We start from the raw sequence: 288,358 nt of genomic DNA on the forward strand, positions 1-288,358 counted from the left end.
ATACTTTAAACATTTATTTTATTGAGGGAAAATCTTCATCCACCAATCAACTCATTTATTCCAAACCAAATGTCTCATGCTATCTATCCACTTTAAAATCTACAGCTAAAAAAAAAAAAAAAAAAAAAAGAGGAATAACGGAATCTATAAGGAAACGGAGACAACAGCAAATGAACCCACCGACAGCATTCAAGTGCTGTTTAATCTTCAGGCTGACATATTCAGATTGAATTTCCTTGCACATAATCTCACAACGTGTGGGCTCACATCAGTGAAACGGAGCTGATTTGAGGCAGAGGAAACCTTTAGTGTCTGAAAATCAAGTTTTGGCCAAAATAATAATAATAATAATAATAATAATAATAATAATAATAATAATAATAAAAATTTCTCTGACACCACTCTAATTTGACTTGTGGTCTGTCCCAGTTTGAACCAGCTATTAGAAACTGTCTCAAAGGCATAAATAAAATAAGAAAACGTAATTGCTTTTTAGCTACTAGGAGGTCAGTCAGGTGAACAATCTTTGCCGATCAGCAAACGGCATCATTACACAGAAAAATATTATTAAAACCAAAGAACTAGGGGTCCTTTCACCTGACATACCTTTATAGAATTTTAAAGTAATATATTACAGACATCTGTCACTTTATATATCTTCAAGACATTTATTTTTCTGTTTTTGTTATTGAACCAAACTCCATTCAAAAAGTAGATGTTTTAGAGTAGAGTCACTTTTTTACAGTAAAAACTTAATTCCCACCATCATTATCACTCTTATCTGATTCACTTTTATCTACAGACAAAATCGGCACACATCTCATTCACTCAGCGATATAATTCAATAACCTATGATGAACAACACCCCGCACACACACATACACACACACACGCCCACAGGCTGGGTGATCCACAGTGCTTCTTTATATGGGGCGTGGGAAGGACGTGGGATGTTTCCACGGTTAGAAAGAGTATTGTATCAACTGAACAGCTGCTTTTCTACATGAGTTCTCTGCCTGTGCGCTCCCGGTTTGTTTCCACACGTTTAAGGAGATATTTAAAGCATTTCCACGAGAACAACATCATGAAATTTAAAGATTCAACATGTTGCTGCCATTACTATTAATTGAATGATACATGTCATGGGGGTTTCCTCCTGAAAGTTATTGTAAACAAACATTGTGATTGATTTTATGGCTTCAGATAATGGAAATTATTTCACTTTATCCTCCATTGATTAACTTCATATCTTGAGTATGTTTTTGAATTAAGTTGTAATGCATTTCTCTGCCTTATATACAGTATTTTGAAAAGCCTCTGTCTTGCCTGCAGCCAAAAAAAAAAAAAAAATAAAAAATCTTTCCTGCACTGTTTACATGATGTTACTACCTTTTTAAATCGATCTCATCTTTAGATTTTTCAGAATTTCAATTGTTCAAGCATAATAAACTGTCAAATCAATATTTTTGCCTGCAACTCTTCATATGCATTTCACAAAGACTTCAATGCTTTAATGTTTTTAAGAGTAACTGAATTTCATACAATGTTTATGTTGTGATGGGCTCAGGAAAAGTCAGGGTTGGACCCAATCGCAGACAACGCAGAGGAGAGCAGTTCAAAGAGGATATTTAATAAACAAAAGACCAAACAAAAGCTTACATGAACGACGAGGGTGAATCCAAAAAACATGCAGGGAGAAGAAATCCAACAACACGGGGACAAGACGAGAGAGTGAGAATGAACCAACAAAGGGCAGAGGACAAGACACAGGATAACATACACTAGGAAGGGTGTGGCATCTTTGAAATAAAGCCAAGGTCCACACACATGTAGTGGGTGACTCCGGTCTTTACTGAACACAGCATGTACCTTTTACATTGCACTCTGCTTCTGCGCCGTCTCCGTCGGCTCTTCTTCTACATGCTTTACATTGAACGTATAACTCTGACAACTGCAATTCGCCCTCTACTGGACTCTAAGGTACTGCACATAAAAACGGCAGGACTAATAACTCTTGGCAGATAATGCAATCCACAACTTCTATAATGAAAATATGTAAATAACTGTAAATATATGATTAACACAAATTATGATCCACTATACCACAAAGGGTAAGGAAAACAAGACACAGGTGAGGGCAGTCAGACAGGTGAAAATCATTAGTGATTCCAAAGGGCGGGAAAACAAAGAAAAAGACAGGAAGTAATAACAGAACACACGAGGGAGAACCAAGACTACAAAATAAAACAGGAAGTGTCCAAAATCCCAAACCATGACAGTTTATTAATGTCATGGATTTTGTTTTTAATTCAATGCCACTTTAAACGGATACTTCACTACAATACTTAGGTAAATATTGTAGTTTTTACTCCACTACATTTATCTGAATACTACACATGCTAATTATTTTTCATATTAATATTTTACATTCAAAATATAGTAATGAAACACGTTGTTTAAAATTAATGTTGTAGTTGATTTCAATTACAGAACTGTTTTAGGGCCCGAAATTCTAAATTTTTCACAATGTTAGAAAAAAGTCTGAAAACGAGACACAGTTGTGCAGCAGAATAATTCTCCTTCTTTCTTCTGACCACTTTAATCATCTAAGATTTATCATCCATAAAAATAAGTACTTTTACTTTTAATACTTTAAATAGGCCTACATTTAGCTGATAATACTCATACTTTGTTGTTATAAATACAAATCTTTTTATTTGAAATGGGTTTCTACATGTTTGTATTTTGCAGGACTGTTCTGGGAAACATAAAATTCAACAAAGAATTAAAACTAACACCAGTGTGCAGTTACTCATTTAAAATACAATATACTGTGCCAATCATCCTTTGAGAGTTACAGTTGAATTTACTTGAAAGTTCATATTCTCATGATTAGACTTAATTCTAATGGAGTGTGGTTGTAGTTACTCCATGTGACCATCAGAGGGCAGAAAACCTGCATCACTGCACCATAATTCATATTCACATCCCAAATCACAGCAGGCATTCTTCTGTGGTGGTCTCTTCATGCAGTATTTTAAATTTTATTAGGTTTTATCAGTGATATTCACAACAGAAACAGGGAAAGTAAAACAAAACAAAAATAAATTAAAATAACAAATAAATAAATATACAAAACAGGCAGGTAACCAAACAGTTGGTGAGTAAAGTTCAAGTATATTTCACAAATATACTTTATGCAGTAAGTATTCTAATACCAGTATAGTAATAGTATACTTGTTGGTGTTCTACTTTAATACTTCTTGTGACTAAATTGGTCCAGTTTTTATTTCGTACTGCAACTATACTACAAGTGAACTTATAGGTATGCTGTTAGCTTCACATATACTCTCAATACAATACTTCAGTTTTTCAGATGGTTGTAGGAAACTGAGATGCAAAGTAGGTCAGCATCTGCTTTAAAACAAAAGCTCACCAACCAGCTACAGCGTTGAAGTCTTCCTGATGAAGGAAATAGAAAATAATGCAATGGAAGGAACTCTGCTCTATGAGGATGCCATCCCAGGTGCAACGGTGTGGAACAGCTGATCTATATACAGTGGGTTTTCCCCTCAATTATTCATTCATCTCAGGTGGAAGAAGGAACCAAAGCAACCATCCTCAAAATTATTGAGGTGTGTGTGTGTGTGTGTGTGTGTGTGTGTGTGTGTGTGTGTGTGTGTGTGTGTGTGTGTGTGTATGTGTGTGGGTGGGTGGGTGTGTGTGTGTGGGGGAACTCATTAAGCTTCGTGGTTTATCATTGAAACACACAGATCACATGTCTGTATTATGAGCTCATCTCCAAATGTCTGAACCATTTCTGGCAATAAGAGATGAAAAAAAAGATCCTGTAAGTCATTATGACGACAAACTTTGTCAAAATGTCTTAGAATCTCAAAATAATGATTGATAAAGTGCAAACTTGCACATCACTGACTATGAGAAGTTTCTGTGGGTGTGAATTCACCGTGGGAAAATGAAGGCGGACATTAACGAATTGCAGTGATTCAAAGAGGCTGTTTTAGTAAACCTTTAATCACAGCTGAGTGTGTGTGTTTTCCAGTGAGTTACAGCTGCTGGGAAAGAGAACTTCCTGTTTATCATTTCTGATCAGGATGTCCAAGTCAAACTTTGTTTTTTGTTTTTTTGTTTTTTTTTGTTTTTTTTAAATGGAAGAGGTGAGGTGAACCAACGGCTGAAACTAAAACTCGGCGCTGAATAATTTTCACCAGCGTTAGGTTGTGGAAAAAAAAAAAACAAGTCTTACAAAAGCTGTGATCCACTGTGTTTTCTACCTTTTAGTACATAAAAGTTCTTTCATAGTAGATGAAAATTGATTGAACTGAACTGAATAAATTTATCTGATCAATCAAAATCAAATTCAATTATTTTTTGTTACTTCCAGCCTTGACAACACTCTTTTTTAAATAATAAATGTCAATTCTGTGTTGTAAATAACGAAGAATAGACCTGTTTTCTTCTCATTATAACTGTTTTAATCAAATCAGGTTTCAATTAATCAAATCACTGGATAATTATCACTTCATTTTTCATTTCACATAATTTTTTACCCCTCTGTTTTTCAATTTACATTCATTTTTATCACCGCCATTTTTTAAAAATGTATTTATTTAATTTTTTTTGTTGTTTGTTTTCAAAATTCCACTCCTCATGGAATGTTGGCCAAAAAAAATCTGAAAAAAAAAGAACACTAGATTTTGAAAGGTTTCGATATTTGGTTTTACATTAAACTACTACAAGTTTTCATATAAAACAAAATGCAAATTGCAGATATGTGCTGCAAATAAAAATGTCTTTTATCTTCATGATCCAGTATTGAAAAATTATCTTAGTTTATCTCATTGTGTCACTCCACATATTCCAAAACAATGTTATTTAATGAGCAATTATTAGTTTTCACTTTTTTAACACCATGGTGTCAAATATGTTGTTTACTGAAGCATTTACGATGACTAATCACAGTAATCACGTGAGCGCTGACTCAGCATCACATTGTAGTAGAATAATTATGCTGGATTTTGTTTTTTGTTCCTCATAATTGTTTCTCATGTTCTGTCAGGCGCTAACTGGTTATTCATCCTTGAACACGCAGCTGTTCTCCCTTCTGATAACACGAGCACATCTGGACCCTCCTGATAAGCACTTCAGGTCCATTCTGCTCTCACAATCAGTTGGATTTACAGGGTATGTACAGGGTTAATACCGGGAATTTCCACATTACTGCATATGTCAATAGTGAAGTTCAGTCAGATCAGTGTTATGAATTTAAGGTGATTACAGGCCTGTGTTTTACAGAAATTACCTGGAGATAAAAAGGGCTTACCAGAATGCCTGGGCTTGATGGTGCTTTCCATTTCCATTTCCATTCAGCAGATACTAAAGTAAATATACATTTTTGTGTTTGGGAAATAATTTGTCTCTGAATAAATACTTATTAAGTTGTTTGTGATTTTAGCAACCTGCTGAATCACAAGACAGTCATCACCCAAAACCTCAATAACATTTTGAGACATCATGACCTCAGTCATCTGTTATAATAACCTCATGATGACATCCTGTGACAATCATTATGTGGAGAGACATGTGAGGAAACAGGAAAATGAATTAATGCACAGCCTAATTTGATTAAAAATAATGGAGATTTGACTTTAACATTTAGAAAACAAATAAAAAGAAAAAAGTCATGGTTAGTCTTTTTTAGCTCAAAGACAACAAACAAACAAACAAACAAACAAACATTGATGCACGTGGAGAGCGAAGGCTGACCCGTGTGGTCCGATCCAACAGATGAGCTTCTGTTGCTCAGATTCCTGAAGAAGTTCATGCTGGTTCTGATAGAAAGGTGTCAGAAAACACAGTGCAGTGCAGTTTGTTGTGTATGTGACTGCATGGCTGCAGAACAGTCAGGGTGTCCATGCTGACCATGCCAAATAAAAGTTAAATACAGAAATCTTTAGACAAATAATAATAATGATCTCTAACTCACAGCTGGGACGCTGTTCATTTTAACTTAAAAAAAACTACAAATGAAAGGGGAGGATCAAATGATCTATTTAAATATTTACAATATCAACTAATACATTTTTTAAAATTATTTAAAATATTTATTTTTTCATGTGGCACTCCTGTGACTCCATACATCAGGATCTCATGATCATGGACTAAATAAACTTCGCTACTATTTGCAAAGTCCCTGCTTAACTATAATAATAATAATTTCTTTTTTTACAGCTCTGTGGTGTAGAGGAAAGATTACCGATCTTAATTAAGATTCTTACAGACTACAATGTGGGTTTCCCCTCTAGTTTCTGCCTTCACGATTAGGTATCTGGACATGTCAAAGAAAATCCCCCAGATAATTTGGTCATGCAGTCATTCTTCTTAATAACCTTGGGAATAATTTAAGACACCACAGAAACTACGCAAGCATGAAGCATGACGGAGAACATGACCATGACCACTTTCAAATTTACTCTTTAATTTAAATCAACAAATATGAAAATCAAATAGTAAAATCACGGCCAAAACACACAGCCTTGCATTCAAGTTTATCCTTAACCCCAAAACATACATTAGCCTGTCTCAAAAGAGGTTTTAGGACTAAATGTCTTTGTCTGTCTGTCCTTTGTTTCTATATCTTTATCTGTGGAGGCCAAGAGTGGGACGCATGAGGCTCGCAAGAGGACATCAAAGGCTTTAAGTGTTTGAAAATCACATATTGACAAATAAGAATCATGACAAAGTAATACAATTAACTCAGAGACGTTGTACATTTAGAGACAAGGCACTTTTATTGAAGGTGGACATCTGTCATGAGACATTAAAAGGTTTCAGGGACATCAGAAAATCCTGCTAAGGGCCCCTCCAAACTGGCCACACAGTCACACCTGACATCCCAGTGCTCCCACTACAATCCTCCCTTCTTTACACCAGTTTGCTCCACCTGTTGGTCAAAGAATAAGTCTTTATAGAACAGAATGAGGTACCAAAAAAACAACATTTAATAAACAGAATACTTCTACTACTACTACTAGTGAATATTGACATTAATTCATTTCCGTCTTGCATTAGATCAGAGCTGTAATCAGTGGTGGACAGTAACTAAATACATTTACATCAAGTACTGTACTTATTTTGTACTTCTGTTTTATCCAACTTTATGCTTCTTCTCTACATCCCAGAGGTAATATCTGTACTTTATAATCCACAAAGCTGAAAAAAAAAGTTGTTTTCTTACTTTTTAGAGATGCATGGTTCTCACAGGACAGTGATGCTACAGACATTAGATGGTGACCAACCCCTGGTCCTCGGGGACCCCCTGCCTTGCATGTTTTAGGTGTTTCCCTGCTCAGACACACCTGAATCAAATGCTCAGCTTGACATCAAGCCTCTGCAGAAGCCTGACAACAACCTGATCATTTAAATCAATTGTGTTGGAGCAGGGAAACATCTAAAACATTGCAGGGCTGGGAAACACTGTTATAGACCATGATTCATTGCTGTAGTTTGATCTAGTTATATTAAACTGAAACTGAACCTGAAACATCTGCAGCAGTAAACATTAATTAAGTCACATTAATGCAATAATATTCATCCAGAAACATCAGACATAATAACACTGACATTAATATTTTACTGTAACATTAATACTTTTACTTTAAGTACATTTATCTGACAGACGGACAGACGTTACCGAGAATGAATGAGATCAAACTTGTAGAAGGAGGAAACACCTGATACCTGTTGACCCTGTTCACTGTCAGGATGTTGTTTTCTCTTCAGTTTTGTTTCATCCTCTCATTAGAGACATTCAGAACAGACATCGACAGACGCGCTGACCTGAGGGGGAGACGGACTTTACGTCCCTTGTGGGGTCCTACGCAAACTTGCGTAATGTGCGTCCAGGACAGAAAGGCTACAGAAAGAGAAAGAATAAAGACAATGAAGTGAGATCATCATATTTTTGTGTTGAAGGTACATTCCACGTTGGGCGGAGACAGAGGCGTGGTTTAGTTGAGATTAAGCAGCTGTTCATCAGTTTCCCGTCTGTCTTTGTCTCTCGGTTTGAAGAGATAAAATGGATTTTGAGGACCTCAGCGGTGTTTCTGTCCCACCTATAACTTTACATTTGACCCTCGTCGTTTTGATGATGCTTCTCGCCAACACGTCTGCTGAAGGTAAACTCTGTTACTTTATTTATTGTTACTACTACTCGTTTTTTACCAGTTAAATTTAAATTGTTACCCGACAGTGACACTGTAAAATATTCTTCTCAGACGTTAAAAACAGTTAATAGTCAAAATGTCACTAGTCATCCTCATAGACTCAAACTTGGTGCGTTCAGGGTTCAATGTTTTCTTTATTTCCTCGGGTAATTTCATCAGAAATCTACTTGCTCAAACTATTTTTTTTTTTCGCCCTCCACAAAATGTTTCATTTGTTTTCTTTTCATGAATATTTAAAATTTAATGCCCTCAGTGGTGAGTCATATCCAGAAGAGTATTGAATGAACTTTATGACTCATAGCTTCCCTCTTGGACAGCTCTTCCATGATTTCTAATTTTACAAACACAATTCTAAACTAAATAGCTGTAAAAACATGGCACAAAGATCATGTTATTGTGGCAACTGATGATTATTTTCTTTATCAATTTATCTGACAGTTAATTATTTTCTTGATCAGTCATTTAATTGTTCAGTATGTAAAATGTCCAAAAATGTATGTCTTTAATTTGCCTTTATTGTTCATCCAACAATGTAAACCCAAAGATTTTAAATTTACAGTGAAAACACACAGCCACAAATATTCATGAGGAGGCTTGAATGCAGGTTTAGCATCTTGGCTTCATAAATAACTAAATGAACCCATTGTTCAAACAGTTTCAGGTGCATTTTCAAACAAATAATCCAGCTGCTACACAGTTGTTTCAACTTCCTCCAGTTTTAAGCCCCACATCCCGTCAGCAACACAACATCTTTGACTATTTGACTTTCAAAGTACAAAAAATACATTTACATACACAGTAAGTTCAGATCTCCCTGTAACCCAAAAGGCAAACACCATTTCAGAAAAAGGAAAACTAAACAACACAGACTTCTCTTAAAGTTACAATGATAAACTACAAAAAGTGCAGATCCAAGTCAAGTTATATTTGTGCAGGGGACTGCTCTCCTTTAAAACACACACTATGCCTTTAGTGTTTGACTCTGAGATGAACAAACCAGCAATCATCAAGTCTTTGTCATAGAGGTTTAAATGGAACAAAAGGCCTTTTCATAGTCAGTCAACAGTGATTCTGTTCATTTAGGCCAAAGAGCACGACTGTGTGGGAGTTCATTACACTTCTCTGTGGAGCAGTAAGTTGATGACATGAAATATAATGTTGCTGCTGAGCCATGTCGAGCGATAAGTCATGTTTTGTGTGGTGGTGACATCCTGCCCTGCTTTCTTCACAGCCATTCCCAGATTTTAGAAAAACGTCCGTCCTGCCGTGGTTTGACTTTTGAAAACTGGAGCAAATAATCAAAATGTGGGGCGTGGTCTCAATGTGTGACCTGGACCGCAGACGCTGGTGTGGCACGTTTGTCATCTGAAACCAGACAAACCAACCACAGGATTTGATGATGGGCGCACTGTGATTTCACCATGACTTCAAAAGCTAAATCTGCTGATCATGAAATCTGTTCAGTAAACAACATTATAACTGATCTGTATAAGCCGAGGTTATCAAAAGTATCTACTAGTGCTGAATCTATCCAAAAGGGAAACTTAGTGCTTGTTCAAGATCTCAGTTCACTTGATTCTTTATTTTCCAGCCTGAAATTTGGTTTGCATCGTTACAAAAACCAGACACATGCAGTTAAAAAGTCCAAATGCTGTCATACTCTTTAATCTGCGCTCATGGAGTCTCTCATCCAATCAAACTACTTGGTTGGAAATAACTGTTGGGAACCAGACAGTAGAAACCAGACAGCGACTCTGAGCCAGATTACCAAAGCAGTCTGGAATTCTGTAAGGCAACTTTATCTCCAGACAGCCACAATCAGTGTGTGAATTTCATCATCAGGAGTTTCAACAGTGCAACAAAAATAGCTCAGAGGTGAAATGATTAAGCAACTGACAAAATTATAAGGCAACTAACTGTGAAAACTCCATGCACCCATCCTCTCATTGCAGTTTCTCTGTCCCTATTTCCTCACAGGCCCACAAATCTCTTGTATATCTCCTGACTTATGACACTTTCCACACCTTTTTTCCCTCTTTTCATTATCAGAACCTGTTTCTGACTTGCACTGTACAGCGAGAATAAGCCCTACGACTCTAACAAGTCAGACAACAATCCGCCCACACCAAACCAGGCTACCTGGAAAGAAGGGTTCCCGTTTCTCAAGAAAAGTTCTAAAGGAAAATTTAGTCAAATTTGCAGCAGTTATCCAAAATAAATGCATGAAAGAAAACTGATGAATATTAGTTTCTGCAAGAGATTCACAGCAGCGGGGCAAGTTGTTCTGTATTCTTTCCTGAGAATCAAAGTACTTTTTATTTTGTTATTTTGTTAACTATTCATCAGTTAATTGTGAAAATGATGGGAAGATTAATAGATAATGAGAAGAACCATTGGTTGCAGCTCTAAATTGGTCAAAAGTGGTTCCAAATAAAACTTGTGCATTTGTTAAGATTTTAAGAGTGTGTAAGATTTTACAGGGAGGTTACAGGGCAGAAATGAAATATTATATCCTTAGGTATGTTTTCGTTTGTGTATAATCACCTGAAAATAAGATTTTTTTGTGTGTTTGATACCTTAAAATGACCTGTTTATATCCTGTAGAGTTTGGCACAAGCTTGTCGGCCACTGTGGGTTCTCCCACACTCTTGCAACGGCAGAGTGAGGCTTGCAGTCTGCAGACTGGTCCTTCAAGCACCGCTGCTGAAAAGTTATCAGTGCTGAAAATACAACATGCAGCGAAGCAGATTTTAGATTTGACTCGCTTTTTTCAGCAGGTTTTAAATTTCTCTCTCATTTCTCAGGTCAGCTTCGGGTGATTGGTTCGCTTCAGCCAATCGTGGCTGCTCCGGGTGATGACGTCATACTGCCGTGTCACGTGGAGCCTCAGTCCAGCGTGGTGGGATTGACGGTGGAGTGGTCCATGCCCGATCTCAAGCCCGACCCCAACGATCGGCTGAGCCGGGTCGACTATGTTTATCTGTACCGGGACACTCAAGAGGTGACGGACATGCAGATCCCATCATACACCGGGAGGACGACGCTGTTCAGAGACAGCCTGACACAAGGAAACATATCACTCAAGATCACCAACGTGACGCTCGCAGACGGAGGACGATACAAATGTTTCATTCCAAAGTTAAAGAGTCGATCCAATTATTCAATTGTTCTTCTTGTTGTGGGTGAGTTTATCTGATAAAACACTGCTCATAGTCCAGATTAAAGTTGAAACAAAAGATTAATTTCATTATTTGACCTAAAATTAGTGTATTTTATCAACATTTTGTCCTCTCTATACCTTACCAAACAATATATACATGCAAGATCAGTGCCTCAAATAACGTTAAAGGAACATTTCACCCCAGAATCAAAAATAGATAGTTTTGGGGTAAGTTCTGGACTTTATTTCTGCAGGATAATCTGCAAGAAACTGCTCACAACAAGGTCTGCAGATTATCATAAGTAATTCAATTCTTTATCGAGCACTGCAGGAACTTATGTTACCCTGTAATAGTCTTCTTTGATATTGTATTTATCAGCCATTGCATCATATCGTCTGTCCAGAGCCAAACTCAACTAAAACCTTGACAACGGAGGCACCGCTGCAACCCAGACATCAACCGACTCCTGATCCCAAGGAGGCGGATGTGACAGGTGAGGAAATTATTAAGTTTTTTTTATGTTTATTAGTTTTATCTCACTGATAGCAGCTTCACTTTTTACCCTTTAGTCTGCCGTACAAATCCAACACAAGGTGGCTTTTATTGTGAAGCAGTCACAGGAAAAAATAATGTTTACAACTTTAGTGTCAGTGCTCCAGAATTTGTCCAAGGTTGAGTCACATTCACGCCGTGTGTTTGGTGTATCCCAGGAGGTTTCATCGTCTCTGTTTGATTGTTTCTATCAGATGGTGTGTCCGTTCGGAGCAGGGTGATCCCAGCTGTGGTCTCGCTGGTGATCTTGGGTGTTCTTGGAGTCACAATGTATTTGATATACAAGCATAAAAAAAAAAGTATGTCAGTGGCTTTATTTTTCAAATCATCTGTTTTCTCTGATTGATCAGCTAGTTCGTTTGTGTTATTGTGTGACTTTGGTGCTTCTAAAGGCAAAGTTTGGATTCGCCAAAGTTTGTCCAAACTGAGCTGCCATCTACTGAATGTAATACACCAACAATGGTACCAAAGTACCTCACACAACCCCACTTCAGAAAATCCAAACTATCTCTTTATGTGCTTGAAAATAATGGGAACATTTAATTTGATTTTTAGGAGTCAGATGACTAATTAATCATTTTCTATTCTTTTAATTGTCCTTCCAGTTCCTGAAGGTACCTACAGCCTAAGGCGCCTTGCTTAAGGGCACACCGATGTAAGCTGTTATTAGAGGAGAGAGCACTGCACAACCTGGTCAAGGATTCAGACCAGCAGCCCGTCCAGCTTCAGGTGGCCACTGGATCTGCAGAGGGAGGATTTTATGTGTGGAATAAAACTGACTCCCACCAGGAAATTCTGTAAGTTTTTACTGATTTGAACAGGAAGTTACTGTACCAGTGAGCAGCGCAGTGAAGTGTTTTTAAGGCTGCAACTAATGATTGTTTTCAACATTGATAAATGATTTTCTCAATTAATCGATCATTTGTCCATGAACTATCAGAAAATTGTGAAAAATGTTGATTAAAGTCCAAGACGACGTCCTCAAATATCTCGTTTTGTCCACAGCTGAAAACTATTTAGTTTACTGTTACTGTTACTGTTTAGACTCAAAACAAATAACTATTAATCAAAATAGATGCAGATTGATTTGGATTTTTTAGTTTGACCAGCTGTTCCTTCCTCTGCCGTGTGTAATTGATTGATTGATTGATTGATTGATTGATTGATTGATTGATTTAAAAACAAATAAAGTTGAAATTTCCACCTGGTGAAACATTTTTTTCACCAGAGCTGTGTGCTCTGTGCATGGAAGTATATTGGTCTTCATTTTAAAATACTAATCCTGCTAATAATCCCCGTTTTTATTAAATGTATCTGTAATCTGATTACTTCTTTTTTATGTGTAACTGTAATGGAATACAGTTAACAGCAACTTAAAATGTTAAATAATGTTGAGTTTTGGCTTCACACGGGACCCGAACCCCGATACGTCCACCTCCGACCCTCCACTTCATACTCCGTCACCTGACCCAGTGTGAAGTCGTGCTATTTGTGCACAGACTGAAGAGAAATGGCTGCATGAAAGTGAACAACAAAAATTCCTTCAGATGCATCTGAATTCTCTATTTAAACAGGTTTATTGGCACGGAGCTCTTCGTTTGTCAGAGTCCACGCTGACCTAGTTGGAAATTTATCTCCAAGTCGCTTTGCATGTGTCCCTTAGTTGACCATAGACACAAGGAAGCATATCAGCCCTATTTGCATTGTATTTGAATGTGGACGTTTTGGCATTTGCAACCTATAAAGACAGACCTAGTTAGTGCAGTTTGAACAGCAGATATAGGTCAGAGTATGAAGCAGAAATAAAAAAAAGTGCAACTGGTTATTTTAAGAGGTTGAGGTTCTTGTGGGGCAGCAGAATCTAATGTCATGTGGTGTTTTTTTCTTATGTTCAGCTTACCTGCAGCTCGTGGATGTAACAACATCAACTGCTGCAGAGAAACCGTCCTTTTCCTGTTTCCTGTTTCCATGTTTGCTTTGGATGGCAAAAAGATCATCCTGGTTACAACTTTTCTCATGGAAAACATCACAGTTGTGTTAACATCAGTGTGATTTAGAGAAGGATGGAAAAAAAAATAGAACTTAGTGTCACATTTTGCAGGTTATTTTTGTTTGTAGGGTTACTGAGATCTACATGTAGGTTATTATTAGCTCTTTAAAATAACCAAACAACTGCATACAGTGACATGTGACAACTAAAACCACGTCACCAGCTGTGGTACTGTTTTTCAGTTTTGAGACCACATTTGGAACGTGCACCTGCGGTTTTCTTGCAAATTTTTGTGCCACAGCTGAATTTACTTTTAGGTAAATAAACTGAACATCAGGTGAAGTTGAAGTGTTCACTCACAGCTACTGTCAATGTGCCTTTGAGCAGGGCACCTATCTGTTTCTAAAAGAGCAGCTCTAATATTGTAATATTTTTTTAATTTATTTGAAGCGTTTTGCGGTGTTTTTTGTGCTGACGTGTGTGCAGAAATAATCATGTTGCATAAATTTGATTATTCAAATGTTTAAAGCTTCCTGTCACGGTACGCTGCTCACGCTGTAGATGTGTTCGTGGTGTTTGTTCATCTTGTAAGTCATTTTCAGATGCATGGGTTTTATTTTAAAATGTTTCTTTATGTTGTGTCCCTTGTTTGCCTGTTTATTAATTTATTTGTCCATAAAACCTGTACATAAAATGAGACAGATTTTGCACTTTATTTAAGTTTCTGTTTAATGAGAGTTGACAGTTGCAGAGGTCAACTTGGTGACACACAGCTCCCACTGCTATCAGCTGCATTAAATGACCTCTGACAGCGGTTGGCAAAGTTTACCTGATATTCCCTTTTAAAATCCTCACATTTGTTTTTAATCTACCTCATATTCTGATCTTGTACAGTTTAATAAAACAAGAAGAAATTAAATATCATTGGTATGTCTTGTTTTTTGTGTTGCTGGTGAGAACGTGTTTCAGATTAAAAGCACTGAACTCTTTGGAAAGTTATATAACAAAGTTTTTCCCCTCTGGTTGTTTTTGTTAATCTGTGCTAAAAATATTCTTGGGGATGCACCCTAAAGGCATCATAAGAACAGGTAGGTGTGAGTAAATGAGAGGTGTCTGGATAACTTCCTGTAGACTTGCAGATTCTTGATGGAAACTTTTCCTCCCACAAACCCAAACAATGAGACTCTACATACAGAAACCCAGAGACTCTGATGTCTCAGTTTCCTCTACAGTTTCCATGACGAGTTTGAGGATGTGAGCAGGTTGTTTGTTTTATATTCTTTTAATGATCCAGCCAAAGTTCAGTTAAATCTGTATATTGATTTGTGGAGCTTTAAGAGGGAGATTAAAACCTGTGTATTATCGTTCCCAGAGGGATTTATCTGTTCTAACGTTACTGTTCTGATCTGAAGATTTATGCGGATTTTGTTTTCAGATTTGAATTCTACTACTACTGTGTTTATGATTGACTCTTTTCTTTGATTGTTTTCTGTCTTTAAAATAAGGGTTCCTGGAGGGCTGAGGTTCTACCCAGAACTATTTGTTTCTGATGAACCCTTTTTTTGGAGTAATGGTTCATCAGGGGTTCTTTGTGAGACTAAGGGTTCCATTAAGAATGCTTTCTCAAAGAAAAAGTTCTTCAAAGATTGTTGTACTCTTTGACAATCTATCTTCTTTTTAGAACCGCCTGGGTGGGGGTTTATAGATAAAACCCTTGAAATATAAAAGGTTTCTTGTTAGAATCCCTTTGGTGGGTTCCAGAATAAAACCTTTGGAATATAACGGGGTTCTTTAGGGTTGTTTAAATTAATTTATTAAAATATTTCTTATGTTCTGTTTTATATTTTGTAATTTTTCATATTTTAGTCTTTATATTTTATATCTTATCTTAAAGGAGAAAAGGCTGTAAAAAAGCCTGTACTTCTTTTAAAAAATAAATTATACTTCAAAACATAAATAGCATTTCTTGACAATAATTCGCCAATGCTCACTGAACAGTTTTACATAAATATAGTTTTGTTAAAACCAACACACATTAGACTACATTTCTAAAATAGCTGTCTCTTTATTAAGATTTATTGAAATTTGACTAAATCCAGGAAAGACCAGTTTCTATATGGATATTTGTCAGTTCATTCAGTTGGACCGCAGACAGAATATGAAATCTATTTTAAATTTAATTAAATTTAATTAAATTAAATTAAATTAAATTTAATTTTTTTTTTTTTTTTTTTTTTTTTTTTTTTTTTTTTTTTTTATTTTAGAGTTTTCTTACTCTTTATAATTTTTGTACCTGTCAATTTTCATTTTAATTGTATATGTCTTAAACTGTACTTTTGTTTAAAGTTACTACGCGTACTATTCCGGAATTGTTCGGCCCTCTTGGGCCCTCTTCGCCAGTCACGTGATTTCCGAGAGCAAAACAAAACACGGGCTAGCAAAGAGCTGTAATGAAACTGAACCAAAAAGCTCAACTCCCACCGAAATTAACATGTGTAGCACACAGGTTATGCGGTGAATTAGCTAACGACACGGGAAACTAATGTTGGTTAGCTAACCAGCCCCTCTTTACACCATGAATTTAAGAGGACTCTTTCAGGACTTCAATCCCAGGTAACGTTAACTACATGCTAACACTTCGGCTAACTCTGCAGCTAGTTAACATTGCTTGATTGGGCAGGGTTTAGTGTCTCGCTGTACGAAAATAGGCAGAAAATATGTATCTATACGTGTTGAATTGCTTAGAGGTATTTCTAGTAGCTGAACAGATACAATAAGTTATAAAGTAGTTAACTGTGAGTACAGCAGTTACAGCGAAAAGAAGCTATCCGACTAAACAAGGCCTGGCTAACGTGCTAGCTAAGATAACGTTGGGGATTGCTAGTAAAAGCCATCTGTACGTAGCTAAACAGAAATAACATGCAGCTGTTTAGTTAATTCCTCATTTTTGTTTTCAGTAATAACACTTGTTATAATATCTTCAGTTGAAGTATATCAAAAACCTTTACAGGCCACAAACAGAAACCGTTCCAGACTAACAGCTCAGTAAATCTAATTAACACAGATGAAATGAAGTAAGAAGGAAAAAAACAAGACACGTCCTTGGGTAGCTGTAGTGTAATGGGAACTGTAATGACATCTAAAAAATCAGCCTAAACTTGCAACCATACACAGTATAATGTACACACATTGTGGGGTATAATCATAATGGACACAAATGAAGTACAGCCCATCAATATATGATAAAACACTAGGTCCAGTTCTTCACATCATAAGGGGGCAGGTAGGAGTTAGAAGGTTAAAAGAAATGATAACGGTCATTTGACTGGCTAGCTTGGTGGGTGTGTGGTGTGGAGGATGATGTCAGGGTGAAAAACACAGGTCTTTGTAAATCTAATGTCTGTCATGGTTTCAGTGCAGGCCAGGAATATAAGCCCTTTTGACACTCACATTACCGGCCTAGTTCTCGCAGGTGTACAAGTTATTTTATTTATTAGTAGTTATAAATTATAACAAAGACTAAACTAAAGTTGTGCCTTTAAAATACGCCCACACTTTATCCATCTTGCTGTCAATATATGCTGAAATATAGCCAAATATACACACCCTATCGTTATATTTGCAATAGTGACTGATATTAGCAGTCTTCTGTGGCCATCGTCCTAACTTTCATATCTTACTTTTTCTAAAATTGGGACTCTGGTTGCAGGAAGCCCACGCTCTGTGTCATTTATGTTTTTATGGGTCTCTTTCTTTAGGAATTGACATTTTACTTACAAACATTTGGCATACATTTAATCTTCTTTACACTCATTTTTAAGTAAACTCTATATTGATTTGATGCCTTGTAATGCCTCTTAATTGTCAAAACTCCAAATAGCAAGGCACTTACATTCTTATAAACATTTTTTACATTGGTGTCAACTGTCAGACATTTTTCACTCTTTGTCCCATGTTGCAGTAAATTCCTGATCTACTCCTGTCTGCTGCTGTTCTCCGTGCTGCTTTCTTTGAGGCTGGATGGAGTCATCCAGTGGAGCTACTGGGCTGTGTTCACCCCAATATGGCTGTGGAAGCTGTTGGTCATCATTGGGGCCTCTGTGGGCACTGGAGTCTGGGCGCACAACCCCCAGTACAGGTAGACTCTCACACACACATGGATATTTGTGGCCCAATTTAATCTTCTCAATCATGCGAGTGTCCACCATGAAATTTAACTTTCTGATGTTTTGATTTTTGTGTATCCTCTGTCAGGGCTGAGGGGGAGACGTGTGTGGAGTTCAAAGCCATGCTGATCGCTGTGGGGCTCCACGTTCTGTTGCTGATGTTCGAGGTGTTAGTGTGCGATCGCGTGGCGAGAGGAAACTACTTCTGGCTTCTCGTCTTTATGCCTCTCTTCTTCGTGTCGCCTGTCTCTGTAGCAGCATGCGTCTGGGGGTTCAGACACGACCGTTCCCTCGAGGTAAGGAATCTGACATTTATGAGGATACGCTGACACTCAGGAAATCAGTGTGTTTGGAGAGAGTTCAGGGAGATTAATTTGCAAAAACTCTCATTTGACATGTCAATGTATAAATGCTTTCCCCAGTGATGGGGAACCTGTAGAGGAACTCGTTGTGTTTACACCACAAGGAGCAGGGTTCCAGGGACAATAATTTAGACAGAACTTGCATACCAAACTTTTCCCTTCAACATCACAGAAGCCAAAATGTTTCCATACGCTAGCTGTTGAGCCAAGAGGTGCCGGTCGGATGGTATTGATGCAGCTGCTCACACTCAGCCATCCTCACCAAAACTCAAGAGGCAGCCAAGTTCAGAATGTGAAAACGATGCACATGTTTATGTCCGTTACATTTCAACATCAAATTGGTTCAGCTGTAAGGAGCGTACAGCCCAGTCTTAGAGTCACAGTGCATCTAAGAACGCACAAATACAAACATTCGAAGTTAAATATGTTTATTATTTTATTTGGTTTGGAATTGACATGTCAAGTACGCATGAGAGAAACTGTTATTATTGTTAAACACGAGTGCAGTGCTGAAATTTTGTCCCAATCGTCTCTTCCTTCCACTCCTCAGCTGGAGGTGTTGTGTTCAGTTAACATCCTTCAGTTCATCTTCATCGCTCTGAGGCTGGACAAGATCATCACCTGGCCTTGGCTGGTGAGATACAAAAACGCAAAATGGATCCAAATCCATATTTAATTTAAATCCACTGTTGGTGGTAATAATTGTCCTAATGATATGTGTGTGTGTGTGTGTGTGTGCGTGCGTGGGGTGCAGGTGGTGTGCGTCCCACTGTGGATCCTGATGTCCTTCCTGTGCCTTGTTGTCCTCTACTACATCATCTGGTCCGTCCTCTTCCTTCGCTCCATTGACATCATCGCAGAGCAACGGCGAACTCACATCACCATGGCGATCAGCTGGATGACCATAGTTGTGCCCCTCCTCACCTTTGAGGTGAGTTTCAGCTATTAAAGGGATAGTTCCTGAAGTTAGTGTATTCAGTACAGTCGACACCTCAAGTTTGTAGAAGCAGCAGGAGCACCAGCATAGGAAGCTAAGAAGAGAAGACAGGCTAGTTAGTGTATTTACAGCTATATTTTAGACATATATTCCCAAGCCTAAATTACATCTTTCTTTAATATCAATTAAATTCACACATGCCAATTCTCTCAACAAATTAAACAGGAAAGTTGGATCTAAAGCGAATTGTTAATAGTAGTAATAGTAATAATAAAATTAGCCTGCACTGCCCTTAAAACTTATTGTCAGAAGAGTTTTAAATTATTTGTATATATGGTTCTTTTTAAATTGTAAAGCTTAATTTTTTGCATCATCAAAATCATTATAATCTTCACTTTTTGACCAAACACTTCAAAGTGAATCAAAGCAGTGTGGATAGAAGTTTAAGTGAGCATGATGCACATTCGCCTCCTTTGAACTTATAAATGAGAAATGTGTCTCTTCAGATCCTTCTGGTGCACAAGCTGGACGGCCACAACAGTCTGAGCTACGTGTGTGTGTTCGTCCCTCTCTGGCTCTCGCTGCTCACACTCATGGCCACCACGTTTGGTCAGAAGGGAGGGAACCACTGTGAGTATTTAAAGCCAGTAATGTGCTGCTGCCGGCTGATGAATGTTTTCCACAGGGGGTGTTACTGCTATTCTTTGCCATTAAACACTACAGTGCTTCTGCTTACAGTAGTAGATATTATATATTAATAGCTTTCCAATAATACATCTGTTTGTAAAACTTTACCATGGACAGTGTTTGTTAGCTCATTTGTATCTTTATCTGTATGTTCGTTCTTGCTCACAGAGCCAAAGCTGCTGATGTGGAACAACTCTTTAGCTGAAGAATAGGGAAGGAGCTATTTTCATTATTGATTCACCTATATCAATTAATAGGAGATTTTTTTTATAAAGGTATAAATAACCCAGCACCTAAGAATAGACTCTGTTAATGGCAGAAGTTGTTTCCTAGAATGGACTGAAGTGTGAGGAGAAGGCAACATTATAATATTGTCTGGACCCGTGTGGGTTTGTAACTATTAAACTGCTAGTGAAGTAGTTATGAGCAAGATCTCATTTAAAAATGGGGAAGTTGTTTCCAAGTTAGGCCTAATTTTGACTTATTGGGGCCCTACTAACACCTGTATTTGTTTGTTACAGAAGAATATTTATTAACTGTTACTAAGGGAGAATGCACTGTTAAGTTCCTTTTCTGGTCTGATCTTCCTTAGGGTGGTTTGGCATCCGTAAGGACTTCTGCCACTTCCTGTTGGAGCTCCTCCCCTTCCTGCGGGAATACGGCAACGTGTCCTACGACCTCCAACGCAGCGAGGACCCCGAGGCGGCCGAGGATCTGCCCGTCCCCGAGCCGCCGCCAAAGATCGCCCCCATGTTCCACAAGAAGACAGGCGTGGTGATCACACAGAGCCCTGGGAAATACTTTGTCCCGCCACCTAAACTCTGCATCGACATGCCGGACTAAATGTGTCTGAGAGCTGAAGTGGCTGGGACTTCTGTACTGATGTGTTCCAATCAAGAAGCCAAAACAGCAGAGGGCACTGTGTTTGGTTTTTATCTGCTGTTCTGAAGGATTTGGTCCCCTCACCTAAAACTCTGCATCAGTGTGACTGGCTGGGGTGACACTTGGATAATCAGTGGATCCAGAATCCTCACGTTGGTTTCACCGGCTGTCTTCTAACTGTCGAGGATTGAAATCATGGAACCAAAAAGAAAGGAAGGGACTGCTTTTGTTTTTCACCTCTAGGTGAAGTTTCACTGTGTTACACACTCCTAATTTTATCCATTCTGAAGATGGACGTTTTTTTGGGGGGGAAACTGACCACGGAAGCGTCTCAGATGAGACGAAACAGAACTGAGCTTGATCTGCATGGACATGAATATTTGACTCTGACCCAGTCGTAGATCTTTGCTTTAGGTTTGAAGCGTGTCTGAATCAAAGATGGCGCTTGCTTTGTGATGGGGACCATTGGAGAGATTCTCTAGCTTGAATTTGGGATCAGTGTACCCATAATGCTCCTGTTCTCACTTTTGACAATGCAGGTGGAGAAAACAAGGGGAGGTGGAGTTAAAGGAAGGGTTCATATTTTTTCCAGTCTGTCTTAACATTATATAATACTCACATGAGTATGAAAGAGTTGTTGTTCTCTGTAATCACTCTGAACTTGATTCCAATTTAAGAGATGAGAGTCCACAGTTCTTGTTATGCTTTTGACATGTTGGCCAAAGCTAACATGTGGACATTGTCTAAATTAATTTCAGCAGACATTATAAGCTACAAAGAACATAGTGGTGCAGCTGTGAAGCAAGATATGGAAACGAAAAAAGGCAGATCTTTCAAGATGATGATAATGATCATCATCTTCACTTTGCATCAATTATATTCGATCATTAATCATTAAATTAATACACTCCATACCTAGTGGAAGATAGTAACACAAACTTGATTTATCTTTCTGAAGCCTCTTGTTAGCTTTAGCTAAATGTTCAGAGGCGTTAGTGCACAGAACAAGAACTGTAGATTTTATCGCTCACCTCTGACATTGGAGTCAAGCCAGGAATGGATCGCTCTCTGATTACAGCGACTCTTTCAGTATACATCATGCCGGTATTCTTCATTTTAAAACAGACCTGGAAAAAATCAGAGCCTTTCCTTTGAAAAGAGAATAATGGAAACGGCACTTTGTTGACTTGTCAGTTTTTGTATTCCTTTTATTTTTGTAAATAAGAGAAGTTGTCAAGTTAGGGACCAGAGTGGAGATGGCAGGGTTGAAGGTTAGAGGCAGACCTGGAAAAAAAACAAAAAAAAAACAAGAGCATTTGTAATCACCAACTTCTGTTTTTATTCAACTTGAAGAACCATCTGTGCAAGAGTCACCATGTTAAATCAAGACTGTGTTAAAAAAGTTGATAACCACTGAATAAGATTCTCAGTTGACTTTTTGGTTTGTCTTGTCGTTCATATTCTCACAGTACACAGTAAATACAGTATCTCATATGGGACTCACAACGCACAAAATTACGGAAATACATTTTTGGGTGTAAAAAAAATACAGTAATGTATTTGGAGGCCATCAGCTATGATGTGTGTTCAAAAGAATTCCTACACATATTAGCTGTAACAGATCAAAACAGTGAAACATACTTTTCTGACCCTCTCTAATTGAGTTGACAGTTTAACTCCCGAGGTTCCTGTTTTGTCTGCGCACATTGCCAGATTTTCTAATTTTTACCAAGTTACCCATCTCTTCTTTTATTTTGTTGGACAACCTGATTGCTGGAGTGTGTAAATTTTTTCTACATGGTGTCTTTTTTTTCCCATTAAATTGGTCTGATTTACTCATAACTCTCCCTTAATTCTGCAAGTAGAGCAACCTGAGTTTTGTTTTGTTTTTTATTCTGATGATTGCTGGTGGATTCCCAATAATCATCAGACAATGTCACTGTTTTGTCCATATATTTATTTTAGAATTAAACTCAGATATAAATCCACCCTAAAACTGCATGATGTCATTATGTCACATCAGATAAACAGTTTTTAACTTTACTTTTTTGCGTCAAATAATGGCATTTACTTTATTTTCCCATTTCACCTGCAGTAGCGCTTACAAAGCAAGGGTTCCTGCATGGCATTGTGGTCTATTGAGGCTACAGTCAACATCTCTGCCTCTTCTATAATTAATTGGTATTTCCCTGCATGTTATTTGCAAGTGATTTAGGAGAACTTGCTGCATTCACCAATTTTCTCTCCATCTTCTCTATCAAGTATTTTTCTGAATTTGGGCTGCAAATAATTAATCTGTTGATTATTTTCTCAATCGATTAGTTGTGTGTGTATTTGTGTGTCAGAACTCATCAGAAAAAGTCGATTCTTTCCTTTACATCCCTCCTGTCTTTACTCTCACAATGTCACTTTCAAATACATTTCAACATGTCAACATGGACAGACAGACTAATTATCTGACTGTAAACAGCGGCCCCTCCGTGGCTGCTGCTGCACACAGGTTTACAAGCAAATGTGAAGATAAATCTGCTTTTAATCCCAAAAGTTGAAAAAATGATTTCCTCATGGATCGCTGCTGCCAAGCTTGAGGTGCAGGAGTGAAAATAAATCCTCTTTTTAATCCCAAAAGTTTGGAACGCCCTCTGAGCTCTCCCCCTGCCAATAAAGGAGACGACATCAGAGCAACTGTGGTATTTCATCCTCCAGAAGCTTCAGTCTGCTACCAACCCTCTGATCCAGAGCTCCCCACCTCTTTCTTTTTCTGTCATCAAACATAATAATAACGATGAACTTAATTAACACTCTGAACAGTTACAAACTGATATACTTGTGTCAAAAAATCATATAAAGAATAAAGAGGCAAAATAATGTTCTGATGAAAGTGGAAACAGCAAAGTATTTTTTTTTTATCACAAATTGATGCATTTAAAAATTAATTTATTTCCTTTTTAAACTTCAAGAAATACAACTTAAGTGCACAAAATGAAATAAATAAGAGGATCAATTAAACCTGTCAAATCCTTCACTAAAATTCATCTAATCAAAGTTGCACAACTTTTTGGGACTCTTAACTTATGGAAAACAAACCCACTTTTCTTTATTTCTTGTCTCCATCTAGTGGTGAATAGAAAAACTGCAGCTTCATTCATTCAGTGACCTAATGTCTTCAGGAACGGCCGTGCTTTTACTCTGAAAGCTGAACACGAGAACCGGAAGTCTTTACGCTTCTGTTTACTTCCAGTCCGAAGATGAGTTTGAGCTTTAGGTGTTGGGACCACATGAGGACTGCAAGATACACCTAAATAACTTAAGGTATGCAACTATAACGCTGTTATAACAACACGACGATGAGCATTAAGTGGTTAAAGTCGCTGCTCTTGTGTTTGCGGGAAACGACCGTTGCTGTTAGCGGTTGCTAGCAGGAGCTCGTTACTTTAGCTCTAAGTTAGTTTAGTTCTGTCTTCATGTCTCCTCGGCCCTCAGACATCCCTTGTTAAACCTCACAAACTTATCACAGACTTTTGACAACTTTCCAGGTTGTCCGCTGGTGTTTTACTGTAAAACTTTGAGTTAGGAAGTGAAGGTTTGGCTCAGGGGCCCGTGGTTCATATTAAATAATCAACCACGACCTCTTCAAACCTGACAGCTCAGCGAGTCATGAGCATGCAAAGTGTGTGTGAACAAAACGTCTCCATTGTTGCTGGTTAACTGTGTGGATGTGACGCAGTAAAATCAGAGCACATCAGAGATTTTCTTTTCAGTCAAATTCAGAGGTGGTAAGTGACATTAAGTGGTATATACTGCTTTAGGGCTGGGTGATATGAACAAAATAAAATATCACGATATTTTTTTACTGAATATTTAGCAATCTTGTGACAGCTGCCCTCACAAAATATTTACAGAATGAGATTTTTGATAAGTAATCATTAGTAATGATTTAGTAGGTAAAGTTAAATAATAGAACAGCTTGAGTAGTATAGAATAATAGAATATAATAATATTAATACCAGTCAACACAAGTGTTAATAATCTAAAACAATATCTAGTTTTAAATCGCAATATTGCTGTGTGTGTGTGTGTGTGTGTGTGTGTATGAATACACTTAAACAACAATTTAATTTTATATGCATATATTACTGGTATTAAAAAGTTTGGTACAGTTATGTCTAAAAACTTTCTCCACCTCTTTACACGTGTATTTGAGTGTAAATCATTTGCCAGAAAATACACAAAATGCACAATAAACAAAGTTAAGGATTAATTTGACTGATAGAATTTTTGTTTTTCAGATTTTCTATAGATACTGTGATACTCTCGATCATCGTGAATTGTGTCGGCCGCGATAATCATATACCGAGATCTGATACCATGACAACCCTGATTCATTCATATGTATGTACATATACAGTGTTTCCCCAAGGTTGAAGGCTTTGGTCTGGCGGCTGTCACTGCCAGTCGCGACAGTGACACATCATAGATTGACGCTGTGTTTCATCAGCCGTTCAACACAGCCTGGTTCACTTCCAGCAATCGTTGTAAATTCTGCTCCATTTGTCTGTGTCTGTGTCAGTGTTTCCCAACCCTGGTCCTCAAGTACCCCTGCCCTGCAGGTTTTAGGTGTTTCCCTGCTCCAACACACTTGATTCAAATGAACAGCTCATCATCGAGCCTCTGCAGACGCCTCACAACAACTTGATCATTTGAATCAGGTGTGTTGGAGCAGGGAAACATCTAAAACATGCAGGGCGGGGGGGGTCCCTGAGGACCAGGGTTGGGAAACACTGGTCTAAAACACTTTAGACAAAATTAAGCTAATATTAAAGGAAAATTGATACACAAGCAAAAGACACTAAAACATAGTAAAAATAAGACAACAGTAAAAGAGATAAGAATGCGAAAACAAGAAAAACATGACAATAATAAATGACTCATTGAACTGAGTCTGCAGGTATTTCTGATGTTTTGTAAGCATCATCAGATTTATAGGCGGGAACTCAAAAGCGCGGCATCAGTGCACAAACTGTGGCTCCAAATGACGTCACCAGCGCAAGATGGCAGCACGCGTATGCAAGATATTTTGGTTTCAGTTTTGTACAGTGGGAGCGTTGCCTATCTTTTATTTATGTCAGTGGGACATGCAGCTGCAGCTGTGGTGTCTCACATGGTTTTTGCGGTCCTCAGCAAAAGTATGACCTCATATCAGCATCAACATCACACCAGCAACATAACACCTTTCACTGCAGTTTCAGTTTGAGAAAAAAAAAAAAAGTAAAATGTTTATTCTGATTTTCTGACCTTTGTAGGACTTCTGTTGTTCCCATTTAATGAATATCATGGAAAAAAAAGAAATCAAAATTGCTGTTGGATCATTTTAAGGTCATCACATTGTAAGTCATTACAATATACTGGATGTTCTTATTGACTGTCACTGTAATTGACAGCACCTGAAACTTAAGACATTTCCTGTATTTTTTGTTTATTTTTGTGACTACACTATCCTGTCAATTGGTTTTGTTTTTTTCTTCCTGAAGTTTTTATGTTTCATTTCAGTTAACTAAAAATCTTCACCCCTGGTCTTAGTTTTTAGCAGGGCTGCCCCCTAATAGTTGACTAAACCATGAGTTGCTGCCAACCGCTGACCACATTTCCATTTATGCATTTGTCAAAGTAAAAAAAAAAACCCCACAAAACAACAGCATGGTCCTTTTTGTCCAGCACACTGCTGCTAACAGTCCCGATGGCAATAATGCTCTGCCCAGTAGCAAGCTGCCATTCAAAGAAGAAGAACTGTGCCTGCTAACTGCATTTAGCAAGCTAGCTCAGTTAGCTCTTGTGGGATCAATGTAGGCTGTTTGACAGGGAATAATACAGCGCCTGAGGTGATTTAATGTTACAGCATCTCCGACTGGACTCAGACAGGGACTGGAGGCATGAAGTGGTCGAGGAACGAGTTTGGAACTTAGCGACTACACAGCATCCATAGTGTTGACAGGTCTGTCAGTATTTGTTTTGGTTAAGTCAGAAGTTATTTATTCCTGTGTTTTCTGTGTGTTGACGTAAATGACCAAAATGTTCAGGTTTTTTTGCTGGTTGAACTGATGACTACCGATCAACAAGAAAAATCTTTAGTTAGGGGCAGCCCTTGTTTTTAGTTTAGTTTTAATTAACTGTAATAACCTTGTCTTCCATTATGATGTGCAATGACAATCTGAAATTGAAATTGTAGGTGTCTGATGTTGCATTTTGCAATGTGCTTTGTCTGCTGTTGCCTAACCTCAACTGTTTACACCAGAGATGAGCATAGAAAGGAAATAAATGAGTTTGTGTCTGGATGTCTCCTGCTTTCAGCAAAGACTTTGTTGTCTGTCTTTATCTGTGCTTTGCTGCTTTTGTCTCATCTGTTTTTTCTTACGAGTGAAGACCAGAAAGTGAAATACACAGAGTCGGACCAGAGTAGATTATTCAAGACAAGACCTTCCAGATGATGGATTTTATCCATCCGATAAGATGAAATTTGGTCTTATTCAATAACACCTTCCTTTGTTTTTTAAATTTTCAGCTTTGCATTGCTATCAGAGCGTTGTGCTGCTTCTGTGCTGCAGGGGCCCCTAATGAGCCCTCTACTTTGAGGGCTCCCAGCTTTCCTGATCGGCCAGCAGGATGTCTCCATGCGGCTGGCTCAGCTGAAAGATCAGTTAACACTCACACAGATAAACAACACTCTGGCTGATCTTAACTAAGAGTTAACCTTGACAGCCAACACACCTGCTCACTACAACAACCCCCTCCCCAACTACTGATGCTATAAATCTCCTAACATTCTGAACATCACACACACCATGTCCCATCACCTGTATAACCCCTATGCCTCTGGGAACCAAAGTACCAGCCAGGGGCAGCATGGACTTCCCAATATTCAGGCAGAGAAGGACCCTCAGTGGACATCTGGAGTTGGACCTGCATCCAGCTTCAGTTCTTCAGGAGCTTCCTCTGCAATTCCTAGCAGCTCTGGGGGAATGCTCCCATCGCTGATGTCTCAGTCGATGAGCTACAGGCCTGAACAGAGCAGGGCCATAATGGATGAAGACATAAGGAGGTCTGTTGACATGCATATTTCCAGAGCCAGAGAGGAGGTGAGGGCTCTCAACCAACAGATGCATCTGCCCATTGACCAGGACAGTCGCTTTACCAGCTCTCAAAGGGATGAGTTTCGCTCTACAGGTGCAGGGATGGCCTCATACCCAGTGCCCTCAACTTCTGCCTCTCTAGGACATAGACCCTTGGATGTTGAAAGTGGTGGTAGCTCCTTGGACTGGTTTTCAAACTACAAAAGGCCCACTGCTGATGACTCTAAATTTTATTCATCATCAGTTTCTTTTAACTATGCAAGTGGTGGTGATGGCATGTTTAATTCCCCCAGTGGAAGAGACCATGATATGCAGTCCATTCCAGGGTTAGATGATTATGAAAATCCAATGCAAGACAAACCTGCTGCTCCCACGGAGTCCAGTCAACCCAAGTACACCTCTGAATCAGCTGCTAACATCCTTCAGCAGTTTGGACTTGAAAAAGAGGACTTGGACTATCTCATCTCTTTCCCTGAAGACCAGATCACTCCTGATAACCTGCCATTCATCTTGCGCCAAATCCGAATTCACAAGGCCAAGAGTTCTACAACAGCAGTTCAGTCAAAACCCTACCCTGAACCCCAACCCACCAGAAGCAGGAGCGGAATTCACAGTCACAGTTGGAGTAGTTCTGGAGGGGGAGGGATGCACCGGGAAGGAATGTCATCGGCTGTTCTCCAGCCAAGTAAAATGATTGACTATGGACATACTGGCAAATACACTGAAGGGGTTGGGGAGGATATTGGAAGCACCAGTGGCAGTAGAGCTAGAAGTGGTGGGAGTGGAAGTATGTTGGTGACGGACAGTTGCGATAATAGACACAGTCAAGAACCACTGCAGAAAAATACAACAGAGATGAAATGCAGTGCCTTGGGTTCTAGGTCTCTTACCAGTCCCAGCACTTCGTACAGTTCAGCACAGAAATCTGTGGCTCATCCAAGACATGATCAGACCAAACGAATGAAGACCCAACCAAACCAGACATCCCAAACAATCCCCAGCTCATTTTTTGTGCCAAAGAAAGACTCAGACATCAGAGTTTTGAAGTCTGAAGCCTCTAGGCCTGTTCCTTCGAAAGAACCAGAGGCTGATCGCCGGTCAATTTTGAAAACCCAACCAACCGCCTCTGTGTTACGTGGTGTGTGTCCCAGCCAACCTGGCGTTGTGCTCCTTGGTAGTGATGTCAACAGTAGCGCTAAGGATCAGAGCAAAACTCGAGGTCGAGGCTCAACAGTTGCTGAGTGGGTGAAAAAGCCGCAGACCCAGAAGCAGATGCAGAAGCAGCCATTATCACATACAGAGCAAGCGATGTGGCCTCAGGTTTCTTCTGGTGCGAAGTCATTTCCTGCTGCTGCTTTCAACCCCGGCATGACTGATGCCTCATGGGCCCTGCAGCATTCAGCGTTTATTCCTGGTGATCCTGCCCCCATCGTTCTTCCTCCAGCTCTGTCTCAACCAGCCCCAGCCCCAATGAGCTTCAGTCGCATGACAAAGGTGACAGCTTCCAAGGATCTGCCAACGCTGGCCATGATGCATGACTATGCAGCGGCTCCTCCAAGATCCTTTCCACATACCTGTTCTCTGTGTCACAAAGAATGCACTCATATGAAGGTGAGTGGAAGATAACTCTGTTCTCTCTGCCTTTAAAAAATGTGTGTCGTTTATTTTAATACCTAAAATTAAAATACCTAAACTTGTTTTTTCGATTGTATCATTTTTTTTTATTTTGTGTGGAATTACTGAAAGATTTCAATTGTTGAAAAAGTCCAAGAAGAAGAAGCCATACTTTATTGATGCCTCCAGGGGAAATTCGACTTTTTAACTCGATGTAATAATGTGTGGAGAGATGTAAGAGTGAGGGGGCTGCCACAGAATCAGGCGCCTCGAGCACTTCGGGGTTCACTGCCTTGCACCGGCACCTCTCCAGATACCAGTCCGCACTTTTACTGGTACTGACTGGTCTGTGCTGGACTTGAACTAACCACCGTCTGCTTCCCAAGCAGACTGAGCACCACAGAGACTGACCCTCAGAGTGGATACTTTCAAGCCTATCCACAAGAATTTATGTAAAATGTTCTTTGAATTTTCATAGATCAGTAATGACTATGAATTAATCCAGGTTTAATATATACGTATATTTTGCTTGATTTTTTTCTGTTTATAGTTTTTTATAATTATGAAAATTATCTGTGAATGTTCCCATACTGTTTATGTTCCCTGATATTTTGCATACTAATGTTTATTGTTAAACTGTAAAATGTCCTGCCTCCAGTACATTTTTGTGTTAAAGTACTAACCGCTTTTGAGGAATCATTGCAAAAACTGTGTGTTTATGTACAGTATATGTTCTATAGTCTGTTAATTATATTGTATAAAGAATATTGACTGGTATATCATTAACTGAATTTGTTTGAGTCCATGATATCCAGTATTGGTTGAGCCCTATGAAGTGCTAGTAAGATGCCTGTTACCACATATGAGCTGTGTACCATGATGCAAAAACAAGCTTGGATGACAAACATTGCACACATTCTGATAGAAACACCCTGTTTACACCAGGTATTAAATTGGGATCCGTATCCAGACACCTTATCCTGATCATTGTTTGCGTTCACACCCACCTGAGATCAGAACGGACTGACTTCAGATATGTTCAGGCAGACCTGATCACATCCTGATCACGAAGCATTAACACCTCACATTAACATGAATTTCTCCTCAGGATAACTTGCCTGGATACAGATGGCATTTTAATACCAGGTGTAAATGGGATGTAAACGTTTCAGTCACAGCTGTTTATGTTCATCTGTAATTCAAGGTCACAATGTCTGATTTTCACGTTGATTGATTGACTTGAAATTTGCTCAGAACATCCTTGTCTCTGTAAAAAGATGAATTTATGTGTGTTTAACTGCCATTATTAGAGTTATTTGAGAGTTATCTGGACCAAAGACTGTTAAATAATTTTATATAAAATCATGAAATGTGGCCAGCTGAGACAGTTGTAGAAACTGGAACCAAAGGCTTAGAGGTTGTGTCGAATCTGCAACAAGCATCTGCAAATCTGAAGAACTAATGCATCAGAGGATGATGGACGATGTGTGCTGCCCTTTTGTCTGTTTTTTGGCTTTTGTTCAACAGTTTCAGTATGGCCCAATTTTTTTAACCAATTTTAGTGAATGTATAACATTTTTTCCCTGCTATTGGAGCTGTCATATCCTGTCAAGTCCTGATCAAGATGACCGCACACTCATAAAAGACAATTTCAGGGGTTATAAAACATGCAGTGTATCAAAAAACATCCAGGTCATACCAGCTATACCATATCACATCTCGTTTCAAGTCAAGGATTATGTACAGCAGCTACATCTTTTTTTTCAGGACAGTTTGTAAAAAATCTTGTGTGTTATTATGTAGCCAAAGTCCCATTCTTTTATTTTTCACAGCTACAGATATGATGAACTTGAACCCCCAAGAACCACAGCATCAGCAGAGATTTGTTGTTTTATTTTTTTGGACTATCTGTGTTTGATTATTTTCCTGCTTTTTGAACACTGGATTTAACATTTTGGCCAATTAAAAAAACTCAAAAAAAGTTTGACATTTTAAAAGACTGAAGAACCAAACATCACACCGTCAAGAATCTGAGAACTTTTTTTTATTTTGGTTGATTGTTACTGGAACTCCTGTGTTTGTTGTATTTTCAGGAAAAATACTTAAATTAACCAAAGTTGACTGTTAATTCAACTGTAATTCTTGGGGAATTCCAGCAGCTTGTCCTTAAAAATTTAGCCAGTATGATATTTGTTGGCACATTAAGGCCATGATTAAAATATAACTATTTGTTTATTGTTCGCTGAGGTCTCAGCTCCTCACTTGGGTTAAAGGTTGTTCCTGTTTCTTGGATGACTCCTGTTGACTCAACATTTAAAGAAAACAGATAAATATGCTTTGCTTTTGTAGACATATATTAAATATCTGTGTTGTCAGTCAATAATGGCACTTCTGATATTGAAGCTGATATCAGTTTTGATGATAATGAGGCTTGTCTAAATGCTGTGTTTGTTGTTCTGACTACTAGGATTGGATCTTCCACCAGAACACCAGCCTACACATTGAGAGCTGCAGACGGCTACAAAAACAGTCAGTCTTTCTTCTTAGAACTTTTTTTTAATTGGTGTTTTTTAAAATACTTATTGCCTTTTTTGTAAATAATTCACCTAAGTACAAACACTTTATGACCACCTACCTCAATGCAGAAACCTTTGGCTTTTATTGTCACAATGTGGCCTCTTTTGCTCTTTTAATAGGTGTGTTTTATTTGTTTTTTTTCCACAGATACCCACAGTGGGATGGTGGGATAGCAGTTGGACCCAGGTAAGTATCTTAAGGTGCGCAGCAGACACTGTGCAGTTTAATTTATCTTGCATGGGTGTTTTCAAGTCAATTCAAGGCAAATTTCATATTTTAAGTCACAAATCACAATTTGCCTCGGGGAGCTTTACAATCTGTACAGTGCGCAACACCTCCTGTCCTGTAAATCTTCAAAAGAGTGAGGAAAATTGGGAAATTGTGTATGGGCTTCCCAAACTGCAAGACGGTCGACAAAAATTCTGGTATACCAGATATACACTCCTCAGTGCTGAGGCCCCAAAACTACCAGTCCACAAACACGGCCCAATTGTAATTGTTTGGGGGCAGCAAATTTGGAGTTGCAATCTGTCCAACTCTGCTCAGTGTCTGTCTAGCTTTGGTTTTCAGACACATAATAGCCATCACCAGTTTTGAACCAGTACCCTGCTGGTTTTTACTATTTTCCCTTTCCTGTCATTCACCTCTGCTTTTCTTGTCCATTGACCTCTTCAGGGCTGCAGGTAAAGACGCCAAGCCCTCGCCCTCGCCCTCAACCTCTGCGCAGACTTCTCAGCATCGTCACCAGAAAACGAGTTCTGGAAGTCGCTCCCGTTCCTGCTCATCCAGCCCCCATCGCTACCATGTCTCCGAGCGTAGAAGAGAGAAACGCAGTAGCCGATCACGATCGCCGCACAGTTCTGGATACACTCGCAGGTCTGACACTCATAGATTCTGATATGAACAAGGGTGAACAGAGGGGATATTTCTCACCACCAGATTGTGAAATTACCAAACCTGCTCCTGCAGAAAATCCACATCAACATCAACTTTCATTTTGGACTCTTTTAGATTTGTTAGTCGAACTCAACTTGGTGTGAATTGATTGATTGTCATTATTTAAATGATTACTTGATTAATTGAGTCATAACATGATTTCATCTGGACTTTCATCAGGTCCAGTTCTCGTTCTTGCTCGCCATGGTATGATCGCCCGACCTCCTCCCACTATCGCTCATGTTCAGGGAGCTCTGAGAGACTGTCGTCGCCGAGGAAGAATGACAAGAGACGATCGTCTCCGAGGAAAAGCCCAGCCAGATGGTCGCCGCCACGAAGGAGTGACAAGAGACTTTCCTCTCCAAGGAGGAGCTGTGAGACAAGATCACCACAATGGATGAGTGATGAGAGACTATCATCTCCAAGAAGGAGCCATGAGAGACAATCGCCACCGTGGAGGAGCCGTGAGAAGCTGTCATCCACAGAGGGGTCATCCTCTCAGCAAAGGAAGCCAAGCAATGCAGAGAGACTGGCTAAGAAACGACTGGACACATCAGGTTTGAGACCTCTGAGAATAAAGACCGTGTTTAGACACTTTTTACTGAACATACCTGCACCTATTATAGAGTTTTAAATAAGTGCATGCCTTAAATACACTTATTTTTCATACTTTGTATGTAGTATTTACCTTGTCAAGGTTTAAAGTCCATAGCTGCAACTAAAGCTTATTTTTATTATTGATTTAATATTAAATCACTTTGCAAAACACAAACATTCAGTTTAGAAGAGAAAGGAAACCGGCAAATATTCACATTTGGGACATCGACATTTGCCTAAAGTGTCAAAATCTTAAAATATTACACAGTTTAATACGTTACACAGTTTGCATAGAATAATAAAAAGTGACAGTGCTTCTTATGTGTACAGATGTGTATTGTGTGTATTTTTCAGTGGTTCACATGCAGATTTTAAGCCAAGCTGAAAACAGAGAAATGACGTTAACAGCTTATGAGACTCTGTATGAGGCTTCGCAACCACCAAAACTGCTTTTGTGTGACACTTTTTTCATCTTCGTCCCTCTAGCTGTCCAGTCTCTGTCAAGACAGTCAGACCTGGAGGCCGTGGTTAAAACTCTGGCTCCTGCCTTACTGGCCGAGCTAATGAAGATGAAGTCCTCCTCCTCATCCTCCTCCTCTTCTACAGCAAAGAAGGCGAGTTCCTCCACAAAGACCAAGGTTGGTGTGTGTGTGTGTGTGTGTGTGTGTGTGTGTGTGTGTGTGTGTTTGTGTATTAGGGAAATTTAACATGCCTTAAAAGACAGATGATATTAGAGGTTGGATGAACATTTTAAACACAGATGCATTTTTCTCTTTTGTCCGTTTGTGATAACCAGCACGATCTTTGGTCTAAGTTTATATTATTTTCCTCTCTTTCTCTCTCTCTCTTTGTTCAGTCTGGCAAATCTTCACATTCAGCCTTGGTGAGACTTCAAGGAACTGATAAATCTCTCTTTCACAAGGATGTTGCCGCTGCTGGAAAGCAATTTGGAAACATCAAGCCTCTTATGCTGGTTCCATTCAGAGAAGAGGTACAGTATAAAGTGACAGTGACATTTGCTAATGCTTTGCCTCTTCATAATATGGAAAATATAGGACTTTTAGCCAAGTTCTCCCTTGATCATCTGTTGCTTATATTTTGTTATTTAGTATGACGACTTTATCCAAAGTATTTCTGTAAGAAAGTTAGTTCAACATCATAACTTGATTCCATGCATCCATCCATCCCTTTTCTTCTGCTTATCGGGGGTTGCGGTAGCAGCTGGTTAATCAGCATCAATGCTACAAACAGGTTTTGGAGCAACAAATGCTGCCGTCCAGACGTCTTTCTTAGAGATGTCCCTGCTTATTTCAACAAGACGATGCCAAGAAAAAAAAAGTTGAAAAAAAGTTTGTGTTCGGTTTGAACATTAAATATTTTGGCCTCACAGTGGTTGTAGTAATGTAAAGATGTGTGTGCTCGTATGTTAACTTGTACACATATAGGCAGTCGTGTGTGTCGAAAAAGAGAAAGCCGCTGAAAAACTTAAGAGTCTGAAGAGCTTCTTTCTTTCTTTTTTTTTTTTTTTACAGCAGGCTGGGACAAGAAACAGGGTGCAACAGAGGCCTCTTAAAAAGTAAGGTGTTTCACACAAACAGTTTGTGTCCAGAGTGAAAAAGATATTTTTCAACTTTGTTTTCACGTTTAATTCTTTCCAACATGCAGTTCATTTATTTAGACTTTACCGTACTTGCTGTATTCACTTTGTGGGAATTTACCTTATGTAAAAAATCAGCACACTTGTACATGAGTAATAATAAAACACACAAAGGGGAGTTTTATTTCTGCTCAGCTATTATGCACATGATGTTTTGTCCATCCCTTGCATGTTTAATATCATTCATCTTGTTCATTCAAAAACAATCAATCGCTCACACATGGAATAAAATTCAACCTTTAGACAGTTAGAATGACCGTGACTTTCCAATTTTCCATTTTGTCTTTGGTTCACAGAAAACCCGCCACATCCAGTTTCTTCACACCTCAAGCCGGTACTTTCACAGCCACCACTTTGCCCAGAAAGGTTCTTCTCCCCACACCAAACAGACCACCGCTTAATGTGCCCTCACTGCTCTCTGGAGCCAGAAAAGCTACGACAGGCAAACGTACCAATCCGATGGTTGCAGCCAAAGATTCACTTAAAGGCCTAAGAGCTGTCACCAAGGCAAAAGTCTTGGTTTCTAAAGCGAAAAACGTCACAAGCAAGCAGATAACTAGAGCTGCAAAGAAACGGGCGAGGGTTTCACAAATGCAGCCTGCAGGAAGCTCAGCTGGAGCCGCCGTGGATGCAAAGCTGCCAGCTGGAGGGTTGAAGAGAAGAGGTAAATTTGATACCTTTTCAATGGATTGATGGATTCAATGGATTGTTACTAAACACAAATATTTGCATAGAATAACATTGAATATGTCTTTGCTAGTGGTGTCACGATTCTCCAAATCCACAGTGCAATTTGACTTTAAATTTTCAGGTCACGATTCGAGTTTTTGATTCAAACATTTTTTTTATTTTATTATATTTATGTTATTTTATTTTAGCACGGAGGACTGCATCATTGTTAGAGTACTGAGACTTAATTCGTAAAGTAAAATAAACGCAGATCATTGGTTTTTTGCCCTGACAACTGATAATCGATAAGCTACGCTGTGTTGTTTTTGAAGTGTTTTATTTTTTGCTTCATACGCCAGACACCAGAAGTACGCACAGGTGGAGGGAAAAGATAAATAACTGCAGATTCTACCCTTGGTTTTGATAATGGAAATCAAAAACTCACTTTGATCGATTTTTCATTTTAATTTTGACATTTTTAAGTCACCCAGCTAACATGCAGACTTTGACTCGCATTAATCCCAGACTTTACTTGCAATTGATTTAGTTAAGAAGATCCTTAAGGAGACATTCATCGCAATTAATACTTAAATTTGTTCTTTTTAAGATCCTGTGACTGCAGTGAAGACACAAACAAACACAGCATCAGCCAAGGTTGCATCTGTCTCATCTGAGCAAACAGCTGCAGCAGTGAGCAAACAGCAACAGACAGTTAACACTCTGTTTGCAGGGGATATGGTGGCAATGCATCTGCATCCTAATAGAATAGGTAAGAAATCCAAAAGTGTGTCTGACACAAAAATGCCTGTGTGTGGTCATGATTTCACTGTCTTTTTTTTTGTCTCCTGTTCACAGCGTGCCACGATCCAGAGGCCTGCCTCACCCCAAAAGTAGGTCCAGTCATTTTTATGAAGGATGTGGTGGCACAAAAATGCAGATAAATACGGCCTTATCTTTTAGTGACCCAATGTTCTAGCATGTCACCACAGTGTATTTATTAATGAGGTATGCAAGGCTGTCTTGAAGGACATCGGAACCGACAGTACTCTGTGGGAGGACTATGAGCACAGCTGTAGACGGTCTGATAAGAGATGATGAATTACAGACGTTCACATCACAGCGGCTGCACTACATCTCCTACAAATAATTGCCTGTCTGATACTCTTTTGAAGGCTGTAACTGCCCACTTGCAAGTGTGATATAGAAGATGTGGACATGTTTTGTGAGCTTTCTATCCATCTAGCTGTCCAGCTAAATTTCTACCCCAAGTATTCCAGCATGACAATAGTTTTCTTAAAGATATAAAGAGGTAGGAGGTTGTTTTCTAACAAAGGTGATGCACAAATAAACACTGAAATGTGCTACAGTGTCCTTAATAAATGCTTATGGAAAATAATATTGTACAAATTGCTCAGACTTCACGATATTTTTATTTTGCCTGCCATCGGCAGTAATTTTAGATCTAAAATGTTTTTGTATTTTTGGTTGAGTTTCAGTCAGCGTCATCAGACCTGCAGCCAGAAACCTCGTCATTTCAAAATGAGCACATTTTTATTTTAGCATAAACTTAAATTAATTAATTTAGAATCAATCAATCCCTGCTGGTTTTCCTTCATTCTTTCATATTTACTTTTTAAATTTTAGTTTAATTGAATTTCATTCTGTGTGGTATTAAAAAAGTCTTAAATTTACCTTGAAACCCAGGCGCTGCTAATATGCCACCTTGCCTTAATTTTAAATGTCACTAACCTCATTGTTATCCCTCGTTCACTTTCTTTCCTTCACTTCTCCAGTTTTTGGAATTTGGTTCGAAGCAGTTGCTCATAACCGGACTGCCAAAGTTTTCTGATCACTGCTACACGGAGGAGGACGTCGCCAAACTGCTGATGCCGTTTGGTTTTCAGTACAGAGATGACACCATCTACGTTATCCCTCAGACGCGCATGGTAAGCACCAGGTTATAAATCTGCATTGGTTTAGTTCATTTGTGAAATTTATCACTAGACTTTTGCACACTTATTTTTTTCACAGCTGTATTGAATTGTCTGTTCTGGTTGGTGAATTATGGCGTTCTACGGTCTGTTATTTCTGAATAGGAAGCTGCTGCTATGGAGAACAAACTGTTACTGTGGATGCAGTTCTGATCATAGACTGTGATGGACTGAGCAAAAGCAATGACATCTTTTTAAAATCAATATTTGATGTCAAATTATTGTTTTTGTTCAGTAAGTCGCTGTGTAATAAGCGTGATCGTGTAAAGTGCTCTGCTTTATCCCTCACATAAAGCTTACATGAGACTGATTTTTAACTACGCTGAAAGATCGAAAATATCATTGAAAAAGTACTTGGATATAAATTTTGGATGAAAAAAAGGTAAAACATCTTTATGTGAGTAAGATGAAAGTTTGTGTTTTCAAAAACACAAATTTTGTCTAAAGCGCCAAAATCTGGCTGTTGTGCTTTTGGGAAGCACATGCACGTCATTTCCAGTCGTCATGTTTCATGTACTAACACACGTTTGTTTTTGTTTTTTCTCTCAGGCCTTTGCCGTGATGCCGTCATCGAAGACTGCGCAAAACGTAATCAAAGTCTCCACAGACAACGGCATTTTTTTCAAAGGTTCCAGACTTTGTCTCCGTGTAATAACCAGAGACATTGCAGAGACACAGGTAAGCACGAACATTACACTGTTTTTATTGATGGATTTTCATAATGTTTGAGATATTGAAGAAAAAGGAACAAAACTGATGTTCAGCTGGATAGTTTTTGTGCTGCAGGACACTGATCTCTATAGTTTAAAGTAATCAGTTGCTCTATAAGATGTGTTGTTGTTACCTGATTCTGACTTGACTCTATAATCAGATTTTCACCAGATGTATAATGTTTAAAATATATAAGAAGTAAAGAAAAAGAAAGTAGCCCAGACACACACCATGATATGGTGATGCAGAGACACACCGAGTGTGGAGTTTAATGACATTAGTTGAGTTTGATGCATCGTTTGAATTTTAACACTTCCCACTCTGATGTTTCTGTTGTAGTTTAACTTTTATGCAGCACTGATGGAGCTGATGAACTCAGTAAGTAATACTCTCACACTCGTCATCATTTGTAAACTGCCTTAAAGTTTGTTGGTAAATGTCAGCCAGATGAAGAGAACTATAAAATATAACTTTGTGCGTTGAGATAGACTGTGAGGTGAAAACGCCGTCTCTTATATCAGATTATATTTGAGGGGAAATCTTAATTCCTGCATTTGTCACACCAAAATATGAAATGAAGAATCTTGAGTTGAGCAGGTCTGAGGAAGTGGAAATCAGTGAATGAATGAGAGTGAATCCACGCCCGAACCAAGTGCAGCGGTTCACAATGTGTTTTTATAATCGATGACGTTAATTATGCTGACTGGTTGTCCCAGCCCCAGCATAAAGAAACAGTCAGTCAGTCCTTCAGTCTTTTAATATGAAAAAAACTTTTCTACTGTTCACTGAATGCAACTGTGCATTGTGGTCGTGTCTTCTTGTTAACTTTTGATGCAGCCTGTGAAAGACAGTGGACTGAAAACTGTCTTCATCAAGAACATTTCACCGAGCGAAGTCAGAGACCTCCGAGAAGTTTTGAAAAGAATCGGTTCTGTCAGGGACTACCTGCCTCTCCTCAACAAGGTACGAACACAAACACAAGTACGTGTGTTGAAGTGATTTTGGAAAGACTTCCTGTGAGTCTTACCTGTCATCTGTGTGTGTGTGTGTGTGTGTGTGTGTGTGTGTGTGTGTGTGTGTTCCAGGTATTTATAGAATTTGAGTCCATTCATGATGCTGATCGGCTCGGAGTTTGGTACAGTCTCCTGAAACAACCCCCTGGATACGAAATCCACAGGCTCAGAATACCGTGCAGCTGTTACATAAAATGTAAGATCTAAAATGTTTTGTTTATCAGTTTGGAAAAATATTAACAAATTTTATATATTTTATAGTTTTATACAAGTGGCTTTATACACAGGAGGTATTTTTACAGTGCAGTTATGGTACAGGTTTAAGTTATGATATGTGTAAAGCCCCTTTTACACTAATAGCTGCTAACATCTTCCTTTTATCTCCAGTGGGAAAAATATATTTATTTCATAAATATATGAAATATAATCAAACATGACACTTTTTTGTTTGTGCAGCACCGCAGCTTCCTGAGAAAGCTCTCCCAGACAGCAAGGATGCTGTTGCCGGGGCAACTGTCCTGCCGCTAAAACAGTCCGTTCCATGGGGCAGCAGGGGACCGCATTGGATCATCATGAGAACCAGCCCCTTCCTGTTCCCCGTCCTGTCCCAGTGGATCACCCACCCGGGTGAGAGAGTCAGTTTTTCTTACATTGTCATTGTGACGAGTCCGATCCTGCCGTGTTCAAGACGTTTAACAGACTTGTGTTTATCTGTGTTCCTTTTCAACTCCCTGACAGTGTCGGTGAAGATGGACATTGAGGTAAGAACTACACTGTTTACTTGCTTTTCTGTTTTTAACTTTGACCAGCAGCTCATTAGCTGTTCACAGCTCACGTGATTTCTGCTTGTATAAATATACACACTCTACACTTTGAGCTCAGTGATTGCTCGTCTCACAGTCTACCAGACTCCTGCTCAGTTTAACTGTTGTAAACATCGACGCCTTCTACGATTTCTTGAACTCATTCAGAAAACATTCACCATTAATTTGAACTCTAATTATCGTGAAACGGGCAAACAAAAACGGGCAAACAGCCTGCACTGAGCTGATAAAAAGGGTCAAACGATGAAGCTATGAAGCCACAGCTGCTCTAAAATCACCCCAAAATCACAGTGCCTGCATGAACAGAGAGCTGACGTCACTAGCTAGAGCTGAGAAAACCTGCCTTTCAGTCCGGTGACCAGGAAGCTTAAAAATCACTGCCAGAGTAAGACTGGAAACTGCTTTACTAAGCGACAGCCTGCTCACCCTGCTGCCATCTGGAAACATAGAAGTATTGGTCATAGAAGGATGTATTTACTGTACCATCAGACAACAACACAGAAATATTAATCTTTGAATATTTTCTAGGAGGCCAGAGTTCATGGTTCCAGGTTTACCACTGTCATGGTGATGGGTTTGCCAGGGGAAAACTACAGGCATGATGACGTGGCAAAGCTGGTCTGGGATTACGTCCCTAAACAGAACCTTCACTCCCTGTACTACAACGTGATGGTCTTACCGCTGCAGAGGAGGGTAACCAGTACAAACTGAAGACTGTTACAGTCACAAACATCATTGTAATTGCAATTGTATTTGTTAAATGGAGCCGCGTTGTTTAAGTTTAATTATTTCTCCTTTCCCATTTCCTCTCTTCACCTACAGGCCTTTGTGCATTTTGCCGATTGGACGACGTGCTTCGATTTTGTCCGAGATAAAATCGCAGATGAAGTTTGGATGAACGGCAGCAGGCTCCGTTTCCACTTCGTCTTGGATCACATGAAGCTTTTATCCAGCGAGGTATGGACACAGGAAAAATAGCAAAGGGTGCACTTTGGACTGTGACACTGTCAGATTCAGGATGGGATAGAAGAATCAACTTTTCAGAACTTTCAGAGAAGAACTTCTGTCTATTATGTTATAATCAGTTTAAACTGCAAATAATCCTTTTTTTCTGTAGAAAATTCAGAATGAAATAACAGATAAACTGATTTTGTTAGACATCTCCATAGACAAGCACAGAAAGACAGAATGTATGGACGCAAAAAATGTTGGCATGAAACAAAATGTTTAAAAAAAAATGCCGATATCATTTAAAATTTGTTTAGACCGCATCTTTTACAAACCATGGCTTATTTTTATTTTTTTTTTTTGCAGGAGATGATGTTCAAAACTCTGATGAAGTTGAGCAATGTTGTAAGTCATCAATCATTTATATATTGTTTACTTGTTTGTTTATTTATACATAGAAATATATAAAACATAGAATTTCTAATAATTGTGATATAAATAGTATATGTTGAATGTCATTATAATGTGGAGAAGAATCTCCTCAAATTTGGCACAGATGCTTATTGGATTTGTCCGTCACTGTGACCTCTTCACATTTGGCACATGAACAGATGAACTGATAAGATTTTGAGGGTCACTGTGATCTCTGTTTTTGGCCAGAACTCGAGAATTCTTGCGCTAATTTTATATGCATAAAACACAGATTATAAACCTGGGAGATATATTCTGAAAACACAGTAAAAGGCTTATGTGGCTCTACAGACTGATGCATGTCTGTCCCTGGATGCTCGCTGACTACCGACCTGAACTTGACTATATGTAAAATGTTGGCATATCTCTGTGTGCATTGTGGCAATAAATAATTTTATATTAAATTATTGAACTTACAGTTTACAATTTCGATACTGAAATGACCAATTATATGACTTTTTTTCCTCTGTACATCTTTTGTCAGTTGAAATCAGCGATCTTTGGGTCTCTGGGCCTCAGCACCAACTATTTCTTACTCTTCAGGTAGTTCAAGAACCAGAGTCTCTGGAGGAGCGTTTGCTGTGTGTCCAGATTTCTGAGGTGTCTCTGGACGTCATCAGGACCGTTATGGAAGCGGTGTCGTCCATCGCGCCCTTTGTCAACGTCCTGCCGCTCGCCAACAGGGTACGAGAACACAAACACCTGCGCTGCACTTTCTTTCTTTACTTCTTTAGACAGCAACATAAGTCATAGCTGTTAATTATATGTGCTTGTGGTTTATTGCAATGTTTTTCTAGTCATTTATCAATTTTCTGCTGCTTATAGAAACCCTGGTCATGGAAATTGATTCATGATATTTCTATGAATTATTGTCATGTACAGCAGGTGTGTACTGACAACAGTGTGATATAAATGTAAATAAATGCATCTTCTTAATTAATAATTGTAAATATTATTGCCTTTGCTGTTTTCTGTTATTCTTTGATCAGTGTAACGATGAAAAATGTATTAATTTTAATTCTATTTGGTATAAAAGTTCTGTAAGTCTTGATTCTGAGTTTGGTTTGCAAGTCCTGGTTGACGTTGCAGGGAAACACTTCTATCTGTTCTTGTTAAAGATGTTACACAGGTATCAGTATCAGAAACATAAATTGTCCTGCAACTAATTGATCGAATGAATGAATCATTTTGTCTATAAAATATATAAAAAAAAAAGCACATTATTGTAAATTCCTGCTGATTAAATGTCCCACAGACTGAAGATGTTCTGGTAAACAGCAGCCGTTCAGAAGCCAAAATCAGGATTTAATTTGATTGACTTAATTAATCAGTCATCTAAATTGTTGCTTATTGATTTTCACACAAATCAACCGACACGATCGCATCCTGCAGATTTAATTGACTTGTCAAAAATTTTATGTTTTTTTTAAACCCCAAGAAATCCAGCTGTGTTTTGATTTTCTCTGTCATATATAAGAAAACTGGTTCCACATACAGTGCAACCATTTTTCTTGGGTAAACTGTAACTTAACATAAAATGGATTGTAATGTTGTTGCTGTTCTCTGTATTTGTTGCTTTCCTCTCGTCTCTTCCTTCTTCTCTTCTCTGTCTTCTCGCTCTCTTTGTCCCCGACCGTCGCTCCCCCTCAGATCTGCTTTGAGATGGCCGACTCCAGCAGCGTGACGCAGGTGCTGGAGAAACACAAAGCTTTCTCACCGGACTCTCCCGGGAAGCTTCTAGCTTGGTATGTGTGTGTCTTTCGAACAGACGGGGATATGAAATGGGGATAAAGTAGTTTCATTATTATTCACATCCATCCCATCCTCACACCAAAACTGTCTTTTTCTCTCTCCAGGAGTAAAGTTGGACATTTTGAAACGTGAGTATATCACTTCAGCTTTAAGATGAGTTTTCACCTGTGAACTCCAAACAGTGTCCTGAGAATTAGGTCGGGATTTTGCCAGAATTTGACGTATGCTCACATGTTGGAAATGCTTCAACTCTCTGTATGGTTTATCAAGGTGTGATACCTTAATTTCTTTGCCTTTGTGAAAAACACGAGCTTAACTGGTAAAATATATTCATGTAGGCTCAAACAGGAATGAAGTATGACACACTGCATGGAAAAAAATGTGAGAAAGGGGCTTCTGTAATGAAAGGCAGAGGCGAAACATGTTTTATTGTAGCTGCCAAATCAAGGCAAAGTGCAATTTTCTACAATAACCAGGATTAGGGTGCGACCCTCGGTCATATTTTATTGGATATAATTTTGTCCTTGTGCAATGAGTCAATTAGTCATTTAAACAAATATTCAAGCACAAACTCAAAAACTTTCTCTGGTTGCAGCTTCTCCAATGTGAGGATTTTCTCATGTTTTGTCTTTAAATCATTAAGTGAGTTTGGTTTCTGTTCATTTTATGATGCCAACAATGCGTTTTTCACTATTTTATAAACCCCAAAAAATTCTTGATTTATGGAGGAAATGGTCTCCAGATTAATTTATCATGAAAGTCAGTTAGTTGCAGTCCTAAAGGCTTTACAGGAAGAGAAAAAGAGAGGGAATCTGATCCAGAAACACTGAACTCACAGACAGATGCTGTATGTTGTGAGAAACCAGGAGATAACTGAACAGTTAACTCGGGGATGAGAACTTAGAAATCTGTCAGCATTCTTTAACAACGTGCTGCATGCAGTCTGCCTGCCTTCACCTGCATCTGACGGTCCTTTCCTCCTTTTAATTTTAGCCCGAAGAGCCTAAAACAGCGTCTGCAAGATGCTGGTGAGAACGTTGAACTGGACAACGTTTGGGTCAAACCCCCAGCTGGGAATGCAGCAGGACAAAGTGCTTCCTTCACAAGCAACATAGCAATGGAGGACGGTAAGAAACCAGGAAGTGAGATCTCTGTGGACTCCAGTTCCTGTTTGTCTGAAGGCAGATGAAGATGTAGAGAAGGTAGAGGTAAAGGGGGTAGAGCGGTCACTAACATAAATATAAAACTCTAGATGCAACATTAGGTCATACCTTCATCTTAGCTGGGTTTTGTTTACAGTCAGCCGTGGTTGTTTGCACTGCAGCGCCGTCTTTACTTACACTTACACTTTATTGTTGATTTGGATCCAGCTGCTGTCTGTAAATGAGGATGGAAAGATGAAGATCTTTCAAAATAATGATATTAATCATAAACTAATTTGATATTTTGAAGATCCGGTGAAGACGCAGAGGGATGCGGCATCAGCCACGGATGCATCCGACGCATCTCAACCTACGGCCACAGGAGCGAGCGAGCAGCTACCAGCAGCGCCCACGCCGTCTTCAACCGCACGTCCGACTACCGAGGAAATGATAGAAAAACACCTGAATCTAATGAAAATCGGTAATAAATACAAGAGAGGGAATTGAGTTTATCTGTCACAAAGTCTGTATGTGATGGTAATTCTGCCAGCGGTTCTCTTCTTTTTCTTTTTTCATTTTCTTTTTCTGTCTTTCACAGCGGACTGCAAGTTGACAAAATGCTCTCCAAAAAGCGTAAGTCAAATTAACTTGTATGAAGTTTTTAGTAGTATTTACAAATGTAGTTTTCTTAAAATTAGAAACTAGGAGGTTTGTCTTTAACATGAGAATGAAACCTACCTCCACTTTGCCCTCAAGTGATACACAAACAGGCATTAAAACATCCTTAATAAATGGTTTTGGAACATTATATTGTACAAAAGCCTTTAAATAACCCAGACATGCTAACGTTGGCAGCTTGTGTTAAACGGTTACACCTCTAGTTACATTTGCTAAGCTATGATTGGACAATGAGGCTTAATGAAGCATCAGTTATGCTGATAATAAAACAAAGAGTTTATAAGATTTATAAATGCTTCTCTTAATGATAATTAAATATTCTGTCTGAAACCATTGCTGCTCCTTATTATTGTTATCCCCTGTTCTCTCTGTCCTTCCATTATCTTCAGTATAATAACAGCCAGTTGATCATAATCAGACTGCCGCCATTTCGCGATGGCAGCTACACAGAGGAGGAGGTCGCCAAACTGCTCATGCCATTTGGGTTTCAATATGACGATGACAGCATATATATTGTCCCGCAGAAATGTATGGTAGGCGCTGTGTTGTGATTTATTGATCCTGTGTGTCTGATGCCGCATTTTGTCTCTGATCAGAGGGACTGATTGTTGGTTTAGTGTTTTTTTTTTGTGTTGCAGAATAAATGAATTTGTAAAATCATTCCTGAACATCCTTTGGATCAGTTAAATGAGATTTGGGTTGTATACACTATTGCTGCCTATATGACACTAATTCTAACCACATTGAGAGGTATAAAATGCTATTGTAAAAATACGTGAAACAAGTAAATAGAAGTACTAATACATTTTTGTTTCTGGTTTTTCTCTCAGGCCTTCATCCGGATGCCAACGTCAGACTCTCTTTGCAAACTTTTACGTGTTCGGAAGCATTTTTTTTTGAAGGGGACTAGAGTTCGGCTACATCCATCAACCTGCTGCTTTGGAAAAACACCGGTAAGCACCTACAGTAAACTGTGTGATTCTGCCATATTGTTCAGTTGTTACTGTTGTTTCTTTGGCAGTGTACGTTCACAAATTAAGGGCCAGAGCTTCTGAAGGAGCACTGAAGTTTGTTTGGTTGTTGTGTTGAAATGTCAGCTGTCTTTCTCCAGAATGTCTCAAACTGCCTTCAGTCATAATCCCGAGGGAGGAGAGAAAGGCAGCAGACAGAGGGAATGTGTGAAGCGTTAGTGTGATACAAAAACTTCTTTTAATCGTGAATCTTGATGTTACTGCACAACTCTACAACTCTCTCTGCAGAGTAAAGTCTCTGTCTCCGTGAATTTTTTGTCACTGCACTGCATTATTGTTCGTCGTGATGAACTGAACTGTCCAGATGCAAGTTTGCTTCTTGCTGCAGTGTAAAATATTCTCATTGATCTAAATTGTCAGAGTAAAACTGATGTAAAATGTCCAGGTTGTCTTAATACAAAAACATGAATATCTGAGACCATTTAGTCGTTTTATAGACTGACCTGACACACTCCAATAATAGCAATATATAAAAGAAATACAAAGTTTGGAGCGTATTGACGTTAGGTGAGTCTGGGGACTTGTGGAAAAGTTTCTTTGTATTTTAACGCCACATTTTCTGATGTGTCTGTTTTAGATCGGGTTTTACAAGTCACTGATGAATCTGCTGAAGTCTGTAAGTAATACACACACACCCACATTTAATTCTTCATTTGCAAGTTGCTTTTAATTTTTTCTGCTAAAGTAATCCACTCCTCATTTTCCACATTATACTACGACTTTAAAATAAGTTGTAAACGCCACTTTGCGCAACAGATACACTGTAAAGTGAAAACGCCCAACCTTCCCCCCTTGTCTCAGTTCAGATTTGAGAAGACATTTTAATTCCTGGGTTTGTCTCGACAAAATATATTTAACGTGATTAAAGCTGGAAACTATCAACAATGAAATGAAACAGTAAAGGAAGACAGGAAACTCCAATTAAGATACTGAGCCTCACGCAAGAATATTTTTGTGTTCTTATCTTAAATTTTTCCTACTTCATCTGTACCAACATGTCAGATAACCGTGCAAATGATCCACCTGTGCGTATCTGAGTGTCCTCTTGTTAACCTTTTGGTGTTTTGTGATGCAGCCTGTGGAAGATAATGAACCAAGAATAGTCTTCATCACTAACATTTCACCAAGCGAGACCAGAGACCTCAGAGAAGCTTTGAAAAAAGTCTGCTCCGTCAGGCACTTCCTCCCTCTCGTCAACAAGGTATAAACACACAAATGGCTTCAATAAAGACTTCCTGTTAGTCCTCTGTGTCATGTTTGATCGTTGGCGTCCTCGTGTGTTTCAGGTGTTCTTAGAATTCGAGTCTGTTCACGATGCTGATCAGTTTGGAGTTTGGTACGGTCGCCTGGAACGAGCCCCTGGATGCGAAGTCTACAGGCTGAGGGGACGTGGACGCAAGCGGCTGTCGACAGCGTCCACGCCACCTTTGACTGCAGTCACCCCGGAGCTGGAGGAGACGCACCTGGATCAAGACAGAATAGGTAAAAATCCAAGAACGAGACCGAGCTCATCTGTCACAAAGGTCTGTAAAGTGTTTCTCTATCTCTCTTCAGAAAAACAAACAGAACATTTTCTTTGTGTCTCTTTCACAGTGGGCGCCATGTGCTTCTCATCAAAGGGGAACAAAAAAGTAGGTTTCATCAAATTACTTGTGTGAAGGAACATCAAAAAAGTTGTGAGAGGGGCATCAAAAGACTGAAAGTTGTTAAATGCTCAAAAAAATACTGTGTGCAAATAGTCCAAAGATGTAAATTTAAAATTTTAAAACCCAAGCTAACCCAAACTCACACTGCAGGAACCTTGTTTTAACCAATTCCAGATTAACAGTTGCAGCTAATATTGTGTTGAAGATAACGTACAACGAACAAAGAGTTGACACAAAGGTGTAAATGCTGTTAATGCGTGCACTTGTCTTGCCGTCTTTAATGACCAACTTAAACCACTGCTGCCCCTGATTATTATCCCTCCCGTCCTTTTTTTCCCCCATATTGTTTTTTCAGCTGTTGACACTTGGCAAGAAGCAGCTGCTCATAACTGGACTGCCGAGTTTCTACGATGGCTGCTACACAGAGGAAGACATCGCCAAACTGCTCATGCCATTTGGGTTTCAGTATCAAAATGATACCATCTATGTTGCTCCTCAGGCAGGCATGGTAGGCACCAGCTCATAAATCATCAGTTTGGTTTATTGATCCTTTGTTTCTGCTGTTGCTTTTTATTTTTTAATGAGAGGGACTGATTCTGACACTGGTGTTTGTAGTTGTTTTCATGTTGTGTCATTGTGATGCCTTGTTTCTTTTTCTAAATTCAAGATGAGCTATGCAACAAAATGAGGTGCAAGCCTCCGTGTGTTTTGGGAGAAGTAGCCAAAGGCTGGATGAGGCATCTCAAGAGCATTGATTTAGCTGCACATCATGACCACACGGCTTTCGTCCACTTGTTTCAACATCATCTACATTTAATTTTCAGAGGACAAAAAACACAAATGGGATCATATTTATGTTTTTCCCTCTGATGTCGTCGAGTTTCCTGATTGACAGATAGCTCTAGCTGTTACTAGTTGTTGTTGCTCGTACGGTTAGCTGTGCAGCTAATGTTACCTGGTACCCATTCTTGTGCTGCTCCCTGCCCCGCTCATAAATGCCTCTGCCTCCCGGTGCGCTCGCAACACTGCAAGCCTCCAGTATCAGCCGAGTCCACCAGTGCCATTAGCTAATAGGACTGCCAGTGTTAGCTGTACGGCTAACTTCTTTTAACAACAAATAATATTACAGCTGCATCAATAACAGAAGAAGTAATAACAGATTTTCATAGTTAAATCACAGAGCAGCCGGAAGTCATCAAAGGGAAAACCAGAAAATATTTTCTCCATAAAATATGATCCAGATTTCCTCGTCGTCTTTTGAGTGTTGTGGTGCTCAGCATCTGAAAAACATCTAAATTCTGTATCAGATTTCCAGTCACCTGTAGATATAAATATTAAATTTCCCAATCTTTTTTTTTTTTTTTTAATAAATTGATTATATAATTAATTTTAGATTATTTGTTGATTTTTAACCCCACTGAAAGATGTAAAGTGCTGTTGAAAAAGTACCTCGAACAAGTCAATAAAAGTAGTCATACACTTTTTGTTTCTGGTTTTCTTCTCAGGCCTTCATCAAGATGCCCACACAGGAGAACGTACAGAACATAATACACATCTCCACAACAAGCGGCATTTATTTCCAAGGGTCGAGACTTTGTTTCCACAAAGTAATCCAAGGCATTACAATGCGGCCGGTAAGCACGCAAATCATACTGCTTTTACTAACGGGTTTTTATAAATTCAGTTCAGTATATTCAAGACTTCAGAAAATAGAAAACCTGATTATTTTTTTTTTCAGAGAAAATCATGCATATTTATCAAAAGGAGCAGATTAGTTAAAACTGATATTCAACCAGACTGTATGTCCTCAAGGTCCTTGTTGATGATCAGATAAAGAAAAGAGAAAACAGCGAGGAAATTCTGAGTTTTTAGAACAATAAACCCTTAAAATACAGAATGTTTGTTTGAGGTGTATTTTTGTAATCTGATTCAGATTCACACAAGATTTTAATATTTAAGTCTACAGTGTACTGACATTAGCCGAGTCTGGTATTTTAACTTTCTGCTCTAATGTTTCTGTTTTAGTTTTGGTTTTTAAAATCACTGAAGAGCCTGATGAACTCTGTAAGTACACACACACACACACGCGCACACACACACACACACACACACACACACACACACACACACACACACACACACACACACACGCACACACACACGCACACACTCACACACACACACACGCACACACACTCACTCTCTCTCTCTCTTTTGTAAACTGCTTTACATTTTGTCGGTAAAACTAATCCATCTCCATTTTCCAAGTTATGCTTTGAGTTTTAAGTTGTTAACATAATTTGTGTGTTTGCCTAATAATATCACCGCCTCTCATCTGGGATCATATTTGAGGGAACATCTTAACTCCTGCGTTTTTCTCACCAAAATCTAGATTTAATGTGATTTAACTGCAAAGTCCTTTTATTGCAACAGTGCAGCGTGGTTGTGTCCCTCTGTCCTCTTGTTAATGCTGTGGTTTTCACGTTCGCTTCTTGATGCAGTCTGTGGAAAAGGACGGATGGAAAACGGTCTTCATCACAAACATTTCGCCGAGCGAAGTCAGAGACCTCAGAGAAGCTTTGAAAAAAATCGGTTCAGTAAGGGACTACCTGCCTCTCCTCAACAAGGTATAAACACACACCTGCAAGCATGTGAGTTTAAGTGATTTTAAAAAAGAAGTTAGTCTCACCTGTCACGTGTGTGTGCGCTTGTGTGTTCCAGGTATTGATAGAATTTGAAACTGTTTCTGACGCCGATCGGATCGGAGTTTGGTTCAGTCTCCTGAAAAAGGCCCCTGGATACGAAGTCCACAGGCGACTGTACGGCCTCTGTGACTCGATCCGTAAGTTTGTTTTAGAAAATGTAAAGAATATTCACATTAGAAGGGTTTAATTTATTGTATATATCGGCCAATAATATATTTCCTGCTTCACCAATTTACTGCCTTTATCCATTTCATGTCATCTTGTGTTCAATCGTCTGGGGTTTTTGGACTGTTGGTTTGAACAAAACAAGTAATTTGAAGACGTCTGTGGAGCTCGGAAACTGACATAATGTAATAAAATGTTATTAGACAAGTCAAAAATAACACTAAATGATGGTCGTTTACAGGAACGATCAGTTTTTTTCATTCCTAAGACAAATTTGAACTTGAAATTGAACAATATTTTAACTATTAATGATATAAAGTATTGTTAAATATATACAAGTCCTAAACACATAACAAATTTAGAAAACAGATTTACATAAATAAAACCAACCCAAACCCAACCCTAACTGTTGAATAAAAGTGTAAAAAGAAATATAAAAATGTTCCCTTAAGCTCCAATCAGTTGGTAAAAAATAGTGAAAATCTTTCAAACAACATTTTGATGCTGTCACGTTAACTTTTATTTCACTAAATTTCAACACTAATCCCTTTATATCAGTTGCTTCCCCTGTCATTATTAATCATTGATTAAAAAATGTGGGATTGAGGAAGGGAGGCCTGCCAGAAAAACGGTAACCACCGCTGTATGGACAACTAGAGGGAGATTTAGGGGGAGAACTTCGAGTTCTCTTTACTAAATCTGTGTCACTGAAAAAAAAACTCCAAAGTTGCTCTTCAACTTGTTTAATGTTGTCTTCTCGCCGAACAACCTTCATCCACAGACTCTTGTTGGAGAAACACACTGGACAGCCAGTTTTTGGATCTGGTAACATTTGACACTTTGCTTTTTTTAATTTGTTTGTGCAGCACCAAGACTTCCAGAGAACGTTCTGCCAGACAGCGACGACGCTGTCGCCGGTGCAACTGTCCCAAAAAACATGAGCATTCCACAGGGCAGCGTTGGACCATTTTGGGTCACAATGAGAACAAGTCCCTTTCTTTTCCCAACCATGTCTCCTTGGTTCATCATACCGAGTAAGAGAAGTTTTCTTTCATTATTATTATGAGTTTGATACAGCCAAAATTACAATATTTACCTGTGTTCATTTTTAACTCCAAGATTACCTGACAGTGAGAGAAGTGGACGACATCGAGGTAAGCTAATGTCCTCTCTTTTTTTTGCACTAAATGCTGTTAATCTAAAAACAATTCGATTTCAATTCAGCCTCAGTGCACTTTTCATATAGAGCTGGTCTAGACATGGCTGTAAGCACAGGTGGGTCTTCCTCTGAGGCATTTCTGCATGACGCACCTCCAGCTGTGCTGTTGTTCCAGCTGCAGGGTCGTTAGCCAGCAGCCATCCTTCACTTATGTTTCGCTCCTTTAATGCCGGAACATCTTGAGGTGGTTTCTGTTTTCGGTGCCAGACCCGGGGCCAGAAGCTCCCTGGTTCTGACTACTCTGCCAGGTCTTTTACATCCTTCCTTAGCTTGGAACCTGTGATCCCAGGGGACGTTATGAACCACTGGGCGGACGTTCCAGTGTCGCCTCTGCAGCTGGTTTGCAGGGTGTCATCAGCTGTTTTATCTGCAATTTTCTTACCTTATATCTTTGTAAAATGTAAAGATGAAACATGAAATTGAACCAACACATTAATGAAAATCTGGGCTTTGACTGTTGTGTTTTCTAGAAGGCCAGATGTAATTTTTGCAGATCCCCCACAATCATGTTGACCGGTTTGCCAGACGGACACTACAAGCACGAGGACGTGGCCAAGCTGGTCTTCTGGTCTTTCCCCAGAGAGAACCTTCGCTCCCTGACGGTCTTACCGCTGCAGAAGAGGGTAAGGAGTAGAAGAATCACATTGTTGAAATTACAACTTTATCAATTAAATTGAGCTCTTTGTTTTGAATTTAATACTTTTTCCTTTCCTATTTTCTCTCCTCGACTTCAGGCCTTCGTGCATTTTGACGATTGGAATAAGTGCAGTGAATTTGTCCGAGAGCACATCCGAAAGCCGGTTTCTCTCAACCGCTTCAAGCTCAGTGTCCACTTCGTGCAGCACATGAAGTTTGCAGTCACTGAGGTATGGACACTATAGGGCGCATTGTGGTCTGTGACACTGTCAGGACTGTCAGTGACCAATAATAACCGCTAATGATGGTTAATGACTGTCGATGATGTTAATAACTGTTAATAATTGGAAATAACTCAGTGGATCAGATAATTTGGACTTTTTTATTTTAAAAAATCACTCAAAATGATTAATCAATTATCAAACTTAAATAATCAATTAACTGATTAGTTGTTGCAGCTCAACTGTGAAATTTCAACAGTCTGTAATCTTTTTGCAGGAGACGATGTACAAAAACCTGATGGAGTTGAGCAACGCTGTAAGTCATCAATCACTTACATAAATCTTCCGTCAAGTGAAAGAAGCTGTCTTTGGATTTCCGGGCCTTAACGCAAATTATTTCTTGCTCTTCAGGGAAGTCCAGAGTCAGAGTCTCTGGAGGAGCGGTTGCTGTGCGTTGAGATAGATGAGGCGTCTGCGGTCATCATCAGGATGGTCATGGAAGTGGTGGCGTCCATCGCACCCTTTGTCAGCTTTCTGCCGCTTGCCAACAGGGTACCAAAAAAACAAAAACTTCACATACAATGAATTCTCATAGCCCGTCGCTGTTCTCTCTGTTTGTTGCGTTTGTCGTCACTTTCTTTGTCTCTTCTTTCTTTTCGCTCTTTGTCCACGACTGTCGTTCTCCCACAGATCTGCGTAGAGATGAGAGACTCCTGCGGTGCAACACAGGTGTTGGAGAAATATAAAACTTTCTCTCCGGACTCCCCTAAACAGCAGAAAACTTGGTATGCAACAGTTATGGGTATAAATTATGTGTTTCTGCACATGTACACTTTTTTTGTGAAAGTAAATTGCCCTGGTATGTGTTAATATATTTTTTATTTTTTTAATCTCCCATTCTCACACCTAAACTGACCGATTCCTTTTCTCTCTCTCCAGGAGTAAAGTTCTACGTTTTGAGAAGTGAGTATATCACTTTCTAATTGATTCTTGGTCAGGTTGGGAAAGAGACATGACATGTTTTAGTTGCCAAAGCCTGACAGTGATCATTGTCATACGATGGTTGTGGTTAGCTGGTAACCCCAGGTCACATTAGATAGATTTATGTGCACATGCACAAGTTCCAGAGGAGTCAACAAAAATATCCTAATATTAGAGCTACAATGACGTTCTTTAGCATAAAAATAAAATTGAGAGCCATGTTTTAAAGACCCCCTCCAGTGAAAATCATGTTTTCAACCTTGTTAATATTTGGTCCATTTGGTGTTTTTCATGTGTTCCAAGACATATCAGGAGCAAAATAAGTAGCATGTCTGAGCATTTCTTGGTTTGAAACTGCAGAGAGCAAAAAAACAAATTCAGTCAGGCTGGACCAATTTATTGATAATAAAGATCATTTTTAGTCGCAGCCCTAAAGGTTTTTAAGGAAGAGAAAAGAGAATGAAACACTCACTGATACATATTGGTCATAAACCCAGAGATAATTGAACAATTAACTGAGAGGCGATAAATAAGAATTTGTCATTTGCACCTTTGTCATTTGACAATTCTTCTCTGTTTTTAATTTTAGCTTGAAGAGCCTAAAACAGCGTCTGGATGATTCTAATGAGAGGTCAGTAAACTTTGGACCAGACAGCATCGATGTCGGAGCCAGACCTGAACTTTCAGATCAGGGGTCAAACTCTGCTCTGCAAACCGGTGGCCCTGGTGGGTCCACAATGTCTGAGCCTGTCAAAGAAGGACCAAGCGCTCCCGCCGCAAGCGATGTAGCAATGACGGAGGACGGTGAAAAACCAGGAACTGAGATCGCCATGGACTCAACTGTTGGTCCTGATGAAGTTATAGAGAAAATAAAGAGGGAAGAGGAGTCAGTAACAACTTCAGTCTCCGCTGCTGATGTGACCTCTGCCTCTGCAGTCGACAGTGGAAACACAGTCCCTGCTGCCTCCAGCCCCACCCCCTCTGCCACAGTGTCTGAAGAAAACATGTCAGAACCTCCTCAGATTAATACAGACATGTCCAACGTCCTCACAGCAGCAGCTCACCAGCGCAGACTCACCCGAGGGAGCAGCTCCCAAAGTGAGAAGAAGGAGGTGAGGCCTGGTTTTACGTCTCACTCAACATTTACAAACTGTTTTCTGTCAGTGGCTTAATGTGCGAGATAATTAAAATGGATATGTTCTCACCTTGTCTTGAACGATTGATTCATGACTCGCACATCACTAATCAATTTTTTCTTTGTTCTCCATCGAGGGGCAGGATGTTTTTTTCGAGGACATCGTTTCGTCAGACAGCAGTCATGATTTTTATTTCAACATGGATGACTTTGTAACTGTGGATGAAGTTGGTGATGATGCGGAAGACACAAGACCTCATAGCAGGTCCCAGAGCGATACCGCAACACCAGAGGAGGAAAGGGAACAAACATCAGTAAAGAAAAACAGCACAACGGACAACATGAGCGACGAGGAGGATTACACTGACAACACAACCAAGGAGGAAAAACTGACAAAAGAGAAGACGTTTACCAAAGAACAGGAAGCGAAGATGACCAGGGAGAAGTCCTCGAGATCTGCTCAACACAAACGTGATGATGGCACAGGTATGTGTTACTCTGTCAGTACATAGTCAGGGCGTCCCAATTCTCCAAACCCAGGTTGAAATTCAGTTTGACTCTTGATTACAGGGTCACGATTCCATTTTCGATTTAAACTTTCCTTTTTTTCTGCAGCACTGACAGTTGCTGTTGTTTGAATAGAGCAGGGGTCTGCAATCCTTACGATGAAAAGAAAAGAAAAATCTTTCTGGAGCTGCAGCTATTAAAATCTCTCTTTTCCTTGAGGAGCTTTCTGTTTTGTTTTTTTTTTTTTTTTTTGATCTGGCATCCATAGCTGATGGAGACTTGGCTGGCTGTCAGAAGTATATTTTGCCTTTGCAAGGATATTCATTGTAAAAAAAAAAAAAAAAAAAAAGTCTTGGTAGATGTTTGTCTGAAACTGTATTTTTGGATTTATTTGTTCTTTTTCAGAGGAAAGTGTGAACTTTGTAACCGTAGACGAGGTGGAAGAGCCGGAGGTCCAGAAGACAGAGGTGGAAGCAGCGAGGCGAGCCGACGTCGATGCTGCCTCTGCTGGACTGCAGCCGGAGAACCCTGAGAACCCTGAGAACCAGACACTGGAGGGATGTGTGGAGGGAGGAGAGGAGGAGAAGGAAGGACGAAGCAGGACGGACATTAAAGGTACAGACAGAAAGAAAGATGGACTGAGGGGTGTATGGAGAGGACGGGGACTGTTATTAATGCAAGGTATAGAGTCATGTTTAAGCCCTTTTAACAAGGTATTAGAACATGTTTTCAAAAACAAATCAGACACAATTTATTACTTCCTGTAGTGCGTTTCATATTTCTTAGAACATGATTGGTGGTGGTCTTCAAACGAGATTCATCAAGAACAGATGTGGCTGCAGGCACGTTTCATGAGTCCCTTTAGGATTTTTGTATTTTTTGTATTACACTGTGGGGAGAAAAGAAGAAAAAGTGTCTGTCAGGACTAAAATGATTCATGGATTGTTGTTTCCTTCTCTTCTTCAGCTGTGAGTAAATTGAGGAGAGAGCCTGCCGGACCCGAAGCAAAGAGATCTCGTTCTCAGTCTCCTCGTGCCGCTGCCTCAACCTTCAAACTGCCGCCATTCAAACCCAACAACCCCCTCGGTGAGACTCAGACACACATACACACCACACAACATGATCCCATTTTATTTGAAAACGACATGAGATACAAATGTTTAGTCACACTTTTCCCTCCCGCTTCATTTTCACCATCTCCCTCTTCAGGTCTGGAGTTCGTGGTTCCTAAATCAGGGTATTTCTGTAACCTCTGCTCTGTTTTCTACCTGAACGAGAGCACCGCCAAGGACGTCCACTGCAGCAGCCAGAGACACCATGACAACCTGCAGGTACACACAAACACATACACAAAATTTAAACACACAAAAAACACACTTGGCCTGACATCATTTGTGTTTCTTCCACTTCTTTTTTCCAGAAACATTATCAGAAGCTTAAACAGAAACCATCAAGAAGTTCAACTCAGAGTTCTCAAGGCTCCGTTTCTGATTGATCCCGACTTCATCTACGGATTTTTTTTTTGTTAAAATGATGAAACTCTGCAACTTTAAAAACTCGATTGGGAATCAGACTTCCTCCAACTATGCAGTTTTGGTGCCTTGATCTGCCGACACTTGAATGTAACCCTGCACTTGTGTTTCCTGTTTGTAGACAAACAGAATTGCCAAATTTCCAGCAAGTTTTCTACATATTTTTACATAATTTCCTTCCTCTGCTGTGATTTAATGGCACGACACTGGAGTTGTTTATCTTGATGCATTTATTTGCCTTTTTGTGTGCAGTGTTCTGGAAACTGGCGTGAACTTGTCACTAAATTTGAATGAAACTTAGCTTCTGATCTACAGCTCAGATCTGGAAAGAAATTTGCTCGATTGCTTTATGGCACAAACCAAGAAGAGGAAACTGTTGGTAGAAGGAGTGAAAAGAAATATCGCTTTGAACAGTGATGCAACATGTCACACCTTTGACTCAGGGCGCTTATTACTTTGTTAAAATTGTATAAAGGAACCGTAGAATTTAATCTGACACTAAAAAGTTCAGGTGAGTGTAAACAACCACTTCAGCGTACATACGTTTGTCACAGGATGACAATATTAATCTTTTTGTTTATAGTTTTGGAGAGTAAACACTATTGTAAACTATAATTCAGCAAAAATACATCTAAAAATGACACCTGCTTTAAGTTTCAGTACAAGCAGGTACATTTTTTACTGTGTAATTAAAATGTATATGTCTAGTAAATCATAGCGAATCTGTTTTTATGTAAAATAAGTCTGTGATTTTGATTTAAGACAGGTATTAGTATTATTAGTAGTTCGGACAGTTTCCTGCACTGAACTCAACAAATTCTGTAAATTTAAGTGTTTCTATATTTTCATTTAACCCAAGGGTCCAGTATGTTGACTGACTTCTCATTCATTGTTCATTAACAGAGGGATGAATAAAGTTGAGTTATTTTTAAAATTGTCCTCATGTGGTGCTGCTTTATTTTTGTGTGAAAGGTGGATGAATAAATGAATGGCTGGTCATCTGAGGCCAGTAAATTTTTTAATCTGGATCAGAACTATCCAGATTTTGTAGTGCATTTTTTTTCCTTTGCTATCTGAGATAAAACTGATCTTGTTGGATTTGTCCTATTCTTTCAAAGAATTGAGAATCCAGACACCACAAGATCATTCACAACATTATTCTCATTATTATTATTATTATTATTATTATTATTATTATTATTATTATGCAGGTGAAAGTTATGTTGCACATTTGCACTTTTTACACAACAACAGCTTGGAGGATTTTTGTGTTATAATTGAAAATGACATTTATTTGTTAATTGTTAAATTTAGAATGGATATTCTTTTTTTTTCCAGATAACTGTGACCTAGATTTAAAGATTTGAAAAACTGGCCCCTGGCGTCTCTTCTTCCTCTTCAATCGCCATAAATTCAGCTATTCTCTTATGCTTGATAAATTATTTCACTCTTAAGAGACAGTTATGGGTCCCTTAAAATTTTGAAAATGAACAAAACTTGAGGAAAATCTAGGATAACACAAAAAGGGGATTACAAAATCTGTATAATTCTATTCTAGACTAAATTTTTTTAAATACTGGCCACAGGCTGTAATCCTGATCTCAGATTGTCCTCAAACGACCGTGCTTTTACTCTGAAGGCACCAAAACCGGAAATCGGAGCCTTTCTTCCTGCTGGAATATCGAAACGAAAATGGGCTTGAGCAGCACAGCAAATCATGGAAATACACACGAATAACAGAAGGTATGTAACAAAAACGGTGTTACAAAAACACGAAAGCAAACACCACGTCCTTACAGGCGCTGAACGAAGTGTTTGTTGTTTTTGTTCATAACCGGGACCTCCGAGGACGACCGTCGCCGTTAGCACTTGCTAGCAGACCAGTTGAGCAACGTTAGCTCTCCTCAGCTACCGAAGAGTTCGAGCTTAACGGTAGAAACACACGTTAAACCCAGACTTTTGGCGGTTTGTCGCTTGTGTTTTATCGTAAAACTTGGATCTAGTCAGGCTTAACGTCAGTGACAGTTGGGCTCAGGCCTGTGTCTCGGTCCAAACAGCTAGCTAACACCACCGGTTAGACCTTCAGCGCTGCTAAATATTGAACTCTCCGGTCAGTCATACATTAACGGTCAGAATATCAGAACAAATGTCCGCGGTGTTATTGCTGATTGCTGTGTTGATGTAACGCAGCTGGAAAAACATAAACTTGACACCCCAAAGAAGGAGATTTCTCTTCTTGCTGGTAAGTGACTTCAGTGCTGTGGTGCGTTTATGTTACTTGATTATTAACATTAGCAGGGTGCATATGACTGTAAATGTTGCCATGCGGGGGGAGGACACATAACTTATAAAGAAAATATTAATGAACTCATTATTTGAAAGTATGCCAGCAATAGCACCAGGGTTCCCAGGTCTGTGTAACAAAATCAGCCAAAAACCATTCTATTATTATAATAATTATAATATCTACAAAATCACAACATACATATTACTTGATGTTACCCAGTCAGAATCTCAACAAAAGACACTGGCAGATTGGAAAATGGTGAAATCAAGTGGGGCAGGGCGTGTCATTTTTTGAAGGTGCATAAGGCCAGAGTGCTGCTGCTTACTCTACTTAGCTCGCATGCTGCACACACGTTACACACTGCCCTATTCCTTAAAGGAGCTAGGCTACTCTTATGACAGTAGCCTTTAATGAAGTCTAATAAAACATAATCATTTGGGCAGTCGCAGAAAACTGCCATCCTGCAGGAATATGTTGCTTTTTGAACAATCAGAAAAGATCCTAGCTAAATGGAATTGAGCCTGTGCTTTTCCTACCCTGACATGTCAAAATTTCTGATGTGTAATGAGACTTTGTAATGTTTTCCATCATTTTCAACACACACTGCATTGAGTGCTACTCATAATACCTTGCGTCTCAAGAAAGATGACAAGCCATTGGTAGAAATTGGCAACATTAAACTGCATTCAGTCTCCCATTAACACAAGAAGAATGGAGGTTGCCCTCCACAATCTTGACCCTGTCTTTATACATCTTTGCTTTTTCCATTCTACCATAGGTTTCTGATCATGTGCACAAGTTATGACTGGTAAACTAAAATTGTTTAACAGCTAACACATTAGCTGTCTGCTGCAAACTACTATCCTGAAATTGGGGGAAGTGCAGAGGGGAAAATTTGAAAAAAAGCCTTAGTGGGCATTAAACCCTGCAAGGTGTTGCCTCTGTGGGGGCATATTGTTTCAGGTACTGGTGCAGCTTTAAATGCCACCCAGGAAGGCTTGTCAGACAACAAAACATTACATAGTGATTTATAAAACTCTGAGACAGGATTTTACTTTCGACTCTTCGGTCACTCCAACCAAAATTGACACGAAATTAAAGTTCCTTGTAGTTGCTCTAAATTCTGCATTGTGCTTTGTCTGTCTACTGGTGCCACTACTCAGCTGTTTCCACCAGAGATGAGCATGGAAGGAAACTAATGACCTTGTGTCTGTTCTGGATGATTTCTGCTAACAGCAGTGACCTTGTTTTCTCTCTTTTTCTGTGCTTTGTTGCTTTTGCCTCCTTTGTTCTTTCTTGTTAGTGAAGACCAGACGTCGAGACCAGACCTTCCAGATGATGAGTTATTACCAGAAGTCCCAGACGCTGCAGTCCAGTCCCTTTCAATAACCCTTCCTTTGTTTTTCGACTTTTCAGCTTTGCATTGCTATCAGTGTTGTGCCCCTTCTCCTGTTCCATGGCCCCTAACAAGTTCCTGATTTGCTCCTGATTGGCCAGCAAGCTGCCTCCTTGCGACTGAGTCACCGGAGACCCCAGCAAGCAGTGATGCAGATAAACAACACTCGCGCCACTGGCAGCTGAAGTGCAGCCTGTACAGCAAACTCCAACACACCCGCTTCCTGCATATCTACAACTCTCCTCCCAGTCTGATACAGACAGTCTCCTGAACCTTTTGAAGATCAAAACACCATGTCCCATCCCCTGTATAACCCCTATACCTCCGGGAACCAAAATTCTGCGAAAGGGCAGTATGGACTCCCTAGTATGCAGGCAGAGAGGGACGGTCGAAGGGCATCTTCTCGTCTTGGACCTGGGTCCAGCTTCAGTTCCTCTGGAGTTTCCTCAACGAATCGTGACAGTTCTGGTGGAATGCCTCCATCGCTCATGTCTCAGTCAATGAACTACAGGCCTGAACAGAGCAGGGCCATAATGGATGCAGACATAGAGAGGTCTATAGACATGCATATTAGCAGAGCCAGAGAGGAGGTGAGGGTTCTCGGCAAGCCAATGCACCAGCCCATAGACCAGGACACTCGCTTTACCAGCAGGGATGAGTTCCACTCCACAGGCGCAGGGATGGCCTCCAACCCAATGTCCTCAACCTCTGTCACTCTTCGACATAGACCCTCGGACGTTGAAAGTGGTAGCAGGTCCTTGGACTGGTTGTCCAACTACAAAAGGCCCACTGCTGATGACTCTAAATTTTATTCATCATCTGTTTCATCTGACTATGCAAGTGGTGCTGACGGTAGGTTTAATGGCCCCAGTGGCAAAGATCGTGATATGCGGTCCATTCCAGGGTTAGGTAATTATGACTATCCAGTGCCAGACAAACCCTCTGCTTCTCCAAAACCCAGTCGACCGAAGTACACCTCTGAATCAGCTTCTAACATCCTTTTGCAGTTTGGACTTGAAAAAGAGGACTTGGAACATCTTGCCTCTTTTCCCGAAGACCAGATCACTCCTGATAACCTGCCATTCATCTTGCGCCAAATCTGCATTCAGAAGGGCAAGAGGGCTACTGCAGCAGAACAGTCAAAACCCTACTCTGAACCCCAACCCACCAGAAGCATGAGTGGAATGGACAGTCACAGTTCGAGCAGTTCTGGTGTGACAGGAATGCACCGGGAAAAAATGTCATCTGCTGTTCTCCAGCCAAGTAAAGTGATTGACTATGGACATACTGGCAAATACACTGGAGGGGTTGGGGAGGATATTGTCAGGACCAGTGGCAGTAGAGGCAGTACAACAGAGGTGAAAAGCAGTGCCTTGAGTTCTTCACATGAGCAGACGAATTCTTTTACAAGTCTCAACTCTTCTTACAGTTCAATACTGAAATCTGTTGCTCCCCCAAGCCACGATCACACCAAACAATTGCCGACCCAACCAAACCAGACGTCCCAAACAATCCTTGGCTCCTTTTCTCTGCCAAAGAAAGACACAGACATCAGAGTTTTCAAGTCTGAAGCCTCCAGGCCTGTTCCTTTGAAAGAACCAGGGGCAGATCGCCAGTCAATGTTGAAAACCCAGCCACCGGGCTCTATGTTATGTGGTGTGCATCCCAGCCAACCTGTGAAATCAGTTCCTCCTGCTGCACTCAACCCCAGCCTCACCGATGCCTCACGCGCCATGCAGCATCCGGTGTTTATCCCTGGTGATCTTAACCCCACCATTATACCTCCAGTTCTGCCTCAGCCAATCCCGAGCCTGATGAGCATCAGTCCCCTGACCCTGCCGATTTCCAACAGGCAGCTTCCAGCAAAGATAGGGATCTCCAAGGGTGTGCCATTGCCAGCCATGATGCAAGACTATGCAGCAGCTTCACCAAGAGTCTTTCCACATACCTGTTCTCTGTGTAACAAAGAATGTTCTAATATGAAGGTGAGTGGAAGATTGCACTCTGCTGTCTCTCCCTTTAAAAAATAATTTCAATATCTAAAGTTGTTGTTTTTCTTATTTTAAAATACCAATTTAGATTATTTAATCTTTTATTTGTGTGGAATTACTTAAGTGTTTTTAACTGTCAAAAAAGTCTATGAAGAAGAAAGCATACTTTATTAATCCGTTTAAGGGGAAATTCAGTTTTTTAACTCTGTTATTAAGCGCACACTGGTCTGAAAAACATATACACAAATAGGTCCTAAATACATAAATGAATGGAGAGATGTCAGAGCAAGAGGGCTGCCACAAAGGCAGGCATCCTGAGCAGGTGGGGGTCCCGTGCCTTGAGATTGCACCTCTCCAGCCACCAGTCCACACTCTGCATTGACTGAGCCGTACTGGACTTGAAATGGAATTTAGGTAAAATATTTTTTGAGTTTTAATGGATTTCTAATGAGTATGAAGTGGTAGTAAGAAGGTTGTCACCACATATAAGCTGTGTGCAATTTTTTGAAAACCAACTTGGATGGCAAACTTTGGAGAGATTCTAAACATTTTCTTCACAAACTAAATTTTATTTTTACCCAAATACTTCAAAGATCCCTGTCACAGCATTGTAATAATAATTTATTTTTAATCTGTTATTCAAGCTTGCGACATAGAATTTTAATTGACTGACTTCAAACTTTCTTAGAACATTATTGTGTAGTTTAAATAGATCATCAGTGTGTGAGCGGCCTGGTGCTTCTGAGACAGTTGTTGAAAATGGAACTGAGAGCTTAATTGACATGAGGAGGAAGAATCTGCAAATCTAAAGACCTAGGACATCAGAGGGTGATGGAAGATGGATGTCTCCCTTTGTCTCCATTTTTGGCTTTTGTCCTACAGTGTATATTCAGCTAGAATTGTCAGTGCATGTGTAATTTCTGTATTTTCCCCAGATAATGGAGCTGTCAGTGATCCATTTTGTCCTTAATTTCATATCTAATAGAAGGTATGACTTTACTGTTATGGACTCAAGGTCCCCCAAAAAGGAGTTCCAATCACTACCACAAATACTCTGAACCCAAACCCACCAGCAGCAGCCATTCTTCATGAGCCAGACAGTGAGAAGAATTTTTGTTCTTTGACATACAGTCCTCCGCCTCCCAGTTTCCACATCTTCTTGCCTCTACTCCAGAAGTTCCAGATTGGGTGCTTTGGTCCTGATCCATACCTGACGGTGACCTATGCTGAGATGACCCTCACCAAACCTCCGGGAACTTGATACTGGCTGACTGAAGAACCAGACATCACACAATAAAGAAGCTGAACTGTTTTTTTTTCCCCTTGCTTGTTGCTGGCACTCCTGTATTTGTTATATTTCATGATAAAGGCCTGTTGCCCTTTAGTTGACTATGATTTCTGCTCCCCACTTGTGCTTAAGTTTGTTCCTATTTTTGGATGACTGCTCCAGACTAAAGATTTAAAGAAACCAGACAAACATATTTTACTTTGGTTGGTGCAAACTTTGAATACTTACTACTTTTTAAGGTTGCTTTAATGTTGAATGACAAACATGAATTGTCTGTCAATCATAAAAGTGAGAATTGGGTTATTAAAGCTGATAACAGGGTCAATACAAATGAGACCTATCTAAATACTTTGTGTCTGTTTGTTCTGACCGCTAGGATTGGATCTCCCACCAGAACACCAGCCTTCACCTTGAGAACTGCAAATTCCTGAGAACACGGTCAGCCCTGCCTTTTCTTTTCCCTATGAAAAGCTTGTTAATTTGAGTTATTTTTTGATAATCATTGCCTTTTTTGATTTATTTGAGGGAATGCCTGCCAGGAATATGCCAAAATACTGTAGAAGAAATGCTAGACAGAGGAGAGGTTGTAGGCAAATACTACTGCGTCCTTCTCAGGATTGTATCTGTACTTTTGGTGTCACCTCTGCAGCATGGTGACCCAACTAGCACATCTCATTGGTAAAGGCCCTGAAAGCACCTTAGTGTTCTGCAGTATTAAAATGTGTGTCTCGGTTGGTCTTTCTTGAACACCCCTTTGTTGGGAGGCTAGTTGAATCTTGAATTCTGAAAATATACTCTTCAAGATACCTCCTGTAGTTGTTTTATAGTTCTAGTCTCCAGGACCCATACAATCCCTCAACATACATTGACTTTTTGTTGTCAAAATGAGGCCTCTTTGCTCATATAATAGGTGTGTTTGATTTGTTTTTCTCCACAGATACCCGGAGTGGGATGGTGAGATAATACTCGGGACCAGGTAAATTTAAACAAATGGCTGGTTGGATGTAAAATATTAATGCAATAATATTAAAACAAACTCACTGCAGTTGATAACAGATCTTTTGAGAGCAGCTATGAGGGAAATCCAACCACACGCCTTGGCAGAAATTCGTCCAGATTCTAAAATTGGCGGTGGTGACATATTTAGGGCTAAAATCTGTACAGTGTCTGGATTTATATTAGATACCTAACAACCACATGAGTTGCCTGAGAAAAAAAATCAATAGTAACCTTTTTTTTTTTTTTTTTATCACATGATCTTCTCATCCATCGCTTTCCTCAGGGCTGCCGATAAAGACGTGAAGCCCTTGCCCCCAACATCGGCACAGACTTTCCAGCATCATGGTCAGAAAACAAGTCATGGAGGCCGCTCCCGTTCCCACTCATCTAGCCCCCATCGGCGCCATGGCTCGGAGGGTAGAAAGGAGAAACGCAGTAGCCGATCACGATCGCCACACAGTTCCAGATACACTCACAGGTTTGGTACATGTCAATTCTAATATGAGCACAAATGTGAGCTAACAGAAGAGATGCTTCTTATCAACAGATTGTGACCCAAATATGATTGTGTCAAACATCAACATTGATTTTGACCTCTTTGGATTTGTCAGTCACGCCTTGAGAAATCTAGACTTGTGAATTATTTGATTGCCATTCTTTAAATTGTCACTGAGATTAATTGAGTTATGAAATGACTGAATGACTTTCATTAGGTCCAGGTCTCATTCTCGCTCTCCACGTCGTGACCATTCAAACTCCTCAAACTGGTCACGGTCGAGGAGTCCTGAGAGACGGTCGTCGCCAAGGAGGAGAGATGAGAAACGGTCCTCACCAAGGAGGAATGACGAGAGACGAACTCCTCCGAAAAGGAGTGACGAAAAACGATCTTCACCAAGGAAGAGCCATGAGAGACGGTCGCCGCCAAAGAAAAGCGATGACAGGTCAGGGAGGAGTGAGGAGAGAAGATCACCACCAAGGAGGAGCCACGAGAGGCGATCGTCCACAGAAAGGTCATCCCCTCAACAAAAGAGGTCGAGCAGTGCAGAGAGACTGGCTAAGATACTGCTGGAAACATCAGGTTAGAGAAATGGCAAATGTTTTAAGACCCTGACATAAGTAAAGTTTTAAGACTTATTCTTGTTCACTGATTATATCTGTGCCTATTATGGAGCATTATACACAAGAATGCAACAAATGCAAAATATTTTTCTTTAGTTTTATACTGTATATATTTATTTTCAAGTTATTAAGTTTAGAGCTGCAACTAAAGATAATTTTCACTGTTGATTTCATCTTTCAGTTCCCAGGAAAAAGCAGTGTTTAATTTTATTGCGCTTTCTGGTGGTTTAGATGCAATTTATTACTTATAGGCCATAGAAAGTGGCAAGAAAACTAAAATTGCTTGATTCTGTTTAAGACCTAACAACCAACAAAATGCTGCAGTGTTGTCTGACACTCTTTTCATCTTCGTCCCTCTAGCTGTCCAGTCTCGGTCAAAACAGTCAGGCCTGGAGGCCGTGGTTAAAACTCTGGCTCCAGCCTTACTGGCCGAGCTAGCGAAGATGAGGTCGTCCTCTTCATCATCATCAAAACCCTCCTCATCTCCTCCCTCTGTCGGAGTAAAGAGATCGTCTTCTACTGCCTCTTCCTCATCCTCTGCCACAAAGAAGAAGGAGTCGGCAACAAAGCCCTCCAAAGCAAAGCCCGACCAGGAAAAGAGCGAGGCAGGGTCTTCATCAAAGACTAAGGTTAGAAAGCGTGTCTGTGTTGATGTACCAAGTAAATTTGGTAACAGTCTCTTTCTCCTCCTTTTCTTGTTTCTATCTCAGAGTTTTCATTTACACTCTATCCAGATAACATTTTCATCAGGAACTAAACTGAAAATCATGTTTATTTTCTATGTACAAAGCAGAAAATCAAGACCATTAAAGTCTAATCGGATGTTTTAACTACAGATGCAGTTGTCTCTCTCTAACCATACTTAAAAGACAACCAGTTTCGGTTGTTAGATTTGGTCTAAAGTTTGTGTTTGTTCTCCCTCTCTTTGTTCAGTCTGATGAATCTTCACCTCTGACCACAGTGAAACTACACGGGATTTATAGTTATCACTCTCACAGTGATGTGGTTGCTGCTGTGGAGCAATTCGGAAAAACCAAGTCAGTTGTCCTGTTTCGTTCCAGACTGGAGGTACGAATAGAGACAGTGAAGACTGTAATGTGTTTTTTTTTTCTACCAAGATCTATATTTGCTAACGCTTTGCCTTTCATAATGTGAAAGTACTGTATAGTCTGTTAGACTGGTTTTACCTTGTTGCTTTTTTTCCTTTTTGATGCTAAACCATTAAGTTAGTATCCAGGCCTTGAGACGTGTGTCTGTGTTGACTGAGAGGATGGTGCACTGGTATTACTGTGCTTTTGTATGTTTATGTGTGCACATGTAGGCACTGGTGCGTTTCGAGAAAGAGGAAGATGCAAAGAAACTGACGAGTGCAAAGAGTGTCACTGTGAAAGGAATGACAGTGACTGTTGTCAGAGAAAAGGTACTATGCTTTCTGTCTCTCTTTCTCCATCCTCTGCAAGTACACCAACCCCATTTCTAAAACATTTGCTGCGCTGTGTAAAACAAATAAAAACAGAATTCTGAATCTGAAAACAGCTGTCTTTGTTTACAGGAGACTGTTTCTAAGGAGCAAAAGAAGCCTTCTCAGAAGTAAGATGTGTTTCACACATAAATCTTATTACCAACAAAGGATGGTAGAAGGGTTATTTTGTTTTTGTTTTTTTTCCCAAATATATTCACACAAATGTATTACTATAAATATTCAGTTGCTGTTTAATGTCCTCAGTAGAAAGGTTTCAACATACAATTCATATTTTCATAGTTTACTGTACTTGCCGTTGTCACTTTTGGGAATTTACCTCATGACAGAAATCTGTGTGTGTGTGTGTGTGTGTGTGTGTGTGTGTGTGTGTGTGCACACAGGATGGACACGATTTGAAACACCTGTGCAATTTATTGTAGTCTGAAAATACTCAGACAAAGGGAGATTTTATGTCCGTAAACTGTACAGGTCTTCTGCACATGATATCGTGTCCATCCCCCGTGTGAAAAACTTCATTTATTGTATCCATTTAAAAACAAACAATTGCTCACACACTGAATAAATTCATCCCAGGAATTCAACCTTTGAAGGATGGTACTATCTGGCCTTGACTTTCCATTTGTACGTATTCTCCTGCTCGACTCATGTAAATCTCTTTTGTTCACAGAAAACCTGCCACATCCAGTGTCTCCACACCTCAAACCACTAAATCCTCATCCACCTCCACCACTGAAAAAGTTCCTCCTTCTACAGCTAACGAGTCCTCTGGAGACAAAAAGGCTGCAACAGGCAAACTTACCAATCAGAAAGTTGCAGCTAAAGGCTCAGTTAAAGATGTGACGACTGTATCTAAAGCAAAAGTGTTGGTTTCTAAAGCGAAAAACATCTCAACCAAGCAGATAGCTAAAACGTTGAAAAAAGGAAATTCGCCTGTGAAGGGAGCTGTGAAAAAGGCAGCGGTAAAACCAAACAGTTCAAAGTCTTCAGGATCCAAGTCCACTGGACAAGCACCGGAGAACAAGACAGAGGCTTCACAAATGCAACAGCAGGCTGCAGGAACTGAAGCTGCTGTGGAGGCAAAGCAGCCAAGTGGAAAAACTGTGCAAAAAGGTATGTTGGAGACCTTTTTAATGCATGCATTCAATGTGGTGTTGGCAGGAAATGTTCGAAGGATAAGGCTGACAATATTCTATATTTTTGTTAACTAGGGCTCCATAATTAATCAAAATTTTATTGAAATCGCAGTATGGCTTTCTGCAATTTTTAAATTGCAGGAGATGCAACATTTGTTGAAGTCAAAATGCGTGTCAAAAAAATGTTTAGTTGATTGAATGTCATGAGGCATCACATCAGATTCTATAGAGTTAAAAAATCATTTGATCCAGATTCCTGCAAAAAACTATCACAGCGTAGTTATTTTAACATGTGTTCCAGTCAGAATAAGACTAAAGATGTAAACATTATTACTTCTAATATTGCAAATCATATTGCAATTGCAATATCAGTCAAAATAATTGCATTTATTTCATATTTTAAATTTCTGTTTTGTTCAAAATAATTCAGCCATATTGTCAGTTAGGGTTGGGTACCTTTCATATTTGAAACAGTAACCGTACCAGTGTCCAAACAGTACATGTTTTCAGTATGTTACTCTCTCTGTACTAACAAAAATGTTATTTCAGGTTAGATGTGTTGCCCCGCCCAGCAGGAAGTGTTATAAAGTGCAAGGCATTAATTTTTTTTCTTTTGAAGTTCCAGTGACTGCAGCGTCAGCCAAGGATTCCACCAAAGCTGCCAGCAAAGTCTCCGCTGACTCAACTGAGTTAGTCTCATCCGTCACACAGGCAGCGTCGACGTCAGCTTCGACTGAAGGTACCTCTGCAACTACTGGGTAGAAAAAGCACCTGAATACAGATTTATAAAAAAAAAGAAATCCATTTGTTTTCTGTAACAAATGTGATCAGAATTTCAACATCTTTCTCTTGTTTTACATTTTCTATTGTTTCTTTCACAGCGTCCCTCAATAGGAAAAACAAGACTTCAGCAAAAGTAAGTTTCCTCAAATCATTTATATGAAGTACTGAAGGCACTGGTAGTGAAATTGTATTTCTTGATCGAATGAAGCCGTGGTGGATTGCAGTAGTTCAGCTCTTCCAAAATTACTTATAAAACATAATGTAGAAGTTAAGGAACTTGAAGCAACTTAGATTTCTTTTTGTAAAAATAGAGTAAACAGAATTGTAAAAATGTGCTCAAAATGTCAGCTAATTCTTCTGGCATTTTGAAAGGTTGATATGCATACAGTACAGTCAGTACAGTCAGAAATTTCTGTGAAATTGTGAAAAGAGGACGATGGTACTTGTTTGTGTCCAAGTTACTCCTCAGCCAGATCTAAAAATGTCTTCATGTGTCACTAATCCAGAAGAACTGACTTTTTCAAATGTGCATTTTCTTCAGAGCCCCAGGAAAAGCAACACAAGCTCTGAGACTGCAGCAGCTAAAGATACACCAAAAAGAAAGGTAAACAGCTGTGTGTTTTGTTCCTTTTTTGTCTTAAACCTTTCATCAAGACAAGTAATGAGACTTTAAACCCTAATTCTACCCTAAAGCTAACGATTTTCTTCAAATTTGCCTATGACAATTCTCCCAAGTTAATTTAACAATTGTATGTAATACATGAACTGGTCAGTCATTTCTCTTATTGCCGTTTTATGTCTGTTTTACTGTTTTATTGTTTTAGTGATTAATTCTTACTTTGTTGTCAATCCAGGGTCAGGATGATGTTACAAATGACACGGTTTCTTCAGACACCTCCCATTTCGATGAGCAAATTTTCAACTTGGATGACTTTGTCACTGTTGATGAAATTGGTGATGATGTGGAAGACACAAAACCTGAGCCTGACAGCTCCTCGTCATCCTCCTCCAGAACCAAAAGAGAGAGCAAAAGCTCAGGTGTGTCGTCGGATGGAAAACAGACCTCAACAAAGTCTTCGAAAGATTCTAAGAGCTCAGCCTCTTCCTCATCCTCCTCAACCAAGTCAACTAAAGGCTCAAGCTCTGTGTCAACAAAAAAGTCGAAGGACTCACCGGAACCCACCAAATCTCTGACTAAACCTTCATCCTCTACTAGTGTCAGTAAGGGCTCTCAGGCCCAGAGTCTAGAAGGTGATTTTAATATCAAAGGCCAGAAGAACAACGAAGAGGAAGGGAAACAAGATGATGTTGACAGGCAGTCAAAAAAGAATGGCACCACTAGCACAGCATCTAAAAGTAAAGAGAAGGAGAAATCACCAAAGAAACAGGACAGGACACAAACGAAGACGGGCACCACTTCAGGAGTCTCTGAAAAAGACAAAGAGATCAAAGAAGCCACGGACAAGACAGTGTGTGACACAGTAGATTCTGCTGAAGACCAAACAGTTCAAGTTGCAGCCACAACAGAAAGGTCTAGTAGAAGAAAGAGTGCAAGAGGAAAGAAAGAGGATACACTGAATGCCACGGAAGCAACTGAAAAGCCTGAGGAGGCTACATATGAGATTTTAGACTCTGTGGAGGACAAGACGGCTGACGATGGACCAGCAATCACAAGTTCTACCAGAGGAAAAAGCGAAAGAACAAGTAAGAAAGATACTTCAAATGAGAAAAGAAACAAAGAGGACACTCCAACAAGAAGTAGACAAACTCCTGCCAAAGAGTCAGAAGAACAAAACAGGGAAAAAACAAATAAAGCCCCTCAAAAAGAGAGCACACCAACAAAGAAGAGTGACAGTAAAAGAAAAGATGAAGCTCTTAAAAAAGAAGAGGCATCAGCTGAAAAAGAAGATACACCGACATGTGGTGCCACAGCTGCTGAAGTGTCTTCAATCAGGAATAAGGAGAGAACGTCCGAAACAGACGTTAAGAAAGAGAACAAACCTACAGCTGAGTCCCAGAGTGATCCTGCAACACTGGAAGAGGAAGAGAAACAAAAATCACCCAAGAAAAATGACACAACGAGCACTCTGAACCTGGACGAAGTGAGTGAAGAGGAGGAGGATTACCCCGACGACACGGCTGAGGAGGAAGGACTGAGGAATAAACAGGCTGCCACAAAGGAGAAGCAGTTTGCCAAGAAGCGAAGGAGACGGAGCAGCAGCAGCAGAGAAGGAGGTGACAGGGAAGGGACGAAGAAGTCGAACGAGACACCAGACACCAAGGAGCTGCTGACTCTGGATGAGGTGGGAGGGGAAAGCACGCTGGAGACCCGCCCACTTCTCCAGGAGGACGAACCAGCGAACTCCTTAAACCCAGAGGTAAAGACTCAGATTTAACAACCTGCAAGTTTTAATTATTTCCATAGAAAAGTTATGTTGAAGTGCTGTTAAACACATTCAATGAATGAAAAACTGATGTTTAAGATTTCTTCTGTCTGTTTTTAGACTTTGTTGATTTTAGATGAAGCTGGTAATGATGAGGAAGAGAAGCCAGATGAAGAGCAAACTGAGAAAACATCACAACCTGCAAAACCCAAACACAATGATGACACAGGTGTGTGTTATTCTGTCAGTATATAATACTGTATACTTGCACAGGTACAATTCCATTATACCCACAAGAATCGAGTTTCATGAAATGAATGTGCACCTGAGCTAAATGCTGATGGAAATACACAAACACACACAAAAAAGAGGTCGCTTGGTCATACTATTAATTTTTCAAGGTGGAATGTAACTTTCTTGATTTATGTGTTCTGTTTTAGAGGAAAGTATAAACCTTGTGACGGTAGACGAGGTAGGAGAGGTGGAAGAGGAGGAGGAAAAGGAAGCAGTAACAACCAGATCTAGCGGTCGAGCCAAGAAGAGAGCCAGACAGACCCCTGGTAACGCGCGCGCACACACACACACACACACACACACACACACACACACACACACACACACACACACACACACACACACACACACACACACACCTGTATCTTTTCTACAATCAGGTCAGATTTAATCTGTAGATTCTGAAAAACTTCTCACTCCTGTCCAATGACGGAGCTCTAAAACCTGAAACGTAATGAATTAAAAGTATAATAATACTAGTAATAATATAAACTTTATAAAGCACTTTCATTAACAATGTTATAAAAGAAAATAAAACCAGACAAGACAGATAAAATGAAAAAATGGCCAAGAAACATGAGTACAAAAAACAATAAAACAAGTAAGATCAAATAAATAAAAATGAGCTGTATAAATAGACGTATATCACATATTTACAAAAGCTTTCACAAAGAATTTGTAATATTCCTTTGATTTTTTTCACTCAACTAATTCATTGTCTGTTAACACAGTGAAAAAATCTAGCAGAGGGAAAAAAATGAGCACAAAAGACGAGAGAGAAGAAGAAGAAAAGGAACCAGCTGATGTACTGCCTCCCTCCTCACTCGATGCCTCTTCATCATTGGACAAAGATCCGTCTACGTTGTCAAGTGACGTCCAGCCGGAGGTCCAGAAGACAGAGGTGGAAGCAGCGAGCCGAGCCGACGTCGATGCTGCCTCTGCTGGACAGGAGCTGCAGCCGGAGAACCCTGAGAACCCTGAGAACCAGACACTGGAGGGATGTGTGGAGGGAGGAGAGGAGGAGAAGGAAGGACGGAGCAGGACGGACATTAAAGGTACAGAGAGCTGAAAGAAGGACAGACTGAGGACATTTCCACACTAACAGAGACATTTTATTCTTCAGTTTTAGCGTCTCATCCACTCTGAGCTGCTGTTCTGAATCAGTGAAAGTGAATCTTTCTGAACATTTTCTCCAAAGTGGATTAAAATCAGTTACGGATTATTTCCACTGTTGATAAATTGTTTAGTCAGTGTTAAAAAATAATCTAAGTTGATGTCTTCTAATTGCTTTTTTTGTCAGATACATGTACCTAAATCTCTCAAAATGTAGTGTCTTACCACAGAAAATGAGACTTCAATCAGCGACTAATTGTTTGTTGAACTTGCATGGCAGTGTTGACTGTTTATGGATTATTGTTTCCTTCTCTTCTTCAGCTGTGAGTAAACTGAGGACGGAGCCCGTCGGACCCGAAGCAAAGAGATCTCGTTCTCAGTCTCCTTGTGTCCCTGCTGACTTCAGACTGCCGCCATTCAAACCCAACAACCCCCTCGGTGAGAAACACACACTAACGCATTCCTGTTATGTTTTAAAATTTGCTTCAGCCGGCCAGGTTTTGGAGTAGAGAGGAAGAGGCAGCTCTTCATGTGCCAGGAAGCACCATTAATAACACTCATACAAAGCACTCAATACAGAGCGAGTCTAAAAAAGAACAGGACTTCCACAGATAAAAAGAGCAGGTTAATTATGTTCTCTATGATTATGTTCTCTTTCAAATCAAATATCCTCTTTGACTCAAACATAGTTTACACACATCATGTGACCAGCTACTACAGAAAATTGCAGATGAGCATTTAATGTCTAGAATTAACATTTTGGTCACCACCACACACCACCCCTGTGACATTTTCACATATTGACGACACACTGTCCAGCCATAAAAAGGTTTTGACCTCATCTTGTTTATCCTGTTTCATTTTCACTGTCTGCCTCTTCAGGTCGGGACTTTGTGGTTCCAGGGTATTTCTGTAACCTCTGCTCTGTTTTCTATCGGAACGAGAGCACCGCCATGGACGTCCACTGCAGCAGCCAGAGACACTATGACAACCTGCAGGTAACCACAAACACATACACAAAATTTAAACGCAAAAACACACCCTCTGCCTCACATTGTTTGTGTTTTTCCCAATTGTTCTTTTTCCAGAAACATTATCAGAAGCTTGAACAGAAACCATCGATAAGTTCAACACAAAGTTCTGATTGATCCCGACATCATCTACTGATACTACATCTCTTCTCTGGGAAAACAGGAAACAACTCTTGTAACGAACTCGGTCACGGTTACATGCTAGAGTTTAGAACTTGCTACATGAACTCTTTTACTCATCAATAAATATTTACATCAATATTTTTGAGAAACAAGGATGGAAGAAAGACTTTGTGTGCAGAACAGGAAACAACAGGGCTGATGGAAATCGCTTCAAAAATAGTTCTTATTTTCTGTTGTGCGCACTAGGTAACCTCCTAAAGGATGAACTTTTACTCTGAGAGCTAAAATTATATAAACGAATTCTAGAATTTAATTTTGCACATAACGTTGGTGTTTTCTTCACTGCTTGATGCGCGCTAGCAAACATTTTGTAACTCGACGTTTTCTTCTTCTAGTTTTGAAGATGTAAACAATAATTCACTGATCTGTCAAAGAAGTCGGGGGGGGGGGGGGCTGTATCTGAACATCTGCCACCTGCTCCCAGTTTCTGCACACGCAGGTGTAAAATGTCATTTTTACTCTAATTTAACTGTAGATCTCTTGTAAGTCATGACAAATGTATGTTTTTATGTAGAAATATGTGTGTTGATAAGAGGTAATCATAATTTTAACTTAATAACACATTTACATATACAGTTTAGTTGGTATCTTAACAGTTTCCTGTTCTGAACTCACCAAATGCTGTGAAGTGAAACATCACAAGGTGCCGTTTCTTTAAACAAGAGTCCAAAATGTAATATAATTTCTGTTGTACAGTTTTCTTTATTCTGATTATAAAACAGATAACAATTTGAGTGTCTGATGTGATTTCTGATCATTGTTCATAAACGGTGAGATGAATAAATTTTAATTATTTTAAAATTTGTTCTTGTGTTGCACATCTTTTTTTGCATTGAAGATCGATAGATAAATGAATAGCTGCTGATCAGGAACCTGATAAATTCCTATCAAGTAATGAAAGATAGAATTCAGGAAGTGGTGGAAGTAACTAATTATAAATACTGAAATCACTGTAATTAAGAAGTTTTGGGGGGCACTTGCACTTTTTGGAGTAGATTTTCAAGTCTTTACTTTTACTCATACAAGTATCATTGCGTCACATAATCTATTTAGTTACTTTTAAAATCATAATTAAGTACTAAGTACAATTTGAATTAATATCCAAACCACTAAACTCATCACAAATGGACCAATAAAGACCAGGACAGCACAGGAGTTAGGAGTAGGAATATTAATCACTAATCGATTAATCACCTTTAAGAACTGAACCGATTTAAAATGTAATAATTGCTAATTAATAGATAGTCTATAAATAGCAGTAATAGCACCTCATATGACATATGTGTGGTGGAAATGCACAAGTTGAAATTAATTCTGACTGAAGATCTGATTGAGTGCTGCTATTGATAATGAATTAAACAAACGGTTAAAAAGTAACTAATACTCTTCAGTTTTTATATATATATATAGAGGAATACTTTGCACTTATTTTTCTAACACCAGTACTTTTACTTGTAATTGAGTAAGAATTTAGTAATGTAACAGCACCTGTACTGAGTACAGATGTTCAGTACTCTTTCCTCCGCTGGTTCCAGGTTGGATTTTCTTCAAACAGCCGTGCTTTTACTCTGAAGGCTGGACACCGAAACCGGAAGTCCACATCTGTGTGCAGTCCGAGTTTACCTTCCTGCTAACAGCCTGAAGACGAGCACTACAAAACACCGAGATATGCGCAAATAACGGCAGGTATGCACCTCAAACGGCGTTATAAGAACACGGAGCGAAACACGGTGTTTAACGATTAGAAACCGTGTAAACGTTTGTTTAACCGGGTTCCTCCTGAAGACGACCGTTACAGGTAGGTTAAACGTTTGCTAGCAGAAGCACGCGAGCTCAGTTTAGCCAGTTTTCTTAGCTCTGTTCGGCTCGTGTTAAACGTTACAAACAAACGTTAAACACGGAGTTTTGACAACATTTTGGAGATTTTGCGCTGGTCTTGTAAAACTTGGATGCAGCCAATTTTAACGTCCGTGACAGTTTGACTCGGGCCTGTGGGTCGTATCAAACTACAAGCAGAAACCTCCATTTAGACCTTCATACCTGTTAAATATTGAATTAACTCTACGGTCAGTCAGTTATTAAAGTGTCTGGATTGTTAGAGCAAGTTAATTCATGTTTTGACGTGACGCAGCTGAAAAAAAGTTGCATTTGCTGATGGATTATTGCACACTTTGTTTCCCATTTTTTTTGACAATTGTGCTTATTGTAGTCCAACAAGCATCCCGGTGCAACATGGGCACTTTTCTCCCAAAATACTAAACATTACTACCTTCTAACTGACACTGATGTTAAAACAACATTTAACGTTTTCCTGCACACATATTTAGTCCTGTGTGAATTTAGAAGTAAATGTTCAATGGTTTCCATCAGTTCCATGGTGCTGGTACCCTGAAACAGCAGCAGCTAAATGGAACTGAGCCTATTGTGACATGTCAAAATGTCTGATGCGAAAAGTCATACAATCTTCGCATCAAGTTCAAAGTCACGATTACACCTAGAAACTAATTTTTCTGAAAACTATGCTTCAAACTATTTTATATGGTTTGTCTAAAGGTGTGAAGAATACCTGGTAACTCTAAAAGGATTATGATTGTTTGACAAGCACTTCAGTTGTGGCATACAGAGGCTTACGGTTTCATTTTATTTTATTTTTCGCATTTGTGTCCACCCATGGTATTTTAATTGTTTTGTTGTTGTTGTTGTTGTTGTTGTTTTGGTATGTCTTAGCATTGCAGTTGGCATTTAGGGCTGCTCATAACACTTTGCAAATATTTTAGGAAAGACGATGAGCAATATTAAACTGCATTTAATCTCCTGCTTACACAAGATGGAAAAAGATTGCCTTTCACAGTCTTGATGCTGATTGGATTACTGCACTGTCTGCGCAGATTGGCTATTTTGTGCCAGTTGCGCCAGACTCTGACCTTGGATTTGTCACCTGAAAAACATTATTCTTTGTGTTTGCCGTTCTGAATAAAAAGCTTTGCAAGAAATGGGTTTCTCTGTTCGATTGAATATAAATAGAATGGATAGGGTAGAAGTTTTGTAATAGCTAGTTAGGAATGGATAACAATGCATTTGAAACACGTAAGGCTCTTTTCATCATTTTTGGATCTTTTAGGTTTGTGGAGTTCTGGACTTTGCTCTGCTATTTCAGTTAAATGATCTCGCAAAACATAGATTTTTAAAAATTGATCATACATAGGCTATTCAATCTATACTAGAAGTTCAATCTTATTAAGACATTCACTACCAGTATTCATCACCGAGTCTTCAGGATTGCCTGAATCTTCCAGTGTGCTCTGTTATGATTTTCTGAAATGGAAATTGCACTTGTGATAAGTTAAATTTTGCATCGTGCTTTGTCTGTCTGCTGGTACAAAACTACAGTGGTTTCTTCCAGAGATGGTCGTGTAAAAAAAAATAAATGAGTTTGTGTCTGTTCTGGATGTTTCCCTGTGGACAGCAGTGACCTTGTTTTCTCTCTTTACCTGTGCTTTGTTGTTTTTGCTTCCTTTGTTTTTTTTTTCTTACCAGTGAAGACCAGGAAGAGAAATAGACGGAATGAATGTGTATTCAACAGGAAGCACCGGAGCAGACAACTCAAGACAAGAATTTCTTGATGATGGATTCATTTCCAAGAAGATGAAGTCCGGTCTCACTCAATAACCCCTTCCTTTGCTTTTTTTTTTTTTTTTTTTTTTTTTAACTTTTCTGCATTGTATTGCTATCAGAGTGTACTGCCCCTTCGTCTGCTCCAGGGAACCTAAAAAGGCCTCTATTTGGGGGCTTACAGGGAACTCGCTTCAGATAGCTTTGTTCTTGCATTTGGCTCATCTGAAGAACCAGGTAGAACTGACACAGATGAACAACGCTCTGACTGTTGGCGGACAAGGTTCAACCTTTACATCCAACTCCAACACACCGCTTCCTTCACGCCTACAGCACCTCTCTACCTGACTGCTGCGGTCATCAGTCCCTTGAACATTCTGAAGTTTGCAAACATGTCGCATCACCTGTATAACCCCTATGCCACTGGGAACCAAAGTTCCACCCAAGGGCAGTATGGACTCCCCAGTATTCAGGCAGAGAGGGACCCTCAGAGGACATCTGGTGTTGGACCTGCATCCAGCTTCAGTTCTTCAGGAGCTTCCTCTGCGATTCCTGGCAGCTCTGGGGGAATGCTTCCATCACTGATGTCTCAGTCGATGAGCTACAGGCCTGAACAGAGCAGGGCCATAATGGATGAAGACCTAAAGAGGTCTATAGACATGCATATTTCCAGAGCCAGAGAGGAGGTGAGGGTTCTCGGCAAACCAATGCATCAGCCTGTGGACCAGGACAGTCGCTTTACCAGCTCTCAAAGGGATGAGTTTCGCTCCACAGGCGCAGGGATGGCCTCTTACCAAATGTCATCAACCTCTGCCTCTCTAGGACATAGACCCTTGGATGTTGAAAGTGGTGGCAGCTCCTTGGACCGCTCATCGAACTACAAAAGACCCACTGCTGATGACTCTAAATTTTATTCACCACCCACTTTGTTTAACTATACAAGCAGTGGTGACAGTAGGTTTAATGCCCCTAGCAGAGGAGACCATAATATGCAATCCATTCCAGGGTTAGGTAATTATGACTATCCAGTGCAAGACAAACCGGCTCCTCCTACAGAGTCCAGTCGACCCAAGTATACATCTGAATCAGCTGCTGATATCCTCCAGCGCTTTGGACTTGAAAAAGAGGACTTGGAACATCTTGCCTCTTTTCCTGAGGACCAGATCACTCCTGGTACTCTGCCGTTCATCTTGCGTCAAATCCGCCTTCAGAAGGCCAAGAGGGCTACAACAGCAGAACAGCCAAAACCCTACTCTGAACCCCAACCTACCAGAAGCATGAGTGGAATGGACAGTCACAGTTTGAGTAGTGCTGGAGGGGGAGGGAAGCGCCAGGAAGAAATGTCATCTGCTGTTCTCCAGCCAAGTAAAGTGATTGACTATGGACATACTGGCAAGTACACTGGAGCAGTTGAAGATTATATTGGAAGGACCAGTGGCAGTAGAGCTAGCAGTGGTGGGAGTGGAAGTATGTTGGTGATGGACAGTAGCAGGTGCAGTGGAGAACCACTGCCAAAAAATACAACAGAGGTGAAAATCAGTGCCTTGAATTCCACACATGAACAGACAAGGTCTGTTACCAGTCCCACTTTTTCATATGCTCCAATACTAAAATCTGTGGCTCTGCCAAGCCGTGATCAGGCCAAACAGTTGCAGACCCAACCAAACCAGACATCTCAAACAATCCCCAGTTCTTTCTCTCTGCCAAAGAAAGACACAGACATCAGAGTTTTCAATGCTGCAGCCTCTAGACCTGTTCCTTCGAAAGAACCGGAGGCAGATCGCCAGTCAGCATCAAAAACCCAACCACCTTGCACTATGGTCCGTGGCGTGCATCCCAGCCGACCTGGCCTTGTGGTCGTGGGCAGTACTGACAACAGGGGCACTAAGGATGAGAGCAAAACTCAAGTTCAAGGTACAATTGTCACAGAACAGTTGAAGAAGCAGCAGACCCAGCAGCAGATGCAGAAGCAGCCAATGCAGCAACAATTGAAGCAGCAGAAACAGCAGGTGCAGAAGCAGAATATATCAGTATCGCACACAGGTCAAGCAGCGTGGCCTTCAGTTCTTTCTGCTGCCAAGTCAACTCCCCCTGTCATCCCCAGCATCACTGACAGACAGACAGCATTAATCACTGGTGACCGGCGCCCCATTGTTACTCCTCCAGCTCAGCCTCAGCCAATTCCGGTCCTGATGAGCTTCAAGCCTATGATGCTGCCGACTTCTACCAAACAACCTCCAGCAAAGCCAGGAGTCTCCAAGGGTCTGCCGCCGCCAGCTATGATGAAAGATTATGCAGCGATGCCGCCAAGAATCTTTCCACATACCTGTTCTCTGTGTAACAAAGAATGTACTATGGAGGTGAGTGGAAGATTGCACTCTGTTCTCTCTCCCTTTTGGAATTGTTTTTATTGCAATATCTTAATTGTTCCTCTTTTGATTGTAAAAGAGAAATTTAAATTGTTTGAATTTTTTAGATATTGTGCAGAAGTACTAAAGTCTTGTTTTAAAATTCCAAGAAGGAGGTATACTAACCTCTATTGGTGAAATTACTTTTTTTTTTTTTACCTTTACTGTTATTTTAGACACACAAGCCCAAAAAACACACATTCACATATTCACATGTATTAACGTTTGGAGAGATGTCAGAGCGAGGGGGTCGCACCCTGAGCAGTCCTTCCAAGTCTGTTTGAAAGGATGTATGTAAAATATTCTTCAACTTTTAATGGATCAGTAATTACTCTGAAGCGCTACTGGTAGTAAGAAGCTTGTCACAACATATAAGCTGTGTGTAATTTTGCAAAAAAAAAACAAGCTTGGATGGCAAACTTTGGGTGAGATTGCAAACATTTTGGTTCAGACAAAATGTAATTCAAATTTAAAAATGTCTTTGATTTGAACTGACTGACTTAAAACTGTTGTGAGAACACCATTGTTTAGTTTAAACAGGTGACGTCATTGATGTGTAATAGCTGTTGCCAGATTGACACTTACTGACTGTTGCATAATTTGATATAAAATGAAGAGATGCGGCCAACTTCTGAGAAGATGTGATGAGGAAGAATCTGCAGATCTGAAGATCTAGAGCCTCAGATGGTGGAAGAAGGGTGTTTCCATTTGTCTATTTTTTGACATTTGTCCCACAGTGTCTATCCAATTTGAATTTTTTAAAACAGTTGTTAGTGAATATATATTTTGTGTCTTTCCCCCCACTATCAGTAATGCTTTGTTTCCTCAATTAATTTAGGGCTAATATCTAACAGATTGTATCACTTCAAAGTAATATTATTATGGAGCCTTTATTTTGTGTATTTGTATTCCAGTCACGTTAAATACTGTGAACCTGAAGCCACCAGCAACTGTCATTTTTCATTAACCAGTGAATCAGCAAAGCTTATTTTGTTTTCTTTTTTGTGACCTGATCGCCTGTGGCTCATGTGTATTTGATTATTTCCTCGTTTTGGGACATCAAATTTCAGATTTTGGCTAATTTTTTAAAAAAAAGTCCTCCTGCTCCTCCTGCTTCCTCATCGTGCCTTCTGCTGAGATGACCTTCACCAAACCTCAGGAAACTTTATGGTGCTACAACACTGAAGAACCCGCACATCGTTCTCTCAAGAATTTGAGAAGGAGTTTTTGCTTTGATTGTTTTTGACTGGCACTTCTGTATTTTCTTTTTATTTCACGACTTTCAACTTGAATTGCCCTTGAACTGAAGTTGACTATAAGGTCAGCTGTAAGTCTAGAAGTAAGAGTTGGCAAAGTTCTGAAAAAAAAAAATCCTTAATTTTGTCAATATAAAATATGTTTTTGCAGTTAGATTTAAATTCAATAATTTACTAATGGCTAATCACCTCGTCACATGGGCTCAGTGTTATTCCTGTTTTTTTGGATGACTGAAATATTTAAAGAAACTGGAGAAATATGTTTTGCTTCTGTAGATTTAAGCAACTTTTGCATCTGTAATGTTGAATAAAATAAACAGCATCCATGTTGTCAGACATTCACAAAAATGATGGTTAAGATAATAAAAGTGAAACTAGTTTTGATGATATTATTTAAATGCTAATTGATATTATTATGATATTTATTTAAATGCTGTGTGTTTGTGGTTCTGACTACTAGGAATGGATCGCCCACCAGAACACCAGCCTTCACCTTGAGAACTGCACACAACTGCGAAAACAGTCAGTCTTTCTTCTAATTTTACCCTAAAGAGATATTTGAGTTATTCTTTAATAATGATTGGCCTGTCAGAGATGTGTCAGAATACTGTTGTGGAAACACTAGGCAGAGAAAAGTTGTAATTAGTGAAGGAATGTTTAAAAATTTCACATTTGAATTATAATGACCAGAGGTTATCAGTATTTTGGCGGCATTGTTAAAATAAAACAAAAATCAAACCATGATATTTCCAGGCTTTTGTTGTCACAGTATGACCTCTTTGCTCTTTTAATTGTTTTATTCCACAGATACCCAGAGTGGGATGGTGCACTTGGGCCAAGGTAAGTTTATTCAGCCGGACAGGCACTGTGTGATGTTATCAAACTTGCATGTTATGTTAATTCAGACTAGACGCTTTAGTCTTCCTTTGTGCGCGACCAGAATCTCCTACTTTTATTCTCCAGTATTCAAATAAGATGGCAGGTCCTCAGTGTTGACTAAATGAGGCAGTGAAGACAGCAATACTTTGCCAAATTATATTCTGAACAAAAGGTGAGAAAGAAGCATATTAATGGGGCTTGAGACGATTGGAAGGTGCAGACAATAAAGTCTTTTTGATGTGCAGTTGAGCTCAGTTTTATTTCATAGCAGTCAAAAGATAATGGATCTGTTGACAGCAGCCAGGGAGGAAATTAGGGGGCGCAACTGCTCAAACTGCAAGGCGGCTGACCAACTATCTCGCTCTCAGACAATTGGGTCTGCATGGCTTTAGTTTCAGACAGTCAGTTTTGAACCGGCAGCTTGCTGATTTAAAAAAAAAAAAAATCCTTTCCTATGATTCATTTCTGCTTTCCTCATCCATTGCTCTGTTCAGGGCTGCAGGTAAAGATGCCAAGACCTCATCCTCAACCTCTGCACAGACTTTCCAGCATCGCAACCAGAAAACGAGGCATGGAAGTCACTCCCGCTCTCGCTCCCACTCTCGTTCCCGTTCCCGCTCGCTCAGTCCCCGTCGACACCGTGGCTCAGAGGGTAGAAGAGAGAAACGCAGTAGCAGATCACGATCACCACATAGTTCCAGATACACTCGCAGGTCGGTCCCACAAAAATTCTGATATGACCAAGAACGTGAGTTAACAGAAGTGATACTTCTTTAGATCTGTCACTCACCCCTTGAGAAAGTTACATCTGTTGTGAAATGTTTGAATGCCATTATTGAAATTATTAAAGTATTTGAGTTGTAAAAGAATTTTTATATGGACTTTCATCAGGTCTCGATCTCGCTCCCCACGGTATGACCGCCCAGTCTCCTCCCATAATCGGTCACGTTCAAGGAGTCCTGAGAGACGATCGTCGCCAAGGAGGAGAGATGAGAAACGCTCCTCGCCAAGGAAGAATGACAATAGGCGATCGTCTCCAAGGAGGAGCCCTGCCAGACGATTGCCACCAAGGAGGAGTGATGAGAGACGGTCGCCGCCGAGGAGGAGTGACGAGAGACGATCGCTGCCAAGGAGAATCGACGAGAGACGATCGCCACCGAGGAGGAGTGACGAGAGACGCTCGTCGCCCAGGAGGAGTGATGAGAGGCGATTGCCGCCCAGGAGGAGTGATGACAGACGATCGCCACCCAGGAGGAGTCGTGAGAGTCGATCATCCGCAGAGGGGTCATCCCCTCAACGAAAGAAGTCAAGCAGTGCTGAGAGACTTTTGGTTAAGAAACTACTGGAAACACCAGGTTTGAGAATTTTCAGATATATAAAGACGATTCTTTTCTTCATCTTAAAATAGAGACACTGTATGAGACTATCTAACACTGTAATTTTATCGCTCTTTTCATTGTTGTCCCTCTAGCTGTCCAGTTGCTGTCAGAACAGTCAGACTTGGAGGCTGTGGTTAAAACTCTCACACCTGCCTTAGTGGCTGAGCTAGTGAAGATGGAGGCCTCCTCTTCCTCCTCTACAGCAAAGAAGAAAAAGTTGACCACAAAGGCCTCTAAAGCAAAGCCCAACATGCAGAAGAGCCAGACAATTAGTCCCACAAAGACTAAGGTTGGTTTGGTTTGTCATCCTTTCCTTCCTGTTGCTCTACCTCATTCTTTTTGTTTAAATCTTATCCACATGACACTTTGATCAAGGACTAAACTAAAAAATCATCCTTTATTGCTACATACAACCTGCCCGAAAAGACAGTCATTGCATTCTGTTTTTATTTACAAAGATACGTGCTTTCATATGTTTGTATGTGCACATGTAGGTAGTCAGGTGTTCTGAGGGGGAAGATGCTAATAAAATGAAGAGTGTTGTCAACGTCATAAGAAAAAAGGTATTGCACTTTCTGTCTTTCTTTGTCTGTCCCTGGTAAATATGAACATTTGTTCTGCTGTGCGGTCACACTGCTGATTAGCCGATGAATCTGAAAATATGAATTTTTTTTTTTTTTTTTTTACAGGGGACTGTGCCTGTGGAACAAATGAAGCCTTCCCAGAAGTAAGATATTTATACTGTTAATGTGAAATCAAAAACTTGCTCACTCATGGAATTAAAATTAATTGTGAAGGACAGTACTATTTTATAATGAAGACCATATAAAAACATTCAAACCATGCCACTGTCTTTTAATCTCCTATTTTCTCCTTTTTGACCCAGTATTTGTCTTTTGTTCCTAGAAAACCTGCCACATCCAGTGACTCCACACCTCAGAGCACTAAGTCCACCACCAGTAAAGGTGTTCTCCCTACTCCTAAAATGCCTCCACTTAAAGGGCCCTTACCCTCTGAAGCTACAACAGGCAAACTTACCAATCAGGAGAATCAAGCTAAAGGCTTAATTAAAGGTCTAAAGACTGTCACTAAAGCAAAAGTCTTGGTTTCCAAAGCGAAAAAAGCCACAACCAAGCCGATAGCTAAAACTGTAAAAACAAGAAAGTTGCCTGCAAAGGGCGCCGTGAAAAAGGTTGCGGCAGAGAAAAAAACATCCTCAGGATCCAAGTCTGTGGCTCCTGAAAATCAGCCTGATGCTGGTAACTCCAAACAAAAACCTATACCTGAAAAATGTGAAAGCAGTGTAAAAGAATCGGTGGTGCTGAAAGGAACAATCAAGGTTGATAAATCAGCAGACAGGACTGTTACTGAACCAACAAAAGGCAAAGAGATCCTCACTGAACCAAAGGTTTTGGCTTCCAAAGCAGCAACGGCCTCAAATACACAGAAGCCTGAAACTCCCGCAGACAAGTCAGCTGCAGTAGGAACCGTGGCTGAAGAAAAGGTTGGAGAAACAACTGCAAATGCTGTGAGTGTGCCTTCAAAATCTACTGCATCAGAAAATCAGCCCGGTGTAGAAACTTACAAGCCTAAAGAATCTGAAGCAAAGGTTCAAGAAGCTGTGTTGGTGCCAAAAGACACAGCTGAGGTTGTTGAAACAGCAAATGTGAAAGTTTTTGAACCTAAGCAGGAAGACAAGGCCAATGATGCTGAACCAATGGAGGTTGGGAAGACAGGAGATGAAGTGGCAGAGCCCATGGAAACTGAAAGTTGTGCTGAAGGCACAGTGAAAAAAACAACAGAAGAGGCTGGACCAGAAAAATCAGCAGACAAACCCAGTGACAGACAATCACCAACCATCTCAGTTGAGACTCAACCATCAGAAACTTCTGTGGAAGCTTTAACAGACGTCCAGCAGAGCACCTCGTCAGAACCAGAGTCCACTGCACAAGGACCGGAGACCAAGACTGAGGCTTCACAAACACAACCGCAGACTGCAGGAAGCTCAGCTGAAGCTGCTGTTGAAGATCCTGTGAAGACACAAACCAATACAGAACCAGCAAAGGATGCATCTGTCACAACTGAGGCAACAGCTGCAGCAGCGGGCGAGCAGCTGCAGGCAGCGTCCACGTCCTCTCCAGCTGCAGTTACCCATCTGACTTTTGGGGAGAAGATAGAAATGCACCTTCAAGAGCAAATCACTAAGAAATGTAAGAAAGAGGCTGAGTTTATCTGCCACAAGCATGTCAACATGTCATTATAATTTTACCATCTCTCTCTTTTTCTCGTTATCATTATGTTCTCATTATCTCTTCCACAGACTGCCTCAGTTTGAAAGCCTGCTCATCACCTAAAGTAGGTCAAATCACTTCTATGAAGTCCTACAGAATCTGCATGTTACATTACCACACTAAAGATATAGATTAAACTAGGAGATGGTCACAAAATTTTTTAACTTTAACTTGAAAGCCAACCCAAACCCACACTGCAGAAAGCCTGTTGTAACCAATATTTTCATGATTAACAATTTTACATGTGTTAATGATAATATATAATCAACAGAGAGTTTACAAGGGGTGTAAACGCTGTTGATAATTGCACTTATCATTTATCATTAACTAACTTAACCCATTATTATCGCGCTCTCTCTTTGTTCCCTTAATTTTTCCAGATTTTAATGCAAGGTAGGAAGGTGTTGCTCATAACCGGACTGCCCAAGTTTTCCGATCACTGCTACACAGAGGAAGACTTTGCCAAACTGCTCATGCTGTTTGGGTTTCAACAAGCAGATGACACCCTCCATGTCGTTCCTCAGGCGTGCATGGTAGGCACCAGGTTATAACTCTCCACTGTTCTGGTTCATTAATTTTATTATTAACGAGAGGCGTTGATTCTGAGACAAATGGTTTATTTTTTTTCTGTCTCTGTTTCTCATTTTCTTCTCAGGCATTCGTCCTGATGCCAACAGCATCTGATATGCACGACATAATGCGAGTCTCTTTCAGGAGTGGCATTTTTTTCAAAGGATCTAAACTCACTGTCCGTGTAGTAAACGGGTGCATTTCAATGTCACCGGTAAGCATATACTTACACTGTTGTTACTGAAGGATTTTTATAGGTGGTCAGTATATTCATGACCACAGAAAATATAAAACTTTATTCTTTCATAGATTGTTTTTGAAACAAGACTAAACATTGCAGATGCAAGGTGTAATCTTTGCGAGGTTTATTTTTGCAATCCGATCTTGACTTGACCCTTTTAAAATCAGATTTTCACCAGATTTTAATAATTCACAGAAAAAAACAAAGCAGTAGCAGTAGTGACTCTGGAGTGTGTGGACATTAGTTGAGTGTGGTGTATTGTGTAAAGGTATCTTTGTATTACTCTGTTTCAGCTTTTCTTTTATAAATCACTGATGAGGATGATGAAATATGTAAGTAACACACACACACACACACTTCCTTCTCATTCCTAAACTACTTTGTATTTTGTTGGTGAAAGTGTGCAGTCGACCAAGTCTGTAAAAGAGGTTGTAAATATAACCTTGTGTGTTGTCATTATTTGTGTAGTAAAAGTGAAAAAGAGTTTTGTATCACTGAAATATATTTAACCTGATAAAAGCTGGACACGATCATTAATGATGTAAAACAGTGAAGGCGAACACGAAACCAAAGTGTTCAAAATTAATTTATTGCAGTGCAGTTGTGGATGTCTCCTTGGTTCATAACTCTCTTGTTAACTTTTTGGTTTGGATGTTTACTTTGTGTTCTTGTTGCAGCCTGTAGAAGATCAAGAAGAGAAAATAATCCTCATCAAGAACATTTCACCAAGTGAGGCCAGGGAGCTCAGAGAGGCTTTGAAAACAATCAGTCCTGTCAAGAACTACTTTCCTCTACTCAACAAGGTATAAACACACACAAGGCTCCACTGTGGGCCCCGTCCTCTTTTCATTGTATATGCTGCTCCACTTTCAAGACACATAATATTCAATTTCGTTGTTTTACTGATGACTTGCAAATCTATCTGCCTTTAAAAACCTAAAGTAATGATTCAGTGCAGCCTGCACAACAGATATCAAAACTTGGATGGATTTAAACTTTCTCAGTTTATTTTTGGCTGACTCAGATGGTACCCATTTATCTTCTCACAATCAATCTTTATCTTTGATAAACAGATCAGTTCATTTGTCTTTTGTCTTACCTGTAGTGCTATTTATCCTTGTTGATTGTGTTGGTGTGACTCGCATAATTTGGAGATATTAGCCATAGACATTTCTGTTCTCCCTTCAGTATAATGGAACCAGATGGCACTTGGGTTGTGGTGCTCAAAGCACAAAAAAAATACATTTGAAAAATTCAACATCAGTGTCTCTTTCCAGAAAGGAGACTGAGCTTTTACCCATCACATCTGTGTGTGTATGTGCTTGTGTGTTCCAGGTATTTATAGAATTTTCATCAGTTTGTGATGCTGATCGGTTCGGAGTTTGGTACAGTCTCTCGAAAAAATCCCCTGGATATGAAGTCCACAGGCCGGTACCACCATCCAACACCGGTACGTCAATATGCAAGTCTCTGTTTTAGGAAATAAAAAAGACTTTACTGTTTAATTTTATTCATGTTTTACACAGTGCCTCAACTATTTTGGAATTGGGGTTGTGTATTCAAAACGACACTTTTTTTTGTGCAGCACCAAAACCTCCTGAGAAAGCTCACAGCAGATATTGTGTTACTTGGGAAGCTGTCCCGGCAGTAAAATCTGGCGTTCCATGGGGCAGCGTTTCACCGTTTTGGGTCACAATGAGAACAAGTCCCTTCTTGTTCCCGACCGAATCTCCGTGGTTCATCATTCCAGGTAAGAGAGACAGTTTGTCTGACATAGTGACACGTATGATACTGACAAATTGGCCGTGTAAACTTACTCAGTAAAGTGACTGTGTTTCTTTTTAACTTAAAGATTACCTGACAGTCAGAGGAGAGGACGACATTGAGGTAATCCCATTTTCCTGTATAACACTAAGATTAGCACTACCTGTCATAAGTTTTAATACCTAAGTCTTCCAGTCTATAAAGAATGCCATGACTGTCTTTGGTGTTATATCTGCAAATTTGGATGTAACTGTTGAAAACAGGGGTGTGAACTTTTGACCAGTTGTATACATCTTTCTGAAAATGTCCCACTTCTACTTCACAGTGTATTCTGATGTATGATCTTTTGTGTCTAATGAACCGTAAAGCTGAATCAACACATAAATTAAATTTTGGGCTTTGACTGATGTGTTTTCTAGAAGGCCAGTGGTCATTGTTCCAGGTTCCCCACAGTCATGTTGACTGGCTTCACAAAGCCATGCTACAAACACGAGGACGTGGCCAAGCTCGTCTGGAGGTATTTCCCCAAACAGAACCTTCACTCCCTGTACTACAACGTGACGGTCTTAACCCTGCAGAAGAGGGTAAGGAAACTGACACACGTATTGTAATTATTTTGTTTGTTATATGGAACTGTTAGAATTTAGTTATTTTTCCTTTCCTGTTTCCTCACTTCACCTTCAGGCCTTTGTGCATTTCGACGATTGGACTACGTGCTGCAGATTTGTCCGGGATCACCTCAAAAATCCGGTTAATGTCGGAGAGTGTAAGCTCGGTGTCCACTTCGTCTTTCAGCACGTGAATCCTGAATCCAGTGAGGTATGGACTGTGTGTCAACCTTCAGAAGTAGATGAATTTGTCTTATATTTAATCATTCAACGGTTTTTACTGCAGATAATTCCTGTCTTCTGTAGAAATTCCAGAAGGAAATAATCATAGAGGTACTGATGTTATTGTAGAGCACAGAAATACGAACATGTATGCACACAATTTTGATGTGAAATACAAAATATACGAATGTGTTTTGGCCGACTTCTATGACAGTCCGTGTAATCTTTTGTAATCTTTCTGCAGGAGATGATGTACAGAACTCTGATGAAGTGGAGCAACGCTGTAAGTCATGAATCACTTATATAAATCTTCTGTCAAGTAAAAGCAGCTACCTTTGGATTTCTTGTTCTTAATGCCAGTTATTTCTTTCTCTTCAGGGAGTTCCAGAGCCAAACTCTCTGGAGGAGCGGTTGCTGTGTGTGGAGACTTCTGAGACGTCCGTGGACATAATCAGGATGGTCATTGAAGTGGTGGCATCCATCGCACCCTTTATTAGCTTCCTGCCACTTGCCAACAGGGTACGAAAAACCAAACACCCGCACTGTTTACATCGAAGTGTTGAGAGAACCGCCATGTCAGTGTGTCTGCAACATCTTCAGAAGTCTTCTGAATTGACTGTAGTTTCTTTTAGAGCTGCACCTGATGGAAGCTCCTCTGTCTTTTCACTCTCTTTGTCCATGACTTTCATTCAACCACAGATCTGCATTGAGATGGCCGACTCCAGCGGTGTAGCGCAGGCAGTGGAGAAATACAAAACTTCATCACAGGAGTGTTTTAAACAGCACGCAGCTTGGTATGCATGTGTCCTTAAGTTTTGGAAATGAAATGGGTTTAAATTAGCTTGATAATTATTTACATCTGTGATTCCTCACATCTCAACTGACCACCTGCTTCTTTTTTTCTCTCTCCAGGGGTGTAGTGAAGCGTTTTGAGACGTAAGTATATCACTTTGTATTTGATTGTTGTCCGGTCAAGAGAGAGGCAAAACATGTTGTAGTTGTGACAGAGTGACACTAGTCTTTGTGATGATTCAACCTCTATTTAATCTGAAGGAAGCTTTGAGGGAGTGCCTTCATTTACAGTGATGTCAAGAGCACAATTTGAACAGGAAAAACAACAACAAAACAAATATATATATATATATATATATATATATATATATATATATATATATATATATAGTGAACAGTTGACGCAATTGACAAACACTCAACTCACTGACATATTTGTCATAAATCAAGAGATGACTGAACACTTAACACCAGATGATTTCTGTAACAAGTGATGCATTCAACCATCTTGTGAGCCTGTTGTCAATCTCTCTCTGTTTTTAGCGTGAAAAGCCTAAAACAGCGACTACATGACTCAAGTGAGGTCACAATAAACTTTGGACCAGAGACCGTCGAAGTAGAATCCCAGCCTCCAGCTGCGAAATGTCAGACCCGGACTCCTCCTCCTGAAGCTTCGGATATCGCCTCACAACCAGCTCTGCATGCCAGTGGGTCCACCACAGCAGTACCAAGTGTTACCACCACAAGTGATGTAGCAATGACGGAGGAGGATGAGAAACCAGGAACTGAGATCGCTGTGGACTCCACTGGTGGCGAAGCAAATGAAGATGCACAGAAAGTAAAGAGGGAAGCGGAGTCAGTAACAACTTCAGTCTCTATTCCTGATGTGACCTCTACCTCTGTAGTCGGCAGTGGAAACACAGTCCCTGCTGCGTCCAGCCCCACCCCCTCAGACACAGTCCTGAGGCCTGAACAAAACTTTACAGAGCTTCTGAAGATTAACCCAGACATGTTCAAGGCCCTGAAGGCAGCAGTTCTCCAGCGAAGACTCGCCCGAGAGAGCGGCTCCCAGAGCAAGGAGAAAGAGGTGAGGCCTGGCTTCAGATGTTACTCAGCATTTACATTAAGCAATAAAACAGTCTTAATAACATAAAATTAAAAAAATGAAACATCCCAGAGTTAACCAGTAATTTAATATAAATAACTGAATAAACAAAATAAAAAATCTTTTTGCAGTGAACCTATACAAAATGCTCTTGAAGAGCGCACTAATAAATTCCAAAATTCCAAATGGCATTTGAAAAGAGGGTAGTTTTGTTGTTCACGTCCATGCCTAATAAATGTCTTGCCATTTATTTTACGTCACTAATCCAGAAAAAGTGACTGTTTTGTTTTTAAATGTGTTTTCTTTAGGACTCGACAGCTGTAACAGCTGAAGACACACCTCAAAACAAGGTAAATTATTGTGTTTTTTATTCTCAATAACATTCAGCTATACAGGGAATGAGACCCCCAATCCTGATAAGTTCCTCTCACATTTCTCCCTAGTCCTTTTCACCAGTTCTTGTTAATTAAACAAGTTTGTACAATGAATGAATGGGTCAACAATAACTGTTTTTCCTATTTTATCATGATTAATAAGCTAACTGACTCATTGTTTCAGTCACTGATTCCGTCTTTGTTCTCCATCCAGGGTCAGGATGATGTTACAGATGACATTGTCTCTTCAGACTCCTCCCATTTTGATGAGCCAAAGTTCAACATGGATGACTTTGTTACTGTTGATGAAATTGGTGATGATGTGGAAGACACAAAACCTGAGCCTAATAGCTCCTCCTCATCCTCTAGAGGGAGAAGAGAGAGCAAAACCTTAGGTGTGTCATCTGGTGGCAAACAGACCTCAACAAGGTCCTCAAAAGATTCTAAGAGCTCAGTCTCTTCCTCATCCTCTTCATCCAAGTCGACTAAAGGCTCAAGCTCATCTAACTCGAGCTCTGCGTCACCAAGAAAATCCACAGACTCATCTCAGCCTGCCAAATCCCCTACCAAACCTTCGTCCTCTGCCAGTGTCAGTAAGCCCCCCTCCTCTTCTTCTCTGCTGTCTTGTGAAACCCCTTCCTCTCCTGGTCAGAAATCACTACAGAACAAGACAAAATCTCAGTCCAAAGCATCAAATATCGAATCCTCAGGTCGTAGTACTTGCTCGTCCTCTGCGGTCCGTGAAAAGGAAAAGACAACACCAGCAGCAACTGTTGAGGCATCAATAGAGCACCTCAGAGAAGAAGGGAAAACCAGAGAGGGTGCAGTGGCAAAGTCTGACCACAAAGTGTCAGCAGAGGGCATTGCTGCAAAAACTTCTGAGTCTGAGAAAAAAATAAAAACCTCATCAGTGATGCATCCTCCTTCACAGGGACATGGGGTAGAGTCGAGCCGAGGCCAGAGTCAGGAGAGTGATTTTAATGACAGGAAGTTGCTAGAAGTCCAGAAGAAAAGCAAAGAGCAAGGGAAAGAAGGTGATGCTGACAAACACGCAGAGCAGGAGGACGTCAGTGGGGAAAACTACCAAATTCTTGATGAAACAGATGAACAGATGGATGTTGAGGACCAAGACGGCAGCCCTGAAACCCAGCAAACAAGACCCGAGGAAGGCCAGACTTTGAATGAGGAAAGTTATCAGGTTTTGGACAGTGTTGACAATGAAGGCAAAACATGCCCAGAGGAGGACAGTGAAATGGATGGTTCTTTTCGAGTGCTAGACAGTGTCACCGAACACCAAGCAGCTACAAGTCAAGAGGACGGTCACCTGGTCCAAAATGACAGTTCCACAGCAAGGGAGCTATCAGAGGAACATGCAATTCCAAAAGCAGACAAATTTGATGAGACGTTTTCAGTTAAAGATACAGTAGGTAGAGATCAAGAAATTGATAATGTCAAAGTGTTAGATCCCGGCAGAAAACAAGCTCTGAGGGGCAAGAGAGATGGAAAGGAGAAAACACAAAAAGAAGAAGAGGTCAGAGGGAAAATCCTTTCAGTAGAATCCTGCAAAGCTTCCAAAGATATGGAAAATTCTGATGGCCAGATCCCAAAAGACGACCAGCCTCTTCAAGACTGTGACAACAAAGTCACTTTAAAAGACCCCGACAGTGATGTTACTGAGCAAGAAACCTTTGAAATATTGGATTCAATTGATGATGACACTGCAGCAGAGGAGGACAGCAAAAAACTTGACACTCCCAGTGACCAGATATCTAAAGAACATGGGCCCATGGAGGACGAGGAAGATGTATATCAAGTAATTGATTCTTTGGAAGAAGAGCCAACAACTACAGAGACTGAGCTGAAGAGTGACAAAAAGGGAAAAAGGACCAAGAAAGGGGAGGGGACTGCCAGAAAAGATGATGTACCACCAAAGAGGAGTGGCCCAACAACAGCAGCATCCAAAAGTAAAGAGGAGAAATCAACAAAGAAACAGGATGGGATGGTTAAAAAATATGAGACACGGACGAAGATGGACACCACTGCAGGAGTCTATGAAAAAGAGAAAGAAATCAAAGAGACCGCTGAGGAGACGGTGTATGAGATAGTAGATTCTGTTGAAGATGAACCAGTTAATGATGCTGCCACCACAGAAAGGTCTGGCAGAAGAAGGAGCGCAAGAGGAAAGAAAGAAGAGGCATCTCAAAAACCTGTCAGGGACGAGGAGGCTACATACAAGATTTTAGACTCTGTGGAGGACAAAGCAGACGATGAACAGTCCGTCACAACAAGATCTACCAGAGGAAAAAGGGACAGAACAAGTAAGAAAACTGCCTCTTCATCCAAATCGACTGAAGGATCGAGCTCTTCTAACTCAAGCTGTGTGTCACCAAGAAAGTCTACAGATTCATTTGAGCCCACTAAATCCCCAACCAAACCTTTGTCCTCTGCCAGTGTCAGTAAGCCCTCTTCTTCTCCACTGTCTACTGAAACGCCTTCCTGCCCTGGTCAGAAAACACGACAGAGCAGAACAAAATCTCAAGCCAGAGCATCACATACTATATCCTCTGGTCGTAGCACCCGCTCGTCCTCTGCTGCCTCTGAAAGGGAAAAGATAGTATTGGCAGCAAATGTGGAGGCATCGATGCAGAACCATCCAGAACCACTTATAGAAGAAGCAAAAAACATTGAGAGGGCAGTGGCAAAGTCTGACCACAAAGTGTCAGTGGAGGGCATCACTTCAAAAACAGTTGAGTCAGAGACAAAAATAAAAACCTCATCAGAGATGCATCCATCTCAACAGGGACATGGGGTAGAGTCGAGCCAAGCCCCGAGTCAGATGATTGATTTTAATATGAAAGCACTCAAAGACCAGAAGAAAAGCCAAGAGGAAGGGAAGAATGATGATGATGACAAAAATACAGAGCAGGAGGAGGATGTTGAGAACTACCAAATCCTTGATTCACTTGATGATCAAACAGATGAACAGATGGAAGACAGGGACCAGGATGACAGTTCTGAAACCCAGCAAACTGGACCTGAGGAAGGCCATCAGGTCTTGGACAGTGTCAACAATGATGGCAAAGCCCACCCAGAGGAGTGCAGTGAAATGGAAATGGACAATTCTTTCCAAGTGGTAGACAGTGTTACTGAGGACCAAGCAGCTACTAGTCAAGAGGACAGTCACCCAGTCCAAGATGACCGTTCCACAGTTAAACAACAGTCTGAGGAAGATGTTATTCCAGTTGTTGACAAATCTGATGATGCAGTTAAAGATGCAGTAAGTAAAGAGGAAGAGGCAAATAACAAAGATAATCTCCGAGTGTTAGATGACAGCAGCAAACAAGCTTCAAGGTCCACAGGTGATGGCAAGGAAAAACAAAAAGAAGATGTCAAGGTGAAAATCCTGTCAGTAGAATCCTGTAAATCCTCCAAAGATTTGGAAAATAGGCAAACCACAAAAGAAGACCAGCGTCTTCAAGAACGTCACAACAAAGACACTTTAAAAGACCCTGAGAGTGATGTTACTGAACATGAAACCTTTGAGATTTTGGATTCAATTGATGATCCAACAGAAGATGACAACCAAGAACTTGACACACCCAGTGACCACATATCTAAAGAACATATTCGGCCCATAGAGGAAAAGGAAGACAGCTATCAGGTAATTGATTCTTTGGAAGATCAGTCAACGGCTACAGAAACAAAATCAGACAAAATGGAAAAAAGGACCAAGAAAGAAGAGACAACTGCAAGAAAAGATGATGGACCATCAAAGAGGAGTGGCCCCTCTACCAAAAATGAAGAGGAGAAATCGCCAAAGAAACAGGACAGGACGGTTAAAAAATACGAGAAACGTACCAAGACAGACACCACTGCCGGCGTCTCTGAAAGAGACAAACAGAACAAAGAAGAAATGGTGTATAAGATAGTAGATTCTGTCGAAGATGAACCAGTTCTAGATGCCGCCACCACAGAAAGGTCTGGTAGAAGAAGGAGCGCAAGGGGAAAGAAAGAGGATAAAATGACATCAAATCTCACAGAAGCTTCTCAAAAACATGTCGGGGATGAGGAGGCCACATACGAGATTTTAGACTCTGTGGAGGACGAGACTGTGGACGATGAACCGACCGTCACGACAAGATCAACTAGAGGAAAAAGGGAAAGAACAAGCAAGAAAGATACTTCAATAGACAAGGGGAAAAAAGAGGACACTCCAACAAGGAGGAGGCACGGTCATCCCAGAGAGTCACAGGAACGACACAGGGAAAAAACAAATAAAGAGGAGAAAGCCCCTCCAAAAGAGAGCACACCAACGAAGAAGAGTGACGTTGTAAGAGAGGTAAGTGAGGACAGTCCTACCACTAAAAAATTTGACCCTGTGGAGCACATGATTCTTGAGGATGATCGGCCCGCTACAGAACAGAAAGGAAAAATGGTTAGACCAAAGAAGGAGGTTAAAACAATTAAAGAAGACGGTGTAACATTAAAGAAGGGTGACAAAGAAGCAGCTGATGAAGAAGAGGCGACATATCAAATTCTTGATTCTGTGGAGGATGAGACGGTTGAAGATCAGCCCTCTACAGGACAGTCTGAGAGTTCGATGAAAGACGTTTCTAAAAGCAATGACAATCAAATACAGAGCAGCACATCTCTGACAGGAGCCAAATATGAGGAGGAGGAGGAGGAGGAGATGTATGAGATTGTAGACTCTCTGGAAGACGATCAAGAAGAGCTAACGGCCACAGAGGTGTCTGATAGAGGGGGTAAGGAAAAATGTCCTGAAACTCCTCTCAAAGAGGAGACATCAGCTGAAAGAGGAGACACACCAAGATTTGGCAACACAGCTGTGGAAAAAGTTTTTGTCAATGAGGAGAATCTGTATGAGGTAGTTGATGATTTAGAGGTAAATGATGATCCATCAGCTGCACAGTCTGGTACAGGGAGTAGGGAGAGCACAGCCAAAACAGATGATAAGAAACAGGACAAATCAAAAATTAAGTCCCAAAGTGATACTGTGACATCGAAAAAGGAAGGGAAACAAACATCATCTGAGCAAAGCAGCACAACAAACACTTTGAACTTGGATGAAGTGAGCGAGGAAGAGGAGAATTACCCCGACGACACAGCTGCAGAGGAAGAACTGAGGAGAAGGCAAGCAGCCGCCAAAGAGAAACAGTTAACCAAGGAGCGGGAATCGAGAAGGACCAGGGAGAGGGAGGAAAGGAGGACCACCACAGAGAGAGAAGAGAGGGAGAGGGAGCGGAGGAGCTGGAGTGGCAGCAGCAGGGGAGGGACGAGGAGGGCGAAGGAGAAGGGGAGAGGAAATGAGGAGAAGGTGGAGGTAGACACCAAGGAGATGGTGACTCTGGATGAGGTGGGAGCGGATGAGGCCGGAGAGGAGAGAGCACCAGAGAGTCAAGAGTGGGATGGCGAGATCACTGAAGGAGAGCTGCAGACACTCGTCACTCTGGATGAGTTTGTAGAAGAGGAGGAGGACGGCAAGGCCGAGCAAAGCTCGCAGGAGACCCGCCCACTCCAGCAGGAGGACGAATCAGTGGACTCCTTAAACCCAGAGGTAAAGATTAAGATTTTAAAACATGCAAGTTTTATTTTCTTCCATGGGGAAATTACAGAGAAGCACTGTACAACACAAACAGAAACACTGATGCTAATGATGTCTTGTGTCTGTTTTTAGACTTTGGTGACTTTAGATGAAGCTGGCGATGATGAGGAAGAGAAGCCGGATGAAGAACAAGCTGAGAAAACCTCAAGATCTGCGAAACGCAAACACGATGATGACACAGGTGTGCATTATTCTGTCAATACATAGTACAGTATACGTTAATATACCCAGTGATGTTGATAAGTTTTCAGTGTAGTAAGTCCTCAGGTCCTACAGATATTGCAGGAACAAGTGAAAATTGCAAAAAAAAAAAAAAAAAAAAAAGTGAGGGGGACTGCTGTGATTGCTGGAACTTGCAAGAAACTACAATGATTGGTCAATTTTGTGGAAAAGTTGTGGTGATTGGACAAAATTGCAAGGTCCCACAGAGTCCAAGGTGATTGGCTGAATTTGCATTAATTGTTGCGATCGCAACATCACAGCTTCCTGGACGGACTGCTGCATGGTTATAATTACAGTTGTACAGTTTCTGCATTAATGTTTGTCTAAAACTTTCTTTTTTGATTTATTTGTCCTGTTTTAGAGGAAAGTATGAACTTTGTGACAGTAGACGAGGTGGGAGAGGTGGAAGAGGAGGAGGAGGAGGCGACGGTAACAACCAGGACAAGCGGCCGAGCCAACAAGAGACACAGACAGACACCTGGTAACATCCACACATCTATATGTTTTATACAATCCTGACTCAACGATTTGAAAATCCTTCTTGATCTATATTCCATTGAATACAGTAGAGGTAAATATTTAATGTTCAAACTGATGGCATCATGGGTAAATTATACATCAAAGGCACCATTAGATACATGTTTTGGAGCAACATATTCTGCCATCCAGACATCTTTTTTATAGATGTCCCTGCTTATTTGGGCTGGATTAAGCTTAGACACATTGTGGACGTGTTCCAACAGCGTGTTGCTCTACTCATCTTAATTAAAAGTCTTAATTTGAAGTTTCAACTCAACCAGTTCATTGTGTTTTACTGCAGTGAGAAAATCTACCAGAGGGAAAAAAGTGAGCTCAAAAGACGAGAGAGAAGAAGAAGAAGAAGAAAAAGAACCAGCTGATGTACTGCCTCCCTCCTCACTCGATGCCTCCTCCTCATTGGACAAAGATCCGTCTCCGTTGTCAAGTGACGTCCAGCCGGAGGTCCAGAAGACAGAGGTGGAAGCAGCGAGCCGAGCCGACGTCGATGCTGCCTCTGCTGGACAGGAGCTGCAGCCGGAGAACCCTGAGAACCCTGAGAACCAGACACTGGAGGGATGTGTGGAGGGAGGAGAGGAGGAGAAGGAAGGACGGAGCAGGACGGACATTAAAGGTACAGAGAGCTGAAAGAAGGACGGACTGAGGACATTTCCACACTAACAGAGACATTTTATTCTTCAGTTTTAGTGTCTCATCCACTCTGAATCTTCATGTGTGATTGTCAGGACTCAAATGATTCATATTGTTCTCTTCTTCAGCTGTGAGTAAATTGAGGACGGAGTCTGTCGGACCCGAAGCAAAGAGATCTCGTTCTCAGTCTCCTTGTGTCCCTGCTGACTTCAAACTGCCGCCATTCAAACCCAACAACCCTCTCGGTGAGAAACACACACTAACACACTCTGGATTTATTTGAAAACACGAGATACAGATGTTTTTTCACACTTTTCCCTCCTTTTTCATTTTCACCGTCTCCCTTTCCAGGTCAGGAGTTCGTGGTTCCTAAATCAGGGTATTTCTGTGACCTCTGCTCTGTTTTCTATCTGAACGAGAGCACCGCCAAGGACGTCCACTGCAGCAGCCAGAGACACTACAACAACCTGCAGGTAACCACAAACACATACGCACAATTTAAACACAAAAACACACACTTTGCCTCATATTGTTTGTTTCTCTTTTTTTTCCAGAAACATTATCAGAAACTTAAACAGAAATCATCAGGAAGTTCAACTCAGAGTTCTCAAGGCTCCGTTTCTGATTGATTCGACTTCATCCACTGATTTGTTTCTTGTTTTTTATTTTTATTTTTTTAGCTTTTCTTGAAAATATGGAAAAAGTTATAGCTGGACAAGTGCAGCTTCACAAACTGTACAGGGATTTAAACTCCCCACAGACAGTTTGTTACGGAGGTTGCACAGTTACTTATCAGTTCAGAACTTTAGAAGGTGTTTCATGACCTCTTTCACACGCTGATCAAACAAAGATTGTCATCCCGCATCATGTTTTAAACCCAGGCAGTCAAAGAGAGCCAACACGTTGAATTGGGCAAAGCATCTCGCCGACACAGGCGCCGACCTGTTCGAGGAATTTCAAAGAGCGACAGGTTGGTTAGTGAAAATGACAGATAACATAATTACACGCCTCCAAATAAAAGTCAAATGAGTGATTTATTTGGTTGCAAACAAACCTTTTCACCATCAGAGTTTGACGGGGCAGTTAAAAGTTTGCTAACTACGTGGCAAACATCTCTAATGTTAATGCAACGTTCGCACTCGTAATGTTAACTTTAACAGCAAGCTGCTAAAATCAGACAACCATGCAGATCGACACCAGTAAATGATCATGGCCCATAGTCTTCATGTTTGTACGTACAGAGTGGAGACCTCTGTAGATAAGGAGGGGTATTTTGTGATTTGTGTTGTGCTCTGCTGTAGTGTGCAGGCTAATAATCCTGGATTGAGCTGTTATCATCATGACTACCAGTTGTTTCACTTTCACTCTGCTCTAATTTTAGTCACATATGATGTTATTAATATTTGGACATTTCTGATGCAACATGCAGCTGTTTTTTCTGGAAGCGTTTTGTTGAAATTGTGTAAATGAAGCCTAGAATTTAAGCTTGCACATGTAAAATGGTCAGGTGAGTGTTCAGGTGCGTTAATCCATGCAGGTGCAAATTCTGACGTCACTGTCAGGTCAGACGTCTCAGATGTTTTTCTGAACTGTTACACTATCAGACATTTTATCTCTCGATGATAATGTGAAGACTTGTGAAGTTTAGGATTTCTTGTTTTGGAGAGAAGAGATTTTGTTATGGGATGTTTTTTGTTTTTCTTTCCTTTTGAAAATGTATCTGAAATGCTATTTACTCCTCAGAACTGTTCATCTCTAGTAAATGTATGTTTTTATGTAATTTTTTTTTTTCCACATTAGGTCAAGTTTTATTTAAACATTTCATTTAGCGGTACAATAATTAAAGGTAGGTGACAGTTTCCTGTACTGAACTCAACAAATCCTGTGAGGTTAAAGTTTTTAAAATTTCAAGGGTCCAGTGTGTTGAGTGAGTTCTGTTTCACAGTTTGTTCTGTTTCACTACCAGCAGTATAAATAAATTTTAATTATTTTTAAATGTGTAATTCTTACATTCACCTCAATGTGTAATACTGTAAAATGTGTACAGTGTTGCTGATTTTAGACAAAACGGCCTGTCACTCGCAGAAATCTCCCTGCGCTTTTGTTTTGACAGTCAAACTTAAAAGAAAATCTATAAAACGTTTTTCTATTGTTTAAATAATTATGTGATGTACTTTATTTGATAATTAATTGATGGAAATTTTTAAAATGTAAATGTCGCCTTGAAGTCTCGAAGTAGCACCGTGACATTTTTTTGTATTGTGTACTTTGGTCTGGGTGAATTCTCTTTTCTGATTGGCCGGCGGGTGTCCGCTATAGCCGTTTGACGCACACGTAGTTCGGCTCAAGTTTGACCACCATTCGAAATTCATCCGCGACCCACCTCGTAACCATAGCAACGTTAAAGCGCACAGCTGTCAAAGTTTACTCGTAATCAACTGCGGCAAGCTAACGCTAGCTGAGTGAGCAGCTTGATAAACTAACAACCGGGAAGAAAAACACACTAAAGGCTTGTTTTTATTGTTTGTTAATCGATTTCCAAGGAAGGGATGAAACGGAGAAGAAAAGCGAGAGGAAAAACAACTACGGCACCCGAAGACAGAGGAGGAGAAGGATGAAATAAACACCAGAAAGCCAACTAACTAAATGGAGAATGAATCTACTGAAAGACTTTTTAAACCAAAAACAAAAGAACACGGATGTGGAAACTGACTACGGTTATTCGCTGTCATGACAACGGTAAGTACCTGCGTCCTAACTTTATATTTTGAGTTCCCAACTTTCACCAAAAAATCTGCGAATGTTTTTATTTCATGTTGTTGTGAAATGACCGTGATATTAGCGGGGTAATTAACTTGTAGATGTGCGTTAAACGGTCTGACGTTACTTCTTCTTGGTTTTTCGCCTCCACGTGCTTCCTTCAAACCATTTAACGCACAGCTGCACCTTGATTACTCATCTACTGCACAGCTAGTTTAAGACGGGAGGTAAAATGCATTGATAATTATTTTATTTAAACTTATAAAACAGTGAGCAACACAACAACATACTGTTTGTCAGGAAAGACTCTCCCAAGTACCTGGCTGCGGGTCAACCTCCACGGGTGACAGGAAACACGTGACCTCCGCAGCGAAAGATGGTTATTTTTGTTTTTTCCCGTATGAAGGCCGCATTCTGCATGATCGCTATTTCTTATGAGTTTCGCGGTTTGGTTCTTAAAATTTGCAATTTGCACATGAATAAAAACGCGTATATCCACATAAATTCTCCATTATCTATTTTAAAAGGCTAAATATGCTTCACACAGTATTTTAAATTGCATCTCCGCCCATCATTAAGACACTTTACTACAATTCACTGTTATTTTTATTCATGAATGGAAATGAAACGAGACAAACAGAGAAGGGAGAAACTGATGATCGAGTCTTAAAGGTAACCCCAGATCCGTGAACGATCTCGCGAGTCCGTTAATAACTTCTGTGTTCAATAACAGTCCATTAAAAACAGTCAACGCAACGCATGGCGACCTTCAGACTGCGCTATGAGATTTATGAATCACAGTTTGTGAGCTAAAATAAATCCAGTGCTAACGTTAGTTTAGCTGTTTGTGGAACAGGCAGACAGGTACTGAGCACTCACCTGTCTATGATCGACCTCACAGTGACCCGTTAACTGAGGAGGTGCGTCATGTTGTCTATTTTTTTTATTTATTTTTTTACTTTCATCGGTGTATTCTTCATCTTTAACAAATACAGTTTATGCAAACATTACAGCATTTTAAAGAATAGGTGACATTTTAAAGACTTATTATTAACTTCATATCCTTAATGTAAATTATTGTATGGAGCCTTTAGAGTCAATAGACTTTTAAAATATTTCATGAATAAAATTTGTCGATTTGTTTTTAATCCATGTGCTTATTTTTTTAATGTGCCAGTTTTAAGAATGAAATAGTGATTATGCAGAATGCGGCCTTCACACGGGAAAAAAACAAAAATAAACATCTTTCGCTGTGGAGGTCACGTGTTTCCTGTCACCCGTGGAGGTTTGAGGTCACAAACAAACATTTAAAATATTTACTCTCTTTAACGCATTTAATGGTACAATGAAGGTCACATCCAGACAAACTTTTTTTTTAAAGAAAAGATTAAATTTGTAATCTTTTTTCAGTTGTAAATGGTGTAATAGAGGGTTAAGAACAGATTTTAGATGATTACTTTGAGGTGAATGAAGCAAAAAGAGACGTGACCTCTAATAGACAGTAAAAGAAAAAACATCCCCGTGGAAAGTCATAATTATAACGTAAAATCGAAACTATGGGATTAAAAAAGTCGAAACAATTAAGTAGTCGAAATTTTGAGACAAAAAGGACAAAAGTGTGAGATAAAAAAATAAATCATAATTCAGATAAAGTTAAAATTGATACAAAAAGTCGAAATTATTCAATAAAAAGTCAAAATTATGATTAAAAAGTCAGTTGTCAAAGTCAGGTATGAGATAAAAATCGAAATTATGAGATAGTTCTTAGGTCGTTGTAAATACGTGATTAAAAGTTTAAATTATGAGCTTAAGTCATAAATGACAAAAAAATTGAAAGGAAAAATCATGAGATAAATTATAATTGGCAGATAAAAAGTCATAATTATTATATGCTAAAATTATCAGCTAGTCCTCAATCAATCAGGTGATTAGTCAATCGAACAGCAAATGAATCAGCAAGTCTTGATTGATTTATTTAACCTTAAATGATCTATGATTAATTGTTAGAGATTAATTGACAAAGACAAAAATAATAACCTAGCAGAGTTACATTGCAGTCAACTGTTGGGTATATATACATATTTTATGTATATACGTGTCTATATATATGTATATATAAAAAATCAAATTATTCAAATTATCAAATTACTATTGTGCTTGTGATTCCTATAATCCTAAAATCTGAGTTGACTCTACCTTTAGAGCTCGACAAGAACTTCTAAGGTTCCTTTAATTCATTCACTCGTCAGTAAGTAAAAAATAAACTGGACAACACAAGGACAAATTTTAAAATATTAAGTTTTATTGATTCCACTGTTCATGAACAAATATTAAAAATCCAGTCAGTCAACATACTGTTTAAAGAAACATGAGAGTTAAATGAAACTTTAGAAACACTTCACAGCGTTTGTTGAGTTCAGTGCATTTATTTTTACATAAAGAAAACATAGAACATAAAAAAAAAAAAGGCATTTTACACCTGCATGTGCAGAAAGCAGGAGCAGAAAACAAAACATTCAATAGCCTGATCTGTCCCTCATACCAACTTTGACCATTAAAGGATCAGTGTGCAGGATTCAGTTGTGTCTAGCAGAGAGTTTGCAGATTGCACACACAGCCTTTAAGTGAATTACTGTTTCCATTAAATATTCTCTAAAATAAAAAAAAAGAAACCAGTGATTGTGATTATCTGACCTGTATACATCATGTGCAAGATTAAATATAAAGTTTAATTTATACAATTTTACAAAACTCATCTTATAAAAGAAGTTAAGAAGCTCCGTCAGTGACAGTTCATACTTTATAAGGTGCATTAGAAATGTGAAACAGTTCAAAAATAAAATGGTTCTGTCCACTACTGTTATGTGTTAGGATTAAATGTTCGGATTTTTGGCACAAATGAAAAACAAACATTTAAAAAATACTTTGGTAATTATTAAGAGGTCATATAGCAACTTATAAACTATAATATGTAACCATGATAAACGTTTTGGTAAAACTTACCTTAAGTTTCTGATTTTCCAGAACACATCTGATGCATTGTAACAATGCAAGGCACCAAAACTGCAGAGTTTGAAACCAGTTGGGTCAATCGACGCTACAATACTCGTTAGGTTTTATGGTAAATGTATAATTTATAGAGCTGTCCCCCACTAAGATTTTCCCTCTCTCTCTTTTTTTTTTTTTTGTTACAGTGCAGTGCGCCACACTAAAATCCTGTACAAGCCTCCATGGGTATGTTTTACCAGATAGACTTGGGTTTTTTAAGCCTGTCTTTGTGATTTGTGGTGTGAAAATATTGACTGCGTGTCCTTCTCCTACAGTTCAGTTAGAAAATCCGTGGACCTGCAGAGCTTCTCTTTCCCTGCGAGGCAGCGGGATCCACAAGATCACATGAGAATCCATCTTGCGAGGCTCCAAGCCATCAGTCTGTGGTGGTGTGAGCCAGTCAGCGTCCTCGGAGGCACTACTGGTAGCCACAGGTGTGGTTTCAGGTGTGATGACAGCGAGGGGCATCCATGGAAACGACTCATCTCGAACAATCAATGGCGGCTCCTGAAGAGTTTAGCGTAGATACTGTGACAGCCTCCATTATATCAGGACTGGAGAGTATTTCTTCATGTAAAGAAGAGCAAAGAACGGCACTGAAGGTTTTTCTCCTTGGAAAAGATGGTTTCACTCTTCTTCCAGCCGACTTCAGCTTCGGTTCGGTGAGTTGATCTGATTGGTTGTTGGTTGTTAGATGTGACAGATGGTTCATTCAATCACCTGCAAAGTGTTATTTTTGAAAGCACCTGTCCTCTTCCCAGACAGTTTCTGTGGACGCCTTGACAGAGCTTCTCTCCAGAGGCTGCAGCTTCCGTCCAGCATCACTGGCGCCGCACACGCATGAATGAAGCTGATGATGATGTAAAAGGATTCTGGTGAGTCTGGTGACTTTTGATCCTTTCCTTACTGTTGTCAACAAGCAGGCGTCCCCTCCTCTCTGCTCCACATGTGTCTAGATGAGGTGTCAGACAGCGCGTCACGCTGCTCTGCGTTTCTTTCACTCTTCTCTGCTTCCATCAGTTAGTTTTGTGGTTTGTGGTGATTTAGAGACTCAGTTTGTGAAGTTCACACCCTGTCATGCTGCTGCACTGCTCTGTGTACGACGAAGATAAAAAAACAAGCGCTGAAACTTGTTTACTAACCACTACTTTCACCCTGAGGATATTTTTTTAAAAAGTGCACCAGCTAATACAAAAAATATTTATGATTCCCTTTAATTCCTCATTGAAATGTTCTCCCTGTTTATCCTGTAACTGTGACGCACACCGACTGACAAAGGAAAAAAGACAAATGTTGGACCGGAAGAATCTCAGTTGACGATGAAGGCTCTGATTAATGATTCGATTCGTCAACTATCAGGAGACAGCCCTATAATTCAAATCATTTACCTGATAAAAAAGGTACCTAACAGCACTTTTTTCATTTTTCGAAGTTACTATGAACCAGCATGGCTTATTATACCTACTGACTTGTCAAATAAACCCTCTGCAGTGGTGAGAAACGTGAACGTTGCATTTGTCCAGCTTCACCGTTTTCCCCCCCGAAAATAAAAAAACAGTAGATGGCATCAGGATCAATCAGAAACGGAGCCTTGAGAACTCTGTGTTGAACGTCTTGATGGTTTCTGTTCAAGTTTCTGATAATATTCCTGAAAAAAAAAGAAGTGGGAGAAACATAAACATCATGAGGCCAAAACTGTGTTTTTGTGTTTAAATTTATTGTATGTGTTTGTTTGTACCTGCAGGTTGTCGTAGTGTTGCCTGCTGCTGCAGTGGACGTCCTTGGCGGTGCTCTCGTTCAGGTAGAAAACAGAGCAGAGGTGACAGAAATACCCTGATTTAGGAACCACGAACTCCTGACCTGAAGAGGGAGACGGTGAGTGAAACGAGAGGAAACTTATTGATTGAGTGATTTTCTTTAATTTGCTTCTAAATGAAAATTAACCTGTTGGTCAAAATGAGAAAACAAGTTTGTTTGTTTTGTTTTCTTGTTTGTGACAGAAACAAAAACGAGATTTCAGTTTGATTTCTCATTTGTTCATTGCGACTGCAAAAGAAATACACAACTAAATATTTAGCTTTTCCACTTATGGCAGGGCTTTCACCTGATTGGTTACTGTGATTTTCAGTTATTTTTAAACTGTGCTGCCTTCAGTTTTAGATGCCCGTCACTTCCTGAATGATTCTGCAGCTAAACCTGAAAGCAAATATTACACTAGTTCTTTCACCGTCCCAACAAACAGCAAACACCAAAAAACAAAATAAACAAAAAAAATAGATAATTATGTTTTCTAATGACTGCATCTAAATTAAACCTAATTTGACAGCCCTAATCCCTTGAATAATTTTCCTCTGGCAATCAGTATTTTGAAATTTAAAACCTTAAAAAGAAAACTTAAATTACTCTCAATGATCATAAAATCTGCCTTTAAGGATATTTTTCTCATATGTAGATGATGAGGCTGTCAACCTGCTGACAAAGTGTAAAAATAACTGTCAGAGCAGAGCAAACATTCAGGTGAACGTCCAGCCTCATGTGGAAAAGAAAACATTAAGTTGTTTATTTGTTTTGGAGTCAAAATAGAAAAAAAGACAAATCAAACTGAAATGAATAATTCTGTGCACTAAAAAAAGACAATGAAGGAAAAAACAGAAACTGTTTTCTCATTTTAACCTGCACAAGTAGGTCTATTTTAATTCTTGAGTCACGTTTAGAAACACGTCAAAGGGAATCAGATAACGGGTTATTTTTTGTTTTTTAATATCAAAACATAAATGGGTCATTTGTTTTTTGTTTCCTATTTCTAATGGGTTATCAGTAAGCAGTTTTTTTTCCAAACGTTGGTTTTCTCGTTTTACAACGAACATCCGTTGGCCGCCAAGTACACTGACCCAAATTATTTACATCTCGCGTCGATTTCAAATAAAAACAGAGTGTGTCAGTGTGTGTTTCTCACCGAGGGAGTTGTTGGGTTTGGATGATGACAGTTTGAGGTCAGCGGCGACACGACGAGACTGAGAACGAGATCTCTTTGCTTCAGGGCCGACAGACTCCCTCCTCAGTTTACTCACAGCTGAAGAAGAGAAAGAAACGAAGCAAAAACAATTAATCGCTCAATCTGAAATAATTTAGACACATGATTTGTTGTTTTTGTCATATTTCAAGCAAAATTCATGAATTCCAGCTTCACAAATGTAAGAATTTGCTACTTTGCTTTCTATGATAGGACACAACATCTCGCAGGGTTTAGAAACATTTTTCTGACAAAAAACCTAATTGGAAGACATCAGCTTGGATTGATTTTTCACTATTGAGCACAAAATTCATCAATAATGAAAATAATCACTGTTTGCAGACCTGAATGTAAAAACAAGTATTTGTAATTCTTTTCATTTTGGACAGAATTTTCAAAAAGATGAACTGTTGATGATTCAGAACAGCAGCTCAGAGTGGATGAGACGCTAAAACTGAAGAATAAAATGTCTCTGTCTCTGTCCTCAGTCTGTCCTTCTTTCAGCTCTCTGTACCTTTAATGTCCGTCCTGCTCCGTCCTTCCTTCTCCTCCTCTCGTCCCTCCAGTGTCTGGTTCTCAGGGTTCTCAGGGTTCTCCGGCTGCAGCTCCTGTCCAGCAGAGGCAGCATCGACGTCGGCTCGGCTCGCTGCTTCCACCTCTGTCTTCTGGACCTCCGTCTGGACGTCACTTGACAACGTAGACGGATCTTTGTCCAATGAGGAGGAGGCATCGACTGAGGAGGGAGGCAGTACATCAGCTGGTTCTTCTTCTTCTTCTTCTCTCACTTTTTTCCCTCTGGTAGATTTTCTCACTGCAGTAAAACACAATGAAATGGCTGAGTGAACAAATGAGAGGAAAAAAGCTGCTACGTTTTAGAGCTCCATGATTGGAAGAAAGTGAAGCCAAAGATTTTTTGAGTGTCCAGAGATTAGACTGACATTATTGTATAAAAGGTAGGTGTGAGTGAGTGAGTGAGTGAGTTAGTGAGTTAGTTAGTTAGTTACCAGGGGTCTGTCTGGTTCTCTTCTTAGCTTGTCCTCTTGTTCTGGTTGTTACCGCTTCCTTTTCCTCCTCCTCCTCCTCCACTTCATCTCCAGCCTCAAAGTTTGTACTTTCCTCTAAAACAGGACAAATAAATTAAAAGAAAAAGTTTCAGATAAACATTAACAGTTTTTTTTAAACAAACAATTCCCTGTAAAAACATTTTAGAGATATGGGAGGCAAAATGGCAAAATCTGAGTTTGAACTGTGATGCATTCTGGACAGATGTTGAAAAGGTGTGAATGCATCTGTCTCTCCAAGACACATATGGAATCTTTAGTATCCCTCTGTACAATTCAAAGTTCACATTTCTTGTCTTATTAGTTTGAAGTATTTTTAATGTGTCTGTTTGACAATGATCAACAAAAAACTAATTGATAATGTCTAAATACTCAGCCCCTTTAACAGAACAGATCCTTATCACAGCAGACATTCTGACTTGTCAAAGCAGGAAGAGCATAGGTGGAACAACAATGATGGCTGCATTCCAATTAGGTGAGCAAACACACGTGTAAGTATACTTTACTTTGTGTTGACAGAATAACACACACCTGTGTCTTCATCATGTTTGCGTTTAGCAGATCTTGATGTTTTCTCGTCCGACTTCTCTTCCTCCTCATCGTCAGCTTCATTTAGAGTCACCGAAGTCTAAAAATAGATAAGAGCTTTAGCATCAGTGTTTCTCACTTTGTGTTGTTTCTAAAAGCAGGATTTTCCACCCTCTCCACTCCTCGGCTTTCACATGTAATTGTGTCTTCCCAGCCGGCTGACTCGTTTTTATATCATCATGCAACTATTTGGAACTAAACTGATTTCATATTTGTTTTTGTCACCCCTTCTTTAATATTATGATACTTTTTTTTTTTTTTACTTGTTCTAGCCAGTTTTTTTTTAGCCTCTTTTGTTGGTCTTTTCCTTTTCATCCTGTAGCTGCCTGATTAACCCCATCATCTCCCTCCACAGAGCAGAATATTTCATACGTAGCCTTCTCCTCACTTACCTTACTTCTGCCACATTTCTTTATTGGTGTGCTCTGTTTTGGAGAGGTTTTTTCTTCTTTCTTTGGTGTATTTTCCTTGATTCGTTTGTGTGATTCTCTGGCAGCAGTGTGCCTCGTTCTACTTGGAGCGTCCTCTTTTTTTGTTTTCTCTTGTTGTGATCTTGATCTTGTCGAGATCGTCTCCACAGAGCCTAAAATCCTGTTTGTAGCTGCCTCGTTCTTGAGACGTTTTCCAGACGCCTTTGTGAGATTCAATGTAATTTTGTCATCTTTCTTCCCTCTTGGACTCCTCCTTCTTCCAGACCTTTCTGGGCTGGCAGCATCTTGAGCTGGTTTGTCTTCAACAGAATCTTTTGTCTCTTGCACCATCTCTTTCACGGCCTCTTTGATTGTTTCCTCTTCTTCAGAGACTCCTGGAGAGGTGTCAATCTTTGTGCAAGTCTCATATTTTTTAACTGTCCTGTCCTGTTTCTTTGGCGATATTGCCTTCTCTTCACTTTTAGATGCTGTTTTTGTGAAGGCACTACTCTTTGATGGTTCACCACATCTATCAGTCGCCTCTCCATTCTTGGTCCTTTTTTCCTGGTTGTCAGTCTCAGTTTCTGCAGCCGTTGGCTTCTGTGACCTCTGCAGGCGTTGGTCTCCATTTCGGATTTGGCCATCAGGATTTTCCACATCTTTGGAGGAATGTACTGCAACCACTTTCCCTTTGACCTCCTCCTCTTTTTGTTTTATTTTCTTCCCATCTTCATCGTCCCTTGGAGCTTGCTTGTTCCCTGTATCTTTATTTGTTTCTTGATCTTTACCTACTACATTTGCATCATCAGATTTAATGACTAGTGGAATTGTGCATTCCTCAGACGGCTTCTTTAACGTGGCACGGTCACCTTGAACCAGGCGATGGACCTCTTGACTTGTAGCTGCTTGGTCTTCAGTAACATTGTCTAGTATCTGGAAAGAACTGTCCATGTCCATTTCACTGTCTTGCAACGTCTGGCCCTCCTCACGTTCAGTTTGCTGGGTGTCAAAGCTGTTGTCTTGATCCCCATCATTCATCCGTTCATCTGTTTGATGATCAAATAAATCAAGGATTTGGTACATTTCACCACCGCCCTTCCCCTCAGTGTGTTTGTCAGCATCACCATTCTTACATTCCTGCATGTTTCTTTTTGGGTCTTTGTGTGTTCTGACATTAAAATCAATCTCCTGACTCTGGCCTTGGCTCAACTCGACCTTATGTCCCTGTAGAGGTGGCTGTATCTCTGATGATGATTCTGTTTTTGTCTTAGACACAACAGTTTTTGCAGCAATGCCCTCTGCTGACCTTTTGTGGTCAGACATTGCCACTGAAGCCTCTGTGGTTCTTGCTTCTTTTTGAAACGGCTCCATTGATGCTTTAACAGTCGCTGCTGATACCGACTTTTTCCTTTCATGGGAAGCAGAGGATGAGTGGGTACTACAACTAGAGGATCTGGTGTTTAATGCCTTGGATTGAAATGTTGTCTTGTTCTGCTGTGTTTTCTGACCAGGAGAGGAGTGGGGTTCAGTAGAAAGTGGAAAAGAGGAAGAGGAGGGCTTAGTCACACTGGCAGAGGACGAAGGTTTGGTAGGGGATTTGATGGACTCAGATGAGGACTTGGGCTTTTTCGGTGACACAGAGCCTGAGTTAGAAGATGAGGTAGAAGCTGAGCTCTTAAAATCCTTCGAAGACCTTGCTGAGGTGTGTTCTCCACCGGATGACACACCTGAGTTTTGCCTCTCTCTTCTCGGTCTGGAGGAGGATGAGGAGGAGCTAACAGGTTCAGGGTTTGTCTCTTCCACATCATCACCAATTTCATCAATAGTGACAAAATCATCCATGTTGAAATTTTGCTCATCAAAATCATCTTCCTCAACAGTGAATGAGAAATCATCCTGAGCCTGTGTGAAGAACAAAGACAGAATCAGTAACTGAAACAATGAGTCAGGTTCTTCATTAACTAGGATGGAAAAAGGTAATTTAATTAACAATCCAAATATGTCTGTCTCACACAAATCAGACACACATCTCTACACTAAGTGTGAGTATATTTATATCTTTGTGGGGACTTTTACTGTCACATACAATGCTGTTAATTTTGTTAAGACTAGTTTTACCAAAGAAGATTCAAATTTCAATTAATTGTGGCTTAATTACAACAAAAACAATAAATTCCCCATTTCTTAATTTAAAGCTAGGCCTCACCTTGTTCTTGGCCTCCTTGTTGAGCTTGTATTGACGAACGGCTGCCTGGATTATGCTGAAAGACTTTGCATCAATCTGAGGAAGTTTAGCCCGGTTTTCCTCAGAATTGAGGAAAAGGGGGCCGAGCTGGGGGGCAGGAGGGACTGTGTTTCCACTCCTGACTGCAGAGGCAGAGGTCACATCAGCAGTGGAGACTGAAGGTGTTAATGACCCCTCTTCCCCCTTTCCTTTCTCTAAGTCTTTGTTTGCCTGGGAACCAAGAGTGGAGTCTGTGGAGATCTCAGTTCCTGGTTCTTCACCATCCTCCTCCATTGTTAAATCACTTGCAGCGGTAGCACTTGGTCCTGCTGTGATGGGCTCAGAGATGGTTGATCCATCAGGGTCACTGGTTTGCAAAGCAGGTTTTGACTCATTACCTGAACGTTCAGAAGGAGGCAGCTGGGTTTGACATTTCACAGTTGGAGATTTGGCTTCAACATTGATGGTGTCCAGCTCAGTAATAGAGACAAAAGTTGTTAGTGACCCCTCTTCCCCTCTTACTTTCTTCACATCTTCATTTGCCTCACCACCACTGGAGTCCATGGAGATCTCAGTTCCTGGTTCTTCACCATCCTCCTCCATTGTTACATCACTTGCAGTGGTAGCACTTGGTCCTGCTGTGCTCGGCTCAGAATTGTTTGATCCACCATGGTCACTGGTTTGCAGAGCAGGTTTTGACTCATTATTCAAAAGTTCAGGAGGAGGCAGCTGGGTTTGATGTTGTACAGTTGGACGTTCGTCTTCAACACTGATCGTGTCCGGCTCAGCAGTGGAGAATGAAGGGGTTACTGACCCCTTTTCCCCTTTTACTTCCTTCACATCTTCATTCGCCTCGCCACCACTGGAGTCCATGGAGATCTCAGTTGCTGGTTTTTCACTGTCCTCCACTGTTATGTCACTTGCAGTGGTAGCACTTGGTCCTGCTGTGATGGGTTCAGAAATGGTCGATCCACCAGGGTCACTGGTTTGCAGAGCAGGTTTTGACTCATTACCTGAACGTTCAGAAGGAGGCAGCTGGGTTTGACCTTTCACCATTGGTTTGGCTTCAACACTGATGGTATCCAGCTCAGCAGTGGAGAATGAAGGGGTTAATGACCCCTCTTCCCCTTTTGTTTTCTTCACATCTTCATTTGCCTCGCCACCAGTGGAGTCCAGTTCTTCACTGTCCTCCATTCTTACATTGCTTGCAACAGAGGTACTTGGTCCCGCTGTAATGAGCTCAGAAATGGTTGATCTACTAGTGTCACTGGTTTGCAGAGCAGGTTTTGACCCATTATTCAAAAGTTTGGAAGGAGGAGGCTGGGTTTGACATTTCACAGTTGGGGGCTTGGCTCCAACTTTAATGGTGTTTGGTCCAAACTTTATTATTACAGTCTCACGAGAATCATTTAGACGCTGTTTTAGACTCTGCAAACTAAAATTAAAAACAGAAAAGGACTGTCAGCAGCAAATTACAGCAAGGGTAAGGTTGCATTTTTTTTGGTTTCTGAAGGGGGCCTGACAGAAAAAAAGACTGGGAACCACTGCTTTAAGGGATGTAGCTGACTATAATTATCGATTAATCTACAGACCATTTCTCAATTAATTCATTGAGGGCTGGGCAATATGGCTTACAATTAATAAATCAACATTTTTAGGCTATTCGAAGACATTTATCTCGAGATACACATTTAATCTAAAATAACACATAATCCTATATATGAGATGCATTAGTGCAGAATAATGTTGGCAAAATCAAATATCAGGATATTTTTGACCAAATACCTCCATCAATATAAGCATGGGCGTTTTGTCTCTCTCTTAACTGGACAATAATAGATTATAAAGTGATATACTCACGTCTCAAAACGTCCAACTTTGCTCCTGGAGAGAGAAAAAGCAGGAGTTGGTCAGTTTAGGCTTGAGGATGGGGGATTAAAAATAAAAAGCACACCAACACATATGGAGACAACCTGCTTTCAGAAACACAGATGTGAGCAACTATAAAACTAATTTAGCATCAGGTCATACCCGACTGTTAAAGGGAAACATGCATACCAAATCGCTTCTTTTGAAACATCCGGTGAGAAAGTTTTGTATTTCTCCACCACCTGCGTTACACCGCTGGAGTCGGCCATCTCGATGCAGATCTGAGGGAGAACGACAGTCACAGACAGAGTGGAAAGACAGAGAAGAGATGAAGTGACAAGACAAAAGCAACGAAGAGAGAGAACAGCAACAAGCCATAAAAATCTTTGTATGTCATATTATTCAAGCATTCTCTGTAGCAAGTTGGCTTTTTTTTTTAAAATCTGGTTAAAAAAACGTGGTGCTAATGCCACGTCAGCACCCACTTTGCACATCCATGCCTTTTTTAATTCCTTTTAGCTCTCTCCAAACAGGTGCTGCAGCTGTAGAAAAACAGCTTTTGTCTTTGATGCTTGAAAAAAACGCTTTTACTGTTTGTTCTACCAAAACAACAGGTGTATTTCAAAAAGCATCAGGCGCCTTTGGGCCTTTAAACTGATAAGCGCAGGTGTTTTGTGTTCTTGTACCCTGTTGGCGAGCGGCAGAAAGCTGACAAAGGTTGCGGTTGACGCCACCATTTCCATGACCATCTTGATGACCCCCACTGACGTCTCAGAAATCTCCACACACAGCAGCCGCTCCTTCAGAGACTCTGAGTCACCAACGTTCTGAAAAGTGAGAAACAATTCAGTTGGTGTTGAAGCTCAGCGATCCAAAGACGCTTTCACCTGACAGATTTCCTGACTGATGACTTACGGCATTGCTCAACTTCATCAGAGTTGTGTACATCTTCTCCTGCAAAAACATTACAAGTCATTAGCGTAGGTATCAGTACTAGCTGGTTGCAGCTATTGTGAATTTGTGCTTGTTCTGTCCCGTCCTGATCTTGACAGTGTCACAGGCCAGAGAGCAACCTTCAGTGTTCATACCTCACAGCATTCAGGATTCATGTGTTGCATGATGATGTGGACACTAAGCTTGCAACCTTTGACGGAAACCGGCCTCCTGATGTGATCTTCGACAAATTTGGAGCATGTCATCGATCCAGCGAAATGCACAAAGGCCTGGAAGTGAGGAGAGGAAAGATAATAATGGGACAGCTCCATTTAATCATATAAATATAATACAACTGTAACTACAATAATGTTTGTGTTTGTAACAGTCCTCGGTTTCTACTCCTTACCCTCCTCTGCAGCGGTAAAACTATCACATTGTAGTACAGCGAGTGAAGGTTCTTTTTGATGATATACCGCCAGACCAGCTTGGCCACATCCTCATGCTTGTAGTTTTCCTCTGGCAAACCGGTCAACATGATTGTTCGCCACATGGAAAGGCACAGTTGACTCCTCTAGAAAACACAGCGTTCAAACCCCAAAGTTTCATTCAGGTGTTGCTGATGCTGCCGCTACCAATTCCAATCTGATTATATATTTACAGATTTTTAAAGTTAAATGTGTATTTGATACAAACCAAGTTCCAAAAGCTGTGTAAAACGTAAACAGAATGCAATGATCTGCAAATCTTTTTCGACCTTTATGCAACAGAATACAATAAAGCCCTACAGCAAACACAGTTCACTGCTCCATCTACAAATGTAAATTAGGACCTTTCAGCTTAATTGGCTACAATACCATTCCTTAAGATAAACCTGAGTCATCTGTAGTTATAAATTTCATGAGATAAAAGCTGCATCCTCTGAACGAACAGCAAGTCGAGACTGAGCATAAAAATCAGCAGGTTTAACAGAATCAATCCCACATCAGCTGATTTATATTTTGAAAGGAGTTAAATGGTTTTTGGATAAACGCCAATTATAATGAAACAAACATAAAATCAAGTTATAGAAAGAAATGGGTTTACCTTGTTGTTGTTCCATTCTCTGACTGTCTGGTGTTCTTGGGAGTTAAAAAGAAACAGTCACCTCACTGAATAAATTAACATTTTAAATTTGTCAAACTTGTTACGATGCAAGAAAAATTATGTCTCTTACCTGGGATGATGAACGAGGGAGACGTGGTAGGAGAGACAAAGGGACTACTTCTCGTCGTGAGCCAAAATTGTTCAACGCTGTCCTGTGGAACGTCAGATTTTGGTTGTGTCACTGTTGCCTTGGCAACAGGATCCGTCCTTTCTGGCAGAGTGTTTGCAGGAGATCTTGATGCTGCAAAAACAAAAAATGATAAAAGTGTTATAGTAGTTGTGTGTTTTTTTTCCATTTTTATTTTTGTTTTGTCATTTTATTCTATTGTAATTACTGATCTATAATATTTTCCATTATATTATTACCATTATTTTATGCTCTTTATCATGAAGTTTTATCAGCTCCAATGACTGGCTGCCCAGATTGTTTAAAGTAAAGACAACGTTTACAAAGTTGAGGAACAAGTCAATAGTTAATGTAACATAACATTTCATAGGCGCTAAATAAAAATATAAAGCTATGGTTTCAAAATCAAAGAATGCATTTATCAATCAGAGCAAAAAACAAGAAACAATACCACAGACAATGGCAAGGTTTTCTGTTTCACATTTGTTTTTACATGGGAGGACTTTCAACAAAGTATCATAGGTTCTCCTCACTGATTGTCTGTTTACTTCCCTGTCTATTGTTATAATCTGGGAGAAACAGGTTTAGGGCCAGAAGTTTTATCTACAACCATGAAAAAGTAAGCAGTTAAATGTTCAGAAAATTAAAATTTTTGAGCGAATAAACATGCAGACACACAACATATATTTTTTTTACTATTATTAATATATTTCAGGAACATGATGTTTTGATGATGTTTCCCTAAAATGTCCCAAAGTGTCCTTTGAGGGGAGCTGAACTCACCTTAGCTCCCCTGTAATTTGAATAACGTGGTTACTTAAGTGACTTTACTGTAAAATACCTTTTGTGAATGAAGCTAACAGAAAAATACCATAATACACATTAGACAATAGACATTTGTGTTAACTTTTTGACATATGTATGACCCCAAAACATTTTGCCTCTGTGCCGGCAATAGCTGTGGCTGGACAAACAAAATATTTTACATGGACTTATATTTTAACATGTACATTCTTTTTATTCTCTAAAAGAAACTTACGAGGGGATGGACCGCCTGGTTTTTCCGCTGTCTGTAGCTGCTCGCTCACTGCTGCAGCTGCTGGCTCAGTTTTGACAGATGCATCCATTTGCGTCTTCACTGCAGCCACAGGATCTTCAAAAGATCAAATTTAATTTAAGGCTGACATCAGTATTTACAAAGATCTTCGCCATCTCTGCTCTCCCCAGACTTACATGGTTTTGTCAGCCTGTGGACTTTGTATCCAGGGGCTGGTTTCTGGAGACTGTGCCAAACTTCAAACTGATCAGCATCGTGAACAGACTTAAACTGGATGAATACCTGAAGCACACAAGCACACACACACACACACACACACACACACACACATACATGACAGGTAAGACTGAGAGAAGTCTTTTTTTAAAAAATCACTGAAACACCCATACCTGTGTTTTTGTTTATACCTTGTTGAGAAGAGGTACATAGTTGGTGATGTTTTTCAAAGACTGTCTGAGGTCCCTGGCCTGACTCGGTGAAATGTTCTTGATGAGGACTGTGTTCTCTTCTCGACCTTGCAGAGGCTGCATCAGGAACAAGAAGTGGATATTCGAACCAAAAACATTAACAAGAGGACAGACACAAACACACCACATAGTTTCAGTAAATTAATTTTTAACAGTTTTTTTCAAAGTAAAAGATATGTTTTATTTTATTTATTGTGTGAAGCACTGTGTGTTGCATTCTGTTTGTATGAAACGTGCTAAAATAAATAAACTCAATTAACTCATCAAACAGCTGAAGATATGACATGAAATGGGGAGAGAGACTGGGGGAATGACACGCAGCAAAGGGACGCAGGTAAGAGTCGAACCCACAGCCGCTGCAGAGGATTCACAGCCTCCGTGGATGGGGCAGACGTTCTACGAACTGAGCTACAAAGGCATCCCTACTGAACTAAAATTAAAGTGGTTTACAAATTATGTGTAGTGTGTGTGTGTGTGTAAGAGTGTGCATTACTTACAAACTTCACCAGCCTCATCAGTGATTTATAAAACTGAAGCTACAACAGAAACATCAGAGAAGGCAGCGTTAAATTGCAAAGATACTTTTCTAACAACATTTAGCTACTGACAACAGTGTAATGCACATGCTTACCGGTGTCATTGGGATGTTGGCAGATACGACTTGGAAACTGAGTTTGGACCCTTTGAAATAAATGTTTTTCTTTGCTGTGACGTTCAGTATCTTGTATACATTCTCCACTGTTGGCATCACGGCGAAGGCCTGAGAGAAACATGAGAGAGGAAACAAAAATATATTACTCTTTTTATTTACTTGTTCTAAGTATTTACTACAACTTAAAAAAAAAAATGCTGGTGATCGATTATCACAGTTCCTGAATTTTTTTTTTTTTACCACCTGCCCGACCGACTGGGGTGGCTAGCCCAACATGGCATTTTACTTGCCCCTGGCAAACAGGCAATCCTTATTGTTGAGCTTTGTTAATGTTGTAAAGTCTGATCCTTACAAAGGTCAAAGTATTTAAGTATTATAGTAACTTTTATGGAAGTACTCAATGTGAAATAATATGGTCTTTGACAGTGTTTTTGGATTAATATCACTGCTGCGTTAATGTGTATGTTGCATTTCACTGCAGCAGATGATTTAAGTTGACCTCATTTGAACTACTTTATATTCTGTTATATTCTCTTCTATAAGATCATCATGTTTGCAGTAATAAGATACATGCTGATGGTGCCTACCAGACATGTCTGAGGAATAACATAGATGCTGTCATCTACGTGCTGAAACCCAAATGGCTTGAGCAGTTTGGCGATGTCCTCCTCTGTGTAGCAGCCATCGTAAAACTTCGGCAGTCTGGTTATGAGCAGCTGCCTCTTGTCAGAGTGGGAAAACTGAAAAATTAAGGAAAATAAACAGAGATAGGGGACGATAATGAGGGACAGTAATGGTTTAAATAAGTCAAACAATAAGACAAGTGTAAGTATTAACAGTTTTTACACCTCTTCTAAACTCTTTTCATTGTATATTATTATTAACCCTCTATGGTACCATGAGCATACATACATACATACATATAAGCATACATACATACATACATATGAGCATACATACATACATACATACTTATGACCATACATACATACATATGACCATACATGCATACATACATACATATGACCATACATGCATACATACATACATATGACCATACATACATACATACTTATGACCATACATGCATACATATGAACATACATACATACATACATACATACATACATTCATATGACCATACATACATACGAGCATACATACATACATATGACCATGCATACATACATACATATGACCATGCATACATACATACATATGACCATGCATACATACATGTGACTATACATACATACATACATACATATGACCATGCATACATACATACATGTGACCATACATACATATAAGCATACATACATACATATATACATACATATGAGCATACATACATACATACTTGTGACCATACATACATACATACATATGACCATACATACATATGACCATGCATACATACATACGACCATACATACATACATATGACCATGCATACATACATACATACATATGACCATACATACATACATACATACATACATACATATGAGCATACATACATACATACTTACATATATATGAGCATACATACATACATACATACATACATGTGACCATGCATACATACATACATATGAGCATACATACATATAAGCATACATACATACATATATACATACATACATATGAGCATACATACATACATACATACATACTTATGACCATACATACATACATACATATGACCATACATACATATGACCATGCATACATACATATGACCATACATACATACATATGACCATACATACATACATACATACATATGACCATACATACATACATACATACATACATACATACATATGAGCATACATACATACATACATACATACATACGTATGACCATGCAACCATACATACATATGAGCATACATACATATGGCCATACATATGACCATGCATACATACATACATACTTATGACCATACATACATACATACATACATATGACCATACCAAAATTTTTTAATTTAAATTTTAAAATGAATTGTGACTTCTTGATGTTATTGAATATTTTTGCATATGTTTATGAAATAAACAATGTTCAATTTGGAAAAGGAACGTTCTTTTTCACTTATGCACCATTATGGTACAATGTTGCCTACAGGCAACGAACCCCAAAAACTTCCAAAAATAAAAATAAAGATAAAAATTCTTCAGATTATGTTTATTTAGTCTATTTTGAGACATAAAAACACATTTCCCTCACTGGCATCATAATGTGTACCATAGAGGGATATGACCATACATACATACATACATACATATAAGCATACATACATACATATATACATACATACATACATACATATGACCATACATGAATACATATGACCATACATGCATACATACATACATATAAATGACCATACATACATATGACCATGCATACATTCATATGACCATACATACATACGAGCATACATACATACATATGACCATGCATACATACATACATATGACCATGCATACATACATACATACGACCATGCATACATACATGTGACCATACATACATACATACATACATATGACCATACATGCATACATACATACATATGACCATACATACATACATACTTATGACCATACATGCAGACATATGAACATACATACATACATACATACATATGACCATACATACATTCATATGACCATACATACATACGAGCATACATACATACATATGACCATGCATACATACATACATATGACCATGCATACATACATACATATGACCATGCATACATACATGTGACCATACATACATACATACAAACATATGACCATACATGCATACATACATACATATGACCATACATACATACATACATACTTATGACCATACATGCATACATATGAACATACATACATACATACATACATATGACCATACATACATATGACCATGCATACATTCATATGACCATACATACATACGAGCATACATACATATGACCATGCATACATACATATGACCATACATACATACATATGAACATGCATACATACATACATACATATGACCATACATACATACATACATACATACATATGAGCATACATACATACATACATACATACATACATACATACGTATGACCATGCAACCATACATACATATGAGCATACATACATATGGCCATACATATGACCATGCATACATACATACATACTTATGACCATACATACATACATACATACAGATGACCATACCAAAATTTTTTAATTTAAATTTTAAAATGAATTGTGACTTCTTGATGTTATTGAATATTTTTGCATATGTTTATGAAATAAACAATGTTCAATTTGGAAAAGGAACGTTCTTTTTCACTTATGCACCATTATGGTACAATGTTGCCTACAGGCAACGAACCCCAAAAACTTCCAAAAATAAAAATAAAGATAAAATTTCTTCAGATTATGTTTATTTAGTCTATTCTGAGACATAAAAACACATTTCCCTCACTGGCATCATAATGTGTACCATGGAGGGATATGACCATACATACATACATACATACATACATATAAGCATACATACATACATATATACATACATACATATGAGCATACATACATACATACATACATACTTATGACCATACATACATACATATGACCATACATGCATACATACATATAAGCATACGTACATATGACCATGCATACATACATACATACATATGACCATACATGCATACATACATACATATGACCATACATACATACATACTTATGACCATACATGCATACATATGAACATACATACATACATACATACATACATATGACCATACATACATATGACCATGCATACATTCATATGACCATACATACATACGAGCATACATACATACATATGACCATGCATACATACATACATATGACCATGCATACATACATGTGACCATACATACATACATACATACATATGACCATGCATACATACATACATGTGACCATACATACATATAAGCATACATACATACATATATACATACATATGAGCATACATACATACATACTTATGACCATACATACATACATACATATGACCATACATACATATGACCATGCATACATACATACGACCATACATACATACATATGACCATGCATACATACATACAAACATATGACCATACATACATACATACATACATACATATGAGCATACATACATACATACTTACATACATATCAGCATACATACATACATACATGTGACCATGCATACATACATACATACATATGAGCATACATACATACATACATACATACTTATGACCATACATACATACATACATACATATGACCATACATACATACATACATACATATGAGCATACATACATACATACATACATACATACATACATACATACATACGTATGACCATGCAACCATACATACATACATATGGCCATACATATGACCATGCATACATACATACATACTTATGACCATACATACATACATACATACATATGACCATACCAAAATTTTTTAATTTAAATTTTAAAATGAATTGTGACTTCTTGATGTTATTGAATATTTTTGCATATGTTTATGAAATAAACAATGTTCAATTTGGAAAAGGAACGTTCTTTTTCACTTATGCACCATTATGGTACAATGTTGCCTACAGGCAACGAACCCCAAAAACTTCCAAAAATAAAAATAAAGATAAAATTTCTTCAGATTATGTTTATTTAGTCTATTTTGAGACGTAAAAACACATTTCCCTCACTGGCATCATAATGTGTACCATGGAGGGATATGACCATACATACATACATACATACATACATACATACATATAAGCATACATACATACATATATACATACATACATATGAGCATACATACATACATACATACTTATGACCATACATACATACATATGACCATACATGCATACATACATATAAGCATACGTACATATGACCATGCATACATACATACATACATATGACCATACATGCATACATACATACATATGACCATACATACATACATACTTATGACCATACATGCATACATATGAACATACATACATACATACATACATACATATGACCATACATACATATGACCATGCATACATTCATATGACCATACATACATACGAGCATACATACATACATATGACCATGCATACATACATACATATGACCATGCATACATACATGTGACCATACATACATACATACATACATATGACCATGCATACATACATACATGTGACCATACATACATATAAGCATACATACATACATATATACATACATATGAGCATACATACATACATACTTATGACCATACATACATACATACATATGACCATACATACATATGACCATGCATACATACATACGACCATACATACATACATATGACCATGCATACATACATACAAACATATGACCATACATACATACATACATACATACATATGAGCATACATACATATGAGCATACATACATACATACTTACATATATATCAGCATACATACATACATACATACATGTGACCATGCATACATACATACATATGAGCATACATACATATAAGCATACATACATACATACATACATACATATGAGCATACATACATACATACATACATACTTATGACCATACATACATACATACATACATATGACCATACATATATATGACCATGCATACATACATATGACCATACATACATACATATGACCATGCATACATACATACATACATATGACCATACATACATACATACATACATACATATGAGCATACATACATACATACATACATACATACATACATACATATGTATGACCATGCAACCATACATACATATGAGCATACATACATATGGCCATACATATGACCATGCATACATACATACATACTTATGACCATACATACATACATACATACATATGACCATACCAAAATTTTTTAATTTAAATTTTAAAATGAATTGTGACTTCTTGATGTTATTGAATATTTTTGCACATGTTTATGAAATAAACAATGTTCAATTTGGAAAAGGAACGTTCTTTTTCACTTATGCACCATTATGGTACAATGTTGCCTAGAGGCAACGAACCCCAAAAACTTCCAAAAATAAAAATAAAGATAAAATTTCTTCAGATTATGTTTATTTAGTCTATTTTGAGACATAAAAACACATTTCCCTCACTGGCATCATAATGTGTACCATAGAGGGATATGACCATACATACATACATACATACATACATGCATACATACATACATATAAGCATACATACATACATACATATATACATACATACATACATACATACTTATGACCATACATACATATATATGACCATACATGCATACATACATACATACATACATACATATGACCATACATACATATGACCATGCATACATTCATATGACCATACATACATACGAGCATACATACGTACATATGACCATGCATACATACATACATATGACCATGCATACATACATACATATGACCATGCATACATACATGTGACCATACATACATACATATGACCATACATGTATACATACATACATATGACCATACAGACATACATACTTATGACCATGCATGCATACATATGAACATACATACATACATACATACATACATACATACATATGACCATACATACATATGACCATGCATACATTCATATGACCATACATACATACGAGCATACATACATACATATGACCATGCATACATACATACATATGACCATGCATACATACATACATATGACCATGCATACATACATGTGACCATACATACATACATACATACATATGACCATACATGCATACATACATACATGTGACCATACATACATACATACATATGACCATGCATACATACATACATGTGACCATACATACATACATACATACATACATACATATGGCCATGTATACATACATACATACATATGAGAATACATACATACATACATAAATAAATATGGCCATACATATGACCATGCATACATTCATACATATGAGCATACATACATACATATGACCATACATACATACATACATATGATCATGCATGCATACATACATACATATGACCATACATACATACATATGACCATGCATACATACATACATATGACCATACATACATACATATGACCATACATACATACATGTGACCATGCATGCATACATATGACCATACATACATACATATGACCATACATACATACATATGAGCATACATACATACATATGACCATACATACATACATACATACATACATACATATGACCATGCATGCATACATACATACATATGACCATACATACATACATATGACCATGCATACCTACAAACATATGACCATACATACATACATATGACCATACATACATACATATGACCATACATACATACATACATATGAGCATACATACATATGAGCATACATACATATGAGCATACATACATACGAGCATACATACATACATACATACATACATATGACCATGCAACCAAACATAGATATGAGCATACATACATACATACATATGGCCATACATATGACCATGCATACATACATACATATGACCATACATACATACATAATTCTGACCATACATACATACATATGACCATACATACATATGACCATACATACATACGAACATACATACATACATACTTATGACCATACATACATACATATGACCATAAATACATATGAGTATACATACATACATATTAGCATATCTCTCTATGGTACCATGTTGCCCTCAGGCAACAAACCCATTTTTGCCCTGTCACATCTCCACAATGCATCCCTTTAAATGATGCGATACTTTAAAAAAGAGGTACACATGACCTCCAGGAAGCGATTTTGAAACCCTTCTAGGCGGGCTTTTTCTAAGGAGACAGCTCTGCTATCTTTCTGCAAAAAAAGACTCTCAAAAAGTTATTTCTTGTCCATTTTCCTCCTGGAAAAAATGTCTTCACACTAATAGGTGAGTAAACTTTAAGTTTTGATAGTTTCATGCAACTTATTTACTAATTTAATAGTGGATACTTGTTAAAATGCAGCTGTTGCCCTGAGGCAACAACGTGCCATCATGGAAAGTTGCAATGTTGCCTGCAACAGTGAACCATTATGGAATCACAATAGCTAACACAACACTGACCACTGGCCTATTTGGGTGGAGAAAAAGGGCAGATGCAGATACCCTGGATGTAAGGGTAGAGTGAAACCACAGTGCACAAAATGTGTCACCTGCCTGTGCTTCACTCCTGAAAAAAACTGCTTCATGGAGTTCCATAAGCACTGAGCAGCAACACCACAAGTGATGGCAACACATGTCAGGAAAGACACAGGGGACTGACAGAAAACATGCACTGAAATGAAGCAGTGATGATCAAACACTGGAATTTGTTGTTTTTGTTTTTCAAATGGTTATGGTAATGGTTATCTTTGTTGATTTAAGTAGTTTAAAGTTTTACACTTTACACTACAATGACACTTTACACATTTATTTCAATGGGTTGTTCCTAAATGGTACAATGTTGCCTACAGGCAACATTTAGCCAAGAAACTTTATGAAATAAACAATGTTCAACTTGGAAAAGGAACATTCTTTTTCACTTATGCACCATTATGGTACAATGTTACCTACAGGCAACGAACCCCAAAAACTTCCAAAAATAAAAATAAAGATAAAATTTCTTCAGATTATGTTTATTTAGTCTATTTTGAGACATAAAAACACATTTCCCTCACTGGCCTTATGTGTACCATAGAGGGATATGACCATACATACATACATACATACATACGTACATCTGACCATGCATACATACATACATATGAGCATACATACATACATACATGTGACCATGCATACATACATACATATGAGCATACATACATACATACTTATGACCATACATACATACATATGACCATACATACATATAAGCATACATACATATGACCATGCATACATACATACATACATATGACCATACATACATACATACATATGACCATACATACATACATACTTATGACCATACATGCATACATATGAACATACATGCATACATATGAACATACATACATACATACATATGACCATACATACATATGACCATGCATACATTCATACATACATATGACCATACCAAAATTCTTTTTAATTTAAATTTTAAAATGAATTGTGACTTCTTGATGTTATTGAATATTTTTGCACATGTTTATGAAATAAACAATGTTCAACTTGGAAAAGGAACGTTCTTTTTCACTTATGCACCATTATGGTACAATATTGCCTACAGGCAACGAACCCCAAAAACTTCCAAAAATAAAAATAAAAATAAAATTTCTTCAGATTATGTTTATTTAGTGTATTTTGAGACATAAAAACACATTTCCCTCACTGGCATCATAATGTGTACCATAGAGGGATATGACCATACATACATACATACATACATACATATGACCATACATACATACATACATACATACGACCATGTATACATACATACGTACATTCATACATATGGCCAAACATATGACCATGCATACATACATACATACATACATACATACATATGAGCATACATACATATGACCATGCATACATACATACATACATATGACCATACATGCATGCATACATACATACATACTTATGACCATACATGCATACATATGAACATACATACATACATATGACCATACATACATATGACCATGCATACATTCATATGACCATACATACATACACACATACATACACACATACATACATACATATGGCTATACATATGACCATGCATACATACATACATACATACATACATATGAGCATATATACATACATACATAAATACATATATACATACATAAATACATACATACATACATACATATAAGCATATATACATACATACATATGACCATACATACATACATATGAGCATACATACATACATACATACATACATATGAGCATACATACATATGACCATGCATACATACATACATACATTCATACATATGGCCAAACATATGACCATGCATACATACATACATATGACCATGCATACATACATATGACCATACATGCATACATATGAACATACATACATACATACATACATACATTCATATGACCATACATACATACATACACACATACATACATACATATGGCTATACATATGACCATGCATACATACATACATACATACATACATATGAGCATACATACATACATACATATGAGCATACATACATGCATACATATGAGCATACATACATACATACATATATACATACATACTTAAGACCATACATACATACATACTTATGACCATACATACATACATATGACCATACATACATACATACATATAAGCATACATACATGTGACCATGCATACATACATACATATGACCATACATGCATACATACATACATATGACCATACATACATACATATGACCATACATGCATACATATGAACATACATACATACATACATATGACCATACATACATACACACATACACACATACATACATACATACATACATATGACCATGCATACATACATACATATGACCATGCATACATACATACATGTGACCATACATACATACATACATACATACGGCCATGTATACATACATACATACATACATACATACGGCGATGTATACATACATACATACATACATACATATGAGAATACATACATACATACATATATACATAAATATGGCCATGCATATGACCATGCATACATTCATACATATGAGCAAACATACATACATATGACCATACATACATACATATGAACATGCATACATACATATATATGACCATACATACATACATATGACCATGCATACATACATACATATGACCATACATACATACATACATATGACCATACATACATACATACATACATACATATATATGAGCATACATACATACATATATATGAGCATACATACATATGACCATGGATACATACATATGACCATGCAACCATGCATACATATGAGCATACATACATACGGCCATACATATGACCATGCATACATACATATGAACACACATACATACTTATGATTATACATACATACATACATACATACATATGACCATACCAAAATTCTTTTTAATTTAAATTTTAAAATGAATTGTGACTTTTTGATGTTATTGAATATTTTTGCATATGTTTATGAAATAAACAATGTTCAATTTGGAAAAGGAACGTTCTTTTTCACTTATGCACCATTATATTACAATGTTGCCTACAGGCAACGAACCCCAAAAACTTCCAAAAATAAAAGTAAAGATAAAATTTCTTCAGATGATGTTTATTTAGTCTATTTTAAGACATAAAAACACATTTCCCTCACTGGCATCATAATGTGTACCATAGAGGGATATGACCATACATACATACATACATACATGCATACATACATACATATGACCATACATACATACATACGACCATACATACATACATACATACATATGACCATACATGCATACATATGACCATACATACATACATACATATGACCATACATACATATGAGCATACATACATACATACATACGACCATGCAACCATACATACATACATACATATGGCCATACATATGACCATGCATACATACATATGAACATACATACATACTTATGACCATACATACATATATACATGCATACATACATACATACATATGACCATGCATACATATGACCATACATACATACATATGACCATACATAAATATGACCATGCATACATACATACATACATACGAGCATACATACATACATATGACCATGCATACATACATACATATGACCATGCATACATACATACATATGACCATGCATACATACATACATGTGACCATACATACATACATGTGACCATACATACATACATATGACCATGCATACATACATACATACATACATGTGACCATGCCTACATACATACATACATACATACATGTGACCATACATACATACATGTGACCATACATACATACATACATACGGCCATGTATACATACATACATACATACATACATACATAAATATGGCCATGCATATGACCATGCTTACATTCATACATATGAGCATACATAAATACATATGACCATGCATACATACATACATATGACCATACATACATACATATGACCATGCATACATACATACATACATATGACCATACATACATACATACATATGACCATACATACATATGACCATACATACATACATACATACATACATACATACATATGAGCATACATACATACATATGACCATGCATACATACATACATACATATGACCATACATACATACATACATATGAACATACATACATACATATATATGAGCATACATACATACATACATACATACATACATATGACCATGCAACCATGCATACATTTGGCTGTACATATGACCATGCATGCATACATATGAACATACATACATACTTATGACCATACATACATACATACATATGACCATACCAAAATTCGTTTTAATTTAAATTTTAAAATGAATTGTGACTTCTTGATGTTATCGAATATTTTTGCACATGTTTATAAAATAAACAATGTTCAATTTGGAATAGAAACGTTCTTTTTCACTTATGCACCATTATGGTACAATGTTGCCTACAGGCAACGAACCCCAAAAACTTCCAAAAATAAAAGTAAAGATAAAATTTCTTCAGATTATGTTTATTTAGTCTATTTTGAGAAATAAAAACACATTTCCCTCACTGGCATCATAATGTGTACCATAGAGGGATATGACCATACATACATACATACATACATACATGTGACCATGCATACATACATACATATGAGCATACATACATACATATAAGCATACATACATACATACATATATACATACATACATACATATGAGCATACATACATACATACATACTTATGACCATACATACATACATATGACCATACATACATACATACATATGAGCATACATACATATGACCATGCATACATACATACATACATATGACCATACATGCATACATACATACATACATATGACCATACATACATACATACTTATGACCATACATACATACATACATACTTATGACCATACATGCATACATATGAACATACATGCATACATATGAACATACATACATACATACATACATACATATGACCATACATACATTCATACACATATGACCATACCAAAATTCTTTTTAATTTAAATTTTAAAATGAATTGTGACTTCTTGATGTTATTGAATATTTTTGCATATGTTTATGAAATAAACAATGTTCAATTTGGAAAAGGAACGATCTTTTTCACTTATGCACCATTATGGTACAATGTTGCCTACAGGCAACGAACCCCAAAAACTTCCAAAAATAAAAATAAAAATAACATTTCTTCAGATTATGTTTATTTAGTGTATTTTGAGACATAAAAACACATTTCCCTCACTGGCATCATAATGTGTACCATAGAGGGATATGACCATACATACATACATACATACATACATACATACATACATACATATGACCATACATAGATATGACCATAAATACATACATACATACATATGACCATGCATACATACATAAATACATACATACATATGAGCATACATACATATGACCATGCATACATACACACATACATTTGACCATATATGCATGCATACATACATACATACATACATACATACATATGACCATACATGCATGCATACATACATACTTATGACCATACATGCATACATATGGACATACATACATACATATGACCATACATACATATGACCATGCATACATGCATATGGCCATACATACATACACACATACATACACACATACATACATACATACATATGGCTATACATATGACCATGCATACATACATACATACATACATACATGAGCATACATACATACATACATATGACCATGCATACATACATACATGTGAGCATACATACATATGAGCATATATACATACATACATTCATACATATGGCCAAACATATGACCATGCATACATACATACATACATATGACCATGCATACATACATATGACCATACATGCATACATATGAACATACATACATACATACATACATACATACATACATATGACCATGCATACATTCATATGACCATACATACATACACACATACATACATACATATGGCTATACATATGACCATGCATACATGCATACATACATATGAGCATTCATACATACATATGAGCATACATGCATACATACATACATACATGTGAACATACATACATACATATCAGCATACATACATATGACCATACATACATGCATACATACATACATACATACATACATATGACCATGCATACATACATACATACATATGACTATACATACATATGACCATACATACATATGACCATGCATACATACATACATACATATGACCATACATGCATGCATACATACATACATACATATGACCATACATGCATGCATACATACATACTTATGACCATACATGCATACATATGAACATACATACATACATATGACCATACATACATATGACCATGCATACATTCATATGACCATACATACATACACACATACATACACACATACATACATACATATGGCTATACATATGACCATGCATACATACATACATACATACATATGAGCATACATACATATGACCATACATACATACATACATACATATGAGCATACATACATATGACCATGCATACATACATACATACATACATATGACCATGCATACATACATACATACATATGACCATGCATACATACGACCATACATGCATACATACATACTTATGACCATACATGCATACATATGAACATACATACATACATATGACCATACATACATATGACCATGCATACATTCATATGACCATACATACATACACACATACATACACACATACATACATACATATGGCTATACATATGACCATGCATACATACATACATACATACATACATATGAGCATACATACATACATATGACCATGCATACATACATACATGTGAGCATACATACATATGAGCATATATACATACATACATACATATGACCATACATACATACATACATATGACCATACATACATACATATGAGCATACATACATACATACATATGAGCATACATACATATGACCATACATACATACATATGAGCATACATACATATGACCATGCATACATACATACATACATACATATGACCATGCATACATACATACATACATATGACCATGCATGCATACATACATACATACATATGACCATGCATACATACATATGACCATACATGCATACATACATACTTATGACCATACATGCATACATATGAACATACATACATACATACATATGACCATACATACATTCATACACATATGACCATACCAAAATTCTTTTTAATTTAAATTTTAAAATGAATTGTGACTTCTTGATGTTATTGAATATTTTTGCATATGTTTATGAAATAAACAATGTTCAATTTGGAAAAGGAACGATCTTTTTCACTTATGCACCATTATGGTACAATGTTGCCTACAGGCAACGAACCCCAAAAACTTCCAAAAATAAAAATAAAAATAACATTTCTTCAGATTATGTTTATTTAGTGTATTTTGAGACATAAAAACACATTTCCCTCACTGGCATCATAATGTGTACCATAGAGGGATATGACCATACATACATACATACATACATACATACATATGACCATACATAGATATGACCATAAATACATACATACATACATATGACCATGCATACATACATACATACATACATACATATGAGCATACATACATATGACCATGCATACATACACACATACATATGACCATATATGCATGCATACATACATACATGCATACATACATATGACCATACATGCATGCATACATACATACTTATGACCATACATGCATACATATGAACATACATACATACATGTGAGCATACATACATATGAGCATATATACATACATATGAGCATACATACATACATACATACATATGAGCATACATACATACATACATACATATGAGCATACATACATATGACCATGCATGCATGCATACATACTTATGACCATACATGCATACATATGAACATACATACATACATATGACCATACATACATATGACCATGCACACATTCATATGACCATACATACATACACACATACATACATACATACATACGGCTATACATATGACCATGCATACATACATACATACATACATGAGCATACATACATACATATGAGCATACATACATACATACATGTGAGCATACATATGAGCATATATACATACATACATACATATGAGCATACATACATATGACCATACATACATACATACATATGAGCATACATACATATGACCATGCATACATACATACATTCATACATATGGCCAAACATATGACCATGCATACATACATACATACATATGACCATGCATACATACATACATACATACATACATATGGCCATGTATACATACATACAAGCATACGTACATACATACATATGATCATGCATACATACATATGAGCATACATACATACATATGACCATGCATACATACATACATACATACATATGACCATGCATACATACATACATACATATGACCATGCATACATACATACATACATATGACCATGCATACATACATATGACCATACATGCATACATACATACTTATGACCATACATGCATACATATGAACATACATACATACATACATATGACCATACATACATATGACCATGCATACATTCATATGACCATACATACATACACACATACATACACACATACATACATACATATGGCTATACATATGACCATGCATACATACATACATACATACATGAGCATACATACATACATATGAGCATACATACATACATACATACATATGACCATGCATACATACATACATACATGTGAGCATACATACATATGAGCATATATACATACATACATACATATGAGCATACATACATACATACATACATATGAGCATACATACATATGACCATGCATGCATGCATACATACTTATGACCATACATGCATACATATGAACATACATACATACATATGACCATACATACATATGACCATGCACACATTCATATCACCATACATACATACACACATACATACATACATACATATGGCTATACATATGACCATGCATACATACATACATACATACATGAGCATACATACATACATATGAGCATACATACATACATACATACATGTGAGCATACATATGAGCATATATACATACATACATACATACATATGAGCATACATACATATGACCATACATACATACATACATATGAGCATACATACATATGACCATGCATACATACATACATTCATACATATGGCCAAACATATGACCATGCATACATACATACATACATATGACAATGCATACATACATACATACATACATATGGCCATGTATACATACATACAAGCATACATACATACATACATACATACATATGATCATGCATACATACATATGAGCATACATACATACATATGACCATGCATACATACATACATACATATGACCATACATACATACATACATACATACATACATACATACATATATACACTCCAAACACTTTTTCCCTCACTGGCATCATAATGTGTACCATAGAGGGTTAATATATTAGAAACAACTGTTAATCAGGCAAATATTATAAAACCAGGTTCTTGCAGTGTGGGTTTGTGTTGGCTTTGGCTTCAAGTTAAATAAGATTGTTCTAACCTTTTTTCTCTGTGTAAGATTGCATGGTTCAGTTGCAGTTGCACACACTGCTCACATGATCAATTACTATTCAGTACTATATACTATGGAAACAAGTATTTTTCCATTCTTGTTTTTCTTTTTCAATACTTATCCAGACCTGAAAAGGAATAAAATCAAATTCCATACTTTTCCATACTGCATAGGAACCCTGTACTTTAATTTATACCTCTGTAATACTTCATATAAATGATTTGAAGACACCTACTATTTCTGAGAGATATCTTCTGCTGTTGTAGCAATCTGTGAAAGAGAGACAAATAACATGTTAAAAAGGGAGAAAGACTTAAAAATTACAAAGACATGCAGATATTTGTGATGGACAAACTCAGTCTTTTTCTTGGATTTCGTACTTATTCTCTTTTGATGCAGGTGCTTTTGCATCATCTCTCCGGGAGTCAGCTGAGGAGGTGCGGTCGAAGACGGCGAGGACGCTGTCGGGAGCTGCTTGTTCACTGCTGCAGTTGTGACAGGTGCATTCTTGGCCGGCGTTGCAGCTGTTTGTGTCTTCACTGCAGTCACAGGATCTTCAAAGAAAAAAAAAATCACATTTGATTAAGACAAATATCTATATTTTGAAAAATTTTCAGCATCTCACCTTCCTCCTTTACATAAATATGTTGGATCAAGGTTGACATCAAAAAATGAGCCTTTATTCTGTGAACCACAGCCGAATGTTTCACTTATTTCAACCAGAATCTGTAGCACATCTGAGATACATTAATGATCTAAAATAACTGGCTAGGTCAGGGGTCTGAGTAAATTCTGGCCTCTCTTGTCCCTGAAGACCTTAGTGATAGTGACAGACTCAAGAAGACGAGCCACCGCCAAAAATCTAGAAGAAAAGGCACCAGGCTACGATGCATGTTTTAACTGACAAAACATTTTCTGGTGTATAGGTCACATATTTTTACAGCTGGAGGATGTTTTGTGTAAGATTCTGACATGTACACATATATTCTGTGATTCAATTTATCGACTGTATTCTGCGATTTGACTGGACTCCATGTAACCTAATATTCAGACCACTGAACATTTTTATTAACTTACATAAGCCAGACTATATAATACTGTTGTGCATTCATTCATTATCCTATGAATCTTGTTAGAAGGAAGCCTAATTGAATGCACTGAGGTGAAAGAAAGGTCTTTTACTAATTAAAGGGTCTTCATGAGTTCATGAATTCATAAACACAATAAAAGACCCTGTGATAGATTTATAATGACTGTAATGTGTTCATGAACTTATAGATTCCACGATAAAAGACCCTCAGATAGACTTATAATGATTGTACGAACATATTTTAAAATAATAATTTGACTGTCTCAAACATAATCATGGCAAACATTGTAAAAAATGTGAAGCTTGAAATATTATGTATCCATTAAAATTGAACCCAGGGAAAAAGTTTCCTGTCTCCCAGCTGTATAAAAGCTGGTGTACTGAGCATTCATGTTCAGTCTAATCCTGAGAATGACTTGAGTTTTTTGGTGTTGTCTTCTTCAAGAGCACAATAAAGTCATTTGACTCTTCATGGCTGATCCAGACCTTGAATCCAGAGTGTTGGTACACTGAGCCTGAACTATCCTGGCCCACAACAAATCTAAGAATCAATTTACACTGTAACAAATACTTGAGACAACTCAACATTTCAAGGCAGTGCACTGCAATAGATTTTTGAGCCCAACTTAAACTCTTAAGCTTTAAAACAAACTTTAAAAAGTTTTGTCAACCTGTAATCTTTAGTTGAGATGTTGTGGTAGAAATAGGAGAACAAGAAGGAAGCTCTTAATTCTGGGAAAGTGCAGTACAGGATGTATCTCAAGAATTAAAAATGATACTGTCATTAGATAACTGTAACTGTAACTATAACTTAGATACTGGTTTCTAAGGTTCTTTTCTACATGATGTAAATCAAACTGTTAGAGTCGACCCCTGTGTCGGGGCTGTGGCTGAACTGTAGCTCAAGCTGTCATGACGAGGCTCAGGTTGCAGGGTATGCATGGCTGTGTTTGCCTCTTAATGACACAGTGTTAATCAGGAATACGTCAAGCTGCAACATTTGACCGGCTATGACAACATTTATCTTCAGGCCTAACAGAAGTGTTGAGGTGTAGAAGGTATACGTAGAAATATAAACAGATTCACTGACAGCTGAAGTGAGTTGGGTTCAGATTTACTGCTGTTGTTGCTTAAACGCAATAAACTCTTTTAACATCAGATTCTGCTCGACTTAACTTCTTTTGTATCTTGTCCAACAAGAAGTTTTCAAAGTGTTTTTGACAAAACGTTAGCAACAAATCCTTTTTCTAGCAAAAATTAAAAGATGGAAATGCACTAAAGTTGGCGGGTGGGGTGCAAATTCCACCCACTAGGGCTGGGCAATTAATCAAATTTCAATTTCAATTACAATCATGGCTTCACACAATCATTACAAAAAGTTAATCAAAAATAAAATGATTATTATGCTGCATGCATTTTTAAAAACACTGGGCTGGATGAAGAATGCATTGCTGCAGAGCTAAAAATTTTTCTTTGTTCATGAGAGTTGACTTCTTGGAGTTTCTCTTATTTTTAACAAATCCTGTGCAAAGACCAAAACCATCCTGCTAACAAATATCGCCTCTTTCTCAGATTTCTTACCGACTCTTTTTGGATGCTGCTGTTTTTCTACCACCTCCCCAGCTTTCGGCATGGTAACCGCAGTCGAAGACGACATGGACGCTGTCTGTAGCTGCTCGCTCACTGCTGCAGCTGCTGGCTCAGTTCTGACAGATGCATCCATTTGCGTCTTCACTGCAGCCACAGGATCTTCAAAAGATCAAATTTAATTTAAGATTGATGTCAGTATTTACAAAGATCTTCACCAGCTCTGCTCTCCCCAGACTTACATGGTTTTGTCAGCCTGTGGACTTTGTATCCAGGGGCTGGTTTCAGGAGGCCGTGCCAAACTTCAAACTGATCAGCTTCGCGAACAGACTCAAATTCTATGAATACCTGGAAGACACGAGCACACACACACAAACACACACACACACACATATGTAGCAGGCAGGACAGGTAGTCTTTTTTAAAATCACTTGTATGTGTGTGTTTATACCTTGTTGAGGAGAGGCAGGTAGTTCCTGACAGGACTGATTTTTTTTAAAGCTTCTCTGAGTTCTCTCTCCTTTATCGGTGAAATGTTAGTGATGAAGACTGTTCTTGCTCCATCACCTTCCACAGGCTGCACCGCAAAATTAACAAGAGGACACAGACACACATAACACATAACAATAAAAGAATTTTGAACAGTTTTTCAAAGTAAGTTTCCAGCTTTTATCACATTAAATATATTTTAGTGAGACATGAGGGGCGTTTTCACATTGCAATGTATCTAAACACAAAATTATATTTACAACTTCCTTTAAAGTCCAGGATGGATTATTTTTGTCAACAAAATTTAAAAGATGCTAAATACAACATTCAACCTCATAAGATGTCAGCAGGCAACACTTTTACCCAACTTTAATGAAAAAACAAAGCGTGCATTTGTTTTGATCTGAGATGCCGGTGCTCTACAGCAACTTCTAGGGTAAATGTGTGTTTTCAATTAGTGTGTGTGTGTGTGTGTGTGTGTGTGTGTGTGTGTGTGTGTGTGTGTGTGTGCGCATTACTTACAGAATCCATCAGCTTCATCAGTGATTTATAAAAGCCAAGCTAAAACAGAAACATCACATTGGCAGCGTTAAAATACAAAGATACTTTTCACCAGACTCACCACTCAAGACACACTCTTTGCAGACACTTCACTCTTTACATTTACACACTTTGTACACACTATAAATGGAGTCTGTCTGGGCTATTAGTTTCCTTTTTAACTACGGAAAATGAGATTATAAAAGAACAAATGAGGATCAGATGACAAAAACAGTTCTTGCAGAGCAAACACCTTGTAACTCAAACACAAAATGACCCCCCAGTTTATCTGTCATTATTTTATCATCACCAGAGGACCTTGATTACTTTAAACTGTAGAGATCAACGTCTTCTTGCAGCCAAAATACAACAATATTTATCTATGGGGTGGACGTGCAATTTGGGTTAATATCAGTTGTTACTAATCTGCTCCTTTTAACAAATATTCATGTTTTTCTGTAAATATTTCTACTTTCTGGTGTTAATACTATACTGAACATACATAAAAACATGCGCAGTACGTGCTTACCGGTGTCATTGCAATGTCATCAGCTACCACCTGAAAACTGAGTCCGGTCTGTTTGAACTGAATGCCAGAGTTTGTGTAGACTTTCATTATCTCATGGACGTTCTTTACTGCCGGCATTTCGACAAAGGCCTGAGAAAAAAAACAGAAACAAAAAGGTATTACTACTTTTATTTACTTGTTCTGAGTACTTTTTCAACAGCATTTTACACATTTTTATATATTTAAAAGTATATTAAAAGTTTTGTGGAGTCATTTTGATATATAGACCCAAAATACATTTGTGAATCTTTCTCTATGCATTCACTGATAATGAGACTGATGTGAATTCATACATAACTTGTGACAGGCATTAAAATCAAAGCAACAGCAAAAACATTGAATTAATAAATCAAACCAAGGCAGATTTATAACCTGGTGCTTACCATGCGTGCCTGAGGTACAACATAGATGGTGTCATCATTATGTTGAAACCCAAACGGCTTGAGACGTTTGGCTAAATCTTCTTCTCTGTAGTGAGGAGTGCAGTGTGTGTAGCCACTGTGATACTGTGGCAGTCTGGTTATGAGCAGCAACGTCCTACCGCCAAGCTGGGACAACTGGAAAAATAAAGAAAAAAGACAGAGATAATAATGAGGGGCAGTGATGGTTCAAGTTAGTTTGAAGATCAAAACAAGTGAACTAATCAACAGCATTTACTGCCTTTATCAAACTTTGGTTAACTTTATATATTATCAACAGACTGAAAAACTGTTAATCAGGAAAATAATAGTTACAAAAAGGTTTCTGTAGTGTGAGTTTGGATTGGTGTGGGTTTCAGGTTAATGTACGACTTTTAAAGACCTTTTTAACACCACACAGACTGCAATTTAGTATCTTTTTTATACCAACCACAGAATGAACATACAACCATACATACATACATACATACATACATACATACAACCATACATACATTACAACCATACAAAAATACAACCATACATACATCCATACATACATACAACCATACATACATACATACATACATACATACAACCATACATACATACATCCAACCATACATACATACATACATTCAACCATACATACATACAACCATACAAAAATACAACCATACATACATCCATACATACATACAACCATACATACATACATACATACATACAACCATACATACATACATCCATACATACATACAACCATACATACGTACAACCATACAACCATACACACATACAACCATACAACCATATATACATACATACATACAACCATACATCCATACATACAACCATACATACATACATACATACAACCATACATACATACAACCATACATACATCCATACATACATACATACAACCATACATCCATACATACAACCATACATACATACATACATACATACATACAACCATACATACATACATACATACATACATACAACCATACAAAAATACAACCATACATACATACAACCATACATACATACAACCATTCATACATACAACCATACATACATACATACATACATACATACATACATAAATACATCTATCTTACTTTTGGTACATAACCAGGTTCCCATTTGAGGCAGTCTGTGAAAAACAGAACAGATACAATGTAAAATCAAAAATAAAGAAAGAATGACATTGGAATTATGTTCAAACATTTGTGACAAGCAAATTGTGTCCGTCTTGGATTTCTTACCGATTCTACTTGGATACAGGTGGTCTTGTACCATCTCCCCAATAGTCTGAGGGGTAACTGCTGCAACCAACTTGCATGTTAGAGTTTCAGGCTTCTGTGTAGCTGAGGCCGTTTCTGCTTCGGAAGGCAAACCCATTGCTTCAGTGACAAAACCTTTGCTTTTTGTTGGTTCAGTAACAGTCCTGCTTGCTACTTGATCAACCTCAGTTTTCTCTTTCAGCACCACCACAGACTCTCTAGCACTGGTTTCAGATTTTTCAGACACATGTATTTGTTTACTGGACTCTGACAGGATGCTTTGCTGCAGTAACCCTTTGACAGAAATGTCTGTTGGCCTGGTCTCAACTGTGACGGTTGGTGGTTGACTGTCACTGGGTTTGTCTGCTGAATGTTGTGGCACAGCCGATGTAGTTGTCATTTCTTTCCCTTTGCCTTCAGCACAACTTCCAACTTCCATGGGCTCTGCCGCTTCGGCTCTCATTTCTCCTAGCTCCATTGATTCAACAACTCCAGCATTGTTGGCTTTGGCAAGTTTTTCTTGATGCTTAGGTTCAAAATCTGTCACATTCGCTGTTCCAACAACCTCAGCTGGCACCATCACAGCTTCTTTAACTGTTCTTTCAGATTCTTTGGGCTTGGAAATTTCTACACCAGGCTGATTTTCTGAGGGTGTAGATTTGGAAGGCACACTCACAGCCTCTGCTTCTTCAGCCTTTTCTTTTGCAACATCTCCTATTCCAGCCAACGTATCTGCAGACGTTTTGGGTTTCTGTGCAGCTGAGGCCATTTTTGCTTTGGAAACCAAAACCTTTGCTTCAGTGGTGACCTTTTTGCCATTTGTTAGTTCAGTAACCATCCTGTTGGCTAATTGATCAATCTCAGTTGTCTCTTTCACCCCCACCACAGGCTCTCTAGTGCTGGTTTCAGATTTTTCAGAGACATGATTTTGTTTGTTGGACTCTGTTTCTGAAAAAGTGTTTTGTTGGACGTGCAGTAAAGCTTTGACAGCGATATCTGTCTCAACTGTACTGGTTGGTTGACTGTCACTGGGTTTGTCTGCTGAATTTTCTGATACAGCCTCTGTAGATGTAATTTTTTTCCCTTCGCCTTCAGCACTGTTTCCAACTTCCCTATGCTTTGACACTTCATGTTCTGTGTCCTCAAGCTGCATTGGTTCAACGACTTCAGTGTCATCAGCTTTGTCAAGTTTTTCTTGATACTTTAGTTCAACAACGGTCACATTTTCAGTTTCAGCAACCTCAACTGTGTCTTTCAGCACCACCACAACCTCTTGAACCTTGGTTTCAAATTCTTTAGGCCTGGAGTTTTCTACATCAGGTCGGTCTTCTGAAGCCGTAGATCTGGAAGGCACAATCACAGGCTTTGCAGCCGTTTCTTCAACATTTTCTTTTGTCACAACCAAGTTGTCCACTGGAGTTTTTAGTTTCTGCATAGTTGAGGCAGTTTCTGCTTTGGAAGCAAAAACCTTTGCTTCAGTGGAAATCTCTTTGCCTTTTGTTGATTCGTTCACAGTGCTGTTGGCCATAGACTCTTTAGCACGGCTTTCTGTTGGCCAGGTTTCAACAGTACTGGTTGGTGCTTGACTGTGACTGAGTTTGTCTTCTGAATTTCTTCCATTTGCCTCTTGAACTATTGTTTGAGATCCTTTAGGCTCAGAGTTTTCTACATCAGGCTGACTTTCTGAAGCCGTAGATCTGGAAGGCACACTCATGGTCTTTGCAGCTGTTTCTTCCTCCTTTTCTTTTGCCACAACTTGTGCTGCAGCAAACTTGTCCACTGGAGTTTTGGATTTTTGTGTAGTTGAGGTTGTCGCTGCTTTGGAAGTTAAGACCCGATTTACTGTGGCCTTTTTCACAGCTCCCTTAGCAGGCAACCTTCCTGCTTTTACGGTTTTAGCTATCTGCTTGTTTAAGGCATTTTTCGCTTTGGAAACCAAGACTTTTGATCTAATGACAGCTGTCTTCTGATCTGTAAATCTGTCTGTTGAAGCTTTGTTGGCTACAGAGGTTAAAGGACCTTCAAGTGGAGGCATGTTAGGTGTAGAGAAAACACTTTCAGTGGTGGTGGATTTAGCAGTTTCAGGTGTGGAGACACTGGATGTGGCAGGTTTACTGTGAACAAAAGAGAGTTACAGGGGTCAAGCATGGGAAAGGAGTATCTGAAAATCTGAAAACAAATTTGTCCACCAAGAACATAAATTTAGGCAGCAACGGAACATTTATTATAATATTTATATAATAATTAGTAGTATAAAAAAGACAAAAACAAAAATGAGATAAAAACCCTCCACTCTCCATTGCTGTTAAAATAATGTTAAGTGAAATATGTCTTACTTCTGAGGAGGCTCCTTTTGCTCCTGAGAGACAGACTCCTAAAACAAAAAATGAGATTTGTTATTTGCTTTAGATTCATCTGATAATTAGGAGTGTTTATATTTGACAAAATTTCAGGGACAGAGAAAGAAAGACAGAAAAACCTTTTCTCTGGAAACAGCGACAGTGACTGGCATTCCTTTCACATCAAAACTCTTTACGCTCATCAGTTTCTTAGCGTCTTCCTCTTTCTCGAAACACACCACTGCCTGCATGTGCACACACTTACACACACGCACGCACACACACACACACACACACACACACACACACACACACACACACACACACACACACACACACACACACACACACATATTACTACAACCATCAGGACCACCTATTCAATATATTCACACATGAAACATAAAATGTTTAACTGACCAAATCTTTAATTCAAAAGAGGTGTGTGCCAACTGTGATGCCATTTTCAGGAATTTGTGACATTTTACAGGCCGAAATAAAAATTGCTAATAAATATAATTGCCAGTTCCAGGCCAATATATCTGGGCCAAAACTCTTTTAATTCAATTTAATCTAAAACAGTTTAACATGGTTGTTTTTAACCCATAATACAAAGGGCCTTCAGTTCAGGCAGAGTATCGACATGTTCTCAGTAAAAACAGACACATCTCGAGGCCTGGATACAAACTTCTGGGCTTGATGGTTTAGGAGCTTGATTCTCTTCTTAATATTACATAAATACTTCAGATGAAAGCATCACACCAAACAGCAAAACAGAAGCAAAAGGTGGTCAAGGGAAAACTAAGCAAACAAAAGACCAAAGGCAAAATATTGGCAAATATAGGCCTGGGCAGCAAAAATATATACACACTCTTCAATTTCTATGTGCATACCTCTTTTTTGGGCCGAAACATTAAAACTGACTTGGTTTTTCCAAACTGCTTCACAGCAGTGACCACATCATTGCGCGAGAGAGAATTATGAATCCCGTGTAGTTTCAGCATGGTTGGAGGTGAAGATTTACCAGACTGAACAAAGAGAGAGACAAAAATACAAACTTGGACCAAATATAACTATTGAAATCGGCTTTCTTTTTAAAAAAAACTTAGAAAGAGAAAAATGAATCTTTGTTTCAAGTGTCTATTAAACCTTAACATCATCTGTCTTCTCAGACAACATGACTTTTTGTTTATGGTTCAGTCTTCGATCAAAGTGATATGTGGTTTTAATGGAAGCAAGTAAATGAGACAATAGAGACACAGGAAGGGCAGGAAAAGTAAATTGTTTACCAGATGATAGACTGTTGCTAAATGTGCCTGATACACTATAACACACACATAAATACACACCAACCTTCGCCTTTGTGAAAGAACCCGCCTCACTCTCAGAGGGCTCTGAAGTCAAAGCCTTTACATGGTCAGCCTGTACCTGAGCAGCTAGAGTGACAAATATGAACAGTTTTCAGGCAATGTTTCAGACAATTTTTTTTTAAACACGGAAATGCTAAAATTCTCTGGTTGCAGGCAATTTCTCAAGCATGAACATTTGCTGAATTTCCTGAATATGTTTGGTAAAGTAAAAGATGGATAACTAATGAAATTAGTCTTCAACTGCCAAGGGGTCTTAAAATCTTTGCAATTTCTCTCACCCGGTGGTGATCCCAGTTGTCTCTTGGCCAATTCCTCAGCAGTGACTGACTTTGGTTGTTCAAGGGATAACCCCTCTGTTGACAATTGTCTCTCATCCTTCTTCCTTGGCGGTGATCGTCTCTTGTCCTTCTTCCTTGGTGGTGATTGTGTTTCATCCTTCCCCCTTGGTGATGATCGTCTCTCATCCTTCCTCCTTGGTGGTGATCTTCTCTTATCACCCTTCCTCGGTGGTGATCGCCTCTCGTCACCTCTCCTTGGTGGGGATCTTTTGCAATCATTCCTTCTTAGTGACGACCATTTCTCATCTCTCCTCCTTGGAGATGATCGTTTGTCATTCCTCCTGGGTGAGGACCGTTTCACATCTCTCTTCCTCAGCGACACTTGTCTATCAGGACTCCTTGAATGTGACCGATAGCGGGAGGAGGTTGGGTGGCCATTCCATGGTGAGGGAGAAAGAGACCGGGACCTGATGAAAGTCCACTCAATTAATCAACTGTTAATTTAAATAATGGCAATCAAAAATTTCACAGGAAGTATAGTTTTCTCAAGGACATGTTAGTGTCCATGTTTGTGTGCATATCAGAATTTATATAATCTTTATAAAGACCTGCGGGTGTATCTGGAACTGTGTGGTGATTGTGATATGCTACGACGTTTCTCCCTTTTGCCCTCCGACTCTGGGCGGTGACTGGGGCTGGATGAGCGGGAACGGGAGCGACTTCCGGGACTTGTTTTCTGGTGGCAATGCTGGGAAGTCTGCGCAGAGGTTGAGGGTGAGGGCTTGGCATCTTTACCTGCAGCCCTGAAGAGAGATGGATGGGAAAAATACAAGTGAATGACAGCAAAGAAAATTTTGTAAAAAACAGTAAGGTTGTTAATCAGTATCTTTGCTTATGAGGTTGTGGAACTTGTGCGGTTCCCATGTGTCTGACAACTGAAGTCAGGCAGACACTGTACAGGTTTAGATGGATTTTAGTCCCGAATTTGTCTAATATGACACGCCAGATGTTGTTATACATAACAATCTGAGAAGTCATCCTTGAAACCTGTTTGGAAAAGGGCAGTCTTGTTTCAAAAGAAAAAAACTTGGCAAGTGATTGGATGAACCATGTATTGATCACGTCTAATGCAGGATAACTTCAACTAATCAGCAGCAAAGCTCCAGAAATATTGTTTATTGTTGTGTCTCGTCCCCATGACTTCAGTCCCGAGAACAGAAAAATAATGAGACATTTGTGCTGAGGGCAGAGTCTCTGCAGATACAGACACCACTAAACACTTCTAATGGATCATAAATGATGATTGAAATTATGTTTTTGAGTCTATCCATTGTTTTTTATTGTTTTTGGGAACATGTTACATACTATCTCTTGAACTTTGCTGCAGAATGGACATACCATATTTTCTGTACCTTCTAGGTGTCGGTGGCTTCAGAGTTTTCTTTTTTATTGTTTTTGTTCATAGCTCAATTGTGCAAAATGACATTGTCAATACGAGGATGTAGCCATCTTGTTTGAATATTGGAATTGATGCTGGACATAGCAGACTGGGGTTTCTGTGCTTCCACTAAGGTCCACAATATGGTCAGTCAACTGATGTCCACAGTGTTAGTATAAAAGTAGCAGTTTCTGGCCATGCAGACAAGCAGATTTAAACATGTAGTGTGAGTTAACACAACATGCAGGATGAATAAATTCACAGTGTCTGTCCAGGTTAAAAAGACTACCTGGGCCTGAGTGTTGTCTCTGTGGAAAAACAATTCAAAAACAACTATTAAACCAGCAAAAAAGCCACATCATGACAATGGTGTTGTCCAGTGTTTCCCCTACAGTATATTAGGGCATCCTTAGTGGGCATGCCCCAAAAGTATTCAGAAAAAGGCAATGAGCATCAAAAAACATAACACAAAGTAAAAAGAAAAAGGTCTCACCTGTCTCGCTGGGCTATGTATTTGTAAATGTGAAGGCTGCTGTTCAGGTGGTTGATCCAACCCTAGTAGACAGAACAACAAAGAGCATTTAGACAGGCATCACTGTCTTCAAACTTGCTATCAGCTTCAATGACTAAAATGCATTTTTTGTGACTGCTGGAAAACATATTTTATTCAACATTCCAGCAGTCTTGAGAAAGAAAATTGTCCAGAGTTTGTGTCCCACTGTTGTTCTGTTGAGTCTTTCTAGTCAAAGTGTCCACTTCCTTTCCTCTGCTCTTGTACAAATCAGTGTTTGTGTTGATATTAAACAAGCACATCTATAAAAGCAAAATATATCAATCTGGTTTCTTTAAATGCTCAGCCAACTGCAGTCATCAAAAAAAAAAAAAAAAAACTACTTTAATGGTTTCTGCAGACTTCGACTATAAAATCAACTACAAGAGGGAACTCAAAACACGTTCTTCGCAGGAGTGTGCAGCGCAAAGCTGAGACATTAGCTAACAGTAAATAAAAAGTTGACTTCTTGATTTCTTTATCACGAAATATAATAAATACAGGAGTGCCAGTAACAAACACGCAAAATAATATTGTATTCTTGGTAGTGTGATGTCTGGTTCCCTGAGGTTTGGTGAAGGTCATCTCAGCAGAGGTCACAATCAAGACCAGATCAGGACAAAAACACACAAATGGATACATCTGGAGTAGAGGTAGGAAACTGGGGAGAGAAAAAAGCTGGGGTGTCTTTTATTAATGTATCCTGAAAGAAGGAAAAGTAAGTAAAAAGTAAGTAACAACAATGCAAACAAAGCCTCTGATGACTGTGTGGTACATGATATATGTTGGTGGCTTTTAGTACTGTGTATGTAGTAGTGATTGTAATTCTTTTTTGGTATGCAGAAATACCTAAAAATACATAAAGACAAGCTTGGCTTTATAATGCAACCCCAATTTCAAAAACGTTTATTATGTAATGTGTAAATGAAAACAGAACGCAATGATTTGCTTTTCAGTCTCTGTAGTGGCAGGGTATTCATCATGCAGTAGCATAGTTTCAACCTGGTATTTTCTGTAGGGATATTACAGGCATTTCATCTAGGATTCAACCAGAAGCATATTCACTATCTTGTGGCACACCCAGAAGTCAACTGATACAGGATATTTGTCTGAAAATTTGATGAAACATTTGATTGTTAAAAAAAATAGCTGACTAAGCCACACGAACCTAAGGGAAGCAGATAATCTTCATGGGAATAGACATCTCTATTCACCATTGAGTATAGTAGAGAGACAAGATATTTCATGTTCAGACTGGTAAACTTTGTTTTTTACTGCTTTGTACATCTAGCCTCATTCTGCATTTTGGTGCCTGCAACACGCGTCAAAAAAGACGGGACAGGGGCATGACTACAACCGGATCCATCACCTTTTCTTTTAACAGTCAGTAAGTGTTTGGTAACTAAGTGATTGAATTTTGAAAGTGAGATTCCTTCTCATTCTTGCTTGATATATAACTTCAGATGGTCAGCAATCCAGGATGTCCATTAGCAGCATAATGCGCCACACATTTTCAATGGGAGACAGGTCTGGACTGCAGGCAGGTCAGTCTGGTATCTGAACTCTTCTACTACAAAGCCACGTTGTTGGGACACCGGCAGAATTCAGCATTAATGAGGCCTTCACTGATTTGACAGTCATCCATGATGCCATGGGCTCTAACACACACCCATACAATCACAGGTGCTGTCTTTTGAAGTTAGCGCTGGTAAAAATCTGGATGGTCCTTCTCCTCTTCAGCCTGGAGGTCATGACGTCCGTGACTTCCAAAACCAATCTGATTTGGATTTGCCAGAACACTGCACACTTTTTCACTTTGCGTCAGTCCATCTCAGATGAGCTCGGGCCCAGAGAAGTGCAGCGTTTCTGGATGATGTTGACATATCACTTTCACTTTGCATGGAGTCTTAACTTGCATTTGAAGATGCAGTGACAGTTGGTGTTTCTGGACACCGGTTTTTCAAAGTGTTCCGGAGCCCATGTAGTATCCTTTAAACAATTATGTGGGTCTTTAAGTTTTTAATGCAGTGTTGGCTGAGGGGTCAAAGGTCACAGACATTCAATGTTCGTTTTCAGCCTCGGCCTTTAACTAAAGAGTTTTCTCTGGATTCACTGAATCTTTTAATTATATCACTGGTTGTAGATGGTAGAATCCCAAAATTCCTTGCAGTTTTGAAATGTTGTTCTTAAACTGTTGGAAAATTTTGCCCATGCAGTTTTTTCACGAAAGTGGTGAACTTCACCCCATCCATACTTGTGATAGACTGAGTCTTTCAAGGATGCCCCTTTAATAACCAATCATGATACTGTCACCGGTTACAAATTAAATTGTTGTTGTTGATGTTGTAACAGGAGTTTTTTCAGCACCCTGCAACTTTTCCTGTTTTTTCTTGCCTGTCTCAACATTTCTGAAACATCACAGGGCATCACATTCAGAACAAGCGTATATTTACAAAAAACAATATGTTTCATGCTTGAACATTAAATATCTTGTCTTTATATTGTACCCAGTCGAATACATGTTTAAAAGTATTTACATATCACTGCATTCTGTCTTTATTTACGTTTTTTAATTTTTGGGATTGGGGTTGTAAAATTACAAAAAAGTGATACCTTCTGCTGGATATTAAATAAATTAAGGTAACAAAATGCAAATACATTTCTATAGTACACATTCACTTATTTCAGAAAATCCAAACTGAATACGCACTGTGGAACGAAAGAAAAAAAAAAAACCCTGATCTTTAGATTTGCAGATTCTTCCTCATCCTGTCTTCTAAACCCGGTTTTCAACAATGATCTCAGACGTTTGGTTATATCTCATCATTTTATATCAAATTATGCAACTTTTGTTTGGCAGTGTAAGTCATCTCTCTAAATTAGACAGTGATGTTCTAACAACTAGAGTTGTGCTGATGAAAAAAATTTCAAACTGGGTTGGAATTAAGCCAAATATCAGACCAGACCAGTTATGGCGACTTATACCCCTGAATGTTGCACATGACACAGCCACATTTAGGCTATTCTTTGTAATCTCCTTTTGATAACTAAAGTAATATTTTCTTTTTTCCCATTCACTGAGACACCCCTGAAAGTGTTTGGAGCTTCCTCTGGGAGGCCTTCCGCCCACTCTGAAAACCTCTGCCTAAACCTGTGCATCTGCTCTTGTAATGATCTTGTAATCGTGTGATGAAAATTATTCTTGTAAAGCCTTGACAGTGTATTTACTTTGCTCTCCACTTGTTACTGCCAAAGTATTGGTTAATACCACTTGTTATTACCAAAATAGAGTGGCCATAGAGAAGGCCAGGTCTCACTGCCCCAACACTGTGCTGATGAGGCAAGCAGCAGGAAGAACAAACACACCTCATATCAAATGAACACAGCGCACGCACACACACACACACACACACACACACACACACACACACACGGACATTACACCAACACATACACATCACACAAAATATTGAAAAGGGGAATTAACTAAGGGATTAACTCCAATGTGAGAGATTGGCGGGACCATGACATTATGAGAATAAAAATAATAGTACTTCTTGTTCTATCTCAGTTGCTCTACAGAGTATTATTGCCAATTATTAACTAATTATTGCCAATTATTGCCACAAAGGTATTTTCTTACTGAATTCCTCTGACTACTCTGACTGTTATTTTCCAAAGTTTGGAAAAACCCACAACAGTTGCAATCTGCAACCTCACCGCTTGGTAACACTAAATCCTACACACTGGACCTTTAAATTCAATGAATATTTAATACAAATCCCTTCAAATACAATAAAGTATTGTCATAGGTCTTTTTACACAATTAAGACCATTCAGCACGTCTGCACTAAATAAAAATGAAACAATTCACAATTAAAAAGAACAACCATCTTAGATATCAAACTAAACAACCCACAATTTCCTAAAGGGGGAGAAAGCAGAGTGAAATCTTCCACTTACCATTGGAGTAGTACATTCTTCGTTACATAGAGAACAGGTATGCGGAAAGGTTCTTGGTGAGGCCTTTGCATAGTCTTGCATCAGATTTGAGGTTGGCAAACCCTTGGAGACTGCCAACTTTGCTGGAGGTGGCCTGTTGGATGTAGGCAGTGTCATGTGATCCAGGCCCACCAGCACCAGGCCTGGCTGAGGCACAGCTGGAGAAATAATGCTGAGAGGAGAATCACTCGGGGTCAACACTGGCCGATGCATGGCCAGTGAGGCATCAGTGTCATTGGGGATGAGAGGAGCAGGGGGAACAGTTTTTTCACCAGAAAAAACTGGAGGGCATATCACTTGCCCTGTCTGTGAGACCGACTGCTTCTGCATCTGCTGCACTTGCTGCATGTGCTGCACTGGCGGATTCTGCATCTGCTGCACTGGTGGATTCTGGATCTGCTGCATTGGTGGATTCTGCGTCTGCTGCACTGGCTGCTTCTGCATCTGCTGCTGGATTTGCTGCCTTTTCATCAGCTCAACAGCTGTTGAGCCTTCACCTGGAGTTTTACTTTGATCCTTCGTGTGACGGGTGTTATAGCTATCAAAGAGCACAAAACCATGTCGGCTGGGTTGGGTTTTCAACACAGACTGGCTATTGGCCTCTGGTTCTTTGACAAGAACAGATTTGGGGACCTCAGACTTGAGAACTCTGACGTCTGTGTCTTTCTTTGGCAGAGAGAAAAGGCTGGGGATTGTTTGATAAGTCTGGTTTAGTGGGGTCTGCAACTGTTTGGTCTTTTCATGGCTTGGGGGACACACAGATTTAAGAATTGAAGTGTACGAAAAGCTGGGACTGTTAACAGACTTTGTCTGCTCATGTGAAGAACCCAAGGCACTGCTTGTCACCTCTGTTGTATTTTTTTGCGGTGGTTCTTGACTGTGTCGGTTACTATCGCAAGTGTCCATCAGCGACATACTTCCACTCCCACCACTGTTAACTCTACTGCCACTGGTGCTTCCAATATCATCTCCAAGCCCTGCAATATATTTGCCATGTCCATAATCAACCACTTTATTTGGCTGGAGAAGAGCAGATGATATTCCTTCCCGGTGTATCATTCCCCCTCCAGAACTACTCAATTTTTGACTTTCCATTCCACTCACACTTCTGGTAGTTTGGGGTTCAGGGCAGGGTTTTGGCTGTTCTGCTGTTTTAGCCCTCTTGTCCTTCTGAAGTTGAATTTGGCGCAAGATGAACGGCAGGGTATCAGAAGTAAGCTGTTCTTCTGGGTAGGAGAGAAGAATATCCAAGTCATCCTTTTCAAGTCCAAAGTGGTTAAGGATCTTAAAAGCTGATTCAGAGGTGTACTTTGGTTGCCTGGACTCTGTGGAAGTAGCAAGTTTGTTTTTCACTGGGCAGTCATGAGCGGCTAACCCTGTAATAGACTGAATATCATGGTCTCTTCTGCTGGGGACATTAAGCCTATTGTCACCACTGCTTCCGTAGTTAGACGAAACGGCTGACGAATAAAATTTTGAGTCATCAGCAGTGGGCCTTTTATAGTTCGACGACCAGTCCAAGGAGCTACTACTACTTTCAACGTCCGAGTGTCTTTGTCCTAGAGAGGCGAAGGTTGAGGACATTGGGTTGGAAGCCATCCCTGTGCTGGGGGAGCAAAACTCATCCCTTTGAGTGCTGGTACAGCGATAGTCCTGGTCCAGGGGCTGGTGCATTGGTTTGCCAAGAACCCTCACCTCCTCTCTGATTACATGCATGTCCATAGACCTCTGCCTGTCTTCATCCATGATGACCCTGTACTGTTCAGGTTTGTGGCTCACTGACTGAGAAATCAGCAATGGGTGTATCTCACCAGAGTTGTCAGACATTGCAGAAGAAGCTCCTGAAGAACTGAAGCTGGATCCAAGTCCCAGATGAGATGCCCTCTGAGGGTCTCTCTCTGCCTGTATACTGGGAAGTCCATACTGCCCCTGGGTGGAACTTTGGTTCCCAGAGGCAAAGGGGTTATACAGTGGATGCGACATGGTGTTTGCAATCTTCAGACGGTTCAGATGGTGGCTGCAGCATTCGGGCAGAGGACACTGTAGATATGTGAGGAGCAGATGTGTTGCAGTTGGCTATAAAGGCTGTTGCTCAGCTGCCAACAGTGGGAGCATTATTTATCTACATCAGTTCTAGCTGGTCTTTCAGGTGAGCCAGCCACAAGGAGGCAGTCTGCTGGCCAATCAGGAGAGAGTTCTCTGGGAGCCCTCGAGGAAAGGGCTGGTTAGGGTCCCTGGAACAGGAGAAGGGGCACAACACGCTGTGATAGCAATGCAAAGCTGAAAAGTAAAAAAACAAAAACAAAAAAACAAACAAACAAAGGAAGGGGTTATTGAATGGGACTGGACTTTATCTTCTTGAATGGATAAAATCCATCATCTGGAGGGTCTTTGCTTGAGTTGCCCACTCTGGGGCTTCCTGCTGGATACACAATTATTAAATCTGTTTCCTGGTCTTCACTGGCAAGAAAGAACAGACAAGGCAAAAGTAACAAAGCACAGACAAAGAGACAAAACAAGGTCACTGTTAACAGGAAACCTCGACAACACTTCAATTTTTGGCATTGAAAACAAAACCTAAACTGAGAAAAGGAACAACACTGGCACTGGCGCTTTTGAAGTGAATCAAAGCTTTGAGTGGGTAGAACATGACACATCTGTGAATGTAATGCACTGTGGTGTGCCACCAGTTTCATCAACTAGCCAAAAAGTCTAGCTCATTTTTCATGGGGAACAATTCAGGAAAAACTTCACCAATTTCATGGGAAAAGTGAACATCACTTTGTGAATGGCTGCATACTTTGCAGTTATATGTCTATTCCAGGAGCGTATCAGCATAAGCATTACACACAGTGTTACAACACACAGCACTATTTACTGAGGATGTCAACAATAGATAATAGTGCTAATACAGAATCCATATTTTGCCTTCACATCACCTTGTAAATTGTGACCTTGAAAACAGGTGCATTTGTGTTGGGGAAAAAATTGAAAGTGGAGTTTCAAAAGGACAAATCTTTATTTTCAAAGTTTTGCAGATGTACATTTGCATTTCTGTTATACCTTGTCACACTCGTCTCTGCCATATCTGCCCACACAATTCGGTTAGTTTTTCTGGCAGCGCTGTCTCACATTGCTTGTCTAAAACTCTGAAACAGATAGTAGGGTAACTGCAGACTGGAGAGTTTGAGAGAGGCATGGTAGCTTTCAATAAGCTCTTAATTTGGCCAATCAGAGGCTTACAATTCTGTGAATCTAAAATGAATTTCAATCTACAGGGTGTCCATAAAGTCTCTTTACAATTTAACAAATTTATTACAAAAGCAAATGAATAGACAAATCTGTGGAAATTATTACAAAATGAAAAGCAGATATCAACTTTTTTTTTGCCTCATTTAATACACCTCAAGCACATCAAGACGGTACTCGATTTCTTGCCATGTTCGCTGTAGCATAGCATAGCATCAGTGATCTTTTGCTTCATGTGTGAAGCATGAATGTAATTAAAAATTTTGATAACCACTGAGTACATAGAACAAATCTGATTAACATATCTCATCAACTGCTTTTGTAATAATTTTTTTAAATTGTAAAGAGACTTTTTGGACACCCTGTGTACTCCATTCCTCTCTCTGACTGAGGGTGAAAATCACTGATTGCCTGCAGAAAACAGCTCTTTTCTTTTCTTCCAACCTCTTCTGCAAACTCTTGAAAGACTGGGCTTCCAGCAGCCATAGTGTGAACCAGCTGTCAGGGCACATATCAACATGCAACACAGACATCAGTACTATCATCACGACAACATGACACTGACCAGCTCATCGTTTCAGGAGTCTCTGGTCTGCAGAGTTACCCTATTCTGTGTTTCAACAAGACAATGCGACCAGAAATAAATGATTCACAAGCACGCAATTGTGTGGACAGATCTCAGAGATCTATCTGCAAAACAGGCACACATCTGCAAAAGTTTGAAAATAAAGCTTCGCCCTTTCGAAGCTGAAGTTTCAACATTTTAAATCTTTTTTCACCCAACATACACACAGTTTTCAGATTGCCATTTACATGGTTTCAAACCTGGAAAACAAAGTAACACACTGGGAGAACAGAGACAAATTTGAAACTCTGAAAAAGTGTTGGAGAGACACCGTTAAAAGATTTTAAATTTAGAGGAGAGATCTTGTCCTACAAATCTGATTTTACAGACTTAAAAAACATCATTTGGTACAGATTCATGCAATAAATAAATAAATAAAAATCACACCATAATCATTGTAATATGTTTTTCAATATTGCATATATATTGCAATTGCAATATCAGTGAAAATTATCACAATTAGATACTTTTTCAAAATTGTTCATCCCTGGTTAGTGGCCTTGTGGCCGTGTTTACATAAAGTTTGATATTGTGGATGAACTTCTGCTTTTTGCTACAATACTGAAAATTCCACGTTGCCTTCTTGCCTCACACAATCTGCAGAAAGCCAATCAGGTCTGGTTTCTGTGGTTTGGAATATTATGAAGAATGACGTGTATGTCCTATTCTGAGAAACATTCCTGACTCCTGCTTATAATATTTGATTATGATGTTTGTGTGTCTCCTACTTAAATTAAAAAATAATCTGTTTGACCTAAACTCTACAGTGTGTGGTGTCCTTACTTCTTTATGGAAATGTCCTTATTTCCTTTATTTATTTTTTATTTTGGCAGTTTCAGTCCTCCATACACACAGTGTGTAACGATGATAATTATTGTGGGATTTCAAAGGAAGAGATGACACTGGTGTACCCGAAAACAATGTTTAATACGAGCTCCGGTTCTTCCATAGCATACAGCATGCAGCGTAAGAAGGAATGAACCACGAACACTCAAACAAGAGTAACTTATGCTATCCAAACAACCTATCTATAGAAGGGGCCTCTTCCAGTGGACATTCTGGCACCCTTCCCAAACCATTACCTGTCAAAGCAAGCAGAATATATGTCCTACCACGCTGGTCATACAAACACATCCTAACACAACGCTGGTACAGAAAAAAGTCACTGAACACCTGTGGTGGATTATAACTTTAACTAGGTTCTTTTGCAAAGAATAAAATGAGATACCTGAGACCTGGGCGGAATCCTGCACCCCAAACATGCTCAGATTTTGCAGAATTTGTACAAGGCTCTGCTTGCCTTTTTTGACGCTCTGAACGCTGACTCAAAACAACTTCTGATCTTGTGCCAAAGTGATAGGCATAAGGCCACCTCACTACAATAGATTTTGTTGAAAACTATCAAAGTAGTCCAAAAATCAGCCCAACAGCAAAGGAAAAAAGGATCACTGGAGAAGAAGCAAGCTCTGGTACAAGGAGTTTCTGGTGCAGGAAAAGTCAATCAAACTCGAGCCTATCCAGGATTAGACTAGAACAATGTAAAATTCCCCTCAGTTTATACTGTTTTGGTGCTCCGAAGAGTCCCCTCCTCCTTTTTACACTTTAACTTGCATCCAAACATATTTGTGTATAACTTTCTGGGGTTCTCTGTGTTTTCCACACACGTTCTGTTGGGTACTTTCTGCCACCCTGGTCAATTGTTTTTTAAAAAACACTACGTAAGCCCCATGTAGTCTGGTTAAACCAACAGGCAGAATTACAAACACCTCCTCTCTCAAGAGACTTGCCTTGCCTTGTCTATGAAACTAGAGCTCAGGCAACATATCAGGCAAAACTTTAACACCACACACCATCTTCTTGATTACGCTGATTAATAGTTGTTTGATCTATAAAATGTCAGAAAATGGTTAAAAATGTAAATCAGTATTTCCCAAGGCACAGGATGACATCTGCAAATGTCTTGTTTTGCACACAACCCATCATATGCAGTTTACTGTCATGAAGGTGTAAAGAAACCAAACAAAATTATGCACATTTGAGAAGCCAGAATCAGAGAATTTTGACCTTTTTTGCCTCAAAACCTTCTCAAACCTATTAATCAATCATTAAAATAGTTGCCGATTAATTTAACAATCAATTGTTGCAGCGCTTCATGAAAATCAACTCTTTCTGTATTATTTACTCACTTAAATTCTCCCCCATTTATTTCTGCAAAGTTATTTATTTGCTTTTTGCACCTCTTTGTACATTTCCATTTGTTTGTTTTTTTATTTTGGAAAATAAAATGGGGTAAGTTAATAAATTAAGCATATAAATTTATTTAATGAATCATTCTTTTTTTTTCTTTTAATTTTGGCAGTTTTGGTCCTCCACATCCACAGTGCTGTACAGAAAAAAAAATCACTGCATCGACTTTAAAGCAAAACTCAACTGAATTAATGTCTGCAATTAACCAGATATATTTTCTTTTATAGCTTCAGTATTTTCAATACTACCAAATGTTAGTATCGTATTGTTTTAAACAATGTGGTATTTCAGAGAAACGAAACTTTGGCTAACTTGTTGGCAGCCCTGCTCTTGACTCTTGTAATGAGGAGGAGGAGAAACTTCCTCCTCCAGAAGTGTTAATTTTCTGCTGCGTCACATCAACACAACCATTAACCACAAAAACGCCAACGTCTGTTCGTCCATTTTTTTTACGTAAAGTCAACGACAGATAGACAGAAGAAAATCAATATTTACCAGGTGTGAAGGTTTAACTGACGGTGTCGCTGTTTGATTCCAGCCACAGACCGACCGTCACTGACGTTAAAAGTCGGACAGATCCAAGTTTTACAACATGGCACCTGTGTAACACATTAAACATGTTATCAGAAGTGTTTATCGTTCAGTTTCTAAAGTTAAACACGAATTGTCCGAGAGCTGGGGACGGTTAAAATTGCTGAACAAGTCTCGCGACTAAGGGCAAACTGGAGCGGACGTCTTCAAGATGGACGCTATCCACGTAAAAAAAAAAACACACACACTTCGCAGCGACTGTCGGTTCGTAAAGTTTCTCTCAGCGGTTTAATAACGACGTCGGTGCTCGACACTTACCGTGACTTGTCTTCACTTGGCAGCCCGACGAGCTCCAACTCCTCTTCAGACTGTCGGCACGAATGATGGCAGCAATCGCGACGACTTCCGGTTTTCGCGCGCAGCCTTTCAGACTAAAAGCACCGCCGCTTGAGGACAGTCTGAGAGCAGCCCTACGGAAAGCAATTTTAGTCAATATTAAACAAGTGATAAACAAAAAAATAAATACGGTCATGAATTAAGAATAAATAAGAAATAAATAACATTTGTTTCAGGAACTTTCATTTCCTAATGCCACATTTATTAATTTTCCTGCTCTTTTTAGTTCCAGTTCTTAAGTGCAAAGGAAGGGCAGTGGTGGAAGGAGTACTGAAAATCTGTACTCAATTACAAGTAAATATGCTGGTGTTAGGAATATACTTAAGCAAAAGTACAAAGTATTTGTCGCAAAAACTAGTCGTCTCCAAACTAGGGCTGCAAATTTTCTAACATTTTCTAACAATCCCTTGAGATTTGAGCTAGAGGACACCACATAGACTTTTGCTGTACAGTGAATTATGAGAAGGCCTAGAAACAAAGACAAGTGATACACAGGTGTGTTTGGATGTGATCTTAAATGTCAAAAGGTGGAGACTCCCAGGAGCCTCCAAACAGTATATAACAGTCAGTCTAACCTCGGGTTTGACTCAAGCTCGTTGATTTTTCTATATCAGAGGGATCAATAAACTTTGTATGGCAGAACTTGTTACTCCTACAGTGATTCTTTCTCTGATGATGATCTGATCTTTGAAATAAGGTTGACAAGGTGTTGTGGCATTAAGCCCAGACCTTACTGGCCCATCTTCTGAGACTTTTTTGTCACACCAAGATGAGGTGAAGTTACTGCCACGACCATTGATTAAATATCCATTAATACATGTAAACTGGTTAAATTCTTGAGGTATATTTCTGGTAAGATGGTTGAGTTCATGTGTAGAATAGGCCTACAGATCATACAATCTCTAACCTTCTCTAACAACTCAGCATTTCTCTGCTCTCTGTGGCCTGAGAGCCATGCATTTCCATTTTTGGGCACCATGGAGGTACAGCTCTTTGCATCGATCCATATTAGGAGAAACGTGTAGGGACTTCAGCAGGCAAAATCTAAACACTATACATTCTGTCTCCTTTTAAGGGTTCGAAAGGTATATATTGAAAAATCGAGGCTGAGGAGAGACCACGGATTCTCGGGCCTGGGGAGAGAGCGAGACCCCGGCCTGGCCATCCTGAGACATGTTTCAGACAGCTAAGTCTGTGAGAGGGGAATGTTAGATGATCCGTTGTAAATTGTTTGATAAGAGGAATCCCATGTTTGGCAAATCCTAAATTTGATAAGTAATTAGTGAAGAATAAGCAAATGAAAGTGTTGTTTAATACAGAAGTTTAAGTTTGTGATGAAGTTATGACCCAAGGGGGAATCTCAGTATCTCAGTGGTTGTGTGATAATTTCTGCAAGTGTCAGCCTTCTGTCTGTGTGTGCGTGTGTGTTTTCAACCATCTTCCAACTGTTCAGTCTTGTATTCATTCATTCAGACTATCAGTTTACCTTGAACTGCTGCCAAGCGGGCCATCTGCACAGGTGGGAGGAAGCAAACGGTCTTGGTTATCAGCAGGAATGCTGACACAATAAAAAATGCAGCCTTGTGTGGCCTGATGCTGCCAGGCACTGGATCATAGTCATCTGTGTGTGTATGTGTGTATGCAGGTGTATTTATGTATATATACATATTTGGAAAGCACTCAACTTTTTTAAACTGGAAAACACAGGGACGAATTGAAAAATACTTTGAATGTATTTACCCCACTGTTAATGAACAATAACCAGAAATCATGTGAGACAGTCGGGTTTTAATTTGTTTTATAGAAACAGAACAAATCAAACTGTACAACAGAAGTCAGTCACCAAACTGGACCCTTGTTTAAAGAAATTACATCGTGACCTTGTGAACATTAAATTAAACATGATAAACTTTCAGTTTCATATTATTTGTTGAGTTCAGTAAAGTTCAGTAAATGACACGTCAAAATTATTTTTTTCTTAACACAAATATTTTTACATTTTTACAAACATTTGTAATTTACAAGATATACAGTAATTACAGGGTAAAAAATGGCATTTTACACCTGCATGTGCAGAAGCTGAGGGCAGGTGATGTTCCTGACACATTTTCAAAAGGAAAGAAAAACAAAAACATAAATTATACATAATTCACTCTTCAAAAGGTGCTACACATTCAAGACCACAGTGAAGATAATTTTCAACTACTGTGGATGAAAGAAACAAAGTACTGCTATTAAGACCATCAGCCCTGTTGCTTCCTGTTCCGCTATAAACACAATTAAAGTGACATTTGTTTTCACACCTTCTTCCATCTTCTAGAAACTCAAAGCTTGAACTCAGTTTTGTTGCCATATCTGAACTGAAGCAACTGAAATTTCATCCGAATTTGGCTCAAATTTCCAGAAATCAAAAGACAACGCTAAATTAATGCAGGTTTCCACGCACTTAAGAAAATTTTAGGAGTCAGGGACATCAAGATAAACATGAACTTCATGATGAAACTAACGTTCCTGACTTTTTCCAGAACCGAACACAACTTAACTGTAGGCAGATAAAGGCACCAAAACTGTAGAGTCGGAGGGAGTCTGAATCCCAACCGAGGTCACACAGTGGAAAACCGTTCACTTGTCCAGTGGCACCTTTTTCACAGTTTTAACAACAACAACAACAAAAAAACCTCTGTAGTCAGGATCAATCAGATAAGGAGCCCTGAGAACTTTGTGTTGAATTTACTGATGTTTTCTGTTTAAGTTTCTGATAATGTTTCTGAAAAAAAGAGAAAAAAACAATATGAGGCAAAGTGTGTGTTTTTGTGTGTTTAAATTTTGTGTATGTGTTTGTGGTTACCTGCAGGTTGTCATGGTGTCTCTGGCTGCTGCAGTGGACGTCCTTGGCGGTGCTTTCGTTCAGGTAGAAAACAGAGCAGAGGTTACAGAAATACCCTGATTTAGGAACCACGAACTCCTGACCTGAAGAGGGAGACGGTGAAAATGAAGCGGGAGGGAAAGGTGTGACTAAACATTGTTTTCAAATAAAACCAGTGTGTGTTAGTGTGTGTTTCTCACCGAGGGGGTTGTTGGGTTTGAATGGCGGCAGTCTGAAGTCAGCAGGGACACAAGGAGACTGAGAACGAGATCTCTTTGCTTCAGGTCCGACGGGCTCTGTCCTCAGTTTACTCACAGCTGAAGAAGAGAAGGAAACAATAATCAATAAACAGTCAACACTGCCATGCAAGTTAAACAATTAATCACTTAATCTGCAACAATTTAGATAATTCATTGATTTAAGTCATATTTCTCAAATGTGAGAATCTTTTAATACTGACTACACAATTCATCAATAATGGAAATAATCTTTATTTACAGCCCTAAAAGTAATTTTAATCCACCTGGGGGGAAAATTTTAGAGTCACTCAACAGCAGCTCAGAGTGAATGAGACGCTAAAACTGAAAAATAAAATGTCTCTGTTAGTGTGGAAATGTCCTCAGTCCGTCCTTCTTTCAGCTCTCTGTACCTTTAATGTCCGTCCTGCTCTGTCCTTCCTTCTCCTCCTCTCCTCCCTCCACACATCCCTCCAGTGTCTGGTTCTCAGGGTTCTCAGGGTTCTCCGGCTGCAGCTCCTGTCCAGCAGAGGCGGCATCGACTTCGGCTCGGCTTGCTGCTTCCACCTCTGTCTTCTGGACCTCCGGCTGGACGTCACTTGACGATGTAGACGGATCTTTGTCCAATGAGGAGGAGGCATCGAGTGAGGAGGGAGGCAGTACATCAGCTGGTTCTTTTTCTTCTTCTCTCACTTTTTTCCCTCTGGTAGATTTTCTCACTGCAGTAAAGCAATGAACCGGTCAAGTGAACAAATGAGAGGAAAAATGCCAAGTTTCATGTTTTTAGAGCTCCATCATTGGAAAACAGTGAAGCCAAAGGTTACAGTTTATGTCAAAAATATAAATTTTTAATTTTTGTACAGGACGTGTGTGTGTTACCAGGTGTCTGTCTGGTTCTCTTCTTTGCTTGACCTCTTGTTGTGATTGTTGCTGCTTCCTTTTCCTCCTCCTCTTCCACCTCGCCCACCTCGTCTACCGTCACAAAGCTCATACTTTCCTCTAAAACAGGAGAAATAAATCAACACTCTCAGACAAACATCAACCCAGAAACTTATTCGTTAACAATTTTCTAGAGACATTTTAGAGATATGGAAGGCAAAATATAATTTTGAGAGGGTCTTATTTTAGCAGGGATAAAGTGTTGTGAACCAGTTTTACCCTGTTCACACGTTCTGTGAGCACAGTTGCCTTCTTCAGTACAATGTCCCACTGATTTTACTCTCAGCTGACTGTCATCTGCCTTCCTCACAACTATAACAGAGAATCCCAAAATCTTCACATCGATTATTCATCAAAGTTGTTAATTTTTCACAGCTGATAGAGTCTGTCACCCGCTAATCTCCAATATGAGGCCTTACGGATGACGTGAAACCAAAAGCCTCATCTGATGTAGAAGCAAGTTGGATTCTGACGGCACTTCGTGACATGACAAGTGGAAACGTGGAAACAGAGAAACAGGCAGACGAATGGCTCAAGGATCAGGAGCAGGTTTGGATGTTCTCATTCAGGAAAACTGAAGCAATCAGCTGTTTGCTCGCTCGTATTGAATCCATTCAGGAAGTGGTGTGAGGTTTTACAGCTGTGCTCGTTGTAGATTTTTATCTTTTCCCGATAAATCAAAAGGGAGAAAGTACACAGGGTCCAATATGTCTTATGCTGAAACTGGTTTAATGAAACTTGGCCAAGGATAATGAAAGAATAATCACTGCACGCTTTGTCCCGATGTTCCCTTCAGGGATACAGGGATCCACACAGAATTAATCTGTTGGTCTGCAAATCTAAAACATGCCAAGTATGAATGAACAAGGTCACAGCTCAGCAGCCTTTCCTCCCATTGCTCGGGGTCAGTGATATGCTAACAGTTATGTCTGCTCCGTTGAGAGACACAAGGCAAACACGCTGCCATAGCAACACTAACAGGCTGTTCACTAGTTTATCTCAAAGAAGTAGACAGCTGCATCTACTGTCTCGAGGGGGAAATTTAGTACAGGCCTCCCAATGACCTCAACGCCTTAGTATGATACCTACAGTTTGGGTAGTGGATGAATTTCGAGCTGTACTGCATGTGCGTCAAACATTTTTAAGGCACACCTACCAGCCAATCAGAAAAGAGTATTCGCCCAGACCGTGGTATATAAAGAGATAATCAGTAGTTCTCTTGTGGGTGTAATGAATAAGTATACTTCACTATGCACTGACAGAGTAACACACACCTGTTATATCACTGAGTTTGCGTTTAGCAGATCTTGAGGTTTTCTCAGCTTGCTCTTCATCCGGCCTCTGTTCCTCATCATCACCTTCTTCATCCAGAGTCACCAAAGTCTAAAAACAGCCAAAAGAGATTTTTAGCCAGCATTTGTTTGTGTTTCACAGTGCTTCACTGTCATTTCCCCATGAAAGAAATAGAATTTGCATGTGTTTAAATCTTAATCTTTACCTCTGGGTTTAAGGAGTCCACTGATTCGTCCTCCTGGTGGAGTGGGCGGGTCTCCTGCGAGCTTTGCTCAGCCTTGCCGTCCTCCTCCTCTTCTACAAACTCATCCAGAGTGACGAGTGTCTGCAGCTCTCCTTCAGTGATCTCTGCATCCCACTCTTGACTCTCCGGCGCTCTCTCCTCTCCGGCCTCATCTGCTCCCACCTCATCCAGAGTCACCATCTCCTTGGTGTCTACCTCCTTACTTCCTGTACCAGACCCTGCAGCAGGTGGATCATTTACCTCCTCTGAATCATCAGCTGTCTCACATAAATTCTCCTCCTTCATGATCACTTGATCTGATGCTTCCACCACGGTGATACCACATGTTTCTTTTTCTGCTGATGGAGTTTCATCTTTTATCTTACTCGTTCCCTTCCTTCCTCTATCAGGCTCTTCTGTGGCTGCCAGCTCCTCTTCATCATCTTCCAGAGAATCTACTACCTCATACATGGGCTCTTTCTCCTCCTCCTCCTCATATTTGGTTAATCCTGCCAGAGGTGTGCTGTTCTGTGTTTGCCCGTCATTGTTTTTAGAAATGTTTTCTTTTCTCAAACTCTCAGACTGACCTGTGGGGAGCAGATTGTCAACCATCTCCTCCTCCACAGAATCAAGAATCTGATACGTGGCCTCTTCTTCACCAGCCACTTTTTCACTCTTCAATATCACACTGTCTTTTTTAGTTGTTTTAACCACTTTCTTTGGTCTTCCCCTTTTTCCTTTTTGTCCTGTAGGGGACTGATCATCCTTAACAACTTCGTCCTCCACAGAGGATATTTCATGGGTAGAATCTTCCTCGCTTACAATAATGCCACTCTTCTTTGTTGGTGTGCTCTCTTTTGAAGGGACTTCTCCCTCTTTCTTTGGTGTTTTTTCCCTGTGCCGTTCCTGTGACTCTCTGGCAGTAGCGCGCGTCCTTCTTGTTGGAGTTTCCTCTTTTGTTTTCTCATTCAAAGCATCTTTCTTATTTGTTCTTTCCCTTTTTCCTCTGGTGGATCTTGTTGTGACAGTCGGTTCATCATCTGCAGTCTCGTCCTCCACAGAGTCTAAAATCTCGTATGTAGCCTCCTTGTCCCCAGCAGCTTTTTCAGACACCTCAGTGAGATTTAATGTAACTTTATCCTTTTTCTTTCCTCTTGCACTCCTCCTTCTGCCAGAGTTTTCTGTGGTGGCGGCATCTTGAACTGGTTCAACTTCAACAGAATCTACTATCCTATACGCCATTTCTTCAGTGTCCTCTTTGAGTTCCTTAGAGACTCCTGCAGTGGTGTCCATCTTTGTCCGTGTCTCATATTTTCTACCCATCCTGTCCTGTTTCTTTGTTGATTTCTCCTTCTCGTCACTTTTGGATGTTGTGGTTGTTTGGCCACTCCTCTTTAATGGCTGATCATCTTTTCTGACAGTCCCCTCTCCTGTTTTTGTCCTTTTTCCCTTTACGCCAGTCTCCGTCTCAGTCTCATTATCGTCCTCCAAAGAATCAATTACCTGATATACATCTTCCTCCTCCTCTATGGGCCCATATTCTTTAGATATCTGGTCACAGGGAGTGTCAACTTTTTGGCTCTCCTCCTCTGTTGCAGTCTCATCATCAATTGAATCCAATATCTCAAAGGTTTCTTGTTCAGTAACATCACTTTCAGGGTCTTTGAAATTGTCTTTGTCATCACAGTCTTGAAGAGGCTGGTCTTCATTATCTTCAGAGGCTTTGTAGAATTCGACTGAAAGCATTTTCCCTTTGACCTCTCGTTTTTGTCTTCTCTGCTGCCCATCTTCATCACCCCTTGCACAGATAGCTTGTTTGCTCTCTTGATCTTTAGCTACTGCATATTTAGGTGCATCATCAGACTTGCCCAGTGCTTGATTTTCACCTTCCTCAGACAGTTGTTTTACTGTGGGACTGTCTTCAGCATTGTCTACCACCTGGAAAGAACCATCAATTTCCATTGCATTGTACTCCTCTGGGTGGACTTTATCTTCATCGTCAACGCTGTCCAAGACCTGATAGCTTTCCTCATGCAGAGTCTGACCCTCCTCAGGTCCAGTTTGCTGGGTTTCAGAGCTGCTGTCTTGTTCGTCTGTTTGATCATCCAGTGAATCAAGGATGTGGTAGTTTTCACCGTTGTCATTATCCTCTGTTTGTTTATCGACAAAATCTTCTTTCCCTTTCTCTTTGACGGTAAAATCAATATCTAGACTCTGGGCTTTGCTCAATTCTACCCCATGTCCCTGTGGTGTCGGATGCATCTCTGATGATGTCTCCATTTTTGTCTCTGACTCAACAGTTTTTGCAGCAATGCCCTCTGCTGACACTTTGTGGTCAGATTTTGCCACTGCAGCCTCTGTGTCTTTTGCTTCCTCTCTAAGTGGCTCCAGATGAATCTCCACTGATGCCTTGAGAGCTGCTGCTGATGTTATCTTTTCTCTGTCACGTGTAGCAGAGGATGATCGTGTCCCATAGCCAGGAGACGTGGATTCTTTGGATGGAGACAGCATCTTGTTCTGTTTTGTTTTTGGACCAGGGGAGGAAGAGGTTTCAGTAGACAGTGAAGAAGAAGAGGAGGTTGTCTTACTGACACTGGCAGAGGACGAAGGTTTGGTAGGGGATTTGATGGGCTCAGATGATACTTTGGACTTTTTTGGTGAGACACAGCATGAGTTAGAGGAGCTCGACTTGGATGAGGGGGGTGAGAAAGAGGCTGAGCTATCAGAATCTTTCAAAGACCCTGTTGAGGTTTGTTTTCCTCCTGAGCTTGGCCTCTCTTTTCTCACTCCAGAGGAAAATGAAGAGGAGCAGTGAGTCTCGGGACCTGCGTCTTCCACGTCATCACCAACTTCATCAACCGTGACAAAGTCATCCATGTTGAAATTCTGGTCATCAAAAAGGTGGGTGTCTGAAGAAATACTGTCGTCCGTAAAATCATCCTATGGGGGACAAAGAAAGAAGAGATCACTCACATTATGAGTCAGTTAGTTAGCCTAATATTCAGAATAAATTAGAGAATGTGAAGACATTTATTGGACAGGGTTGAGGGAAAACAGCACAGACATGCACAGTTATCACCCCCTTTTAAAAATTTCAAAAAACAGCAAATTTTGGTGAATGTACCGCTCAGGTTTAATCTAAATCTAAATCAGTTTTTCCAAAGGCCACCAAAAAAACTCAACACAGCTGTATTTAAGACTTTTTGGTCACATTTTTCTCTTTCAGATTTAGGCACTGACAAATCACACTTTTGCCAGATGTAACTTTGCCTTACCGCTTTCTCTTCACTCTGAGACCTGCTTCCTCGGGTGAGTCTGTGCTGGCGAACTGCCTCCATCAGGGCCTTAAAAATGTCCGTGTTAATCTCAGGAACTTCTGACAAGTTTTCTTCAGACTTGAGGACTGCGCCTGAGGGGGCGGAGCCGCAGGCAGCAGGGACCGTGTTCCCACTGTTGACTGCAGAGGTAACTTCAGGACTAGAGACTGAAGTTGTTACCGACTCCTCTTCCCTGTCTACTTTCTGTACATTTGCCTCTGGACCATCAGTGGAGTCCATGGCGATCTCAGTTCCTGGTTTCTCACCGTCCCCCTCCTTCGTTGCTACATCACTTGCAGCAGTATCACTTGGCTCAGAAATGATGGCGCCAACAGGGCCACTGGCACGCAGAGCAGGTTGTGACCCGTTATCTAAAACTTCAGGAGGAGGAGGCTGAGTTTGACATTTCACAGCTGCAGGCTGGGCTTTGACTTCGGTGGTCTCTGGTTCAAAGTTTATTGTGATCTCACTTGAATCATGCAGACGCTGTTTTAAGCTCTTCAGACTAAAATTAAAAACAGAAAGAGACTGTCAGTTGCAAATTACAGCAAGGTCATTCTCACAAAATGACTGAATGCAGCACTTCTTAGAGGAATGAGTTCTCATCCAGTATTAATTGTTCACTCATCTCTTGGTTCATATCAAATATACTATATATCAGTAAATTGAGTGTTTTTATATTCAAACACCTCTCTTTTCTTATCCTGTAAAACCATTCAATTACACTACAGACCGTGTTTTTTCAAATGAATCGACTGCTTTTTTTGGTTTGTAAATGTTGCTATTAATGTAGTCAAATGTGTTTTGTCAAATCAGCGTTCCAAAAACAGAGGATATCCAGTTTACAGTTATTAAAAACATAGCTGATATTTCATTTTCTGTTTATCAACCAATCTTCACATCCTTGTGGCTCCAAAAAACCTTACAGAACTTTTCATGACTCAACCTTAACGCAGGGTCATAATCGTAAATTCATCCAATGAAATGTGACTTCGGTGTGTCAGCTAACACCGCCAATATAGAAAATGGAAATTTCCTATAGGCCTGTGGGTCATAACAGTGACAATGATTACTTGTTACTCCTTCACAACTGAAACTGGTTTTTCTTTCTCGTCTGGTCAAGAATAAATTAAGAAGTGATATACTCACTTCTCAAAACGTTGAACTTTACTCCTGGAGCGAGGGAAAAAAAAGGAACTGGTCAGTTTATGTAAGAATGGAGGATTAAAAAAAGAAAAATACTTTGACACATACAAGGGCAACCTGCTGTCATAAAGACTGTCTGCAGAAACACAGACGAGAGTTATTATAAAACAAATTTTTAAAAAAAGGCAAAAAAAGGACACATACATACCATACTGGGTGTGTTTTAAAGAAGTCAGGTGAGAAACTTTTGTATTTCTCCAGCACCCGTGTTACACCACTAGAATCGGCCATCTCAATGCAGATCTGAGGGACGATCATGGACAAAGAGAGTGAAAAGACGGAGAAAAGATTATGGAAGTGATGAGACAAAAGCAACAAACAGCGAGAGAACATGAGAATGTTTGTATGTGAAGTTACAGTGTATTCAAGCAGAAGTGTTGTACAATCTGTGTACAATTAATTCACTTTGTAGGGTGTAAAAAATGTAGATTTAGATCTTATAAATCTTGTTTCATGTATGACAATTTGGTTCTTTGGTATGACAGGCTGAACATGCATTCTTAGTGGTTTAGTGCTGAAACATTTAATGGATTTACAGAAGATCTTCAGATTGTGGATGTCTAGTCAATCACATTGAGTATCGCTGCATAACTCATAAAAGTTCAGACAAACTTTTTGGTTGTTTGTGATGCTGAGTATATATCCAGTTCAATGAAATAATTTTATACTTTAGGACTGTGCACTAACATGGCAGTTCTCTCAAAACTTAAATGTTAGCAGTGCAGGTGTTTTGTGTTCTTGTACCCTGTTGGCGAGCGGCAGGAAGCTGACAAAGGTTGCGATGGAAGCCACCGCTGCCATCACCAGCCTGACGACTTCCAAGGACGTCTCTGAAATCTCCACACACAGCAACCGCTCCTCCAGAGACTTCGGCTCTGGAACTCCCTGGAGAGCAAGAAATAGTTACTGTCGAGGGCCAGAGATCCAAAGATAGTCGCTTACATTTGACAAAAGATTTACATGAATGACTTACAGCGTTGCTCCACTTCATCAGAGTTTTGTACATCATCTCCTGTGAAAAGATTACAATTCATGGCTTGTCATAGATGCTGTCAAAACACATTTAAATTAGGTTCAAAACTTGAAGGGGGAAAGTATTTGTTGTCATATGTCATAGCTCTAATTGCTGTGAGCTGGAACAAGTTAAAACCATAAAACTGGGCCCAGTAACTGGCAATGATCTGCACATGCTTCTCCAGAAATAAGAGCCAAATCGGCCAGATGGCGGCACTGTAATTACTGCCCAAAAATGCCAGTTTTGAAAGGGAACATCCCTTAAACAAAGTCCAGCTCAGTTGAAAAAAACAAAAAGCCTCTTTGACCAAAAAAGTCCACCACAATAGATTTTTTTTTCCAGAATGTGAAAAACAGTAATATGACATCTACTTTCAGGATTTTTAACACCAAACTGGTTATACAGCCTTGGGGGACTGAGATACAGATGTCTACTATTATTGACAAAGATCAGTCAAGAAACATGGCTGCCATCAAACAAAAAAAGGGCAGAACCGGGAGGAAACGTAACACATTAATCATTTGTCCACTGGACTTAAATCTAGATTTTGGACCTGAACCATAGGGGACACCACAAATACCAAAAATGTGTCCTTCAAAACAAAGTAAACAGAATATTGGTGTACCAGCTCTGGGGGAAAGTATGACCCAAACTCTAAAGTGCCATATTGATTTTTAGCCTATCACATATCTGCTCCTTTGGTGTTCTTCTTTTTCCAGTATCCGTACCTCACTGGACTCGGGTTTCATGTGATCCAAGACAAAGTGGACACTGAGCTTGCTGCCTTTGATCGAAACACGATTTGTGAGGTGATCTCGGACAAAATCGCAGCATGTAGTCCAACTGGCGAAATATACAAAGGCCTGAAGGTGAAGAGAGGAAAGAAAAAAAAACACACAGCTCCATTTAATTTTATAAACACTGCAATAAAACTGTGATTACAATAATCCACTCCATTTCTACTCTTCTACTTACCCTCTTCTGCAGGGTTAAGACCGTCACGTTGTAGTACAGGGAGTGAAGGTTCTGTTTGGGGAAATACCTCCAGACCAGCTTGACCACGTCCTCATGCTTGTAGCTGCCCTCTGGCAAACCAGTCAACATGATTGTGGGACACATGGAACATCGACGTCTGGACTTCTAAAAAAAGACAACACATCGCTCAAAGCCCAAATTTTAATCCGAGCTGATTCAATTTCATGGTACATATTGATGTTGTAGTAAAATGGACTTTCAGATAAGCAAAAACAGAAGAACATTTACCGATCAGCCATAACATTAAAACTATTAAAACTAAAGTACTTCTAGTCAGACTTCACTTTGATGACCAAAAGCATAAACTCGAGGAGTCTGTTGTTTACACACATATCTGCTGACAGAGAAGATCTTAGTACAGCGTGTTCATATGGGCACAGTTCAGACCAAAGGCTTCAAGATAAAACTGGAGCTGTTTTATACAGTATGTCTAACATCATACAGAATCATTATCATCAGAACACTAGACTAGAGGAGGGTCCTGTCACAAAGCCAGTTAGGCAGTTTATCCACGGCTCATGATATCAGTGTGTCAGACAGGCTGATACTCCTGAGACAAAACATGAAATATTTTAATCAACTCAACTATATCAATTATATGTCAGGCACTTTTTAAAGATACTAATAATTGTCTTTACTGAATTCTCTGACAGTGTAGGTCTCCCTTGGGCTGCCAAAACAGCTCTGTCTCATCAGGACGTGGACTCCATGAGACCTCTGAAGGTGTCCTGCGGTGTCTGGTACCAAGACGCTAATGGCAGATCCTTTAAGGTCCCCAATACCCCTTTTTGACCGAGTGCTGGTTCAGAGCCAGAGCCTAATTTAGAACCGCTTCTTTGTATTTCAACAACCAACAAAACCGGCTCTCAACCCTGAAAACTGATACCAGAGTGGCACCAACTCTTTTCTGGGCCAAGAGAGTAAGAACCACTTTGTGAGGGCCTGGGGACGGGATTATCATGAGCAGCAGATTTTGAGCCAGGCTAAAAGCTGTCAGTACATTGTTAGTATGTGAGGTTTCCCCATATGTGGTCTGTTTATCCAAATAACGTGTTTCTGAAGTTTGCTGCGACATGTTTTGGAAATGCACGGGGCTGGAGACCCACATCGTTTGAGGAAATACTCAGATCCCTTAATTAAGTAAAGTAACTGATATATTAAATACATTTAATACAGTATGTCATTGATACTGAAGAGTTCCTGTATAAGCAGCTTTTTGATATATCAGTCAGTCGCAGCCTGATCCGAGTATATTTCTGCAGGTCACATAATCTCATGGGTTACCAATTATAGTGTGACAGCGGGTGAAAATGCAAAGGTCAGTTGTGATACAGTCATGTCCTGTTTGAGTCCACTGATCAATCTGCTGGTTATGCCAGATGTAATCATTTACTTGTCTTTTTTTTTTTTCATTTTTGCCTTCATTTGACAGGGATGGCTGAAGATATGACAGGAGAGAGAGTTTTTATGAGTTTTGAATATTAAAAACAACAATAAAATAAAGTAATGTGGGTGTAGTTATGGATAGAAGTCGGCTTACCTCAATGCTTTTCTTTCCTGTGGCGGTCACGTAATCTTGGCGTTGGGAACGAAACACAGGGAAACGCAGTCACTTTAATGAATCACTTGCTAAACGTGCTAAATTATTATCAAACTTGTCACAGTGAGAATGTAAGAAATAAACGGTCTGTCTTACCTGGGATGATGAACCAAGGACAGATGGTAGGGAACAGGAAGGGACTAGTTCTCAGCGTGACCCAAAATGGTGAAGTGCTGCCGTGTGGAATGTCAATTTCTGCTGTTGGTGTAGTTGCCCCGGCGACAGCATCCTTGCTGTCCGGCAGGGTGCTCTCAGGACGTTTTGGTGCTGCACAAAACGAGTCATGTTTGAATATATACTAAGAGTTTCAAAGCAGTGGGGCACCGACTGAGCTTTAAATCAAAACCTACACCAAGGGTTTCTGTGACAGGACTCCAGTTAAATCTTTGCATCCACCTGTACCATAGCTCAATCTATTTCTAAATGAAATATTATTTTTTCCCACTTTAAAACAAAACATTTTGCTGTCTTAAGTGTACACTGTTTTTATGTCCCAAAACAGAGACTTACGTAGTGATGTAGAGGCCCTGTATGGGACTCTCAGTCTGTGGACTTCGTATCCAGGAGCCTGTTTCAAGAGACTGTTCCACACTCCGAGCCGATCAGCATCACGGACAAACAGAAACTGTATAAACACCTGGAACACACACACACACACACACACACACACACACGACAGGTGAGACTAACAGCGAGGCACTTAGACACACATGCTTGTATGTGTGTGTTTCTACCTTATTGAGGAGAGGCAGGTAGTTCTTGACACATCTGATTCTTTTCAAAGTCTCCCTGAGGTCCCTGCTCTCACTCGGTGAAATGTTCTTGATGAAGATTATTTTCTCTCCATTATCTTGCACACACTGCATCAAGAACAGGAAGTGACCAAAACATTTACAAGAGGACAGAGACACCCACACATAAGTATGACGGCGTATTAGGGACATTATTGCAAATAAACAAAAATTATGGAGCCAGACAAGGGGGGTCACAGTCAACGAAAAAAAGTTCAATAAAACAGTCTCTTAGATTAAAGTGGTAAATCTACGAGGAAAAAACTTGAATATTCTAGATTGTACTCATACATTTGTGAGAAAAATGTGAGACAAATTTTTTGAGATTAAAGTCAAATTTCCAATAAAAAAAATCAAAGAAATTTACCACTTTAAACTTGTCGGTCCAAGTGTTTGATCCTGGAAAGTCTGAGTTCTTTTTTGGAAAACCAACCCTGTCCCCTGGCTCTGCATTTTTTTTTTCCAGTACAACACGCCATCATACATAACTGCATCACACAGTTTCAATAAATGTAATCTGAACAGTTTTTCCATGTAAAAGACAATATCTTGGTGTGTGTGCGTATCACTTACAAACTTGATCAGCTTCATCAGTCTTTTATAAAAGTCAAACTAAAACAGAAACATCAGAGTAGACAGTGTTAAAAGACAAAGATACTTTTCCACAAAACGCTGCTGGTGAATATCAGTTTTAATCAATCTGCTTCTATCAATAAATATACATGTGCTTCTGTGAACATTTTAGGTTTTCTATTTTCTGGGGTGTTCTGTCCATAAAAGCTCACCGGTGTCATTGTGATATCACCAGATAGTACATGGAAACGGAGTCTGGACCCTTTGAAAAAAATGCCGTTCCTTCCAGAGAAAGCCAGTATGTCGTACACGGTCTCTAGTGTCGGCATCTGAACAAAGGCCTGAGAGGAAAACAAGAAACAAAAATATATTACTACTTTTATTAACTTTTAAATGTTGCATTAATTACCTTCAGCAAAAGCAAAAAAGGGCATTACAGTAGTGAAAACAGAGACCATTCATCTCAGAATCAGCCCCCGTGATCAAAGACTGAAAAGCAACAGAAGAAAGATGAGATTAATAAACTCTACTAATGCAGGTTTACAACCTGGTGCCTACCATGCGTGTCTGAGGAATAACATAGATGTTGTCATTGAAATACTGAAACCCAAACGGGATGAGCAATCTGGCGACGTCATCCTCTGTGTAGCAGCCATCGTAATATCTCGGCAGCCCAGTTATGAGCAGCTGCTTCTTGCCAAGTTCAAAAAACTGGAAAAATTAAGGAAAGAAAGAGAGAGCAGGATAATAATGAATGGCAGAAAAAAGATAAAGATAGAGTGCACTTATCAACACAAGTCTGTGTTCATTGTGTATTATTATCAAAATGCTTATAACTACAAAACCCTGCCAAGCAACAGTGCCACTAATACTACCAGTGGAGATTTGTTTCCCATAACCAGATGTATGCAAAGTTTTTAATAACGAAGGTTAATGTTTCGACATAAAAGCTGATTAGATCAACCCCAAAAACTGAATTCCAACAAGTGAGCACCGCCATGTTCCAGTTTTCAGGTTTATAACAAAGCAAATTTCATGAAAATCAGTTCAGAATTAGTGATTTACAGTTAATGACTTGAAGAAGACTTGAAGAAGTTGTTAATGACTTCCTACTGGCTGGTTAAGAGAAGTGAGGGGTTAGCAGTCTGTACAAAACAAAGCAGTCAATAAAATACAGTTTGTTCTTTATGTTACCTACCTACTAGTTTAATTCAAATTTTAAGAAAACTACATCTGTAAATACTTTAATACTTAACAGAAGTGATTTGACCTACTCTTTTTGAGAAGCAGATATTCCAGTGGAGGCAACCTGTGAAAGAAAAATGTTAAAAAGAAAAAGCAAAAGATTAAGATTATGATGACATGCAGGCATTTGTGACAGACAAACATAGTCTCTTTCTCAGATTTCTTACCTATATTTTTTTGTTGCAGGCGTTTTTCTAACATCTCCCCAGCATACAGATGGGTAACTGCAGCTGGAGAGGACGTGGACGCTGCCTGCAGCTGCTCGCCCGCTGCTGCAGCTGTTGGCTCAGTTGTGACAGATGCATCCATTGCTGGTTCTGTATTGGTTTGTGTCTTCACAGGATCTTCAACAGCAGCTTCAGCTGAGCTTCCTGCAGTCTGCGGTTGTGTTTGTGAAGCCTCAGTCTTGGTCTCCGGTCCTTGTGCAGTGGACTCTGGTTCTGACAGGGTGCTCTGCTGGACGTCTGTTAAAGCTTCCACAGAAGTTTCTGATGGTTGAGTCTCAACTGAGATGGTTGGTGATTGTCTGTCACTGGATTTGTCTGCTGATTTTTCTGGTCCAGCCTCTTCTGTTGTTTTTTTCACTGTGCCTTCAGCACAACTTTCAGTTTCCATGGGCTCTGCCACTTCATCTCCTGTCTTCCCAACCTCCATTGGTTCAGCATCATTGGCCCTGTCTTCCTGCTTAGGTTCAAAAACTTTCACATTTGCTGTTTCAACAACCTCAGCTGTGTCTTTTGGCACCAACGCAGCTTCTTGAACCTTTGCTTCAGATTCTTTAGGCTTGTAAGTTTCTACACCGGGCTGATTTTCTGATGCAGTAGATTTTGAAGGCACACTCACAGCATTTGCAGCTGTTTCTCCAACCTTTTCTTCAGCCACAGTTCCTACTGCAGGGTTTTCAGGTTTCTGTGTATTTGAGGCCGTAGCTGCTTTGGAAGCCAAAACCTCTGGTTCAGTGAAGATCTCTTTGCCTTTTGTTGGTTCAGTAAGAGTCCTGTCTGCTGATTTATCAACCTCAGCTGTCTCTTTCAGCACCACTATCGACTCTTCTACGCTGGTTTCTGATTTTTCAGACATAGATTTTTGTTTGGAGTCACCAGCGTCAGCCACGGACTTGGATGCTGAGGATACCTTTTGTTTTAACGGTGTCTTTTTCACAGCTCCCTTAGCAGGCAACTTTCCTGTTTTTACCACTTTAGCTATCTGCTTGGTTGAGACATTCTTCGCTTTGGAAACCAAGACTTTAGCTCTAGTGACAGTTGTTAGGCCTTTGACTGAGCCTTTAGCTGCAACTTTCTGACTGGTGCATTTGCCTGTTGTAGCTTTTTCAGCTGCAGAGGGTGAAGGCCCTTTAACCAAGAAAGGTCTGGAGAGGAGAACACTTTCAGTAGTAGAGGTGGTTGTAGCTTTAGTGGTCTCAGTTGTGGAAACACTAGATGTGGTGGGTTTTCTGTGAACAGAAGAGACGCACATGGGTCAAACAGAGGAAACTGGAAAAACTGATAGATAATGTCATTGTTTGAGTGTTTTTATGTGTTCTTCACCATAAGATAATATTGTCCTTCACAGGTTTAATTCCTAGAATGACTTTTAATCTATGATTCGGCAAAATGTACTGACAAAAACAGATAAAACCTTCCTACATTGCTGTTGAACAGAGTTCATGTTGTGAAACATGTCTTACTTTTGAGAAGGCTTCTTTATCTCCTTAGGAACAGTCTCCTGCAAACAAACAAAGTGAGACGTGGTATATAAATTAATCTAACTGACAGTGCAACCAGACAAATGTCAAGATGTATATTTACCAACGACAGAAAAAGAAAGACAGAGTGTACCTTTTCTCTGAAAACAGTGACTGCCATTCCTTTCACATCAAAGTTCTTCACATTCTTCAGTTTCTTAGCGTCTGCCTCTTTCTCAAAACACACGATTGCCTGCATGTGCACACAAACATACAAAAGCACATATCTTTGCATTACTACAACATTCAGGACAATCTCACTCACCACTAGGCTATATGTCTAACTGATCAAATCTTTAATTTTAGAGGTATTTCCAAGAGTTTTTCGCCTTTTTTTACATTCACGCACTTTTAAGTTATATTTATGATGCCAAAAAGTTTACATTAAATTATTAAAAACAACGGGCTGGGACTATTAGTGGATGGGGATAATTTGATGAGTCTGGGTTAATTACATTTGTTCTCATTAAAAGCAACAGATGGTTGAGGTACTAACACATACACACTCTTCATTGTTTCTATACGTACCTCCAGTCTGGACCGAAACAGTACGACTGACTTGGTTTTTCCAAATTGCTCCACAGCAGTGACCACATCACTGTGTGAGAGACAATTATAAATCCCTTGTAGTCTCACCATGGTAGGAGGTGAAGATTTACCAGACTGAACAAAGAGGGAAAAAGAAAGCACAAACTTAGACCAAATATAATATAACTACTGATACTGGTTGTCTTTTACAACCCAGATCCCCCAAAAAATGGGATGTTGTATTAAACACGAACAAGCACAGAATGCAATGATTTGCAGAACTTTTATCTATATTTAATTGAATACACTATAATGATATATATATATGATATATGAGATATTTAATGTTCATACTTATAAATTTTGCTGTTTGATTTGATTTGATGCCTACAATACATTCCAAAAAAAGTCAGGAAAGGAGCATGTTTACCACTGCAAGAATTTGTTAACCAGATAACAGACTGTTGCCAAATTTCCTTGGAACATTAACACACACCAACCTTAGTCTTTGTTGAAGAACTTGCCTCACTCATCTGCAGGCTGGACTTTGCTTTAGAGGCCTTTGTGGTCAACTCTTTCTTCTTTGGTGTAGAGGAGGAGGATGAGGAAGAAGGGGACTTCAACTTTGCTAGCTCGGCCAGTAGGGCAGGAGCCAGAGTTTTAACCACGGCCTCCAGGTCTGACTGTTTTGACAGAGACTGGACAGCTAGAGGGACGAAGAAGAAAAGAGTTTCAGATGTTGCAGTAACATTAAAACAATCTGGACTGACAAATAGCACCACAGAAAAAAGGAAAAATATGTTTAAAAGGTTTTTAAATGTCTGCAATTTCACAAACCTGATGTTTCCAGCAGTTTCTTAGCCAGTCTCTCTGCACTGCTTGACTTCTTCCATTGAAGGGATGACCCCTCTGCAGAAGATCGCCTATCACTGCTCCTCCTCGGTGGCGATCGTGTCTCCTCACTGCTCCTTGATGCCGATTGTCTCTCGTCACTCTCTCTTGATGGGGATCGTCTCTCACGGCTCCTCTTTGGAGATGATCTTTTGTCACGGCTCCTCCTTGGAGATGATCGTCTATCATCCTTGTTTCTCGGTGAGGACTGTTTCTTGTCTCTCCTCCTCGGGGACGATCGTCTCTCAGGACTCCTTGACCTTGACCGATAGTGGGAGGAGGTCGAGTAGTTGTGCAGTGGGGACCGAGAACGAGACCGGGACCTGATTAAAGTCCAGTTGAAATTACTTTATTACTCAATGCATCTAATGACAAATTAAATAACAGCAATCAAACATTTCACAGCAAGTCTAGATTTCTCAAGGGGTGACTGACAGATCTAAAGAAGCTAAAATGAACGTTGATATTGAAACAGATGTTCTACAGGAACATTATCTGGTACTTTCGCAATCTGGTAGTGACGAGAATCTCGTCTGTTCACCCATGTATCAGTGCACATACCAAAAATGATCTCAGACAGACCTGCGAGCGTATCTTGAACTGTGCGGCGATCTTGATCGGCTACTGCGTTTCTCCCTTCTACCCCCAGAGCCATGGTGGCGACGGGGGCTGGACGAGCGGGAAGGTGAGCGACTTCCTTGCCTCGTTCTCTGGTGACGATGCTGGGAAACCTGTGCAGGGGGTGAAGGCGAGGGCTTGGCATCTTTACCTGCCTCCCTGAAGACAGCAATGGGTGAGAAAAACATATGTGAATGGCAGGAAAGGAAAGATCTGTAAAAATCACAACTGGGGTGGTGGCTGTGTGTCTGAAAACTAAAGGCAGGCAGACACTGTATGGATTCTGACGTATTTCAGTCCTGAATTGTTCATCCTGGGCCAATTTTAGAATTTCTGCTAGATAGTTATTGTTTGGACACTTTGAAGGAAGTCACCAGATTATGGCCGAGCCAAAAATGCATATTAAAACTTGTAGTGTGAGTTAACACAAGCTGCAAAATCAATAACATCACACAGTGTCTGTCCAGCTTAAAACAATATACCTGGGTGCGAGTGTAATGTCACCGTCCCAATCTGGGTATCTGTAGAAAGAAACAATTGAAACACATCTATTAAAACTTTTTGTTCAGTGTTGCCCCTACAGTATTTTGGCAGATCCCTGGTGGGCATCTGCCAAAAGTATTCAGAAAAAGGCAATCAGTATCTAAAGATAATTAAGTTGAAAGAAAAACGACTGACTGTTTTCGCAGGAGTCTGCAGCTGTCAAGGTGAAGGCTGGTGTTCTGGTGGGCGATCCAATCCTAGTAGTCAGAACAACAAACGCAATTTAGATCTGGAGACATCATCAAAACAGCCTCAATATCTCAACTGCCATTTTTGTGATTGTCTGATAACACATTTTATTCAACATTACAGCAGCCTTAAAAAAAAAAGTTCTTTAAATCTCCAAAGTTCGTGACTCATTGTTGGTCTGTTGAGTTTTTTAAGTCCATGTGTCCAATTCCCCATAAATGTTCAACCAATAGCAGTCATCTGAAAAACAGGAACAACCTTGAGCCCACATGAGGTGCTGAGACATTAGTAAACATTAAATAAAAAGCCGACTTCATGGTCAACTCGATTTCAAGAGCAACAAGTCTTCATTGTGAAATATAACAAACAACAAAAACAACAAAAAAAATTCTTCTTTATAGTGCAATGTGCAGTTCTGCAGTCTTGTGGAATGAAGTTTCCGGAGGTTTGGCGAAGGTCCTCTCAGCAGAGGTCACTATCTCGCATGGATCAGGACAAAAAAACATGCTGAGACATCTGGAGTAGAGGCAGGAAGATGTGGAGACTGGGGAGAGGAAAAGGCTGGTGTGTCCCTTTTAATTAGCCAAATTGTGAAATGGGGGGTGTGATGGTTGCAGGTGGCTCTTAGGGGTGTAACTGTACACAAGATTCATGGTTCGGTATGTACCTCTGTTTTAGGGTCACGGTCCGGTACATTTTTGGCACAGCAGGGAGAAGACAAACAGGCAGAAAATAAGATGTATTTTGTAAAAAACAAACAAACAAAACAGTTAAGCACTTAAATACTGATATATGTCAGTAATGCTCTATCTTTAGACTCTGACCTGTTAATTCCTGACAGACAGACAGACCCCACTTCTGTTGGACAATGTTGCCATGCAGTTTGACACTAACCTTTGTCCATTTTCACTGTAACTAACTATGAGCAACGACTCTACTTGAGCTCAAAATAACTGAGCCAACTAGCATGCTCCAACTAATCTAAAAATGGGTGCACTGCCAAAATGCTCTGGGTAAAACTCACATTGTAGAGTTTCGTTTTACATATGTGAGTATGAGATATAAATAGCATGCCGAACCGAGGAAGTGGCATACCGATCCAAACATCCAGTACGAAAAACGTTTAGGACAAATACATGTACTGTTACACCCCTGGTGGCTTTGGGTTCATAGTATTTGAAGTAGTGACTGGAATTCCTCTTTGGGACACAAAAAATACATTTAAGAAACACACAAAAGAGGGGCAGCTTTGCAGCCATCTTCCATCATCCTCTGTTGCTCTAGTTCTTCAGATTTGCAGATTTCTCCTCGGCACATCTGAGCCACTGGTTCCGTTTTCAACAACAGTCTCAGAAGTTGGCATCATCTCATCATTACATATCAAATTCTGCAACTATTATTACTCAGAGTAAATCTGCCAATGTCCATTACACACCAATGATTTTTATCTTCATCCGTCTGAACTACACAGTAACATCTGAACAACAGTTTTAACAACTTATGTGACTGGCATTCTTGACACATTTTGGTACAAAATATTTAGTTTCATCAACAGTGTTCTCTCAATGCTTGTAATCTCTCCTACATCCAAGATCATTTTACATGAATTAATGAGCCAATTAAATTCAAAGAACATTTTACATAAATTCTCTTAAATACACCATAAAGTACTGCCCTTAGCCTTTTTTAACAACGCAGTACTTTCCCACAAATTAAAACATGAAACAATTCAAATTGGTATTTTACAATTAAATAACAATTTGAGATATTGAAAAAAACAACTCACGATTTCCAAAGGGAGGGAGAACAGAGTGCAATCGTCCACTCACCTTCATATGAGTGCATTCTTTGTTACACAGAGAACAGGAATGTGGAAAGATTTTTGGTGAGGCTGCTGCATAGTCTTGCATCATGGCCGGAGTTGGCAGACCCTTGGACACCGTCACCTTTTCTGGAGGCGGCCTGTTGGAAGTCGGCAGTGTCATGTGATTGAAGCTCATCAGGGCTGGGGTTGGCTGAGGCAGAGCTGGAGGAATAAGGATGGGGCGAGGGTCACCAGAGAGACACATTGGACGCTGCAGGGCCCGTGACGCATCAGTGATGCTGGGGATGAGAGCAGTAGGGGGGGCTGATTTTGCAGCGGAAAAAACTGGAGGCCACATGGCTTGACCCGTCTGCGATACTGGCTGCTTCTGCATCTGCTGCTTCTGTGTCTGCTGTTTTTTCATCTGCTCAGCAAGTCTTGACGCTTGACCTGGATTTTTACTTTGATCCTTTGTGCCCCTGGTGTTGTTACTATCAAAGAGCACAAGACCAGGTCGGCTGGGATGCACACCACGTAACATAGAGCCGGGTGGTTGGGTATTTGATGTTGACTGGCTATCAGCCTCTGGTTCTTTGGAAGGAACAGGTCTGGAGGCTTCAGACTTGAAAACTCTGATGTCTGTGTCTTTCTTTGGCAGAGAGAAAGAGCTGGGGATTGTTTGGGAGGTCTGGTTTGGTTGGGTCTGCAATCGTTTGGTGTGATCGTGGCTTGGGGGAGCAACAGATTTCAGCGCTGAACTGTACGAAGAGCTGGGACTGGTAACAGACCTCACCTGCACATGTGAAGAAATCAAGGCACTGCTTTTCACCTCTGTTGTATTTTTTTGTAGTGGTTCTCGACTGTGTCTGCTATTGTCCATCACCAACATACTTCCGCTTCCACCACTGTTGGCTCTACTGCCACTGGTCCTGACAATATCATTCCCAGCCCCTCCAGTATATTTGCCAGTATGTCCATAATCAATCACTTTACTCTGCTGGAGAAAAGCAGATGATTTTTCTTTCTGATGCATTCCTCCCCCTATAGAACTACTCAAACTGTGAATATCCAGTCCACTCATGCTCCTGGGGGGTTGGGGTTCGGGGTAGGGTTTTGACTGAACTCCTGTTTTAATGGTTTTGGTTTTCTGTAGGCGGATTTGGCGCAAGATGAATGGCAGGTTATCAGGAGTGATCTGGTCTTCAGGGTAGGAGATGAGCTGTTCCAAGTCCTCTTTTTCCAGTCCAAACTGGAGAAGGATGTTGGCAGCTGATTCAGAGGTGTACTTGGGTCGACTGGACTCTGCAGGAGGACTGGGTTTGTCTTGCACCGGATAATCATAATTACCTAACCCTGGAATAGACTGCATGTCATTTTGTCTCTTGCTGGGGGCATTATACCTGCCATCATCACTGCTTGCATAATTAGACAAAACAGATGATGAATAAAACTTTGAGTCATCAGCAGTGGGTCTTTTATAGTCTGACAACCAGTTCAAGGAGCTATTACCCCTTTCAACATTCGAGTGTCTATGTCCTAATGAGGCAGAGGTTGAGGACATTGGGTTGGAGGCCATCCCTGTACCTGGGGAACAAAACTCACCCCTTGGAGCGCTGGTAAAGCGGGTGTCTTGGTCTATGGGTTGGTGCATTGGTTTGCTGAGAACCCTCACCTCTTCTCTGATTCTGCTAATATGCATGTCCATAGACCTCTCTATGTCTTCATCCATTATGGCCCTGCTCTGTTCAGGCCTGTAGTTCACTGACTGAGACATCAGCGATGGGAGCATTCGTTCAGAGTTGTCAGGAATTGCAGAGGAAGCTCCAAAAGAACTGAAGCTGGACCTAGGTCCAGGATGAGATGCACCTCCAGGGTCTCTCTCTGCCTGTATACTGGGGAGTCCATACTGCCCCTGGGTGGAATTTTGATTCCCAGTGGCATAATTATACAGGGGATGGGACATGTTGTTTGCGATCTTCAGAAGGTTCAGGAGACTGATGGCTGCAGCAGTCGGTGAGGGTGGTGTTGCAGGTACGCAGGGAGCAGGTGTGTTGGAATTGGCGGTAAAGGTTCTGGCACGGCTGCTGACAGCAAGAGCGCTGTTTATCTGCGTCAGTGCTAGTTGGGCTTTCAGTTGAGCCAGCCGCAAGGAGGCTGCCTGCTGGCCAATCAGGAATGAGCTCCCTTGGAGCCTTCCAAGTAGAGGGCTTGTTAGGGGCCCTGAAGCAGGAGGAGGGGCACAACGCTCTGATAGCAACGAAAAGCTGAAAAGTTAAAAAACAAAGGAAGGGGTTATTAAGTGAGACTGGACCTCATCTTCTTGGATGGACAAAAATCCATGATCTGGAAGGTCTTGTGTCACCCACTGTGATGCTTTCCGTTGGATACACAATCATTCCATCTATTTCCTTGTCTCCACTGGCACGAAAGAACAGATGAGGCAAAAGCAACAAAGCACAGGTCAAGAGAGAAAACAAGGTCACTGCTGTTCACAGGAAACATCCAGGACAGACAGAAACTCATTATTTTCCTTTCTATACTGATTTCTGGTGGAAACAGTTATGCACCAGCAGACAGACAAAGCACAATGCAAAAATTTACACCTCACAAATGCAAATGCAATTTCTATTTCAGAAAATGACATGAGATCATACTGGAAGATTCAGACAAGCTTGACAAGACAGTGCTGTATGCGGGTAATGAATAAGATTGAACTTCCACTGCCAGTCTAAATCACAATTCATTGGGTTAGGGTTAGGTAATGTAACAAAATGGAATTACACAGATTCACATAAGTTACAATGTAACCCCCTCAAAATGATCCGACAATCTTGAAAGTTTTATTACATTGTCCATCAACTGGCAGAAGAAAATTCAAAACCTCACACATTTATAAATGTCCAACAACTACAGATTGAACCTTGAATGAACACCCACACCAGCTATTATATTCCAAAGCTTTATATAGATTTCTAGGCTTGCCCTCCCAACCCTGATTACACAGAGGAACACATATCTTGCACAGCTTTTCATTGAGAGAGACAAACAGAATAATTTTAAACAAGACTGAAGTTTGGCACAACTGGTATAAAGTAGAATAAAAAGTTTGAATTTGGTCAGATATTAAGCCAAACCAGACCAGTAATGCCAAATGTTGCCACTAGGTGTTCCACAAGACTCAGAACATTAAGACTGGAGTTGCAAGACAACATGTTCCTCTAAGTTTCACATTAGACTTTAAATCAGCTCAGTGTAGTGGAATCCTCAAAACTATGGAGAACAAAACAAGTGTATGTTGCTCTGCATTCTTGTACAGTTTGATCGATCGATTATCAAAATAGTTGATTAATTCAGTAATCGGTTAACCATTGCAACTCTGCATAAAATGCATCTATACTGCTCATCTGGTGTAAGGGCTGTCAAGACTTAGCTACCATGACACAAGCAATATGGAAGCTTTTTCTTCTCCTTCTTCTTCTTTTTTCCGTTTGAAATTGGTCGCCATTAACTTCCACACTTTGGGCAGTGTTTTGTGGATTAAATAAAAAGCTAGAATTAAAATTGTGAAAGAAAAAGAAATAACCTGCAAGAAATAGGTAGCCTTTAGATTCTCCTGGGACTCCCATGACATTTTGGCAAAAACAGTACTCTATAAATTCCCTAGAACGCAGGAAAACAAACTAACAGTTTTCCAGGGGAAGATCCCCACATTAGAACTTTAACTGGCCTGCAAAGTTCAGCCCGAAATGACCCAAGCATGACAAAATTATGTCCTGATAATGATAACAATACAACCCAACATAAGTCCATAAAATGTGAGAAATATGATCCGACCCGACCCAAACCCATCGAAAAGAGAGAAAAAAATCTAATAAATAAATAACGCTAATGATAATAATAATAATAATGATGATGATGATGATGATGATGATGATGATAATAACATCAATGATAATAATACTGCCCAAACCCGATGTAAACCCATCAAATATATGAGAAATACGACCCAACCTGACCCAAGCCTATCGCGTCCCATCGGGTTCGGCCACAGATCTCACACACTACCCCACACACCCTGGAGCAATAATGCTTATAGCCCACCCATCATTAACCATGAATATTAACTTGGCTTTTCATCTTTGCGCGTTGAAATTTGCCTGCTAAAGAAACTCCTGAGGGTTAAGGAGAGATGACCCTGACCCAGGGTTGGATAATGTTGAGTAATCATCAAATGAACCTGCCTCACCAACACTAAATCTCACTCCAAACTAAACCGTAAAGTTAGCTGCCATGTTCCTCGTCTTTGAAGAGGGAAAGTAGATTTTTTTTTTTTTTTTTTGGCAGCTACGTCACATCAAATCATCAATTATCTGTAACGACGCAGACGTTTGTCCGTTAATGACTAAAGATAAACAGAAGAATTCAATCAGTTGTGAAGGTCTAAATGGTGGTGTGGCTGTTTTGACGCGAGTTACAGGCCTGAGCCCAGCCGTTACTGACGTTATGGTTGACTAGACAACAATTCAACCATAAACACACCTGCGCCAAACATTCAACATGCTGTCATAAGTCTGGGTTTAGTTTCTGATGTTCAACACGGAGCCAACGAGGACTAAATTCATGACGAAACAAGTCTCTCGTGCTTCTGCTAGCAACCGCTAACGTTACGGTCGCTTCCCGTTTGACAAACGAGAGAAGCGACTTTAAAGTGCGCAGTTGTCACATTCGTATTCATATAACAGCGGTTTAGTTTCATACCTTCCGTTACTTGGGTATATCTCGTAGCGTTGATGTGCAAACTCATCTTCACTTTGTTGTCAAGCACACGAAATCATAACGACTTCCGGTTTGTGTGACCAGCCTTCAGAATAAGAGCACAGCCGTTTGACTATAATCTAAGGGCAGGATTACAACCTGCTGTGTCATCACTAAATTGATCAGGAGTTGAAGTAACTAATTAGAACTACTAAAGATACTGTAATTAAGACATTTTGGGCGTACTTGTACTTATATGAGGCTGTAATTTTACTTGTAGGTTATACATTGGCAGGTTTGGGGAGTAGGTTGCATGTAACAGGGTTACGTAATCTGGATTCAAAAAAGGTAACTGTATGCCATTACAGTTACAGGTAAAAAGAAATTTTGTAATCAGATTACAAATACATTTAGTAAAAAATGGGTATTATTAGTAGGATTACAATTGTAAAATAAAGCACGTCAAAGTTGCCAATGCATTATCATGGCCTCTAGTGAAAAAAAAATTTACTGGGTGGAAATTTCACTTTTTTTAATTTTTAAATCAATCAGTCGATCAATCAGTTACTTGTACACAACAAAGGATGGAACAAAGAATGAACAAACAAAAATACAACAAAGACACACTAATAAACTTAACAACAAACATAAAACACTTAGAGCTGCAATGACTAATCTATTAATCAAATAATTCACCATTTTCTGTCATTTCATGGACCAAACAACTAATCAGTTAATTGAGAAAATAATCAGCCTTTTCTGTCTTAAATATCTTTTTGTCCACAGACTTAATCATAAGTGTTGTTATGTAATACTGTCAATAAGGTAATGTTTGTAAACTAAAGCCACAGGAATGAAAGAAATTTTAATGTTTTCATCAGTACACACTAAAGGAGGAAAAGCAGAAGGATAGGTGTGTTATCATTGTTGTGCCACACAGTGGTGCCATTTTCACAGAAATGCAGTTAATGCATTTAATCTACTGCTGGCCCATGAAGAGAAAGTGGTGATTGGTCAGTTTCTGTCCCCCCTTTTCACCATGAATTACACGATGCATGCTCACAGATGAATGGAATAGACAGAGTATGTTAATATAACCCCACCTCCCTCTTACATAAGATTAAAATGTGTACTTTGTTTTTTCTCGAGGAATTTAACTTCTTGTGCAAATAACAAATCATGTGATATTTATAAATAACATTTCAGGTAAATTGAAAAAACTTATGACCACAAATATAAAAAGATGTTTTCAAATAAACATCAGTTTGACACTTTTGGTCTGATTTACACCTGAATATATGTCAGATAGGGTTACCCTCTATAAAGAAGGTGATAAAGCCTCCTCCTACAAATAAAAACGTGAATCAGCGAGGACTCCATTCAGCCTGTTTCCCAAATTGGTTTTAGTGACACACACCCAGTTGCATCCTCCACTCAGAGCCGGCGTGTGAGCTTTAAGTCTCTGATAATAAACAGCTATTGACTTTACAGACTGGTGAATCAACAGTTTATCAAAAGGTGATGATGAATATTTTCATTAAAGGATCATTCTCTGTTGGGTATTGCAGCAAATTAATAATATATCCCCTTTATCCCCTCCCCCGGACCACAGGGCTTATCACCCGACCACGACACAACAGCTGACTGGCAGCCTCTCCGGCCGTGTGTGTGTGAGTGAGTGTGTGTGAAGGAGTGTGTGTTTATGTGCGTCTGGAAGGGGAGGTTGAGCCAAAAGATGTACGGTTTTATTTTCGGCTGTCATCGCTACCCTGACGGAGGCCTGGTCTCATGGCAGTGACCTCACCATGGAGCACACACACACACACACACACACACACACACACACACACACACTAGACACAGACATAAAAAAAGACTAAAAAAGTACAGTATAAACTTTTTTTTTGTCTCGATGTATGACAATACAGCTCTGCCCAAGTCACATCTCAAGTCTCTGGTCCCTAAGTCCAAGTTCAGCTCATGTACTATAAAGCTGCATGATGTTGATGATGATGCAGGATCAGAGGCGGAGCTAAGGCTTGCCCACCCAATCAGATTCAGCGTGCAGTGTGTTGTTAAGCTTGTAGACATTTTCATACAGAGTTTACATTTATAAGAGGTGGCTACAAAAACTGGAAACGCTTCCTACACCAGTATACCTGCTGCTTCTCGGGCGTGCCGACCACCACCTATTGTAGGTAATACACTGACTATGGATAATCAGAACTATCCTTTTAATGCCACTTTGTTACCTGGTTCCAAATAGCTCTCCTTGCTGTTGCTGATGCAAAAAAAAGTCTTATTTTGAGCAGCACCATGGAGCGAGGTGGGTTGAGCAGCCACCAAAGATGATGAGATGAGACACTTGTGCATCAAGCAAAGACACCCTCCTAAACATGCTGCTATTAAAACCCTAATAATGTGAAACAATTTTAAAATACACATCTAAAAACACGTTTCTGGGTTTAAATATTTTGATCAGTCTAATTTGCATTTAGCTTGAATGAGGTGCTGAAAAATGTTACCCAGGATGTTTAGCTGTGAGGCTCATGATGAATAATCCTTATCCAGGTCACAGAGAAATGCATTCATCTGTGTCCCCACATGCATGTGCAGCATGCACCTCGCCTTCCCAATAACACAAGGTCAGATCCCCTCTAATGATCTCAACAATTCTGGCTGGAGGTAACCGGACCCGAGATCAGTGATGACGGGCGGCCACCGCCACCAAGATTGACAAGGAATGTGAAATCTCAAATTAGCATCTGTCTTCAACCCCGGGATATTTCCAGAAAAAACATAGCTCATATTTCATCGACTTGGCTCGACTGAAAATCTGGGCAGGGAGGATCACAGAGGAATGTTTTACCCTCCCAGTGTGATGGCTGACGCTAACTGATCCTTAAGCCAACCAATGACACAAAAGTGGTTGTACGGGGCAGTTCACAGGAATAAACAAGAACCTGTTTCAGTCCTGTTTTCAATGGAAATCCATAATGTTAAACATTCAGGTTTAAAAAATTTAATGTAATATTCATCGCTGGTGGTACTGAGTACTGAGAATCTGTACCAAAACCAAGAGCAAGTCAAGACCAGGACCAGACTGTAATCATGATCAAGACAAGGATTGCACTGAGACCAAGACAAGACCAAGACCATTTTTTTTTCTATTGTCAGGTGACCAAACTTGTTTCCTTGTTGGAGATTATTAAAGTGATCGATCTATCAATGCTGTGCAGATTTTATTAGAGCCATTAAGTGCGTTAAAACCCTAATTACAGTCCCTTTTTAGCTGCCCATCCTCACCCAGCATGCCCTCCCAGCCTCTTCTGACTGACAGTTTCCATGTTATGTGGTTACCTCAGCAACTCCTGGGACTCCCTGTGCCGTCTGTGACACGCCCAGCGACAGACAGATGGGTTTAAAACCATCATGCACCGGGGGGGACAGGGAGTGCACATGGAAACCCACACCGGGCAAACCCTGCTGCTGCACATGTCAGGGTCATAAATCTCTCTGCAGCGCTGGCGGTTTAATGTGCTTTGAAATCTCTAATGGATCATTTGAAGGAGGAGGAGACGGGAGAGAGGAGACGTCTTTAAAGTCTTCAAGAAAATTTCAGTTCCTGTTTTTATAAGTTAATTTCTTACCTAAGATTCATGTAACTTGTATGTTTTATATTATTTAGGTTTTTAGAATTGTAACTAGTAGTTGAGTCATTGATTAGTTGTCAACTATAAAATTTATTTTAATTATTGATTAATCATTTTGTGGTATTTTTAAGTCATCGTGGGATTTGGGAAACATTTTTGACCATTTTCCTGGCATTTTATAGACCAAACAACTACCTGATTAATCAAGACAATGATTTAATCAATAATCAAAATAATCATGCAGTTGCAAGCTCTGAAGAAATCTATGAAAAAAATACTTTTTAGTGTCTTTTGATTCACTGGCGCACAAGTTTACACACTGTATTTTCTTCCATATGAATGGAAACGCATTTCCACCAATGTGATGAAAAACAAAACATCCTGTAAACGCATCTCTGCATGGCAGCGGAGTATAAAAACAAAGGAAGAATGACTGATTTAAAAGTCCTCACATCCTCACACATTGTTTTTCACTATCTGAAAAACAATACAATCTGTGCAGATCTGTGACTTTTGTAATCCATTACACCCCTAATTTTGAGACAGTAAGTCATTATTTTTAAACACTAAGTCATACTAAGTCATTAATCTTGTTATAATGACTTACAGGATCTTTTTTTTCATCACATTGACAGAAACGGACTTGCTGTGTGTGTGTGTGTGTGTGTGTGTGTGTGTGTGTGTGTGTGTGTGTGTGTGTGTGTGTGTGGATACTGTGAGAGCTGTTGCCATCCTCTGAGGAGCAGTTAGCAGAGAGTCTAATAAGCGCTGATGAAAATAAATCAGCTGCAGTTGCAGTCACTCAGCACCACAAGGTCTGGACATCTGTGTGTGTGTGTGTGTGTGTGTGTGTGTGTGTGTGTGTGTGTGTGTGTGTGTGTGTGTGTGTGTGTGTGTGTGTGTGCGTGCATGTGTGTGTAAGTCTTTTGACGCAGGGAAATTGTTTATTAGTCCTTGGACTGTGTGTGCAGAGATGTAATGAGATATTTATAGTGGTGGCATCGACATATCATAATTTTATGTTTCGGTGTCCTTCCAGTATGTGCATGTGGTGGGTTGGTAATAAATACTTAGCATTTATTAATTTATGTAGAACTATTTTAAGACTTCTGAGGAAAGGCCAAGTTAAATTTCCAGTCCGGATCTTGTGAAAGTCAAGACACAAGCCACACGAGGTCTGCGTGCCTGGCTCTGTCTTATTTGAATTCTTTTTTGTTAAAGGTTTTCAACACGTCAAAAATTGATGTTAAGTGTTGTTTTCTTTTAAGTCTCAAAACGGTCAAGTCTCGTAACAGGCAAGTCCAGGTGAAGTTTCAAGTGCTCATTTTTATGACTCAAATGTGGCTCGCGTCCTGGTCTCCAATCCCATGGCTACAGACTGTGAGCTGATTGCAACAGCTGTCAGAAAGCTCCAACTTGGCCAAGTTTTAAACCCAGTGTTTATTACATGGACATTTATGCATCACTACATAAAAGCAGGCTACACCACACAAGCTGCTTCTTACACAGAGATAAGTTGTTGCTAAATATCTGCAACCACTAACAGCCATTTGTAACTATTAAGTAGGTAGCTGAACCAACTGACAAAGCTAATGTTAGCTTGTTAATATGTTTAGACCTGTTTAAGCGTAAAAGAGGGGACATGGCCTACATATCTGACCCAGCACTTGACAAATACAGTTTAATAATCACAAGAATTGGGAAGACTTTACAAAAATAACACTATGTACCTCAACAATGCCAATAATATTAGCTTAAACGACTACACAACATTGGCTAGCATAATTAAATATTTCCCTCTCATAAGTGACATGAATATAACAGTACTATACACCAAAAACACTAGGCTACTTCTTACCTACATATTTAGCTGTTGTTGCTAACATTAGCTTGTTAATGTTTCGTACGGTTTAGAGTGAAACGTTAAAATGCTAATTTGGGACACGGTCAACATTTCTGATATACTGTTTAATAATCACATAAACATGGGAGATTTTAAACAATTTCACAAAATGAACCCTCTATACCTCAACATGACAATGTTAATAAAGTTAGCTTAAATGCCCAGATAACATTTGTTAGGTTACCATAATTAAATCTCTCTCAAAACGACATGAATATAACACCACTACTGAATCACCAAAAACAGGATAGACCATGCAACTTAACCAGCTGACAATGTTAGCTTGATGTTGACATGTTTTGATATAAAAGAATAGCTAATGTGCTCAACAATTCTCCAGGAAATTAATATTTAATACTCAAAAGGCTTTGAGAGATTTTGGCTGCAGTGTTCCTTTAAATCCCACATGAACACTTACTGGAAACAGGCAGGTACATGACCACTTGTAAATGCCACAAGTGTGAGAAGTGAGACGGACCAACGCTCTGAATCCTCTCATGTAAAATCTTTTGCATGTTTTCTCTCTGACCTCACGGGGAGCTCGAATGAGACAGACAGCTGAAAATGACAGTGATACTGCATCGTGTGTGTGTGTGTGTGTGTGTGTGTGTGTCTAGTTCAAATTACATCATCACACCTCGGCTTTGCTTACAACGTTTTCATCACCACAGAGGTATGGGTCATTCTGTCTCAGACACACTCACAATATACTTGACACAGTATCAACTAAAGACTTTTACTATTTTAGGAGACTAATATATATAAATATGTATATATAAACTGAATCCAGAGGTCAGAGGTAACTAAGTACAAATACTTTGTGACCGTGCTTGAGTGGATTTTTCAGGTATCTCTGCTTTACTTGAGTATTTATTTTTCTGATAACTTTTTACTTTTTCTCCCGACATTTTAACACAAATATCTGCACTTTCAAAACAGGCCCATTACTTTGGTTTGAATGCATTTTAAGTAAATTATTGATTATTATCAATACTAATAGACTAAAATGGCATAAAAGATGACACAAGACAAAAACAACCTAAAAGACATGATGAGATAAAATGACGTGAAAGACGTAACAATGTTTGTAACAAGACCAAAATAACAAAAGATGTAACAAGAAAAAAATAACGTGAAAGATGTAACAAACAACGTGAGAGACAAACCAAGATAAAATGTTGTGTTGTGTGACAAAAATGTCATGACAATATAAAAACAATGTAAATTATGTAAAAGATGAAAACAACGTCAAAGATGTAATAAGACAAAAACAATGTGAAAGACTTACGATAAAATGACGTAAAAGATGTAGCAAGACAAAAACAATTTGAAAGATATAAAAAGATAAAACAACCTCAAATGTGTAACTACAAAAATGTTGTAACAAGACAAAAAAACAACATAAAAGACAATTCTTTCAAAACAATAAAAAGAAGAGCAGTTTTTCTTTTGTCTTGTCTCTAGCCTCTCAAGTTTCTCCCTATTTTCTCAGACACACGCAATTTAAAACTCATGTCACTGACTTGCGGCTTTGTACTATGACGTCCTGTCCACAGTTATCACCCTTAATAACCTGATTCTGAGGCCGAACTGGCTGGGTGACCCAGAAACTCTCTTCACAGCCGGATGAACTAATGGAGTCCAACGCAAAGTGACCTGATCGTCAAGAGATCGCTCGGCTCAAACACACAACGCTAACGTGTATAATTCGACACAAATCTGGACTGAGGTGCCTTTATTTCCAAAACACCCAACATGTAACCTGATGCTTGATGGAGCCGCTAGAAGGATCTGGTCATGAGATTACAGCATGAGATAATGGCATTAAAAAAATAATTGCAAGTACAGCCATTCTCGGCTTCTGTACTTAAGGTCTGTAACATCATGAGGGTTATATGAGAACCCCTTTATATGTGAGTCTGCACATTCTCATACAGTTTGCTATGAGAAAGAGTTGATGCACATGAGAAGAATCTTTCTCTGAAACGCTTGTGATGCTAAACTTGAAGCAGTGAAACCAGTCAAACCAGAGAGACTGGAGGAAGGACCGCGTGGAACGTCATGTTAAAGCGTTAACCGCCGACAGGTGGGAGAGAACAGGACGCAGAAACACAAGGGTGTGAACTTACAGAGGAGCGTCTGTGAATCAAAGAGTCATGAGGAAATGATAAGCAACAGCAAAAAGGGAAGAAAAGGGAAGCAAAATGGAGGAAAAGCGGCAGCTGCGCTTTTTAAATCCACCTGTTCTCTCTTTCACACAGCGACAATCACACCCGACACATTCCAGAAACCAAAACCCTCTCAAAAATTTACGAGGTGTTTGGTCATATGGTGAGTGTGTAGGCTAAATGTGTGCGTGACTGAGACAACATTATTGCAGAGGCCGAAGTACAAGGTCAGTGTAGTTCTGATCTGACGGTGTTTCCTTATTTTGTTTTTCCCACACTGGGTTACGTTCAGGCTGCAGCTGAGCTCAGCTTTCCTCACTGAAACAGAGAGAATCTAAATCCATTTATATCAAAAAAACAAACAAACCTCATATTAGTAATTAAAACCACTAAATATAATGGTCACTTGCAAATCTCTGCACTACCCCTCAGCTCTATGGAGCATTTTAGCATCTTTTAGCACATTGTTTTGATTTTATGGCGCATTTACACTTGTGTGAAACAAAAGTGCACATTGAATTTGTATTTTTATTTAGGTTTATAGGAAGAGATCTTGGTTTGGGTTAAAATAGTAAGTTGACGTAGTGTGTCACAGTGGACATGAACAGTGGTTTACTGGCAGGTACTTCTCCCATGTTCGAGCTGCTTCAAAATATGAAGAAACAACACGTATACATCTGGCAAACGTCTCGCAAATCTAGGGTTACCTGCCAAGCACAAAACTGCAGACTGCTAGAATTTTGTCAGCATCAGACCCATTTTTCGTAAAGTACAACAGCGGCTTTAAAAACAATGTATTCTGTTGTTTAATTTGTAGGACTTTTTAGCTAACTCAGCTGTTTGGGGGCCCGAATCTGCCGTCATCATAATTTCAACCTTTGCCACCAATGTGTGTCAGAAAGACAGCGAGGTGATGGCCAACGAGAAGCTCAAATATAGACGACAGGCCGTCACATGAATATAAATCATAACGGAGCGATAACAAGGAATAGAAACACCCCGAAAACCGTTGCATGAGTGTGTGTGGCTGTAAATCAGGCTTTATATAAAACGTGATACAAGCATCAGATGACAGAGCTGTGATAAAACCTGAAAATAGAGACAAGGAGGACATAGAGATAAATCAGATTTACTCACACACACACACACACACACACACACACACACACACACACACACACACACACACTCCTAAATCCAGCCGTCTAAATCCACAGCAACAGAGAGCTCAGAGCAAAGCCTTGCTTCAGACCGAAGCTATTTCACACCTTTCATAAAACCATCTCTCTCCGTCCCCAACACAAACTGTCCACCTTCATCGTCTCACTGCATTATTGCTCAAATCTCGTCCTCCTCCTCCTCCTCCTCCTCCTCCTCCTCCTCTCGCTGTCCTTCTCGTCCACTTGAGCTCACATAACACTCATGCAGGGGAGTCTTCTGGTGTTTACCTCTCCTGATACAATCATCCCATCAAAACCCAGCCAAGGCTCATAATGGCCTCAAGGCATGGGATGGCTCACACGCACACACACACACACACACACACACACACACACACACACACACACACACACACACAATAATAAACACCTTTACAGTGTCTTGGCTGTCCGACGAAAACTATTAAAAGCTTTTTTTGGAATTAATGGTTCTGTTCCACCATTTAAGACTTTGAACCCCCGATGAAATGATCACTGTCAGTATTTTGTACAAGTTAAACCATGTAACAGGTTCTCCCATTCAAGAATAGAAAACATATGAGCAGGGGGAGAAGTGCAAGTGAGTGAAAGTGTAGAGGATGGTTGGATGGATGGATGAATAAATGGTTGGATGATAGATGGATGAATAGATAGATGGTTGGATGATGGATGGATGGATGGATGGATGGATGGTTGGAAGGATGGATGGATGGATGAATAGAAGGATAGATGGATGGATGAATGGATGAACAGATGGATGGATGGATGGATGGATGGATGGACGGACGGATGGATGGATGGATGGAAAAGAGAAAACTTTTTAACCAATAAAATGACACTTAACACTTCTGTGATCAGTTCTAATGGTGTTCACACCAGAAATGAAATGTTATTTTTATTTACTGCGCTCTGATTGGCTGAGTGTGAGTGTAGACTGGCACTTGGGAGAAGTTAAACAACAACTAATACCCAACTAAACAGCTGGGTATTAGACGTCTATATGCATCTCTACTTACCCATAAACCTCCCTGCTTTGGTCACTTTTCTGCCCTTGGTTTGTATCACATACACCTAAAGCGATTACATCTTCTTGATTTAACACTTCTCTAAGTAGAATAGCTATTTCCAGAGTAAGTAATTAAGGATTAAGCATAAATTGCTTGGATAAATCTCTGGAAAGCTGTGCTGCCATCAGCCAAACTTGAGCAATGAGAGTTTGGTGTTTCTTTGTGCCCGGACAGAATGTGTGATATGCATAGCTGAGGAAAACTCTTAAAGCCTTGGATTTAGACAGATGAGGCACCCACACATACATACGTAACATCCATACACACAGTTGTCTTCTTGTTTTAGCTATAGGGTCAGCAGGGCGAGCAGAGGTTAATACCAGAGGGCTATTTCACACTTGCTAATTGCTCCATATGCACACATGGCCATACAGGAATGTAGACACTTTAGACTCACTGTGGATAGAAGGCAACATTAGCCAACCAGCTTGTATCAGTGGCTGCCAGATGTTTTCAGCCAGCACGAACCTTTACTTTTACTAAATTTTACCATATTTGTACCATTAAATTAAAATTTTAATATATTAAAAGCAGTGATTTTGTAAACTGATTGTCACTATTTTTTTTGTCATAATTGCAAAAGTTCTTATTGACTTAATAGCATCTTTTTAAATTGCTCATCAAAATCTGTGATAGGCAGCAGTGTTTTTTCTTTGGATTCTGATCACCTAAAATGACTTGGTAGGTCTTCATAACCTGCTGCTGTACTCCAGTGTGACCATGAATAAAACAAAGTCAGAGTGAGCTGCACGCATTGTTGTGTTACTCTCTTGCACACATACAAAAACACAAAGATTTTTGTCCTCACCGGTGTGCAGGGTTGTCGTTTTTGTTGCTGTTTGAGATGTGTTTGGCAGCCGAGTTACGGGTGCTGGTGCTGATCTTCGATGTTTTTGGGCGTCCGGCGTCCGCTGAGCCCTGTTGCCGGGAACCCTGGGACTTTTTTTCTTCCAGCATGATCAAGAGTAGACACACAAATAATACAGAAAAAACACAAATGCGCGTACAGACACATGTACAAAACGCACTTTCTTAATGTCTTTAATCACACACACAGTAGGAACTTGTGCTCCGGAAGTATGTCCAAAGATAAATCCAAAAATTAAGACTTTTCTCTTGCTATTTTGTTTGATTTATTCCCATGTTTATAAAGAAAAATGTATAATTTTCCCTATTGAAAAAAGTTTTATCCAAAAGTAATTTTAGAAGAAAAGATTCCTGAGGTAATAAATCCTCCTGAAGTCCTGGAAAATTAAGGATCCGCCTTCACAGGGTGCCCATTATAGATCATGATCATCCAATTTTAATACTGGATAAAAAGTTCAAAACAAGTAAACAAATGCAAAATTAAGTCAGCAAGTCTTCCCCATTATTTTAATTTTCCCGTAATCCAGAATTCCTGGTGTTCCATAAACCGAAGGGGCTCCGGAACTCGAGCGTTTCGGATTGCTGAGGGCTTAGTGGCTCAGCGGGATTTGAGCCACGAGAGACTGAGAGGGGAATCAGGAGGAACGTTGACACGACGCTACAGCCGTCCCTCTGAGCCAGGAGCTGGAGTGAGAGAGATAGATAGAGAGAGGTACAGAGAGAGAGAGAGAGAGAGAGGAGAAGAGAGAGAAGCAGGGTCATCTGTAAAGGCTCAACTCAGCTCTTCAAAAAAAACAGCTTTCTTTTTTTGTAATGATTTGTTTACTGGTAAAACTACAGGTAGCATACAACATTAACACACACATATATATATATGACAAAGAAGGAAAAAACAGAACACATACACAAAACAAAACAGCACAGACTAAACAAAAACACAGCATATTTAAAGGTACCATTCAAAAGTCCACAAGCATACAGCACAGATTAAAGTCCCTGAAGGCATCGCTCAGTGCTCCATTTCATGGGTCAAGCCAATAACAAAGAACGAGGAAAAAAGATTTCCTGTTGCACAACCAAAACAAAAACAAAACCTGTATGTTCATTTGTTAAAATAATGTACATAATGTAAAAAAAAAAAAAACTCAGAGGAGGTCATACCTGAGGAGGCACTGGGCAACGAGAGGACATACAGAAGAGCGCAGCTTCCATCTCCTGATTGGCCCGGTCCGTCTGGCCACTGGTTTGGGGATGGTAACCAGAGGACAGGCTGGACCACGGAGGAGCCGACCGCACTGTTTACTGTGAGAGTAAAGAGAGGAGGGATATAAAGGAAAGAATCAACTTTTCTGGTGGATTTCTACTGCAGCTTTAATGGTTTTCAGTGATATGTGGATGTTATTAGTCAAAAGGCAAACAGTCAAATTTCTAATATATAAAGTATTATTGTTTGTTCTAAATCAGTGGTTCTTAAGCTTGAAGCGAGCTGAAAGCTGATGAACTATTTTTGAGTGATGTGTGATTTGAATGTCTTAGGTGCTGATGTCACTGAGAGCTGCTTCCTGGTTCTCTCTCTCTTTTTCCTGTTGTTTTATTTGCCTACAGATGCATATGCAGTGCATCTGTACTGTTCTGAATGAAAAAGGAAATATAGACTGAAAACATGCACCATCTGCTGGTCACAACATGACATGACAGTCACACAGCTTTTAATCCCCAGAATTCACTCTGCTGTGACACAGTGAGTGAAAGTGAAAGAAGAATTTGATGTTGCTGAACAGAGCTGAGATACCATTGCAGGGTGTGAGATCTCTGCCGGACAACAATCAATTTGAGGATTTTAAGCTCTCAAAGAAAGAGACAGTAACTCGGTGAGTCTTACTTTTGAAAGACTTTTTTTGATACACAGACAAATGGCTGAGAAAACAGCTCTTTTTGAAAGTTTCCTGAGCTGCCATGTGTGCTCAGAGATTTTCACAGATCCTGTGTCGCTGGGATGTAACCACAGCTTCTGTTCAAGCTGCCTGCAGAAATTCTGGGAACAAACCAAAAATAAAAACTGTCCCATTTGTAAAAGAAAATCCTCAAAGGATCATGTACTTGTGAACTTTCAACTGAAGGAACTGGCCGACTCCTTTACAGGAAGAAAGAAAAAAAAACCGCATGAGACAGAAAAAGGAGACGAGAAGGTGGAGGTGGTGTGTAGTAACCATCAAGAGGAGCCTAAATTGTTCTGTAAGGATGAAGACAAAGCTGTCTGTCCTGTCTGTGAGTTTTCTGTCCACCACGGTCACCAGGTGGTTCCTATAGAACAAGCAGTCAGTGAGCTGAAGGAGCAGCTGAAATCTGACTTAAAGTCTCTACAGAACAAGAGGAAAAAATACAAACAAGTGGAGAAAACATACAATGAAATGATTCAACACTCCAAGAAGCAGGTGTTGTCCACAGAGAGACAGATCAGAGCAGAGTTCAACAAGCTCCACCAGATCCTCAAAGAGGAAGAGGAGTCCAGACTGGCAGCTCTGAGGGAGGAAGAGGAGCAGAAGGGGAAGACTATCAGCAGAGAGATGAAGAAGATTCAGGAGCAGATCTCCTCTCTGTCAGACAGTATCTGTGCCGTTGAAGAAGAGCTGCAGAAACACAACGTGCCGTTCATCAGCAGTTATAAACCCACTCAGACCAGAGCCAGAGTCCAGAGCTCAGTGTCAGATCCACAGCTGGTCTCTGGAGCGCTGATAGATGTGGCCAAACATCTGGGCAACCTGTCCTTCAGAGTCTGGGACAAGATGAAGGACAGGGTCCACTTCACTCCTGTCATTCTGGACCCAAACACTGCAGACAGCTGCCTCCATCTGTCCGACGATCTGACCAGTGTGAGACGTGGAGACACAAAGCAGCAGCTTCCTGACAATCCAGAGAGAAACACTGAATATCCCACAGTTCTGGGCTCTGAGGGCTTCAGCTCAGGGAAACACAGCTGGGAGGTGGAGGTGGGAGATCATCCTGTCTGGAATGTAGGTTTGGTTAAAGAGTCAGTTGACAGGAAAGGAGAGAGATTTGCCACACCAAAATATGGAATCTGGTGTTTATCACATCGTCATGGAAAATACATTGATGTTCTTGGTAAGACTGTCAAAGTGAAGAAGAGTCTCCAGAGGATCAGAGTCCAGCTGGACTATGACAGAGGGGACGTGTCCTTCTACAACCCTGAAGACACGACTCACATCTGCACTTACAGAGACACTTTCACTGAGAAACTCTTCCCATTTTTTGAACTAGGAAAAGCTGATGATGCTGAAACTGTTGATATCAGAATCTGTCAGACTGATATTTCTCTGTGACGTTCAGGAATCAAAGTTAATTGTTTCAACTTTCTGTCATAATTATTTGAGGTTTATTTGACTCTAAACTCATCCTCACATTTTTACACCCAAACCAGCGTTCCTGGATCTGTTCATCTTTTATTTTTCTTATTTTACATCTAAAGCAGATTTGATTTGGTTTTGAGGGTCACAGAAATCATGTTTTGATTTTTTTTTGTTTAACTTTTGAGAGTCTCAGTTGTTGGATTATGCAAAAATATTTTTATGCAACTCGCTGTAAAAACATGCAGAGATAAATGATTGTTTTAATCTGAAATTCATTTTATAAAATCTTGAGTCATGAAGTAGTTGTGTTGTGTTTAGCCAAAATATATTAAAGATGGTAATTACTGTTTTTGCTTTTAAAAAATATTTTTAGAGTGCAAGTTGTACCTGAAGAATGAATTGAATGGATGATTTGATTGTTTCAGTTTTTTTGGCTGATTTTGTCATCAGTTTTATTTTTTGATATTTTTGATTCTCCTCAGTTTTAGATCTGTTGTTTTATTCTTTGAGGGAAAATGTTTTAATAGAGTTTTATTTTAATTCAGTCTTTAATCACGTTGTTTCATATGATGTTGGTCTGTTGTTGAAAGTTATCCAGTTGGTTTATTAACAAAATATTGATCAATGTCTGTTGTTCTAATAAATGAATGTTAAAGATAAATTTAATGAAACATGACATTTTTTTGTAGTGTATACATGATCAGTAACATGAATGATAAATTTTTTTCTAAATCAACTCTACCAAGATGCTGCTTCACATGATTTTTATTCATAATTTTTTTATGTTTCTGGTTGTTTCCAGTTTCCTTTCATACATCTGTCAAATAGTCATGTGACCAAACAAAACATAAAAACACTTTATCTTTTATAAAACAACATAAATGAAGTGATTGTGTGTAAAGAAACCTGAATCAACCTCATACCACCCTGATGAAGGCTGAGTCACCAACTGTGGAGTAAAACATGGCATCTTGGAGAAAAGTTGTGCAACTTCATGATAAATAATTTGATTATTTATTGATGGATTGATGATCACACTTGTCTGTACCTCACAGTGTGTGTTTACTTTACCATCCTACAACTTCACTGCATCATCACAAACTCTGACAATAATAATAATAATAATAATAATAATAATAATAATAATAATAATAATAATAATAGTTTACAACAGTCTCATGAAGAAAGAAGAACAACATGCTCACATATGAATGATGTCATCAACATTATTGAATGTACAGTACTGATACAGTCTGTGATCTCATGGACACATTTTTCTTCCCGTTAAACGTCACAAGATGGAGACAAAGTTCATATTTTATTCACAGCTCGCTCACTTTGAATCCTCAACATTTTATTTCCACTTTGTCACTTTTGAATGTACAAAAAAATATTATTTACGCACCATGTTTTTAGCCTAAATCTTCACTGTAGATGCTTAGCTTGGAGCCACGTGCCCGTCTGAACCGTCCGTCAAGAGTTAAACTAGAGGAGCAGAATGGAGGCTTTTTATGTTTTTTTCAACTGTTTTTTCTGTTTGAAAACATTCACTTCCATTTTTTTGGGAGATTCTGCAACACTGTTTTCCTGAGAAACTCCAGCAGTGTTTTGTGAACTAAAAAAAGTAAAAACCCGACTGAGTAGATTTTCAAGTCTGTACTTTTATTTGAGTATGCATTACAAGCTACAATGTACTTAGTTACTTTTAACATCATAATTGAGTATTGAGTACAATTTGAATTAATATATAAACCTTTCATCTGCATTTTAGAAGCCAAAATGCTGCAGCAGCAGGTTTGGAGTGACGATGTTAATGATTAATGATTAATGATTAATTGATTAATCCCCAAATTAAAAAAGTACTTGTGAATATTCAATCAATGGTCTAGAAATGTCAGTAATTGCATCTCATGTGTCTTTGTTTTGTTTGGTGGAGTCATTTGTTGAATAAGGAAACTCATGAGAGGTGAGTGTGATCACTGAGCAGAAACTGGGAGAAACTTAAAGTGAAGATTTGGAGAAACAGGAACATCTTTGATTCAATATCTTCTACTGATAATGTGTGAAACATCAACAGTTAAAAAGTAACACTTCAATTTCCAGGTCCCATAATTTCATGGTATATATATATGGTAATTACCAAGTAATACTTTTTAAAAAAATTTTTAAATTACCCACGACTTTTACAGCTAATTATGTGATTATTACCAAGTACCATTTTCATGTAGTTATTACAAAGCAGCATATTTTAAATTTCTCTGAAAATCACCTCCAAATTTCAAGGTAAGTATGTGATAATTAGCAAGTGTTGTTTTTAATTAGCAAGTAATATATTTGAAATAAGTAACTAATTCTCTGAGTAGTTGTTGAGACAAGTACTTTGTACATTTAGTAGTAAGTATTTTTCTAATACTAGTACTTTTGCTTGTAACTGAGCAATATTTTAGTAATGTAAGTACTTGTACTTGAGCACAGATTTTCAGTACTGACACTCTAGGACACAAAAATACAGGAAAAATAAAACTTTATGTATTTACAATTAAAATCCTGTAGCATTTTGTAGTATTTATGTTTTATGTAGTGTTTAAAAAATATTTCTGACATTCTTCTACGTACCACTAGAAGGAGCTCGTGTAAAACAGTTTGAGAGACAAGGCCATAGAACAAGACTTCACCATCCTGGGGAAAAAAAAGTTGTATGGGATGCCGCTGAGAAGTAACAGGATCCAGTTTGGAGCTGATATATTAAGTTATACCTGATTAAATAACCAAAAATATAACCTATAATTGCAAATAAGAGACACTGGAGTCGGAGGACCTTGTTAAAAGTATTACTTTGTTTCACATTATACAAAAAAACAACGATCCATCCACCAGAATAATATTGACAAAAACATACAGTAGTACAGTAGTACATCAGTACAATGTAGTGCAACGTGTTTCACAGTCAGCGGGTACTTTACATTAATCAGCCACGAGAGGGAAGCAACAGCTCTGATAATTCTGTACAGTCCAAAATAATCAACATCCACTGAATATATTTACACTAACAGAGAAAGAGACACGAACAGGTTTTAACTAGTGTGTCAGTTCACTTCAGTTTGATTCAGATATGATGAACGTGAATCAGAAAGAGAGACGATAAATAAATAAACCATTCCCTGTGCGTGTGTGAGTGTGTGTGTGTGTGTGTGTGTGTGTCTGCTTCAAGTGGTTTGTATCAGTGATGCAAACAGGTAAAACTGCACTTCAGTTAAAAAGTACTTAGCTGAGTTTACTACTGAAACCACACGTGATATTTAAGCTGATTCCCGGTCAAGTTTAGATGAAGTTATCATTGATGAATCATTTAAAGTAAATTAAATCAAATGCCCCTAAACCCCCGTGTGAGATGATCCTGCACGCTGACATGCTACTAGACTAACTGCAAAAAAAAAAATTGTAAAGAAAATGATGCCGCTAACTTAACCTCTGCCTGTCTATTGAAGTATAAATTACCCATGAACATCCTGCATTTCCCTCACCTTTTTATGAATGGTAACTATATATTTTTTTTACAAGCAAGTTTTAAATAATATCCTCTCAAATCAGCACATTTGATGACACAAACTCAGACCAAACCCTTCCTGAATCTGTGTATCTGTAAACTTATTTTGAATTTTAATGACCAATGCCCCCAAAATAAAACTCATGTGGTTCCTTGTAAAAACTGTATGTAGATGATATGTGCACTTAATGTGGTTATTAAGATGTTTTCTGTACTTTGTGGTTGGTGAAAATCAAAAAATCAAGTTTATGAAAGAGTTTTTATCCCCAACAAAATACATCAGCTAAAATTTTTAATTCAACTGCTGGAGTAACTGTTAAAGGGATAGTTCAACTTTTTGGGAAATACACCGAGTTGCTTTTTTGCTAAGAGTTAGATGAGAGGATGGATACCACTCTCATGTCTGTGCATCAAATATGAAGCTACAGACAGCTGCCGGATAGCTTAGCTTAGCATAAAGACTTGAAACAGGTGGAAACACTTAGCCTGGCTCTGTCCAAAGGTAACAAAACCTACAAACAAGAAATAATCCTGTGCATAACACCTTGTAAAAGCACAACTTTTTTTTTTTTTGTAGGGATTAAACAAATGAAATGTAAGCTAAGCTAACTAGCTGCTGGCTGTAGCTGCATATTTACTGTGCAGATTTGAGAGTCATGCCAATCCTCTCAGCTAACTCTCAGCAAGAAAGTGAAAATGTACATGTACCCAAAATATCGAAACACTCCTTTTAAAGAGAGAGTTGTTTATTTCCTAGTTTTTATCATTTTTCAAGCAGTAATGTGGAATGTAGTTTGGAACAAAACGATTCGGTTTGGACCCAGAAAATATAGTAAGAACAAGAAAAGTGACACAGAATGAAGAGTTAACTGAGGGTAATGTGAATAGTTGGGACAACAGGTTTTTGGAATTGTTCCAGTGTTGAGCGAAACCGCTGCAGCCGGCAAAAGCAAAACTACGCTGCAACGTAATCCCTCCAGGCAACTGCGCCGTTAATGTACATACCATTTTTATACCACAATTAGCATGTAGAGACCCACTAACAATAGGTGACTGACCCTTTTCGTTCTTTGAGGAGAGCGATAGAAAGTCTGTTTCTGCTTGAATAAAAAGGATCTTACTCTTTAAAAAAAAGGTCTCTCTCTGCAGCCGTCCTTTCCATAATGCTGTCAGACACTTGGAAAAACAAAAAGAAGCACTTTTACTGGACCAATTTTCGATCAATACTGAACCAATTTCAAAAACTCTTGTCCTAATTAGTCATGCAGACACAAAAACATGGGAAAATAGGGTCCAAGTTGAAGAATAACTCAAAGGTCGGACTGAATCTCATTTAAAAAAAACAAAAAAACAAAAAAGCATCTTGTTTCTTTGATTAGGATCAATTATTGTTTTTCTCATATTTGGTATGAGTATATAATTTAAAGGCTAAAACACCTCCTTTACTGCATTCATCCCTCAACAGATCCATACAAATCAAGGCAGTTTACCTGAATCTCATTGCTATTTTGATATAATTTCATTTATCTACAGGAAATACTGATTCCTTTTCATTTAGGGGCACAAAAATTACAAAATTTTAATTAATATTGTTGTAAACAGAACAGCAGCAGGCAGCTCTGATCTAAAAATAAAACAATCAGCTCTCAAACAACATTTTAGTTCAACATAGAAGACAATTACTGGGTCAAAAACAAATATTTGAGGGTTTTTCCTGCTCTTTTTTGTCCTGAACTACCTGCTTTTTTCTCCTTTCATCTCTCAAATCTCTTTGCAAACGTGTAACAACCATCCACAGTTTCTGATGGTGAAGAGAAGACACCGGGGACAACGAAAAACCTTCACGCTGTAACCGTTATCAAGTTTTTCTTTTCACAATTTGGCATGAATGTGGAATTTTGTTTCTAATATCTTCAATGCATCTTTCAGTCTCTCTTTGTTTCCTTTCCCCTCCTCTGTATCTCTTCATCCTTTCACCTCTTACTCTCTTTTTCGCTCTGATTTTAGAAAAAGCTCAATCTCAGCTCTTCTTCCTTCTCTTCATCCACTAGCCCTCTCACCTTCCTTCCTTTCCTTTCTCTCTCTACATGATGTTGGATATGGGGTCGCTGATCTTCAGACACCTCCAGTAGATGGTTCTCGCCATGGTGAACAGAATCAGCAGAATCAGCAGCACCCAGGAAACGTAGATCCCTTTAGAGTTCTGGGCTGGCTTCCACGTACCGACCTGAACACGGAGACACAGACGGAGAATGTTTCAGAAGCAGATACATCCAACCTGAAGACAATCTCAGCGACCACAGGAGGATTAAAGGATTAAGAAATAATAATAATTTCATAAAATATTTTCACACAATATATTTGTGACTTTAACATACAGTACAACATGTGTCGTCCAGACAAAGCAGGTGGGGTAGAGAAGTCAGGATGAGCTGATTTAGGCAGCAAAGGCATGAAAAGCCCCAAAAAACAAATATATTCACACACACTCACCACAAGTCCTGCGGTGGAAGCAGCGAGGACGATGAACAGCAGGAAGCACAGCAGGCTCCTCCTCCTGGGGTACCGCCGGCCAATAGAGGAGCTGGAAAGAAAAGACAGAAAGACATTTAATAGCGGAAAATAAACTGTTTGTGGGATGGTTTTTTTGACACAAGACAAGATTGAGATGCTTACACTTTTCGGCAGTGTGGACACCGGGCCAGAGTCCGGTCTGAAAACTCTGTCCACTGGAAGAGAGACGGACAGGAAGTGTGAGTCTGAATATCAGCAAATCATCCTCTTAACAACTGTTAGACGACCAAGTGATTAAAACTAAAGTAATGCACGAGTGGGACCGGCGCCATCACTGGTGAGTGCGTCTCCTACCAGGAATGTATTGGAGCAGTGTCCACAGATGACCCGGATCCCGACGGGCTGGTGTTGCGGTTCAGGACTGTCTCTGCCGATGTGAACTGGTCCCAGGTTGATGATGCGTTTACTGGCAGAAGACGCATTTTAGAAACACGGTGCTTACATTTAAATATCTCGTAGTTTCAGATCACAAAACTTATACTTATACTGATTTTTACGTTTTCGATTTAGTGCATCCTGACATGATTTCCCTTTTCACTAATGTTGGGTTTTGATCCTCAATATTTGTTTTAAGCACGTCAGTTTTAGAAGGGATCTCAAGACTACTTAAATGTGAAAGGTGTTGCTCGTAAACAGTAGCTTTACTTGCAAAACACAGGAATTACTGGTCTACTGCTGCCTTGATTGATTAGTTAGCTTGTGGATCTGCTGATATCAATCAACTAAAACAAACAACTAACTTAAATGCGTCTAAAAATCATCAAACAGATCGAGGCAGCAGTAGACCACCCCATCTTCTGCAAAGCAAAATAACTGTTTTTGTCAATGGAGTCTGGTGGCTTTGGAAACAGCGATATCTGACTTATATAACGGCCGTTTCCCATCAGAAAAGGACAACAGCTCTCCATTGCTGTTGCTTCAGTGAGATTCAGGCTGATAAGATGTCTTAATTTTTGTAAAAACCTTCTGGTGCAGCTTAAATAATGAAGATAAAAATCTATTAAAAGAATTCCTCAGACCAGATGTACAAGTGGAATGATTTCAAAGCAGGAGCAGCTGCTGAACACCAACTCATCCACGACTGTATTTAGCTGAATGGCCTCTTCTGCACAGATGGTGCGACTACAAGCCAGAGCTGAGACGGGTGAAAAATAATCCCACACCGGCTCTCTGTCTCACCAGTATGGTCTCGGACAGGCGATCCTCTGCGACGTGACTTTGCAGATCAGCAGACAGTTACATGGACAGCGGACGTACTTCTTTCCAACAGGAGCGTTCTTTATTGGCTACGGGGACACAAAGGGGACATGACTAAGAAACCTAAAACACAACACGTCTTCAGTTTCAGTATCTACGTTTTTCCTCATTTTGGGTTCTAAAGAAGTTTTCAGCGGTTCAATTTTGATCTCATCAGCAGAAATATTCTGAGCTGAGATGATGGAAAGACTTCCTGAGACAGGAAGTTTAAGACACTGTTAATGTCTGGTTGGTGAAACGTGAGACTCAGTACATTAGTCTGGTGTTTTATGGTTTCTGACTGCACTTATCATCAACCTTCAGATGCTTTAAGATCTGTGAAAACATTTCTAAAATCTCTCTTTTTGATATGTTAAGTTATGAGATTTAATGGCCACAATTAAGCTTTTAAAATTGGAAAAAAAGTTTTACAGAACAAGTTAACAGTTTTAACGTGTGTTTAGGTTTTCAATAAAGTGTCAAGATAAAACAGGGTTATGCAGAAACGGCAGTAAAAATAGTCAGGAGCGTTCATTCAAGCACAAACTTGGGTCACAATGGTTTGTGTTTTTTAAAAGGTTCGTCCCCAGGTGAAAAAAAAAATTGGGAAACATTCAGTTTAGTGACATTTAGGAGTAAAGAAACCAGAGAATCTTGAGACGACTTTTCCCAGCTACAAAAGCACTTTCTTAGTCACATGATTTTATTCAGTTGCCCGTCTACAACCACCACCTGCACATAATCTCCATTTAGCCCACTGATGTCTCGCTATCCGCCACGGCAAAGTGTCATTACGTCTTCCAGCAAGAATCAGTGGAGGAATGATGTGTGTTTCCTTTCTATTCATTATTCTATGGACGGTAAATATTTTAACCCAGCAAGACTTGTCTAAGTAGGTTAACTGCACATTAGACACAGAACTGTAGGCTCGACTGTGTCAAACGTGCCGTAACCACTTCTATCACCAGCAGCTCAGTTTTTGCTTTTTCGTTTGTTCATTTTTAACAGAAATACCATCAAATACCTTCGACCCCGGTGACTGTCAGGAAGGTAAGAAGGTAGGACAAAACAGATACTGTCTAAACCTTCTTAACTGTACATTATAACACAAATACACTGGAAAAAAAGTGTGACGAAATGTTTGGTTCCACCATTTTCTGCTTGGCTGACCTTGTCTGAGAGCTGTGAGAAAAAAAATATTTGTCCAGTTCACCTACAGAGCGTCTGCTTCATGAATCCACCTCTGCGTGACTCACCGTAGCCTCGTTGCAGATGCTGCACTTCACCACGTGCTGGTGCGTCTTGCCCTCCACGGAAATGGCGCTCTGGCAGACCCGACAGCTGATGACCGGCGCGCTGCTGCTGTCCGGGCTGCCCTGAGGCGAGTAAGGGGGTGGAGGCTCGCCTGGCGCCGACGAGCTGGGGAACGGCACCAAACCTGGAGAGAGCGAGACCACCAGGACGAGACGGTTTAGTTACTGTCAATACCATAACAGTATGATTTTTTCCATACCAAACTTTGAGAAATATAAACATGAAACATAAATCTTCCTTCTTTTTTTAGGATACACGAGTGCGGTGAATCTGAGAAAAGCAATGTAATCTGTCATCACTTTGGTCCAGACTGAAATATAAAACATAAAAACTACTAGATGGACACTTTTTGAAACTCTGTGTTACTTCCACACGTTAGTCAGTCCCAGAACAGTGTGTACGGTCCCACAAAATATCAACTGTACTGCTTTGTTCACCAGTTTTATCAACTCGCTGTGCATATTAAGACAAACAGTGGGAATACAAGCAGTCTGTTTTTATAGCGGCCTTGATAACGATTTAGTCATTGAAACTGGTAGTTCCTTTTCAAAGTATCTGATTACAGTGAGCCATGTATTAGTCAGCCAAAACTGTATAGTAATGATATCAGATTACATGGCATTATCAGTGAGTACCACACCCAAAGACCAAACATCATCAGGAGCAACACAGGAAGGGAAAGAAGTGTGAAAAAGAGGATTGAATTAATAAGAACACAGAAGACAAAAAAGAGGGACGAGATAAAGCAGAGATCAAGAGTAAAGAGCAAATAAGCAGTCAGACATATCGTCTCCGGCAAGCAGTTGAAACTGAATGTGGGCTGATTATTTTCACTGTTGAGTCATCTGTCAATTCTTCTTCTTTCAGTCTAGAGTGAAAAATCCCTTCACATGTTCTCAGAGCACAATGTGACGTCTTAAAATTCCTCTTTTTTTATCTACAAGACCAAAAGGTATTCAGTTTAAAATGATATAAGGAAAGAGATGATGAAATAGCTTCTGTTTGTTTCAACAAGTTAAATTTAAGACACTTTAAGAGCTATTTAACACTATTATAAATACAATTTAAGACCTATTTTACTTCCTCAGTGGCAAAAGAGAACAAGCTTGCATCATGGTTACTGGTTAAATGTTGTTTTGTTTTGTCAATACATTTTTTCCAAGAACAAAATAACTAATTTAAAAGTGAGACAGAATTTAATTCCACTTTATAAGAGAAACATGAACTCTGGAGTCAGTCAATTTTTAAGACCCGTCAAAATCAGATTCAAGATGTTTAAAGGCCTAAAGTTCAGATTACTGGATTTTAGACTTTTAATCTTTTAAGGACGAGCAGAAACGCTGGATTAATAAGATTATCTGCAATCATGAGATAATCAGCATCACCTGGTTTTGGGTGGGTGGTTAAAAAGTTTGTTTCATAACTCTCATGCATCCTGCTATAAACACCTGCCTTAAAGTCTTCAGTCACAGTCGTCTTTTACAAATATTAACACACTCTTGTATCCTAAAGTCCAGCAAATCTAATTTAAAAACTGTTAGTTGCTAGTATTAAACATATATTATATTGTAATTTATAGAATAATACAGTTGAGTGACATTGCTTTTGATATCATTGGCTCTCCCTGAAATAAAAGTCACATTCTGAAAACTACAGAATCATATTAATCATATTACTAGCTAAGATTCCAATTGATCAACTAAGTGTTTAATACAAGAAGACAAAGAATAGTCCAGGTCTGCAAGATATGGAAACAAGATCATGAAATACGATTCATGATTAGTGTGAATGCTAACATTTGTGCCACACTTTTCATTTTGAGTGACAAAAACATCATCATGATGTGACATTTGTTGGGGTTTGCGTATCTTTGCATCGCCACAGTACACTGCTTCATCACACTTTTCCCCTTTTATCAAAAATATTTAGATTAATTGTGTAGCACCGCTCCACACTTCTGTTGGGCCGCGGGTGATGACTGAGAGGGATTATTTTGGGGGAAATCCTGCACAGTTTGATTTTATCTTATCTTGGAGCTGATGGTCTGCTGGGGTTTTCGAAAGCTGTTATTCTGCTGTAATACTAATTTCAACATTATTGCTATTTACATTAACTGCACCACCCCCTAAAATATTAAAATGGAAAGTAACTTGTGCTTTGAGCAATTTAATAACCAGGTACTTTTTTACTTCTACTTGAGTGCGTTTCTCAAATGGTAATTTTCACTTACGTCATTTTTTATTGTGCGTCATTGTTTGTTTTGAATTCTTATATTTATACATTTCTAAATGCAAAGAGAGAAGCTGTGCATTATTTCATTGTATCTGAACACATTCATGCTCTTTTTAACCCATTAATTCACAAATTAGGATAAACATACGGACTACTCGCATTTAAACTGCTGTTACAGCAGATAGGAAACCTAACTGGCTGAACTTTGACCTTGTGTCACACCACCAAACAAACTGACCACAAACTAGTTCAGTTCCCTCATTTCGTTCATTTTATTCACCAGACTTCAGTTTCACATGACTTATTCTGTTGTGTGACCATTTGATACCGCTGTGACTGCATTATGTCTTACTAGACATGTTGATCAACTTTATTAATCGAATATTAAATGTGTCTGAAGGTAATTTTCGTCTGTCTTTCAGTTTAACTCAATAGTTGACAGCTAACGTTAGCCAAACTGCTAGCTAGCTACCTTGCAAACTAAAACTAGCTAACGTTTGTCTACAAGTTGACGACTTTCTCCAGGCTAAACTCAAACTGTTTTGCTGTTTTAAAACATATAAATATGTCAGTACGGCTCTGGCTAAAGGGTGACAAACATAACAGCTGACGTACTCTGTGGTTTTGGCGGATATCCATGCGAGCTGCCCCCGGGAGAGAAGCCGTTGGTCCCGTCGTGCTGCTCGGACAGCAGCGGTGACCGTTCCCCGTCCGCCATCGCTCTCACCGCGCCCCGGCGCCGTCAGGAGGAGTCTGTGCTGCGGCGGAGAGCGCTCAGACCCCCGGCAGAGATTCCTGGAAGAGTCGCAGAGCAGATTTCAACCCCAAAGCCTGTCAGTTTGGGTGTCTGACATCCACATGACACGGCCGGAGAGCACCGAAGGCGGAAGAGAAATAACAAAAACATCAATCACATGACCGTGATCTGAGTCATCACGGCCGTGATGGACGGCGCGCTCGACCAATCAACGAGCTCGATGTGGAGGGGCGGGTTCAGGACTGTTTGACGGTCAAGGCCGCGGAGTGTAGCTTATGTTAAATTAAACAAATAGCGCCACCTGCTGGAACAGAATTCAAATTTAATTAAATATATAAATATAGCTTAAATATACCATTTTATCAAGACATACAAGAAATTAATCTGTACTCAACAAATATGATGGAAACATTTAAAACAACTTTCCAAAAGTTAAATGCATAATTATATTTTAATATACCTTTTTATTAATAAATACAAGATATAAATCCGTACTCAACAGAATATAATGGGTCTGTACTCAACTAATTTGATAGAAATTTATGCTTAAAACAAATTTCCACTAATTACACATAAATCTATTTCAAATATACCTTTATTTATGTAATTCTCAGGATTTGTTCCCACGTCTTCATGAATTCAGGGTCAAAGGGTTATACAAGACATAACAAGATGAAAATGGCAAAGGAGATGAAACAAGACAAAAACAGTGTAATAATACCTAATAGTGTTTGACACCTTAAACATACCTAATAGTGTTTGACACCTTAAACATTTTCCAGACACTGTTTCTTGGCAGACATACTAAGGAAACTGGATTTTCTGGATAAACTTTCATTTCACACGTCAGCCCTTGTGTATGTATATATTTTTTCTTTCAGCGCAGTGTCATTTCCTCCGTCACGCTCTAAAAAACCAGATGATCCACTTGTCGGATTTGTTCTGAGACAGTGATGTCTGGTTTTTTACACGAGCGTCCGCCCATGCAGGTGTAGTGTTCATTGTTGGGGCACAAATTCCAAAGAAAACTCATCAGATAAACTGCATTATCACACCAAACAGTGTCTTATCTTAATCATCTTTCTTTGATCCACAACATGTTTGATGGGCAACTATAAGAACTTTACAGGAAATCCAAATGTAATGCAGTTGATTTGTAGAAAAAATAACATGTTTGATGAAGGTTTGAATGAAAGACAACAAGACATTAATCTTGTTTCTGCACCACTGACTAATGATTAAGATATCTGCATTCACTGCACTCAGTGATGTACCAACTCTGATCACAAACACAAGAAACACTTCCTCATACCAGACGGTTTCCTGGTTATTTTTAGTTTGAATTCAGAGGACAGAAAAAAGGCACATGTGCCAAAGAGGCCGTCTTTGGATGAACATGTGTTGGTATAAATTGACTGTCTTGGTGAAGAGAGACAAACACGTCCATGATGTCTCTGCTGCTGCTGCTGCTGCTGCTGCTGCTGGTCTGCAGCTCCCAGGCGAGTCATTTCTACGGGACAGTGATGACCTACTACCCCAAAAACACTGACGCAAGTGGATCTGTCACGGTATGTATAGTTTCACTCCAGTATTCAGATCCTTTACAAGTAAAAACACTATCTCACTGTAAAAATACTCTGTTGCAAGTAAAAGAACTACAACAAAAATCTCATTGAGTTAAAGTATTATAATTAGGACAGTGTACTTAAAGTATCAAAAGTAAAATGCAGAAAACTGACTGTTATACTGTTTTCTTTTATATAATCTGATTGTTATCAGAGTACACATAAAAGTACACACATTAAATTTACTCAAGTAAAGAGAACCGATGCTTGTGTTAAAAAAGTACAAGCACTGAAATGTATACAAAGTATACAAGTAAAACAAAGTAGCTGCCTTTTACACCAGTTTAGATTTTTGTCTTGTTGTGTCTTTGACATCTTAGTTTCTCTTTCATTGTTTTTCATCTTGTTATGTCTTTTATGTCTTGCCAAGTTTTTTACATTGTTTGTCTGATTATGTTGGTTTTAGTCTCGTTACGTCTTTTTCATCTTGTTATGTCTTTTATGCCATTTTTCATTTTGTTACTTTTTTCATCTTTTTATGTTGTCATTTTGTCTTTTTCGTCTCGTCACATTGTTTTTAAGTCTTGTTACGTCTTTTACATTGTTTTTCATGTTATTAAGTTGCTTTTCGTCTTCTTACATCTTTTTTGGTCTTGTTCTTTTACGTTGTTTTTCATCTTTTTATCTTGTTTTTTGTCTTGTTACACTTTTTTTTGTCTTGTTATGTCTTTAACACCATTTTCCTTCCCACCTTTGATTATATGCATTAACCTATAAGAACAATTTTACTGTTGTAGTTGGTTGAGGTGAAGCTGATCTGACTGCAAGTAAGTGATTTGATTATGAATTAGATTTTTTTTGTTTTGTTTGTAAAATGTCAGAAAATATTGACATTCTTACCATATTTTTGTCACCCAAACCTCAAAATTATTGACAGTAAATTTAAATTATTAAAAGATTTACAAGTAAAAGCAGCAAATCCTCACATTTGAGAAGCTGGAACCACAAAATGTTCTACGTGTATGAATTGTTAGGTACAGTTGTTTATAACAAAGCAACATCTTTTATAAAATCTTTTCCATGTAAAATTCTTAATCTGTAAAGTAATAATGTCAAATAAATATAGAGAAATAAAAAGTATAATATGTTACTCTGAATTGTAGTGAAAAAAAAGTAAAGAAGAAATACTGAGGTAAAATACAAATACCACAGATTTGTACTTAAGCCCAGTAAATAAATGTTTTTAGTTACATTCCACCTCTGCTTTCTCATACAACTTATTCACTTTCTGAAATTCAGCATCAGTTTTTCTATGATGTTGGTGATACAGTAGAAAGTGTGGTAAATGCTGTATTTTAAGTTCTTAAAAGTCCTAAGAACAATCCAAGAAAACAAGATTCAAAGAACAAAATGAGGAAACCTGGACACTGAGTCTTGTGTGTCAGCAGGATCACAGACAAATGTATGTCTTCAAAAGAAGCAACTAGAAATCTATCAGCACAATTAAGAACCTTTTTGTATCATGGATGTTTTCATAAATGCAGTAACACGTCTTTATTATAATATTGCAGGTGGTCCTTCGTCACAAGCAGAACTTCCACACCTGTGTAGCTGACACATGGACCTGCCTCAGCGGGAACTGTGGGACTGAGGTCTCCTCGCGTCACAAGGTGGACTCGGAGAGCGCCGGAGATTGGTGTCAGATTGAGGGAATCATGACTCGACGGGTTCCCAGCAACGCGCCATTTCAGCTGGTGTGAGTTCACCATGACAATGCAAAAAAAGAAATTTAACCAAAGGCCAAAAATGTCATTTTCAAACAGTCACTGAAGGGTTTCATAAAATGTCAGTAGCTCAACTGAACTCTGAAATTTACAACCCCTACAACATGAGTACATTTAGATTCTGTGCTGTACAATAAAAACTGACTCTCCCACTGAAGGTTGGATGGTAATGCCTGGATTAGTAACACACATGGCATTGGACGGTGGAGAGCTGTGACTTTGGTGGAGCTGAGGAACCGGTCTGACACCGGCCAAGCCAACAGATCACCCCAGACCACCATGCTGCCAGCTGTCAGGTAAGCGTACCTACTGCTTCTGACTTTCTGTAAGAATGTAGTCAAACAACTTTGCGTGTCGTCCTTATCAGCACCTTTATCACCTCATGAGGCTCAAAAAAGCCTGCCCAGCTTTTTAAACAGTTAAAAATTAATTTGCCACCATATTCACCACGTAAAAATGTATAATGATGTATATAAAAAGTATAAAAGTGCTTTTGTAAGAAAAGGAAACATCATTGAGGAAGAAGTGTCAGGTTGCATGCAGAATGCCATTTACCAGACTGTCATTTTGCATTAATAGATACCATTGTTTAGAGAAGACAGTCCAACTCTTACCTGTCTGACTCACACCTGACTTACATGGAAACTACTGCAGGGGGTTGTGCAATGCCAAAATACCCCATCAGTCTCTCTTTCTGTCTTTCAGAGTTCCTTCAAACTGTGGGAGAAATTTCAGCCTGTTGACGTTTGATCCCGACGGAGATGAGGTTAAATGCAGATACGCAAATATATCGCTGTCAGAGTGTGCCTCCCCCTGTTCACAGCCGTCTGTTCTCAATCTCTCATCGGTGAGTCGCCAAAGTCCACGTGAAAGAAACTTTTATTTAATCCAAATCCAATCCTAATTTATTGATAAAGCACATTTAAAGACTGCAACATCTGGCTGAAGAGCTGCACAATCAAAATATAGTAAAGAAAGAGGGTTTTATCTAGAACACTGTCTGGGAGTTCAACCAAGAACAATTTTTATATTTCAAAGGTTTTGTCAAGAGCACACTTCTGAGCTTCTACTGCGAGCCTTTTTATATTACAAGTGGTTTTTCTCCAAAAAAGGGTTCTTCAGAAGCAGATTGTTCTGGGATTAACCGTTTTGAAACATATTTGTAAGAGTGCAGCTTTTCAGACTAAATTCTGTTCCAGATTGAATCTATAGTCGTTCGTTTCATCCCCTGACAGAAAACTTGGCTTTGGCTATTTTGACCTCATGTTCCTTGTCGTTCTCTTGCAGTCTTGTTCTCTGTCGTTCGGTTCCACCAGCAGCAGTAATCAGGGTGCGTACATTGTACAGATGGTGATGGAGGACTTTCCCAGACAGAGTATCACCCTGACTCAAACTAACGGTTCGCAGGAGGTGAAAACTACCAGTGACGCCATCAGTAAACTACCCGTCCAGTTTGCTATAAGGGGTAAGATTCATTGCTTTGGCAGCCTGGACCTGAAGGTTGGGTTGATCCTCAGTGACTGAAAGAGCTCTATTTTACACTGATCTACAGCGCAAGTGGAAAGCGATTTAATTTATTCAAGGTCCAAATCCACCTTTGCAATCTAGCGCCAATAGAACCCACCCAGAGGGTTCTATTGAGAACCTTTTTTTATATTCCAATGGTTTTCCTCAGAAATATTTATTTTTCTTTGTTGTTCCAGTGGATCCTGTGGTGCCATCCTGCACAGAGGGACTGTATCTGCCAAAGTTTCTACCTCCAACTCCAGCCAACAAAGCTCGACTCTACACTGCTGTTAATCAGACCCTGGAAATCAGCATCAACGCAGAAGCAAATAACTCCACGTAAGTCAAAAGTTAAACAAATTTCAGAGAGCTTGGGTACGAGGGGTTAACAATGCCCTGGTATTGCTGGCATTTACTTTGATAACAAAACTCTACTTTGTTTGCTATCTAGTCAAAAAGTAAACAAAACTGTTATTCTGTTTGCTAGCTAGCTAAAAAGTTGGTTTGTTAGCCTACTCATGAGGGCTCAGCAGAAAATTATGTTTCTCAAACCGTCTCAAAAAGGCAGCCATTTTTAAAAGTTAAACCACTTGAAGTTTAAAGTTAGTACTGGAACACGTTTTAAATTTGAGTTTAAAGTTTTGATGCCAGTGTTTAGAGCAGCTATTCCCAAACTCAGGAATGTCACCGTCCAATTTGAAATATCAACATAACTCTGATCAACACATGAGACTAATTGCACCAATAATAAGGCTTAAGGTTTGTTTCCTGTTAATAAGACAGGTCACTGAATACGTTGTAACACCAGTTAAACTAGATCAAATAAATGAAGACTAACCCACAATGGACTGGTGGCACAGCCAACATCATACCAGAAAACTCACAGGTGTGTTAATGACTCCTGCATTCTAGTGGGAGGAGATCCTCCTGCTGTGCACGATGTCACTGTCACTGGGGAACCTGATGGAACTGAATCACTGAATTACTTACAGTCCACCTGTGTTTTTCCTGCTCTGACAAATTAAACTGTCTGCTGTGCAACTGGTCCATTTAAATCCCGACAGTGGGCTGCAGTCCACACTTCAGGAATCACTGATATGGAATAAAAACTACACTCAAGTTTGAAGAGAGATTACATTTTTTCTTAACTGAAGCAAGTTTTAAAGTTTGGTGCAACATAAATCAACGTTTAACCACGATTTACTTGGGTTTAAAAATTAATCCTTGTAGGTGCAACCCAGCCTTAGAGTCGGCTGACTGAAAAAAACAATCAGCTGCACATCTGAGTCACCAATTAACAACCAACCGTACAAGAACTTCCATGATGGAAACAAAGTGAAAGCTGAATCAGATGTCAGGCGTCACGCCATCACAGAAAACAATTTTGCTTTTGTAAATTCTAATTAACTTGCCAAGCCTTTTTTTTCCCTTTTGTTTGTTGAAGGATCTCTGAGCTGCTGTTCAGCGGGCCATACAACACAAACGAGACAACATCAGGAGCAGGGCGGTTCATCCTGAGATGGACGCCGTCTGAGAACGAAGACGGAGAAAGCCAGCCCATCTGTTTTGTCGTCCAGGCAGTTTCCAAGTCAGTCACTCATAACGATTACCCCATAGCAACGCACATGACAAAACTATATAAATACCTAAAGTTAAAAACTAAATTGTTGTTGTTGAGTTGTTTTGGATTTGGGGTTTGTGATACTTGTTGTGTGCTGTGTGTGTATGTTGATGTATATTACTTGTACACATTGTGATAACAAATGTCCCTTTTGTGCGTGAAAGGCTTTCTAATGTATCTTGGAACATGATTGTATGTATTTATATACTTCTGCAGTTCAGTCAAATATCACTCAGAGCTACGCTGTGTCATTGTGAGTGTTGGAAACTGTGAGTTTTTAAATCTTCCTTGTTTTTTTTATGCATTAAATTCCATTGCTGATTTCCAGGTTCGGTTAAGTTTACTTGTTATCCAACTTTTATTTTCACTTCTATTAACAGACTCATCACCATCCATTATTAACGCCACCACCACCACGCCTACAACCACTGTTGCCTCGACAACGACGCCAGAGGCCACAACAAACATCACCACACCTGCGGACACCACAGTCTCGCCGACACCTTTTGACATCTTAAACCAAAGTGAGTGTGCTGATACAGTGCCAGTTCTTTCTTAATGGACATAATCGGAGCTAAGTGAAAGATGGCATGACCTTCAATATTTAATTAACTGGACTGACTAGTAGTGATTTATTAATTAATTATTTTCACGTGGTCTGTAGTGCTGTTTATCCATCTAGATACTTCTGGTGTGAGCGGTATAGATTTGTTTTGTTTTTTTTACTATGTAATGGGACTAAATGACACTGTGCTGCAAGACTCAGTGCCATCTGTCCTGCATTATAATGTTGTTTCACTGTGTTTATAGTTGTCATAGGTCTGAGAATGAGGATTTCTTCTTCGTCTCCACTGACTGAGGAAGTCATCAGGAATACTGTCATCCAACAGGTCAGTCTCTTCTTATTTGATCAGAGGGTTAATGCATCTGATAGGAGAGGCAGCAGCTGAATGAAGGAATAAATCACAGAATTTGGGGCGTCACATACATGTGATTTAATGCCGGCAATATGTTTCTTTATTTGTGTAGAAGATAAAACGCGTGTTTTATTCTTAAATCATCAACACTGAAGGAGTGGAAGAGAGGAATGAAGGGTTCAAGGGATGAAGGGGTCGAGGAGAGGGATGGAGGATCTGAGGTATAGTCTAATGATTAAATAAAAGAAATAATATATAGGCCCGAATGCTGCTCAATACAAATCAACTGCCATTTGTCTACCTGTTGTTTTCAGTGCACCGTCATGGTGTTTGGGTCCATAGTTCTGTCTAGCTCCACCCTGGTGCTGCTCACATCTGTGGAAGCTCTAGAAAAAATTACCTCCTGCTGAAGATAAAAGAATCTTGTTATGATTCAGCCGGTTTAAATTCATGGAATGAGGAAACTTGTACAAGTACAAGTGTTGCGGTGCTTTAAACAGAGATTTAGGAAGCAGCCAGTTGCAGTCAATCATATTTCAGAGCTGACAGATGTAATTAACTTGATATGTGCTCACGGCATGTTGTCAGTCCCACAAGACAGTGACATTCAAGAATGACTCTGGTTTGTTGGTGAACTATTAGGCTTTGATTTGTTCTCCCACTTCACACAGAATCATTAAATCTATCTGAGAAAACAGTGACCATATCTCAGCACCACGATGTGTTTTTCTCCTCCAGCTCAAAGGTGAACTGGTGAGACACGGGGTGCCGTCAGACAGCACTCTACGCCTCGTGAGCAGCGTCCAGCTGGGACCAACAACCACAGCGACCCCTGCTGTTTCAACGTGAACATCGATCGACCCCTGGAGGGAAAGTTTGTTTTCAGTAGCCTGACAAATTTAAAACTGCAAGGTCGTTTCCACCCAGTAAAGCATTTTATCACTAGAGGCCGTGATGATGAACTGATAACTCTGTGTGCACTTTACATGGTCGTATATCATTCTTTATTTTGTAATTGTAATCCCTTTAATAAATAAAGGGACACTCTTTTTTTCAATCTCTGATTGTAATGGAATACATTTACCTTTTTGTATCTTTGACGATGTCACACAGAGCCACAGATACTTTGTTTTTACACAGGAGGGCAAAGTCATGACGTGCCTACTCTTTTGATTGGCTTATCCTGATATTCAGTCACTCCTCATGCCTAAATCTAACCAACCAACCAACCAAGGCAACAAGTACCAGCCAATCAGAGGCAGAGTAGGGCGGGTCATGACTTTGCCCACCCTGGAAATATGGTTTCTGTAGTTCTATGTGAAATACCCATAGTTCAATGCTTAATAAATGTCTAATTTTCAAGATTTAATTTCATCATATCCTTTTATTGTGATGAGTCCAAGATGCATCTGTGCAATAATCCTGCTGTTTAATCAGCATCTCCTCACCTGTCAGGTGGATTGTCTTGACAATGGAGAGGTGCTCACTAACATGGATTTTATTAAACTAAGTTTGAGAAAAATAAATCTTTTTTTGTACTGTGACTGTATATTTCATTAGTCTGAGGATAGTTTGAGTTTGAAAAATAAAATACACTTTATAATCATCCTCTCTGACTGTATTTCAAATTATAATGTAATGTAAATTGACAAATAAAGCTTCTCATCATTCAATAATCCATTATCACCTGCTGTCAGGTGTATTGACTGTACATCTGCACATGCAGGTTTATGAAGTCTCTGTCCAGGAAGACATCCTCACTTCTTCTGTCCTCTTCACCTTCTCCTCCTGCTGCAGTCGTCTTTGCTGTTATGAGTCGTGTTTTTTTTTGGTTTTTTTTTAAAGTCATTTTCATATCAAGATGTTTCTTCTTTATTGCGGTGACAGTCCGACCCTCAGGTAATGTGGCATTAACAGCACTTCCTTTTTCCACTGTACACTATTGACAGTTATCGACTGCCTGGAATTCTGTGTTTATTGGCCCCAAATAACCAAAGTACTGATTGAATATTCATTGTTCACACATCATATTACTTTTATATATGTTCTACCTCATGTCACTGATGTCACAATATTTCCTGGTTGATCTTTATCTCATAATTATGAACACTTCCTTGTTCATTGTTCATTGTGTGACCTAAAAAAGTTTTATTTTGCATACGACTTGCATAGACAAACAGACAAACAGACAGAGGAGAGGAGTGTGTGTGTTAGTGTTTGTGTTAGTTTACTGTCTGTGTGTACAGAGACTGTTCATGATGTCTCTCTCTCTGCTGCTGCTGTTGATGCTGTTTACATGCAGCTGCCAGGCGACTGATTACTTTGGGACAGTGATGACTGTTTATCCAAAACAGCCGACCAACAGTAGATCAGTCACGGTATGTATATCTGTATCTCTGTATGGGATAAAAAGAAGCGTTGCAAGATTGAACCTCAGTCTTGTATAATGGTTTTATTGGCTAAAGAAAATTCTGATCTCTGCAAAAGTTATTTTGAATTTGTAGTTTTCCTTCTTCACAGCTGCAGCACTCTTTTTACAGTGTTTCTCCAACAAATTTTCAGAGTTTTAAATTTGTCACTGTTCTCACACTGTATCATGTTGTTTTCCAGGTTTGAAACCTTGTAAATGGTGATCAGAAAACTGGTGATTTCTAAAAGTTGGATTTAGCAATAATCAAGTTCATTGAAGAAATGTAATGTGCAGACTTGACTCAGTCTAACAGTCTAACAATGTAATGTCTTTTTTAACTTGCCAGTAATGTTGCTGGCTAGTCTTTTATATTTACTTGCTCCTGATGGCACTTTCTTTTAATTTGGGCAAACAAACATGTCTATATTGATTCAACAATCAATTTAACTTGGACTTCCTGAACAGAGATTAGTTTTATAAGGTGCAACAGAGTTCTGTTTAATTTTAAATCTGAAGTTACTCATTTCACACCTGCTAAACTCTGATTAGAACTGATCTCAGATCATCTCTGTTGGTGCAACACAGTCTGAGAGTTGACACATACAGCGTATAGCATGGTGGTTTCCTAAGGCAAACTGAGACGGCACAATAAAAAGATAACTTATATTGACAGATATTGCAGCTGAGTCACAATTTTGGTAGGAATGATCATTTTTGCATTTTGTTTTCACTGAAACAACAAATGAGTCATCTCTGTAGCACCACACTGCTTCATTTATGATGGTACGTTGTGACACATTTTACCTTCATCAACAAACATTAAAAACATTTAACTGGTGAAACAAGGATCACATTTTATTTTGAAGTGCTTCCTGGAAACATGATGACTTTGTCAGTAAGTTTAGCTTTCAGAAAGACAGAAATGGCTCCTGAAGTTTAAACCCTATTTCATATCAGTCAGCACTGTTTGCCTACAAACTTCTCCAACCAGCTGTTCTTGTATTGTGGATGTTGTGGTTTTATCACTGCAGGTGGTCCTTCGCTACAAACTGAACTTCCGTACCTGCACACAAAGTGGTACGTGGGAGTGCCTTAATGAGAATTGTGGGAATGAGAGTTCTGTAGAGCTTCACAAGGTTTACAATGAGAGCAGTGGAGAGTGGTGTCAGAGAGAAGGAATCGTGACTCTGCAGCTTCCTGTCAGCGATTTGGGTCTGTCTCTGCTGTAAGTGCACCTTGTACTGCAATAATCATCTCTCAGTTTTTGTTCATGGTAACATGTTTAATCCAGTTTATTTGTCATGTACTTCGTCATACAAGTGAAAGATTTAGTGAAACACATTCTGTGCAGCAGCTGAGGATCAACCCAGTTCTGAGCCAGTCCTTTGTTCAGGGGCTCTGAAAGTAGAATTGATCTCATGCATTTTTCTGCATTTTATCCTCCTTGTTTCTCCTCATTCCCCTCAACTGATCTGTCATGATTTAAGAATGGACTCTGTCATGAACTTCCACCACAGGTTACGTGGTGGCAACTGGATAAATAACATAAATGGCATCACACAGTGGTTTGCTTTTACTGGGATGCTGCTAGGGACCCGGTCTGACACCGGCCAAGCCAACAGACCACCACAGACCACCATACTGCCAGTTGTGAGGTAAGTCTAGATCCATTCAATAGCAACAAATGCTGCCACCAAACACCAGAGAATAAAAATACTTTGATATTATACTTAAACAGAGTTTCAAGCTGTCCTTACTTTAACTGCTGACATTTGAACATAAATATTTATAGTTTCTATTCTTTATATTTTCATAAACTCATTATTTCTGTTTAATGCATTTGAGGGGATTCATGAATTATTTTCATTTAGTTTCATTTAGCTTCTTCTTTTCGATTAATTTATTTCTCTAAACATTTAGATGTTGATAGAGTCAGATGAGATCATGTTTTTACATGAACTTCTGTGTTGCTCACATTCCTGACCCAGGCTTCAAACAAACAGGTGATCTCCAGAGCAAGAAGACATGTTAAGTGTTTGTGAGGAGCTGATTCTTATAAATGTGTAAATGAGCTGAACACCATGTGAGCTGGACAGAACATGTGGTTCCTGTGTCTAGTCAGGAAGATTTTGATGAAACACCTGCTGAAGCTGTTTCTGTTTCTCTTTCTTAGAGTTCCTTCAAACTGTCAGAGAGATTTCAGCCTGTTGATGTTTGATCCTGATGGAGACGAGGTTAAATGTCTCTACAGCACACCACCGTCTGTTCTCAACGGCTCATCAGTGAGTAGCAGCAGTTTGACAAAACACAACATTTTCATGATTTTGACCTCGTCCAGCTCCACCACCAACTTTAGAACTTTATCCTCTGATTTGGGTGGGTTCAAACTGGATCATACTTTACAGACAGATAGTTTTACTAGTTGCAGACGCAGTTGGTAATGACAAGACTTATTTACAGCTTTATTGCAGGATCTCTGATTTTAAAGGGACGCTGACTTGCATTTTATCACAAGAAAATTTTGCCTTGTCTTCCTTATTTTTTATCATTTTGCAGTCTTGTTCGCTGTCATTCAGCTCCACCAGCAGCAGCAATGAAGGTCCATACGCTGTACAGCTGGTGATGTGGGACTTTCCCAAACAGAATATCACCCTGAATCAAACTATCCCATTAACTCCCAACAGCGCTCTCAGTTATGTACCTGTCCAGTTTGTTTTTAAAGGTAAGACATTGTGACAGGCTGGTCTTACAGCTACATTTAAGCTTCACTGAAGTTTGAATCTCTTTTGCTGAGTTGATCTCAGGTGAGTGGAGACCATCAGTTTTTGGAGATCATGTTATTTAGGTTAGCTGCTAACCATGAAAGGGTCAAGGTTTATGTTTGTCTTTGTTGTTCCAGTGGATCCTGTGGTGCCGTCCTGCACAGAGGGACTCTATCTGCCCAAGTTTCTGCCTCCAACCCCAGCCAACAGAGCTCGGCTCTACACCCCTGTCCATCAGACCCTGGAAATCAGCGTCAATGCAGAAGCAAAGAATTCCATGTAAGTCAAAACATTTTGGATATTAACTCAGATGCAAACACATCCATGCAAAGTTAATTTCCTTCCATCCAGTTTTTCTTTTGTATGAGTAAAAGCTGCTAATTCATTTGAGTCAATAAACATAACCAGTCATACAACAGTTGTCAGAATAGAAACTACAAACCCCAATTCCAAAATAATAGGGACTTTGTGTAAAACACCAATAAAAACAGGATGCAATGATTTGCAAAAAAATTTTTCAACCTATATTCAGTTGAATACCATACCATTTTTAGGAGACAGGTCTGGACTGCAGGCAGGCAAGTCGAGGACTCGACTCTTTGTTGGAACGTGCAGAATGTGTCTTGGCATCGTCTCGCTGAAATAAGCAGGAACGACCCTGAAAAATCTGCTAAATCTGTATGTTTTCTCCTTTGTCTGTTAAAGGATCTCTGAGCTGCTGTTCAGTGGGCCGTACAACGTAAACCAGACCACATCAGGAGCAGGACAGTTCATCCTGAGATGGACGCCCTCTGAGGACCAAGATGGAGAGAGCTACCCCATCTGCTTTGTGGCCCAAGCAGTTAATAAGTCAGTACTTTGTCTTCAGAAGTGGAAATACTTTGGAACTATTTACATTAAAACTACATTTTAATGATGAAAGACAGCTGTTTTAGCAGTAAAGGTTTTCCTTAATTACCTGAAAACAGAATGAGTGAGTCTTACAAGTTCAGGAAGCAGAATTATTTGGTTTAATTTTGTGTTAAATTTTGTAACTAATGTCTTGATTTATTTCCACAGTTCAGACAAATATCAGTCTGAGCTACGATGTGTCGTTGTGACTGTTGGAAACGGTGAGTAGAACACTTCCTGGTATAATTCATGGTTTAAATTCCATTACTGATTTCCAGGACTGACAAAGTTCACTTCTGATCTATTTTTCATATTCACTTCTGTTTACAGAGCCAGCTGTACCTTCAACAGCACCACCTACTACAACTGTTATGACCCTGTGGGTAATTTGTGTCATTTCTGCTGCAGTGTCCTCTCTCTTCTCAGTGTGTGAGCGATCTCTCTCTCTCTCTCTCTCTCCTGAGTGATTTGTTTAAATTGTGAACAGGTGGTGCCCAGCGATTGGCTTACTCAGCCTGATTGCTGCCGTGTGATTGGTCATTGGGAGGGTCCCCGGACTATTCGGACCTTCAGCTGGCAGCACTCTGTCTCCTGCAGCCTTTCCACCTCAGGAATGTGGCAACATTTTCTTGTGGTTTGTTTTTTGTCATGTGTAAGCCGAGTAGAAGATTTATGCTAAGGTAGTTTGTTGTGCTCTGCAAATTTTGGAGGAATGTTGAGATTTCGGATAGACTAAGTTACAACTTCCACTTTGTAAATACCTGTAAATACTAGGGATGCACCTATCGACCGGCCAGAAATCAGAAGCAGACAGTTTTCAGTATGATCAACCCTCACTGGTGACCCTTAAAAAAATCACAAATCGGAATCGGCCAAGAAAATTGAAATCGGTGCATCTCTAGTAAATACTAGCAGTTTGTAGGATGAAGAAGTCTCTCTTTTTTCTGTTTTTGCAGTCAGGTTAGTGATTTATCATTTATTTATACATTGTTTTGTATCAGGGAAGTCAGGGTTAATTTAGAGACGTTTGTTGTTTTGGACTGTTTTCTCTCTCTGAATTAAAATAAAACTGCTCAGTTTGATCTTACTTATTTTGCTGGCGTTTCTTGGAGTGGAAATAAACTCTGATTTACTTGAATGAGCAGAAATCGTTTAGCTGACGTCGCTGTGCTGGCGGATGAATTTGCTTTGACACAACAAAAGCATCTTCTCTCCACCTGTTTGTCTTGATCCACTACCCACTGACCAAAACATTTGATCCACTAAAAGTAACTGCTGCAACCCCGTTGCTGCCTCTGCAGCCACTGAAACCCGTGAGAGTTTTTACTGCCATGAGCAGGGACACCTGATCGGCTCCTGTCCCACTCTTAAAAGAAAAGAGCCAGTTTAACCCAAATCAAACCATCCTTAGCTCATAACTCTTGCAAGTCCGGCCACTTAGGAATTTAAAAAACATGCAATTATGTTCTCTGTTTGCTGAATCTGACATGACATGTTCATACGAATATGGGAAATTTAAGATAAAGGTAGGAAAATGTTCTTGCATGAGGCCCAGTGTGATGACTGTTTGGATGCAAACACCTGAGGTTGTAAGAGTGTGAGTTGAAAAGTTGCAGAGTTGTTGAATCTGTTGAGAACCTGCAGGTGGAGCCATTACCAAAAGATTAACACATCAAACACCAACGCAGCCGTCACCACCGGGTCAGAACCATCTGATTACAAACTCAGCTGTTGTACATCTGATGCTTTACTGAGGCTCTCTGTAAAGAACTGGTCCGTCTACTGGAGTTATGTATGTTCATAACCAAAGCAGCGATGTTATGTCTGATAATGTCTCGTTCTCAACAAGGAGTTTACATGCAGTGACATCTGGACACTATCTGAGGTTTGGATCTGAAAAAACTGTTACCAATGAAAACATTTGATATCCAGGCTGATTTTATTCTTCTCTCATTGTTTGTTTCAAGGAAAGTGAAAATAAGAATCAAGTCCATGCAAGAACAACACAAAACATCGTAAAATTTATTTATTAGGTTAATGTTGGGCTGAAAGTAATGTTTATTTTCATAATTAATCTGTAAGTTAGTTGCTTGATTAATCAGTCAGTTGTTTGGTTCATAAAATGTTTTGAAAAATGGTGAAAAATGTTGATCTCTGTTTCCTATTATTCAGTTTACTGTCATAGATGAAAACAAACAAGAATATGTTCACATTTAAGAAGCTGAAATCAGATCATTTTGACATTTTATTTTTTAAATGATGAAGCGGTTATAAGGAAAACATAGCTGTAATACATTATAATCACCTACTGATGCATTATAGTTATGTTACAATACATTATAGTAGTGATTACAATGCATTATAGAATGGTTATAGTGTATTATAGCCATGAGAATTAGAGACAATCATTAGAACACACTATGATCAATGATGGAAAAGTCAGTGAGTGACCAGCAGTTATAAAGTTATTATAATTGCTGACCTTATAAGTCATTATAACCTGATTCAAAATGTGATTATTGTTATAAATAATCATATAATAACTTTGTAGCACTTATTTTAAAAAGCTCATGCTGCTTCACAAAATATATGAGAATAAAACAAACAAAAAAGTAAATACAATCCTCAGACCAGTAAACAAATTATTATGAATATTCATGAGCGCTTATAATTACAATTATACATTCCTGTTAGCACCTTATAACACGTTATAAGTATGTTTTACGCCGTGTTATGTCTGTTATGAGTGATATGCACTGAAGGACACACTCAGGAATCGTCTTTTCCGTTTCTATGACACTCAGATTCATAAAAACTAAACTAACGAACCTGTTCTGAAAACGTGAAGAGTAAAAAGTGCAGATATTTGTGTTAAAATGTCGGGAGAAAAAGTAAAAAGTTGTCAGAAAAAGAAATACTAAAGTAAAGTACAGACACTTGAAAAATCTAGTCTAAGTTGAATAAATAATTATTTGTTTCTTCCTTCCTCTGGCACTGGTCTGTTCTGCTTCATGTCACTGAGATTAAATACTGAAAATATTACTGGTTGATCTTTATCTCATAACTATGACAGAAGAACACTTCCTTGTTCATTGTTCATTGTGTGACCTAAAAGATTTTACTCAGGCAGACAGACAGAGGAGAGGAGTGTGTGTGTGTTAGTGTTTGTGTTAGTTTACTGTCTGTGTGTACAGAGACTGTTCATGATGTCTCTCTCTCTGCTGCTGCTGTTGATGCTGTTTACATGCAGCTGCCAGGCGACTGATTACTTTGGGACAGTGATGAGTTTTTATCCAAAACAGCCGACCAACAATGGATCAATCACGGTATGAATATCTGTATCTCTGTATGGGATAAAAAGAAGCTTTGCAAGATTGAACTTAAGTCTTGTATAATGGTTTGATTGGCTAAAGAAAATTCGAATCTCTGCATAAATAATTTTGTATTTGATTTTTCCTTCTTCACAGCTGCGCCACTCTTTTTTCAGTGTTTCTCCAACAAATCTTCAGTTTTAAATTTGTCACTGTTCTCACAGTGTATAATGTTGTTTTTTCCAGGTTTGAAACCTTGCTACTTTTTTAAAAGTTGGATTCAGCAATAATCAAGTTCATTGAAGAAATGTAATGGACAGACTGAATTCAATCGAGTCTAACAATGTAATGTTTTGTTGACATGCCAGTAATGTTGCTGGCTACTCTTTTATATTTACTTGCTCCTGACAGCACTTCAATTTGATTTTAATCAATTTACTTATTTTAACTTAGGCAAGCGAGCATGTCTATATTGATTCAACTCTATTTAAAATCAATTTATTTCAAATCAAATAAATTTTTTTTCACTGAAAAAATATAAAAGTGACGATAATGTGATTTTTGCTGAGGTCTGTACCAACCAAACATGATTTGTAGGTTGAGTCATCTCTGTAGCACCACACTGCTTCATTTATGATGGTATGTTGTGACACATTTTATCTTCATCAACAAACATTGAAAACATTTAACTGGTGAAACAAGGATCACATTTTATTTTGAAGTGCTTCCTGGAAACATGATGACTTTGTCAGTAAGTTAAGCTTTCAGAAAGACAGAAATGGCTCCTGAAGTTTAAACCCGATTTCATATCAGTCAGCACTGTTTGCCTACAAACTTCTCCAACCAGCTGTTCTTGTATTGTGGATGTTGTGGTTTTATCACTGCAGGTGGTCCTTCGCTACAAACTGAACTTCCGTACCTGCACACAAAGTGACACGTGGGAGTGCCGGGTTGGGAATTGTGGGAATGAAAGTTCTGTAGAGCTTCACAAGGTTTACAATGAGAGCAGTGGAGAGTGGTGTCAGAGAGAAGGAATCGTGACTCTGCAGCTTCCTGTCAGCGAGTCGGTTCTGTCTCTGCTGTAAGTGCACCTTGTACTGCAATAATCATCTCTTAGTTTTTGTTCATGGTAACTTGTTTAATCCAGTTTATTTGTCATGTACTTCGTCATACAAGTGAAAGATTTAGTGAAACACATTCTGTGCAGCAGCTGAGGATCAACCCAGTTCTGAGCCAGTCCTTTGTTCAGGGGCTCTGAAAGTAGAATTGATCTCATGCATTTTTCTGCATTTTATCCTCCTTGTTTCTCCTCATTCCCCTCAACTGATCTGTCATGATTTAAGAATGGACTCTCTCATGAACTTCCACCACAGGTTACGTGGTGGCAACTGGACAAATAACATAAATGGCATCACACAGTGGTTTGCTTTTACTGGGATGCTGCTAGGGACCCGGTCTGACACCAGCCAAACCAACAGACCACCACAGACCACCATACTGCCAGTTGTGAGGTAAGTCTAGATCCATTCAATACCAACAAATTAGAATAAAAATACTTTGTTATTATACTTAAACAGTTTCAAGCTCTTCTTACTTTCACTGCTGACATTTTAACATAAATATCTGTACTTTCTACTCCTTACATTTTCATAAACTCATTATTTTTGCTTGATGCATTTGAGGGAATTCATGGATTATTTTCATTTAGCTTCTTCTTTTCTATTCATTTCTTTGGACATCTCTAAACATTTAGATGTAGATAGAGTCAGATGAGATCATGTTTTTACGTGAACTTCTGTGTTGCTCACATTCCTGACCCAGGCTTCAAACAAACAGGTGATCTCCAGAGCAAGAAGACATGTTAAGTGTTTGTGAGGAGCTGATTCTTATAAATGTGTAAATGACCTGAACACCGTGTGAGCTGGACAGAACATGTGGTTCCTGTGTCTAGTCAGGAAGATTTTGATGAAACACCTGCTGAAGCTGTTTCTGTTTCTCTTTCTTAGAGTTCCTTCAAACTGTCAGAGAGATTTCAACCTGCTGGCGTTTGATCCTGATGGAGACGAGGTTAAATGTTTCTACCAAACAGGGTGTTTTATCCATGATCTACATCAAATCTGCACACTACCGTCTGTTCTCAATGGCTCATCAGTGAGTAGCAGCAGTTTGACAAAACACATCATTTTCATGAGCTTGACCTCGTCCAGCTCCACCACCAACTTTAGAACTTTATCCTCTGATTTGGGTGGGTTCAAACTGGATCATACTTTACAGACAGATAGTTTTACTAGTTGCAGAGACAGTTGGTAATGACAAGACTTATTTACAGCTTTATTGCAGGATCCCTGTTTTTAAAGGGACGCTGACTTGCATTTTATCACACCAAAGAAAATGTTGTCTTGTCTTCCTTATTTTTATCATTTTGCAGTCTTGTTCGCTGTCATTCAGCTCCACCAGCAGCAGCAATGAAGGTCCATATGCTGTACAGCTGGAGATGGGGGACTTTCCCAAACAGGATATCACCCTGAATCAAACTATCCAATTAACTCCCAACAGTGCTCTCAGTTTCGTACCTGTCCAATTTGTTTTTAAAGGTAAGACATTGTGACAGGCTGGTCTTACAGCTACATTTAAGCTACACTGAAGTTTGAATCTCTTTTGCTGAGTTGATCTCAGGTGAGTGGAGACCATCAGTTTTTTGGAGATCATGTTATTTAGGTTAGCTGCTAACCATTAAAGGCTCAAGGTTTATGTTTGTCTTTGTTGTTCCAGTGGATCCTGTGGTGCCGTCCTGCACAGAGGGACTCTATCTGCCCAAGTTTCTGCCTCCAACCCCAGCCAACAGAGCTCGGCTCTACACCCCTGTCCATCAGACCCTGGAAATCAGCGTCAACGCAGAAGCAAAGAATTCCACGTAAGTCAAAAGAAAACAAACAAAAACTTTTTGGATGTTGGATGTCAGATGCAAACACACTCATGCTAAGTTAAGAATAGTCTGGCAGGCAAGTCGAGGACTCGACTCTTTGTTGGAACACGTGCAGAATGTGTCTTGGCATCGTCTCGCTGAAATAAGCAGGAACGACCCTGAAAAATCTGCTAAATCTGTACGTTTTCTTCTTTGTCTGTTAAAGGATCTCTGAGCTGCTGTTCAGTGGGCCGTACAACGTAAACCAGACCACATCAGGAGCAGGACAGTTCGTCCTGAGATGGACGCCCTCTGAGGACCAAGATGGAGAGAGCTACCCCATCTGCTTTGTGGCCCAAGCAGTTAATAAGTCAGTACTTTGTCTTCAAAGTGGAAATACTTTGGAACTGTTTACATTAAAACTACAGTTTAATGATGAAAGACAGCTGTTTTAGCAGTAAAGGTTTTCCTTAATTACCTGAAACAGAATGAGTGAGTCTTACAAGTTCAGGAAGCAGAATTATTTGGTTTCATTTTGTGTTAAATTTTCTACTTTTTTCAAAAATGTTCGCCTCATTTTGTAACTAATGTCTTGATTTATTTCCACAGTTCGGACAAATATCAGTCTGAGCTACGATGTGTCGTTGTGACTGTTGGAAACAGTGAGTAGAACACTTCCTGGTATAATTCATGGTTTAAATTCCATTACTGATTTCCAGGACTGACAAAGTTTGACTGTAATCGATCTTTTAAATTCTCTTCTGTTTACAGACTCAACTGCAAACATTCAACCAACAGCTACACAACCAACCACAGCCAGCATCAATATGACGACCACACAAACTACAGCTGTACCTTCAACAGCACCACCTACTGCAACAGTGAATGAAAGTACTACACAACAGATGTCGACACCGAGTACAACACTACGTACAACTACACCAAGTACAACACCAAGTACAACAACACTGAATACAACTACACCAACTACAACTATCCCAAGTACAACTACCCCAAGTACAACTACACCACGTACAACTACACCACGTACAACTACACCACATACAACTACACCACGTACAACTACACCACATACAACTACACCAAGTACAACTACACCACGTACAACTACACCACATACAACTACACCACGTACAACTACACCACATACAACTACACCAAGTACAATTACACCACGTACAACTACACCACGTACAACTACACCACGTACAACTACACCACATACAACTACACCAAGTACAACTACACCACGTACAACTACACCACGTACAACTACACCACGTACAACTACACCACATACAACTACACCAAGTACAACTACACCACGTACAACTACACCACATACAACTACACCACGTACAACTACACCACATACAACTACACCAAGTACAACTACACCAAGTACAACTACACCACGTACAACTACACAAAGTACAACTACACCACGTACAACTACACCACATACAACTACACCAAGTACAACTACACCACATACAACTACACCAAGTACAATTACACCAAGTACAATTACACCACGTACAACTACACCACGTACAACTACACAAAGTACAACTACACCACGTACAACTACACCACGTACAACTACACAAAGTACAACTACACCAAGTACAACTACACCAACTACAACTACACCACGTACAACTACACAAAGTACAACTACACCACGTACAACTACACAAAGTACAACTACACCACGTACAACTACACCAAGTACAATTACACCACGTACAACTACACAAAGTACAACTACACCACGTACAACTACACAAAGTACAACTACACCAGAAGACACAACCACCATCACAACACCTGATGACACAACTCTTTCCCCAACACCTGTAATCGACGTCTTCAATCAAAGTGAGTGTGACACATAATGATTCCTTTAACTACAGTATGGACCTTCTTTAACATTTGTCCATTATTGGAAATATTTCTTAAGCTAAAGGGTTTATTTAGGGCAGGGACACTCAACTTGCGGCCCGTAGGCCAAATCTGGCCTCTGATTGGATGGCGAACAGCCGTCTGACAATTCATCTAATTCATAACTAAAATAAAGAAGAATTGAGTATTAGTCAAAACAAAAACTGTCCTATTGCAGTTTCCCTCTGACCTGCTTTGTAACGTTGTGTTTCTAGTTGTCGTGGGTCTCAGAGTGAAGATTTCCTCTTCGTCTCCACTGTCTGATGAGGACATCAGGACCACTGTCCTACAACAGGTCAGTCTGCTTCTTGTCTCATCAGACGTCCTGTCAAAGCATCAGACAGATACTTTAAATATGCAGTAGTTCCAGTTTCCACAGGTGATGTCTGATGCAGGGTTTTCACAAGAACCTGGTGTGTGGAACCAAAATAATTTCACATTTAATTTGGTGAATTAAAGGTTTATTAAAGTTTCCCTTTAAGTCCACATTGACGTGTCCACCAGCTGTTCCACACACCATCATATATCAGACAACAGTGATCGTGTCTCAGCTCCACTGTGTGTTTCCTCCTCCAGTTAAAAGACGAACTGGTGAGACGAGGGCTGCCATCAAACATCAGTCTGAGCTTCAGGAAGAGAGTTTAACTGAAAAGTCACAACCAGCAGCGCCATCTGCTGGTCCAACATGATCATCTACTGACTTCCTGCAGGGAAATTCTGTTTTCTTCTGACTCCCAGAGCTAAAACACAACAGTCTCTGTTGATTCACTCTGATGCTTTTCCGCTGCATTTTTAAAATATATATTAGAATCATTTTTGATCATTTAGCTCAACTTTAAAGACTCATTTCTATAAATGATCAAGAGTTTCAGATTTACAGTTTGTGTCAGTGGAAACTCTTTGATTATTCTCATTATCTCATTTAAAACACATTTTAAAATTAGTCCTGTTGAGTATTTTGGTTACAACATATTATAATATACATGAAAAACTTTTTTTCACCATGAGGTTCACATGTTTATTCTTGACTTAGGAGACAATGTACATTTAGTTTTGGATGTTTTTTTTTGCTTGTGTAAACTTTCATCACTGTTACTATTGATAGTTTATCAAATAAATATTGTGATGCTGTATCATGATGTTTTATCTTCAATGCTCCCTTCCTTTTAGGTTTTGAAAGATACATTTTGGCATCATATGATTGTTGGGCGCAGCTAAAAGCATTTTATTTAATAACATATATTAGCCTAAAGGTGGACAGGATCTGCAAAAGTGAAGCCAAAGCATCTCTCTCGCCCTCTGGTGGCCGGCTGCAGTAAACGTCATAAATCCTGCCTCCAGATGTTAATAGAAAACATCCAATAAATTGTTCCCAAAGATGGTTTATGTCATTTTAGATAGTTCTTATCAGGCTGATGTTTGTCCAAGTGTTAATTTTCTGATCTGTTTGGATTTAATTAGTTATTTGATGATAAAAAAAAAAGTGGTTTCATGCTGTGATTGACACTTGCACTCGTATCAGGGACATTTTAGCTTCATTTTTTGTACCATGGGACGAAGAGAAGAATCTTCGTCCATCTTTTATTTACAGTAATAACTTCATCATTATGTTGATATTATCATGTTTAACTGCGTGTCAAACATAATTGGAAACCGACACATAAAGCCTTTCATCATTAATTTAATTGTGTATTAATACCTGCTGTCAGGTGTATAAATAAACAGCATTTTTAACTGTTTTTTGTTTTTGTTGGCTGTTTTTTTAATATTGAATGTGACATATTGTTAGGTGTTGCATGCTGAATTACTCTCAAGTTCCCAAATTAAATAAATTTCATATTACACAAACTTACTAACTGATTGTGTCTTTTTGGGCTGTCGTAAAAATTTCAGGAAAAATGTATCCATCTTTTCCATACAGCTTCACCCCCCCAAACATAATTCACCTTCAGAGTTAAGAATTAACACGACCTGAGGTGAAATGTTCACAAAACAAACCCTTTGAAAAAAAAAAAAAGACGAGAAGAGCCGGTGAAGTTTAAAAGACATCTGTTTTTACTTCCAGTTGAACGAGCCAGAGCAGCATGTCATTAGGAATAATACACAGGTCACGGTTTCAAGATAGTAACAATAAATAAAACATCAGTCGGTTGTAAACTTGTTCATCATGAAGCCACATGATATTTAAACTCTTTGTTGGTTTTGTTTGCAGGGCGTGAAACTAACTTTTTTTTGGGAGGCCAACCAGCCAACAAATACAGAGTTGAGGAAACTCTCCGGGGGCCAAAGTGCGCTGAGTGTGCAAAATATGAAGACTATTTCAAAAAGTGGTGTAATACTTCCTTTGGACATCAATGAATTTGTTTTGTTTGTCCACTGAAGTCAGTAAAGTCTCAGATTTAATGTTGAAGCCTTTGGCTGGTGGCTAAATGTTAATTTCAGGCCCTCTTTTGTTTGTACACACATTCCTTCCCGCTGTCAAGTTAAACAGCAAATGTGGAGCGCTTGTTTTGGTTCGGCTAACGGCGGGCGACTGGATTTTAAACTGACGGGAGGCAACCGCACCGATGTGGATGAACCGAAACAAGCGCACCCTGTTGATCGACACTGATACAAAAAAAAACAAACAAACAAACGATAAAACAGATCAACTGCATTTTTTCAACAGAGTCAAACAAGCAAGCCAGTACCCTGATAGTTAACACACACACACACCTGGACAAAAACATGAACGGTCTGAAATGTTTTTAATCTGTTTTTTTTTTTTTACTTCTTTATTTTGCTAAAAAGTTCATTTCAAAGTGAGACAAAACCGCCTCCACCTTATGTGAAAACATCCACAAAAACATTTCAAACCTCGTCTTGTTTTAACCAGATCACGATAGAAAACAACAACAAAAAAAGATGCTCTGAGTTTCAGTAACTTTCCCTTCGTGAGAATTGCACATCGTCGATATAAAATACGAACCTCTCTATGTACAGCTGACGGAGACCAAACCTGGGCTAGCATGTGCCGTAAACCTGCCTGCTTGTCAGTCCGTGTTTGGAAAGTGGTTACGAGAAAATACTCCAGAAAAGTTATCACCGGTTCTTCCCTCGAGCTTCTGCCCTCTCCTTGAGTCAAATTAAAAACTCTACAAAAACCAACAGAAGTAAGGCATCTTTTAACTCGGAGGACGGCTGCTTCTCCGGGTCTTGAGACCTCTCCAGGAAAACATGCATTCACACCATGAGCGACATTATTAATAAAATCACCAAAAGCCCATTGGCTGACACATAATTAGATGGTAAAGTATGTAACGTTAGCATCAACAAAGTTAAATCTTTTTTTGTATAAATCCAATTTTTCCAATATCTACTGCCTTATACTCCAACTTTAGTATCACTCTGATCCACTGTGGCCTGTTTCTAAGAGTTGGATTAGAAGATGGACAGAACTATTGTGTTGCCATAGCCACAAGACTGTTAGCTTAGCTTCGCGTACGCATTGGACACAGCTAACCTAGCTCTGTCCTCTAAAGCACACTAATTAACATTCTTTTTGTTTAATCTGTACAAAAAAAAATCAAAAGTAACTTCTCGAAGAATCCACTGGCTTGTCCTTCTGTTTCCTGTTAGCTTAAACCGCTAGCCTGACAGGTTTAAACAGACTCTCTCTCATTTTTACGGTTCCATTAACATCAGCAGTTAATAATCAAGCAAATAGTATTTCACAATGTTGACTAATAGCGGCATTAATGGAAATCAAAGCGTAAAAACAGCAAAAGGCTAGCTGTTTGCAACACAGAGGCAGGCTAGCTAAAGCAGTTAGCCTGACTAGCTAAATCAGCTAGCTTCCCTTTATGTGGTTTTGTACATAAAACCGGCAGGTGTCTTAATGAGTGAACTTTAGAGGCGCCGGCAGGAGGAAAGTGCATTTTTCTAAATTTGGGCAGAGCTGTTTCCACATTTACAGTTTTTATGCTAAGCTAAGCTAACCAGATGCTGGTTATAGCCTTATATTTAGCACACAAACACTGAGAGTGGCATCAATCTTCTAATCTAACTCTCTGCAAAAAAAAAGAAGCAAATAATCGCATTTCCCAAAATGTCAAACTAGCGCTTTCGGTGGAAACTAGCGAGTGCGACACCAAACCACCTGCGAATTACGTCAGCAAACTTTTTTTTGGGGGGGATTTTACACCGTACATGTGGATAAATGTGAGGCTGTTTTGCTGCCTTTTAAAAATGCAACTGACTTACAGCAAGCGGCAGTGGAGACTGCATTTATCCATCAAAATACATAAAGAAAACCATTGACAATCAGCCAAGTTGCTCACAGTGTGAATGCTGCTTTACAAACCCTCTGCGTTTCTCTCATAACCGCTGCAAACATCTCGCAAAAGTTTTCACTGACTTTTTTCACTTCTTAAAAATAGACTCATTATCAGTAAATATCAGTAACTTGATTTTCTTGAAAAATGTGAAGGTATAACAATTATAATAATAAAAAAGGCAGATCACTCCGTGTGATTTCAGTCACATAATTCAAGAAAAAAAGCGCTTTTCAGAGCAAACAAGTGACATCATCTCCCAACTGGCAGCTGTTCTCGTCTCCACAGAAACATCTGTAATGAATAAAAATGGATCGTTCGCTGAATCCACTGAAGCACTTGTAATAATGTTCCCTTGTGTATCTGAAACTTTCCCAGGTCAAACACAGAATTAGAAGAATAACTATATACACGTACGTAAAAACACGTGGAGGGGTGAAGTTGCCTTTTCGTCTGCGGTTTCTCCGCCGCTTTTAAGTTTATGTAGTGAGACGTCAACCGTGAAAATTAACCCCAGCGTGAGGCTTTCGTGATCAAACATCCCTCTGTTGTCGTCTGACAAGAATTTACCAGTATTTCCGTTTCTTTCTGTGAGCCACTCATTATTTACCGTCCAGGTAACAACTTGAGATGCGAGACTGTAGCTGGAGGCTAACCTCTAAGCTAACAGATCTCTGAATATGAACGGACATTAGGGTTGCATCAGGTTTTCACAGCACGGTAACCGTCTCAGATAGCATCACTGCAGCGGTCGCCGGATTCGTCTCTAGACCCGTACTTTTCATTAGACCTGACCAAAACACGCTAAAATTAGCAACATCTCGCACTAAAAGATTTTGCGCTACGACGACTTGCTAACACTCGTCTGCAGGAAAAGAGACATATACCAAAAGATCAATTTGGGGATTTTATGAATCGATTCGAACCGATTAATCGTTTTTTTTTTTTTTAACCCAGCCCAAGACTTTATCTACTTTCACTGGCTCTACCGCTTTCGTGAACACTTGTCCAACAGAGGAAAAACAAAAGGTGAGTTTGAGGCTACAGAAATCAGCTAACAGCTAATGCTAATGCTAGCATAGCCACATGTCCAGCTTACAAAATGTAGATATTTTGTCAGGAAACATGTGAAAGGCAGCTCTGTTTGGTTTGAGTTTGAAGGAGCGAAAACTTCGAACCGGAAAAGGCGACGACAGTGTCTGACTGTAAATATGAGGCGATATCTACTTTATAGTGTGGGATTAAATCTCACCTTCACACACTTCACGTCATCACAGATCAGTACGGAAAGACGACTTCACCCCTCACACAAAAATACACAGTTATTGGTAGAGTTAACTCCACGGAATAGTTAGAAACAATAAATAAGTTAAGAATCGTCCCTTCACTGAGATTTAGCAGAATACTGAGAGGTGTACTCTGAGTCTGTGCGTGTGTGTGTGTGTGTGTAGTGGTATTATTAGTGTAAATCTGTAAAGTGTAACACAGTTTAGTTAGTTAGCACATCAAACTTTGTTGTACTTCAAGATAAAAACACAGGAATGAGGAAAAAAAAAACACAAAACAAAAACACAAAAAGGAATCTCTCTGCAGACGTTTTTTCTTTTTGCTCATGAACCTCTGAGGCGTCACGTTAAAAATCCCAACACACCTTATCTGCTCCTCTTATTTCTAATATTCTACCAGTTTTTTGGTGGCATTGATTCATTTTTCTTTCGTAATGTAGAAAACTAACTTCACGATCGTTTAAAAAAAATTGTATTTGGGATATAAAACAGTGATGTTGTGGAGCTCAAGTGGTGGATTTGGGAATAAATAATAAATAAATAACAGAAAATACGTTGACCTACAGTGTTTTTTGGTGTTTGTATTAAGGTGTTGGACCTTAACCTCAGTAACAAAAAAAAAACACCTGTTAGAGATGCATTAATACACTATGTGGCCAAAAGTATGTGGACATTTTGACTAGATATTAGATATTCCAGCTTTAAAAAAAATTTCCAGGCCTAATTCATGACATGATGTCCTTTGCGATGTTGGTCTTCTCTAACATCAGCGAAAAGGTGGAATGAGTGAAGCATCAGTTAATGTCCGTGGTTTTGTAATTAGATGTCCAACGATTACATACAGGTGAAAGGCTCCAGTGTCCACACACTTTTGGCCATATCCAGTAGCGTATATCAGCATACTATTAAAATATTGTGAATTATCTTTAAAAAAAACCAAAACATTAAAGCTTAACCTGTTTTGTACCTGTGATTTCTCTGAGCTCCGTCAGAACTTAAAACAGAGGGGAAAAATATCAGACATTCATTCCTGCTTTAAAAATCCACATCAGTGCTTCTTTATAAACTATTTAAAGCTCAGGAAAAAGAATTTGATTCTTTAAAAACAAAAATAATGAGTGATTTCTGTCATCTTTTAAAACTTGTGAATGTTTCATTCACAGCTCGACAACTAAAAGGTGAGTTGACTGGTTTTCATTCAGGGGTTGAAGGTGTAAAAACACTTGGATGAAACAGGAAGTTGACCCCCGGGACACGACCCCTGACCGTTTTTAGTAGCTTTATGAAGAGGCTGATGCTTGTTGAAGTGAGGGAGTCTGTTAGCATAAATACTGGCCAGGACGCACCGTCATAAAACACTGAAGCGGGGTTCGACTGACGCGTACGCTGATACTGGTGAAAGTCAGAAATCTGCTGGCTCAATTTTCATCTCTGACTTTTTGCATAATGTGTATCAGACGCCGTCATCAGCATCTCGGGGTTTCTGCTGGACAGTTTTGGCGTCAGACGAGAAAGGATTTCTGAAGGAAACACAAAGGGCCAGACTTACTGAGGCTTTTGCACGTGATTTTTTTTGGGCACAGATGCGACACGCTCTGCTGCAGCTTGCGTGTCATTTTCAGCGGGTAATGGCAAGTTGTGTCTCTCTCCTTACTACCCCACCAAGCGGGTTCTGTTGGTTTGTCTGTCGGTTTGTCAGCAGGATTATGGAAAAACTCCTGGCCAGATTTTCATGAAACATGTAGCACAGGCCAAGGATGAACCCATAATGGAAACTCACTAATTATGACTTGTTTAGGACTCGAAACTCAAAGTTTAGGACTTGGGACTTGCAAAACAATGATTTGGCTCCACCTCTGTTAGATACGTAACTCATTTTCGATCTGTATTTATTTTGCTTTAGTTTGCTTTTTGTTTTATTGTCTTTTAGAAGCCATTTTAATGTTCGCTTGGTGTCTTATTTTTACTGGATTTCTCAAAGACAATCTGCCCCTTGTTTTTGAGTGGTGCATTATAATAAAACTCGCCTTTCCTCCGCTCAGTCCAGGAGCTGGCTGCATAATGAGCTGCTGCTTCAGTAAATCAGGAGCTAAAAACAAGCAGATTGTTCCTGAAAACTGGACTCACCCGCTGTGCCACTTCTCTGCTGCCCCGCTTTCCTATTAAATCTGGCCCTGAGTGCTTTGCGATGTCTCCGCATGGAAAAGTAGGTCAAGTGGGTTAATACCTCCGATATCAGCAGCTTCGGTGTGAAAATCTGCAGCCTCATCAGTCGAAGCCCAGCGTCCACCAGGGGCCAACATGTCCACACGAGTCAAAATAATGACAGAACGCTGGTAGTTAAACTACAGATCGGAGCTCCTCCTTCATAACGGGACAGAAACACATGAGGCTGAGCTTTTTTAGGCCCTGGGGGACAAACTCACACACACATAACAATATTCACTCATTCATCGAATACACACACACTGTCTTCATTTGTCCCGGTCTTCATCTTCCCTCCTCTTCACCTCTCAGGTCCAAAGATAAGACATCATAGTTAGGCAGAAAATTCGCTCTTTCTCACACAGTTTCACACGCACACATAAAACCTCTTTCTCGCCATCTTTTCCTACGCCGTCTCTCGCTCAGACGTCGTAGTCGGGCAGGGCGGAGTAGCTGATGCCGCCGACCGACGGGGGGCTTGAGTGGAGAGGAAGGAGCCAGCAAAAGACCGAACCTACAGAGGAGACAAAAAAAACGAGAGATTAAAACAGGCTGAAATGATTAATCAAAGATATAACCGGCAGCGAAGATTAACACGACCCACCTCTTCCAAAAACCTCCCGCAGCAGAGCGAGCTTTGGCTTGCGGGTGTGTGTGGGGTGGTGAGGCAGCTGAGAGGAGGAGGCGGAGGAAGAGGAGGAGGAGGAGGAAGAGCCTCTGTCCTTGATCATCAGCCTGTTCCTCATCTGCTCGATGGGAGTCTCGTCTGTGATGATGGAGACCAACTGGACGGAGAGACAGAGGGGAGACAGGATGGTGTTCAGGAGATAAAACTCAACCGAATGCAACATTTGCTTAAATTACAAGATGGCACAAAGTCCTGAAGAAATGCTGTGTACCTGATCGTAGAAGATGACCATGACAAACACGCCAAACAGCACCGACTCCACCAGGAGGATGATGTAGTGAGCACTGAGAGGGAGAGAGTCATAAAAACCACAGAGCCGACGGAACCGCTGACGCCTCAGCCGACAAATCTCGACAGATAACTGATCACTTCAAGACGTTTTATACTGAAACAGGAAAATATTTTCACTCACACTATCAGGTGCTTGCTGGGCGTCTCCTCTCCTTCTTTCTCTGCATCTCCGTCTCTCTCGTTCCTTATCCTCCACACCCACGCCGACACCACCAACACCAGCGAGTACAGACTGGCCATGCCTGCGCGCGCACACGCACACACACACACACACACACACACACACACACACACACACACACACACACACAGAATCACTGGTACAGTAACAGCAGCATCACCTTCAGCTGTAGTCGTGGTGGCAAAGATGAAGAAATATGAGAATTATAAAGAGGAAGTTTTCATTGCCATTAAAGATATAAAAAATATTACATTTAAAAGACAGAAAAGATGAGGTTTTAGTAACAACTGTGATTACTACAACTAATATCTTTGCTTTCTCGTTACTTTAAGTTTAATGCAAGACAAGAACAAGATAAGAAGAGATGACAAGATAAAAACGGCTAAAAGACTTGATGATGAAAATTATGTAATACAGTGAAAACAACATAAAAATACTTAACAAGACAAACATAACATAAAAGATGCAACAAGACAAATATGATGTGACAAGACACAACCGACCTAACATGATGTAACAAGATTAAAATTCGTGCGAAAGACGTAACAAGGTGAAGACAACATAAAAGACGTGACAAGACAAAAGCGAAATTAAAGAAGTAACGAGATGAAAACAACATAAAAGATGTAACAAGGCGAAAGAGACAACAAAGACGAAACAAGACAAAAATGACGTAAAAGATATAACAAGACAAAAGAGAAAGGGGTGGAGCAGATGATGTAGTGTACTGCGCTGTGCTGTATGTACTCACCTGTGTAGAAGAGAAACTGGATGAAATACTTCTGGTTTAGTTCTCCGACACAGTTGTTGATCCTAAAACACACAAATCAAAGAAACAGATGAGAAGAAGCTGAAGATGACGACAGACAAAAAAGAGAGAAAGAGATGACAAAGACTCAGGAGATGAAAACATAAAAAGCAGAGGGAGGACAGGAGGAAAAGATGGTTGTTTTTCTCACCAGGGACAGTGATGGTCCATGCGGCGTATACACCTCTGACAGACGCGGCAGTGATGCGCTCTGGGAGGTCTGTAGGTTTCACAACGACTGCAAACTGTCCAACCTTCACAACCCTGAACACAGCAAAGCAACAGGTAAAATTAACCTTGTAAAACCTTGTAGCTGCAATTTTTAATACGTGTCTACAAACACTAACAGAAGTAGCTGATGTCATACAAATGTAAGATAGCGTTTTTTTTTTTATCCACAGAAGTTAAAATTAAAAAACAGGATGAGGATCTGAACTGGCAGCAAGTCTCCAACAAAACATCAAAACTCCCACATCCAAAGCCTCCTGTTTTTAGCCGAGCCACAGACTCACACGTCAGGTCATAGAGTGTGAAACAGTCGAGACGACACGCTACAGACGTCTGTCATTAACCTCACGAGGACATAATGACAAGCCAAAAACAGACATAAGTACAGCTGCTGACATGTAAGTACAGAGTCACCATGAGATAAACACACAGCGGTTAATAACAGAGTTATAATCAGAGAAAAGCTGCCTCTCTATTATCAGCTTTTGGCTCCTTCTGTAGCTCTTGTACCTACTTTATTATTGAATTTATTAAAAAATACCTCCAAGGTTACAGCTTTTATTTCTTGGTTGAATAAATGTATCTTCTCTGCTGTCAAATGGACACAATAAGAAACATTTTTTTTTTTACTTTTCTTGAACAGTTATTTCAAATATCTCTGGAATAAGCTTTGGGTAACTGGAAAGAAACGTGACTCACTCGCTCATTCATCCGAGACGACTGCGAGCGAAGGTCTGAGAAGTCTATGGCTGTGTCAGGAAGAGGCACCATACCTGAAATAAACAACACACGAAACACACATTAAATAGATTTAAATCAAGCGTTATGTCAGCGAGTATTTCTCACACTTCCTTCTTGACTTATCAACCTGAACATTGACCGGTTACTGACCGGGGTCTGAGAAGACGGCTTTGGAGTGGCAGGCCAGCAGCAGCAGCAGGATCAGGTTGAACACTGATCCATGTAGAGTACACCACACACTGTCAGAGAGACGACAAACACAACAACAACAACAACAAAAGACAAAACAACTCGTTTAATGCACAGAAAAAAAACATTATGTGATCCTACACTACTGTTTTATTTATTCTTCTGTGTCATGGAGTCATGAGAGTATCAGAAAAAAAGAATAAATCTGTAAAATAAATAAGTAAATAAATAAATGTGGAAACAAATAAAAACAAATAAAAAAGATAAATAAGTAAGAGAGTAATTAAAGAAGTATTTTCATTTATGTCCACACTTATTTGTTCATTTATTCATTGCATATTTTTTTAATGTATATTACGTACATGTATATTTATTCATTCATTTATTTTATATAATTCATTTATTTTATCCCTTTATTTTTATTGTCTTTTCCCTGTTACTTTTGCTCTTCTAATGCTTTTCTACTTCATTTTGTATTTCATTTATTACATGTATTTATTCTTTTATTTGTCTCTTTATCTAAAACACTTTTTAATTTACTTATTTCTCTTTATATTTTCACATTTTCAGATTTACTTATTCATCTTTTTTATTTATTTCTCTTTATATTTTCTTTTTTTAATATACTCATTTACCTTTTTATTTATTGCTCTTTCTTTTTTCACATTTTTTAGATTTACTTATTTATCCTTTTACTATTTTCTCTTTATGTATAAATGGCCCCTTTCAAAGTGTTAAATTCTGGTGCAAGATAACAATAAATAATTTTTACAAGTACCTCAAAATTAGTGCAGTACTTGAGTAATTATACTTAGTTACTTTCCACCACTAGCCTGAGACTGTCACTGTCAACTGGGATAAAGGGTTAGAAAAATAAACAAAAGTATAAATAATTAATAAAAACAAGCAGTAAAATATAAGATTGGTAAATCACAGCTCTGTCTCTGGTCAAACAACAGAAAGCTGCAGTAACGTGACAGTAACAAACAGCTGACTGACTGTTTTGGTGGATCAAACCTTCAGCTAGTAAACAAACGACAAAACCACGTTATCAGCTGTCGCCTCAACACAAAACCCTTACAAACACACACATAAACACATCTGAATGTGTGTTACTGTCAGAAAAACAAGTTTCGTTTGGATTCAGAGGAGAAAAACAAAAGCGTGAGGATGCTGCTGGTCAGACCTGTCTGCTGTCAAATGAATGGAGACAGCGCAGAGAAGCAGGCGCCATGTCGGTTTTTTAACGGTTATAACGACATAAAAACACACAGTACCGACCTGTCCGAGTAGGCGGGGATGAGGACATACTGTATGACCACGTAGTCCGCGTAAAACACGCTGAAATAAGTTAAAATCAGACAGATAACGCCGCAGGGGTCTCGCCTACAGCGCAGCGACGCCATCTTCTGCCGGGCTCCGCCCCCCTGTCCCCCGCTTCCGGGTGACATCACACTGAAACCTGACGCTGCCTTCCAGGACCGTAGGAAATAATGAGTAACTTTTAAAGGGCCAGTTCACAGATCTACTCTGTAATATCTACAGTAGATACCGGTCAGCACCACCTCATACTTTATTCCTAAGAGTGTAGCCTATGAAACATATGAATGTTTATTTGATAGTGATACAACTGAATTTTACATGATCAATCAAACTCTTTAATTGTTAATCACCGATTAATTATAATCCCTAACAGATAGATAGATAGATAGATAGATAGATAGATAGATAGATAGATAGATAGATAGATAGATTGATTGATAAAGTAGTGACAGGATGTGAACACCAGGTGGCAGTAGACGTCCTCATGGGTAAAAACTGACATTTACACACTCTGTCGCTCCTCCCTTGAAGTAGGCAGCGACCAGCTCGTCATCATCGGTTCGTTTACTCAACACTTTTTGTTGCTGCAGACTCTCACAGGACGTGTGTGTGTGTGTCTGTTTCTGTCTGTGTGTGTCTGTAGTTTGTTCATTTCTTTTTTTTTTTTCCTGCTGCAAACACACCGCCTCCTCTATCGGATATATTTCTTCACTTCTGCTTCGAAGTTCAACCTGTTATTTTTTTCTCGGAGGGGGGAGTTATTTTGTGGAAAGCTCGAAAAAGACAGAAGCAGGAGTCAAGAAGAAGAAGAAGAAGAAGAAAAACAGAGAAACCTGGAGGAGGAAAAGGGCGTTCATACTTCGAAGTAACCATGGAAGTTCCTGGTATGCAGGTAAGCTTAAAGGTGGACTCGCTGCGAGCTTTGAACGCTTGTTCGCTGTTTTTCAGTCGTCGTTACCAGCAAACTAAACCAGTTTATCAACACTGAAGGGGACATTGTGCAACCACAGGCCATTTCCTACAAGTTTTAAAGTCATTATTACCTGTTTTTATGTCATATTCAACCTCCGGAGCTCTTAATTTAAATGAACCGTCCTCAGTTTCCGCACACAGGCTGAAGAAAACTCTATAATGTCCATATAGTAGATCATTTTCTCACCATAAAGTGACTTTAATAGTTTCTGTGGTGCTCTGTATTGAGTTTATTATGAACTCCTGATACGTATTACTTTATAATATCCGTACAATATTCTTAAAGTCACATGGTGTGACTTTAGCTGCTCCAAACTGAGTTTACAGTGACTTTATGATGTTTTTCTGTCTTAAAAAACATTATTTTGGCACTCCACACTCAGTTTATAGTGTTTATATCTCTTAAAATAACTCTGCAGTATTTATATAATGACTGATAATGTCACTTGTCTGCTCCCAAACTGAGTTTATATTGACATTATGACATTTAAATCTCTTATAATATAAATATATTGAGTTACATTGTGATGTTAATACTCTATACTGCATTACAGTGATCTAATGGTGTTTGTATCTCTTATGATGTCCCAATAATATTCATATATTGAATTATAATGTGACTTTAACACTCAAAACTGGGTTTAAAGTGACATTATAATATGTGTATGTCTTAAGATGCCCTTGTTATGTTCATATAGTGGCTTATAATGTGACTCTGGTGCTCCATACTGAGTTTATGGTGATTTAAGTCTTCATTATTATGGCCATCTATACAGAGTTTATAGTGTTTTTATGATGTTTCAACCCTCGATGTCCCTACAGTGTGTCTACTGACTCCTGTTGTGTTGTTGGTTCTCTGTATTGACTGCATGGTGTTTATATGTCCTCAGATGTCCCTACTAACACTCATATTGTGACTTTAATTTGGAATTTCGCACTGAAAATTTAGTTTTATCGTGCGGCTGCAGAGTTAGAATTCACTGTTAGTAGGATTGATGACCTTTGCATCAGATTTGTTGGTGTTTGTACCAAACACACATGTTTTTTTAATATCTGGAGAACAAGATTCATAGGACAGGGCGTCTCTGCAGCACTACAGTACTTTATTATAATGCTGTTTTTTTTTTATCCCCGTGTTAAAAAAACGGCAGCTTCTGTGATTTGGATATTGCACTTGCCCATATTGTGATTTTGATAATATTTCGATTAATTGTGCAACTCTATACTATAGTTTAGAGTAAAATAATGGTGTTTACAGGGTGTCCTGATTAATATTAATATAGTAGTATTATTGTGACTCCATACTGAGATTAAAGAGATCTTATGCTGTTTAAAACTCTTAAAATAACCCTATAATGTTAATTTAATGACTGATAATGTGACCGATAATATTATAATATAGTGATTTCTATTGGGTTGTTGGTACTCTATTGACTTTCCAGTGGCTTTATGGTATTTATGTGTCTTATGATGTACCTATAACACTCATGTAGTCATTTATAATAGAAATTTGGTGCTCAAAATTGAGTTTATTGTGAGCTTACGGTCGTATAATGCTCATATATTGACTTATAAATTGATTTATTCAGGTTTACAGTGACTTTATGGGATGTATGTGTCATCAGATGTCTGTAATACTCTTATAGTGAATTTTGACACTCAAAATTGAGTTTATAGTGAGTTTAAAGTGTTTGGATGTTTCTGTAATATTTATATCGTGACTTATATTGTGATGTACGGAGTTTCTCTCTTATGATGCTCCTATAACATTCTTATAATTCTTTGCTCTTGGTAACCTTTTGGCAGTTTATTATCTTTCTAAAAAGGACTTTGTGTGTGATTATATCACAATATATTTTATGTAATGTTCCCACAAAGACTCATTGAGTCGGAGAACTTATTTATAGCTCGCTATCTTTTATCTGATTTATGGGGTTATAAACCGGCTGCGCTCATAAGGAGCTGGGTGTGTCTGTGATACACCTTTAGTGACCTATATCGTTGCTCAACAGTGACTTTACATTAATGTATTTTATATTTACATGATTCTACGTTGGATTTGTGTTTAATTGAAGGTAAATCAGAATATAAACAGTGTTTCTGACTCTTCGCCAGGTGCGTAGGGTGAGCTGAAGCGTGTTAATCCCTCTGTTCGTTCGTTCGTTCGGCCTCCTCTCCCGTTTGGCCGGCTCTCAGGTGTGTCTACCTGTGGGACTGGCTGCCTGGCTGTCAGCTCACTCGCTCTGCCTGCTCTGTGCGTCCCAGGTGGGCGGGGCGGAAGTGTAGTCGAAGGCCGGTTCAGTCAGCACACACCTGACACCCAGCAGCAGCTGCAGCAGCTCTGTGGCTGACAGGTGGATCTGTTGTACCTGTGAAGAACAGTCCTGATGATCGATAGAGGGATGTTGTGTTGTATTATGCTGCAAAAACTTGATTGATCGATTGACAGAATATATATTACAGTTTTAAAAATAATCGTTAACTGCAGCCCTAATTTCTTGACCCCTGAATATCGTTAAACGAGACATTTTGAGGATCATCATTTTCTGACATTTTGTCGACCAAACAACTAATTGATCGATTGAGAAAATAATCTACGGATTAATTGATAATGAGAAGAGTTATTTGCAGCCCTAAATGTGTCAGTGTTGTATTTACAGCTCGTTTCCTCTGCCCTCAAATCAGCCTTTGTCATAGTTTTACACTCTTTACGTTGAATCAAAGTAGCCCGTTAGACGATATTGTGTTTAAATAATCCTGAGTTGCAGCTTTTATTCTGTCATGTGTCTTTTTGTATTATTTTGGGCATTTTCCTTAACATCTCCTTAAAACAAAGAGACAGAGAAGGTCAAAGAGAGACAGGACTCTGACATGTGTTGCACAGTAACTCACGTACTTTGGACCTCAGATCCGCCAGGACGCCTCCGTATTTTTATTTTTTTTTCTTCTTATCACGCCACGGTCCTGTTGTGACATCCCAACACTTCTGAAAAAGTTTGACAAACTCTGACCAGAATCAGACAGCTGACGCTTCTGTGGCTTCCTGCCTCATCACACATGCTGTTTACTGGTTTTAACATCCCTTTAAAAAGAAACGTGACGTAACACACAAACATAAACTTGATGTGATTACAAAACCGTGCCATTATTACACAACTCGCTGGGAGACTCGTGTTATTGTTACAGCACTTTTACAGCCTGATACGAATAATATGTTTGTTGTTAAACATCTGCTGCCTCGGGCTCACGTCTTTGTATCGACGCTTTCAGGGTTTCCCTCAGTGAATTTTGGCGGAGGCGTCTGAATACAGACCAACCCTCAGCGTCAGAGGCTTTATAAACAGTAAAGAGCATTAAACCCTGAGAACAACAGCAGAGGTGCTACATTACAGGAGTGTTTCAGGCTGTTCTTACTGTCCTTTAGTGACCATGTTGATCACAAGACGAGATTCACTTGAGTCTGTTTGATTTATCTCAGGATGTGACAGTGATTTTGATACCTAATTAGAAGGGATGTATTTTCATTGGCGATTAATTCATCCTGTCATAATCTTGTCATGTGACGTATGTCTGTGTGGGCGTATTGAATTATATTTTGAAAACTTAAAAAGCTTCCTCTATGAGATGATTGAGCAAAATTATCAAGCTGCTCCATTAATTTGGCCAAAATAAGTTTTTAATGGAGAAGAAAGGCGAGCGTCTCTGCTGAGTCATCATGAGAGGGATAACTAACTTTTTAACTAGGTCAGAAACAATGTTTTTGTTAACTAACTTTTTTGCTAAAACTTATCAGAAAAAGTAATGTTTTGTCAGCTTTTTAACTAACAGTTTGCAAACAGTGTAACTTTTTGTTAACTTTATAGCTTACGTTAGCTAGCAAATACTTTAACTTTTTAAATTTATAGCTAATGTTAGTAAACAGTGTCATGTTTTAACTTTTTTGCTAACTTAGATAGCAAACAAAGTAAAGTTTTGTTAACTTTTTAGCTAATGCTTGCTAGCAAACAGTGTAATTTTTGGTCAACTTTTTCGCTAACCTTAGATAGCAAACACAATGTTTTATTGCCATTTAAACTAACAGTAGTTTGCAAACAGTGCAACTTTTTGTTGAGTTAGTAAACGATGTAATGTTTTAACTTTTTAGCAAATGTTGGCTTTCCTGCCCCTAAAATGGTGAAAAATGTCAGTGCTTCCAAAACTTCCAAGATGACCGAATGAATAAATGAATTTAATTTATTCTTATTTGTTCAGTACTTTGGTTTGTAATCAATTACTTGCAAAACTAACATGTAATCAATATCCATCAGCCTCAGCTGCATAGCAAATATTAGCATGCTAACACTCTAGCACTGTCATTTTGAGCATGTTTCTTTTATGCTTCTCCAGTTTATGACGACACCACAAAATACAAAAAAAATAGTTTTGGTTGTTTCGTTATAGTTTTTTCCGTTAAGTCTCAAAGAAAAAGGAACCATTATATCTTTATTGAAGATGATGATGCTGAGCCCTGCTGATAAATGTTGTAACAGTTTGGCTTCGTCTGATGACTCAGTGTCGACTGCAGCTGATAAAATTCAGTTTAATTTGACTTTTATTGTTTAATTGATCGATAATGTGCAGGTCAGTTACGGGAAACCCTTGGGATGACTTCACGCGGGGGCAGGTACCTGGAAACACCTTTTTTTATTGATGTTTATCATCTTATTGTTAGTTTTGGTTTTACTCTCTTGTGTGTCAGTGGAGACTTTCAGTGTCCTGTGATGATTTAATGATATTTAAGGTTTGCTCTCTAACAGAAAGATGATTGATCAAACGCTCTTGGAGACTTTTCAGGTTTTATTTGATGATAAAATTATTCTTGAATCAGTTTTAAGCTTTTAAGTCAGGGGACGCCATGTTAGATTATGTCCCTCTGCAGATGCTTAAGCTCAGCCATCCTCCCTAAAACTCAACTGTGCGATTAGTCCCTGAGAGCTGATATCTAGTTGACCTCTGACTCCTCTTGATGAAGGACAGACTTCCTGTTTCCCTGTTTAACTGTAGCTCCTGCAGCAAATCAATCCCTCTTTCCCGCGCTCCTCTTAAACCTTCCTGTTGTGAATCCGTCTGGCGTGTACAGGTACAGTCTGTGCAGGTTGCTTCCGACATGTCGGGCATTGCAGGGCAGGCGTGTCGACAGCGATGATCAAACACCAGGGAGTGTCCTCTTCTTCTTCTTCTTCTTCTTCAGCTCTTGTAAATTTTTACGGCTGCACCTTTTCACCGTCATGACATAATCACAGGCTGCTCCGCCACACTGAAACTTTAAACACTCATCGTTGTGTTTGGGTGTTTCTGGGTGAGGAATTATCAGCAGACAATCAGCTGCTTGTAAGTTTTGTCTGTGGATGGTGAGTCAGTTTTTCTGTGGTCTGAATCAAACTGTAGTAGAATGTTTTTTACTCTCCTGAGCTTCTGTTTTTGGTTTGTTTACGTTCACATTTTCCTAAAGTAAACCTTCATTTCTGGACGGAGTCTACTAACAAGCAACGCTTAACATCTTTGAGGTCATACTGTGAGTCACAGTTTCTGTCTTGATCACCGTCATCAAGGTGTTTGGCAATTAATTTAATAACAGATTAGTAATTGATCAATCATTGCAGCTCATCGTCCACATCATGATGTCCAAAAATTTCCACATCTACAAAATTGTTAAAGATAAAATAATATGATTAAATGACTGGAGATGCTAACAAAGTGATAATTTATTCTTTATTGGGATAATTTGGTGTTTTAATTGTTTTTTTGTGATTAAAATAGCAGTAATTTGGGGGTTTTTGTTTCTTTACTCCTCTCTGACAGTAAACTGAATATTTTTGAGTTGAGAGTAAACCAAGACGTCATCTTTGGCTTTGGGAAACAAGTTATATTTGCACCTAAATTAAAACTTGCTTTCATTGGGCAGTAGATAATGATTAAATTAGCAGTTGTTCTTTTAGTGAATCAGGTGCGAGGAGCTGTGCAGGGGTGACTTTTAAATCCCAGTAACAGATCCCAGTATCTGTTGGTTATTCTGTTAATACTTTTCCTCTTTGATAAAATGAAATAAAAGTAGCTAGCCATGATTTAAGCATGTGCAAAAAATTAGCACAAAATTTTTTTGGCAGTGTGCATGAATTGTAATGCAAGATTGCAAAACAAAAACAACGCAACAGTCCTTTGTTTTTGTGTTTTACTCTGCAGCGCCGTCACATCGCCTCGAGTGAAATCCCGCCCATGACTTTGGGCATTTTCACTGGTGTAACTATGCTGTTGTCATAGAAACCGGTCATAAGACTGTGATATTTATTGAAACTTAAGCGATATCTGCTGTCTTAACTTCTACACGCACGCACAGCTCTTCTCAGCTCACCGGAGCAGCTCTGTGTCTGCCTCTCTGTGACTCAGTGTGATTGGCTGTTACTCGTGACTTCTAACCAATCAGATAGTGCTGTGGGCGGGACACTGAACCAGTGTAACAGTGTATTATACAGTACGGTGTGTAATTATTATATGTGCTATTGCATATACATAGTACAGGACTTTATAATACACTATAGTATTTGAGATACATCAGACAGACTCTAATGAATCTCATCTTGTGATCAACGTCGTCAGTAGAAGACAGTAGAAAACAGCCTGAAACACTCCTGTAATGTAGCACCTCTGCTGTTTTTCCTCAGGGCTTAATGGTCTTTACTGTTTATAAATTCCACTGACGCTGAGGGTTGGTCTGTATTCAGACTCTCCGGGACGCCTCCACTAAAATTCACTGAGGGAAACCATGAAAGAGTCGATACAGAGACGTGAGCCCGAGGCAGCAGATGTTTAACAACAAACATATTATTTGTATCAGGCTGTAAAAGTCTCATAAATAACAACAGTCACCCAGAAGAGTTGTGTAATAACGGCATGGTTTCTTATCTGTTTGTATTATGTCATGTTTCTTTTTTAAAGGGATGTGAAAATCAGTTAATGGCGTGTCTGACGAGCCACAGAGGCATCAGCTGAGTTTATCAGACATTTTCAGAAGTGTTGGGATTTCACAACAGGACTGTGATCTAATCAAAGAGAGGTTAACTGAGGCGTTATTGCTGAACAGTTCATTTAAATTTGATCAAAATCGCAATATGTTCCTCTGCAATTTTCAGATATTGCTCGAGCAAGATTAAGTCTGATCTATAAACTCACAGAAAATGATGAAAAATGTCAATCGTTGTTTCCTAAAGCTCAAGTTGATGTATTGTTTCATCCACAACCCAAAGATATTCAGTTTACTGTCAGAGAGGATTGAAGAAACCTGCAAATATTCATATTTAAGAGGCTGGAATTCGAGAATTTTGAGTTGTATTTCTTGCAAAATTAATCAAACCGATAATAATCGATTAATTGAACCATAATTGTAGCTCCAGAACAGGTCAGATCGCTGCTCTGTTTTAACCTGTAATTTGAAAGTTGTTGTGCTTCATATTTTTTTTCAAACACTTCCAGTTTGAACGGACTTTAATGAGTTAATGAGTCGTGGAAAAGTTCTCATGTCGGATGACTCAATAGATCATGTCATGTTTCTGGGCTGAAACGAAACAGGAAATGTTAAAAAGTGGCGAGATTTTCACATGACGCGGCTCCGCAAAGGTCATTGTTGAGAATGCTGTGTTTGTGCTTCCTCCTCCCGCAGCTGTGACCTTTGACCTCGCTCTCACACACACACGCAGATCTTTTCTGTTTGGATATTTGGACACCACTTGTTAATAAAAACATGGATCCCTCTGCGTCTCTCTCTCTCTCGCTCTCTCTCTCTCTCACTCACACACACTGCACACAGAGTTGCAGAGTTTCCACAGCCTGGTCCAAGTTTTCCCTGGGCAGCTCGGCGTTTGCATGTCGGAGCGAGCAGGCAGGCGAGCAGGCAGGCACACTTCACTGACCTCTAAAACCCTGCCTCTCTCTGTTTCTATCTGTGGAGCTTTGACCTGAATCCGCCTCTTATCGCCGGTGTTTCCTTATCGCCGTTTAACCTACAGCTGTAAAACTCAGGTGTGTCTCTTCACACTGCTCCCCTGAAATATTTAAATCCTCTGTCTCCATTTAAACTCAGTCTAATCTCATGTAAAATGTGCTGCATGTAGGGAACATTTAAGAGACTGTACAAGGAAGACACTAAGATTTTGCTCGTAGCCAGAACAAAAAAAAAATTGTGTATAGTTGTGTGTGTTTTTGACAGAAATCAGAAATAATGGATCATGGTCTGATTTCCACACAGTTTAATAGGCTTCATGTCAGATGCCTGATCAGAAAAATACTGGACCTCAAATCAAAAGGAGCTGTGATGCATTTTAATTTAATAACTTATCACTGTCACCCCTTCACCGAACTGGAAAATCAATATTGTGACTTAAAACTTAAACTGGTTATGACACTCGGGATACTTTTCGTCACTTTTCTGCCGACTGACGTGAATTACAGACGGTCTGAAACGTTGGTTTTAGCCATTTCTCACTCATACGTGGCTGATAAAGTGAACTGAAGCTACAAAACAGCACAATAACACTAATGATGCATGAAGTAAAGTTAACAGCGGCGGTGCAGATGTCAATTTTAACACTGAGAAAATCTACCTTAAGTGACTTCTGCTAACAGAAACATGTTCCACGTGTTGATAATCCTCATATATCGTGTTTTGGGTGCTGAAAGAAAGTAAACAGAGCGATGCTGCTGCTGCAGCTGCACGAGGAGGACGGGTCGCTCCGTGCATCACTTGTGTGGAGCAGTTTGTCCCGCTTTGATTAGGGATGTGCGCGATTAGTCGACTACACGATTGTGAAGATGTTATGCAGCCGCCTGGCACCGTGCTGCAGCCCCTCTCGCCATACGATGTAAGCATGTTTGCCCCGATGGCCCAGGCAGCCCTGTTGGACAGATGAAAGCTGGTAAAGAATTATCAACAGATTAATTAAGAAAAACTTGTAAAATAGAGGATGTTTGCTTTGATTGACGGAGGAGAGTGTTTTTACTCTTGGACACAGTTTGTTTTTTACCCAGTGATCCTGCTGACTGGTTTAAATATCTGAAACAGCTGCTCAGAGATCTTCTGTCTGCTTCTCACCTATTTGTTCTTTACTTAATAATTTTCCGATTTACTTCCTTGAGTCAAAGCTGGGAAATTAACAGGGAAGAATTTGTCAGAACCCTCTCTTGACATTGTGGCTTTAGTAAAACATTAACGTGAAGCACCTTTCTAAACCTGGAAACTCGGTTTGCTTGCGTTTGTATAATTCTCCTTGAACGCCCGTAACTGATAAGCTAAAATTAAAATTCCCAGACTGACTGTTTAAAGATTATTTGACCTGCGGTGAAACATTAACTGGAGCTGTTTTTGACTGTAAAAGATGGTGATTTCTAGTGTAGAAATCCAGAATTTATCTCCAGTGACAAAACCACCAGTGTGATCTGTAATGACTGAGCGAATGTTAAATATTTAACTTCCTTTCTCTCCTTTAAATGTTGTTCTTTCACCACAGAAAGGTCAAAGTGTAATCTCCCAGGTTTATTTAGTCCCACTTACATTTAATATTTACTTATTTTATGTTTTCGTCTTTTGTTTATGTGTCACCTCTAAAACTTTCACCAGTTTTAGCCATTGAAGGAATTCTAATAATAATCTTTTTAAATGTTTCTGTGATGGAAGTAAAATATAATGTGTTGTATTAAAGGGATAGTTCTGATTATTTGAAGCGTGGTTGTTTGAGGTACCATAACAGTTTAAGTGTACACTATATTTAGAATATTTTCACTGATTTACTTTGCTGTCAGACAGACTTTTCTTACAGAAATCAGACGTTATATAAGTCAAATGTTGCGGTCTCCAAACCAACCAAACTCCAGAGGAAAAATCAGTAATTTTACCTCACAGAGCACTGACTTGCTGGACTACCACTGCCTTCATCTCTTAGTTTGTTTTCTGTTATTGTGTGACTTTGGTGTTTTAAAATATTCATTCTGATTCACCAGAGTCACACAATAACACAAAATAAACTAACAGATGGAGGCAGCGGTAAACCAGCAGCTCCCGTCTTCTGTGAGGTAAAATCACTGATTTTCCTTGAGGAGTTTGGTTGGTTTGGAGAGAGCGATATTTGGCACTTGTGTAACGACAGTGACTCAGCAGAAAATGCTGCCTGACAGCAAGGTAAAACGATGAAAATATTCTAAATATATCACTTAAACTGATAATCTATTTATTTATTCATATTTTTTGTGGCTAAAATACATTTAATTAGTTCAGAAGTATGTCATCCATCTACTGTAGTTAATACAATGACTATGAATAAATACTTCATACAAACCAACTTAAAAAAAATCAGAACTGTCCCTTTAAAGTGACGTATTTGTTCACTAAACAACCAAAGTTCATGCTGCTGCTGACGCTTTTATTTTGTAGTACTTTTTATCACACCATAAAGTAATAAAAAAAAAAAAAAAGTTGAATGTTGTGGTTTATTTTCTTATTTGTCCGGTCAGGTGAAGAGAGCAAAGACAAAATCTTAACAAACATACTTTGGCTTTTGTAGAACATTTGGCCAAATAATTCAGATTAAATATTGTGACATAATCTGTTAAATCAGATCTTAAACCAATACTTGTTAAAATTAAATGATCAGAATTGAGTATCACTAATTACACTCTTTGTTCACCAAAATATCAAAAGCTAATTCCTTCAAATTGAAAACCTACCTGGCAGTAAACCTGTCTCTGACTCTGAAGTCGGACTGGATGTTGGAACGTCTCTGTGTCTCCGTCTCAGGCCCTGCGGGGAAACCCCATCATTGGTTATCACCTCATTACATCATAGCTGATATCTAAACAGCCAGTTTCTGCACTTCCTTGTTGTCTGCAGGCGAATCATGTCACGGTTTCCCTGAATGATACAAACAAATAAACACAGGAGGAGACATTAAAGGATATTTTTGGTGCATTTTTAATATTTGTGCTTCTTCAGGGTCAAAGTCCTGATTATGAGAATAGAAAAACTGTCTGGAACCAACTGCTTTGGCAGTAAATGTTTTATTTACTTACTGTTTGGTAACATGCTGATTTTATTTTAATATTTTTTATGATTTTTAAACAGTTTTTGATTGTTTTTAATCAAGATGACAGCTGTGATGAGGGCTGGGTGGTACGGACTAAACATTTATATCATGCTATGTTTGTTTTTCTTGAATTTCCAGTATAAATGCTTCTGAGGGGGTAAAACACTTGTATGGAGACTCTTACTGATATATTTCATATAACATAGACATGTTTTAATTTGCAAAACTGGAATAATGAATAGATAAAGATGCAAAACATTATTTTATAACCGCTGTCATCTGATGTAATTTGCACGTTATCATTTACTGCTCATTGTCTCGCTTTTGTTCAAGCAGAGTGAGGAGTCGACCCGTCAGTACAGTTTAATATTTATACCGTCCGCTCCTGGCTGCAACTATTGATCATCTTCATTACTGATTGATCTCTTTCTTTTGTCAATGAGCTGGTTAATCATTTGTCTATAAGTTGTACTCCCACACAGGTGTTTTAAATTCCTGTGAGTGATTACACCTCGGCTCGGGTTAAAGATGGGTGAACTGTGCTGGGAACAGCAAGTCACTAAAGTTCAGGTGCTTTACAGGAATCATAAAGTGAGCAGTGAGGAAAAAACTCTAATTAAGTTGTAAAAAACAAACAAACAAACAAACAAAGCTCTCAGGAGATTAAAGGAGAAACCAATCAAAGACTCTCAGGTAGAAATAAAATTAGAAAATGCGTTTATGCATAAATCTGGTCACCTTATTCTTAGAGCCAAGCTGCTGAAGTGGCCAAAGATAAATAAATATATCCTGAAGTTTAACCAAAAGTCACAGATGTCTTCAGATACATTGATTGAAACTGGAAGAAAAAATAAAGGGACTTCACTGTGGTTTATTTAATTGCAGCAGACAAAGTTTTGTTCACAGTTTGTGTTTTTTTTTGTAAGAAGTTTTGTTCTTTGATGAAAATTGCGTCACTGAAACAAGTGTTTCTGGCGTCTTTTTATGAGTCCATGTGGGCTGAGAATTTTTATGTGACCCAATAAACAACTACTCCTCACATAAAGTCCAAAAATAAAGAATATTAACAATGCAAACAATTTGAAGCCCCAACTGTGAGACGTTCTACATGTTTTGTTGTGACATGTTTCATTTTATCACAAAGTCTCACTTGTTGAAATACAACTTATACATTTCTATTTTAAATTTCTTCTATAGTTAGTGTAAACTGTAGAGTTTGACAGGAAACATGGTGAGAGGGCCGTGTGACATACAGCATGTATCAGAGGTTGAGCAGGGGACATTGTGGTTTGATGGTTTGCACCTTAAACAATAAGCTGTCAGGACGCCGTGACACATTACAGTAACAGAACTCAAATATACCAAAGATTGAGAGTGGGCTTTTTTAAACGTGCATTATTAAAGCATCAAAATCACCATTAAAATAAAAGTTTGGATGAAACTAAAACTACAAAATCACCACAAAGAAATATCTACCTGTGTGAAACTAAAAGCACATTTAGACTGGGTCTCACCAACAAAGATGTTACACTGCATTTTAGCTAGCCGAAATAAAAAAGTTTATTAAAAAAGTTATAGGCCCATTGTTTACTAGCTATCTAAAAGGTAAAAAAAAAAAAAAAAGTTTAAAGCTAACAAAACATTGCATTGTTCGCTAGGTAGCTTAAAAGTAAAAAACAACAACAAAACCTTATATTGTTTGCTAGCTAACTAAAAAAGAAGACATTTTTACTTGCAAGCTAAAAAGTTAAGTTTTCTGTCCAACTGAGAAGTTTATGCAACATTATATTTTTTGCTAAATAGCTAAAAAGTAAAAAAAACAACCCTAAATGTTATATTTTTTGCTAGCTAGCTAGCTGTTGTTTGCTTGTTAGCTAAAAGGTGAAAACAAACAAACAAAAAAGTTAAGAAGATGTTGTATTGTTTGCTAGTTAGCTAAAAAGTAAAAACAACAACAACTAAACATCATATTGTTTGCTGGCTAGCTAAAATGTTAGCCTGCTCATGACGGCTCTGCAGAGACGCTCAGACTTCTCGTCCTTTGAAAAAAACTTAGTTTTGGCTCAACAGAATTAAATTTAATCTAGATTTAGAGCAAAAACTAAACTGAGGTTTAATAAAATTTAGTATTTCTTTGTTTTAAACTACTTTGGTGCAACATAATTTAAAATTAAAGACTAAATTGGGTTTAAAAATGAATCCTTGTTGGTGCATCGCGCCTCAGTAACACTGAACATAAGTATGATGATGAATTATAGCGTTTTTTGTTTGTTTTTTTGTTTTTTTAAATATCTTGTTTATAGTGATACCAGCATTGTCATATATCAGCTTTTATATTTACACGACTGTATTGTGAGTGATTCTGCTGTTATTGTCTCATATTTTATCTCTGTTCTCCTCCCTGAGTCTCTCATCTCTGCTTCTTCTTCTCATCTGTTTTCTCTTCGTCTCTCTGCACCGAGCTAAAAGTATCATTAGACAGTAACCACTGTGTTTGCTGACAGGGTGTGGCAACATTGTGGGCACTCTGTGTGTGTGTGTGTGTGTGTGTGTGTGTGTGTGTGTGGTGACTGTTCCTTTTTTTAGTACAGAGAGGAAACTCGCCCAGCATCATAGGGATATCATATGCTCCTGTGGGTCTGTTTATTAGAGACAAATATTGGAAGTTTTAAGAACAAAATATGTCGTAGTCTGTATTTTGTGTGTGTGTGTATGTGTGTGTGTGTGTTGCTCTGACTTGCATAACAAGTGCTTGCTGAGGCCTTGATGGAAACACTGAACCTCTCCACAGTCCAAACTGTCAGGGAGTAGAGCTGCTATAATGCAGCTATAAGCTACATGTTAACACACAGGCCTGAACATTTGGGATGAATAACGGATTTTCACAGATTTACCAGTTAAGTGTTTAAAAAAGTGTCAGAAAACAGTGAAAATGTTGATTATTCATGTTTATTCATGTCTTGTTATGTCCAACCAACTTTGGAAACCCCTCAGATATTAAATTTACATCTATCATACATCATATTTTTAATGAAAATAACTGTTAGTTTCAGACTTCTATCATCTAAGATAATGAAAACCTGTGAATTCTCACAGTTGAGATGTTTGCCATTTTCGTCATATTCAGCATCTGTATCAGTCTGATGGAGGCCAAAATCACTGGATCAGATATCGTAAATAAAAATGTATAATGTGATACGATCATCAGACTAAACTGTCACATTAATGCTCAATAAAAGAGCCGTGGTGTCATCATGTCAGAGTTATTTCAAGCTTAAGGAAGAAAAAAAGCATTACTAGAACGCTAAAGGCCTTTCAAACTTCTGCATTTCTCTACATGTTCTGAGAAGAGGGATACTTGGCGTTTCATGCTGACTGAAGACTTCTCAGCTGACTTAAGTTAGCGCTAGCTTACATCATCCAGCGACACTTATGCTTTTGTTTACGTGAGACCTCATGTTTCTTCAATTATTCCCAATTTCGATGTTGAATATGCCACCGTTATCACTGTAAACTGGGCGAGAATGGAAAGTTTGGCAGGCTTAGCAACAGTAACTAAGGAGGGCGGGGCTTAGCGAAGGCTCAGTTGTAAATGCTGCAAAAAGTTCTGCATGAAAACTTTGAATAAGAAGAAGCAGCCATCATGTTGTGGGCTGCGTGTTCACGTTCCTCAGAGGAAGAACCTTTTTGATGTCAGCGATCCTCTGACTTTTCCTCTGGCGCCACCTTCAGGACGAAGTAAAATCTGAAAATATTAAATTTAAACCCTTGAGGTTTTTCTTTGGAGATGCCACAAACATGAGCCTCCTGCGCAGCTTTAATGTGACCTGTTATTGTTTTAAAAGCGGAAAACAGTAAAATTCACATTTATGAACTCGTCTGACGTTTATTCCCGTAAACTCGCTGCCTTTTGAGTTTAACAACCGCAGCAGAAACACAGAGCGTAGAGTTAGGAAATGAATGTAAGTCAGTGGAAAGTCCTCAGAGATAAGTGTGGTGTGTGTGTGTGTGTGTGTGTGTGTGTGTGTGTGTGTGGTCTGGCAGCTGTGTGTGTTCAGTTCCTGTTATCTTTAACTGTCATGCTTGCTTCCTTCTGTGTTTTTATGGTTTTTTGAGTGTGTGTGTGTGTGTGTGTGTGTGTGTGTGTGTGGCTCTGTGGTGTCAACATGACTGTCGTGTTGCAAAGCCTCGCTGTGTGAGGAAATAAGAGTCAAAGTTGCAGGAATTATGATGGAAACTCTGCTCAAAGCTTCAGAACTTTTATTGTACTTTTCTGGACTTCTGTGATACTTTGAGAGATTTTGCAACTAAAACCTTTAACCTTAAAATGAATACTTATAAAACTTGTAATGATTCCCTGCACTCAAAAATGTGTTTTAGTTATTCTTATTTCCCCTGACATGTCTGCACAGATACAGGTCAGAAAGTTTGTCACTAGAGACGTGCTTTCACATTTTTCTGCTGAATTCAAACTTAATGGTATTTTTTGGTACCTGTACTGTACTTTTCTGAGTAGATTTTCAAGTCTGTACTTTTGTTTGTACTTGAGTATTCTTTACACTACAATCTACTTAGTTGCTTTAAAATCCTAATTTATTACGGAGTACAATTTTAATTAATATCCAAAACTTTCATCTGGTTATCTCATCGAGATGAAATGAAAACAATGATTTACAGATGAAAAACAAAATAAAATGCTGCATTTAACCAATTAAAAATGCACAAAATTTGCAACTCTTGTGTGTACTTTTACCTGTAATTGAGTATTTTAGCAGTGTTACAGTACAGTAGATTTTCACTACTCTTTCCACTGCTGGTTCTATGTTATATTTATTATTTGGCACAGAACAAACATCAAAGAACCCTGGTACCTCCACCACAGAGTGAGAGAGTCTGTGGCAGACACCAGGCTAATGCTAACGCTAGCCTCTTTGACTGCTCAACCTAGTGTGAGCAGGTGTGGTGGGCGGAGCTTGAGGTCAGATTCAGGACTTCTGAATGAGGAAGAGAGAGCAGATGTGCTTCCTGCCCCCATTCAGAGATTTTTTTTTTACTTTTATGTGAGAAAATATGTTAATTATAATATTAATCACAGCAGATTATGTTTAGATAAATTTAAATGTGTCTGGATGCTACATTATGTTATACTCACTACATACATGTATATAGTTTTCTAACTATGTTGAATACAGTTTTATGTATTTTTTTTTTAAATACAGTAATTATCGTGTGAATATAATCTTTTCTCTTCTTCCTCCTCTTCCTCCTCTTCCTCCTCTTCCTCCTCTCAGAGTAGTCAGATCGATCCGGAGGAGCTGTTCACCAAATTGGATCGGATCGGAAAGGGATCATTTGGAGAGGTGTGTCTTAAGTTTTCAGGTTTCATTTTTGTTTTTTAAACCAGGTCATTTGTTAGTGTACCTACTGTATTTGTTAGTGATGTAACAATATGTTGAATATTACAATATTACATTAGAAAAAAAGTATCCATACAGTGACATTACATACATATTACGTAGTTATTTATTTAAATTTTTAACAAACAGACTGCTAATGGCTGCTGCCTTGTTTTTGTTTTGCACTTGTTTGTACATAATTCATTACCAAAGAAAATTCTGACCAATTTTTTGCACATGCTTAAGTCGTATCTGGCTACTTTTATTTTTATTTTATTAAAAAATGAAATCAGACTTGGTGTAAGTTGAAAGGAAAAATAGTTCACCTCAGATTTATTATTACACAATAAAGGACATTTTTCAAGTCTTAATTTTTCTAATATTGTTATAAATATTGTATCGTGGACTTTTTGTCGTGGTATTATCGTTACATCCCTAATATTTATTGAGCCATTTATCTTTTCTGTTTTTATCCTCTTTTTTCCACCATTTAATTCTTCATTATTTCCTTTTTTCTCTTGTTTTTTATCTCTTCTCATCATCGTTCCCTCCTTTTTATTATCTTTTTTATTTCTCTTTTGTTTTGTTTTCTCCGATCTTCTTTTGACCGTCTTTCATTGTCGCATGTTCTTCTTTTCTCTTGTTTCATTCCACTGATGCCCTCCTCCTCCTCTTCCTCCTCTTCCTCCTCTTCTTCCTCCTCCTCCTCCTCCTCTTCCTCCTCCTGCAGGTGTTTAAAGGAATCGATAATCGCACTCAGAGCGTCGTTGCCATTAAGACCATCGACCTGGAGGAGGCCGAGGACGAGATCGAAGACATCCAGCAGGAGATCACAGTTCTCAGTCAGTGCGACAGTCCGTACATCACCAAATACTACGGCTCCTATCTGAAGGTGAGACACAATCTGATGTGATACAAATATATCATCGGTATACACTGAAATTAATTTTGCATCCTTGTGCAACTCAACTTCAAGAGATTTCACACAATTTAAACATACAGAACATGTATATATAATAAATATCCAGGTTTTTAAAGGCTAAATAAAACATAATTTGATGAAGTCTCTATTAAATACATTTGCATTTTCTGTCAGTTTACAAAATGAATTCTGTCTCCTTCAGGGCAGTAAACTATGGATCATCATGGAGTATCTTGGTGGAGGTTCAGCACTCGACTTGGTGAGTATTTAAGTAGTTTTTGGTTTTTGGATTTATCGATCTTAAGTCGGTAAAATAAATGGAAAAGAGATCCTTAACGACATGAGAAAGTTTTGGTATTTATTGAGAATATATGGGCCAAGAGTTCGAGCTAAAAATAATTGATTCAAACTTTATTTTAATTGCAAGCTGAGTACAAAAAAATAAAATAAAAGCTATACAAAGATACACCTATGAGAATCTTACTAAAAAGCAATAAAAGCCACAATAAAACCTTAAAAATAAATTAAAACGAGTCAAAATTAAAATGTATAAATCAACTAAAATGAACATCTGAAAAAGTTTTTCTGAAAATTGTAACTTCAGAAAATTCAGATGCTTGCCACTGCGCCACCCTCCGAATGAGTTTCCTCCCTTCAAGTCTGAATAATTTTGTATTCAACTAATTTTCTCTCGTGTCTGTCTGCTTTTTATTTGTAATAATTCCAATTTGTGTCCAAATAAATCCACGACAAATTGAAAAATCTAAACTTTACCAAAAGAATTTGGACCGTATTATTTGCTGAGGAGGAATGAAGACATTCTTGGGGAAAAATAATTTGAAATAGACGTGAATAAAATGTTGAGTTTGTTTGATTTAACAAACATACATGTGATCCAGTTGAATATGTGGTTATATAATTTCTGTGTCGAGTCTTGTCCTGAGAGAAACTGAACAGGGTGTGTTTGAGTTCCTGTGTACAGCCTGCGGCATGTCAGCGAGTGTTTTATACCTGTGTCATCACTTGACACGTGTGTGTGTGTGTGTGTGTGTGTGTGTGCAGCTGCGGGCGGGTCCGTTCGATGAGTCTCAGATCGCCACCATGCTGAAGGAGATCCTGAAGGGGCTCGACTACCTTCACTCTGAGAAGAAGATCCACAGAGACATCAAAGGTACGGACGGGAGCGAACGCCTCGCTCAAAACATCAGCAGTCAGGTTACGATGTCCTGGGTCAAGCTCCAAAAACACTACACTTCCCATAATGCAAATCCAACACACCTCTCATTAGAACTTCTTCTTAGGACTTCTGTGTCTCCAAGCCAAGACTCAGACTTAACAAAACTCCTTCAGAGCAACAGAAGCTCCTGTACCAGGAATCCGAAACTTTTATGATCACAAGATTTTGGAGCTGCAGCTATTAATGAGACTTTTTTAATGGATATGGCATCCTTAGCTAGCCAGAGGAAATTCAAGGCTAGCCACGGGCAAAATTTAGGGGAAAAACAGCCGAGTTGTTGCTGTAGGCTGTGACACCTCAATTTTCCCAGGAGACTCCTGTTTTTCTTTGCACTCTGCCCTTTTTTCTCCTGATTTATGACACATTTTCACGCCTTTTTTCCCCTTGGGAAAACCTAAAATTAATATATACTCAGAAAAATATTAGTAAAATATTAATTCAAGTTCAAGATGACGTCCTCATATGTCGTGTTTTGTCCACAAAGATATTCAGTTTACTGTCAGAGAAAAGTAAAGAAACATTTGTGGAGCTGCAATCAGAGAATTTGGACTAAAAAAAAAAAAGAGTCCAGAGTGACTGATCAGTTATCAAAATAGTTGCTAAGTAATTTAATAGCCAATAGCTAATAATGATGATGATGTTTTCTCTGTAGCTGCCAACGTGCTGCTGTCGGAGCACGGTCAGGTGAAGCTCGCCGACTTCGGGGTGGCCGGTCAGCTGACGGACACGCAGATCAAGAGGGAAACCTTCGTGGGAACGCCGTTCTGGATGGCCCCCGAGGTCATCCAGCAGTCCGCCTACGACTCCAAGGTAAAGACACCTGCTTATATCGCTGCACCGCAGACCGTCAGACCTTCGTCGTCCACAGTCATCCTCTCAGAGGCACAGGAAACTCAGATTTGCAGCCGTTTTGGTGTTAATTGTGTTGCTGGTTCTACAAATTAGCTCCTACAAATGTCATTGTTCTCTGAACCCCCTCCAGCAAACGCAGATTATCCCGTCAGAGCTCAGCAACTGCAGCAGGTTTTTCAGGTTGTTTCTTATTTTACTGCCTTTTTGTTTGCTTTAAAACATCCTGCTGAATATAGTTTTTACACCAAAATTAGCACATGTTGCATACGCAGGTTTTAGGGCTGAATAATTAATCCAAATCGCAATTTGGCCTCTTGCAATTTTCAAATTACAGGAGGGACCAAAAACCCATTTTTAATTAAATACGCCTCAAACATGCAGTTTTGACGTTTTAAAGGGATAGTTTGAATTATTTGAAGTGTGTGTGAGGTGCTTGTCCACAGTCAGTGTTTTAGCTACAGTAGATGGAGGTTGAAACACCCCTAGTTTGGACAGTGTCAGCAACAAGACATATATTAGCCACCAAAAAAAAGTCTATATTTAGAATATTTTCGCCGCTTTACTTTTCTGTCTGACAGCCTTTTCTGGTGGGAAACCAACGTTTATGGACCAAATATTGCTCTGTTTAAACCAACCAAACTCCACAGGCAAAATCAGTAGTTCTACCTTGCAGAACACAGGGGTTGTTGGTCTGCTGCCTTGATCTTTTGGTTTGTTTGTGTTATTTTGTGACTTTGGTAAATCCAAAGCCTCGTTTTAAAACACCGAAGTTGCACAATAACACCAACAAACTAACAGGTTGTGGCAGCAGTAGACCAGCAGCTTCTGTGTTCTGCAAAATAAAATCACTGTTTTCATCTCTGGAGTTTGGTTGGTTTGGAAAGAGCGATATCTGTCTGCTGTATCTGGGATTTCCTGTAAAAATATGCTAAATATAGGGTCCACTTTTGCCCAGTGAATGTGCATATTTTGAAAAGTATTCATCGCAGTAAGAGAAGCCATAAATTTCCGCAACAGGAGGGACTTTGTTTACAATAAGATGGAGAAAAAAAATCAGCATATAAATCAGTATCTGCAAAAAGTCAGCGTTCAGCACAAACAAACTTTCCATATGTCGGCTGAATGTTGCTCTGCAGTATTTTCAGTCCTGGCTGTTAGACGCTCATCTGGTTTAAATATACAGTTTACAGCTGCGGGATTCCTCTGTTGTTTCTAAACTGTGTAACATGTTTGCTTATCGCCGTGGCAACATGAGCCACGTGGATTGTGTTGTTGTGTCTGGCCTTGAGCTCGTTTGCATCTTTTCCACATCGTTCCTGGTTTTATTTGCATCCAATAGAAACTCCTGTCCTGTTGTCTGGTCTCCAGGGAGAAAAGTCTGATTTTTTTTCAAGTTTTTAAATGATTTTTATTTATTTTTATTTTGAAGGGGATTCCCTCGTCATGCAACTGTCTCAAAATAAATGCCACTGTGATAAACACAATACAAACACTCGCGTATTCAGAGCTGCACCTGCTGCTACCAAACACACAGATAAAAGTAAAAAGCTTGGTTTAAATAACAAAGTCAACAAATGTGCTTTATGAAATTACATAATGAGGTGACGTAAGTGTGTTTGTTTCGATGCATGTCTGAGGAAGGTGTGTGTGTGTTTTGGAATTAAGGTAAATCCATTAGGGTGTGTTTAATTTGTCTCTTAATGTGGTTTGAGTGAATGTGTGTGAGTGGGCTCGCCAGATTTGTGCGTATTTTAAAGGGGATATTATTTATATTGTGTGTGTAATCTTTAGTGTGGGTCACTGTAAGAAAGATGTAAGAAAGCAAGAAACATGAAAATGAATGAAACATCTCGAAGAAAGTCTATTTTCACCAGAATCCTTATAATTTATCCTTTTGTTGTTGTGCTTGTAGCTCCTGCTCTCCTGCAAGGTCTTTTTATTTTCATGACTAATTTATGTACTGATCACGTTGTTGCCAGACAGACTTTTCTGACCAGAAACTGCTGTTTTATGAGCTAAATATCGCTCTCTCCAAACCAACCAAACTCCACTGGCGAAATCAGTAATTTTACCTTGCAGAAAAAAAGATGTTGCTGGTTTACTGCTGCCTTGACCGGTTTGTTTTATTGTGTGGCTTCTGTGTTTTAAAATGTTAGTTGGGATTCACCAAAGTCACACGATCACACAAAGAAAGGAACAGATTGAGGCAGTGATAGACCAGAAACTCTGTGAGGTAAAATTACTGATTTTATCTGTGGAGTTTGGTTGGTTTGGAGAGGATGATATTTGGCTTATTTAATGTTGGCTTAAAGTGGTGAACATATTCTATTCATGTTCCTGCTGAAGCTGCCCATGCCCTTGCTTAGCCTCCTACACCGGTACTCCTGCTGTTTCTGCAAACTGCAGATGTGTTGACTGCCATCTGCTGTAGGTGATTCAAACAGCCACACTTCAAATAACCCGAACTGTCCCTTTAAAGTGATGTATTAGTCCACTGAACAGCCAAAGGAAAAGTAACATCTTGTCATTATGAAATGGTTAAATTCAAAACGTATACAAATAGTTACCAGACATTAAAGTGATGTATTAGTCTGACAAAGGACAACCTCATGATGATGTGCAGAAGTTCTGCTTTTATTTTGTAGTAGCTGAAATTTAATAAAAGCAGCTTTTTTTTTCTTTTTCTTTTTTCTAACTTCTGGAAGTTTCAGTCTTCTAAAAAGGAAGGAAGACAAAGTCTGACTTGTTGAAATACCAAAGACAGTTTGCAGACACCACAGACAATTACGTAAACATCAGACGTAACCTGAGCTGTGAGAGACGACCATTGTGATGAAAAGTGTGTGTGTGTGTGTGTGTGTGTGTGTGTGTGTGTGTGTGTGTGTGTATGTGTGTGTGTGTGTGTGTGTGTGTGTTTGTGTGTGTGTGTGTGTGTGTGTGTGTGTGTGTGTGTGTGTGTGTGTGTGTTTGACGCCTGATCTCACAGCACGTGTGGCTCCTAGTCACAAATTGTCATGTTCAGCGGGGACCATGTGGACTTAACCGGCAGTTATTTTGACTCTAAAGCTGCTATAATCAATATTTATTCATAGTAACAATTGATCCTTCATGTTTCCTGTACTTGGATGTGCTATGTGCTATGCTAGCTGTTGCCGGGAGACCTGTAAGTTAGCTAATGTAAGGAAAACACTAACTAGCTAGCTAATCTACATTAATCAGTAGCAAGCTAAGTACATCTAATAGCCAGTGTTATCACTAATTATCACTAATGGTAACATCAGCTGCCTGCTCTGTTTGCAGGTTAACGTCTGTGCATGTGTGGTGTGCTTGATCAAAATAATGCCAGTTCCACTGGTTTAGATGTTAAACTCAGTTTAAACTAACCATAAACGCTTGAATCCTTGTAGTAACACAAACCGTGACACAGCCGTACCCAGAACAACAAACCACAGACATGTAACCATCGCAAATCGGATAATTTGCTGCTATTTGGGTGTGTGATGTTTGGACGCAGCATGAGTCTCCATCACAGAGTTTTTTGTAGGACACACACAAGCTGTCATTAAAACATGTGTCTGTGTGTGTGTCGTGTCCTGCTACAGGCCGCCATATGTTCAGTGTGTAACAGTAACGGAGTCGGCAGAGTTAACAGTCAAAGAGTGACCGAGCATCCTGTTGTAATGTGACCCTGAGCAGCTCTGCTACAACTGTACTCTGTGTGTGTGTGTGTGTGTGTGTGTGTATGTGTATGTGTTTGTGTACTCTGTGTGTGTGTGTGTGTTTGTGATAACGTCTGCTCCTTACCTGAGCTGCCACATGGTCATTGGAGCAAGTTGAAACGATGTGACATTCAACCTGTGTGCATGTGTAACTTCTGTGTGTGTGTGTGTGTGTGTGTGTGTGTGTGTGTGTGTGTGTGTGTGTGTGCGTGTTTACATAAGTGTGTGTTGTTGCCCAGGTTGACATATGGTTGGTGGGAGTCACAGCCGTCAGGCAAACAAAAAGTCAGCCTCACATCTCTGATCCAAACCACCTGACTGTGTGCGTCCTCTGATCCCGACACGAAACGAGCTCTTAGAATAAAGACGACATTAAAACGATCAGTATATTTACAGAAATTAATCAACTGCTTTGATAATCTGTTAATTATTTAAGGTATTTATCGGCAAAAATGTCAAAATGTGCTGGTTCCTGTTGCTGATTTCTCTGTTTCATATGAATGTAAGCTGAATATTTTGGGGTTTTGGTCTGGTACGTGAACAAAACAAGCAATCTGAAGATTTCTCATTGCATTTTTTTTATACATTTACATTTTATAGATCAAACAATCAACTGATTTATTGCAAAAATTCATGCATACATGTAAAGTTTTGTTATTTTGACAGGAGAAGAGTAGCCAGAATCCCAACATTGACAGACTCAAGTTTTTATAACAGTGCTCACAGTTATTTATTTATTTTAATTATGGTAAACAGACATCTCAATACTGATCAAATTCTATTTAATTTTGGTTTATATCACTACATACAGCTCTTCTTAACATTAAATCTGGATTTACTCATTTTAAACTCTGATGAGAACTTATCTTAGATTAAATGAAGTTTTGTTGGTGCAGTCTGATGGATTGTAGCGTTGAAAATGGAGCAATCTGTGCCTTTTAGCCTAATTTTGTTTCATGCATATTTTAAGTAACTGTGTGCTGCTGAACTGATTCTACAGGAAAAATGCTTCAGGGTCGGCAGTCTGTTTTTTTTAATAGTCTGTATCCGGAGCACTGACTCGTTTTCAGTCCAAAGACGACGAGTTTGGTCTCTGACCGTCTGCAGTAACAGATGTTGTTCTGACTGCGTTCGTCCCTCCAGGCCGATATCTGGTCGCTGGGCATCACGGCGATCGAGCTCGCCAAGGGAGAACCTCCGAACTCTGAAATGCATCCGATGCGAGTGCTGTTCCACATCCCCAAGTCTTCCCCTCCGACGCTGGAAGGAGATTTCTCCAAGAGCTTCAAAGAGTTCACTGAGGCCTGCCTCAACAAGGAACCTTCTTTTGTAAGACACACACAGACACACAAAACACATAAGATCTAGATTTAGTGTAATGAACCTTTTCACCTTTTTACAATTACATATTTCCCCTTTTTCCCTTCTTCTCTGTTTTTGCTGCTGGAGGAGTTTGTTTGGAACCACAGGACTAAATTATCTGCAGTAAAACGCTGCTCACACATTGATGGATTAGTATTACAAATTATATATAATAAAGTGTCACTCACAGGAGTCGTCTCCCTGCAGAAACAGTACTTTTACTTTTGATGTTTAAGTACAATTTGCAGATAATACCTCTGTACTTGCAGTTAGGATTTTCAATGCAGAACTTTGGTATTTTCAGTCTAGTTTTTCATGTGTACATTAATTATTCAGGGAACAAAATGAATTGTTTATTTAAAATAATCAGGTCTTCTCAGGGGTTGCAGTTGTTATTAGTGATACTGAGGTGAAAGATCAATAAATAAAAGAGATCACCGGCTACCTAAAGCTCGCCATCATGCAGGAAGTATTAGGAAAGGGATGTTGAAGCTGAAAATACAGATTTTATACACAACTGATTTGTTTAACTTGTTCCTTTTTCCATTTTTCGCTGTTAATGATCCTGTTAAATACGTATTAAACTAAATGATAGTGCAGTTTTTAGTATTAGCAGGTTTGAGTCAAATGAAAGTCATTCATTTAAAGCCAGCTTCTCTTCACTGTGTGAGACTCTAGTTACATTTTGCTGCCACCTGGTGGACAAACAGCTCCTCTTCACTCTCACTCCTTTATTCTCTCTCCTTCTTATGAACGACTCTTAAATAACAAAATGTTCTAAATAAATAACAAATTATTCTAAATAAATTAAAAGTGTTCTAGTAAATAAAAAAGGTTGCGTCTCTCCTGCAGCGTCCCACAGCCAAGGAGCTCCTCAAACACAAGTTCATCGTCAAACACTGTAAGAAGACGTCCTACCTCAGCGAGCTGATCGACAGGTACAGGAGGTGGAAGGAGGAGGGACACAGCGACAGCAGCTCCGAAGACTCGGACAGGTAATCTGATTACTTCTGTTGCTGCAAAAACTTTTCTCTTATTTTGTCGGTAAAGATCTGACATGTTTTATCTCCAGTTTACACGGGAAACATTTTTTTATGTCTCTGAATGAATAATGAGTTGTTTTATGTGTTTGTGTGTTTCAGTGAGTCCAGTAATAAAGAGAACAACGAGTCTCCTGAGTGGAACTTCACCACCGTCAGGAAGAAGAAGACAGAGGGCAGGAAGGTTCTCAACGGAACGGTCAGTACAACGTCCCTGTGTGAAAATCTATACACATGCATGCAGGAGGAGAAACGCTAATAACACCGTCAGTTTAACAGAAAAGAGAAAAAACACTAAAATTAAACACTCGTTTTGTTTTTTTCTGCTTTTCATCTTCACCCTCCTCCTCTTCCTCTGTGCAGGGTCAGGATCAGCTGAGTAAATCTGCCAGTCTGACTACGGTCATCTCGCCTGTCTTCACTGAGGTGAGTCTCCATGCTGAGCTAAGACATGACTGTCAGCGTATTTACCAAAATGACAAACTAATTCCTTAAAGGATTAAAAATTAGGTGGTAGGATTTTAGAAATGGTGAGATCGAGAATCCACAGTTTTTCAGCCGGAGCCTGAGATCAACTCCAGAAACACTTTAAACTCTCTCACTTTAAAGATTCCCGGCCCGCCCTTTCTTTGCATATGACCTTTTAGGTTCATTGTTTATGGTCGTAAATCAAATCTAAACTCTTCCAAAATGCAGCTGAAGTGAGAACTTTTAGGAACTCCTCATGCTTCTACTTCTCCCTGACGTCAACGTGACGGTTAACACACATGAATAAAGGTCTGTGTATTTATAGTATAATTTATTATGTCACACAGTGGCTGCTGTGCTCTTTGAATGTATGAGTATAATTAAAACAGTTAAACGGGTAAAACCTGAGCCTGTTCTGGGTCTCGTCAATTAAAAAAAAAGAAAAAAAAAAAAGGACTTGGCGTGTTTGTGAGAAATGAGAAATGTTTGACCTTCCACTTAGTGAAAGATGTATAACTTTTCTTTTATCTTGTTTCCTACTTTAGTTGTATTTTTATCACTTGCTCTGTTGCTGTTTTTATTTATAACTCTTGAGCAAATGTTAAAATTTCCCTTCGTGGGATCAATAAAGTTTATCTTAGCCACATAAAAAAGTATATATTAATTTAACTGTGAAAATATGTTTTCTGCAGTTTTTAAATGCATGTCTGAAGATGTTTAGATGTCTTTAGATGTTGCTAACTTTCCCCACAATGCCAAGGAAAAACACACTGAGACGGCTTTACTGCAAAAACAGTAACTTCTTCTTCTTCTTCTCTTTTTTGTAGTTGAAGCAGCAGCACAAGGAGCACTCTGAGCAGCGATTGGCCATCGAGGAGCTGGAACGCAACATCCGATTGGCTGAAGAGGTCTGTCCAGGCATCACGGACAGGATGGTCACACACATCATTGCCAGGTACCAGAAGTACGTTCATCATTTTCTAAATCTGACATCTGTGTTTGTTTTCTTACTTATTTTCTTGGCTTTTTTTAAATTTTTTGTTATTCCTCATATCTTTGTCTCCCTCTGTCGGATCATTTGTTTACCAAACGTCTCGCCGTCTCTCTTTTCTGTCTCAGATTTACGACCAACTGAAGGACAAACGGATCAAAACAGGAAGTACCTTCATGTGAAGAGAGACTGTGTCTCCGTACGGTGACGCTGCTGGAGGATCGGAAACTGAGGAGATTTGCTGTGCGATGTCTCCTCGCTGTACACACACACACACACACACACACACACACACACACGCACTACTAATGTAATATATACACTATATATTTTATATATTCACTGCTGCTGGTTGAAGGCCTTTTTTCCCCCCGACTTTGATTCAAAACACAGCTGGATTTAGTTGAAAATCCAATCTAATTTGTCAGTTAGATTTGTGGTTTTCAGTTCCCTTTTTTGGGTCGTGAACTTCTCCTTTAGTCCTTAACTTTTATAAACAAACGCATTCAGTCAGATTTAATTCAAACTTAAGTTTAAAACTTCCTAAATTACCATCATGTGCCTTAATTATTTATGCTATTTTTCTAAACGTAGACGTCACTTCAGTACGGAGACGTCATGTTTTTGTTAAACACAGAAAGATGCACAGAAGAAGAGGGTTCTCGTCCATCAGCAGTGGTATGTTTTGTGTCATGACTTGCCTTGACTTTGTAGATGTCTATATGTTTGTTGAGTAGCACTTGAGACAGATTATATGCCAATATTACATATTTTTGTTGTCTTCAGTAATGCTTTAAATTACAGCTCCCTGATCCCCGAAGTCAGTCAAGGTCAGATCTGCCCGTCGAAGTCTTAACACACGAAATCTTTCAGTTTTCAGGGTTAAATTTTGTAATTTTAGCTCTTATTTTGCAGCAGTGTAGATTATAAATGCTGTTAAATATGTTATTCATCACTGGAACAATGCTGAGAGGTGAAGATGCTGGATCCTCGGCTTTAATGACAGATTCGTGGTAATTATTTTGAACATTCAAGGTGAAAAAAATACCCCAAAATAAAACACACTTGAGAAATCTGGGGAAATTCTCATTTCTAAGTTTTCCCAAAGTTAAAGACAAACTAGACTCCAGCCTCGCCGCTAGTAGCTTGCTAACCAGTAAGCTAGCTGGCTAACTTGTTGTAGCTCTTTCAAAAATAACCAGCTAAATTTCAAGAAAGGAAACTTTGAAATCTGAAACTTCAGCTTTATTTGTATCGTCATCACTTTGAACGTTCAAGGTGGGAAAAAATACCAAACTAACTGTTGTAGCTGTTTAGTAACTCGGGAAAAGAAACTGAATCCTCAGCTTATTCATATTATTTTGAAACCCTACCCTAAAATTAAACACACTTAAATAATCTAAGAAAAAACTTTATTTTAAAGTTTGCCCAGTCAGAAACCTGGTAAAAACAAACCAAAGAACCCAGAACCCTTTCTGACAATTTTGCGGGAACTATCACACTTTAAGTCCTGCTAACAAGTAAGCTAGCTAGCTAGCTAACTTATAGATGTTTTTAAAGTAACTGGCCAAATTTCAGGAGAAGAAACTTTTAAAAATATACATCCTCAGGTTTATAATTGGTAATTATTTTGGTCATTCAGATCTACATACCTTCGCCTCCCCAGAGTTTTTTTTGGAGCTAGCAGACTTTAGCCCAGCTAAATGCTTGCTAACAGGTAAGGTAGCTTACTTGCTAATAGTTATTGTAGCTGTTTTAAAAGTAACTACCTAAATTTAACTATTAAATATGTCTAAAATCATCACGTTTATTAAAGTATTGCTAGCTAAGCTAAGGTTATAACCTCAATGTTTTAAGTGGCTGAATAAGATCAGTAAAATTACTTGTAACATAAACAGTAGCGTTAGCATTGCACAACTGTCAGAATTAGCGGCCTATTAATGGCGGAAATGGAGAAATCTTGACTTGGTTTGGAAGTTACTCCACTGCTGGTTAAGTTTTTATTCTGGAAATCATTTTCTGGGATACGTGTAGCTCAAAAAGTGTCTGTGTGGAACAAGATGTAAATGAAACAAATTAAAAACTAAGACACAGCTGCATAAATGTCTTCCACTTGCTCATGAAAAGACATTGTCCATTTTTTTCAGTATGCATCAGAGTTTGGGAAAATATTGTTGAGGACTGTCTTGACATAATGCCTGGTGTGTACAGACATCGTAAAGTCTTTCTCAAGAGCGTGAAGGGGGCTGTAATCAAAAGTATTACTGAAAGTTTGTACCAAAGACACTATAAAACTTGGTCATTGTATATTTTTGTCTTTTTATATATCATAAGGGATATGACAATGCTTGTTCTGGGGGGAAATGTAAAATGAAAGATGTAAGATTTTTCAGAAATGTACCCTTTTTTTTTTTTTTTTTTTTTGTTTTGTAGCGGGACTTAGAGTTTTATGAATAAATATTTAAGTTTGATTGAGAGCCATCTTGTGTTTCAACTGTTTCTTTCTTTACTTTAATTTATTTTTTTGAAGAAAAAATCCTGAGAGAGGCACAGGATTGTGGTAAATTAGAGCACATACTAGACAAATTAAATTTTTTTAGGTCTTGTTGCGATGTATTCATTTTTCCACAGTTATTTTCTTTGTGTAATCTTTTATTGACAAATGCAGATGCATTATATAAACAGGCAAACAAAAAAAAAAAATGTCGCTCACATTTTTCTACAGAATTCACAAGAACCGTTCATAGAAAATACCAAATGCATACCCAGTTACATCACCCATAAAGTAATCCAAAAACGTTTCCAAACCTGCAGACTTTATATTAAAGTCTTAACAGTTTTCTCTGCTGCCCCACCTCTCCTGGTATTAGTGAAGCTGCTGTATTCAGAGATTTGGTGAGTACAATGTAATGCAGGTATATTAGGGCCACTGTATATTTAATAAAAACAACAGAAAAAAAATCATCTGTGGAGCAGGGAAGGTGGTAATATTCTGAGAAAGAGTTTTCAATCCTAAAGTTCTAAATTTACAAGAAAGAAAAGTTGTTGGATTTTTTTTCTGGTTAATTTACCACTTCAATATCAGAACTCTCATTGAAATGAATGGGCGCCATCACTGCATTCACCATCTAATTCTTATGGTCACACTGCTAGCGTCATAAATGGTATTTCTCGTTAGCTTAGCAACAGTTGCTACCTTTGATGGTCAGCTAAGAAGGGAACATCAATGTAACTTTACAGATATGAATAATCTTCAAAATTTTGCGAGCTTGTACCCTTAACATGGCTGTTAAAGAAGCTGAGGTTTTTGCTAAAACAAGGCAAAAACAGTACATTTCATCTGCCAGTACACCTAAAAAACAACACACTTCTCGTACGTATGAAGCCGCCACGTTTATTACAGATGTCTTGTTTTATCTCCAGTCTGTGGTCGATGTTTTTTTTTTGAGTGTGATCACATGATGAACCTTTGCACTTGTTTCCATGTGTTTTTATCTACAGCGTGACTTCAGTGATCTTTGCTGCACCTTTAGTCTCGTGTCCGTCTGTCTTTTCTTTCTTCTCGTCTTCACCTTTCAACTCCTTTTTTGCTTTCTCCTTTGCTGCTCCCTCCTCCTGCTCCTCCTCCTCCTCCTCCTCCCCCTCCTCCTCCTCCTCGTCCAGTTGGAGGCTCCCGGAGGAAAACCTCATCCTGGCTAGTCCAGCGGGTCGTCCCATTTTCCCCAGCGGGGGTGGTGGGCAGTAATATGGATAGAAAACCTCAGGGTCCGAGTCGCTGTAGCTTCCCGTGGCGCCTCCGATCATGCAGAGCGAGGTGGGTCGATCGGGCAGAGGGGAGGAGTTTAGTGGGAGGTAGGTGGGTCTGGAGGGGCGTGTCAGGTGGGGGTAGTAACCTAGGGGTCGGAACTCGGAGGCAGGGTTAGAACTCCTTGAGAGGTGAAACTTGACATCTGGTTGGCTAGCCACTCGGCGAGGCAGCCCTGGGAGGAAGTTGGAGTCATCGCTGTAATGCCCCGCCTCCGTATGTCCAACGCCCAGGAGCCTCGCTCCATTACTTCCTGGTTGATAAACCCTCGCCAATCCCAGCCCGCCTGATCCAGAGGGACGGAGGTTCCTTCTGATTGGTGAAAGAGATGGCGAATCATGGCTGAGTGGATAGAAATTTGGCCGTGACAAGCCATCCATCGTCACATAATCCCTCCTCCTCGCCTGCGGGAAACGCTCCAGTGAGGAAACGGCGACATAGTCCGTCAAGTACGGGTGTCGGCTGAGAGGCGACGCACCAGCTAATGGGAACGTTGGGAGGATGGGGTGATACTGGTAGGCAGGACTGTTTGGGTAGAGAAGAACCAGCTGCTGAGCGGCGTCCGGGTGTGGCTGGGGATTGGGCCGACGCCGTGACCGGTTGCCGTAGATGCCGGCCAGCCTTTGGGCTTGGCGCTGCGCCCCAATCCGTGCCCCCCTCATGTCCTCCATCACAGATGTGGAGGCAGATCTCATCTTGGGTGTGGGGCTTAACTGGTGCAGAGACGGAGAGAGGGGAGTGACTTGTGAGAGGGGGCGGGTCCTCTGGGTGACCTCGACGGATGATTGGCTGCGTTTAGCCCCTCCTCCTCCACCAAGCTCGATGTCGTCTACATCTCGAAGATGTGGGTCCAACTCATCCTGACTGCGGACCGCCAAGGCATGACCGGACCGAGGGAACGGGTGGGAGTGTTCGTACAGCTGACGAGGTAAACGACCAAAGAAACTATCAGAATTGTTGGCCATTAATTTTCTTTCGACTAATCAATTCATGCACTGATTCTTGCAGTTCTACCAAAGATTCAGTTTACTAAATGTATAACTGGTAAAACTCTGTTTATTACCTGTTTGGAGACGTCTGTGAGGAGATCAGGAGAAGAGCGACACTGTCTGGGATCGTAGTCTGACTGACAGTACGTCCTGGATGAAGACAAGAGGACAAAAAGAAAAGGTGATACCGATGATAAAAAATGACATGTCTTATCATTAGTTCCAAATGTTTCTTTAATATAAGATTATTTCTTGTCATCTGGTGCTTTGACCCTGAACTTAACCAAGGCAGAAACTCAATTAACACCAGTTTGATCCCTGATTAAATTAAATATTTAGCATCCTGTAGGAGTTCGATGGATCAGCGCTCTGTCAGCACCCTTATCAGTGATGTCTTCTTCATTTTGAAGGTTAAATATCAGTGTTCTCTTTGTCAAAACGTGCTCTCACCTCTCAAAGTGCGAAGGCTTCTTCTCCCCTGATCCCATACACTCCAGCAGCTGTTTCTGCGTCCGACCGCTGCCACACAAAATAACACGTTACATATAGACAGATAACACTGAACAGTACAAAGTCCTCATGATCATCATCTTGAAAAATACATGCAAAGCTTTGTCCAAAATAAGATGATAATACTAATATCTAATACCTAAGTCAAGCTAAAACAATCATCAGTAAAAAAAAAAAAAAAAAAACACTTCAGGAGAAAGCAATGGTAAAAAGATGTGTCTTAAAATTTCATTTGAGAGTTTCAAGAGGTTTTGAGTTTCCAAAAATGGTGAAAAAACATCAGCTGAAGATGCAACATCAATAGTCGTACAATGAAAACCCAAATTTCACAAAAATTAGACCAGGAGACACAGAGAATTAAAATAAGTCTGAGTGCACCTTTATATCACAGCAGTGTGTGTGTGTGTGTGTGTGTGTGTGTGTGTGTGTGTGTGTGTGTGTGTGTGTGTGTGTGTGTGTGTGTGTTACCTGTATCTGAAGCTGGAGCCCTTACAGGACAGCAGTGTTTTGTGCATTGACTTCGGTTCCTCTGCCAGTCTGAAGAAGGCGTGGTACTCTACGCAGGTCTTCCAGAAGGACTTGCACACGTCTCGACTGGCCATGGAGAACTCTAAGGTGTCCTTACAGGACGGCTGGACGGACACACAATCACGCAACACACGCGCACATGTAAATACTGAACAAATGCAGTCACGAGAATTAATCCAGGTCAGGTTCTCACCCCAACTTTGTCGTGCAGTTTGATGAGGAAATGTTTGCGCTTGAAGCTCAGCTTGCGGATCTTCGCCCAGCTGAATGTGTTGATTTTGGTGTTTCCCTAAAGAGCGAAAAGGAAAAGTATCCGTTCATTGTGTTTGTCCTTCTGGCCTGGGAACCAGACGAAGCTGCAAGTTCATGTTTCATTTGTTTTGATGGTCTGGTCCACCCTTCCATTATAACAGATTTCCAGCCGTTCCAGATGTGGTCGGACCAAACCACAGCTGTTTATCTACTCAGTGGGTTTGATACGACGACCACGCAGCAAAAAAAAGAAGCCAAGGCGCTACCAAAGTCTTTAGGATTCTTCCTCTACATATCCTTCAATCTCAGTGTCTGTACCAAATTAACCCTTCATAAGTCCCGCCCCCTCCACTCCATGTGCCAATGACTGGTGTGCAAACTTGGTGCCTCAGCCAATTTTTTCTTTTCCTGTTTCCTGTACTTGGATATGCTACATGCTAGGCTCATCTATGATGAGAAGAAGATGGTTAAAAGATGTTGCTGAAAGACCAGTAACAGAAACATTTAGTCACATTGATTTATTGCGGCTTAATCCTGAAGTATGTGGCATAACTGTCTGCGTGTGTCCATCAAGCACATACCTGAAAGACGAGCACTCCAGAGTGCGTGACAGCCAGGTTGATCCTCATTCCCTCGCCGTCGTGGGCGGGATGAGGCCTGATGCCGTACATGTCCAGCTTCCTCGCCACCTCCAGCAGGTGGACGTCAGAGTCTGCTGGAGACGCACCTCTGCAGAGACACACAGAGAGAAGAAGGACTGATGTGTCTGGTGTGGAAAATCTTCCACACAGCTGCCTCAGCCTCAGTTTGTGTTCGTACCTGTGTTTCTTGTGAAACTTGATGATCTTGTGGTCCAGGTATTCCTGGTTGGGAACGTACTGCTTCATCTCTAAATGGTGACAGTCCAGCTCCTCGTCATAGTCCCCTAGCTCTGCTGCAACACACACACACACACACACACACACAAACACACACACACACACACACACACACACACACACGCACGTAACAACATGTCCGGTAAAACAGCATGTTAGTAAACCAACTCCGTCCAGCAGATTTGAACAGTGGGCTGCACTTACACTGCAGTATGTGAGAGACCAGCAGGGCGGCGCTGTTGTCATGACAGGTCAGACTGCCGTTGGACAAGTCCTGCTTTATCTGTAAGGCAAAAAGATACCTACACACACACACACACACACACACACACACACACACACACACACACACACACACACACACACACGATAAGAACATCTTTGATTTATTGAGTGCATGTGTTAAAAGGTAAATGTTATAAGAAGAAAATAGACATCTAGTCAAGGGAAGAAAACATGGTAACACTTTCTATAATGAACACTGTTACCTGGTCAGGCCTCTCTTAAGTTGTCCAGGATCTGGTGGGAAAAACTTAACTATAAACCTGAAGAAAAGGTCGTTGTTGTCTGACAGAAAAGAAATAAAGAAAGGGTAAATGTAACAGCTGCAGAAAAAGCCAGAAAAAAGATGCACTGAGATAAAGGTGTAACACGCCTGCACAGAGAGGGAAACCCTGTGTTTCCTTATTTTCTCATTATTCTGCTGAGCGTGGGATGTTTTACAAACCCGAAACCGTTGGTATTTGACGTCCCGAAAATGTGACTCAATGTTGAAATATCGTTCTGGTGCGTTTACAAACAGTACAGAGTCTGGTCTTATTGTTCCACTGTTTCTTGTGTTAAAGTGAAAGGAGGATTTTTCTGTGACTTACATTTAATCTGTTTGGCGAGCGGCTTCAGCAGCTCTAACCACACCTGCAACACAAACACGTTTTACAGCAAAGAAATATAAATATTCTCGCGTTTGTTTCTGTGTGTTCGATGTTCTTACGTAGTTGCCGTTGTGGTGCCTGAACTCCAGTCCAAAGTACTCCTTCTCCAGCAGCTTGAGGTGACCACACACTTTGTTGAAGAAGTCGCCACCTAAAACCTTTTGCTGTGAAAAAAGAGAGAAAATTAAAGCTGGAATTACAGAGCGAGAGGGATAATTGGGTTTTTTAATTGAGACGCTTTTAAAGCTGAAGTCCAGGGAGACTCAGGGGACCACAGACTATGTGGTTCAATTTCTCTGTTAAGAACTTTGGATAATGAGAGACACTATAATAACACTGTTTTCAATGTGAAATGAAAATGAACGGGATGATTAACAGGATTGATTCCTTAGGTTTATGACATCATATACCCAGTCGGGCCCAATTGTTTTTTTGAGGCTGCCCTTGATCACAGACGTTTCAAAGCAAGAAATTCCCTGTCCTTTGCCATGTCAAGCATTTTTTACAGTATGAAGATCCAGTAAAGCGCAGGAGGGATGTGCACAATAACCTTTACGTCTCATCTTTCCTTCCTCCTCTAACAGCTTCATCTCTCCTCCTTTCGCCTCCTTCATCTCTCTCCATCTCTTTCTATCCCTCTTCTTCTCTCCTCTCTGTAATTACCGAGACGTTATTTGTTCATTGTTCCCTCACTGCAGCGACACAAGGGTTTTTTTTTAGTGTTTGCTGTCTGCTAGCCGGTGTTTAGCACCCCGTCGGGGGTCACTGGGCGTCCCTCATTAACTTGTCATGAGGGAGAGAGAGGAAGAGGAGGGACGGAGCAGCTGCGACCGATTATAAAGAGAACACAGACCTAACTGATGATTACTGCAAACAAACGGCTGCACCCACAACAGCAGAGCAACGCTTAGTTCCAATAGAGCAGAATAGAGTGAAATTGAGTGGAATGCAACTTTACCGGCTGGAGATTCATCTGTGGAACAACAACAATGAAATGCAACCATCCTTTCAAACTAAACTGAGCTGTGAAGTGATTTTTCCTTCATCTGTTTAATGCCAAGTAAGGTAGTGTAGCATCTCAGTCTCTTTTAGGTTTGAGAGTGAATTGAATCTGCATTAGACCTCTAGTTTTACAGTGTAAACTGGCAGTAAGAACAGATAACATTGTAGACTTGTTGCTGCATGTTTTGCAGGCTGAGTGAGATGCATCATCGCATCACTTTGCTTCTGCATCAGCCCACATCCTCGTCCTCAGCCCTTCACAGAACAAATTCAGATGTAGTGGTGTCTAACAAGTTTTTCTGGAGGTAAAGTTACTGCAGCTAGTAAGCTAGTGTCAGTTAGCTGGACATGCTAACGTTTGCAGCTCATGTTACAGCAGATGAAGAGTTTTTGAGAGACTACAACAAAGACGTCACCGTCTGTGATTGGATGATTGGACAGTTGCTGTTTGGAGGTGGGACTTAGCGAAGGGTCCGTTAAATCACTGAAGGTTGAAGCTGAGCAGCCGGAGGACTTCAGAGGGGAAAACAGAAAATATTCTCTCCGTGAAATATGATCCAGTTGAGTGTTGGTACAGCGAGGACCCCAGAAACCCTGCAGTCTGCTCCAGTGAACGGACGTATCGTCCTCCAGCTGTCATAAAAAAGCACTTTATTTGAAGCAAATTTAGTAACGCCCCGAGCGCGGGATGAGTCATCAACTGATTTTAATCATTTTCCAGAAAAAGACGAACTCTGAAAATACCTACAAAATAACTTTTTGTCATTACTGGGTCAGACTGTGGTTTATAGGTGACATAAACGGAAATACATACGTGATAAAAAGAACACGTAAAAACATTGATTATGATTTCATGGGAGCTCTGACAACTTTAAGTCTCCTGAACTACACTAGAAACAGTAACGAGTACTGGGAATATTTCCATAAAATAGAACTGAGAACACATTTCACTCTGAGTCCATCCACCATTCATTCATCCATCCATCTTTTCTTGTCCTCCACATCTTGTCTGATCATTAATTGGGGTTTTGCCTTGAAGGCTTGAAGATTGGACACACACACACACACACACACACACACACACACCCACACACACACACACACACACACACACACACACGCAGAGTACTTGAAACCTATTTTTATAATTTTACTGTGTTTGTTCTGTCACACACACTTTTATTACCTCGTCTGTTTACCAGATACACTATATTTATCTCAGGGTGGCAGAGTTTATTTTTGCCCTCATCCATCCATCCATTCATCCTATTTTCTTTCTCTCTTTTATCGTTTCTTCCTTCATCTCTCTCCTCCTCCTCCTCCTCCTCCTCCTCCTCTTGTAAAGATGCTACTAATGTCCCGGAGGCCGCTGGGAAACTGACAGAGAAAGCATGGGCGTGGAAAATGGGGCTACTTTGCTAACACAATACTGCAAGCCACACACACACGCACAGACACACACACACACACACACACACACACACACACACACACAGTCAAAGTCTCCTCTTTTAGATTGTGTTACTGCCTCGCAGGCGACGTCACCATGTTGAAAACGCAGGCCGCCGCTCTGCTTTTCAGAACACATGACAGTTCATAGACAGCAGAGAGTCTCACATCCAGATGTTGACACATCACACACAGATGTTTGACAGCTTGGAAACATCTGCTAATGTCTGGAATTTTAAGAGGACAAGATATTCTCATTTTTTTTTTCAGATCAATTCAATGTATTTTAAGAAAATTAAGAACTTAAACAGTTTACTTTTACTCCTCTGTTGTTGCTAGGCAGCTAAATAGGAGCGGCCATAATAACCTGAACACCTGTCCTGTATAATTTATTATAATACAGAACAAAAACCCTTCTAAACACATTATATGGTTTAAGGAGGCATTAATTAAAGTCTTTCTGTAGTCCTGTCGTGTTGGAGTCAGGGTTTCCAAGGTTTGAAAAGTGCTTTGATTTTAGATAAAGTGCTCAAAACCACTTGAAATTATAACTGCATTACTTTCATATTATTATTAGTATTATTATTATTATGACTTGGGATCCCTGCCAGTACACTGTTTAATTTTTTCCAGCCATGTTATTTCTAACTGCTGAAAATTAAACCTGTTAAACCTTAAAATTGTTTCTCATTCATAATAGCGTCATTTAAGAGTGTGTTGTTTTTCTTTTCAGGTTCTTTCTGCCTCCTTTTTATTGGACAGTGGGACAAAGTTGGATGACGTGTCAGAGGCCCACAGCTTCAAACCAAACACACAGTATAAAATATTTTATATATTGGAAGAGGGAGGCAGGCCTCCAAAGAGTTCCAAGGGAGGAAAAATATATATATATTTACTACACTTCCTGTCTAAAGGAGATCACATAGAACAGACTAAATATGTGTGATCTGGTTAAAGAGAGTTCAGAGATGCAGCGGTTTTGTGGAATTTTTTCCCAGAGTCAGACAGAAACTGATAACTGCCAGTCTTAAGCCGTGCAACAGATCAAACAGCATAATCAGGATCCACAGACATCCAGGAATTGAGCAAGCAAGTAAACTAAGAGGCTGAAATCAGTGATTTTATCTCACAGAGCAGAGGAGCTGTTAATTTACTGCTGCCTCGATCTGTTAGTTAGTTTGTGTTATTGAACAGACTGTGGCTCATAAAACTGCAGTTTTCTGTTAGAAACGCCTGTCTGACCACGAGGCAAAGATGTGAAACTCTGACTCTGTCCATGGCGGTGCATCGATTAGCTTCCTCCACCGGTGCTCCTGCTGCCTCTCCAAACCACGAGTGTGTCGACAACCACACTCATGGTTTTATTAAATTTATTAAATTAAATTAATCGCCAACTATTTTGATAATCGATTAATCAGTTTGAGTATTTTTTTTATGAAAAAAAAAGTCAAAATTCTCCAATTTTAGCTTCATAAATGTGAATATTTTCTGATTTCTTTACTCCTCTGACAGTAAATTGAATATCTTTGAGTTGTGGAGAAAACCAGATATTTGAGGACGTCATCTTGGACTTCAACTATTTTATTAATCGTGAAAATAATCGACTGATTAACCGACTTTGAAAATAATCGTTATTTGCAGCCCTAAACATATCTAGTAACTCATGTTGTCATTTAAATGTAATGTAGTATAAGTATTAAGTAGCTCAATGGATATACTCAAGTAAAGTACAGTAGCTACTAGCTACTAGTTACTTGAGTAAACTTAGTTACATTCCAACACTAGTGCTGAGTATCTTATGTGCTGTAATATTGGTTATTTCAGTAGAAATATTGTCCCAGAATTTATAAATCCTGTATTCAGTCTGAGTATAATTTGCAAAAATAGTTTTTCTTTCTTTTTTAGTAGAGAGAGACTTTAAAAATAGAACAAAAAGGAGGAAAAAATGATCTAAAAAGAGATGAGAATGGGGAGAAAATCCATAAAAAAAAAACACCATAAACTACATATAAACTGTTTTTTTCAGTGTTTGATAAACTCACCTCCACCTCGAACGTGCGCTCGCTGTCATCCAGGAAGATCACGCGCAGCCGGAGCTTCGTCTCCTTGGAGACCCGGGACTTGGTGGTGAGACTCCCGAGTCTCCGAGTCCTCCGGTGGTGGTCCCCCATCTGTCTCAGTGTCTGTCTCTCTCAAATACAGCAGCCGCAGTCCTCCATAACGTCCTCCATCCTCACTGTAAATCCAGCAGCGCGACGGCTTCACGCGCTCCTCATCATCATCACCACCATCACCACTATCATCATCATCTTCATCTTCAGCATCCTCTTCCTCATCCTCTCCGCTCCTCCGAGGACCCGTGGCTGCCGCTGGAGCGCGCGCTCTCCGGATGTGTGATGGCAGCTGACGTTGTTTCCACAGACTGACCTCTGATACAGCTTCTACATAACATGTACTGAAGTACTGAGTCCTCCTGTATTCAACATTACACAAAATGTATTTAAAATACCAAAAGTAATCTATGTCAATATTATATCGCAGAATAACCCCTGATGTGACAAGTAAAATAAATAAATAAGAAGTAAATACATAAGTAAGTAGCAAATAAGTAAATAATACACTCATAGTATGTTACAATTAAAAATATCCTAAATTCATGGTCTGTCATAATGTAGAAAACTGAGATTAAAAAGACAAATATATTTATGTTTAAGCAACATTTATAAAAATTGGTTTAAAATAGTTTTAAACAATTTAAATTTGTAATATTTATGTTTAATATTTAGTTAAAATGTTTAAAATGATAAAGCTGTTTATTTTACATTGTTTACTTTACTTTTTATTTAACTTTAGTTGTAACGGTGTCACCTGTGATCTACAGCGTGGTCTGGATCTGATCCTCTGAGATCGATTGCTTTGGTCTCAAACTGCGCA

General features: G+C 39.2%; 18 protein-coding genes and 3 long non-coding RNA genes across 23 annotated transcripts; 15 read left to right on the forward strand and 6 right to left on the reverse strand.

Moving 5' to 3' along the window:
* Window positions 1–6,786: 6,786 nt before the first annotated feature.
* Window positions 6,787–7,966, reverse strand: LOC146305406 (uncharacterized). Its single transcript, XR_014769149.1, has 2 exons — window positions 7,762–7,966; window positions 6,787–6,964 (listed from the first exon to the last, which is right to left on the reverse strand). It is a non-coding gene; the product is annotated as an uncharacterized LOC146305406 (long non-coding RNA).
* Window positions 7,967–8,032: 66 nt separating this feature from the next.
* On the forward strand, window positions 8,033–13,203 carry LOC146305407 (myelin-oligodendrocyte glycoprotein-like). 2 transcript variants are annotated; one of them, XM_084712955.1, is made up of 5 exons: window positions 8,040–8,198; window positions 11,051–11,428; window positions 11,811–11,900; window positions 12,154–12,258; window positions 12,565–13,203. In XM_084712955.1, exons 1-5 carry the CDS (start codon window positions 8,099–8,101, stop codon window positions 12,600–12,602), a joined length of 711 nt encoding a protein of 236 aa, XP_084569081.1. In that variant the 5' UTR covers window positions 8,040–8,098; the 3' UTR covers window positions 12,603–13,203. The 2 variants fall into 2 exon arrangements, with proteins under 2 accessions (XP_084569082.1, XP_084569081.1); XM_084712956.1 differs by lacking the exon at window positions 12,154–12,258 and having other exon boundaries at window positions 8,033–8,198.
* A 3,149-nt stretch (window positions 13,204–16,352) lies between these two features.
* On the forward strand, window positions 16,353–23,360 carry tmem185a (transmembrane protein 185A). Its single transcript, XM_084711625.1, has 7 exons — window positions 16,353–16,562; window positions 17,911–18,087; window positions 18,204–18,411; window positions 19,028–19,111; window positions 19,232–19,408; window positions 19,921–20,044; window positions 20,694–23,360. The coding sequence occupies exons 1-7, from the start codon at window positions 16,525–16,527 to the stop codon at window positions 20,942–20,944; spliced, it is 1,059 nt and encodes a 352-aa protein (XP_084567751.1). The 5' UTR covers window positions 16,353–16,524; the 3' UTR covers window positions 20,945–23,360.
* Window positions 23,361–27,570: 4,210 nt separating this feature from the next.
* Window positions 27,571–56,123, forward strand: LOC146305409 (uncharacterized). The gene is made up of 21 exons (XM_084713089.1): window positions 27,571–29,721; window positions 32,192–32,253; window positions 32,449–32,487; window positions 32,977–33,177; window positions 33,418–33,794; window positions 34,321–34,472; window positions 37,918–38,106; window positions 38,701–38,829; window positions 39,202–39,240; window positions 39,700–39,825; window positions 51,089–51,209; window positions 52,104–52,271; window positions 52,357–52,391; window positions 52,927–53,079; window positions 53,191–53,322; window positions 53,591–53,629; window positions 53,725–53,865; window positions 54,004–54,098; window positions 54,253–54,276; window positions 54,884–55,406; window positions 55,567–56,123. Exons 1-21 carry the CDS (start codon window positions 27,823–27,825, stop codon window positions 55,939–55,941), a joined length of 5,019 nt encoding a protein of 1,672 aa, XP_084569215.1. The 5' UTR covers window positions 27,571–27,822; the 3' UTR covers window positions 55,942–56,123.
* LOC146305410 (uncharacterized) lies at window positions 39,976–44,002 on the forward strand. Its single transcript, XM_084713029.1, has 8 exons — window positions 39,976–39,997; window positions 40,332–40,636; window positions 41,228–41,392; window positions 41,522–41,656; window positions 42,014–42,052; window positions 42,662–42,802; window positions 43,769–43,863; window positions 43,975–44,002. The coding sequence occupies exons 1-8, from the start codon at window positions 39,976–39,978 to the stop codon at window positions 44,000–44,002; spliced, it is 930 nt and encodes a 309-aa protein (XP_084569155.1).
* Window positions 44,844–51,000, forward strand: LOC146305411 (uncharacterized). Its single transcript, XM_084713030.1, has 13 exons — window positions 44,844–44,997; window positions 45,323–45,493; window positions 45,611–45,645; window positions 46,080–46,223; window positions 46,521–46,643; window positions 47,299–47,337; window positions 47,797–47,922; window positions 48,008–48,203; window positions 48,315–48,352; window positions 48,723–48,875; window positions 49,873–50,001; window positions 50,393–50,455; window positions 50,869–51,000. Exons 1-13 carry the CDS (start codon window positions 44,988–44,990, stop codon window positions 50,998–51,000), a joined length of 1,359 nt encoding a protein of 452 aa, XP_084569156.1. The 5' UTR covers window positions 44,844–44,987.
* Window positions 56,124–56,325: 202 nt separating the features above from the next.
* On the forward strand, window positions 56,326–58,318 carry LOC146305412 (uncharacterized; the record flags this gene model as incomplete). The annotated part of the gene is made up of 4 exons (XM_084711626.1): window positions 56,326–56,551; window positions 56,903–57,022; window positions 57,146–57,267; window positions 57,357–58,318. Coding segments are annotated over 4 exons (543 nt in total), but the record flags the coding sequence as incomplete, so codon positions are not given.
* Window positions 58,319–61,404: 3,086 nt separating this feature from the next.
* Window positions 61,405–74,892, forward strand: LOC146305413 (uncharacterized). The gene is made up of 20 exons (XM_084711628.1): window positions 61,405–63,136; window positions 64,807–64,868; window positions 65,368–65,406; window positions 65,713–65,907; window positions 66,143–66,507; window positions 66,909–67,177; window positions 67,482–67,616; window positions 67,870–67,968; window positions 68,101–68,138; window positions 68,699–69,141; window positions 69,784–69,903; window positions 70,046–70,080; window positions 70,489–70,551; window positions 70,802–72,325; window positions 72,452–72,560; window positions 72,772–72,891; window positions 73,357–73,680; window positions 74,060–74,176; window positions 74,621–74,736; window positions 74,827–74,892. The coding sequence occupies exons 1-20, from the start codon at window positions 61,445–61,447 to the stop codon at window positions 74,884–74,886; spliced, it is 5,925 nt and encodes a 1,974-aa protein (XP_084567754.1). The 5' UTR covers window positions 61,405–61,444; the 3' UTR covers window positions 74,887–74,892.
* A 460-nt stretch (window positions 74,893–75,352) lies between these two features.
* Window positions 75,353–75,753, forward strand: LOC146305414 (uncharacterized). The gene is made up of 2 exons (XR_014769029.1): window positions 75,353–75,580; window positions 75,618–75,753. It is a non-coding gene; the product is annotated as an uncharacterized LOC146305414 (long non-coding RNA).
* A 2,964-nt stretch (window positions 75,754–78,717) lies between these two features.
* LOC146305415 (uncharacterized) lies at window positions 78,718–100,401 on the forward strand. Its single transcript, XM_084711627.1, has 31 exons — window positions 78,718–80,924; window positions 82,689–82,750; window positions 83,036–83,068; window positions 83,602–83,820; window positions 83,999–84,462; window positions 84,579–84,775; window positions 84,981–85,049; window positions 85,176–85,213; window positions 85,393–86,696; window positions 86,807–86,841; window positions 87,158–87,310; window positions 87,433–87,561; window positions 87,882–87,920; window positions 88,266–88,391; window positions 88,924–89,038; window positions 89,174–89,338; window positions 89,441–89,475; window positions 89,772–89,936; window positions 90,037–90,171; window positions 90,427–90,465; window positions 90,561–90,701; window positions 90,882–90,976; window positions 91,095–91,118; window positions 91,518–92,112; window positions 92,638–98,028; window positions 98,149–98,257; window positions 98,660–98,779; window positions 99,119–99,448; window positions 99,594–99,710; window positions 99,817–99,938; window positions 100,020–100,401. Exons 1-31 carry the CDS (start codon window positions 78,957–78,959, stop codon window positions 100,092–100,094), a joined length of 12,609 nt encoding a protein of 4,202 aa, XP_084567753.1. The 5' UTR covers window positions 78,718–78,956; the 3' UTR covers window positions 100,095–100,401.
* A 6,118-nt stretch (window positions 100,402–106,519) lies between these two features.
* On the reverse strand, window positions 106,520–159,884 carry LOC146305416 (uncharacterized). Its single transcript, XM_084713091.1, is given in 35 exon segments — window positions 106,520–106,921; window positions 107,012–107,133; window positions 108,230–108,346; window positions 108,801–109,097; window positions 109,291–109,404; window positions 109,879–109,975; window positions 110,244–112,247; window positions 112,552–114,004; window positions 114,430–114,453; window positions 114,628–114,719; window positions 115,125–115,265; window positions 115,354–115,392; window positions 115,527–115,661; window positions 115,781–115,945; window positions 118,109–118,225; window positions 118,800–118,928; window positions 119,408–119,560; window positions 137,073–137,107; window positions 137,218–137,391; window positions 139,509–139,661; window positions 139,757–139,862; window positions 139,966–140,091; window positions 141,073–141,201; window positions 141,495–141,668; window positions 142,637–142,671; window positions 142,784–144,915; window positions 145,138–145,175; window positions 145,281–145,400; window positions 146,034–146,168; window positions 146,494–146,576; window positions 146,789–147,255; window positions 147,397–147,591; window positions 148,720–148,781; window positions 152,740–155,058; window positions 159,395–159,884. Coding segments are annotated over 34 exon segments (11,460 nt in total). The 5' UTR covers window positions 154,762–155,058; window positions 159,395–159,884; the 3' UTR covers window positions 106,520–106,846.
* Window positions 159,885–162,334: 2,450 nt separating this feature from the next.
* On the reverse strand, window positions 162,335–184,743 carry LOC146305417 (uncharacterized). Its single transcript, XM_084712319.1, has 32 exons — window positions 182,508–184,743; window positions 180,625–180,686; window positions 180,429–180,467; window positions 179,911–180,105; window positions 179,275–179,651; window positions 178,938–179,143; window positions 178,438–178,572; window positions 178,004–178,102; window positions 177,853–177,890; window positions 176,333–177,618; window positions 176,195–176,229; window positions 175,479–175,631; window positions 175,133–175,261; window positions 174,921–174,959; window positions 174,291–174,416; window positions 174,067–174,193; window positions 173,653–173,823; window positions 173,497–173,531; window positions 171,897–172,061; window positions 171,650–171,784; window positions 170,880–170,918; window positions 170,651–170,791; window positions 170,055–170,149; window positions 169,850–169,873; window positions 168,659–169,205; window positions 165,366–168,323; window positions 165,142–165,250; window positions 163,808–163,927; window positions 163,342–163,647; window positions 162,893–163,009; window positions 162,675–162,796; window positions 162,335–162,593 (listed from the first exon to the last, which is right to left on the reverse strand). The coding sequence occupies exons 1-32, from the start codon at window positions 184,443–184,445 to the stop codon at window positions 162,519–162,521; spliced, it is 10,143 nt and encodes a 3,380-aa protein (XP_084568445.1). The 5' UTR covers window positions 184,446–184,743; the 3' UTR covers window positions 162,335–162,518.
* A 14,134-nt stretch (window positions 184,744–198,877) lies between these two features.
* Window positions 198,878–202,203, forward strand: LOC146305418 (nuclear factor 7, ovary-like). The gene has a single exon (XM_084712316.1). It carries the CDS (start codon window positions 200,008–200,010, stop codon window positions 201,433–201,435), a length of 1,428 nt encoding a protein of 475 aa, XP_084568442.1. The 5' UTR covers window positions 198,878–200,007; the 3' UTR covers window positions 201,436–202,203.
* Window positions 202,204–204,277: 2,074 nt separating this feature from the next.
* Window positions 204,278–213,273, reverse strand: LOC146305419 (type I phosphatidylinositol 4,5-bisphosphate 4-phosphatase-A-like). Its single transcript, XM_084712317.1, has 7 exons — window positions 212,981–213,273; window positions 210,076–210,257; window positions 208,763–208,869; window positions 207,878–207,989; window positions 207,686–207,738; window positions 207,503–207,593; window positions 204,278–207,236 (listed from the first exon to the last, which is right to left on the reverse strand). The coding sequence occupies exons 1-7, from the start codon at window positions 213,081–213,083 to the stop codon at window positions 207,093–207,095; spliced, it is 792 nt and encodes a 263-aa protein (XP_084568443.1). The 5' UTR covers window positions 213,084–213,273; the 3' UTR covers window positions 204,278–207,092.
* Window positions 213,274–213,887: 614 nt separating this feature from the next.
* LOC146305420 (uncharacterized) lies at window positions 213,888–221,882 on the forward strand. Its single transcript, XM_084712262.1, has 12 exons — window positions 213,888–214,690; window positions 216,259–216,443; window positions 216,630–216,767; window positions 217,177–217,318; window positions 217,759–217,936; window positions 218,175–218,316; window positions 219,422–219,565; window positions 219,815–219,867; window positions 219,979–220,122; window positions 220,409–220,488; window positions 221,254–221,389; window positions 221,428–221,882. The coding sequence occupies exons 1-11, from the start codon at window positions 214,568–214,570 to the stop codon at window positions 221,362–221,364; spliced, it is 1,440 nt and encodes a 479-aa protein (XP_084568388.1). The 5' UTR covers window positions 213,888–214,567; the 3' UTR covers window positions 221,365–221,389; window positions 221,428–221,882.
* Window positions 221,883–224,413: 2,531 nt separating this feature from the next.
* On the forward strand, window positions 224,414–228,059 carry LOC146305421 (uncharacterized). The gene is made up of 8 exons (XM_084713092.1): window positions 224,414–224,580; window positions 225,099–225,207; window positions 225,482–225,647; window positions 225,825–225,966; window positions 226,393–226,536; window positions 226,747–226,799; window positions 226,909–226,957; window positions 227,066–228,059. The coding sequence occupies exons 1-8, from the start codon at window positions 224,414–224,416 to the stop codon at window positions 227,109–227,111; spliced, it is 876 nt and encodes a 291-aa protein (XP_084569218.1). The 3' UTR covers window positions 227,112–228,059.
* Window positions 228,060–231,107: 3,048 nt separating this feature from the next.
* Window positions 231,108–233,768, forward strand: LOC146305422 (uncharacterized; the record flags this gene model as incomplete). Its single annotated transcript, XM_084713093.1, has 7 exons — window positions 231,108–231,400; window positions 231,896–232,040; window positions 232,318–232,483; window positions 232,662–232,803; window positions 233,021–233,164; window positions 233,404–233,456; window positions 233,566–233,768. Coding segments are annotated over exons 1-7 (1,020 nt in total), but the record flags the coding sequence as incomplete, so codon positions are not given.
* Window positions 233,769–234,538: 770 nt separating this feature from the next.
* LOC146305423 (uncharacterized) lies at window positions 234,539–236,334 on the forward strand. Its single transcript, XR_014769089.1, has 3 exons — window positions 234,539–234,696; window positions 234,975–235,054; window positions 235,336–236,334. It is a non-coding gene; the product is annotated as an uncharacterized LOC146305423 (long non-coding RNA).
* A 2,742-nt stretch (window positions 236,335–239,076) lies between these two features.
* On the reverse strand, window positions 239,077–247,117 carry LOC146305424 (palmitoyltransferase ZDHHC3). The gene is made up of 9 exons (XM_084712982.1): window positions 246,971–247,117; window positions 245,651–245,739; window positions 245,459–245,532; window positions 244,683–244,795; window positions 244,475–244,536; window positions 243,664–243,784; window positions 243,463–243,535; window positions 243,168–243,348; window positions 239,077–243,077 (listed from the first exon to the last, which is right to left on the reverse strand). Exons 1-9 carry the CDS (start codon window positions 247,093–247,095, stop codon window positions 242,986–242,988), a joined length of 930 nt encoding a protein of 309 aa, XP_084569108.1. The 5' UTR covers window positions 247,096–247,117; the 3' UTR covers window positions 239,077–242,985.
* A 456-nt stretch (window positions 247,118–247,573) lies between these two features.
* On the forward strand, window positions 247,574–276,335 carry LOC146305425 (serine/threonine-protein kinase 26-like). 2 transcript variants are annotated; one of them, XM_084712241.1, is made up of 12 exons: window positions 247,574–247,904; window positions 264,384–264,452; window positions 265,219–265,380; window positions 265,613–265,669; window positions 266,473–266,581; window positions 267,300–267,457; window positions 272,362–272,547; window positions 273,433–273,575; window positions 273,723–273,819; window positions 273,984–274,046; window positions 274,916–275,052; window positions 275,208–276,335. In XM_084712241.1, the coding sequence occupies exons 1-12, from the start codon at window positions 247,884–247,886 to the stop codon at window positions 275,221–275,223; spliced, it is 1,218 nt and encodes a 405-aa protein (XP_084568367.1). In that variant the 5' UTR covers window positions 247,574–247,883; the 3' UTR covers window positions 275,224–276,335. The 2 variants fall into 2 exon arrangements, with proteins under 2 accessions (XP_084568367.1, XP_084568368.1); XM_084712242.1 differs by having other exon boundaries at window positions 274,916–275,043.
* Window positions 276,336–278,571: 2,236 nt separating this feature from the next.
* LOC146305426 (FERM domain-containing protein 7) lies at window positions 278,572–287,753 on the reverse strand. The gene is made up of 12 exons (XM_084712377.1): window positions 287,467–287,753; window positions 283,033–283,137; window positions 282,914–282,956; window positions 282,530–282,608; window positions 282,246–282,343; window positions 281,983–282,097; window positions 281,745–281,892; window positions 281,105–281,200; window positions 280,852–281,015; window positions 280,324–280,392; window positions 279,948–280,023; window positions 278,572–279,804 (listed from the first exon to the last, which is right to left on the reverse strand). Exons 1-12 carry the CDS (start codon window positions 287,593–287,595, stop codon window positions 278,575–278,577), a joined length of 2,352 nt encoding a protein of 783 aa, XP_084568503.1. The 5' UTR covers window positions 287,596–287,753; the 3' UTR covers window positions 278,572–278,574.
* Window positions 287,754–288,358: the final 605 nt, after the last annotated feature.

Source organism: Lutjanus erythropterus, chromosome 23 (assembly GCF_056507025.1).
Source record: "Lutjanus erythropterus isolate fLutEry1 chromosome 23, fLutEry1.hap2, whole genome shotgun sequence".
NCBI lineage: Eukaryota > Metazoa > Chordata > Actinopteri > Lutjaniformes > Lutjanidae > Lutjanus > Lutjanus erythropterus.

What these genes read in the sequence shown, in the direction of transcription:
- LOC146305407 (XM_084712955.1), top strand. Translation starts at nt 8,099, where the DNA reads ATGGATTTTGAGGACCTCAGCGGTGTTTCTGTCCCACCTATAACTTTA. An exon ending in CGCCAACACGTCTGCTGAAG is followed by an intron (nt 8,199 to 11,050) that starts GTAAACTCTGTT and finishes CTCATTTCTCAG; the next exon opens with GTCAGCTTCGGGTGATTGGT. An exon ending in ATACAAGCATAAAAAAAAAA is followed by an intron (nt 12,259 to 12,564) that starts GTATGTCAGTGG and finishes TTGTCCTTCCAG; the next exon opens with TTCCTGAAGGTACCTACAGC.
- tmem185a (XM_084711625.1), top strand. Translation starts at nt 16,525, where the DNA reads ATGAATTTAAGAGGACTCTTTCAGGACTTCAATCCCAG. An exon ending in GCGCACAACCCCCAGTACAG is followed by an intron (nt 18,088 to 18,203) that starts GTAGACTCTCAC and finishes ATCCTCTGTCAG; the next exon opens with GGCTGAGGGGGAGACGTGTG. An exon ending in TGCCCCTCCTCACCTTTGAG is followed by an intron (nt 19,409 to 19,920) that starts GTGAGTTTCAGC and finishes GTGTCTCTTCAG; the next exon opens with ATCCTTCTGGTGCACAAGCT.
- LOC146305409 (XM_084713089.1), top strand. Translation starts at nt 27,823, where the DNA reads ATGTCCCATCACCTGTATAACCCCTATGCCTCTGGGAACCAAAGTACC. An exon ending in AAGAATGCACTCATATGAAG is followed by an intron (nt 29,722 to 32,191) that starts GTGAGTGGAAGA and finishes TCTGACTACTAG; the next exon opens with GATTGGATCTTCCACCAGAA. An exon ending in TGAAGTTTGCAGTCACTGAG is followed by an intron (nt 53,323 to 53,590) that starts GTATGGACACTA and finishes ATCTTTTTGCAG; the next exon opens with GAGACGATGTACAAAAACCT.
- LOC146305410 (XM_084713029.1), top strand. Translation starts at nt 39,976, where the DNA reads ATGCTGATCGGCTCGGAGTTTG. An exon ending in TGATGAAGTTGAGCAATGTT is followed by an intron (nt 42,053 to 42,661) that starts GTAAGTCATCAA and finishes CTTACTCTTCAG; the next exon opens with GTAGTTCAAGAACCAGAGTC. An exon ending in CCCGGGAAGCTTCTAGCTTG is followed by an intron (nt 43,864 to 43,974) that starts GTATGTGTGTGT and finishes TTCTCTCTCCAG; the next exon opens with GAGTAAAGTTGGACATTTTG.
- LOC146305411 (XM_084713030.1), top strand. An exon ending in CCTGGATCAAGACAGAATAG is followed by an intron (nt 48,204 to 48,314) that starts GTAAAAATCCAA and finishes TCTCTTTCACAG; the next exon opens with TGGGCGCCATGTGCTTCTCA. An exon ending in AAGGCATTACAATGCGGCCG is followed by an intron (nt 50,002 to 50,392) that starts GTAAGCACGCAA and finishes TTTCTGTTTTAG; the next exon opens with TTTTGGTTTTTAAAATCACT.
- LOC146305413 (XM_084711628.1), top strand. Translation starts at nt 61,445, where the DNA reads ATGTCCCATCCCCTGTATAACCCCTATACCTCCGGGAACCAAAATTCT. An exon ending in GGTCTTCATCAAAGACTAAG is followed by an intron (nt 67,178 to 67,481) that starts GTTAGAAAGCGT and finishes CTCTTTGTTCAG; the next exon opens with TCTGATGAATCTTCACCTCT. An exon ending in GACACTATGACAACCTGCAG is followed by an intron (nt 74,737 to 74,826) that starts GTAACCACAAAC and finishes TTCTTTTTCCAG; the next exon opens with AAACATTATCAGAAGCTTGA.
- LOC146305415 (XM_084711627.1), top strand. Translation starts at nt 78,957, where the DNA reads ATGTCGCATCACCTGTATAACCCCTATGCCACTGGGAACCAAAGTTCC. An exon ending in TGCACACAACTGCGAAAACA is followed by an intron (nt 82,751 to 83,035) that starts GTCAGTCTTTCT and finishes TTTATTCCACAG; the next exon opens with ATACCCAGAGTGGGATGGTG. An exon ending in TCTTAACCCTGCAGAAGAGG is followed by an intron (nt 89,937 to 90,036) that starts GTAAGGAAACTG and finishes CTTCACCTTCAG; the next exon opens with GCCTTTGTGCATTTCGACGA.
- LOC146305417 (XM_084712319.1), bottom strand. Translation starts at nt 184,445, where the DNA reads ATGTCCCATCCCCTGTATAATTATGCCACTGGGAATCAAAATTCCACC. An exon ending in GTGATATCACAATGACACCG is followed by an intron (nt 174,960 to 175,132) that starts GTGAGCTTTTAT and finishes TTTCTGTTTTAG; the next exon opens with TTTGACTTTTATAAAAGACT. An exon ending in ACCTGCCTCTCCTCAATAAG is followed by an intron (nt 174,194 to 174,290) that starts GTAGAAACACAC and finishes TGTGTGTTCCAG; the next exon opens with GTGTTTATACAGTTTCTGTT.
- LOC146305418 (XM_084712316.1), top strand. Translation starts at nt 200,008, where the DNA reads ATGGCTGAGAAAACAGCTCTTTTTGAAAGTTTCCTGAGCTGCCATGTG.
- LOC146305419 (XM_084712317.1), bottom strand. Translation starts at nt 213,083, where the DNA reads ATGGCGGACGGGGAACGGTCACCGCTGCTGTCCGAGCAGCACGACGGG. An exon ending in ACTGCTCCAATACATTCCTG is followed by an intron (nt 207,739 to 207,877) that starts GTAGGAGACGCA and finishes TCTCTCTTCCAG; the next exon opens with TGGACAGAGTTTTCAGACCG. An exon ending in TGTCCACACTGCCGAAAAGT is followed by an intron (nt 207,594 to 207,685) that starts GTAAGCATCTCA and finishes TTTTCTTTCCAG; the next exon opens with CTCCTCTATTGGCCGGCGGT.
- LOC146305420 (XM_084712262.1), top strand. Translation starts at nt 214,568, where the DNA reads ATGATGTCTCTGCTGCTGCTGCTGCTGCTGCTGCTGCTGGTCTGCAGC. An exon ending in ACGCAAGTGGATCTGTCACG is followed by an intron (nt 214,691 to 216,258) that starts GTATGTATAGTT and finishes ATAATATTGCAG; the next exon opens with GTGGTCCTTCGTCACAAGCA. An exon ending in GTCGTCCAGGCAGTTTCCAA is followed by an intron (nt 219,566 to 219,814) that starts GTCAGTCACTCA and finishes ATACTTCTGCAG; the next exon opens with TTCAGTCAAATATCACTCAG.
- LOC146305421 (XM_084713092.1), top strand. Translation starts at nt 224,414, where the DNA reads ATGGACTCTGTCATGAACTTCCACCACAGGTTACGTGGTGGCAACTGG. An exon ending in GTGGCCCAAGCAGTTAATAA is followed by an intron (nt 226,537 to 226,746) that starts GTCAGTACTTTG and finishes TTATTTCCACAG; the next exon opens with TTCAGACAAATATCAGTCTG. An exon ending in ACTACAACTGTTATGACCCT is followed by an intron (nt 226,958 to 227,065) that starts GTGGGTAATTTG and finishes AATTGTGAACAG; the next exon opens with GTGGTGCCCAGCGATTGGCT.
- LOC146305424 (XM_084712982.1), bottom strand. Translation starts at nt 247,095, where the DNA reads ATGGCGTCGCTGCGCTGTAGGCGAGACCCCTGCGGCGTTATCTGTCTG. An exon ending in ATCCCCGCCTACTCGGACAG is followed by an intron (nt 245,740 to 246,970) that starts GTCGGTACTGTG and finishes TCTCTCTGACAG; the next exon opens with TGTGTGGTGTACTCTACATG. An exon ending in CGTCTCGGATGAATGAGCGA is followed by an intron (nt 244,796 to 245,458) that starts GTGAGTCACGTT and finishes TGCTGTGTTCAG; the next exon opens with GGTTGTGAAGGTTGGACAGT.
- LOC146305425 (XM_084712241.1), top strand. Translation starts at nt 247,884, where the DNA reads ATGGAAGTTCCTGGTATGCAG. An exon ending in GAAAGGGATCATTTGGAGAG is followed by an intron (nt 264,453 to 265,218) that starts GTGTGTCTTAAG and finishes CTCCTCCTGCAG; the next exon opens with GTGTTTAAAGGAATCGATAA. An exon ending in GAGGTTCAGCACTCGACTTG is followed by an intron (nt 265,670 to 266,472) that starts GTGAGTATTTAA and finishes GTGTGTGTGCAG; the next exon opens with CTGCGGGCGGGTCCGTTCGA.
- LOC146305426 (XM_084712377.1), bottom strand. Translation starts at nt 287,595, where the DNA reads ATGGGGGACCACCACCGGAGGACTCGGAGACTCGGGAGTCTCACCACC. An exon ending in GGCACCACAACGGCAACTAC is followed by an intron (nt 282,957 to 283,032) that starts GTAAGAACATCG and finishes TTTGTGTTGCAG; the next exon opens with GTGTGGTTAGAGCTGCTGAA. An exon ending in CTGGAGTGCTCGTCTTTCAG is followed by an intron (nt 281,201 to 281,744) that starts GTATGTGCTTGA and finishes TTCGCTCTTTAG; the next exon opens with GGAAACACCAAAATCAACAC.